This window comes from Micromys minutus, assembly GCF_963924665.1.
Source record: "Micromys minutus genome assembly, chromosome: 9".
NCBI lineage: Eukaryota > Metazoa > Chordata > Mammalia > Rodentia > Muridae > Micromys > Micromys minutus.
The window spans coordinates 65,589,136-65,814,170 of NC_137978.1; the positions used below are offsets into that span (position 1 = coordinate 65,589,136).

At 51.2% G+C, this 225,035-nt stretch overlaps 7 protein-coding genes across 15 annotated transcripts; 3 read left to right on the forward strand and 4 right to left on the reverse strand.

Moving 5' to 3' along the window:
• The first annotated feature begins 51,765 nt into the window (after positions 1–51,765).
• Positions 51,766–55,769, forward strand: LOC308424031 (UPF0688 protein C1orf174 homolog). The gene is made up of 4 exons (XM_080920882.1): positions 51,766–51,874; positions 53,766–53,876; positions 54,470–54,931; positions 55,319–55,769. Exons 1-4 carry the CDS (start codon positions 51,860–51,862, stop codon positions 55,418–55,420), a joined length of 690 nt encoding a protein of 229 aa, XP_080777008.1. The 5' UTR covers positions 51,766–51,859; the 3' UTR covers positions 55,421–55,769.
• A 1,437-nt stretch (positions 55,770–57,206) lies between these two features.
• On the reverse strand, positions 57,207–67,117 carry DFFB (DNA fragmentation factor subunit beta). The gene is made up of 7 exons (XM_080921343.1): positions 66,972–67,117; positions 66,674–66,800; positions 65,090–65,278; positions 63,719–63,798; positions 62,800–62,970; positions 61,097–61,197; positions 57,207–58,408 (listed from the first exon to the last, which is right to left on the reverse strand). The coding sequence occupies exons 1-7, from the start codon at positions 67,092–67,094 to the stop codon at positions 58,150–58,152; spliced, it is 1,050 nt and encodes a 349-aa protein (XP_080777469.1). The 5' UTR covers positions 67,095–67,117; the 3' UTR covers positions 57,207–58,149.
• Positions 67,118–67,303: 186 nt separating this feature from the next.
• On the forward strand, positions 67,304–98,380 carry CEP104 (centrosomal protein 104). Of its 4 annotated transcripts, none has more exons than XM_080920628.1 (22): positions 67,304–67,691; positions 71,432–71,583; positions 73,492–73,665; positions 73,968–74,106; positions 75,162–75,224; positions 75,469–75,554; positions 76,786–76,954; positions 77,234–77,392; positions 78,502–78,717; positions 80,045–80,239; positions 80,604–80,789; positions 81,261–81,434; positions 83,267–83,443; positions 85,109–85,315; positions 85,754–85,861; positions 86,656–86,692; positions 87,419–87,485; positions 87,955–88,063; positions 92,995–93,133; positions 93,255–93,322; positions 95,988–96,078; positions 96,467–98,380. In XM_080920628.1, exons 2-22 carry the CDS (start codon positions 71,471–71,473, stop codon positions 96,580–96,582), a joined length of 2,793 nt encoding a protein of 930 aa, XP_080776754.1. In that variant the 5' UTR covers positions 67,304–67,691; positions 71,432–71,470; the 3' UTR covers positions 96,583–98,380. The 4 variants fall into 4 exon arrangements, with proteins under 4 accessions (XP_080776754.1, XP_080776753.1, XP_080776756.1 ...); XM_080920627.1 differs by having other exon boundaries at positions 67,304–67,605; XM_080920630.1 differs by having other exon boundaries at positions 67,304–67,605; positions 80,622–80,789.
• A 2,209-nt stretch (positions 98,381–100,589) lies between these two features.
• LRRC47 (leucine rich repeat containing 47) lies at positions 100,590–108,969 on the forward strand. The gene is made up of 7 exons (XM_080921295.1): positions 100,590–101,210; positions 104,771–105,223; positions 106,364–106,480; positions 107,447–107,562; positions 107,758–107,860; positions 108,233–108,322; positions 108,470–108,969. The coding sequence occupies exons 1-7, from the start codon at positions 100,593–100,595 to the stop codon at positions 108,713–108,715; spliced, it is 1,743 nt and encodes a 580-aa protein (XP_080777421.1). The 5' UTR covers positions 100,590–100,592; the 3' UTR covers positions 108,716–108,969.
• A 145-nt stretch (positions 108,970–109,114) lies between these two features.
• SMIM1 (small integral membrane protein 1 (Vel blood group)) lies at positions 109,115–113,756 on the reverse strand. Its single transcript, XM_080921296.1, has 4 exons — positions 113,691–113,756; positions 113,289–113,412; positions 111,577–111,706; positions 109,115–111,340 (listed from the first exon to the last, which is right to left on the reverse strand). Exons 3-4 carry the CDS (start codon positions 111,684–111,686, stop codon positions 111,214–111,216), a joined length of 237 nt encoding a protein of 78 aa, XP_080777422.1. The 5' UTR covers positions 111,687–111,706; positions 113,289–113,412; positions 113,691–113,756; the 3' UTR covers positions 109,115–111,213.
• Positions 113,757–114,455: 699 nt separating this feature from the next.
• On the reverse strand, positions 114,456–130,140 carry CCDC27 (coiled-coil domain containing 27; the record flags this gene model as incomplete). The annotated part of the gene is made up of 12 exons (XM_080920986.1): positions 114,456–114,578; positions 115,735–115,839; positions 119,766–119,978; positions 120,223–120,300; positions 123,337–123,467; positions 123,664–124,045; positions 124,290–124,385; positions 125,553–125,732; positions 127,347–127,501; positions 128,608–128,709; positions 129,290–129,404; positions 129,964–130,140. The coding sequence occupies 12 exons, from the start codon at positions 130,138–130,140 to the stop codon at positions 114,456–114,458; spliced, it is 1,857 nt and encodes a 618-aa protein (XP_080777112.1).
• Positions 130,141–147,954: 17,814 nt separating this feature from the next.
• On the reverse strand, positions 147,955–190,338 carry TP73 (tumor protein p73; the record flags this gene model as incomplete). Of its 6 annotated transcripts, XM_080920875.1 has the most annotated exons (13): positions 147,955–148,290; positions 149,295–149,388; positions 149,991–150,129; positions 150,834–150,982; positions 151,386–151,513; positions 152,463–152,551; positions 152,890–153,032; positions 153,237–153,346; positions 155,275–155,390; positions 155,825–156,011; positions 167,556–167,798; positions 189,692–189,812; positions 190,277–190,338. In XM_080920875.1, 13 exons carry the CDS (start codon positions 190,336–190,338, stop codon positions 147,955–147,957), a joined length of 1,917 nt encoding a protein of 638 aa, XP_080777001.1. The 6 variants fall into 6 exon arrangements, with proteins under 6 accessions (XP_080777001.1, XP_080777004.1, XP_080777006.1 ...); XM_080920878.1 differs by lacking the exons at positions 189,692–189,812; positions 190,277–190,338 and adding an exon at positions 182,513–182,710; XM_080920880.1 differs by lacking the exons at positions 149,991–150,129; positions 150,834–150,982 and having other exon boundaries at positions 190,277–190,296.
• Positions 190,339–225,035: the final 34,697 nt, after the last annotated feature.

Sequence of the window (225,035 nt, forward strand, 5' to 3'; positions counted from 1 at the left end):
ACACACACACAAAACCAACCTGGTTTCAGCACCACGGTAGTGGACAGATCCCTGCCTCTCAAGGGGCGCTGCTCTCTGAGGGCCTGCAGCCTTCTTAGGAGAGACTTAAGACACAGCCCAGAGATAAGGGAGAGATTTCCCTGGGGAGGGGAGGCGGGAACACAGGGGTAGGAATTATTGGGTGAGAAGCCCAGCCTCGCTTCCATCAGAGGCACTAGTGTGAGGGAATACATGGTGCTCACAGGGTCCTCCCTTGAACAGAAACTCAGCCAGACAGCTGTGCTGAATGAAATGAGTAATAAACAAATCCCAGCAGCGGCAAGTTCACTACCCATCTCAATGGTTTCTGTTCCAGAATGAAACACACACACACACACACACACACACACACACACGACCTTTACATTTTGATATACTTTAATCAGCACAATAGCTGGGCCACTCCCTAACCTCCATGAGGCTAATCCACCTCCCACCAATAGTCCTGAGTTATTACTTACTAAGGTCTATATTCTATCTTGGCTGCTGTGGGCCCAACTGGGCCGCACTCTGGGTCGCGCTCTCCCAGCTACTTCTCATGGAAGCTATGCCTCTCTGCCCCGCCCTCTTCTCAGGCACGACTTCTCTCCACTCCTCCACACTCCCTGCATAGAGGATCTTTCTCTTTCTCTTCCTCCCGGTCTCAAGCTAAGGAAATTCAGAAAAGCCCGCCTCTGTCTGTCCTTCCCAGCTATTGGCTGTCAGCATTTTTATTAACCAATCAGAACCAACTGGGGGTGGGTCTGTGTGCAGACACTCCATAAGCAGTTTTGGGAACCCAAATTAACGTCAGAATACAAGCAGCCTTGGGCCAAAGTCACCACACAGCTGCAGTCAGCTCGGTAAGCTACTGTCCTGCCCTGGTCCATGCCTGCAATCCCTGCCTCTGTTTCTCAGTGACAGTTACCTATACAATGGCTGCACTCAAGTTCTAAGCTGGTCCACAGTGTAGAATACAGGAGAGTTCTGAGGACAGAATCTTTGATGTACTTGGCAGAATACACCACACACACACAAACACACACACACACACACACACACACATACACGAAGATTCAAAACTATTTAGCGTTAAATCCTTGGCCCGGAACCTTCAATGTGGGTCTGACCAGGTATCGGTAAAGACCTCATCATAATGTCATCTCTGATGTCACTTAAGTTAGGCTTCTCAGGCTAACATAGGACATGTTAGCATTATGTAGGTGATGGGCATTCTCCTGTGATGGTGGGCAGTGTGTTTGGAGGTGCAGGTGTGAGGAGAACATTGGTTTTGGAGTAGTCAGTGTGGGGAAGCAAGGAGAATTGTTGGAATGAGAGAGTGTTCCCTTAACTGCTTAGACTTGAAGACCTACCCATGTCTGACAGTGACCTGCCAGGGTCTTCTCTCAATGTGGGAGTGCCTCATGACAGCAACAACCAAAGAGCAGATTGTGCAGTTCATCAGGCCTTGTGTATCTGGGTGGGAGGCCTGCAAAAGAAGCTGAGTGTGCTAACAGGTCTCTTAGGCTCATGTAGAAAACTGGTGGAGAAGGACTGGGGTTCTGGGTCTGGATAAGGGGACATTTATGTGAATGCACCTAAGACTTCTTAACTCTATCTGCCAAACCCTCCAGCAGGAGAAAGAAATGTCCCTCTCTCCTCGAGAGGCGGGGACGCTCTTATTTGTTGACACTAACATAGCAGAATCTGATCTGATGATGCTGTGGAGGGAGGTGATACTCCACCACCCTAGCGCTCTCTGCTTCGGCTCATTACTCCAGGGCCAGGTTCTGGTGTCAGTCAGCAGCACAGTCCATGAAGGTTGTGAGAAACAACAGCACAAGCGGAGGACAGAAATGCCAGATTTCAGCCCCCACCTCTCAGGACCAGGGACAGCAGCAAAGTTAGCAGATTCACATGTGTCCGTAGCTTGTGCCTTTGGACACCACAGTGGCAAACTGGGCAAATCTGGGACACATGTGCATGTGAAGTCAGTCAATGCGCGAACTACAGCAGGCAACCCATCAGCCAGATATTTCAGCACTGCTCCCATGGACAGTTCCATGGGCGCGGACAGTTCTGTGGGCGTGGCAGGCTCCTGCTACCCCTGCAACTTCTAGGTTCCGCATTCTGTTCCAGCACCCAATGCAATTGTCCTAGAATGCCCCGCACACAGGAAGAACCCTCAGAAGAGGATGCCTGGAAGCTGGAAGATAAACAACCTATCTCTTCTTCAGAGAGCGATTTCAAGGTGTCTTGCTCAAGATTCCTCGGGAGTCTGCAGCAGGACTGGGAGCAGGCACCGATGTGGTAACTATTTCAGCAGTTGATCCTTTGCTGGCTTCGTTCTCTCCATCTTCTCTATAGATCTCTCCTGCCAACTCTTGATTCATTTGCCTTGAACTGAAACCAGTGCCTCAGGCTGGTAGAGTCCACCATGACTTCTCCCAGCTTCCAGTGGTTTCTGGAAATCCTCAACATCTTTCAGTTACATCTGTATCCTCTCAGTTGCAGCCTTGCCATGTGACAATGCCGTGTGCCCCTGTTGACCCAGCATTTTCTCTTCCTAGGAGGAGACCAGTCATATGGGACTAATACGCTCTCCAGTGACCTACCTCATCCTCACGTTGTTACTAACTGTACTGCTTGCCTCTGTGTATCAGTGGGCAAACGCCTAAGAATAACTTAAAGAAATGATTATTTGTCTTGTGAGTTTTGGGGGTCCACTGGTTGCTGGCTCCTGTGAGCTGACGGACACCATGAGAGAATGTGACATTTTTCACATCAGGGATGATCAGGAGGCAGAGGGTACATAGGAACATCCGAAGTTGTTCTTTATGTGTGTCTCTAAGAACCTACACAAGGACCTCCTTCCTCTCATCCTTCTCCTCCAGGAACTTTCATAACCTCCCACAACAGTAACTCAGCTGGGGTGGGGAGTGGAGGGATTGTGCATCTCAATCCAAACCGTAATGACCCCGTTTCATATCCATGAGGGCTAGGACTAAATCATCAACATGACATTTTGAGACTGTACAATCCATAAAGCCAGAGAAAATGGAAGTTTACATTCTTAGTGTCAGTCTCACGCTTGTGGCCTTAATGAAACAGAACCCCTCGTATTGTAACAAGAATCCCCTGTGACCTCACAGAAAGGTCACCGGCCAGTAGGTACATGAGTTTTTTCTGCCCTGGCTTCACGTGGGTTAAAAGAGTAGTCTGAAGTTTCATTTTCTCCTATGGTGCAGTTAGTCATCCATGTAGGGTTTCCCTCGCCAACCTCTTACATGCAAGCTAGTCATGTCTTTGTGCCCTGAGAATAGACCATGGGTGGCAATGAGAAGTATCCTCCTAGGTAAGCTGTGGTGGTGTGAAGGAGATTGGCTCCTACAGGCTCATATGTTGAAATACTTGGTCCCCAGTGGAATTGTTTAGGAAGGATTAGGAGGTGTGGCCTTGTAGAAGGAGATATGTCACTGGGAGCAGTTAATTAAGACTGGTTTACAGGTTCAGAGGTGTTAGTCCAGTATCATCAAGGCGTGAACATGGCAGCATCCAGGCAGGCATGGTGCAGGAGGAGCTGAGAGTCCTACATTTTTATCTGAAGGCCGCTAGTAGAACACTGGTTTCCAGGCAGCTAGGATGAGAGTCTTAAAGCCTACACCCACAGTGGCACACCCACTCCAACAAGGTCACACCTACTCCAACAAAGCCACACCTTCTAATAGTGCCATTCCCTGGGCCAAGCACATACAAACTGTCACATTCTCCCTCTGCCATATGGTTGTTGTCTCAGATGAAAGTTTTCAGCACCATGCCTGCCTGCCTGCTGCCATGCCCCCCACTATAATGCTATGGACTCACCCTCCAAAACCAGGAGCTTCAAATAAACTCTTCCTTGTGTAAATTTCCTTAGTCATGGTGACTCATCACAGCAATAGAAAAGTAACTAAGACATGGGTTTATATTCACGCCTTTCTTCTGACCCCTCCCCATGGGCCAACAATAGCAAGGGGCCCAAGGCAGCATTCTTAGCTGGAGGTCTGGGAACAAATCACATGTCAACCTTCACATGCCTGTAGCCAGCACATGGCACCTCTTTGCAGCATGAACACAGCTATTACCATGGGGCAGCTTCACAGGATTCATGGGTTCTTTGATAGACAAATCTTAGGCATCTTGTGTCTCAAGAGAGGCTGAGGTTACACAACATACTTTAGTCCTCTCTCCTTCAGAATTCTGAGCTTAATCAGACCTGCTGCTGGCATTTAATGTATTGTACATGTCCATTCATCAAGTGTGTTGGTAAACAGTGTGATAAAGGCATTTCAGCCTTTCTCTTTTGAAACTGTGTGCCTTATTCAGTATTCAGTGTGTATGTGTGTGCGTGTGTGTGTAAAATGGCTATCCCTGATTGTCAGCTTGACTACATCTGGAATGAACTACAATCCAGAATTGGAGAGCTCACATGTGATCCAGATCTTGAGGCTGGAAGTCACAAGTTTCTGACCTGGATATTGGCTAATCCTGACTAATACAGTGCGTGTGTGTGTGTGTGTGTGTGTGTGTGTGTGTGTGTGTTCATGTTCTTATGTTTGGGGCACACATCTACATAAATGTGTGTTTGTGGAGGTTGATGTTACATGTCTTCTCCATTTTATATACAGAGTTAAGATCTCTCACTTGAATCCAGAGTTCGCCAATTAAGCTGATCTAGATCGCCAGCTTGGTTCCAAGATCCCACCTCCACCTCCTGAGTACTTGGATTATAGGTAACCGCCATGCCTATCCAGAATCTATACAGATCCTGTAGATCCAAACTCTAGCTCTCGAGTTACTATGACATCAGAGTTTCTGTCAATGTGACACAAACATACCTGGCAAGAGAGAGCTGATGAATCACCTCTATTGGGTTTCTGTGTAGACCTATCTATGGGACATTTTTTGTAACCTCTCATTGGTACATGAGTTGGTACATCTTACTGTTTATGTGTTATAGCTAGACTTTGGGTCTTGAATGCCCCTTGATGGCATGTGTTGAAGAGTCAGTCATCCACATGTGGTGCTTGTGGGATGAGGAAATCCGTTAGGTGATGGGACCCAATGGGAGGACAATTGGTAATTGGGGTCACGCTCCTGAAGGAATGCTGAGAGCCTGGGTCCTTCCTCTTCCTCTCTTCACTTCCCTCTCACCGTGAGGGAAGTGGTTTTCTCCAGCACATTCCCCGCCTTGCCATGCCTCACCATGGACCCACAGCAATGGGTCAACTGATCATGACCTGAACCTCAGCAACTGTGAGAGCTGACACAGACCTTTCCTCTTTGAAAGGTGATTGTTTGAGGTGCGTTGTTATAGTAATGTGTATCTCTGTAGCCAGTTGTTCTGTAAGATTTGTCACACAGAATTCAGCCACCTCGGACAATGAGCGGAGAGAGGAGACACCTTCACAAGGCAAAATTTCTTTCCAAACAAGGAAATGTAGGATCAGCGAGATGCCTCCATGGGTAAAGGTCACCTGATGTCCTGAGTTCAATTCCTAGGACCCACATGGTAGAAATAAGATTACTGGGGTTACAGGGACACCCTGCCACTTTCACTTTGCATGTTCCCATGATCCCATGCTTTAATTGTCATTGGCATGAGAACTAACTGGAAACCACTGTCTAGACCTGACCCATTTTAACAGTTAGGTGTATGGCATGTCAGTTAAGATCCTGGGTCCAGACACTAGGACCTAGAAAGGTTCCACAATGCTCAAAACTCCTGCATGAGAGAGAAGGTGAAGATCCTAAGACTTGGGAAGTAAGTGAAACGAGGTAAGCAAAACTCACAAGGCCCTGAAACTTACAGGATCCACGAAGGTCTCACACATGGCCATATAAGCAGGAACTGCCAGGACAAAAGACTCTCCTGCCTTCTTAGCTGCAAGGCATGCAGGAAGTTCTGGGGATGCTCCTCTCCTGAGGTTCTGGGGTGCTGCTTTTGTGAGTCATTAGTCGGGCTGCAGTGATGAGGGTGATTTTGAGTCACTCATGCACCCACTAGTAACTCCCCCCAAAACACTCTCATCGATTCACTAAGCTAGACTTGAGAAGGATGATTTCTTTAGTCTGTCTCTAGTGCCCTGTCTGCGATGAACAGACATTCGCTTGCACCTGGTTGTCAATGAAGTACAAGGGGTTGCTAGGCAGACGTGGAAGTGGCACCAGGAATCTCAATACAGCCCTGGGTCTTCGGGTAAAAGGCAGCTCTCTTTGGCTTACCTGAGAAAGACAGTCAAACTGAAAGCTTCCATAAGACTAAAGCAGAAGTGAGAAGCACAAAATCCCATTTCTACAACTGGGCCTGTGACCCTAAGACCTGGTACCTTCAAAGACCTCTGGACCCATCTGCAGGCCTGTAGTGGGATCCAACCTGGCTTTTCTTCACTGCCTGCCCCTTCTCGAATGAGGCTGATAATCTATTTGTATTCACAAAACTATTGTTAGGAAGATTAATTAAAGGGAGAGTATTTTTAGCCATCTGTACTAAAACTCATGGAAAGAATTTAGCATATAATGGTGTTATCTGTAGCTGAGGAATTCACACATCCCTCTTGGAGTCGGGATATTAATGTCTCTCCAAGAGACGATGCCGCCCTGACAAATTATCTCAGCTCCTCTCCTACATTAGTCAAATTAAACGAGGATAATCTAAAATGTTTGGCTTACAAGGGAAATGGCATTTCCATACCTCTGAGGACATGGGCTTTCTCCCCTAAGTTTTGGGGAAACACATCGCCAGATGGTGGATGAGGCACCCCCACACACACCCCAGCTGCTGCCACTTGAGCTAAAGCCTTTGCAGGGGTATAAGGCAGTGTGGTAATCCCAGCAGCCTCAGCTGCAGAGGGAGGTGACCCACTGGAAGTTCTTGCTGGTCACCTATATCTCCTCTGCTTTGTCCCATTTCCTAGAACATCCTCCCTGTGCAGCTCCCCCTACTGGGGGGAGCGGGGAAGAGCTCAGCCTTTGGAACACTGGGGTTGTAGATGTGCACACACCAAGGCTGCCCCAGAAGGTTTTAAACCAGGTGGAAGCCGCTTGCTTTTTCTCCTGGATGACACTGACTCCTGGGGTGTGTTCTAGGCCTTGGCTGAGGAAAGATTTCTCAAGATGGATGAACCATGCAGAAGGGATGGGAGAATAGAGTGTGTTCTCGGGTCAGTACCAGGTTTGACTTTGACCCACTGCACTGACTGGTTTTGTGTGTTAACTTGACACAAGCTGGAGTTATCAGAGAAAGGAGCCTCCGTTGAGGAAATGCCTCCATGAGATCCAGCTGTAAGGCAGTTTCTCAACTAGTGATCAAGGGGGGAGGGCCCAGCCCATTGTGGGTGGAGCCATCCCTGGCCCAGCCCATTGTGGGTGGAGCCATCCCTGGCCCAGCCCATTGTAGGTGGGGCCATCCCTGGCCCAGCCCATTGTGGGTGAAGCCATGCCGGGCCCAGCCCATTGTGGGTGGAGCCATCCCTGGCCCAGCCCATTGTGAGTGGAGCCATCCCTGGGCTGGTAGACCTGGGTTCTATAAGAAAGCAGGCTGAGCAAGCCAGGGGAAGCAAGTCAGTAAGTAACATCCCTCCATGGCCTCTGCATCAGCTCCTGCTTCCAGACCTGCTTGGGTTCCAGTCCTGACTTCCTTTGGTGATGAACAGCAATGTGAAATTTAAGCTGAATAAAACCCTTTCCTCCCCAGCTTGCTTTTTCCCACCCACTTTTTCTGGTTCCTCACTATGGCTTCCTTGGCCACTGGTCACACCGTGCATATGTTGCTCCTCTCTGTCCTGGGAAGGGGGCTCTTTCAACCGGCTCTTCCTTCTACGCTGCTGCCCTATCTCTGTGTCTGGTTGAGCCCACCATCCCCCTCTCCTTCCTGTGGCAGGCATCTTGAGCTCCTCTCTTAGCACTGGCTGTGGCTGCTCCTCTGAGAACAACTCACATGCCCCACAACAGGTCAGCCACTTGCCTTCTCAAACAATGCCCCCTCAGCTTTTTATTCATGCCTTCCTCTCTTGAGTGTTCAGGAGTCCTGGATCCCTGGATTCCTCTTTTCTGGGACTACTTTCTAGCCTGTTCCCTCTGCTCAACACCCAGGGTGTTATGGTTTGAATATGCTTGGCCCAGGGAATGGCACTATTAGAAGGTGTGGCCCTGTTGGAGTGGGTGTGGCCTTCTTGGAGTCAGTGTGGCCTTGTTGGAGTGGGTGTGTCACTGTGGGTGTGATAAGAGCCTCATCCTAGCTGCCTGGAAGCCAGTCTTCTCCTAGCAGCCTTCAGATGAAGATGTAGAACTCTCAGCTCCTCCTGCACCATGTCTGCCTGGATGCTGCCATGCTCCCGCCTTGATGATAATGGACTGAACCTCTGACCCTGTAAGCCAGTTAAATGTCCTTATGAGAGTTGCCTTGGTCATGGTGTCTGCTCACAGCAGTAAAACCCTAACTAAGACAGTGGCTCACCGTTCCTGCTCACAACCCCTCGTTGCAGAGAAGGCAAGTGTGTAGGACTTGGAGCAGCTGGTCATGTCATAGCCACCATGAAGGATGGTTTGCCCTTTCTGGTTACACAGCCACCACTTTCTAAGAAAGTCCTTCACAGATGCTCTCAGGGGCTAGCCTTAACCTTGATATTTCCTAACAGGTGTCGAGAGGCCTGCCTCCCACTCACTGTGTTGATGGTGAGCGCTGACAATTGACAGAGGCCAGGCTACATTTTTTGTTTTTTTAAATTATTCTTTAATTGTTTTTTACACTCCAGTCCTTATCCCCTTCCTAATCTGCCCTCCAACTGTTCCTCATCCCATTCCTCTTCCCTGATCTCCAAGAGGATGTCAACACACACATACACACATACACGCACACACACACGCACACATCCAACCAACCAAACCTCCCTACTCCCTGGGGCCTCAAGTCTCTTCAGGGTTAGGTGCATCTTCTCTCACTGAGGCCAGACCAGGGGGTTCTCTGCTGGATATTTGTCAAGGGCCTCAAACCAGCTTGTGTATGCTGCCTAATTGATGTCTCTGTGTCTGAGAGATCTCTGGGGTCCAGGTTGGTTGAGACTGCTGGTCTTCCTATGGGGTCGCCCTCCTCCCCAGCTTCTTTCAGCTTTTCCCTAATTCAACCATAGGGGTCCCTGACTTCAGTCCATTGCTTGGGTGTAAGTATCTGCATCTGCCAGGCTGCATTTAACCCAGCAAAGGAGCTTCATCTACTCAAGGACTCGGCACTGAGAAGTTCATATAGAGTTGAAAACCAGCCCTGTTCGTGGAGATTGATTAGTTTGGGTTTGTTTGTTTGTTTTTAGCAGTACTGTGACAATTTCCTACTCTGAGAGGAAAAACATCTCGCATTATCCCCATGAATAAAAGCACCTAGTGTTGTGTTGACAAAGGTGATGCCAACTGTTTCCATAAAGCCCAGAGTACAGGGCATCTCAGCAACAGCACACAAGGACCTGAGGGCTGGCTCCGAGGGGCAAGGTGTCATGAACTGCTTTGCCTCGGGACCCAGAGCATCCCATGCACCAGCCTTTGGGGACAGATAGGGTTTGTCCACCTAGACAACCCAGGGCCAAAGAGCAGTTACAGCTAAGAATAGAGTAGGGCTTGGTACATCCATACACACATACACACACATGCACACACACATGTATGCACTTGCACAAACACACATGTGCACATACATACATGCACCACACACAGACACACAGATAGACAGACATACATGTGCATGCATGCATGAAGGCATTCACATATCTACATGTGCACATACACACACACACACACACACACACACACACACACACACACACACACACACGTGCGCACTCCAAACCTCTAAGGAAGAGTGTTTCCTGTCATGTGGAAAACTAGCCCTACAGATGTGCTGTAAACCGTGACAGCCCCTTCAAGCTCAGAGCTGCTTTATGTGAAGTGGAAGAGGGGAAAAAAAAAAGACAATTTACAATTGCAAATTGTGACTCCTCCCTGCCAGCTCAAGAGACAGATGGTGAGGATGCATTCCAGGAATGGAGGAGTCTGAAAGCCCCACTGAGTGGCAGAGGTGTGGCTCCCCACAAGGCCACCACCATGCTCCCAACCTTGATCAGCTGTTGGGAGGCACCCGTTCACATGTTCTCCTGTCTCCTCACCATCCCCCATCCTGCATGCTTACTACCCTGTAGGGGTCAGAACTACACCAGTGAAGCCCAGAGGAACAGGTATCTCTGCTGCTTAGAAACTGGTAGTAGGAAAGGTCGGGGACAGACAGGTTTCCGCCTTCCCATTGCTTCTCAAATGAAGAACAAGCAGCCAGCGAGGCCCTGCAGCTGCCAGGACTCACTCCAACCTAAACTGCAGCAAAGGCTGCTTCATTGTGGGAGTGCAGCAGCTGGCTGGGTCACATGCAGGAGGAGCCAGGGCCTTGGCTCTTGACAAACAGTAAGTGCAGGAAGTTTAGTGTGTCTGCCACCACATGACCATGAATCCTCCAAGGCCATAGGAGAGGCTTCCAGAACACCCACATGCTGTGGCTTCTCAGAAGCAAAGGAAGTCTCTGACCCACAGAGGAATGAGCACAGAATGAAGGGTCATCTTCCCTAAGGCGCTGCCAGCCTCAAAGCTCAGTCAGTGACCTCTGTGACTGTTTAAAAAATTGTCCCAGCAGAGGTGATAAAGACAGAGGGGTCACAAGTCAGAGCCCTGGCCACAGGAAATGGGAGGGATCTGTGCCTGAGGCCTGGCCAAGCACCACTGCCACACAGCACTCTGGGCGAAGGCTAGAGTCAGAACAGATGATAGACAGATGAGCCATGGTCAAACACAGTGCTGCACAGACCCCACAGCCCAGGCCTTAAAGCCTTGCAAGGCCTGGGCAGAGCCCCAAAGCCTTGGCCAGGCCCTACTCTCTGAGCAGGGGTGTGAAAGAACAGGTGTCCCCTCCAAAGGAACATCCTGAGCAGGAGCACAGAAAGGACTTCCTATTGCACTAGGCCAAGGGGCTGTGGAAGCCTGTGGCCACATTTGATCGTGACTCAGGCCAGCAGCTGGTCTTCCATGGGAAAGCCTGCAGAAGGATAAAGGAGGTCCCAGGCTACCTGGGCGACTGTAATTCTAGCTGGTGTGTCCCCTGACCCTCTACCCTTAGCTGTAACTGCTCTTTGGCCCTGGGTTGTCTAGGTGGACAAACCCTATCTGTCCCCAAAGGCTCTGGGTCCCTAGGCAACACAATCTATGCAACCTCAGAGCCAGCCCTCTGCCTGGGGGTCGTTGAGAGGTCACAAGTTGAGACGGGCATGTTCCACTGGGGACAAGCCTGAAAGACCAGGCTGCGCTGGGAAGAGCACTGTGTCTGAGCTGTTGTCCTGTGCAAGTGAGACTCGCACCTCACGCCTGCAGTTACTCGTATGTGAGTTGTGAAATTAATCCTGCAAATATTTACACACAGCTTTTCTCTTCTGAGGGGAAGGATGAAGACGCTGGCAAAGCGTCCGCCTAAGCCTCCCGCTCTCCGAGCACTAGCTTCCAGAAAGATCCTGGGGCAGTTTAGAAAGCCAGGTAAGTTCCTTACCCCTCCAGTGGGTCACTAGGCCCTAGTCTCCGAAGGTGAGCCGCAGCCCATTCTGACTTTGAGTTGCCTTCCTGGATATAACAGGGCCACTGACGAAGGGATTTGAACACAGACACCCACTGGAAACTGAGGGACCCAGAGCACTGGCCATCAAGGGCAGCTCCTCCTGAGACCCTCCTGGGTTCACAGGGGCATCCTCAAAGCCTTTCCAGTATGGGTGTACTTTAACCTCCCGTGTTATTTAAAATTTTTGTTTAAGATTCCTTTTTTAGTGTGTGTGTGTGTGTGTGTGTGTGTGTGTGTGTACACCAATGTGTGGGTATGTGTCTACAGAGGCCAGAAAAGACTGTCAGGTCCCCTGAAGCTGGAGTTTCAGGTGGTTCTGAGCTACCTGATGTGGGTGCTAGGAACTGAACTCCAGTCTTCTGCGAGAATAGCAAAAACTCTCAACCTCTGAGCCATCTCTCCGGCCTGTTTGGTGTTTGTCTGCCTCTGTCTGTCTGTCTGTAACAGAATTTTTTGTGTCCTAGGTTGATCCCCAGCTTAACACTTTCCTACCTGTGTGGGAGCCAGGCATGAAACCAGTGTTTTCCTCAACGGCTTTCTGTCATGTCTTTTGAGACAGGCTCTCTCACTGGATCTGGAGCTCACTAACTGGTTAGACTGGCTGGCTGGTGAGTTCTAAGGGCCGTGCTGTTCTCTCATACCCGTCATTAAAGTCATAGGGGTGCATGGCTACATTGTTAACCATGGGTGCCTCGGATAGGAATTCAGAACCTTATGCTCAACAGCAGGCGCTAAACCAACAGAGCCTTCTCCGCCCACCTCCTTCAGCTAGCTAGCTGCTTCCATCACTATCCAGTCCTCACAGATAAAATATATCTGAACACAGAACTGAGAAGTCACAGGGGCACCCTCTGGACCCCATGGTAGAGACATAATTCAACCCTTGTGGGGTCTCTGTGGGGGGACCTGGGAGGCTGTCAGCTGTGAAGGGTAGCGCCCAGCAACCCTGTGACCACCAGGCTCCTGGGAAACAGATTAACCATCCACCACAGTGGAAATCCTTTCAAAGAAACCAAGGTTCCTTACAAGAGCTGAGCATGAGGTCAGCTCCCCTGAGCCAGACAACCCACCTTTCCGGCTAAGTGCGCCGCTCACTGGTGAACAATGTTTGTTACTTGATAAAAACTAAAAAGTTTAAAAAAAAAAAAAAAGGCAAAAATGGCAGCCCTTAGATGGGAGGAGGGCTTTGGCGGTTCATTTGGATTCAATAATGAATAATTTATAGGAGAGTTTTTCTGGAGCCCAGCATTCCACAATAAACGTTCCACGAGAATGTACGCAAATATTTCAACACCAATATCTCTCTGGTGGATTCAGCTGACAGCCCAAACCAGATTTGAGTTGCTACATTGCTTATTTACGAAAAATATCATAATCTTGCGTTTATTTGCATTTTTCCGAGCATTGGCGGGTGATTTGAGAGGCACGGTGGCAAACATAGCAGCTGCTGCTGGCTCCAAGGGCAAGGAGGGAGGGATGGAAGGGAGGGATGGAGGAGAGAAGGAGGGGGTAGGAAGGAAGGGATGGGAGAAGAGGGAGGAAGAACGGAGGGAGAGAAAAGGGAGGTAAAGAGGGAGGGGCAGAAAGAAAGGGAAGGAAGGCAGGATGGAGAAGATATGGGGAGAGGGAAAGGATAAGGAAAAGGGGAGAGGAGGAGCAGGAGGGAGGGAGGGGGTGGAAGATAGGGAGGAGGAATGGGGAAGAGAGCAGGGGTGGAAGGAGAGCCTTGGTCTGGAGCAGAGACGCCCACAGCACGCCATGGCCAGCTGTTTAACTTGGGCAGGTTTGTTAACCTCTCTGCATCTCTCTTCCCAAGGGGAACCCAGGAAGGCCGAAGGTAGACGTGACCCACAGCCTTGGCACAGAGCTGCAGTAACTCCACGGGGCACTAAAAAAGCTGGCTTTTGGACCCCAATCAAGTTTTTCTTGAGGGGAAGAAAGGTGACCCAGGAGGTAGACTTTCTCCTGAGCCTCTGGATGAGCCTCTAATAAACCCAGCGCGGGATCCTGGGTGATCTAATCAGGCATGGTCTGCCCCTTTCTTTGTCCATGATTATTTCAGCCAATAAGCATGCAAATTCTCAGGTTGCCTATTATAGGTCCAGCACTGGGCTAGTCAATCAGAAACAGAAGAAGGAATCTCTCTCTCTCCCTCTCTCTCTTTCTCTCTCTCTGTCTCTGTGTCTCTCTCTGTCTCTTTGTCTCTCTTTTTCTCTCTCACTGTGGGTTCTTTCTGTGTGTCTGTCTCTGTCCTTCTCGGTCTCTCTCTCTCACTCTCTCTTACTGTGGGTGATCTCAGCCAGACAGAAGAAATCTCTCTATCTCTCTATGTCTCTCTCTCTCTTTCTCTCTCTCTCTCTGTGTGGGTAGTCTCACCCAGACTGTCTCTGTATGTCTCTGTCTGTCTCTGTCTCTGTGGGTTCTCTCTCTCTCTCTCTCTCTCTCTCTCTCTCTCTCTCTCTCTCTCTCCTTCCCTCCCCCCCTCTTTGGGCAATCTCAGCCAGAAGGTGACAGGCTAGAGTCCTGATCACACACACCCACAGGCCAACCTGGCTCAGAACCTGTGTCTGCAGAGGTCTGTCAGGTGTTAGGTCTGGCTTGTCCTTGTTCCAAGTCTCAGATTCTTTGTGCATTTTCACTGAACCATGCCCTCCACCCTCCTTAGCACAAGAAATGAAAATTTAAATAAAGGCCTTTGCCCCGTGGGCTGAGAGCCTCAGGAGAGGTGGCAGACAATTTAGCCAATGCCTACAACTAGGGAGATCACTGGGTGAAAGAAGTCTGGCAGGATGCTGATGGGGCTTGCCTGGAGAGCCCAAAGCTTGAGAGTGGGGAATGGGGAGGGAGGGTTGTGACTAGATTACTTCACATTGTCCTGTGAGCACAGGGTTCCCATGATGTAATTAGGGGAGATTCCTGTAGTGAAAGGCCCAAAAGGGAAGAAATGACCTTCTTAAAATTTACTGTTTTCCTTCACCGTGTCTGTGGATGGGTGTGTGCTTGGGACAGTTGCTCTCAGAGGAGGGGCACACAGCCAGAGTTACAGACAGCTGTGAGGCCCCCATGTGGGTCCTGGGAACTATACCTGGGTCCTCCCCAAGAGCAGTACATGTCCTTAACCTCTTTAATCCCCCACCCCACCCTCTGAGGACGGTCTTTATAAACCCACACTCACTGTCCCTCCTCGGGTTCCTCTTTAATTGCACAGTCAAGCGAGTTCAATCCAGTCCTGTCTTTCCCACACTGTACCTAATGTGTTTTACCTCAGGCATTTGCTCGTCTCTCCACTTTACATCCTGCTTATTTTAAACCCTGTCAGGCTCACGCGACCTTTCAGAACAACTTAGCTGCGAGTGATTTTCTACTCTAAGCTTCTAGTTGTGCGTGTGTGAGGAGGTGTTGGCAGCCTTTGGGTGGGGAAACAGATGGACTAGTAGACATCAGTAAGGTTCTAGTGTCTGTTCATTTGTAGCCAGACCAAAGCAGGACCATGTACCTTTCAGATGTCATTTCTAACAGGAGGAACCATGCAACCCTCGATGTCCCCACATATAAGGTGAAAGGATAAAAGGACCTTCACTGCAGATAAACTTCCATGGGCTAGATGTATCCACACTTAGAAACATCCAACCCTGGGCTGGAGAGGTGGCTCAGTGGTTAGAGCACCGACTGCTCTTCCAGAGGTCCTGAGTTCAATTCCCAGCAACCACATGGTGGCTCCCAACCATCTGTAATTGAATCTGATGCCCTCTTCTGGTGTGCCTGTTATAAATAAAATAAATATAAATAAATCTTTAAAAAAGAAAGAGAAAAAAAAAAAAAGAAACATCCAAGCCAGAAGATAAGTCTCAACAAAGCATGTGAGAAAATTAAGGTGAAGACCAAAACTCTGTGCAAAGCTTCCTGGGAACTATCACAAAATGCTCCCAGAGTTAATCCACACATAGCCCTGGCCACCCTGGAGGGACTCTGCACAAAGCCTCAGAAGCTCCATGGTCTGCACCCAGTGACCCACTAGCCACTCGGGAGCTGAGTAACCTGGGCAAGAGTCAGTTGCTTCATGTGAAGGAGGGTGTGACAGTGATAGCTCCCTTTTCAAACCACGGGGAAGATGTGACAGGGAAGACAAATGAAGTTCTTGGCAGCGTGTCTGGCAGAGTGAGCCTCAGGGATGGAGGCACGGGTGTCTCGCCACATGCAGTAACAGAGACTGGATGTCCCTCCCAGGAAGCAACGGACACATGGGGCCATGGGTGTCGGCCCTGCCAGGCGGGACACTAAGTCGGAGGTTCCTCAGCAGTAGCAAACAGGAGAAGCAAACCCTGGTGTCACCTGGGCATCAGGGAACCCACAGAGTCCCCCAGAGCCGTGAGTGGAAGAGACGGCTCAGCATCCCAGGAGACCACGAGAGCTAAGAGTCTATAAGAGGCTACAGCAGACAGTCAACTGCGCAGAGTGCTCTTGAGGCTGTAGAGCTGTCCAGAAAGACATCTGTCCAGCAAGACATCAACTGGCGCATGTCAGAAAGAACCAAGGGCTGGGAGGGGTAGCCAAAGGACTGAAAGAATCGCCCTGAGCCTTAGCCGCAGGGTATGGGAGTATTAGCATTCCCAAAAGGCAGCCTGAAAACCCTCGGAATTCCTGGGGCTACTCATAGGCTCACTGTTAAGAGTGATTATCCCTGGTGGGACCCTACTTTATTCCCTAAAGGCAGAATCTGAAAGGCTAAAATGTGCTCAAAAAAAATTAACTAAATCCCAGGACAAAATTTAGGAATTTAGGGTTTCTTGTTGCTGTTGTAATTTATCAGCAACCAAAAATAACCCTAGCCCGAAGTCAAACTCTGATACCCAATGACGATTTCTAGACGTACAAAGAAATGTGAGGTTCTGGGGAGAGGCTCTTTGGGTAAAGTGCTCACCACAAAAGTGTGAGGTGTGAGTTCAAATCCCTAGTACCCACGCAAAGTCAGAACACACAAGTGTCTGTAATTCCAGAGCTCATACAGAAGGAGGAGAGAAAGAATCTTGGAAATTCTGAAGCTCAGTTGCCTGTCACATGCAGAGGAAAATAGTGGCCAGAGTCCCGTCCCAAATGAGGTGGGAGGCAGGTCCACCCACACTGAAGGCTGTCGGGCATCCTGAGGCAGAGGCAGATTCTGGTCTTGGTGGTCAGCTGTGAGTTTGCAGGTCTTCCTAAAGCATCATCTAACCCAAACATGCTGCAACCCAAATCCAGCTGTGGCAGCAAGGAGAAAGCTGTGGCTAAAGTGCTCTGATTCCGGAAAACTCAGAGATAACACATCAGACCACGCCCTGTTCGAAGACCACGCCCCTCTTGTAGACCACGCCTTGTTCTTCTCTCTTCTTGCACAGGCTTCAGCCTTCAAGCCAACCTGTTGCAGAGCGAACCTTCTGTATCTCTGTGGATCTAAGTATGTGTCTTCATGTCTCTCTGTGTGTATCTATGCCTCTGTGTGTGGGTGTGTCTGGGATTGTGTGTGTCCATATTTGTATGAGTGTTTCTGAACGTGTGTGTGGCTGTGTGTGTGTACCTGTAAGCCTCTGTATGTGTGGCTGTGATTGGGTATCTGTGATTGTGTGTGCTGAGGGCTTACTCTAGTAACCTCATGGTAACTGACATCAACTGCAAGGATTCTATTTCCAAACCATGTCATTCTTTGGTACTGGGGAATGGGCCTTCAGCTTGGGCTACAGGAATCGCCATACTCCATAATCTATCCCTTTGCGTTAAGAGGTAAAAAGGCCATTTCCAGAGACAGCTATGTGGACGGCTCCTGTGTCACGGAGTAGGAAGAGGCCTCACTGGCCACATCTGGGCTGCTGGGGTCTCTTACACCCCTCACATATCCTTGTGTGCACCCCGAAAGTGAGTCCTTTGATGCTTTTAGGCTAGAGAAAGTGAAGCGGAGAAGGGGCACAGAGCCACGGTGGGCGTTCTGTGCCCGTGGCAAGTGTTCCAGACACACCGCCAATGCACCACCTGGCAGGTGTGGCGCCACCATCCTCTGCTGAGCTGCCGGGGGAATGGTGCAAGGGTGATCTCCCAAGCTGCCATAATTTTCATAAGAAAACCAGTCACAGATGTTCGTGGGCCGATGTCTCGATCACCCGGAGTCTCTGATAACCTCCCACTTAACCAGTTATCGCATGGAACGAAGGTGACTTGCAGCTGGGTCCAAGCATGACTCAGTGCGCACATCAGTGGAGTTATGGATGGCCTCCCTCTGAGTCCCAGCCGGGGCAGGCAGCTTTCACAGCCGCCGCTGGCCAAACACCAGACAATGTTGGTAGGTACTTATAAGCTGCCACGTGAAATATTTATCCACGTACGCTAGCTTAAGTAATTTAAGTTTGGTGGAAATCAGCATCGTGCTTTTATTTTTAATGAGCCTCTCCATACACTTCCGTCCCAGGCAGGTGCTGGGGGCAGGAGTGTTCACAGACAGATGCAATTTTAATCTCCTCCACAAACACTGCTGTTAATGTGTCCTGTTTGTGAAAACTGCCCAGGGCTACAGGCCAAGCAAGCCTTCCTTTGCTGCTACTCCCCGACTCTTCATGTGCTTCTGGACACTGACAGATAACCCCTTAAACAGCTCCCGAGGCTGTGTCAGATTTGTTGGCTCCTCCCCCCAAACATGTTCCTGTTTCAGTCACTAGAATCTGGTAAGGGAGACCTGGTAGACACGGTGAGTCCCTTGAGATGATCAGTGTGATTATTAGTCTTATAGTTTTATGCTTCTGTTTGACTGGGTCAAGAGATGGCCTGAAGTCTTGGGAAACTGTGGGTATGTGTATGAAGATGTCTCCAGGAGAGACATTGTTTGAACGGGGAGACGGAGGAAGCAAAGACAGGTGGACACCACCCAGTGAGACCAGGCCTAATCCGATCAGTAGCCATCCCAAAGAGAACAAAGGGCAGAGAGAAGACAGATGTGGTCTCTCTGGAGCTCCCTTCCCTTACCCCTGCCCGGCCTTCACCCTAAACTACACATGGGTTCTCCTAGATCTTCAAATGGCAGGCAACAGATCACAGGACTTCATGCCTACATAGTCATGAAAGCCAAGTCTCAGAATACATCTTAGGTAGACAAGTGGGTAGGCAGAGAGATAAGACAGAGAGGTGATAGATGATGATGAGAGATAGATAGATAGATAGGCGATAGATACATACATTCATACACACATACACACGTGATAGATAAATACATGGTTGATAGACATACATAATAGACAAAAGAGATCAATGATAGATGGTTAAATAATAGAGAAATATTGATACATAAGTGGGTAGATAAATGAGTTAAATGATATGGCTATATAAATACACACAAACATACATGCATGCATAAATTATAGATAAGATAAATGATTCATATATGAGTGATTGATGATAGATATGTTAGATGATTGATAAATACCTACATATATACACACACATACATACATACATTCATACATACACACATATTCACCCATACATATATTTATACTTTCATATACACACATTTATATACACACATACATATATATACATAATACATGCACATATATGCATACATGCATGTATGCATTTATATACATGTAGTCATACATGCACACACACATACATACATATACATTCATACATTTATACATACATACATACATACATGCTGTAGTAATTTGAATAAAGCTTGGTCCCCAGTTACTGGAATTCTTTGGGAAGGATTAGGAGGTGTGGTTTTCTTGGAGGTCATTTGACACGGGAGTGGGTTTTCAGATTTCAAAAACCCATGCCAGGTCCTTTCTCTCTCTCTCTCTCTCTCTCTCTCTCTCTCTCTCTCTCTCTCTCTCTCTCTCATACCTATGTATACAAATTGTAGCTCACAGCTCCTCCTGCACCATGTACCTCCATGCCACCATACTCCTTGCCACGATGATAATGATCTAACCCTCTGAAGCTGTAAGCCAGCCCTCAATTAAATGCTTTATTTTGTACATTGCATTGGTCACAGCAACAGAACAGTAACAAAGACATGTAATAGATAATATATAGATGATAGATAGATAGATAGATAGATAGATAGATAGATAGATAGATAGATGCTGGAAGATGGCTCAGTGGATAAAAGCCTGGAAACCCAAATTTTATCCCAGGTTCCCAGGGTTAAAGAAGGGAATTGACTCCAAAGAGTTATCCTCCAACCTCCACAGGCATGCATGGCCACAAATTGTACACACACAATAATAAATGTATTTTCCAAAACAGACAGATGAGACAGGTAGATGGATACTGATGTGCATTTGCAATTTGACCTCCAGATTCATGAATTTGAATCCACATGTTCAAACGGCCTCAGATCTGAAAACAAAGCAAACAAAAATAATGAAGGCTGGAGAAATGGCTCAGCAGCTAAGAGACTGAGGTTCAGTTCTTGGCACCCACTTGGCAGTTCCCAGTCATCTGTAACTCTAGTTCCAGGGGATCTGACAACTCTCCATAGACAACAAACATGCACATGGTTATACATGTATGTGTGTATGCATAAACATGCATGCCCCATATAGGCATATATGCTGGGAGTTGGGAGGGGAGGGCAGAGGTGGGAAGCTTGTGCTGCTGGTGTTTGATACGGGCTATGTACAGGCATTTGACAGCAGAGCCAGAGTGACTGTGATTAACAGGAATGTGTTGTATATCTCAAAATAGTTAAAAGAGATGAATTTGAATCCGCTCGCCATAAAGAAATGATGAATGTTTAGGCGATAGATATGCTAATTACCAGAGTGGGTCCGTACCTAGTGTAGCTGTGACTCAAAACCTCTCATTGTACTTCATGAATATGTACAAACGCCCTCCATCAATCAAAAAAAAAAAATTAAAAAGAAGAAAATTCACGTCCCTGTCCGCACAGGGACTTTTTCCTCTTGTCATTATTTCCTAAACAATACAGGATAACGACTATTTACAGAGACTCTACATTGCATTACATAGCATTTACATTGGATTTACATGCTATTTACATAACATTTGCATTAGATTTGCATGGCATTTACATTGGGTCGCTTATGAAGACCTCCAGGCGTGGCCTGTCCTAATGACTAGACCCTGAGAATCTAGCAAAGGGGACTTGATGAACATGAAATGTCTATAGGAGAGCTTGGAATAGGCTTGATGGGAGAGCTCTTGCCTAGAGTGCCCGAGGCTCTGTGTTTGATCCCTGACACTGGTAAACAAACAAACAAACAAAACAGAGTCTGTGGAACAGTGTTCACTAGCCATGTGTCCCTGCAGCAGCGGGAACAGTACGGAGTGGCGGGTGGCCTCTTCCCGACCCCATTGGTTAACCGAGTATTCCACCGGACTTCGCGAGTTCCCTACCAGTCCCAGCTTCCAGCCCCCTCCGCTGCTTCCTGCTTCTGGCTCTCTGGCCTCAAGCACGGGATTTGTGCCTCTGTGATTGTCTCCTGACTTAACAGGATTACAGCTGGTCTTGGGGAGGAAGTGGTGCTTCTGGCTGCCACCTCGGGAGCTCTTGGAGCTTTGGGAGCAGGAGCTCTAAGTGACACCCATCAGAAGTGCCACAAGGAAGAAATGTCCTCTGCCTCGGAGACACACACAGCCCACAGGCAGAGGAGACAGGTAAGGATAAGATGATGTGCTACACTGAAGGAAAGAGGTTTGAGCGACGTCTATGAAACTCAACAATGAAGAAGCCAGAAATGGAGATTCCTTTCCCCATCCTCTGGGAAAAAGAATTGAACTCTGAGAGCCTTCCAGTTCACCCCACGGTTCCGTGCAACCTGAGCAGCAGCAAACTCAAATGAGGAGCGTCTCTCTGCCCTGGGGAAGCCCAAGGTCTGGATAAAGGGAAAGACCCCACCGAGACTCCACAGTGGCCCATGGGGCAGGTGCTTTGGAGGCAGGCCGAGGCTGGAGGGAGGATACTCCACACACATTAAGCATCTGCTGGGCACACAAACTGCCAGGGCTTAAGAGAGGACTCCAGATGGTCTCAGCAGAGCAAGGCATCTGTCATCTGTCTGTAGAGAAGCATGTGTGACCACTGGGCTCTGGAGATGTGCAGACACTGAGGGCCACCCAGGGCAGGAGAGCTGGCAGAGAGATACTGACTCTCGAATCCTCCCTTTTGGAAAGGGCCAAGAGGGACAGTGACCTGCAGGTGCTCTTGCTGGACTGTTCTGGGGAGGCAGGGGAGGCATGTGAAATGACAGAACATCCTCAGTTGGGATACAGTCAAGGTGAAGCCTGAGGAAAGTAGTCCCGAGCTTGGCTTAGGGCTGTGAACCTGAAGGTTCAGACTTAGACTCAATACAGAAGCATGTGAAAATTCATTGGGGGAGGGGGTCACAGGGATGTCTAATAAACCAACAACTGCCACACCCCCTGGAGTCCAAGAGCCTCCAAACACATGAGCCACACTTCAGAACTTGTGGAGACTGAGCACCTACCTATAAACAAATTGCTCCCGTTGGCTTAAAATCAAATCCTCCCTCAGGTACCAGCATCTAAGCAGGCACCTGTCACCCTCACCTGCGCCATCAGGGCAGTGTGGGGCACAGAGACATTGCTAAGGAAATCACCCAGAGAATTTGAGAGCCCCCCCTTGCAGGTCTGGGTGCTGACAAACTAAGGCCATCACTGGTTGAGGAAGGCAGAGCCCCCAAGGGAGAAGAAAGGTGAGTCCCCCACGGCATTCCTTCCCAGCTATCCTCGAAGTGGTCCTGCGGTCATTCTCTGTGGAAGAGCCCCCACAAAGGCCCCAGGGAAAGCCCATCTTGGCTCAACACGGCTGTCAGGGTATCCAATAACTTCATCTCTCTGACTCTACAAGTATGTTCATGAGCAACGTGTCCATCACCAGGGGAGCTGGCATTCAGGGAGCAAGGATGTCTCCAAATGATCCAGGCCCGAGAATTCCTCCTTCTAATGAACAGTTTCCTCTGCCTCTTGTCCCTCTAAGACTCTTTCCCAACCAACATTTATAGCTCCCAGCCCCAGGGCCTTGTATTGTGTGTCTGGGTTTCTAGACACTACCTCGAGCCGAAATGTGACAAAGCTGCTTTCTCTCTGGTGTTCAACACTATTAGTCCCTCTCTGGGACAAGCCTGGCAGAGCCTTGCCTCAATCTTAACCCCAGGCCTGGGCATATCCATCATTCAGTGCTGTGTCCACTGACCCATAACATATGGTATCCAGGAATGTAGTGGGTCCCTGTGCGCCCAGAGGAAGCCATCTGACATGAGTCTGGGTCCTTACCTGTCCCCAGGGTGTGATCCTGAGAAAGGCAGGTGGAAGATTTCAGTGAGAGCCCTGGAGTCACGGGCTGCCTGGGCAGGACTGGGTCTGTGGCTGACTGACAATCTTTGGGACAGTTTCTGCCACGGGCTTCATGGGTATTCCTTGGTTTTCCCCTCATCAGGCCTCAGGGAGGGAAGTGGTACTGTCACCTGATCCTGTTGACAAAAATAGAATAAAATTGAGCCACAGACAGAGTGGAAATGGAGCTGCCACGGAAATGTAGCTTTGGGTGGTCACTCCGCACTTGGTGCACTGCCTCTCAGAATGCTCAGGACTTGACCGGGACTCAGGGCTCAGTGTGTAAGGACGTTTCTCTCAATCTTAGCAACATGGAGGAAATGGGAGGAGTCATATTCCAACAGTTTCTGCAGCTGAATAGAGGGATGGAAGTCATAGGGAGTGAAGATGACACCGTCAACACAGTTCCACAGTGTGCAGCTGTGTGGTCAACGTTGTCAACAACTCAATCAATACTGTTCCACAGCAGCAGCAGTGACGTGACGTACAATGATGTGGTCAAAGCCGTTCCACAGTGTGCAGTGAACCATGTTATCAGTTGGGGTTTCGACTGCTGTGATAAAACACCCTGACCACCAGGTCACATGCCTTTAATCTCAGCATTCTGGAGGCAGAGGCAGGGGGATCGCCGTGAGTTCAGGGTCAAGAGGTCCATACAGTGAGTTTAGGACAGCCAGGGTTGCTTAGAGAAACCCTGTCTCAAAACAAAACAAACAGAACCTACAGCTGAAACTCCATGACCAAAAGTAACTCGAGGAGGAAAGGCTTATTTTGGTTACACTTTTCCATTATGGTTCGTCTTCAAAGAAACTCGAGGCAGAAACTCAAGGCAGGGATCTGGAGGCAGGAACTGTAGCAGAAGCCATTATGGAATAGTGCCTACTGGCTTGGTCTCATGGTCTGCTCAGCTGGTTTCCTTACACGTTCCAGGATGACTTGCCCAGAGTAGGTACCATCCCACATCAATCAGGGGTCAAGAAAACACCCAGAGTCCACTGTAGTGGGGACATTCTCCAGCTAAGGTTTCTTCTTACCAAATGACTCCCTGGCTTATGCCAAGCTAAACAAACACTAGCCAAGGTAAAGGACAGATCTGGGCCACTGTATCGATTTCCACCCCAGAAACAATAAAAACTGAAGACATCAGAAACTGACTCCCTCGGAGTCTCTGAGGCCAGAAATACAAATTCAAGGGTCTAAAGGGCTGTGGGCTTTGAGGGGGTCTTAGCTCTTCTTCTATTGCCATTGCAGAACACCATGACCAAAGCAACTTATGAGGAAACTTTAGAAAGAAAATGTTTGATTTCGGCTTATGGTTCCAGATAGAGGTTTAGAGTCTGTGAACATGGCAGGAACACGGCAGCAGGCAGGCATGGTGCTGAACGGCAGCTGAGATCTAACTGACCCACAGGCAGACACTGGGACATCTACTTTTGAAACCCGAAAGTCCACCTCCAGTGACATGCCTTCTCCAACAAGATCACACTGGTAAGGTGTGGTTTTGATGCTCTGATCAGGAATGAACACTAAAGGTCTTGTTCCCTAATTGGTTCTTGATCAATCAATAAAGGCGCTAGAGGCCAATGTCTGAGCAGAAGAGGCGGGACTTCCAGGTTCCCACAGGCAGGCTGGAAGATGCAGGAGGAGGAAAAGATTCGCCATGCTTCAGAGGGAGAAAGAGCCACCAGCCACGTGAGAACATGGGTGCAGTGGCCATTGGCCACCTCCCCAACTGGATCTGGGGTGGCAGGTGGGAGATTAGAAACACAGCTGAGCTGAGGGTAGATCTAGGGTGTTGAGCTGGGAGTGAAGGTAAGGGCATGTTAGCCACAGCTAAAGAAACATATTAAAGATAGTGTGTGTGTGTGTGTGTGTGTGTTTTCCTTGTGGCCATGGTTAGTTCTCCTTGACTTACATGTGTGTCAGGCTAACACAGGCCCATCCTCACACAAGAGGAACACTTCCTCTTGAACGTGAGTCTCCATCCTCAGGAGGGGCTGCCCTGTCCCTGGGTCTTTATCCAGCTTTCTTTTAACAGTGGGATCCACCCTGATCAGCTATTTCTCTAGCTTCCCATGTTCACATCCATGTTGTCCCTGTCTTCAAATGAGACCACAGAAATGGGTACCAGGGACCCCAACTTGAGTATGCCTTTATAGGGAATACAGCTCTAACCACTACAGCTGCTTACATCTGCCAAGCATTCACTCCCCATACAAGAGCCTGGTTCCACCTTCAGGATTCTCAAAGAACAGTCAGGAGTCCGCGGAACCTCTGTTTCTGGTATCCCTTGCCAGGAATCCTGGTGACAGAGGAACGTCATCAAAGGCACTGATGGTTGCTTTTTCTGTTGTGGGTCACCCTGGTGCTGTTTGTATTTTGGTGCTAATTCTTCTTCCTCCAGAGCGGCTGCCCCAGCGGGGAATGGGTCACTACTCAGATGGTTCCATTTTAACTGGTCAATAAAGACGGCAGAAGCTAATCCATGGGCGAAAGATAAGGTGGGATTTCTGGGTCCCAGGAGGAAGAAGAGAGGGGAGGATTCCGACCAGGCTCTGGATGGGACAGGAAAGAGCTGATGTATAACTCTCAGGACTGATAGTTTGTATCTTGGGCACTGATAATTTGTACCCTCCACAGGTGGCTACTGCAGCTAAGGAGAATGGGGCAAGAATCTGGCTGGTTTTAAAATATCAAGGCTGTGTGGTGTCTTCCATCCTTAGCAACTCAGGTGAGCAGGAGAAAGGGCACAGCCACGGGGCTGTCGTTAGAGGTTTGGCAAATCTAGCAGTGGGAGCTGGGCGAGACGGCCGTTGCCGACACCAGGCAAGGAACAAGTGTGCCTTTTAAAATGACATGTGACTTTTTTTCCGTGGCTGTGATGAAAGACCTGGCAAAGAGCCCATGAAGGTGGAAAGGGTTTATTTTGTCCTGAGGCGCCATCCATCACAGTGGGGAAGGGGCAGCAGCGGGCACTGCCGGTCACATTACACCTGCAGTCAGTCAAGAAGCAGAGTGAGCTAGATGCTTGCGCTGAGTGTGCACGCATGCACAGATAAGCGGTGTTTGCCGTGGTTTTCTGTGTGTGGTTTCTGTCCTGATATCAAGTTACTAATCGAATCGTCGTCATTGCTGTGACTTGACTGTGTCACCAGTGTTTAGATATTGAAAGCTTGGTCCCCACATTCGAACGTTGATGGTATCTGGAGGTTACGAGGGCTAGAGAAAACCAGGAGGCTGGATCAGCGTTCATGATGAGACCAGGGGTTAATAGTAGAGGAAAAGAGACAAGCAGCCTTGTGGTGCCCTCTGCCCCTGCGCTGAGAAGCAGCGAAGCAGGACAAAGTCTTCGTCACTGTCATCTGTCATGGTTTACCTCCTATGGAAGCCTCCATCCCGGCCATCCGTCCTGGCTTGCTTCCTATTGCTGTGACAAACGTTGTGACCAAAGCAACCTTGGAGGGAAAGTTCAGTTTTAACTTCCAGGTCATAGTTTATCATGGAGGGAAGCCAAGGCAGGAACTCAGACAGGAACTTGGAGGCAGGAACTGAAGCAGGGGTCATGGAGGGGCTCGGCTTATCAGCTCGCTCAGTGGGCCCTGAGCAGGACTACCTGCCCAGGGGTAGTACTGCTGTAGTGATCTGGGCGCTCCCATATCAATCATTAGTGAAGCAAATGCTCTAGAGACTTGTCCAGAGGCCAATCCAATGGAGGATGTCCTCAGTTGAAGTTCTCTCTTCCTGGCTCTTGTCAAGTTGACAAAAACTAAACAACTGAACAAACAGCCCACCCAGCAGGTGGCACATGCCTGCTGTCCCAGCAGTTGGTAGGCTGAGGGAGGGGGATCCTTAAGTGTCATGGTCTAAATATGCTTGGCCCAGGGAGTAGCACTATTTGGAGGTATGGCTATGTTGGAGTAGGTGTGGCCTTGTTGGAGAGGGTGTCTCACTGTGAGCTTGGACTTTAAACCCTCATCCTAGCTTCCTGAAAGTCAATATTCTGCTAGCAGCCCTCAGATAAAGATGGAGAGCTCTCAACTTCTCCTGCACCATGTCTACCTGGATGCTGCCACGCTCTTGCCTTGATGATAATGGACTGAACCTCTGAACCTGTGAGCCAGCCCCAATTAAATGTTGTCTTTATAAGAGTTGTCTTAGTCATGGTGTCTGTTCACAGCGATGGGAACCCTAATGAAATCACTAAGTTTGAGGTCAGCAAGGGCTACCTACCAAGACCCTGCCTCAAACAAAGAACAATATTCTTCAGCCTTGGCTCTAGCAGCTGCCAGAGCTGTCAGAAGTGTTTCATGTCATAAATTACCAGTCCGCGTCATCGCTATAGCAACGAGAAGTTGATTAGGAGGAACCTCACTGTCCTCCATACGTTATTCCACAAGTATTTATAGACATCCGAGCGTCTGTGATCAGAGACACGGACTGCCTCCCAGCTGCTGTCAACCTTTCCACCTGGTACCCATGAGTGGTGGACGGGAGATAGTCGGTCTGCACTGTGGCTACCCAAGTGACTGTGTTTCTCAGCATGGGATACAATCGTAGGAAGGGTACTAGGAGGCCAGGGAAGTGGCTCTGTGGGTAAGACGTGTGCACCTGTGATGACCTGAGTTCAGATCCCCAGGACCCACATATGAGATGAAATGGACCATCTCATTTAAATCTCATGGCCAACCCACTCCATTTATATATATATATATATATATATATATATAAAGACCCACTTGTTGGAGTTGTGGAATGTTTAACATTTTAAGGGATTTGGGTAAGTGAATGTGCCCATGTGTTCATGACCCAGAGGAAGAGACGAGATGAGATGCAAGTTATTTCCCGTCAGAAGTTGCAGGTCTTCACTGCAGCCAGAGGCCATGGCTGATCTGATGCACTGGATCAATGCAAGGTTTTAGTGGTTGTGTGTGTGTGTGTGTGTGTGTGTGTGTGTGTGTGTGTGTGTGTGTGTGTTTGTGGGAGCACCTGTGTACATGTAGAGGCCAAAGGTCAACCTCAGGCAGTGCTCTTCGGATAATACCCACATCGTTTCCTAAGACGGGTCTCACGTTGATCTGTTGAAGTGGAAACTTGAGAGTTCTTTGGAAAGTCGGTTGGATGGTGTTTTGCTGGGGCAAACACATGAAGTGGACACAGGCATGAAAGGCTAAGGCAGACTCATGAAGGAACGTTTCACTGAAGCAGACGCAGGAGAGAGGATGTTCTGCTAAAGCAAGCACATGAAAGGACACGTGATGAAGGATTCTTTGCCTGCAACATGCATGTACTGGTCTGCCGTGCGTTGCATAATTGAGCTGCACTTGCTGAGACTCCATAGAAAGAAACACCAAATAATCATCATCATCATCATCATCATCATCATCATCATCTGATGGTGTGCTGTAGTTTCGTGCTGCTTCTGTGGACTCAGGCAGATTGATACACATGCTGAGGCAAGACCTGAGCTGAGCAAGGCACATGGGGGACACTGGATGTCTGGAGAGTAAAAATAGAACTCAAAGGACAGCGACAGTGGCTGAGTGTGGCTTGCTGGTACAGCTCGCTGTGCGATGCTCATGGGTCTCGAGTCTTTGCTTCCCTGAGAGAGGCGCAGCTGAGAACGTCTCCTGGTGTCCCTCCTCCTGGCTCGTGTCAGGCTGAGGCCTGGCTGTCTCTGCTGGGTCGTGTCACTGCTGTTGCTGACCCGATTTTACCAAACTGGGCTGCTGGTGTATCTGCGAAATGTTTGCGAGTGGATCGAGCTGCTGCTGACCTGGGAACTGAACTGCTGATTTCCAGACACCGCAGTCTAGAGTTGATCCACAGAACCAATTCTAAACAGGTCTGCTTCCCCTTCCCTGGCTCCTGTGTCCTCTCTTTTCTACCACCCCTGGTAGATGGTGGGCTACCAGGGAGGTTAAGACGCGTAAGAACCATCATTAAAAATGAGGTTTAAAAATAAACTGAAGTTACAGTCTGTCACTTGCCAAGTAGGCTAAACTGGCTTACCAGTGAGCCTTGGGAATCCTCCTGCCTCCACCTCCCCAGCTCTGGGATCAGAGACACACACACCCTGGCTGGCCTTTCTCGTGGGTTTCTGGGGTTAAAGCCCAGGTCCTTGAATTTTCGGAACAAGCACCTCATGGTTGTACGGTCTCCCAGACACTCAAGACAACCATCATCTGTCCTGCAGCCTTCCCAGAAGGAGAGGCGGGGCCTGGAACCTTCAGTGACAACCAGTGAGCGCCTGGCAGGAGGGACACACGTGATAACAATACAATTCACTCTTCGGATATGCAGAGCTCACCCAGCCAAGTGGTGTGCAGGAGTGAGGGCCCAGAAACCAAGATCAGGCAGAAGGCCAAGGAGACATGAAAGACAAGATATGGATGAGGCAGCCAACAGCAGCCGGTACCCGATGACTGGGGATCTTCATCCTATTCCAAGTCAGCCCACCTGCGGTAGATAAAAGGTAACTTGGGTGGAAGCATCCTCTGTGTCTGCCGGTCAGAGTCAGAGCACCTTCACAACGTTAGCAGCGCCCAGTCCAGCGGCATGGCCAGCCTTTGCCTGCTGGGGTCCTGTGTGGCCAGCCACTGTGCCGACTTGCATCTGTCACCAGATGAACTAAAAAGGAATGGATCTCTCAAGGTAAACCCAACCCCCATTTCCTGTATGCTTTCCAGAGAACGGTTTCCTGGGGCAGAGAAGAGCCTCGGCTGCCCCGCACCACAGCTCCGAAGGAACGGTAGCAGCAAGGAACGCGGATGGCTTTGCGTCCCTATTTGGAAAGGAACGAAATTGTCCCTGCAAAGGCAGCTGACTGTGGGTTGGGATTAAATGGCAGGAGGGGCCGGCCTCCTCTGCTGGCCTTCCTGGTACACAAAGGCGTCCTCTGTACCGAGTAGGAGACTCACATGAGCCTTGAAAGCCACAAATAGCACTGTAGAAGTCGAGCCCTTTGTGGCTGGCGAATGTCTGGATAGGGGTCCAGAGGTGGGAGGGAAACAGTGGAGGACCTTGCTGGGCGGACAGGGAAAGCTCTGCACCGAGTTCTCCATACCCACTCAGAGGGTATGTGATGATCCTTTATCCCACCTACAGCCTCCGTCCGCAAGCTCCTCCTCTCAGCTGTCCGGCCACCACCTGCCATGACTCAGACCTTTGGATGTTGGTAGCAAACGTTTTAGGAGAGAATTCCACCTGGGAGCAGCTCAGGAGGTTCTTAGGAAATATGCTCCGTGGGTCTCAACAAGTCCCTCCAAGTGCTGACTTCCATTCCCAGAAAAGGAAGATTAATGCCAACTCCCCACCCGCAGAGTCTGCAGTGACGCCATCCAGACGTTTCCTCTACTCCCTTCCCATGACAGTTGAGCTCAGTCTGCCTAGGAGAAAAAGTCTGAACCTCTTTCTGAGAACAGGCTCTGTTACTTGTAGGCGCCCCCTTCTGAATGCCCACACCCCCTCCTTACCCCCATACCTCCGCACCTTGTGTGACCTGCCCTGGTTAGTCCCAAAGAGCGGATAGCCCCCAGTGTGAGGAAAGGAAGACCGAGTCTAAGGAGCCCCACTGTAAGGCAACTCCTGTTACCACACAACGTCTCTATACAGAAGCAGGTCTGGTAGTCTAGGAGGTTGGGTTTGGGCACCCTAGGGAGCACCCACTTCCTGTTGGCTGTAGAGATTTTATGAGGGTGGAACTGACTCCACCCTCAGCTTCTTGGCAGATCTGGCCAATCAGGTTCCAGCCATTTCCTGGGAATGATGATTGGCTTGTGGCTGGGCCTGGTACCCAATCAGAGTACAAGAATAGCAGACCAGCCCAGAGAGGCTGGGATCTAGCAGGGAGACCTGAGATCCTGAAACACCACTGAAGCCTGGAGGAGACAGAGGCTGGACCTTGGGGGTTTCAAGAGATGTGCTTCGATCCTTTCTTTAGCTTGAGCCAATTTGAGTTGTTTTACCCGGAATTCAAAGAGCCCTGTTCTCATCTCACCCCACGGTTGATAAGGAAACTGACACTCAGGGGGATTAAGAAATGCTGCCGTCAAGCTCACAGGGCTGTTGAGCTGCAGAGTTGAACTTAAATTTTTAAGTCAGATCTGGGCCTGTAGTGAGTACTCCATTCCATCCAATCTCTACTGTCGCCTTTCATGCGACGGGCCACCGAAGGGAAAAACAAAAACAAAACCAGAGCATATTAAACCCTCACATACCGCTTTTAGAACCCTTGTTGGGAACATTTAATTTTACAGGGAGACTTTTATCTCTTCTTTGTACATACACAGAAAAGGGAGACGTACCAAAATGATTGATCTGTTGTCTCTAAACGTCTTTTCTGCCAGAGCTGAGCTCTCCTGAGCCACCTTCTGGTTCAGCATGGATGCCTGGGTCCCTGGGGTGTTGCCCCGGGGTGACGGGATGATCATTAGACCTGTTGATGCACCTGGGACACTTTCCAAGCTGCTGCTGCTCCTCTGGAGCATGGGTGTCTGTCCATCTATAGAAGTCAGGCAGCTTGTAGCCATGAAGGATCGTGGTTCTTTCCTGGGCTGGTCTTTTGTTGGTGTGTGGGCAGGGGTTTCAAAGCTGAGCATGCGGTACCTGCTGTCAGGTACTGGGACGGGAAAGGGGGTCCTTTGGTTGGATGTTGCAGATCAGCAGGCAGGATGCACCTGCACCTTCAGTTCACCTCATCTGATTCATAAGCCAATGATGGGTTTCACGGTTCCCAGCTTCACTGTAGGGACATTGGGTTGGGGAAGGCACTGGTGGCCAGGTATGAGGCAGCCCCCAGATTCAAACTCGGGCTTGCTAATGCCAGGGCCAGCATTTCATTTACAATGACAGAGACACCAAGGTGAGAGGACACAGTGATCCTTTAAAATGCTGTCTCTAAGCCTGACTTCTGTCGAGACCTTTGATGAACCTGTGGTTGTAATTCCTGGTTGTCAATCTGACTGCATCTGAAATGAACTACAATCCAGAACTGGAGGGCACACTTGGGATCCAGATCTTGAGGCTGAAAAGACACAGGCGTCTGACCTAACCCTAACCTTAACCCCCCACTCCCTTCCCCCCACCCTAGCCCTAACCAGGTCAGACACCTGTGTTAGATCTGACCTGGGTCTGACCGTAGGCCCAGGCAGGGCAGTAATGTGTTTAATACCCCCAGATTGAGGCAAACTGATCTCTGAGTTCAAGGTCATTTTAGGACAAAGCAACTTTCAGATTCAGGCATGGTGGTCCACATCTTTAATATGGGCCACACCTTCTCATGGAGACCTACATAAGGACATTGGAAGAAGGAAGACTCTCTTCACCTGCTTGCACTTACTTGCCAGCACATCTGTTGGAACATACTTCTACAGAAGACCAACTGAAACAACCAGCCTCCTAGATTCTTGGACTCCCATCCACAGCTGCCCATTTTTGGAGTAGTTGGACTACAGACTTCAAGTCATTACAATAAATTCCCTTAACATATAGAGAGAGGCATTTCATAAGTTCTGTGACTTTAGACAACCCTGACTAATACAGAGACCCAAATAACACCACCCGTCTTCCAGGTAAAGAATGAGCCATGTGAGTCAATGGGTCACCACAATGACCGAGCTGCGTATGCACAGCTTTGGAGAGAGATCCAAACAGGCCTTTGGCCCCGGACCAGACCTAGTGAAACCCTCCTAGCAAGAGGCTCCATTGCTGGGGAGACTGGATGGCTGACTGCTTCATTCAGATTTGGTTCAGAGGGAGCAGGGAGAGAGGTCCAATCCTAAAGTACACCATGGGCTTAGGTCAGAGTAGGACAAGAGACCATGATCTATGAAGGGACCACTTCCATCTTGAAGGAAGCATCAGGAGTGGGCATAAGACACACGCAGCATCCAGCCAGCACCTCTTTCCTCTAGAACTGTACCTCATGACTGCATACAAAACAGCTCTGCAGTGATAGCTGAGATTCAGGGTGTGTGGGGGAAGCTTTTCTGCAGCTGATACGTCTCTTTTATGAGCAGTAGTACCCCTGCCTAGAGCTCTGTCCCCCATGCCAGTGGGTAGAAGTTCCTACAGAGATCTGAGAAATGCAATCCCTGCGTGGATTTAAGGGAAGGTGGATCCATGTAGAAATCAAAAAGGTGGGTGTTGGAAGGCTTAGAAAGGGGATAGGATAGTGGCCCTGTAACCTGAAAGTCAGAAGCAGATAGAGACTCAGAGGGTGTCCTGGGAGCTGAAAATGGATGTCTACTACCAAAGCAGTCCCCTTGGCATGAACACAGAGGAGGGACTGATGAATCTATTGAGTTTGATGTCACCACAGCTGACCCTTGACCCCCTGGGAACCAGTTCCACCCTGAAGCTCTCACATCTGTCTCACCAGGACCCCCAGACACCCCAGACGGGTTCTGGAGTGTACAGCTCCCAGCCTGGCTGGGGTGGTGTTGGCCAGGGGAGGAGTGCCCTCCCCAGCCCTCTCTGGCTTGTAAGAGGTCATGGTGTGTGGTTGTATGAGAGTACCTATGTAGCACAGGGCAGGGCAGAGGCAGGTTTTCCAACTATGGTCTGAGTCCGGCCCAGGCCTGTTGAATAAGAGATGGAAGGAAGGTCAGAACTCTCAGAACACGGTGGGCAATATTCCTAACCTTATATTATTTCCCTTCTTGGGGGCATTAATGATCCAAGGAAGATTTGCTTCAGCCTCAGAGCAAAGGAGGGCCGCAGGGAAGCCACAGGGAGCAAGCTGGTATGAGGTGCTCAGGTGCCCAGCAGAGGAGCTAGGAGTCAGAGCCAAAGTGTGCTGGGGAACCTGTAAGTCTGGAATCTTCTAATGCTAGGGATAGGGTGGGAAGTACAATCCCAGAGGGATATCTGTACATCTCTAGAGGGGAGCCGAATATAGCCCTGGGGTCCCTGAGGACAGAGGTTGCTATGCATGATGGTCCCCAAGGAAACTTTCCCTTGAGGGTTCTTGAGAACAGTATGTCACTGTGCATGACAGGTATCAAAGGAAGTTCCAGAGAACAATAAGGTGACTCATTTGCTTCAGGTGTGGTTTGACGACCAGAGCCAGCTCTGCCTAGGAGTCTAAGGATCAGACAGCAACAGTCAATCTCCAAAGAGTGCAGCTGAGGGCCAGACAGAAGGCAGTGCCAAATTTCAGACATGGGGTGGCCCCTTGTGGTCTCCCCGAAACCCCTACTTACTCAGAGTAGATCTTACAGAAGTGAGTAGAATGGAGTCGGATGGAAATGTGAACAACCAGCTTTAGGGCAGTAGAGACATACCCCTGCCCAGGTCCCAGCCAGGTACAGGGATGACCTTAGGCCAGAAGAGAAACTCAACCTCAAGCTACTCAGAACAGCAGTAGTTACAGCCAGAGAAGAGGAACTGGAGAGGCCAACCTGGAAACTGCACATCCACAATGGAACCCACATTCTCAAGAGAACCCCACATCTGCACAGACACCAGATGCCCATGTCCTAGAAAGAAGCAACCTCATTCCTTTTAACCTGTGACCCCCAGAACTCTGAGAGGTACAGCCGGTGACACCAGAGAGCAGACAGCGTGGTGACAAGGGCGTCGTGAACCCACCATAGGTGACACTATTCCCATAGACCACCCGAAATCCAAGGAGAATATGGTTGTCAAGTTAACAAAATGTTCTCCTGGTGTAAAATGTGTGGTCTTTTTTTGTTTGTTTTTTCTTTTAAACTTTTTTATGCCTTCTTTCTTACAAACAGCAACCAGTTCTCTTAACTCCCTGCCTGCCTCCTCCAGATTCCAGCCCCCAACAGTCTGTTTTAAGTCCCTTTGTCCAGTTTCCCCAATATCAGCTGCTCCAAACTACAGCAACTGCTCTAGTCTGTCTGCTCAGCTCAGCTTCTCCTGGTTCAGTTCAGCTTCTCCAGGATCAGCTTCTCCAGGCTCAACTCAGCTTCTCCTGGCTCAGCTCAGCTTCTCCAGGCTGAGCTCAGCTTCTCCAAGTTCAACTCAGCTTCTCCTGGCTCAACTCAGCTTCTCCTGGCTCAGCTCAGCTTACCTTCTCCTGGCTCGACTCAGTTCTCCCCACAGCGTGGATGGCAGTTCAGAATTACAGACACTCCCTCCCTTACCCAGCATGGACTCCAGTCTTAGGAGAAGTGAGCAAGCGCATGCCAGCTTACTGGTCTCCTATAGACTGGTGTCCACTGTCCCACAATCAACCGGTGTGTCTCACTCCATCTGCTTCTGTGCCTGGTCAGGGAAGGCCTGGATACAGGTACTGAGGTGTGTACCGAAGCATGCCTGGATACACCTGGATACGCTTCACCGGAGCACAAGTGTGCAGTAACAATCCACATTATGTAAGAGTGGATCTCCCCGGAGGTTCCAGGGGCTCTGAAAAAACGAAAGCTCATTCCAGGCTCCTTAAACAGGAGGCAGAGCCCAAGCTGATGGAAGGGAGCCTTCCGGCAGGCTTGGGCAGAACATGGATTCCTCCTGATAGGGGTTATAGCCAAGAGGCTGAGAGGAAGAAGGCTGGAGACAGGAGAAAGGGAAGGGTAACACTGAGAAAGACATAGAAGAGAAAAATCTGTTTATAGGATAGGAAGGACTACCCCAACGGAGTGCACATGCTGACACGAACCTCAACCCACCCAGGGTTCAGCCAGGGCTTGTGTAACTCTAAGCCTCGGTGTCCTCATGTAGACCAGCACACCTTCAAGCGCTTCCCTGAGATTTAACGGATCTCAAGAGATAAAAGGTGTACCCCTAGAAAGAACAGGGCTTCCGGAGAAGAGGACCGGAACTCAGTGTGATACAGATGAGCCTAGAGGGTTCGGTGAGGGGGGTTGGGCTTCTTCCGTGCGCAGGATAGGCTGCTGCCAGTGAAGGGGAAGGCTGGGAGAGTCAAGAGACCTGAGAATAGGCCACCCGAGGATGAGCGAGGCACACCAGTGTGACACATGCCCTGAGAGCATAAGTGAAGATGGTTTCTGGTCCAGACAGCCGAAGACAGGTTCTGTCCGAGGTTGTGGGCGGGGCTTGTTAGCGGGGCGCCCATCCCATAGGCTTCTGCGTTGCCTCTGCTTGCTAATACCTGTTTGATGCTCTCCCTTTCTCTGGACCTTTCAGGAACCCCAACTCAAGACTCACATTTTGTACAGGTGTTTCTTCTCCTCCTACCTCCATCCTTCTCGGAAGACTCTGGAATGGGAAAGGAACTGCTCATCAGGTGAGCTGTGCTTCACCTGATGCCTGCACCACTTCCTCGAGGGCATCCAGAGATGCTGGGTCTCAGGCTGTCACTAGAGTGGATGGAGGCGGGCAGAGCTGCAGCAGCCTGCCTGTTCTCCTGTCTCATCCTGCCCCCTGGTGTTGGTGACCAGAGACACAGGCTTCAGTGGGTCCAAAGCACTTTGTGACCTTAGTACCTATTAGCAGGGGATCTTGGGTGAGGCACACCCCCCCTTCCGTGTGCTTCATGGTGTCACGAAAGACAGACTGTGAGTACCATAGGGCACTGACATGGTGACACACAGGAACGAGCCCTGACCTATGCCATACAAATTCCAAACATATAGACATGGTTATCTCTGTCCCCATCAAGATGGAGCCGAGCCACAGGATGGCCACAATTTCATCGGAGACCTGCTTCTTCAAACTGCAGTTGCTGTCCCAGACTCCCCAGGCACTGTGCTAGGAAATAGGGTGGCTGCCTGAGCCTGCAAGGCGCGGCGAGGGGAGGGGGTGGGGGGAGGGGGCATGGAGGGGGGCACGAGTCATGCAACTTCTAAGACAGCCTGCCCTGCTTTCCTGCTCTCTCAGGAGACCCTGGGACCTAGTGGTTTATACTCTTGCCTACTCCGCATCTCCAGCCCCAGCCTGCACGTGTGATAACACAAGTGTGTGCACACACGTGCTTGCAGAGAGAGGGAGAGAGAGAGAGAGAGAGAGAGAGAGAGAGAGAGAGAGAATCCTAAGAATAAAGACCCAGGTGAAACAGCTGGATATTCTGGGCCCGGACCAGGGGATCTTGGTAGGGACCCTGCAGTCTCCTGCTGAGACCTGCTGAGACCTGCTGAGACCTGCTGAGTCCTGCTGAGACTGTTGCTGTAAAGTCTAAAGCAGCATTCCTAGAACATCCAACCCCCCCCCCCCAAGAGTTCAAGCAGAAAACATCTTCTGCTGTGGTGCCCAGCCTGTGGGCACCCACAGAGACCACAGGCACAAGGGCTCCTGTGTGCAGAACAGCAGCAACAACCCCGCCCCCCCCCCCACACCCGGGACAGAACTTCCCTGACATGCCTCAGGTTAGAACTCAGTAGGTGGGTGGGTTCATCTATTAACAGGGAAGGTTGGTCATCTGCCCACCCAGTGGTCATGTCGGGGCTATGAGAGAGAGAAGCCCGACTGGGGCTCCAGTGGTCATAGGGAGGGAAAGGCTGACTTTCCATCTCTGAGAGAGGGCAGCGTCCACTAGCAAGTGTGATGCCCCCTGCAGCCTGATTTAGGGGCTCTGTGCCCACATTCAAAAGACATTATCTGTATGTCTCTCTGTTGGAAGGTTGTTTCCCCTTAGCAAAAGAGCCAGAAGATATTTAGTGAATTTTAAAAGTATCCAGAAGAACATTTCTCTCTCAGTGAGAGAAAGGCAGGGTGCCTGTTTCCCTCAGAGGAAAATGTTCTACAAAAAAACAAAAACAAAACAAAAAACTTCTTTGTCATGGGGTGGGGGGGCGGTTGTGCAGGAGCTGTTAGTTCCAGGGGAAATTCAACAGAGGTTGGGTGGAGGGGGGTTGGGGGGGAGAAAGAAGAAAGCACCAGGCAGTCCCTGAGAGGGGGAATTAGAGACCCAGCAGGGCTGTGCTGCGCTCTAGAGGACTTTGTAAGGTGAAGAACGCCACCATTATCCCAGATATCAGCCTGTGTTTGTTCTCAGCTTCCATGGGCATCGCCCTGAAGGTGCCCCAATAGGATCCACCTCTTTATCTGGGGTGTTGGGTCACCCTGGATAGACTAATGTTCTTTTTTAGTATGGTAAGAGCCACACCAAATGCAGGATTGGCCAACCCAGAAGGACACTTTGGGCCACGAATACCAGTCAAAACAGGGAGGCTGTGACAGCCACTTGTAACCACCAATCAGGTCTCCTTATACAACTTAGTAAGAACTCCAGACGTGGGTCTTACCCCTTGTCACACATCTGTCAGGAGAATGACCCCTGGGAGACAGCACAGAACATTCTGCTCTAGGCCTTTTCCTGAAGCCCACCCTCACTCCCAGCCCCACCCCTACATGGTCTTACCCTATGTCCTTTCCTCCTAAGAAACCATCTCTGTGACTGTAACAACTGTCAGGTTTTGACAAGTCTCTCTGGGAATGTGGAACCTGGGGTTGATCTTGGGGACTCTGCATGTTGACAGGCTTCAAAAACCTGTGTGCAGTATAGACTGTAACTTTATCTTTCAGGGCGAAGAGACAGAGATAGAGAAAAAGCCACTTCCCCAACATCTGGGCCTGGTCCCGTCCTATTTTCTGAGATAATCCCTGAAATGAAAAATCAATTGGCGACCCCCCACCCCCTTTTTTTGCTACTAAATTCAAGCCAGCTGAGTTAGTCTGAAAATGTCCAAGAATTCCAGATGGTTGCCATAAAATCCCAGACAAGACACAAACCTTGTTAGCTGCAACCTACACACAGGAGCTGACACCCTGGGCCAAGGGATGCCGTGGAGACCGGATAAGGAGGAAGACTGTGTCTCCTACTTTATGCCCAGAGTCTGCAAAGAAGAAACCTCTGAGTTTGGGGGGGGGGGAAGATTACACTCAAACAGATAAGGAAAAATTGTTTCACAAGACAACTGGGAGGCAGCCAGAGACCAAATAACTTTGGCAAGACCAGACCTGAGAGGCAAGGTTATGTCTGCGACATCATTTCACACCTGTTAGCCACTGTGAACCAGCAGCAGGTAGCCCGGCTCTGCTGCCTATATAACACACAGGGTCATTTATCCAGCATTTAGCTGCCCAAGACGCACTGACCTGGATCTGCTCTGGTTTATAGGAAGCAGCAGGTTAGGTGCTGCCACAGGGACCTCAGCAAGCAAATACCCTTCAAGGAGTCAGGGTGTGTGTGTGTGTGTGTGCCTCTGTACACATCCTTCATTGCACCTCCTCGTTTCTGATGCCCTCCCTGCCATCTCAGAAGCCACCATTCCTCTGTGATCAGATGGAATTGGGTGCCAGCACTTAGATCTCTGCAGCCCAGAAGAAACCACATGACTTAACAGCTAAAGTCAGTCATCACCATGAGAGGAACAAACAGGACCCCACCATGAGCCTTTCCAGCAAAGGAAGCATCAGTAAATGGAACCTGAACTTTGTTTTGTTTGTTTGTTTGTTTTGAGACAGAATCTTTTGCTCTCTTCTAAGGATTTATCTGTGTGTATGTGCCTTCCTTTGTGTGTGTGTGTGTCTGTGTGTTTGTGTGTCTGTGTGTGTGTCTGTGTGTGTATGTGTGTGTATGTGTCTGTGTGTGTATGTGTGTGGATGAGTGTGTCTGTGTGTGTCTGTGTGTGTCTGTATGTATGTGTGTGTATGTGTGTGAGTGTGTATGTGTGTGAGTGTGTATGTGTGTATCTATGTGTGTGAGTGTGTATGTGTTTGTATGTGTGTGTATGTGTGTGAGTGTGTATGTGTTTGTATGTGTGTGTATGTGTGTAAGTGTGTATGTGTTTTATGTGTGTGTATGTGTGTGAGTGTGTATGTGTTTGTATGTGTGTGTATGTGTGTGTGTCTCTGTGTGTGTGTATGTGTATGTATGTCTGTGTGTGTGTCTGTGTGTGTATATGTGTGTCTGTGTGTGTATGTGTGTGTCTGTGTATGTGTGTGTATGTGTGTGTGTATGTGTGTATGTATGTGTGTATGTGAGTGTATGTGTATGTGTGTGCATGTGTGTATGTGTATGTGTCTGTGTGTATGTGTGTGTCTGTGTATGTATGTGTGTATGTATTGTATGTGTGTATGTGAGTGTATATGTATGTGTGTCTGTGTGTGTCTGTGTGTATGTGTATCTGTATGTGTGTGTGTCTGTGTGTGTGTTTATGTGTGTGTGTCTGTGTGTATGCTTTTGCCACACGTGTGGGTGCTCAGGGCCAAAAGAAGGTGTCATATGTAGAACAGGCAATAAAGCTGGTACTGGGCCCACTATTGTGGGCGCTGAGAACTGACCTCCTGTCCTTCGCAAGAACAGCGAGTTCTCTTAACTATGACGCCGTCTCACCTCCACGTTCTTCCTCAGCAGCCCTGGCTGGCCAGGAGCTCCTTGTGTAGCCCAGGTTGTTTCAAAGTCAGTGCAACCCTCTGTCCCTCAGCTGCCCCCCCCCCCCCCGGCACTGGGATTGCTATCAAGAGCCACCACACACAGCTCATATCCCAGGGCTGATAGAGGAGATGCTTATGGCACTGACAGATGCCCTGGAACCTGCTTTTCCTGGGTACAGCAGTGTCATTACCCAGCCACAGAGGAAAAGAAAACAACCCGTTAATGATCTCCTCTTCTCCGGCAGCTGTCCCCACAGTGTCACTGGTGTATTAGCATCTGAGTGGGAGGCGGGAGTAGCTGCTTTGAGGCTGACTCACCCACTCTGTGTGGAGGCCTGAGCCCTAGTTCCCATCTAGTGGGATCACGGGAGCTCTGCAGCGGTGCGTGTGCCCCCCCACCCCAAAAGCAGGGACCCTCAAAACAGGGCTTTGCATCTGTGTTTCTTCCTGTCTGCCCAAAGTTTCTCAAAACAATGTTATCTGTTTCTATTGACCTGAAAACAGCCTTTTTAAAGTTCTTCAAACCCCTGTGCTGTGGCCACAGGGCTGGCAGAGGACTGTGAGAACCTCAGCTTTTGTGTCCAGAGAATGTAGGAGCTCATGATGTGAACATTTTATAGGATGAAGGATGCCCTCGGCTTTGCTGGGGCAGAACCTGGTAGCTGCCAAAGCCACAGCCCGATGACATGTGCCACGATGTGCCGCCCAGATGTGAATGTCAAGACTTTCCAAGTAGACGGCAGTCCTGAGCATGCCCAGAAGCCCTGCGCCTGCTTCATTCTGTGTTCATCAGATGAACCAATCGGATGTTAATGGCAGTTTGGGAGTGTGGGAAGCCATCAGGGAGCATTTCCGGTCGACCTCAGGGAAGCAGGCCTTTCACAGCTGATGAGTGATCACCATGACCTAGGGCCTCATCAGCTCCGGAAAACACAGAGTTTTCGAACACATGCAGCTGATTGGTAGAATCTCTGAGAAGGAGGAGCCAAAGGATTAGGGATGCATGGCATTTCGAGAGAAATGAACACGAACCTCTGGTTCCCTGATAGCAGAGAGGGGATGAGATGATCAGCTGGGGCCAGGGGCTCTGGGAGCAGTCAGCAAGCCGACTGCGGAGCCATCCACTCCGGCACCTGATTCCATCCTGCCCTCACCGTGGGTCATAAAGTCAGGCTGCAAGAACCAGCGTGGGACCCACAGCTGGATCCTGATCCCGGGAATCATAGGCCATCTGAAGCAGAAAATGGCTTATTGTGCTCAGACATTTTAATGTCACAGGCTATTGATTAGTCTACAAAGTAAAGTGGCCTAAATGCCACAATTGCTTACCCCAGCGAGCTCCGCAAGGAGCGGGCAGAGGGCTTCCACCCAGGCCCGAGTCCGGCCCTCCTCCCTCTGCCTCCTTCCTGAAGCCCAAAGCCCAGGAAGTCTGTCCTGACTGGGCTGGCTCCACATCTGTGCCTACTCTTCGCCAGTGAGGTCCTTGGTCATGGTCACCCTCCTTCCACTTCAGAGCCTCAGCAAACGTCGGATCATTGCTGCTGGGTCCAGTGCAGACGGTAATCCTGCCATAGTCACTGCTTCTGCTGAAGCCAGAACATGGACAGCCTACCAGGAAAACATTTATCAGAACGAGTAGAAGAATGCTTTTAAAATGGGCGGGGTGATTCTGCGGGTGTTCTTCTCTGTGGCTTTTCTGTCTATGTTATGTTTTCCCCCCAACTTTTACATTTATTTAGTGTGCATTTGGGTGTGGTATGTGTGTGTGTGGTGTATGTGCATGCTCATGTGTCAGGAGCCTTAATGAGACAAGCTAATACTAGCAGGTGATCATCCCGAAATGGCCAGCCTCGGATTATTATATAGTCTTCGACTGGTCCGCCCTTATTCAGCAAGGCCATAAGGGATTCATTTTAGGAAAGATCCCTGCTATTAATATACTTTTCCTGTTATTATTAAACACATGTAACAATGATTAGTAATAGTACACCCCCTGGAGCAGATCTCTGCAGATCTATGAAGATGTGCTGTCTTGCAGTGATGCTATAAAGACATATAAATGACGTCTTAAGTCTTAATGATGATCCTATAAAAATCCCTAAAATTAAAACTGATTATTAAGCTCTTTTACAGTGAGACTGCCATCAGGTCATTCCTGATAATCAAAACTGCAGTGAGAACTTTGCCAGTCTCCCAAGTGTCACCAGTAAATTACTCTTAGAGAGTAACCAGACTTTCTCCTGCTCAGAGCACATTCCAAGAAGTTGTAAAACAATTAACCAAAGGTCATAAAAGGGAACTAGCAATTTATTATAGGTGCTAGGACAGAGGATAAAATATTGACTGGTTTTATCTACACAAAACTTCACTAATAACTTAGTTATGGTTTTAAACCTTCAGTGAACCTGTGGAGCTGAGACAGGTGATGGATGTTTAGCCAGATAATTACTCCTAATGGATGTGCATGTAAACATTCTCTGTTGCAAACTTATATTTCAGTTTATGATTTGATTTTTTTGTGTGAACTTGTGATGAGCTTTGTAACATGGGATCATGTATCTGAAAGATGTATAAGGCTGAGCACAAAGAGAAGAAGAGGCACAACTGAGCTGAGGAGAACCGAGCTGAGAGAGGAACTGAGCTGAGGAGAAGTTTTTAGACAGAACAGAGAGCAAAGTTAGAAAGACAGTGCAGAGTGGGAAAACTTAGAGACTATGGATGACATAAAATACTAAGAAAGCCATGTGCAGAATGCAGAGGGAAAGAGGAAAAGAGAAGCTGCAGAGAGCAGAAGGAGCAGGCAGGCCTCTCCTCACCATGAGACAGAACAGGTCCCTTCTTAATAACAAGGCAGCCCTAGTCTTAGTAAAAGGAGCAAAGCTTTTGTCTTACAAATTTGGGTTTAATTTATTTAGTATTCAAAAGGTAGAAGCTTTTTCTTTCTCTGTGCAATAAAGATTGGAGCTCATTTTCATCCAGAATGAGTGAGTTCTTTCTGCACTGGTGCTTGGTCTTTTGTTCCATATGCTTATGTAAGTATGGATGTGTGTGCATGTGTGTGTGTGTGTGTGTGTGTGTGTGTGTGTGTGTGTATGTAGTTGTGAGAATGCATGCAAGCTGGGCCCAACTGGTTTGAGTGGAAATGTATAAATATGCATTTGTGAATCTGTATGTGAACTTATGTGAGTTTATGTATATTTGCCTAGTAAAAGTTCTTTCTTCTGCAAGCGCTATTCTCTTCTCTTGGTTCAATAAAAGTTTATTGCTCCAAACTTCCCCCTATCCCGACAAGCAAGAGGGTTCTGAACAAAAGAGATGAGAGAGAGATAGAACTTTTTTCACTTAGACTTTTCCCCTTTCCCCACTTAGGATCTTTTCCCTTTGCCCCTTAAATAGCTTTCATAGGAAATGTTTACAACTTAGTAATAAACACTGTAACTACTTTTCTAAGTGTCCCCTTTTCTTCCTGTGACTAGCTGGCTGAAAGTTAGAGCCCAGCAGTTCCTGCTGAGATAGTACAAAGGCTATTTACCTAATCCTTTGCTATTTTAGGAAGAGGTGTTAAGTTCCAGAGACTCCAGTTTCTGGCCTCAGAAGATCACAGAAGGCAGGTCAGCTACGTGTGTGTGTGTGTGTGTGTGTGTGTGTGTGTGTGTGTGTGTGTGTGTGTGTGTGTGTATACAAGTCTGCACATGAAGAGGTCACAGAACAACCTGTAAGACTCAGTTCTCTCCTCCCATCATGTTGGTTCTGGGATTGAACTCAGGTCTTCAGCAACTGCCTTCACCTCTGAGCAATCTCAGCGGTCACTACAACATACGAGCCAGAGAGCAAGAGACACTCATCTCCGAGGGCTCCATTTTTCAGCATAAATGAGACAGATGTGCTCTGGCCTGGGTGCCCCCACGAATGAGGCCATCCATTGACCAGTTACTAATCCGTTCAAAATTCTCCGCAGGCCTTCAGTGTTTGTCAAAGGCAAACACTGAGCAGGTGGGTGTGCAGTGTTTAGTCAGCGAACCTGTTCGTGGACAAACATACAAAGTTTCCTCAGAACCTGCGACCCACCATCAAGTTGTACGTCACGTAGGAGCCTGGTGTGTGAGGACCACAACCAAGAGGCTAGACTCCATCGGGCTGGGAGAGGAGGAAAGGAACTGGGGGTGTGGTTCCATGGCAGACTACTTGCCTAGGTGGGGCTGTGAGCATTACTGGGGCTTAGCCAGCATTCCCCAGACATGGAGCTGGATCTATGTTCTCAACATGTGGTCCATGAGGGAGACAGACCACCAACAAACACCATGTCCTTCCACTAAGTTGGTGCCCCCCCATCCTGGGTAGTCAGGGAGTATAGCTGATCTCAACTAAAGGAATGTAGTGGTCAAGACGATCTTGGGGATTTGGGAGAGCAACTGGTTCTGCTTCTATATGGATTTGCGTCCCGAATCACCAGTGTAGGAATCAGGAAAGAGGTGGAGAAAGAAGTCCAGAACAGCTTCTCCGCCCACTGCAACACCTGTCATCCCGTGGAAAGTCAACTGTGCAGCACTACCAGACTTCAGATGTTTCTGAAGAATCCTTACTGCTCTCTCCTGGTGTGCCAGAAAGAGGTGACCAAAGGTCACCAAGGGGCCTCACCTGATCTGGGGAGGTCTAACACCCACCATGTCATGTAGCATATCCTCCCTGTTGGGGCTCTTGTTACCTTGAAAGCCTTCAGAGTTCTTTGTGTAATGTTTCAGGGCACCTGTATACCCATCTGACTCAAAGGCTGTAAGGGGCATGAGAGATGACTCAGTTAGCAACAATGTAACATCTTCCCTGTCCCAGACCCACAGGGACCACTTGGTAATGTAGGGAAATGAGTGAAGAAATAGACAAGAATTCAACCTGTCACCACATCCTGTGGATGGACCCACAGCTCCAAGCTGTGGCCCACAACACCCTGAGGAGTTCCCTAGTCTTTCAGGGACCTCTGTTACCTGGGGTCACTGTCAGGTATTTCCAGGTTCTGGCTTTATAATCAAAGACTTACAGTGCAGGAGAATCTCCTATAATTGTCATCTATCAATAAAAATTCCTATGTCCAATGAGCAGAGGCAGGAAATAGGAGGTGGGACGCTGGCAGGAAGAGAGAGGATTCTGAGAAATAGTAAGAGGTGAGAGAGATTCATGAGTAAGGCCGGGACTGAAGGAGAGGTAACTAACCAACAGGTAGATTAATTCAGGTTAGACTAAAATGAGATTTACCCAGGAACACTGAGGAGACAAAGGGAAACCTGCAGGGAGCAGAACTCAGCATAGAATAAAGAGGATTCCTCCAGGACACATGAAGCTGAGGACAGCAACTAACAATGTTAGTTAACTAATGGGTTAAATAAGTTATGAGCTAGTAAGAAAATGAGCCAAAGATTTTGGCCTAGGCGTTTATTAACAATTAGTCGCAGAGTCATTATTGTTGGGAACTCAGCGGCCAGGAGGAAAGACTGATGCATTTTTCACATTGCTGAAGAGAACACAGATTGCAAAATTGTAACCAACTTTACTCAAGAGCAAAGTTGGGTTGTTTACCTTGTGGCGGCTTGGAAAAGCCTAGGAAAGCCCTGACCACCACTGTCTGCTTGTGAGCTGAGCTACTGACTCCCACATGATGGGCTGAGCGTTCCTCACGCTGGTTGGACCACTCATGCGAGGATCAAGAGACTTAGACTGCAGATCTGTCCTTCCTGCCACACTGCCATAGCCAAGGCACGTGTGCAGCAGGGAGTGTTATAGCAGGACAAACACTGAGAGGGGCTTCTTCCACGCTCTGACCAAGTACTGGCTTAAGGGGTGTAGCTGGAATTAACCAACCAGGCAGCATCATGCCTCTAAAAGAACTTCCAAGAAAAGCTCTCCAGGCAACAGCACAGTAGCTGTGGGATGAGGTGCTAAAGAAAGAGCAGAGACGTTCAGCCAAAGGGCATGGAAGTCGGAGACAAAGTTCTTCCCAGGGCATGAACAAGAGTTATTTCTCATTTGGAGCTGGTGGTATTCTTGGGCATGAAGCTGCCCTTTTCCCAGTGTTCTGGCATATTTCATCATCTAAATCATTTCTACGACTCTTTTTCAAAATAAATAGATGATATGGAAACTAATAATAATTTTAAAAAGCAACAGTGTAGGTCAAATACCTTACAGAAGGAGCTGCAAGCTCCTCGGTGATTGTCCCAGGCCTTCTTTTTTCAGGTTGGAGAGGAGTTTTGTTGCTAAAGATGGTACTGTTTTGATTGACAGACTTGGATTGTGTGAGCCAGGGGTTACTACTTCCCATGATGCATCTGGTCTTTTTATTATTCCCTCATACAATAATCTCCTCCCTCCACTCTTCCGGGTTGCACACCCCCCACCCCATGTTCTCTGTCCCAGATCCAATGCTCCTCTGTTTCCCTTAAGAAGGCAGCGGGCCACCCAGTGATGTCAACAGGATACAGCATAAGAAGAGACACATCTGGTCTTAATTACATGCAGGCCTAATTATGGAGCGGCAATATGGTAAATAGGGGTTATTCCCTAAATACTCACTCCGGGGACACAGTGTAGCACTCAAGCCAGTGCTGGCCCCCTCATCCTGTGCCCAGCTACATTGTAAAATTTATTTGAATGGAAACTGACCGCACAAGGAGAGTTACTGGTGGTGCTAGGAGAGGAGAGTCTTTTTAGTGGTCTGGTTATATAGCCCAGGCTGGCCTGGACTCACCATACAGACCAGGCTAGCTCAGACTCCCACAGATGCACTTGTTCTGCCTCCCAAGTACTGGAATCAAAGATTCGAGCCACCACACCCAGCCCAAGGAGGGCATCTTATTCTTCTGTCCAGGGTATGGTGTGTGGGGAGTGACTGTAGTTCTGAACAAACGTGTATTATTGAGGTGAGCAGAGCCATGTCAGGGACCCTAAGCCCTCAGACCCACAGGAATGGTGAAGCCTTCCTCTGCTGTGCCTGCAGATGTTACCAACAATAGACCTTTTGCTAACAACAGTTTCTTCCCCTCAGATGACTACAAATTGAAACTGTTGCTTACAGACACCTCTTACTCTGAGGTTCAAATTGGACCTTTCCTGGGACCCCCTGAAAGAGGAATTTTATTGTTCCAACATGTTGGGGTCACCCCGCTTCAGGAGGGAGATGACCCTAAGCAGATTCTAACGAGGATTATGTACAATTTTTCACACAACTGGGGCAGAATTCAAACAATTGGGGCAGAATTGGAACAACGGTGACGAGACTGGGTACCATGTGCCAGCGAAGCAACCTTCAAACTGACTCAATGTACCATTTGGAACTTTCCAAGGGGGGTTGGTGGGGAGTCACGGAAGGTTTTGTTTGACAGTTTGGCTTGTAGCTGTTCCAGGAACTAAACTAACTCTATTCTTCCTAGAAGAGAAGGGTCCTTGCGCTCGGAAGTTTGTGGTGAAATTTTCCCACTGGCCTTAGATTGACCCCAACTCTGGCTCTTTCTCTACCATGATTATCTAACCCACCTCATTTAGCCATATGCAATGAACCCACCCTGCAATTTGAACGACGTATAAAATAAATGAGCTCATCTGTCTCCATAAAAGCACACTACCTGCCCAAGCTTTTCTGTCTGTGTGTCTGTCCTTTCTCCGTTTTCTCTTCACCCTGGTCATGACAACTCTAAAAGCATTCGGTATAGAAAAAAATCTCCAGTGCACCTGTCAAAAAAAAAAAAAAAAAAAAGCCTATGCCCAATGAGCTGGGGCAGGAAATGGGAGGTGGGAGTTCCAGCAAGGGAAGGCGGGGGAATTCTGGGAAATGGGCTCAGAAGATTTGCCGTGAACTCTGAGGAAGAGACAGGCACACGAAACTGAGAAGAACATAATCAGCCATGTGACATGCTTAGAATAAACCGGATTATTGAAATAAGAACTAATCAGGGAACATAGCCAAGGTTATTGGCCTAGGTATTTATTCATATAAAAGAACTCTCAAAGTTGCTATTTCAAGAACAAAGAAGTTGCAAGGAAAACCCCAAGGCTATGGAGAACCCACAATCACATTGACTAGGGTGCACCAAACAGAACTGTGGGGTATTTCCAACCTTACTGCAGTAAATCTCCAACCCCACTAAACCCGTGCAAAAACCTCACAACTCAGTGACAATATTTATAAGCTGTATGTCTAGATAAGACAGATCTCTTGCTATTTGCAGCTTCTCCAGGCCATGGGGTTCTGCTCCATCTTCCTTCCACCTTCTCCACTCTATAAAACCTCCAGCCCCACCTTTCCCTTCCCCTGCCCAATCACAGGCTCCAGCCTTTATCTGACCAGTTAGAATGGGGAGAAGGTTCACATGGAATCACCATGTGATTCCACTCCTCATGGGGCAGCCCCTCTTGAGAAAGCTGAATTAACATCAGAATACAGACAGCAGCAGGGCAGCCCACAATACATCCTGGCCACTTTGTTGCCCCCAAAGTAACAACTCTGTGGCTTACTATTTCATGAAGCTCAGGCACTGAGCTTCTTTCTGCTTGTTCTAAGACTACTATTCTTCCATGTGGTTAGTTTCCTCTCCTCACTATGCATCTTATCTCCTCAAGCCATTGTAACAAATCTCCAACACCTGACTCCTTCCCAGAATTCCTCTCTCTTCCTGCCAAACTTTCACCTCCTATTTTCTGCCTCACTTCATTGAACCTAGGCTTTTAGATTGACAGGTGAATGCTTTTACACACTGCACAGGAAATTCTCTCTACAATGCAAGTTATGGAAGGGGTATGCTAACAATCTGTAGTTGTGGAGAATCCTCAGCAGCTGAGTACATCATTAGAAGATGGGTGTAGGAGCACAGGATATGCAGGTAAGGGATCCTAGGATGGGTGTATAGCCCGAGCCAGGTGGAGTCCCAGGCTGCTAAGTTATTCCCTATGCTTATCTGCCTCCCCTCAACTGAGGCAAAACCAAGTCTTTGACTTTGAAGGACACAAATATTTCACAGCACGCCAGTATGAAAGAGAGTTGGTACTTATTAAAAAGACGTTTTCAATATAGATTTTTAAGCTCAAAGATGGAGAGAAGGAACAAGGATTAGAGAATTAGAGTAAGCTTCTCAGGGAGTCTCATTACCTTTGAATGTTATATACAGGCCTGACAGGATAAGGTTTGGAGCTATCGTTCTCAAGGAGTTCCTGAGGACCCCACAGGTTATCAGTCATAACCTGAGGACAAGGTTATGATTGATGTCTTAAAACTCTAGGTCAGAGATAAGCAGAAAAGTAAGCTGCCTTTACTATAAACAGATTGAACTGACTTCACAGATTCTCCCAAATCAATCAAACAAACATACAAAAACAGGAACAGGAATGAAACCCTTCCTAAAGTCATGTAAACCCAGGCCTTTGGCTTGATTTATTGCTAATTTGACACAAGACATCATATATGAAGGGAACATTAAATCTGTGCCACCAGCCATCACAGGAAATGTGTGTGGTAACTGGGTACCCCTTCTCACTGTCAAGAGGCTTCAGTCAGACTCCAGTTCCCCTTCTAATGCCCCATACTTTCCCCTGCCTCTGTGTCCTGCCTTAAGAAGACTTGGCAGACAGCAAGGGGAGCGGCCCTCATGGCGTCAACAAGGCCCCACTCAGGGCCTACTGTGGGTGCCTGACAGGACCTCACAGGCTCTGTCCTTAGTGTTGGCCTTCATTCTAGAAGTAGTGAGAAAATCAGAAGAGCTCCAGCAAGCTCCAGGGCATAGATCCATCCCAGCATACATCTGCAATGACCAGGCCAGAGGGAAGTTTGTCCAGCTGAGCTCTCCAGTCCAGACTTACAGAAGTGCTGGTTGGCTGCGCCTGGTAAGTGTACAATGAGGAAAACAATGAGGGAACGCCATTCCCATCATATCTGGGAGTGAGGGGGAAAGACAGTACAACTATGTCCAGTATGAGAACCTGTTACTGTTGCAGAGAATATGAGTTCAATTCCCAGCACCCACATGTAGCTAGCACACATCCAAAACTCCAATTCCAGGGATCCCAGAGCCATCTTATGACCTCCAAGAACTTCAGGCACACAGATGGTGCAGACATATATGCAGGCAAAACATGCTTACAATAATGTGAATTTTAAATAAAATTAAAACAAACCAAGGCCATGAGCTTTGGGAGTGTTAGCCTTGGAGCAGTACATTTCTTGACAGACACCAACCCCAAAGCCGATAGAGCCAGGAACTGGCTGCTTCTGAGCACTCTGAAGGACAGAGAGAAATCACCGTCCTTGCTTAGCATTAACCACAGTGACAACCTGGCAGGTTCCGTGTGTCACAGCGCATGCTGGTTTTTAATGGCTGGCTGCGATTATATTAATTTCCTTTCCAATGGATTTCCTGCCAGTCACACATCTGCCAGTCCCACTTCCAAGCATTGTGAGAAACCACGGTGAAGATGCGTGAGGCTGAGAAGGAGGGAACACCAACCAGGAAGGTGAGCAGAGGGTACCAGCACGCCGAAGCGGCAAGGTGCTTGGCTCCCTGCCCAACGCCTAATCTACCAGCAGCCTGTTCCGTCCATCTGTAATACTTAGTGGGGCTTTTCTGAAGACAGAGGAGGCTGCATAGCTCTGAAATGCAGGCAGGGTACATGCTTGACCCTTTACTGCACTGGAGAGAGGACCTGAAGACTTCAGGATGTGAGGGGAACCCAAGAGCAGTTGACTCTCTAGCCTCCAGGGTCCCACCCTTAAAATGTCAAAACAGAGATGCCTGTCTGGTTCATTGTGTGAGTACCGCGACCAGAGTTCTCAGTCCAGGCCGTCTGGCTGGAAAAGAGACTGAGGCCATGTGTATTTGAAGCTAATCATATTTATTATTATTACTGTTGTTGTTGCTATTATTATTACATTTATTTGAGAGGGGAAATAAGTGTGTCAATCTCGGTAGGGAGTGTCAGTCCTGTCAGAGGATGTCTGGCAAGACTCAGCTCTCTCTTCCACCATGTGAGTCCTAGGGTCACACTCGGACTGTCAGTTGCCCTCAGAGGGCAGAGCTAGGCCTGTCTGACGCCTCCCTCGGGGTAAAGGAGAACCCGAGCTGACGGCGGCTGCGGCTGGGTAGGAAGAGCCTGAGACCAGAGAGCAGAGGCCTGCAGCAAAGCAGTCGCCCCTTTCAAATATGGCGGCGACGGGAGCCTTAGGGATGTGCCCTTTCCAAACATGGCGGCCGGGCCGAGTGGACAGGCATCCGCGCGGAGGAAGCGCCCCTTCCCGCCGTGGCGGGAACCTCGGCCGGCTTCCGGCGCTCCTCCCGCGGCTCGCTGTCCGAGAGGCGCGCGCCGCCCGCTTTCCGCGGGAACCAGCTTCCTGGTGGGCACGTGGTCCGCGGACGCCGGCCCGTGATTGGCCGCGTGGCGATGACGTCGGACGCAGCGGCGGCGGCGCGCGCGCCCCCGCGCGCTTAGAGCCGCGCGACTGAGACTCGGTGGAGGAGCGTTAGGCCGGGGCGCTCACTCATGAGGAGCAGGAAGGTGAGGGGCCCCGCAGGCAGGGTGCGCGCCGCCGAGCCGCACTCTCCCCGGGGAGCCGACGTGGGGCGGGCGCCTCTCGGCCTCGAGCTCCGCCCCTGGGAGGGGAACTCTTCCCCCCCCCGCCCTCCTCCACCCACCCCAGGCGCGGGGCTCCAGGCTCGCTCCCCCGGGTGAGGGCCCCCGGCCGTGCGGGCTGCCGCCGCCCAGGCTCCCTGTCTCCCCGCTCTGCCCACAGATGGGCCTGCTGCAGTTGACCGCAGGCAGTGTGACGGGAACGTGACTGAGACCTAACCCCCAGCTGCAAAGGGCCTCTGGCCAGGAGTAGTTCTCCGCTGTGCTTTTTACTTCTGAGTGGCTCTGTTCTCTCGATTCCAGTGACACACAGAAGGGTCTGACTCTCGTGTGGTTCTCTCCCCACTCTGGACAGTGCCGCGTTGCAATCCTGGCTTTGCCATCAGCAGCCACATCCTCAGGCCAGCAAGGACCCCTCGGACCCTTCCCCTTTGTTGCTCCCTCCCTGTGGCTAGCATGTTGCCCCTTTTGCCTTTAGAGAAGTATGTTTAGCATATTCTATTTAGGGGCAGGGGTGCTCCTGTGTGTGTCTGGATTACTGATGGGGTCTAAAGCAATGGTCCCCAGTTTGCATCTGGAAATTCCTTTATTTTTGCCTTCATCTTACAGGACAGGTGGTTCTTCCAGGATTAAAACTGTCCCAGGAGGTGTTTATCCTCCCTTCCCTCCTGGGTCACAGACGGTCTGTCCACTTGGAGCTGAGCTTGTTAAGCTTCCTAGACACACAAGTTATTTTCAGTAAACAGGTTTTCAGGCATTCTGTCTTCAAATACCTTTTCTGCTTTCTTTCTGGTTGTCCCTCACATGTCTACCTGTATGTGAGTTAAGGCCAGCCTAGGCTACCTAGGGAGTTCTAGGTCAGCTGGGGCGAGAAAAGACAGCAACAGGCTGTGACCCCAGCACCCAGGAGGCTAGCACAGATGTATTTTGCATTCAAGACATATCAGAGTAATCTAATGAAACTGACTTGGAAAAAAAAAAAAAGTAAAGGGATGGAACTGGGAATGTGACAGTTGAATGCTTGCCTGGCATGCATGAAACTCAGTTCACTTCCCCTAGCAGCACAAGTTAGATGTGCGGCTCACATTTGTAATCCCAGCATTTGGGAAACACGGGCCGGTTCAGGAGTGAAAGATTATCATTATCTTCATAGCAAGTTAAGAGGCCAGCCCGGGACACATAGACCCTGCACAAAAAACACATAAAGGTGGGCTGGGCCCATAGCACATTGGTAGAGATCCTGCCTAGCACAGAGTAGGTTACACCAGAACATAATGTGAGACATGGGACTAGGCAGCAGTGAGTGCAGGAGCTGGTGATTCTGTTTTGTGTTACAGTTGTCATGGGCTCTGACACCCGATAAGAATTTGAGAGCCTTCCGAGAGAAGATGTGTACACTTACTAGGGCACGCTGGCATGAGTTCGTGTCAGCTCAGTAGGCTGGTCTTGGAAACAAAAGACAAAGGTCCTGGGCCTCCAGGCTGGACAGCCAAGTCTGTTTATTATTACTGTTGTTAAATGTTTGTGTGTGTGGGGGGTCACAGCACACATGGAGGTCAGAGAACAACTTAATCAACACAGTTCTTTCTGTCCACTGTTTGGGTCCTAGCAGTTGAACACACCTCAGTCTTTGTAGCAAGCTCCCTTTCCCACTGAGCCACCTGAGCTCAACCCTGTGTCTAGTTGGGTGGAACCATCTTGGGGCATAACCTTTGCTTGCAGGGGAAGGAATGTGGGCAGCTCAGGCACTGAGCTAAGGACCCACAAAAGCTGGGCTGGCATCCTGCCATAAGCATGCTGAGTTTTCACTCTTACCTAGCTCACAGGTGGAGTTCGAGCCTCAGCGCGCCTTCGCGCCCGAAGTTACTCTTCAGCCAGCTTGGCCTCTACCGGGGACATCACCAGCTCCACATCTGCCAAAACATGTCTGGTGAGCCTCATGACCAAGAATGCCAAGGCCTTGGCTCCATTCATTTCTACAGTTGTCACTCAGAGATGTGTTGTGTGAGGTAGAAGCCACTGTGGCAGTGCCGTCGCTGCTGTCACAGAGGGTGTGCTCTGTGCACCATGCATGTGTGTATGGACATGCCAGTGACGCAGGCACTAAGGTACAGACTGTGAGTCTTTTCCCGCTTTGGAGCTGAGAGAACAGCCGGCACAGGAGGGGCTCTCACCTGGTCTGCTGTTGTCACAGTGTAGCTGCCCACTCAAGGGATCTCGTCCCTAAATCATGCTTGTAATTTTGGTAGCAGGCACCTTTTGCTCTAAGCATTCTCACTTGTTCCTATGATGACTTTAAAGTGAGCAACCGCTTTAGGAAAGAGAGGCCCGGGAAAGCAGCTTGCTGGAGTGGTACTCTGGAGTGCTCCTTGGCCTCCATCTGCTCTGCCCCTTAGCAACAGAACAGACAGGGACCAGCACCTTCGGCACGTATGTCTCAGGCAGAGGAATGGGAGCCTCTGGAACTGTGAGCCTGTGCCTCTGCTGGGTCTGTTTTTCTCTTACGTTTTTCTTCCTTGGCAGGCTTCCTCATCACACAAGGCTACGGACAGACGGACTTCCAAAAAGTTCAAGTATGACAAAGGTCAGCTTGTGAAGGCAGAATTACAAAAAGTTGACCCTAAAAGTGACATTTCTTCTTTGCCAAAAGTGGTCCCTGTGGCACCTTGTGAAAATAAGTTTGCAGAGGACAGTGCTGAGGCTGCTGTCCCGGCACTAGAGAGCAGAGCACCTCCTCAAGGCTGCTCCAAGCTTGTGAGTGAGGAACCCTCAGCAAAGGCTGAAAATGGCCTGCCCACAGAACCCAGCAGTGTTGCTGCAGCCCAGGAGACCAGTGACAGTTCTGCCGGACAGGCAGAGCCTGTGCCCAGGACAGAGGAGGTACGGGCACCTGTCCTTCAGATGGACAGCAGTGTCTTTCTAGATGATGACAGCAACCAGCCCATGCCTGTGAGTCGCTTCTTCGGGAACGTTGAGCTTATGCAGGTAAGTGTTGCTTCCTGCCTCTCCTACAGGGCCTGGGCTACAACTCCCTGCTCCCAGTTTACTGTGTGCCCATGAACATGGTGTATGGAGATACAACCCATCCCCCACCCGCCCTCCTGGTGCACAAGCTGGGAAGCAGCTCAGTTTGAAAGGCAGAGAAGGTAGGGTCCCTAGCTTCAGCCCCCTGGGTGTGTCTTAGACCTCACACAAAGTTACTCAGCTCTGTGATTTTGTGAGCATGTGACCATGTCTGTTGCTCCCTCTTGTTTGCACTATAGCATCTTTCTTATCAAGGGACCTGTGCCTAGGCAAACTTCGGGTGTCAGATAAGTGTGGGTGCCTGGTACTCTGACCTAAGACTGAAATCATGTTTGCTTCCTCCCTAAGGACCTTCCACCAGCCTCTTCATCTTGTCCTTCCATGAGCAGACGAGAATTCAGAAAAATGCACTTCAGAGCCAAAGATGACGAGGATGATGCTGAGGGTTAGAGTGGCAGGGATGGTGCAGCTGCTTTTCAGACTCTGTATGGCATCTTCAAGAGAACACGCTCTTAACTGAGGGCAAACTTGACATGAATGCCATCGGGCAGATGTCTGGCTCCTAAGTCAGGGTCCCCAACCACAGCTGCTGCCACTGCTTTGTGCACGAGTCTCCTTCATAGAGACACCATGCTGGCACAGGGCTGGGCAGTGGGAATCAAGGAAGTCCCACGCTTTGGTTTGGTAACAAGCTTACTTCCCCTGCCAAGCTTACTACTGCAGGTGAATTGTCTCTTCTGGAAGGACTCCTATTTCTGAGTGAAGTTCACCATTTACCTTGTAGTTTTTGCAAAGTATATGTGAGAAGGAAATAAAATATATTTTGAAAATACTTTTAAGGAAATACTCTCATTTTAAGTATTTGTGAACATAAGGGAGGAAATGAGCTGCTGTCTTGGGCTGGGAGCAGTCTTGAGCCCATTAGCAAGCAGGAAGGCAAAGCCCTTGGTACAGGCCTTGACCAGGAGGTGGTGTGTCAGCCCCTACCCTGCCCTGCTGGGATAGAGGCCTATAAGGAGCTTTCAGTTTTCCTGTTCAGTCAGACCTGCCCACCTCCCATCAGATCTCTCCTGATATATCTCCCTCCCCCACCCCTCACCTTCACCTTCTCAGATTTGTGACCTGACAGATCACCACAGTTTAAAGCTGTTGCTTGCACTCATCCTCTAAACTGTGGGCAACAAGGCACAGCCTTAGATGCCAGCCCCTGGGAAAGACAGCTGCGTGGTCGCCATGAGACTTCATCACAGCATGCCTACCAATGACACACATGTGCCAGGACCACCCTGCTTCCTTGTTGCTGCCTGCAGGAGGCTCAGCTGCAGCACTTTTCCCATCCTAACCGGCTATGACTGAAATATAGTCAGCTCTATTTCAGCAGTTACCCGCTCCAGAATCCACCCAGATGGAGGCAGCCATCTGGAAAGAACAGACCTCTACAGGTTGTTCCCGTGCCTCCACAAACATGCCACGTGTGGTATGCACACAAGAGTGACTTTTACAACTTCCAGTCTGGAAGTGCCAGCACCAATCCACCTGCAGACGGGTCCAGTCATGGGCACCTGTGAGACAAGCACATTGTGTTTTCCCAGTGTCACACTCTGTTGGGGACCAGACTCCCAGGATTCAGAGAGCAGTGAATACAACAGGAGACCACCAACAGAAGCTAGCAGCTTTGGGGGTTGGGGGCTCAGCGTGGGATCCAGAGGAAACAAGTATGAGTTTCCAGGCTCCCCAGACAATGGGAGACAGCCCAGTCAGGCCCTGGATAGTTTTGAAGGTCAGGCACTTGGTACCTTGCTGAAGACCTCTTCACACTCCAGTCTCTCTGAAGGTCAAGGTGTCTGACTGTACTGACCTGGCACCTGCATCCATGAGGTACACTAGCATTTCCTCATGCAGGCGCGCACACGCACACACAAAGTGTCAAACTTCAGAGACCCCAGTGCTGGCAACAATCCTGGCAGAGGACAGTGACTGTGCGTGTCCCAGGGTGTTTGGAAATGGCACAAAAGCAGAATAAGGCACTGTGAACAATGTGCGTCCATGACTAAGACGAGCTGCACCTGGCTGCCTGGGGCACTGCCCTGCCGTCTCTGACTTCATACATATATCTCTGGCTTCCTCAGTATGTTCAAACTTTTTTGACATGTCTATTTTAGAAACACTTTATTGTTTTTCTGATTACAAGGCAAATATAAAAATCCAAACAATGCAAAATATATAAAGTGTCCATTTCAAAAATAAACTCAGGCTAGGCATGGTGGCGCATACCTTTAATCCCAGCACTCAGGAGGCAGAGTCTGGCTGGTCTATATAGTGAGCTCCGGGCCAGCCAGAGCTACATAGTGAGAATAGGTCTCAGGAAAAAAAAAGTATAAAATACATGGTGTAGGAGTTTGTACTTGGTGTTCAATCTCATCCTCCGGAATCCCCCAGGAGTACTACTTTCACCGAGTAGCATTTCCTCAGACTATCCGTGTGCACAAGCTGACATGCATTTATACAACTAAATACCAGGTGTGGTGGTACACACCTGTAGTCCCAACTCTAGGGATGAGGCAGGAGGATCATGAGTTCAAGGTCATTCTCTGCACTGGTAAAGCCATTTGTGCTTTTAACAGCTTTCTATTTTTCCACATAAAAGTTTAAACCCACTCAAATCGTGCATTCATACATGGATCAGTGTTGAATCATGAAATTCATGACAGCCGTTATTTAACTCATTAAAAACATCGGTTTGACGTGACTCAAGATAATGCCACAGTCAGCTGTTCCCACCAGGAGACATCTGGAAGGCTTCCTACCTTCTGCCATTTTAAACCATTCAGCAGAGAACACCCTGCATGTTCGTTATGAAATGCAAACACTTACCCCAGAAGCACCATTTCTTTCAGAGGCATATAGTCAGAGTTGGCATTTACAGTAGAAATAGAGGCCATAAAAGCTCAGCACCCCCACACCCTGGGGCCATGAGTGTGAAGACGCTGCCACAGAAACACAGCACCAGCACTGTCCTCTGAACACTGGGCTGTCAGAGGCTGAGGAAACAAACTGGGAAGGTACACAAATTGGATCCTTTGGAAAAACTCCTGAAGACTTTCCTTGAACCTTCTAGAGTGACAAAGCATAATGCCCCCATTACCACTACAGTCACCTCAAAGAGGACATGGCATGTGTCACTGGCGCTTCCGAGTGGGGCGTTTCTGAGTGGGGCGCTTCCGAGCAGGCTGCTTCCTCCTACATCCTGTCTGAGGCAGATAGATCCTACTGCGGTCACATTGCAGCTTGTGTAAGGTCTTCTTGTGGCAGGCGATGTGCACCAGCTTCAGGTTCTCAGCAGTGAAGAGCAGGCTGTAGAAGTACTCCCAGTTCACCTCCCTCCCGTCCTGGACCGCTTCAGCCAGCGTGGGTACCACAGTGCGCTTCTTCTCTATTCTGCCATATCAGGGGGAGAAAGCCATTCTGCTGTGAGTGCCACATACCACAGGGTGTTGTGTACTTTCCCGTGAGCCATAGACACTTGTCTGTGGATCCAGTGACTACTGTGGCAGGCAGCTCTGCTGCCCCCCCTTTTGTTTTTTGTTTTTGCCAACTTGCCACAAGCTAGGGTCATCTAGAAAGAGGGTGTGTATGAGAAGCCGAAGCATTTCTTGATTAATGATTGGTTGCTGTGGGAGGGTCAGCTCACTTTGGGCTGATGGCCCTGGGCTGTATAAAAGTTGGGCTTCAGCAAGCCGGGAAAGAGCACTTTTGTGTGGTCTCTGCATCAGTTCCTGACTCTCCTTCATGACAGACTGAATACAAGCTTGACAGTGAAATTAACCTGTGCCCCCCGCCCCAGGTTGCTCTTGGTCAGTGTCTCCTCACAGCAATAGAAACCCTAAGTTGAGGTGTGACATCCCTGAAGATTCACAAGGAATCTAAGCTGGGAACAGCCCAGAAGGGCAGTGGCAGTGAGATGGACAGGACTTAGGGATGAGTCACCAGAGGAGCCCAGTACCGTGTTTCCTGGGCTGCTGATACTGGCCCATCCCTGACATGGGCCATGGGTGGCCACAGCCAGTGTACAGAGACCAGCACAAGCAGCATTGTATGCCTTACTTTGCACTGAGTAGTGGGCACGGTTTACCATACTGAAGAGAGCAGGAAAGCTGGACCAGGTCCCTCACGTGTGTGCACCTGTCAGCCCCTGCTGACTCCTGTTTGTTCATGTGCCCACTTTACACAGCTGCCCATAGATCCCCAGGCCTGTGCCTCCCACAGGTATATGAGCCAAATATGCATGAGCTATGTGACGCAGAAATGCCAAACAAACACAATGTCGTGTTACTTCAGAGCCACAAGGAATCAACGCAGATCTGCTCTGTGAAGGCATCGACAAGCCACAACACAAGCTTGTCACCAAAGAGAAATTCAGGTCCAAACACAGTCGCAAAAACAGCCAAGTGCAAGGCAAACCACCTCCCCCACGTTTATCTCAACGCTCTGGAGCCTGGAAGTCCGTTGCACAGTGGTCTGGTCAGGGCGCACTTCCTGGCTTGTCCTTGTAGAGCAATGAGAAGGTCCCCCATGCTCTCCCACGCACAAGAACATCTGATCTTACTGGATTACTCTGCTCCCTGTGACCTCACTTTACCTTAACTGTCTCCCAAAGGACCCATCTCCAGATGTAGTCTCACTGGGTGACAGCTGCAATGTGTTCGGGGTAGGAGGGACCACAACTGAGTGCACAGCAGGAAGTTACCTCCAAACGGCAGCACTGAGCCAGAGCGTGCAAGCAGACCCAGCATAAAGAGAGTGGGTGGCGAGAACGCCTGTGGAGACCGCAGAGTCTGCAGAGGAGAATCAGAACTCTCCAGAATTGAGGACAAGTCACGGCAGAGCTGAAAGGAAAGGTTTGTCCCTGGTGTGCATGGCTCTCAGTTAAGGGGAATCGAGCCAGTCTCTGCCAGAGAGGTAGGACGCTGACCGCCAGCAGCTCCACGGCAGACACCAGGAAACAGTAACCGGTCTCCCTCTGGGAGTGCACAGGGGATCTAGATGCCTGTGACCCCAGACTCAGTGTGAGGCAGCCCTTCTCCAACACTCAGTGTGGAAGTGGCAAGAGGGAGTTCACCCTCAGGCCCTCCTTACAGAAGCGCCAGGACAGCTCATTAGCAGCTCGGGGCAGGAGCAGAGGAGTGGGAGAATTAAGTAGACCGTGAGGACACAGCCACTTCACGAGCCCAAGGCCAGGTGGGGGACACTGAGAATGGGGATGTGACCGGCAGGCCCAGGACACAGTGAGGCAGGTACAGGAGAGACAGCAGATAGCAAATGAGATTAACTCTAACCCACTCACCCCTGCAACAAAACAGTGGACAGATGCTGAACGGCTGCTATGTCTCGACACAGGGACAAGGGACCAGTGCAGGACAGTTTCAGTTAGACAAGACTGAGCCAGAGCGTGTAAGTGCACACACACAGGTAAAGCTTGCGATACATTAACGGGGTGTTAATGAGGCACATTTCAGGGCAGTGTTTCCCTGGCAACAGGGACCGGGCACTGAGCACAGAGGGATCAAGGGACCCTCAGCTGCAACCACTTTTTATATGCTTTTAATTATTCTGATTCCAAGAGTCTGGTAGTTGTCTGGGGGTACTTGGAACACTTTGCCTTCATAAAGCAAGGTCAAGGGTAGTCACAGTCAGGAGAATACCACAGCTGCAGAAGCTGGGTACTACCCTACCCAGGTTCAGCAGAAGAGACTGCAGCTTGCCCAGCTGTGGAACCATCCTGCTGGCCCTATCTTCCCATACCACAGCCCTGGAGCTGGCTCCTCTGTTCAAACACACGGCAACATCCTCTTGGGGGCCAAAACTAGGTCATGAAGAGTCAGGCCACCACATCCACCCACAGACGGAGGCTGGAGGGCAGAGGGACAGCTTAGCACCAGACACGGACGGCTGGTAGGACGGTAGCATCTCTCCGGAACCCTTTCCGTAAAGCATGCAGGCTGTGTCCCTGGGCCTGGACCACACAGGTGCAATGAACCAGACCTGAGATGCCAGAGCAGCGACTGGACCCCAAGACGCTGGGTCAGTTCTGGTTAGTGAACCTGAATCGTGGTGATGTGTACTTACATATGATCCAGGTTCCAGGTACTGAAGAGGATCCGGCTCTCTCTGTTGCCGTAGGGGTTGATGGAGTGCTTGGAAAGACAGCTCTCTAGGTCAAAGGGGCCCTGCAGTGAGCAAAGACCAGGACAGGGGTTGGACACTTCCTGCCCTCCTGCTGGCCATGAGGCTTGCTAAGGAACTGTCCCCAGGAGTCCTTTAGTTCACAAACAGACGTTTGAACAGGCAGGGTACCCCAGCACTGGGAGGCAAAGGCCGGAGGATTTACACTCACGCCATGGAGGTGGCTTAGTACCTGCCACACAAGCCTGAGAACAAGCTGTGATCCCTGCAGCCCACGTAAAAGCCAGGTGTGGTTTATTCTCTGACCACACTCCAGCTGTGGCATGTGCACGTTCTCACACACAAGCAGCACACATGTATACACAAAAATAAAATATTAAGTCAGCATGGGCTGTACAGTGAGCTTAACTCTAGCCTCAACTACACAGTAAGACTCCACCTTCAAAAACAAAACTGTCTGCTGTTCGGTAGAGACTGAAATTTCTCTCTTTGGGGCTGGAGAGACGGTTCAGAGATGAAAAGCACTGGCTGTTCTTCTGAGGAACCTGCATCTGACTCCCAGTGTCACTTGTGGCTCACAACCACCTGTAACTTCAGTTCCAGGGGATCTGACACCCTCAGTTCCAGGGGATCAGGCACGTATGTGCACAGACATACACACAGGACAAACACCCAAACACATCAACATTTCTTTAACCCTGTCCTTGGATTCAACCTGCCCCTACCATTCTATCAGCTGCGATCTTATCCTCTGAGCTTCTGAAAGATGAAGGCATTTCCATCCCTGTTACTAGATATGGATTGATGTTAAGGTGATACATGATTGGACATCCGGGAGGTAGGCAGGGGAGGGGGCGCTGAAGGCTAGGAAAACACAAGGGGAGCAGAGGAAGGAAGATTCCAGGAGGGACGGAGATGGAGGACGTGTATGTTTCTCTCGGCACATCTCTAGCTTGATGAGGTTGTTTTTATTATTATTTTTTTTATTATTATTATTATTAGTATTATTATTTCTAAGGGTTTCTATGGGTCTTTTTATCTCATATAGAAGGGCAGTTTGTATCGTTGTCCATTGGTTGTAAGCTTATTGTGTAGAGGGTTTGTGGATTGAGAATTTGACATATAAACCTGTTTGATAAGCTACTGGGCTTTGGAGTCATGTTTGTACCGGGCAGTGGAGGAAAGGAACACGCTGGGGTGGTCATATTCACCTGGGACAGAAGCTACAGGGCGGGTGGAGTGAGCCCAGGAAGGGAACCTCGTGGAGAGGGCGGCTTGCAGACTGTGTGAAATGAGGTGCTCACTTCCACACCGGAGCAGCTCCCGCGGAGTGAGGCCACTCCTGACAGCAACAGAATCACCTTTAAATATTCACCTCAACGCTAGAGACACTAGGAGCCTCTGCAGGTCCGCACAGAAGCAGCCCTGCTGTTCCCAGCATGCTCCTAGCATGCTCCTACGGCACCACACACGACCACCGTGGCGATCACACACCACCATCCCCACCTTCCTTTCATATTTTGACTGTGAGGGCCACCTGCATGTCTCCTCTTTGGTTGGCAGCTGACCGTCCTCCCTGCCTCCTACCGCAGGAGGGCTACGCTCAGCAATACTTAGTGGCCCCAGAACGAAGGGCACAGGCTTACCTGGCAGGAGAACCAGCCTTCCGGAGTACAAAGGCGGCTGCTGGCCTCTGCACCTCTGTCGAAATAGCTGCCATTGTACTGCAGGGACTTGAGCTTCTGGCACATGGAGCTGAGGACGCGCAGGTATTCCTCTCGAGCAGCTGCATCCACCATAGAGGCGTAGGTGCCCACCTGCAAGACAGCGGAGGCATCACCGAGCCCGGGACACGCCCTGCCCGGGCCCTAGCAGCTGCTTGGCGTAGGTTGGTAACTGTGAACACATGCACATGTCAGGTTTCCCCACCGACACTAACACTTAGTCCAAGCCTACAGCAGGGTCAGAAGGCTGGGTGGAGGCTGCACGTGAAGGGAGAAAGCGGCCGAAGGATCTGCTTTCAGCCAGGAAGCTCCAGGTTGACACAATGTGAAAGGCAGACAGACGAAGAAGCCCTAGGCCTATGGTACTGTCCAGCTACTGTGCAGTTACCCAAGCTTCTGTTGATAACTGTGCCTACAAGGAGAGCAGGGAGAAAAAAAGTCCCCAAGAGCCAAGCTGCTGTCCCCAAACCACCCAAACTGCTTATCCTATCTAGATGAAGGGAGTCATGTGGAGCCCAGGGCAGAAAGGCCCAAAAGCTCACCTGGCAAATTATTCTCCAGTGATGGGCACCTCATACCCTCTGCCAAACAGAAGGTAGGAGCTGAGGCTGAGGCCTCTGACCCTAACCAAAGGGCACAGCCCAGAAAGGTTCTAATGCCCGCAACGGAGTCAGAGGATAAAGTGCGGAAGAGGCCAGATGCATGGGACAGGAAGGTACACACACTTTCTGCTGACACAGTAGCAACCTTATACATATGCATCAGCGGAGGGGTGACAACCCTACCAACAGGTTCCCAACCTATGCTGAGCACTCACAGCATGACCTAAACATGGCCTTACCTCTCTCAGGTAACCCCGGATCCGGCTCTCACAGCTGTATCTCAGGTAGCCAGACTTACTCCTGAATCGAGACTCCAAACCTGCCAAAAAGACAATGCCCTGGAATCCACAGGCAGACCACGACCTCGTTCTCTGTTTACATCCCACGCAGCTCAGGAGCCAAGTAAACTAAAAAGGGGTGGAGGAAAGTCCCAGAGGCTGCACCACCATTCGGGGGAACTATTTATGAGGCAACTAAGTCACTGACAAGAGTTTCTGCTTGGCTGGTCCTTAAACCCCCAGACTTCAGTTACTCAAAGTTAGCCCCATCTTAATCTGGCCAGGCATGGTGGCACATGCCATTAATCCTAGCGCTTGGGAGGAAGAGGCAGGTGGATCTCTGGGTTTGAGGACAGCCTGGTCTACAAAGTGAGTTCCAGTTCCAGGACAGCCAGGGCTGCACAGTAAAATCCTGTGTCAAAACAAAATCCTCACATATGAACTAAGTATGGAGATTGCTCTCTGTTTCAAAGGATTACAGTTTTTGTGTATGCATATGGTGTGTATGAATGTGCCCGTGTGTGCACATCTGTGTAGGTGCACTTACCCATTGCATGCACACCAAGAGCAGAGGTCACCACTAGGTGTCTTCCTCTGTGACTCTCCTCCCTTACTGAGTGAGACAGGGTCTCTCACTAAGCCTGAAGCTCACTATTTGAGCTATTCTGGCTAACCAGCACACCCCAGGGATCTGCCTGACTGTCCGCCAACACTGACGTTAGACATGTACCACCACTCCTGGATTTTACATGGGGGCTGGGGATCTAAACTCAGGTCATCTTGTTTAAGCAGCAAGCACTGCCACTGAGCTATCCCCCCTGTTTCTTCTTGTCATTGTTCCCTAAGAGACCAGCCAGTTACTACTTCCCCGGGATTACACCAGGTCCCTTCAATGACCTAGGAATGTTACGAAGTATATAGGAGAGATGCCGGAAGTTTGCTGGCCAGTCAAGTCTACCCTAATAGACTCTAGCCAATGAAACCCTGTCTGAAGGAGATGAATGGTATTCTTGAGAATGCTACTCAGTTATCCTTTAATTAACACTCACTCGTTTTCTCTCTCTCTCCTTCCCCCCTCCCACCTTCTCCTCTCCCTCAAATGATAAAGTGGCACATTCTATGTTCCCTGTACGTCCAGGGTGCCCAGCACACTGTCTCCACTCATGAGTCCTGGCTGGGTACCTTCCCATGAACACCTTTTGTTATCATTCACTCCAGAGGCCACCCTTGGTTGAGAAGCATTGGGGTCTGAAATAGCCTCTCGGTTCCAAAGAGGTCCTTCTCGGCCTGCCCCGGACACCCTGGCCACCATGGTCATCCTAGTTCACGTACCTTCAAACCAGGATGGGTCCTGTTCCCGGGTCTCTGCAGTGATGTTCTGGCTCACATGATGCAAGAGGTCAGCCAGCAGCTTCTGCCTCAGTGGGGCCTGCTCATCCGAGAGCAGTTGCCGGGCGGCCTGGATGAGCCCGGCATGCGGCTCATTAAACACACTGAGGAAACGTGTGATGTCACTCACATCTGCTACCACCAGGAGACAAACAGAAACACATTCATTCTGTCCTGGCTCCACTTGGCCTAGAGACTACCAGATGTCAGGACTCTGGTGCCACCAACCCTCTCCCTGGACTGACACCCTCATTGGGGCGACACTACAATTCCATTCCTCTGGCGACCTCCTGTCAGGTGAGGGTTGTAGCATCCTAGAAAAAGGAGCACACTTGGTCTTCTGGCCTCCTCTCCTCCACACCGGCACCTCCTTTGGCCATCTCCTTAGGACCCTGTTTTCAGGCCTCCCAAACCCCTCTCCCCAGTGTTCCTTGGAGTCTTTGCACAAGTGCCTAGGGTGAGCTTTCCCAGCAAGCTAAACACCAAGTGCATTCTACTGAGGATCTTAACCAAACAGGAGCAAACAGAACTCGGTAACTTAAAAAGCACAGACCACAGCCAAATGAGGCTGCGAGTCTCATTTGTAATCAGAACTCAGTAAGATGCTGAAGAAGTAAGTTCTCGTGATACCAACAGATGCAAAAAATGCAGGAGGAAACCTCAGGTGGCCAGGACTTGACAAGAGGTTCCTGGACAGGGCAAATGCACAGTGAAGTGATAACCTGGATTTATCAAGGTCAGAACTTTGGAGGATGATTTGGGGGGCACGTGCTTGGAATTCGAGCAGTTGGGAAGTGGGGGCAGGGGAATCAGAAGTTTTAGGTCAGCCTTAGCTACAGAATGAATTAAAGGCCAGCCTTGGCAACATGTAACCTTGTCCTCCCCCTTTCCCTTGCAAATCTGAACCTTTTGCTCTAGTACAGACTGTGAAGAGAGCAAGGCCAGCTAGCTCAGTGAATGGAGCTCAGCTCCAATAAAGAGAATGAAAAGCTACACAGCAGGAAATATTTGAAAACCACAATATCTTATGTCGAACACATAACCGGGATATTCTGGGGGTGGGGCAAATACTTAAACAGCTTTATAAATCCGACTGAGAAACACAGAAGACATGAAGAATCATTTCACTGAAAAGTGCCTGTAGACAGCAAATAGAAACATAGGAAGATGACACCCAATCCTACTAGCCACCGGGAAATTCGGATTAAGACTACAATGAGTTGTCATCACACCTACCTAGAATAGCCTGAATGAAAACTATGATACCTGAGGGCATTTCAGCCCTCACCTGTGGCAGAACAACACTGAGCAAGGCTGAATGGAGGGAGACCAGCCCTGCCCTGCCCTGCCCTGCCCCCCAGCCCAGCACAACAGCACCTTTCCCAGTCTCAATCCTTCTCCTGTGCCCTTGGCAGTTTCAAAATTAAAAACAAAGTTCTTCAGCAAAAGCTTTTGGTATTCAGCGCCCCCGATCTGATCTCCTAGCTTCCTGCTGGTTCCCTCCCATCTCAAAGTGTTTCTACTCACAGCCATGCCAGGTCTCTCCAGCGGTGAGCAACAGGAGCTCAGCGTCACTGGGAAGGCTCGGGAAGCAGTCGTCGGTCACCTCCTTGCCATCTTCGTACAGGCACAGCCGGGAGCCGGGCACCGGGAGCTGGAGGACAAAAAGATCAGCTTGTCCCACAACAGTCCTGACTCCCAGACAGCCAGCTCTGGGTACTGTAGAAGCCCAGTGCCCGTCCAAGCCCATCCAAGAGGATGCAAAACGAGCGTGTGGAAGCCAAGGCCCTCTCACCGCGATGCTCGCCTGGAATCCTGGACCCACCTGGAAGCGGATGCAACCCTTGCGCAGCAGCTCGTGGCAGCTCCGGGCCGCCACGCCGAACTTGCAGGAGCTGTGTAGGGCTCGCAATTTGACGCATTTGGGTTGGCGAAGCACGGCGCACATCGCAGAGCTGCGATAGCGGACTCTTCTAACGTTCCTGCCCGGAACTGTGGTGCTTAGGCGCGACCCGGAACCCTTTTCTCTACCTAAGTAGGTGCAACCGGAAACGTCCGTCTACAGGACCTGTCCCCGGCCGGACTGCGCGAGGCCTGGATGCGCACGCAGGCGCCGGTGGACCGACGCGCAGGCGTAAAGCACGGGTTGGCCTGGTTGCCATGGGAGCGCAGCTGAGGCCCGGGCCCTGGGCAGAGGCAGCCCGGGCTGCTCCTCCGCTGCCCTCGCCTCAGAGGCCCGGGGTGGGGGTGGCTGGACCAAGGACCCTCCGAAGATAGCGGAGACCGACATCGCAGCGGCCCTCCTGCTCGTCTCCGCCGCGCTCTGTGACCCGGCGCCACCTCGGTCTTCTGCAGGCACCCGGGGCGGAGGCTCCCCTACACCTAGCCTTGGAGGGACGTGGCCAGTGCCTGCTTCTGGCCTCTCAGCAGCGCATCTCAGCCTCAGTGACCTGAATCAGGTTCGAGCCCCGCCTTGTCCTCTTCTGCATGAATTACTGAACAGGACCAGTTGCCACGAGACTAAAGACTGTAGCTCTGACCCCGGGTAGGCGACACTTGAATCCATGTTGTTTGGGGGTTTTGTTTGTTCGCTGGGTTTGGCTTGTCATGCTTTTAAAGCTTTAAGAATATCTAAAAGCACCCAAGAAACAACTCAGAAAGAAAGAAAGAAAGAAAGAAAGAAAGAGAGAGAGAGAGAGAGAGAGAGAGAGAGAGAGAGAGAGAGAGGGGGAGAGAGAGAGAGAGAGAGAGAGAGAGAGAGAGAGAGAGAGAGAGAGAAAGAAAGAAAGAAAGAAAGAAAAAGAAAAGAAAAAAGAAAGAAAGGCCAAAAAGTGGAAGCCTCGGTCCTTCTTAGGAAAAAAAAAATGTGTATAGCACCCACTCAGAGTGGGGTACTCCTAGACCTTAAATCATTAATAACTCAAGAGCTAAGAAGATAGCCTTGTGGCAATTTTTGGTATTTAAAAGTAATTATGTTTAATCTATACAGGCCAAGAAAACTTTGACTATTTCCATGTTATGTTTTGTTTTACATGTACTTTATGCTTATTGTAACTAGTAAGATTTCAATGCATACTACCAAACCTTAAAAAAAAATCAAGTTCTGACAAAAATATATTCATATAGTTTTATGCCAGAAAAATGTGTATTGTGGAGGTGGCGTTATAAATAAGAAGATAAGCTGAAAAAAATGAAGCAAAAAATCAAAAGCGTTAAAATAATTAAGAAAAAAAAAAGAATATATAAAGCACTCTCAGACCTTAAAATTATTTGGCCCCCATTACTTAATATTGTAACATTTACAGTTTCTTGAAATGAAAACTGGAAATACTTTTCATATCCTTGTAACAAAATGTTTGGCAGTTGTTACATTGAGTTTGGGCTTAAGGCTGGAAAGATGACAGGGTAAGCTCACAACCAAAGATTTGGGGTTAGTTTATACTCAGTTGCTAGAGTAAACATCACTTGACACTGCTGACTGTGGCTGCTCCAGGGGTAGCCTCTGGTAACCAGCTAGTAACACAGCATTGTACAGACCTGGAAGCCTCTGTGGTGGGCTTTGTGTGGAGGGAAGGACAGGAGGTGGAAAGTCTTCTGCAGTGAGTGCATCATAAGAAAATGAATGTTTTTGCAGAAGTCCTTATCGAGGCCCTGGTGTTTGGCCGCACTCTCCCACAGCCCTCCTGCACCGGTCTTCAGTACCAGTAATTCCTTTTGCTCTTGTTGGGGGATACACACATATCTGCCATTAACATTCTATTCTTAAGTCTCTGTGCACCACAGAGACGGAACTAGCTGAGCACAGCTGTTGACAAGGTAGACAGGCCTGTTGTTTGTATGTTTGAGACTGTCTCACTGTGTGGCCCTAGAACTACGACATATAACAACCATGCTGACCTCAAACTCAGAGATCCTTCGAGTGCTGGGATCATAGGCGTGTGCTACACACCTGACACGGGGTCTTGGAGATGGTCTGGTCAAGGAATTGGAGAACTTCATTACATGTGACTGTCCTGTAGACTCCAGATCATAACCGGGCATAGTGTCACATGCTTTTAATCCTAGTACTTGGGATGCTGAGGCAGGAGAATCTCTGTGAGTTTGAGGCCAGTCTAGACTACATAACGACTTCTATGTCAGTCAGGGCTAAATAAGAGACTCTGTCCCAAAAGTAAAAAGGAAACAAAACAAAATTGAGGCTGGGGGAAACAAGGCACCAGGACAGAACTAGCGGAGGGAAATGACCAGGAGTTGGATTAAAGAATGTTTGTCTGGCAGGAGCATAGGTGGAGCCGGCAGTTGGACCTGTCTGGAGTAGGGATAAGGAAGGGCGGAATGCAGTAATAATCACACCATGTAATCACATCACACTGCCCTCGGTGCTAAAGGGGAAGATGGTGGTTGAGGGAAATCAGCTCCAGGCTCAGAGCCTGTGTGAACTAGGCGTTCGGTCTCTCAGGTCAGAGGAGAAAAATGTTAAGCCACCCGGCTATGCTCTCCACTATTTCCTGGGTCAGTCACCTCCACTCTGCTGTAACAGCCATGGGAACTCGGCGTAGCATCTTTAACAGTGACTTGCCTTCTAACTCTCAGTAATTTAGTACATACATTCCAAAAACCACCAGCAAACATCAGACAGGCATTGATTCCTGAAATGTTCCTTTTCAAATCCAGTGAAAGTAAGAGAATGATCTGGACTGTACATCAAGCATGTTCACATGAGCCAGATTTCCTGTGGGATGGTTTGGATGTTAGAAGCTATAGAGTATTTCAGTGTTGTCTCTGATCCCAAGAAAGTGTCGATGAACTTCTTTGTCCTGTGTTAGGAGTGGTTTTTCTGCTGATGATTTACTTCAGCACCCTGCTTAGCAAGTGTTTGATGGGCTTGGTAACTGAGAAGTAACCAAGGGACCGTAAGCACATTAGACTCTCAGTATGATCACTTCTGGGACCTGTGTGCTGCTCTCTGACAGTGCTCCCACCCAAGGTTAGCTTCACTTGGGCAGCCCTTCTGCCGATGGCCTCAGCAGCCTGGACTCTAGTGCTAGGCGTCTCTGTGAGGAGAAAACTCCTTTGCTGCAGTCTCTAGATCGTCCCGGTCTCTCCTGGGCGACACATGCATATGTTCCCACTCATTACCTCACTATGCAGGGTGTGAGAATCCTGCACTGTCCAAGCCTCAGGAAGTGCCAGTCGCCCAGCCAGGGCTGAAGGCAAGTGCAGAGTCACCACAGCTAAGCTCACTCTGTGCTGTTCTCCAACATGGAGAGCAGGGTGGCAGGCAGCAAAGTAGACGCAGCATCACGTCCTCCAAATGACAGGTGCGCTAGGGTACAGGTCTGCTCCCTGCAAAGTCACACTAAGAGAACCATTTAGCCAGTTGTTCCTCCTCAAGCCCCCTCAAGCTTGGCCACTTAGCTTCCAGCAGACTCTGTGTCAGGATGAGCAGCACTTCCCTTCCTTCACTAGGTCTGGGGGGCAGGGCTGCCTGCTTTCCCTAAGACTGCAGGTTGACACAAGGCAGCTATTGCTACACTAATAAACAGTCCCTCCCTGAGCATTGCCGGTCGTTAGTCTCCTCCATCCTGCAGAAAGACACTTGCACCCTCCAGAAGCTGTGGTTTTGCCATGAGACTATCACAAGTTGGATATCTTCGACAACAGAAATGTACTTCAGAGCTAGAGGGTCTCAGAGACAAGCGCCTCTGAGGTCTGGATCTTTTCTAGCTTCTGATGGCTCCAGACTCAGTCTGTAGGTGGCATCTACCCTATGTGTGTCTGTGCCTCCACTTCTTGTGTGTGTTTGTTGAAGGGTTGTTTGGGGTCTGTATGTGTTTATTGGAGGGTTGTTTGGTGTGTGTGCAAGTGTGTGAATGTATGTGTGCATGCATGTGTCTTCTTACAATAGGCAAGCACTATTCCTCAGTGATACCCATCCCCTGATTCTTTTCCTCTTCTTAAAAGTACACCAGCCACATTGGATTTCCCCCATTAAGGTGCCATTAATATGGTCACATCTGCAGAGACCCCAATTAGGTCACAATCACATGCAGCAAAGGCGGGTGTGGTCATCAGTAAGGGTATAATTCAGTCTGCAGCACAAATCAGACTTTCAGGAACATCGAAATAACTTAAATGGTACCTTAAGTAGAATCAAAACATCCATTTAAACGGTTCTGTAGACACACTAGCCTTTTCAGGGGGTGGGCAATTCTCTGTACTTTGTCGCTTACCTTTTATAACAAACTAACATTGCATCTAACCCTGAGTTGGATTTGTTCACAGAACTCTTGCCTGCTCTTCTGAACAGCCAGTGTGTGCAGAATGCCCCACAAGATTGGATTTGTAGTGGTCAGCTCCTCTGGACACGAAGATGGCTTCAGTGCCCGGGAACTAATGATCCACGCACCGACCGTCAGTGGATGGAGGTCACCAAAGTAAGGCTGGACTGAGGGGCGGGGCTAAGAGCACATCACTGAGTCTGAATACGTGGTAGGCTTTATACCTCCTGGTCTGAAAATATGAAATGCATTTCTAGGCAGCTATATGGTATACTTCAGTGAAAACTAAATTAAATCATTAAAATTACAGTACATTTTTCTCTTTGAGTTTCTGAGAGGACCCAGTAAGCGGCACCCTCTCCTCTCTGTGCTTGAGCTAAGGGACGGGAGACAAAGCAGATGGGTTAGAAGGACCTTTGCTGGGGCTGTGGGTGCTGAGATCTCGGCACCCTGCCCCAACATGCTCTCCTCAACACCTACCAATGCAGATGCCGCCAGCTAGGCCAGGCCTGTGCCCCTCCCACACCCACTTTCCCCCCAATTGCATTTCCCTCTGCAGAGATCTGCAACGTTAGCTATGTCTGCCTACAGTTCCATGAAGGTTCTTAAAGAGACAGGCAGGGATTCCTTTGCAGTGGATCACACCAATGCCAATCCCTAGCAGGTATTTTTGCCATTGGTGTGGTACTTTAAGGCCATAACTATATTCATTTTAGCAACATACTTCCAGAGGGATACCAGAGGAATGGGTCTGTACTCCCGGCCCGGAGGCAAGGGAAAGTGTCCTTAAATGAACTGTCACCAAAATGGACAAGGCGCTGTCAGCATGAGCTACAGAAAGCATGCTCAGGGGGATGGGCACAGGTAGTACTTATAGGATGAGGTAAACTCCTGCCATGTCTTCCCAAGAGCCTTGGGATCCAGAGTTAGTCTCCAGAGCAAGAGACTCCAGTACAGCATGGCGTGTGCTAGTGGCTGAAGCCTGCACTGGTCTCAGGTTCCAGATGATTTTGTACATTTATTGTGTGTCTGTCCATGCGTGTATCAACTGCATGTGTGTCATGTGTGTGGAGACAGGGGCCAGCTGTGGGACTTGGTTCCTTCTTACTACCCTTTGGATCCCAGGGATCAAACTCAGGTAGGCATCAGACATCTTCACCCACCGAGCAGTTCAAAAGCAATCTGCCCCTGCCGGTGTATCTGAGGATGGCAGGCTTGGGATGCCGTTCAGTGGAAGAGCACTACCCTGAGCTGTAGACGTCAGACTGGGAGGTGAGCACAGGGCAAGTCCTGGAGGCACCTGATGTGCTAGTGGTGTCCAGGAGAACTGTGCCCCCCTGGCTGAGGGAAGTGGCTCCACTCTTGAAGAGACTCATAGGAGCCTCATCCAGCTGTGGGTTTTCTGAGTAGGATGGGGGAAAGAAAGACCTGTCAGTAATGACAACACACACACGTGTCACCAGGCACGGTGGTGTTGATGCGTGTGGAGGGAGGCCCTCCCTGTGCCCCATCCTTCAGAGCTCCTTTTGTTCCACATGCACACAGTGCCTGCCAGCTAATGTATGTCACTACTGTCTTTTCAACACACTGTGCTGCTGAGTCATGGCCATGCCTTGTGTGGGCTCCTTGCTGACAGAAGTAGTGCTTAGCCAAGACTTACGGCTCTTACACCGGGTAGGCCCTGTATAATTTGGAAGCTTCAGCTCAGCTGCTCCTGGAGCACTGAGCACTTCTGGAGGTCGCCTCCTGCACATTGACAGCCTGGTGTCCTACATGCAGGTGCTTCCCTGAAGTCCTCAGGTCTCTGTGGAAAGCCTTTGGCTCTGCCTGGCCTGCTTCTACAGCCCCATAAGAATGGTTGATCTGTCCTGTCAGCTTCAGGTTCTACTTCAGCCATTAGTCTTAGCAGCCTGAGGTCCTGGCTTTAGAAGGGAGGAAGTCTTCCATTCAAGTACAGATTCCCCCACATCAGCCATGCAGGGCCTCACACTCCCCTGCTTGAAAGCAGGCAGACAGGAAGGCTGCAGGCATTGCTCAGAAATCCAAGCCCCTGTTTGCTTTCAGATTCTGCCAGTTTCCACAAGAAATCGTTCTCCAGATGGTAGAGAGGTGTCGGATAAGAAAACTGCAGTTACTTGCTCACCAGTACATGATCTCCAGTAAAGTTGAGTTCTACATCAGTGAAAGCTTGCCTGAGTACTTGGTGCCATACCAAGCAGAGCGCTTCCGCAGACTGGGGTAAGATTGAAACCTGAGTATGTAGTAGTGGCTCTGAGTGTGACGGCTTCGTGGATTGTGCTGTTTGGCCCTCTATGACCTTCCCAACACACACCTGGGATTTCATATGCTTACCAGGCACATTCCCACACGTGTGGGTGCAGCGGTAGCTGCTTCTCAGAGGTGGGGGGGATAAGCTTTTCTGGAGCGTGCTAACTGGGGCCTGCAAAGTCCCTGGCTTTTATTTCAGGCCCTGTGGGGTTCAGTGGGCGCACGGATGGCTTTGTCAGCAGAACTTCAGCTGTGGCTTTCCTTCCTTTTAGCTATGTCTCCCTCTGTGATAATGAAAAGACAGGCTGCAAAGCCCGGGAACTCAAGTCTGTTTATGTGGATGCTGTGGGACAGTTTCTTAAATTGATTTTTCACCAAAACCATGCCAACAAGTACAACATATATAATCAGGTAAGATCTCTGAGGATGCTTGAGGCTCTGTGATGACAGCACAGCCCATGCCTGCCCTCTGCATCCAGGCTCTCTCTTATGGCAATGCTAGGCACGTGGTCACAGGGCAAGCCAGAGCCTCTGTGATTGTATAGGCTCAGGCAGAGAAGAATGCAGAGGCTCCAGGGGTTCAATGTCACCCGTATGCAGTAGCTTGACTGTTCCCTCCTCGTGGTTTCATTTGCTGAGAGCATATGTGACTGACTGGCAGCCTGTTGCTTTGGGAGCGTGACAGCTGAGTCCTCAGAGCTGCCTGAGGCCAGAGCCCATGGCAGTCAGCTGGCTTAAGCTGCACCACTGCCTTTTCTCCTTTCTGATGAATGAGTTGGAAATCAGGGAAAGCTGGATGCATCACAGAGGTAGAGCGCTTGCATGGCATACTCAGGGCCTGAGTTCAATCCCCAGGACCCCTTCTTACCCTGAAAAAGGAAATCAAGTTTGTCCAAAACAACCTTGTGAGCACACACACATTTATACCATTCGCTGCCCCTCTAAGGTGAACAGGAGCAAGCCAGCTGTCACTTTGTCCTAGTGGGCAAATGAACTATGAGACATGGCTACGTCACGAGATCCACTGTAGTATGGCTTACAGGAAACTGGAGCAGCCATTTCTAATGTTTTTTCTCCTTCCACCTCATCTGCGTGTGTCCACTAGTAGGAACTGGTTAGGAGCTTGGGCCACAATGACAGGTGGGAAAGAGAAGCAACTTTCCCACCAAGGGTGAGAGGTGAGACTCAGCACCTGCTGAAGCGGCTGTGTTAGGTTAGTGGGTATGGATTGCCATACTCATCCTGGAGTGCTGGCTGCCTGGGAGACTCTAGGTTAGTCACTTGGAGCATTAGAGCAGCAGTTGTGACGCCCTGAGCACCTCCGTTCTCTACAGTGTGGACGTTACAGCCATTGCACTTGGGGATACTCCACCCGACCTGATAACACCACAGCCAAGGGTTGGCGAAAGGGCTAAGGCATCACAAACATTTCATATTTAATTTCTGATGACTTAACTATTTTTTAGGTGGCTTTGGTTGCAATAAATATCATTGGAGACCCTGCAGATTTGGGTGATGAAAGCAGTCTTGTAAGTATGAAAGATTCATTTCTAAAAAATATATAAAAATACATTTCTCACCACAAAATGTATGAATTCAGAAGCCGTCATACAGCGAAGGTTGACTGTCGTATAAGTTAGCGGCCATTTTCCTCAAGAATTTAAGCTGCTCATGCAGAAGACTAGGACCACTGAGCCTGGCAGACACCTCTCTGTAAAGATTTGTTGTGTCCATTGTCTGCTGAGAGTCTAAGAAGTTCTTTTGTTCCCAAAGACCTCTAGGGAGAAGCTGATCGACCACTACCTGGGCCACAGTCCCCACAATCCTGAGGACCCAGCCCTAGACGGAACCTTTGCTGGGTAAGACCCCTCCCCCATTCCTCCACAAGGTACTTCACAACTCCTCAGTTAGGTCAGGCGAGAGCAGAGCAGCCACTGCTCAGCTTGTCTCGTGTCTGTGCAGATTAAGGTGAATGCCTCTTGCACACTTACACTACTGCTGTGCAGAGATGCTTCAGTAGTTCTGTGTGTTCGTGGTTAGCAAAGTTCCCTGAGAACAGTGATGCATCGTCCACCATGCCTTAGCTCTCAGCCCCTGCTGGAGAGACAAGTGTGCCCTCACCTCTGACACCACTGGTCAGCTCCTTCCTGGTGGCCACACCTTGGTTTCTGCCCTCCATGAAGCCTGAGCCTACAAAGCAGCCACAGCGCGCCACGGCCCCCGGGAGTCTGTGAGAAGCCAGTGCTGAAATTCATTGTGTGGGAACCTGGCTTGGCCCTGGGGTGTTGCATAAGAGTAGGTGTGTTCCTGACTATGGCACCATGGGACTTTGTGTTTGTGTGAGGTGTTTAAAAGTAAAACCTTTGTGTTGGTTTCGGGGACATCGTGACAAAGTGGCTAGCCTTACAGCAGTGTTGACAGTTAATGTGCGCTGTGTGAGCCTTGCATTACTGATGGAAGGGATGCTCCGAGCTGCTAAAGCTGTCCATCACAGTACCAGTCACGGGGCTGGCAGGCAAGGGGTCTGATGAGAACATGGAACACAGCAGAAAGGAGCCTGGGGCTTTCTAAATATAGCCTGTGCCCAAGTTCCACTTGAGCTTATATTTCAAGTTTTCTAAGTAAACTCTTTGGGACGGATTATATTTATATAAACTTAACCTATGTATAAGATATCCAAGTCACAGCTTGCATTTGGGTCCCTTTATGCAGCTGATGTCACAGATGTAATACCCTGAAACTCGTCCTCTGAGCGTGTGCAGTGTGGCCAGGCACATGCTACTACAGTGCTTTCTCACCCAGAACAAAGTTATGTCCTGCCGTGCTTAGAACTTAAGAATAACAGTGATAACTACAGTCAGGGCACAGTGCTGAGTGTCCCTGACACCTGACCTGACATGCAGCCCATTGAAGCACCAGGAACAGGAGCCCCAGTGGCTCATAGCCGCAGCCTGACTGGCCTCTCTGAGTCTCCTCCCTCACGAGGGAGACCCTGTGAACAGCTCTGTGACCTTTTCTAACCTTCTCACCTATGTGTTCAGCATGAGCTCTTGACTCTCCTGACCTAAAGGGATCATGGTCTCTCCTTAGCAGATCTGACTACATCTCTCCACTTGATGACTTGGCGTTTGACATGTACCAAGACCCCGAAGTTGCCCAGATCATCCGCAGGCTGGATGAAAGGAAACGGGAAGCTGTCAAGAAGGAGCGCTATGACCACGCAAAGAAACTGAAGCAAGCCATCGCGGACTTGCAGAAGGTACAGCTTCTGAGAACATGCCCTCATCTGCCTAGGCTGCTTCTCCTCTGCAGAAGGGTTCCTGAAGGCTGAGGAGCAGAGGTGAAGCTAGAGTCCCAAGGCAGCTAGAGTTGGGCATCAGTGAGCCAGAGGCTTACTGTTCCTGTGGGGGTTGGGTTTTGGCCTATGTGGGGCTCCTGAGTGCCAGGTGTTGAGACAGCACACAGCACAGACCCCCCCCCTCCCCCCACACTCACACACTTGTCCTATGAGAGCAGATGCCCATGTTGTGTGCTGCAGGTCGGTGAGCGCCTAGGGCGCTATGAGGTGGAAAAGCGCTGTGCGGTGGAGAAGGAAGACTATGATCTGGCCAAGGAGAAGAAACAGCAAATGGCTCGCTACCGTGCCCAGGTGTACGAGCAGCTGGAACTGCATGGCCTTCTACAGGGCGAGCCAGAGGTCAGAACGGGCCACAGGGTTGGGGCGCATGGAAGAAAGTGAAGGGCTGAGCAGGGTCTTGAGCAATCAGCAGATCCTGCTGTGATGGGATCTTCTAGAGTTCACAGAGGCCAGAGTCAGGAAGATCAAGGCCTTGTGATCCCTCCAGGCTAGTCTCCATATTGTATGGGATGTGGTACCTGTGCCACGTAATCATGGATGTGAAACCCACTGGAATAGTCTGAGTGGAGACAGACTTCTAGCAAGTCACCCTATCCCTAATCTTATAGTTCATGTAGGTAGATGATGACTACATGGCAGGTGAGGGAGAGGGTGCTCAGTGCTGAGTACAGGTGAGGAAAGGGGTGAGGGAGAGGGTGCTTGGTGCTGAGTGTAGGTGAGGAAGAGGGTGCTTGGTGCTGAGTACAGGTGAGGGAGAGGGTGCTTGGTGCTGAGTACAGGTGAGGGAGAGGGTGCTTGGTGCTGAGTGTAGGTAAGGAAGAGGGTGCTCAGTGCTGAGTATGGGTGAGGGAGAGGGTGCTTGGTGCTGAGTATGGGTGAGGGAAAAGGTGCTCACTCAGTGCTGAGTACAGGTGAGAAAGAAGGTGCTCAGTGCTGAGTACAGGTGAGAAAGAAGGTGCTCGGTGCTGAGTACGGGCTGCCAGTTCTCACCAGTCCCACTCTCTAGGCTTCCAGCCTCAGGCTGGTGCTAATGGGTGCATGTCTCTGCCTTCCTTCTGGGTAGAAACACAGACCAGTACATAGACCAGGGTACTCCCTGGGACAGACCCTGCCAGGCAGCTCTGCCTGAGTGCACTGTGCATAATCTCTGGACAGGCTGTGAACTGTAGGGCCCAATTCTGAGCCCAGGGCCTTGCCCATTGCGCTTGAGCACACATGTTGGTAAACACTGCACAGCACCTGTGGCCACGTTAAGTCAGGTATTTGGCTCTGCCCTGTAACTGTGGCGGACACAGCTGAGGAGATGCCATGGGCCTGGAACTTAGAGCAGCCCATTGTGTGTGTATGAGCTGTTCTTACTTTCTGGAATGCCAGGTTCCTCTCAGCACAGTCTTCCTTCAGTCCGATGGTCTGCAGCAGTCACACCCTCTGTCCCATCTTCCCTCCAGATGCAGAGACCATTTGCCTTGCCCCTCCAGCCCCTTGCATCTCCCAGCAGTCCCCAGCACTGGAAGGCAGTGTCCTCACTCCCTCGCACAGAAGAGCTGGTAGCTGAAGACACATTTGCTGGCCCCATCCTCCAGGAGAAGCCCTTGGCATCTTCTCCTCGACATTCAGCAGTGGATCAGTTGCCATCTGCCGCAGGCCCTGGCCCGAGGAGCCACGTAAGTTTCTCTCCTCCAGCATGACAGTCATCAACAGTATGGTCGTCCCGGGTGCTGATCTCTCCCGGGGCTAGCCTTCCCTGCGTCCAGGAGGGCACTGGGACACAGGCTAGGACAAGAAGGAGCAAAGCCCATTGGCCTGGGCCACACCTCTTGGGAGGCACATCTGTAGCTAAGCCTGCCAGACCCTCTGGGTCTGCATCATCTGTGGCCTCACAAAGTCTATCTTTTGCGCCCCTGGTTTTTCTGAAAGAAAAAATATACATCTGCCTCAAACATTGCTTCAAAGTATAAGAGAGCATGTGTGAGCGCACATGCCTGCAGCTCTCAAGGAGCCAAGCTGCGGATTAGACTACATAGCAAGTACCAGGACGTCCTATGCATTCTTTCCACATAGCGCCATGTATCCATGGTCTCTGTGCCTTTAGAACAGCATCATAAGAGGAAACCTGAGAAACTCGGGACATGACAGGTCCTGTGGATTCCCCATTGGTTTGGCTCAGGAGCTCAAGTCTCATCAGAAACCTGTTTTCTCGGCTTCCCACTGTCATGGGGAATTTTGCCAAGGGGTCCTCACTTCAGTCCAGCTGGGTCACCCTCATTCACACGCCAGCCTCGGAAGCGGCAGCCGGAACAGAGGAGGTGCCTGTGTTCACTGGCCCCAGGCCTCACAGCACATCTTTGTGCTCATGTGTCAGCTTAGGGCAGCGGTTCCTCTGCAGCCTACTTGAGATATCCGTGTTGGCTCCGGGTTGGCACATGTGATTTCAGACTTTGAGAAACTAATTCTCACTCACCTACTGTCTCAGTAAGGATCAGGGACTTGTCACCGTGTGTGAGGACCTAGTCAGGAATGCTCCCTCTTGGCTCTTACCACTGTGTGCTTGCTTTTTAATTCTGTGCCTTGTCTCTGAGGGGACACGGCTGTGTGGGCAGTAGGAAAGGTGCATGGTGAGTTAGGAGCCGCAGGACTAAAGACTGGGACAGCAGCTGCTGTCCAAGGAGCCCCGCAGAGGAAGCGCGGCACAGATGACTTCACTGGGAGGCTGTGCTGGCGCTGAGGCCTCCAGATCGTGAGCAGTTACCGCTCTGTGCAGTGTAGGAAAAGAATGTCAGCACGCTGCTCTGTGAAGTGGGGGCTGCCCTTCCTCTGATGGGAATGGAAGGCTCCATCTGATTTTCCAGTTAGAATCCACTTTAGACATTAATCTGATGCTGCCCATACTTACCACAGTGATCCCTTCAGACTTCTCACCCAGAAGCCCACCGGATGGGGCGGAGCCTCAGCTCCACAGCACTTTCTCACCTCGCTCTGCTTGCCTCACAGGTGGAAGTCCTGCCCTATGATGAACGGCCTCTTCCTGTTAATCGAAAGCAATTGGAGGAAGCATCTGCAGAGCCAGAAGTGAGAGAGGCAGACAGTGATGTCCGGAGACGGGGTGTCTCAGGGGAGCCAGAGCCCTTGACAGAGAAGGCCATGAGAGAAGCCAGCTCTGCCATTGACACCTTAGGCGAAGCCTTGGTAAAAAAGAAAAACCAAGTTATGCTCACATCACAATGGCACACACATGTGCACATGCACACAAGCATAGCACACACAGAGAAAGAAGGAAGACGGTTATGTGTGTGTCCATGTCTGTCTGTGTGTGTCTGTGTGTATGTGAGTATCTGTGTGTCCATCTGTATGTCTGTGTGTGTGCGCGCGCGCACACACTTGCCATTCACATGTGGAGGTCAGCTTGCAGGAGCCTCAGCTCTTCATTTCCCATTAACACAGCTCCACTTGCAGACAGCTCCCTACTAGGGAAGAGCCTTAAAGCACAAGATGGCAGGCAGCCTAGGGTGTCTGTGTGGCGCTGGACAGGCCACCTCCTGAAGTAAAGCAGGCCTGCTGTTTCCCGCAGGTGGCTGGGGCCTATTCTAAGATGTGGTCCTGCCGAGAAGATGCACTGCTGGCGTTGTACAGGAAGCTGATGGAGATGCCTGTTGGAACCCAGAAGGAAGACTTGAAAAACATGCTCAGAGCATCTATCTTTCTCATCAGAAGAGCCATAAAGGACATTGTGACCTCAGTAAGTCCCTCAACTGACTGTCCACAGGTCACTGATATAACCGTGACTTAGTTTGCAGTGAGACTATGAATGAGGGTTTTCCAGTGAGAGGCAGGGTAAAGACAGGTGCGAGGGGCCATCCTTACCTGGGCACTTCCTCAGCTTTGCACAGCCTTAGTTTTCCCATCATCCTCAGCAGAGAGGCTGAGTCCCCGTGGATAGCACTCAGCCCTCCTTGGTTCTCTTGAGGAGCAATGAGTTGCCCTCAAGTCTGCAGCTCTGAGCAGGCTTTAGAATGAGCACTCCAGACAGGACAGGTTGAGGACTAGGTGTAGCTCATGGTGTTGCATGGTCAGCAGTGTCAAATGCTGAGGGAACGGTGGGATGCAGGGCACTGGGCATGGGGTGCTGTATGTGGAAACACAATTGTCGTCTGAGGTTCATCTTGAACTCCCACCACACAAGGTGCTCTGTCTACCTCCTTTTATTCAGGTCTTTCAGGCTTCATTGAAATTGCTGAAAATGATAATTACACAGTATATACCCAAGCACAAGCTGAGCAAGCTTGACACGACGCACTGTGTGGAGAGAGCCATCCCCCTTTTACTCGCCAGAACTGGAGACTCCTCTGCCCGCCTCCGTGTCATGGCCTTGAATTTCATCCAGGTCGGAACTTCCCCATCACCGTCTTGTTGATGTCTGACTCTGCCTTGCAGGGCTCTTCTGTACTGTAAAGCCTCAGACACCTGCCCTCATGTTCCCTTAGTGCTGAAGGGACAAGCTCTGCGTAGACAGTTTTATCCTGTAGTGCTGGCTGACCTGAGCTCACCGTAGAGTCCAATCAGGCTACTTCAGACTCAGTGGTCCCCTGCCTTAGTTTCCCAAGTGCAGGCTTATTAGAGATGGAAATAGGGAATGTATAAAGCTAGGCAGGTGGCTCGCAGTTAAAGCCATTGCTAATTCACAGTTAACATCCCTAGAACCCATATAAATACCAGGTAGGCATGGCGGCTTGCCTCAGTCCCAGACTTGGAAGGTGCAGATGGGATCTGTGGAAAAAGCTGCCTAGTGAGTCTAGCCAGAGCCTGCCTCAAAATGAAGTGAAAGAGCTTTGCACAAAGATCCCTCAAATCAACTTTGAGCCTCAACCTGTGTGCACACACATGCCAACATGCACTGACACATGTAAGCACAGCATTCACGCGAACAAAAGAAAGGGTTGTGAGATGGCTCAGTTGTGAAAGATGCCTGCCACCCGGCCTGACAGCCTGAGTTCAGTCCCTGAGGTGGAGCCACGGGGCGGAAGGGAACCTCTGCCCTCTACTCCGTCTACGGTCACACATGCACAGAATAAGCTTGGCAGAGTCACCGAGAGGACTGTTAGCAAAAGGAAGAGGAGAACAGGAATGAACCCCGCTGTCTAGTCTGTTCATTCTCCCACCGAGCACACTTACTGTGTGCTGCGTATGTGAAAATTCACATGTACATAGGCAGGAGGGATGAGACAGTTTCATGTGTCCTGCCTCGGCCTCCCAAGCACAGGACCACAGGGTGAGCTACCATCGGGCTTAGGGACCCTCTAGCCAAGCTCCATATCCAGACTTGAGAACATGTAAAATTTGATGCAAAGTTTTGTGAGTGCATACATCTGTCATTTCTCAAAATGTGGAGAGTCTAAGACCTGGCTTTATAAGAAACTTCATGTTCAGGGAAAACAAATAGGAAAAAATAAAGCAAACGAAAGGAACAGAAGCTCTACCAAGTGCTTGTAGCACAAAGCTTGCACAGGGTGTCACTGCTAAATGTGTGTCAGCCCTTGAAACACAGAGGCAGGAAGATGTCTGGCTGCTAAGGGTATCTGCACTCCTGTGGCATAGACACACACACACACAGACACAGAACAAATGCACAGAGGCACACTCACACCTAAAAAATAAATACACTTTCAAGGTCACCAGGTTAACTGGCCCTGAGCCTTCACCCTCAGGCACACGTTTCGGGAACCTGCTATCATAACTTCCGGGGGCCATATTCACTGTGCTGTTGTCCTTTGTACCCGAGTCACCAGTCATGGCCCAAGTACAAAGACAGGTTGTTCCCATATGCTCACACTGTGTGGTAAGTTCAAGGAGGCCTCGGCTATGTGGTGAGACCCTGTTACCCAACAGCAGAAGCAATGGATGGGACTTGTGTTCCTTCTCCAGTAACCACCCTGGCCAAAGAACAGTGACACTCAGTGCTAAAAGCCCAGCTCTAAAATCTTCCCAACTTTAAATTCAGAACTAGTTTCCATTGTAAAGTTTTCCTGACTCCCCTGTTGCTCTCCTCTGCTTTATGTTTGTGGTTTAACCCCCTCTCTGGTCTTTCCCAGAATCCCTAGCTCCCATTCACAGCTCGCCTGTGACTTGTCTGTTTCTCATTTCCCTGTTTGCTCTGTTCGGGGTTCAGTGTGGCCTCCAGCTTTTACCTGACAGTTAACAAACTGCTCTGTCACACAGGAAATGGCCTTGTTTAAGGAGGTGAAGTCTCTCCAGCTCATTCCATCTTACCTGGTGCAGCCACTGAAGGCCAACGCGTCCGTTCATCTGGCCATGAGCCAGGTGGACCTCCTGGCCCGGCTGCTGAGAGACCTGGGCACTGAGAGCTCAGGTTTCACCGTGGACAATGTGATGAAGGTGAGTGAGCCCGCCTCGAGGCGTGACACTGGCCCAACTCCACAGTGTAGAGCAAGACTGTCTAATGAGGACGTGGGGGTGGCTCAGATCTTGCTGTTGTTTCTGTACTAACTGGTGAGAGGGTAGAGTGAACAGGTCACCATCAGCAGTAGGGAACAGGCCGAACCCTCACCTGACAAGCATGAAAACCCAGGTTTGATCCACAACACCACATACAACTGGATATACACTTCTGTAATCCCAGAATTTAGAAGATAGAGGATGAGAATCAGGAGTTAAGGTTACCATTGGCTACATAGTGACTTAGAGGCCAGCATGGCCAACATGAGATGCTGTCTCAGAAGAAAAAAAAAAAAACAAAAACTGAAAAACAAAAACTTATTTGCCTAAGGGAGTGTCAGCCATGACTGCCCTGGTCTATTGCCTAGACCACTGCAGACACCTCACAGACCACACCTCACAGACCACACCTCACAGACCACACCTCACAGACCACACCTCACAGACCACACACCTCACAGACCACACACCTCACAGACCACACACCTCACAGACCACACCTCACAGACTACACACCTCACAGACCACACACCTCACAGACCACACCTCACAGACCACACCTCACAGACCACACACCTCACAGACCACACCTCATAGACTACACCTCACAGACCACACACCTCACAGACCACACCTCACAGACCACACCTCACAGACCACACCTCACAGACCACACCTCACAGACCACACCTCACAGACCACACACCTCACAGACCACACACCTCACAGACCACACACCTCACAGACCACACACCTCACAGACCACACCTCACAGACCACACACCTCACAGACCACACCTCACAGACCACACACCTCACAGACCACACACCTCACAGACCACACACCTCACAGACCACATCTCACAGACCACACCTCACAGACCACACCTCACAGACCACACACCTCACAGACCACACACCTCACAGACCACACACCTCACAGACCACACACCTCACAGACCACACCTCACAGACCACACACCTCACAGACCACACACCTCACAGACCACACACCTCACAGACCACACCTCACAGACCACACACCTCACAGACCACACACCTCACAGACCACATACCTCACAGGCCACACACCTCACAGACCACATCTCACAGACCACACACCTCACAGACCACACACCTCACAGACCACTGCAGACATCTCACAGATCACACCTCACAGACCACTGAAGACACCTCACAGGCCTCTTTCTGGCTGAGCTCCACCATTCATGCACAGGACACCTGTACTGTGCGTGGCCCAAGCCTTAAGTGAAGCCAGTGGTGCATTGATGCCTGCATCCAGTTCAGCTGTGCCTGGTGACACAGGAAAGGAAAAGAGGGGACGGGGTGGTTGCTAATGCATGATCAGGGCCATGGGGGTGGCCATACAGTGCAAACTAAATGCACAGGCAGAGAAACTCCAGGGAAGGGTGGACCAAATGTACAAAACAACCTAGAAGGAGGTGAGTGTGAAAGCTGATTTGCTTGTCTCGTTTGGCCTCGGACTTATTCCCGAGGCATGGCAGTGTGCGTGGGTCACTTTTGTGCTGGAGAAGTTGACGTTGTCCAGATTCAGTAGCAGAGCTGACACTGCTCTCTTTGCAGTTTGCAGTGAGCGCCCTGGAGCACAGGGTGTATGAGGTGCGGGAGACAGCAGTGAGAATCATCCTGGATATGTACACACAGCACCCAGCCCTCACCCTGGAGCACCTTCCTCCAGATGACAGCACCACACGCAGGAACCTTCTCTACAAAGCTATTTTTGAGGGGTTTGCTAAGATAGACGGCAGGCCACCTGAGGCCGAGGCGAGGGTGAGTGGGCTGTGTGGTCTGACGAGACTACAGTCTGCGTTTAGGAAGTGACCTGGAACATACACGTCGGTGTTGACTCATGCCTGGGACCTCAGCACTGGGAGGCTGGGCCAAGAGCATTGCTGGGAACACTGGCCAAGCTGAATGAGAGGGAGGCAGGGTATAATGCTACCTGAAATGTGAAAAAATGGCTAGATTCTTTGTTAAGGAGACCCGTGTGGAGAAGCAGAGTCTGTAGTTCGAAGCAAGTCCCTGGGCAAGGCTCTGGCCTGTCCATGTCCTGCCTGAGAAGAGCAGAATTAGCAATGCACAAACTTTAGTAAATTACTGGAAAGTTTGCTTTTAATATGTTATATTCTTATCACCAAGTTGTCTCCCAGTGTCTGAAGCTACTCCAAAACCTCTTCTAATGTGGGGAAAAAATGTTTTTTAAACCAGGCCCAGAAAAGAGTAGCCACAAAAGAAGCTGAAAAACAAAAGAAAGAAGAGGCAAGGGCTCTGCAGGGCCAGTCGGCAGCACTGAGAGAGGCTCAGGCTGGAGTCCAGGTGAGGCCACCCTGGTGTGCAGGGGAGGGGCGGGCAGTGCACATGGCACCTTACTCTCTTCTGTGGTGGCTATGGGATGAATAGAAGCCTGCCTGGGCCCTGGGTGCCCCATGTCACTTATTAGCCGGCTCTACTGCTGCTGTGGGTCTTGAAGGGAGTCTCTTGCCTACCCTGTAAATGGCCTGCAGCTGAAGGTGAGATTTCAGTCATGCAAGGAAATCCACCAGCACTGCACTTGAGGCCTCTCTGAGGGCGGTTGGGGCAGGCTCTGTAGAGCCTTTGCTGTGCTTCTAGGTTGGATTTGGTTTCTGACCATTAACTGTGCAGTTAAGGTCCTGAAGTGAAAAGCCGGAGGTCAGGCAAGATGGTCAGGAGTCTTGGCTGCCAGACCTGATAACTCAGTTTAGTTCCTGGAACCTGCTTGATAAATGGAGACCCGGCTCCGCAAAGAGTCCTCTGAGCTCTGCTCGCACCAAGGCTCATGCTGCCACTGCTTGTGTCTGTGGCCACGGCTGCTGCACGCTCCAAGGGTGCTAAGGGATGGGCAGAGGCTTCACATGCTGCTGTCTACACAGTGGGGAAAAAACAAGAAGTGTAAAAGCAGCAAACATGTCTAAACATGTCTAAAACTATTTGCCCAAGAAGGGCGGAAGGTTCCCAAACCTTCCCACAAAGGCCAGTGTGAGAGGAATGTCCAGAAAACCGAGCAGAGAACCTGGAGCTGCTGCTTCCTCTCCCATCAGGGACTGTGCACACGCCGCAGCTCACTCCCGACCTTTTTCTCTCTGTCTTAGGAGAAGGAGAACGAGGCTGTGAGGCTCAAGAATCAAGGTGAGCAAATCCCACCAGAGCAGCTCAGCACCAGAAGCATGGCTCTGCTGAGCACATTGGCCACACCTTTAGTCCCAGCTCTTAGAGACTGGAAGGTCTCTGTGAGTTTGAGGCTAACCTGGGCTACATACCAAGTTTCAGGTTCAAGACTCTGACTCAAAACAGAACGAAATCACTTCCTTTAGCAGGCCTGGTGCCACACTCATGAGGTGAGGGGCGGCATGTGTCTTAGCTACTTTCCATTGCTATGATGCCATAACTTATTAAGCAACTCATAGAAGAAAAGGTTTATTTGGGGCGTGTGGTTTCAGAGCGTGAGCCATGCATATTGTGGCAGGAGCATGGCAGCAGACAGACAGGAAGCCCAACCCCAGTGACATGCCTTTTCCATTGAGGCAACATGTCTTAATCCTTCCCAGATAGTTCCACCATTCTCACCCAGAGCACCACACCACAGCAAGTTGGAGACTGCTTTGAAGTACATAACAAGACTCACAAACCAGGGGCTGCAGGCGTAGCTTGTGGCAGTGCAAGGCCGCAGATTTGACCCCTGGCACTGAAGAGAACGGGAAGAAAATGTATCTTGGCTCTGCAGCCCTAATTGGATATGAACATTGTGTTGGATGACTTTTTAAAAGTAGTCATTTTTAAAATAACTATTTGTTACTAAAACTTTAAACATTTCAGCCAAATATTACCTAAATTGTGCTCTTTTAATCCCCTCAGACCCTCAGGGAAGGAAAGCTCCCCCAGCTGACACCCCAGAAATCCCAGATAACCACTTTTTGGATAAGTAAGTGATGCCGTGTGGATCTGCTGCATGGGAGGCGTGGAGAGGCTGTGGGCGAGCGGCTCCCTGGCTCACTCTGCGGACGACTCTGGACCCCTCCCTCTTCCTGATCCCAAACCTGGAAACTGCCCTAAGCTGCTGCTGACTTAGGCCAGGCTCAGCCACAGCCCCTCTTCCACCTCATCCTGCTGCAACAAAACAGCATGCAGTTCCAGGGGCAGGGCCAGTCTCCAAGGGACTGAGCTGACTTCCAGCTCTTCTGTGACATATGCCACCTACAGGAGGACTGTGCCAGCAAGGCTCACACCAGACGGATCGTAAGCTCCTTGGGCTGCTTGGTGAGGCCCTTCGGAGCACCAGGCATTTCAGGACAGGAGGGGTCCAGAGAGTCCTGACTCGAGTGCAGTCATGGTTGTGTGGTCACAGAAGCCAGCGCCTGGCCTTCACTTTCACCTTTTCTGTTTCATTGTAGTCTGTGTATCTTCTGTGGGGAAAGAAATGAGTCCTTCACAGAAGAGGGCCTGGACCTCCACTACTGGAAATACTGCCTCATGCTGACCAGATGCGACCACTGCAGGCAGGTCAGGAGCTGGGCACGGGCCATGACTGCTCACAGGTGACTGCTCGGGAGTCAGGTGCTGAGCACAAGGGCACAGTTAGCACACCTCGGTTTTCAGAAAAAGACCAAAGCACAGTATCCTAGATCTTAGAAGCTCCAAAGGAAAAGTCGGGAGAGCAGAGAACTCTGTGCCGTGACCCAGAGTGACTTGCTGTGTCAGCCACTGTCTCCCTGGCAACTCAGGCATCCCAGTCCCACTTTGATGGCGCTGCCAGCCTTCGTTGCTGGAGCTCTGTGTGAGTGCGGCCCTGCTCTCCGTGCTGGCTTGACTACTGCTGTGCGTGTACTCACACAGACCATAAGTGATGCGTGCTCGGCTGTCTGAGTTCAGCCTGCTGGGAACAGCCTTGCTGCTGGCCACTTCATACTGCATTACCCCTGGAAAAGAAAGAACTTTCCGTTGTCCCAGCTGGGGTGCTGGTCATGATCCTCTAAGTCCGACTCACCGGTTAACTTGCTAGTTACTTATGGCTGACTTCAGTTGCATCACGGAAGTGTCCCCACTCCCCTAACCCTCACAGTCAAATTCCACTTACTGTCTACTGTGGCACAGCACATGTGCAGGGGCTAACAGGTCTGTGACTGTCACCAGACCTCACAATCGTGAGGGTCATCTCTTATTTCATTGTCCTAACAGTGGGGCCATGGTACTCTGTGGGTCCCTACAATCTGCCCCTTGAGGAAATAGCTATGTGCCATCTCCCTCCAAGCCTCACCTTCTTTCTGCCCTCTGCTTGTTCCCAGAGTCTTGTGGGGTGGTACAGATGATTCCCATCAATGGAAAACTGAGCATTGGGCCACCATGCTGTTAGGTGAAAACTGAACCAAATATTTACGCCAACATATGGAAGTAAAGAAACTTGTTTGTGGTCCATAGACAGGAGCCAGCACACAAGGGCCCTGGGGTTCACGTAGGGCCGGATGAACCTAGTAGCTGGTTCATGGGCACCGTCCATGGTGCTGGTTAGGTGTCCCTTCCTGACGGCTACACCTCCCTCTTCTGTCCCTTATCTGGCCCACCAGAGTCTGGGACAAAGTCAAAGGGTAAACACAGTGTTTTCCACTTAGCCAGGACCCAGAGAAAGTTTAGTGCAACGGCATTTTTGGGGTTAATGGCTGTATTTATCACTCCACGTGTCACAGCAACAGACGTGTGTGCACTCGGTGTTTTGGCCGCTAGGAGCCTGTGCAGTAACTGGTGCTTGTTACAGAGGAAGGCTCCCTTGCCCACAGCCCACAATCGCAATGATCTGGAGACATGAACACAAACACTTAGAAGACAATCTGCAGTTGTCTGCCCACTGGGATCCATGATGTCATCACTATGGTCTTGTCTCTGCTTACTTGAGTTCTCTGCCATAGAGTGGGCCTCACCCTGTCAGAAAGCAGTTGGTTGTACTGTAGACCTTGTGCTACCATGGCACCACAGGGCCTGGCCTTGCCGTGCAGCCAGCAGAGTTCATGTCTGTGCAGGACCATTTGTGATGGTTCTCCCTGAAACCTGCAGAGCAGGCCTGGCTCTACCAGGGCAGCCAATAGGAAGGACCCTAGCTGCATCCCTCTACGTCCTTCGACTACGCATGTGGTGTCAGCAGCAGTAGGGACACAACCAACAGTGTGTGGTGCCGGTGGCCTAACGGCCTCCCGCTCAACAGACTAGCAAGGCAGCCCACTGCTGACACTGGGGTTTCTCCACAAGTACTTTACGGTTCCTGGGGTCGGGTGCCTTCTGCTTTCACTCCCTCTAACTGCTCATTGCCTGGTGGTTTTCTAGGTCGTTTAAAAGAATATGGCACCTTTTTACTGAATAGTAAGGTTTCTGAAGGCCTCTTGGAAGGAAGCTGGCCTTTCATTCCTCCATGGCAGCAGGTAGAGGATCAGCATCCATCCTGCAGAGGCTCATGGGATTGCTGGGTCACTTCTTCTTGTGAGGCTCAGTCCATGTCATCGCTTTTCCGTGTCTATGGACACAGGAAGGGTCCTAACAAGTTCTCCATCTCACAGGGCTCACAGGCATCGTCTTGCCTCTGTCCCCAGCAAGTAGCCAGCCACTGCAGCACCATGGCCAGCTTCCAGTGCTGTCCCCTGCATGCTGTGTGAGGGCATGTACTACATTCTGATTGAGCGCCATTTTCAGGATGTCCTGTAAAAAGCATGTCAGTCTATGCTGCATGAGGCCAGGCATAGGAAGACTGCCCTGCAGACTGTGGCTGAGACGGCTCTGACTACCCACAGCGGGCAGTGTAGCCACAAATCATGTTCTGATTTGCTGTGTGGATTTTCCCGGGGGATATACAGAAACATCTGTTCACCCTCATAGGACACCAACAAAGCACAGCTCAGTCTAGCATGGTGAGCTGGTGAGTTTCCTGAAGCTACTCACACCAGCTCATGGCGAGCGCACAAAAGCTGTGCCAATCTGCCTGGAGCCTGCTCGGCCTGGAGTGGGCCTGAAGTGGGACATGGTGCTGGATGTGGCTTTAAAGACTGATGGTCTCTGGTCTTCTAGCTCTAACACTGAATGCTTGCTGAGAACTTGTGAAGGATTCTTAAAACGTTGCTCATTCCACGGTTTAAACACGCTGGCTTTTCTGTCTAACTCTGTGCTCTGTTTAGCTCTAGAAGCTTCAGCGGTGCTAGGGAAACCTCATGCTCTCGTGGCTCTTCATTACTGTGCTTGACTAAGTGCTAGTATCTAGCCGTGGACACATACTGTTTAGCAGCAGGGATTAGGTGAAAGGATTCACTGCTGCTCCTCCTTTCTTTGGTGAATCAGCCAAAAGCCTTTCTGGCTAAGTTGTGAACCAGACAAGGAAAGGAAAGAATCAAGATGCTGTATACAGGCAGATATGCACAGACACGTACACTTCAAACATTCACACACCCACACTGTGGCAGGGCCCAACCATCTGTTACGGTTAATTCCATGGTATTCATGCATGTTTACATATATACACATCTATCCATGTATGTACATATAGAAAAAATGCCCATTTGGGTGGATGGATGGATGGATGGATGGATGGATGGATGGATGGATGGACGGGTAGGTGGGTGGGTGGGTGGATGGATGGATGGGTGGCTGGATGGATGGATGGATAGATGAATGGATGGATGGAGCAGAACTCCCCAAGCCAAACCATTCAACCAGCAACTTTATTACTTTATTTCTTTGCTCTGGTCTTTTATAACTTCTTAGGCAAAACATTAATTCTTTAGAAAACTACCTCTTAGATAAATTTTACATAGACTGGGAGTTACAGAAGAATGTTGAGATTAAGTTCAAAGCAGTGTTTCATTCTATAAGCTCATTATAAGTTCAAAGGCAGAGTTTTTACATGCCCTTGCTTTATCATAGTGCACACCTGTGACGTCATCCTTGGACCCAAATGTTTGTCCTTGAACACAAAATTGCCCCATGTCTATTTCTCTTTTTAGAGTAATTGTGAAATCTCAGTGTATTTCTTGTTATGCAGCCTTTACTTACTTTACCTACTATTGTATTCTTGAGTCTACCTTTATTACATCTTTCTAGCAACTAAGACATCTCTGAAAACTTTCTCCCTAAATTTAGTTTAATCAAGTCAGGAATTCTATACAATCATAATCTATTTGTCTATATAGCATTACTACAAGATACTACATCTTTGTAGGTCTGTAGAAATCTGCTAAACAGGGTGGATCAATACCTAGCAATTGTTTTATGTATATATAATAGTAACAGGAAAAGCATATTAATAGCAGGAATCTTTCCTCAGATTTAATCTCCTTGGCCTTGTCTAGAGAAGCAAAGCTGCTGTAGATTTTAGTCCATGGTGGAACTATCTCGGGAAGATGACCTGCTAGATTTTAGCTTCTCCGAGACGGCTCCCGGCACCAATGGAGTGTTACCTTCACTTAGACTTCCAGTTCCTATGTGCTGCTCTGGGCCTCCTCAGGATGGTGTGCAGCTCCATCCATTACCATGTATCAGGCTGCCAGTGTATTGGTTTTGCATAATTTTGTCGCCATGACAATGGATTCAAGATGAGCACAGTGATCTCTGCTCTGCAGTAGCCGTAATCATGACCACAGCACCACACTGGGCTGCGCGTCTAGCCGGGGTCCTGTTGGACAGGCTTTTGCTCCGAGCCAGTACCTAGAAGCACTGCAGAGTCCCGGCCACCTTACAGATCTCGGCAGTGGGAAGAGCACCTCTCTTTACATGTGCTTGCTGCCCGTGACTGGGGTGGACATCCTTTGCCAGGCACCTGTCATTGACACCTTCCACCTCTGGACACAGCCATCTGTGCACTCGGTTCAGTGTGCCTGTTTGCCCTCGTGTTTGCTGTCTCCGAAATCTTATGAACGGAGGACTTTGAGTTCCCGCTAGCCCCTACCAGTCTTTCCTAGGGTGCATGCCCTGCTCTACTTCTCTCCTGCTCTGGGTCTCCCCCTTCAAAGGAGAAAGACCAGATGGGGAGTGCTGCTTCCTCTGCTGCAGGGAAGAGTGTGAGAGGGCGGGGCTACCCTGTGCACACTCATTCCTCCACCTGGTAACACAATTTGAGAGTCCCGGTGGACAGCCGGCCTCTCCAGCAGTGTGTGGAAGGCATCCATCCCTACTGAGTGTTAGATGGTGGGACCGTCCTATTCATGTACACACTCTAAGAAATACTGGGAGCCAGAATTTGAACCCAGACCCACAGTGGACAGTTCAGTCAGAGCAGTACCCCCACCACCATGGCCTTTTGGTGGCACTGCGGTGATGGGAGCAGAAGGACATGGGGTCTCTACAGAGTGTGGGGTCACAGCCCTGGGGGTTAGAGACCCAGAGAACCCAAAGGAGCTGCCCCTGGTCTGTGGTTCCTGCACTGCCCCACCAAGTCACTCTGCCGTCTCTCTTGGGTACAGGTGGTTGAGATTTCCAGCCTGACAGAACACCTGCTGACAGAATGTGACAAAAGGGATGGATTTGGGAAGTGCCCCCGCTGCAGCGAGGCCATTCCCAAGGAGGAGCTTCCTGGTCACATCAAAACTAAGGAGTGCAACGGTGAGTGTGCCCGAGTCCTCCGGGGCATGGGCAGGCATGGCATCCCGGGAGGAGATGCACCCTTCCTCCCCACAGAGGGCTTATCCAAGTAACCAGGTCCTTTTTACTGAAATAATTTCAGCTGCCAAATCGGAGAAGGTGGCAAACCGCTGTCCCCTTTGTCATGAGAACTTTGCTCCTGGAGAAGAGGTGAGAGGGCCTGCGCTGAGATGGGAGCAGTGGGGAGGTGGTGAGCAGGTGGACACACACTTAGGGTGGTGGCTGTGGGACGTGACCCTCCTGACTTCCTGGTCATGGCTGTCGTGTATGGGGCAGGCTCCCAGCATCAGAGTCTGTACCTGTCAGCATTTGGGTTGACAAAAGTGCCCCACGGTGACAGATAGTTCATGTTCCCTCCTCTGGCTGTCTGCCCAGCATAGTGTGGTCCCTGTAGGGAACCTTGGACCCCCAAGACCATGTTCTCAGCACAAAGGAGGTTCATTTGTCCTGACGGGACAGAGAACAGGGATGGTAGATGGAGGGAGAGGAAGAAGGGAAAGGGAACTAATGAGGGGAAAGGAAGGGTGAGGGGAGGGAGGGGGGACTAAGGACTGTCTCTGAATATAGGGAAGACAGATTGGCCCATAGGCAAATGGCAGCTTGTAAATGTAAAAGTGAGGCTGGAGAGATGGCTCTTCCAGAGGTCCTGAGTTCAATTCCCAGCAGCCACATGGTGGCTCCCAACCATCTGCAATAAGATCTGATGCCCTCTTCTGGTGTGTCGGAGGACAGCTGCAGTGTGCTCATATATAATGAATAAATCTTTAAAAAATATAAATGTAAAAGGGAAGGCTCTGTTAGGATGAGGGGTTTAAACTTTAATGAGCCATGTTAATTAGGTAAAACAAAAGAGACTTTTGATAGCTGAACCTTTGTGGTCAACCTCAGAAGGAGGAAGTAGCCAAATAAGGGGACAGAACTTGGTGGCCAGCTTTAGGAATGGAATCAAATGGTTGGTTTTGGTTTTGGTTCCTTGGCTGTCCTGGAACTCTATCTGTAGACCAGGCTGACTTCGAACTCACAGAAGTCCACTGGCCCCTGCCTCCTGAGTGCTGGGATTAAAGGTGTGCACCACCACTGCCCAGCTGATCTAATGGTTTTTAGCAGGCCAGAGGGAACGGGGAGAGGCAAGGCCTCCAGAGCCATGCTTGCCATGCTCAGCTGGCTAAGTCCTTCATTGCCCTCCATGCCAGGCAGCTCCAGAGGCCTGCTCTTGGCTCCACTCTGCTCCAGAATGTGTGATGGGTCACAGAAGCTGGGGACCTGGAACACACTGCAGAGCCTGCAGGCAACTCAAAAAGCTGAAGAGTGATTTCCAAGTGATAGTTGAAACCTCTTCTAAGCAGTGTGACTGGTTTCTGCCTCTTTCGGGCAGCTGAACTGGTCTCAAGTCCTCTTTGCATCTTGGATACCCTGGGAGGGAGTGGCCTAGTGAATCAGATCAGTTTCAGGGACTTTGCTGATGGAGCTTACAGGCTGGGTGGATGGAAACTGTTACACAACACTGGCAGCTTAAGAGTGGCAGGCCTGCTCACTAAGTGATCTATTCGTGGATCAGAGTAGGGATAGAGCCGCAGCCAGCACTGCCCTATGAATGATGGCCTCTGGACAACAAAGGTCCCTTTGCCTGACCTTCTGAAGCTTTGGAGCTGACTCCTAGTCTCAGGTAGTGTCCTCCTGTCTGGAGCATTTCACCCAGAACAGGAATCAGCTGTTCTGCTAAGGAGTGTGGCTGTCTCCGCCGGCCTCTGTTCAGCACAAGTCAGCACTGCTGCTCAGCCACACTGGGCAGAGCTGGGACGTTTACATGTTTCACCACCGTCTCCTGTCCACACCCAGCCAATGCACCCTTCTCAGCTTGTCTTCTTGGCATCCCAGCATGTCCCTGCCCCCAATTCTGTAGCCTCACCAAACTCAAAAGTCCTAAGGACATGAAAGTGTTGTGTCTGCCCTAGGATAGTCCAGACAACGCTGGAGTCAGTGAGTCCGGCCCCTTCTGCCATTCTCTGGTACCTAAGGGTGACCAGAATCAATATTCTGTGAGAGCCCAGGGCAGGGATGAGCAGAGACAGGCTCCACTCTGGAGCCCAGGACGTAGCTGTCCATGTGAGCACCTGCTGCAGACATGCTTGGATGCACTGTTTTCATTCACAGGTCTTGGGCTTGAGTTCTGTTCCTCGTCTGTAAAGGCCTTGTTCTAAGAAGGGCATCCAGCCATGAGGCTGCCACCGCATGTTGTGCTGAGAGGACCCGTCCTCACCAGCAGACTCTGCCCTCCACTGCTTGTTTGTGCCTCTCAGTAGCGTCTTTACCTCCCACTCCCACTGCCCTTTCTCCTTTCCGTGGGCGTTGCTGCTCTGGTCTCCACACTGAACATTACTGAACCAGCCAGCAGCTGCCTCCTCTGTGCCCTCCATGCCTGTTGTCTGCCATGGACTAACCTGTGCATCGGCTGCTAGATGCTGTTCCTTGCTCTCCCTGCTGTGGCTGCCTTGTGCTGTGCAACACACTCCCCATTCAGCTGTGTGACAAGACCCACTGACCAGCTCGCGGTTTCCCTGTCTCAGGGCCTGGGCACACTGGGCCTCCCTGGCTTCTCATTCATTAGCCAACTTATGTGTTCACCTCAGCTCAAGAGCAGAAAGGCCCACAGCCTAGTGCATCCTGGCAGCTGACAGAACAAGTCTTTCTGGTCACAGGACTCAGGTCCTAAAGACAAAGGGCAGGAACCTCCCTGTCATGGCGAACAGTGAGTAGTCAGTTCTGCCATCACCCAGCAGACTGAGGTGTCACGCCTGCCTCTCCTTTGTTGCAGGCTTGGAAGGTTCATCTGATGGGCCCAGGTGGCTGCACAATGAACCTGCGCAAAACACATGTTCTCTACAAGGCTCCAGCCCCGCAGCAAGGTGAGGCGTGCGCCACATGGAGGGCTCCCATACTGTGCTCCAGCGCATGTGCAATGTATCCTGTATTTGTCCATGGACAGTGGACCTAGAAACCCCATTCTCCAAGTTTAGCAGGGTGTGGCTGCTCCCTGCAAATGCCTCCTGGCAGCTCACTGGGGCTGGTAATGTCCCCAAAGCTACTCACCGGGGCTGGTACTGATGTCCCTACAGCTGCTATGCCTTTGTCCTTTGTCTTCTCTCTAAAACCCAGGACCGGTTCTCCCAGCATTCACACTTTTGGGGTGGGGTCTCCCAGCATTCACACCGTCGGGGTGGGGTCTGCTGCCTACCTGTAGACAAGAGTCCTCATGTGGTTCTGTGTCCTCCTGTGCATCTGTCTCCACTGCAGGGAAAGGCCCAGCAGCATCAAAGTCAAGCACCTCAGCACCCAAGGTTGGAAGCAAGATTCCCACCCCAAAGGGAGGCCTTAGTAAGAGCTCCAGCAGGACGTACACAAGACGGTGACAGAGTTTTCAGTTCTGTCTCTGCCAGGGGCTGTGCAAGGTTCCCCGTTCTAAGCCATGTGTGTTGGCATGGTGGTGCAGGGCTCCGTGCCCACTGTCCCTTGGCCTCTTGTGTCCTAGTGTCTACTCTCACAGGATCAGTACATGGATATGACCAAAGAGCCCTTTCCAGTGTGGCCACAGCTCTGGGCCCTTTGTCAGTGCCCAGGACTCCACAAGCACAGCACCCACCTCCCCGACTACGAGAAGACACACCCGAAACCTGGAGCTCACTGGTGTCTTGCACACATCAGGCTTTGCACAGAGCTAAGCTTAGCTTTGGTGGCCCTAGAAGACTGCAGCTAGCCACACTGAGCCTGCTGTACCGTCTCTCTCATGGTCCTGCCTGCCAGGCTGTCACGCCATATATAGCAACAAGCAATAAAGGAAATCAAGCAAAAGCCAGCCATTCTAAGAGTAGGTCCCTCCAACGCACACTGCCTGATGCTCCCTGTGTGCACCTGTCCCTGTGGTCCCACTGACAGCCCTGCCTAGATGCCTTCCCTCAGTGGGTGCAGACTCTGCTGCAGAGTCCTGGATGAATGGGATTCTGGATGATGTTCCCTGGCTACCCTATGCCCACCTGACCACAACCCACCTGCAAGCCTCAGTTCTCTTTATGGCCAAATGAACGATGTCCACATTTGCCTGGTCCACAAAGACACCGCACACACCTTGCTGGCCCAGAGCCTCCGAATCAGTCCTGTGATGTAACTGAACTCACATTCCTAAATCCTTCCTCGTGCCCACTCACAAGTGCTTCCCTGAACAGTGACACAGACCTCAGGACACAGCTGTCAGCAGCTCATCCTCCTGGAAACGCCCATGTCCTTGTCCCTCCTGTCACTGTCGTTACCATGGGCTGAAGGATGGGCCCACTCGGGGCCTGCACTGTTCCTGCTTCCTGGGGTTTTCTGATGTCCCTTTGAAGTGTCTAAGATCGAGAAAATGAGTATTATAAAATTAGGGCATATTTCTTTAAAATTTCCAACCATGTGAAACAAAATCCATAAAAACGTACACGTGCCCAAGCAGCAAGCGCCCTCGGTATTAATCCCATGGACTCACCCCTGCTTTTGGCAAACAGCTCCTACTGTGCCTGGGTCAGAGAATCAAGTGGAACAGGATCTGTCAAGAGGAAGACGCTGTCAGAGGCCTTTAGCATGTCCAGAGAGCGGGGCATGACTAAGAAAGCAAAGGGATGGTAAGGTGGAGATGCCATCATTGTCTCCCGACCGCCCTAAGTACAGACAGTAATGGGAAGTTGACCTCAGTAGATACCTGGACTGTCTGCTGTAACCTCGAGACACTGTAAAAGCCCTTCATTTTTAGCCTGGCTTGGTGGCTCACACCTGTAGTCCTAGCGCTTGGGAGATTGAAGCTAGAAGCTCACCACAAGTTTAGGGGAAGCCTGGGCTACAGAGTGAGACTCTGGCTCAAGATTAAAACAGGACAAAAAAGAATCCTTCATTTCTAGCTCTCATGTTTTGCCCGGTAGAGAATCATGAGTTTCTGCAGAGGTGACTGGCAGTACTGGCAGCCACAAAGCTCCACCTCACTGTGCTTGATTCAGGGAAGGAGCTCTGGACCCCCACACATGCGTAATACCTAAGTGGAACACCTCAGATCTTCACGTATGCTACATTGTGGGTATTTAATATTTATTTATATTATTTTCATAAAAGATTCTATTTAATTTAAAAGAATTGTGTCATATCTGATACTAGACTACAAATGTAAATACCTTTAATGAACATTTGCAACTTTTTAATGTTTTAACATAGTTTTCTATTTGTCTTTATTTCAGGTATAAAATAATATATTTTTATTGTTGCTGTTTGAGGGTCTATGTGCTAATTTCCTTGTGTACACTAATACAGTAAAGATCATTCAGCCTCTTGTCACTTTTATTACACTTGTTCAGCTGGGCGTTGCTACACTGTGAGTTCTTCCCACCCTTTATCTCCCCAGTCTCCTTCCCAGTCACTAGATAGGAGAGGTGGAAGGATAAAGGTGTGGGTGTGTGTGTGTGTGTGTGTGAGAGAGAGAGAGAGAGAACCCTGAATCTAATTTCTTTCTTCTTATTTCTTCTTTGAGCAAGACTCCTAACCAACTGCAGCCAACCTCCCTGAATGACCAGCAACCACTTGTCCCCTTTTCTCAAGGCCCTAGCATTTATATGCCCTCTGAAAAGTTCCCAGGGTTTTAAATATCACACAATCGCAGAAACTGTCTGCAGCTGGCAAAACCACACCCCTGCTAGAGCACCAGGCAGATTATTGTCAGCTGCCGAAGACGGTCTGAAGCAGCCCCACACTTGGGACGGGAACAAAACCATGTTCTTTTTTAAAAAGATGTATATATTTCATGTATATGAGTACACTGTAGCTGTCTTCAGACACACCAGCAGAGGGCATCAGATCCCATCACAGATGGTTGTGAGCTACCATGTGGTTGCTGGGATTTGAACTCAGGACCTCTGGAAGAGCAGTCAGTGCTCTTAACCACTGAGCCATCTCTCCAGCCCCCAAAACCATATGCTTAATAATATTTCTGTGTTTTTAAAAGAAACCAAAATGTCAGAATTGTCACCACAGTTTTCACACATATTTGTTTATTGGATTTATTCCTTATATGTGTGCTTTGCACCCTGTGTATGCCTGGTGCCCCTGGAAGTCAGGAGAGGGCCCCAAATCCTCTGAAACTGAAGTTATGGGTGGTTAGGATGTAAATACTGGAAGTTGAACCCAGGTCCACTCACTACAAGAGCGACAAATGTTCTTAATCACCAAGCTATCTCTCCAGCCCTGTTTATTTTGAGCCTGATCTAACTGTGCAGTACTGGCTATTTTGGAGTTCTTGGTGTAGACCAGACTGACCTGGAATTCAGAAATCCACCCACCTCTGCCTCCCAGTGCTGAAATTAAACACAAGCGCCACACATCACAGTTGTAATTAAAGAACAAGTAGGGCTGGAGATGGAGCTCAAACGATAGCCTGCCCACCCAGTGTGCACAAAACCCTAGGATTGATTATCTCCCAGCACTTCAGGACTGAAAGCAGGGGATCTCAAGTTCCAAGTCATCGCTTGGCTACACGTGAATTACAGGCTAGCCTGGGCTACATGCAGCCTTGCCTTGAACAAAGGAGAGGGGGGATGCTGTAAATCACTCTGACATCGGCATTAAGAGTAGCTCTGCCTTACTTTTGCTAAGGAGAGGGAGGCTTGGGAAAGCCTCTCTAAAACAGTGTTTAAAATGAGCCTACCCTCTATGTGCAGAACGGAGAATTCACTCACTGAGATAAATTCAGAGTCCTGGGTTTTCTCCTGGCCGGAAACTGCTCCCCACCCCCACTTCCAACTCACAATACCGGGGATTGAGCCTTGGGCCGACGTGTTTCTACCAACTATACTACCTCTTGTTACTTGTTGCCTGTCCCAAGGTTCACGCCAGTAATCACTCTTTCCTCATTCCAGAATGCCATAGTAACTAAATCTTTCTCGTTGCCTATTATTTTTGAAATATGGTCTCATGTCACCCAGGCTGGCCTCAAACTTTCTATAAAGCCGAGGATTTATAGTTTTAACTCCTTCCTAATCCGGCCTCGACGGGCTGAGTACTATGACAGGCGTGTGCACCATTTACACAGTGCTGGGAATCAAACTGAGAGCTTCATGAATGCCAGACGAGCGCTCTACTAACTAAGCTACATCCACAGAATAATTGTGTCTTTAGTTGGTATCTGGGTGGTTGGAAACGTGACCACCTAGCCTACTGGGTTCCTAGGACTCCCTGCATCCACTCCACGCAGCCCTGTAAGGATGGGGCTTAAAACAGATTCACCCCACACACCCGTCCCACAAACCCCTGCGTCGAGACTCTCTGGCGAGCGAGTGTGCTCTTTATGGTCATTTCCGGCGCCCGCCGGAAATACGGCGCCGCACTCCGGAAGCGGCGCAGGGGCGGCGTGATGGCGGCGGCGATGGCCGTGTCCGAGGCCTGGCCGGAGCTGGAGCTGGCAGAGCGCGAGAGGCGGCGCGAGCTGCTGCTGACTGGGCCCGGACTGGAGGAGCGAGTGAAGGCAGCGGGCGGGCGGCTACCGCCGCGGCTCTTCACGCTGCCGCTGCTGCACTATCTCGAGGTGAGCGGCTGCGGCAGCCTGCGCGCGCCGGGGCCGGGCCTTGCTCAGGGCCTGCCTCAGCTGCACAGCCTGGTGCTGCGACGCAACGCTCTGGGTCCGGGCTTGAGCCCGGAGCTGGGGCCGCTGCCCGCGCTGCGTGTGCTCGACCTGTCGGGCAACGCGCTGGAGACACTGCCGCCGGGCGAGGGCCTGGGCCCCGCCGAGCCCCCTGGTCTGCCGCAGCTACAGAGCCTCAACCTCAGCGGCAACCGCCTGCGCGAGCTGCCCGCAGACCTGGCGCGGTGCGCCCCTCGCCTGCAAAGCCTCAACCTCACCGGCAACTGCCTGGACGCCTTCCCCGCTGAGCTCTTCCGGCCAGGAGCTCTGCCCTTGCTCAGTGAACTGGCAGCTGCCGACAACTGCCTGAGGGAGCTCAGCCCAGACATCGCGCACCTGGTTTCGCTCAAGGTCAGTGGGGCCCGAGGGGAGGGGGCGCGTTCTGCAGTCCCTTCTTGGAGGATGTCTTTGCCTCCGCAGCCTGTTCGTCTCGACTCACTTCTCAGACCAGCGAGCTCAGGGGTCTCTGGACGTGTAGCAGTTTGAAAGTTGACTTCTTATGTGTGAAGAACAGAGCCACGTCTTGTGTGTGTGTGTGTGTGTGTGTGTGTGTGTGTGTGTGTTTCCAGATGTCCGGGTATCCTGACAAGGCACAAAACATGAGAGGAACAGAATTGGCGTGTTCACTCCTAACAACAGCCTTTAGGGTTTCTGAGGGTGGGGTCGTGGCTTCCGTTTTATAGAGAGCCGAAGTGCTTGAAGTGCTTACCTAAAGCCAACAGCACACCTAGAGTTTTCCTCGGGTCTGCCTTATGTAAGAGATTGGTTTCTTTGTGGTCCCAGGCTCCTGTTGTGCCTGATGCCCACCAGGTGCTCATTGGTGAGTGAGGGATGGGAAGGCAGAAGATGGAAAACCACAGTCAGACCTGACTAAAGTCTAGGATCTCCAGCATCCAGTCCTCTACATTCTTGGCAGAGAAGTCTGTGTGTGTTCTCATCCTTGACTTTATGCAGCCCTTTCCTAATGATTGATTGGCAAGGATCTGCCCTTAAGAGATCAGAGCTCACTTTGCTAGTATGCCTGTGTGTGTGTGTGTGTGTGTGTGTGTGTGTGTGTGTGTGTGTGTGTGTGTGTGTCAGTGGAGCGATGGACCATTGAGTTTACAAGATGATACCCATGTTTTTTGGTATTTCCTGGAGGATGCTGTGGGGTGGGATTCCCTGAGGTACCTTGGCCCACTGTGTCCTAGGCATCACCGTGGCTTAGGTAGGACACAGGCTGTACACTGTTCTACCTTCCTATGTAGTAGATGTTTTGGTTTTCCAGAAGGCTGATGACTGTCTTAGTATGGTGCCTGTCTCTGTATCAGCCATTGGCATGCTGTGGTCTCTGAGACTGAAGTGCTCCCTCGTGTGTCTTACAGACTCCTCACATGGCACTCGCTGTTATCCTGTGCTCCTTCCCTAGCAGAGGCCCTGGTTGTCACTGTGATTTGTGTTCCTCTGGAAGTTCTGGTGTAACATGTTGGGCACACCCTGCAAGGCATCCAGATGCCCCAAGCACAGCCATTCTCAGCTTCCCATGGACACTGGGAGGCTGGCACATCACCCTGCTTCAGCCTTTGGTATTGTTGCGGTCCACACAGGAGGGCCCAGAGGCTTCTTGTCTGTGCTTGCTCATCATACCTTAGAACCCTGGCCTCACTGCCATAACAAGGTTTCCACTCTAGGCACCAAGAGCTGGCTAAACGATCAGCTTCCTCACAAGGACACCTCACCCTGTCACTGTGTGGAAAGACCTACCTGCCTCTCTGACTCTTCACCTTTGCCTGTCCTTAAAGGGCCCCAGATAGATGCTCACCTGGCATTCGGACTGTTGCTTCCTGTTCTGACCCATCCTTAGATGGTGTCACTGGAAGATGCCTCTCTCTCCCTAATGGCTGTTTCTGAGGCTGTGCTGAACACTCAGCCCTGCCACTGTCCCTCTTCTCTGCTTATTGCTCTCTCAAGTCTTCAGTAGATTGCATTTTAACACTGGAAGCAGAAACATGACATTCAACCCAAGGCCTGTGCCATCTGTCAGGCTTCCAGTGAGCCAGTTCCTCAGGGCTGGCACCTCACAGGGTTGGGAGAAAGTTAAAGGCTCTGGTAGTCTGGCTCCCCCCCCCCCCCATGGTTTGGCTCCTGGTAGTGTCACTGTGGTCCTCAGAGTAGTTACTAGAGAACCAGCTAGGTCCTGAGAGGATAGCCTCTGCCTCCAGTGGGAGTGGATCTGTAAAGAGCTGGTGCCAGGGGCACAAGGTACAGGTCTGAAACCAGGCTCATTTGAGGCTGATGACAGCACCAACCCAGCTTTATGTGGCAGGTCACAGTCAGCACACTGAGACACTTTGTGAGCTCACTGTGTGTAGGTGTGCGTGGAGCAGCTGGGCCCTGTGCTTCAACCTGAGTTCCGTCCTGAGATACCTCATTGCATTTGCACATTTACCCAATTCTAAGAAATCTTAAAGATGAAAGCTACTCACAGAAGCTCTTCATCATGGACACAGCCATTAGCGCTGCTCCTGATGACCCCCTTGCATTCACCTGGCAGGCCTTGCTGTTGTCTGGCCTCTTCCCCTTCAAGGGCCATGTTCCTCTTTTTCATGCTTTTCTCCTTTAGCTTTTATAGTCGTCCTCTGCCTCTTGAGTGCCTGTTGTACCCAGGTGGTGTGTCCAGAGCCTCTCTGTCCTGCTGGCTTGAGCAGACAGATTCCTTCTCACTTTGGAAGTTGAGGCAGAGCAGCTCCATCATCCAGAGCAGACATGGGCCAGTAGCCCTCAGGCCTGTGCAGTCCTGTTTCCACACCCATGTTCCAGACTGTCTGAGTGCAGAGGTGAGGAATCACCTGTGCTCGCTGTAGACCTCTCCCAGGCGCCTCCAGAATGGTGCTCGATGTAAGAACAAAAAACAAGGCGGCCCAGAGTTCCCACCATCCCTGAGAAAGAGGTGTTTGAGTATTATGGTTCTCAAAACTGCTTCCCAGCCAGGCGTGCGAAGAAGCACAGGCAGATGCCTCTGTTTCCTGTTGTAAAACACAATCCTCTGGACATAACAGCCATCTCCTCATCAGAGCAGTAGTGAGAGAGCTCCTGATCAGTCCTGTTGACTGTCGATGTCCCATTGGAACCTCAGTCCCTCCTGGCCACTTGCATGTAACTCTGCCCCAGTTACGTGAGGCTGTGTGATCTGGGGAGGCCGTCATCCATGCTGTATTGAGACTTTGCAGTGTGGCTGCTTTGAGACCATTCCATTCCTGTAAGTAACCCCTCCTTGTGTCCTGTCCTATAAGAAAGCCTTAAAGCCACTGGTTCCCAGTTGGCATTTGTTGACGTCTCCCTGGGGAAGGAGAGTCTGACACCCAACCTGCCATTGCGCTCGCCTCCAGCAGTCAGACGGCCTGGAGGCTGCAGGGCCGCACGCTTCACTGTTGAAGGCAGCAGCAGTTGTGCGTCAGTCAGTGGACTAGCGGCACAACATTCCTTCCCATGGACCCCTGGGCATTGTGTGTGGTATGAACACTAATAGCTTTCTCCAGCCCGCCCTCACGAAAGATGGCAACGAGGCCGTGTGCCCCTTGTGATGTCATGCTTGGTGTGGGAAGAGGGTTTGTTGATATGTCTCTGTTTTGTCGTTACATTGAAGAGATAGCTGGGCAGTTTGAGGAGCCTGTTTGAGGTTGGATGGGGTCCTAGTCTGTCCCCTAGACTGCTGACAGGTCTGAGTGTTTGGTACTGTAATTGCAGGCCTGACATGATGAATTGGCTAGCCTCTGTAAAGGAGGGGGGTATGGGGCCGGGGGCAGCGGGCAGTTCTGGCCATGCAGGTAACTGGTAGACTAGCCAGCCTGTGGCTTGTGGGCTGGACTCCAGTAAAACGTGTTGGCCACTGTCCCAGGCCGGCCTGTCCCTAACTCTCCTCTTCACTGCAGACACTGGACCTCTCTAACAACCAGCTGGTGGAGATTCCTGCTGAACTGGCAGACTGCCCCAAGCTCAAAGAGATCAACTTCAGAGGGAACAAGCTTCGAGACAAGCGCCTGGAGAAGATGGTGGGTGGCTGCCAGACCAAGTCCATCCTAGAGTACCTGCGTGCTGGTGGCCGTGGCGGGCGGAGCAAGGGCCGGCAAGAAGGCTCTGAGAAGGAGGACAGAAAGAAGAGGCGGGAGCGGAAACAGCGACGGGAAAGTGGGGAAGGGGAGGAGGAGGTAGCAGACTCAGCCAGGCTGATGCTCAAGGTCTTGCATGTCTCTGAGAACCCCACACCCCTGACAGTCAGGGTGAGTCCGGAGGTCAGGGACGTGCGGCCATACATCGTGGGGGCCGTTGTGAGAGGCATGGACCTGCAGCCAGGAAATGCACTCCGTCGCTTTCTCAACTCCCAGGTAGGCACTCAGCAGGCAGACTTGGCTGCATGTTGGGGTGGGCATGTATCTGACAGACATATTTGGGGAATCTGCATGCTGGGTGTACGATTGAGACCAGCAGTCAAGTCAGGAACAGAAGACAAAGGTGGTTTCTGTGCCTTGGTTTCTCTAGTTCAGGGTGAAAGGTCCATTGCCTATCCCCAGTAGACCCTTGGAACCCAGAGCACACTCTTGTCAAAGTCTGCTGGGCCGGGGTTCCACTTCCACTTGTTGCTATAGTTGGGACAAAAATTTATTGATGATGTTTGATGTTAGAAGACATTGCTAGTTTCTACGACCATGTTAAAATCGTCTCTTGTTTCTAAGCATGGTAGTACACACCTTTAATTCAGCAGAGGCAGACAGATCTCTGGGAGTCTGAGGCCAGCCTAGTCTACATAACAAGTTCCAGGTTCGCCAAAGCTACATAGAGAGTTCATCTCCAAAACAGCAATAGCCAGGCACTCATGGTGTGCCCTTTAATCCCCCGCACTTGAAAGGCAAGAGCAGAAGGAGCAAGCTCTCTTTATTCAAGGCCAGTCTGTTCTACAGAGCTAGTTTTAAGACAGCCAGGACACAGTAACCCTGTCTTGAAAAACCAAAACAACAACAACAAAAAGAAGCAGAAAGAAGAAGAAGGAAGATGGTAATGGGACAAGTCACCTGTGTCAGCAGCACACTCATGGGAGCTTTCCCCTCAGGCTGGCTAAGGCACTCCCTAAGGCACCTCTGGCTTCTACCTCCCATGAAGAATGAGAAGCACATCTTTCATTTGTGCATAGCAGAGACAGGTGCAGCCTGTGCTGGCAAGACCAGAGTTGCTTTGTGAGCCCTCTCTCCACAGCTCAGAGGAAGCCAGTGGTGCCCTGCCCCCAGCCATGCCCAGCTTAGCTGCAGTCCTGCAATCTGTCCTGTAGATGAAAAATTAAGTGCTATGTTCTAGAACTAAAGATAAGAGAAAGGCTGCTGGTGACCAGAAAAATACATAGTTGGGAGACAGGTGTCAGGTGGTGCCACTTTGCTGTGGTGAGCTTGCAGATACTGTAGCCCATGGCTTCCATGAAGATGCCTCCCTGGGCAGCAGGGACCCTAAAGCCCCTGCTGTGCTCTCCTCTGTAGACGAAGCTCCATGAGGAGCTCTGTGAGAAGAGGACAGCAGCAACCATCGCGACCCATGACCTACAGGCTGTGCGTGGACCCCTGCTGTATGCAGCCCGGCCTCCAGAGGACCTCAAGGTACTAACTGACCTCTCTGTCCACACCTGCGCTGATGTCCTCTCTGTCCACACCTGCACTGATCTCCCTCTATGTCCACACCTGCACTGATCTCCCTCTATGTCCACACCTGCACTGATCTCCATGTCCACACCTGCACTGATCTCTGTCCGAACCTGCACTGATCTCTCTGACCACACCTGCACTGATCTCCCTCTATGTCCACACCTGTGCTGATCTCTCTGTCCACACCTGTGCTGATCTCTCTGTCCACACCTGCACTGATCTCTCTGTCCACACCTGCACTGAACTCTCTGTCCACACCTGCACTTTGCTTTAGCAGACTCACAGGCTGGGGTTGGGCCTGGGAAGCTTAGTCTGGCATTTTGCAGGCAAGGGCATATAGGACAGGGCTGCTGCCTTCCTTCTCAGGCCCAGTCCAAATGCCCACTGTTGGGGATGGGTTTGAAGGTGCCTCCCTTACTCCTCAACTTCTATGAGATGGGGCCTCACTCTAGTCCTACATTGGACTTGAACTCAGAGATCTCTGTTCTTTCTCCCAACTGCTGGGATTAAGGGCATGTGCCACCATGTCTCAACAGCTCACCAACTTTTAACCAATGATTTGGGTTTGTGTCCCGCTTGCAGAACACCTTTAGTGTGAGCTGACTCAGGGCGCTGCTCCAGGCTGTTGACTGCCAGCTTATATTTGGCAGAGACCCAGGGTGAAGGGACTCAGGTGCCAGCTGCATGCCTGAATCAGCCGGCTCAGGCATCCTCCATCTTAGAAATAGTTGTTTTGAACTAGGTTTAAGGTGAAGCTCAGCTGGGCGCTTTGAGTGTTGTGTACCTCATCACCAGAGAAGTCTCTGGAAGTGTCGCCAGAGTTGGTAACCCATTCTCCAGCTAGAGATTAAGGTAGAGAGAGGTGCACAGCATCCCTCATGTGACCTCAGCAGCAAGATGCTGTGGGTTCTGCTCCTACAGATTGTACCCTTGGGGCGGAAAGAGGCCAAAGCCAAGGAGCTCCTGCGGCAGCTGCAGCTAGAGGCCGAGGAACAGAGAAAACAGAAGAAGAGGCAGAATGTCTCAGGGCTGCACAGGTCGGTGTCAGTACATGGGGTCAGCATGTTGCCGCCATGTCAGATGTACCTCAGCCAGCCCCTGCTCCTGGGGAAGGGGCATCAGGCTCTCCATGGTAGGGGGAGGGGCAGGGTTGTCAGACCTAGTTCGTCTGTAATTTTGCCTATGCTCAGCTTACCCACTAGCTCACACCTACCCGGGTCCCTCCCACACAGGTACCTTCACCTCCTGGATGGGAAAGAGAACTACCCCTGTCTTGTGGATGCCGAGGGAGACGTGATCTCTTTCCCTCCCATAACAAACAGTGAGAAGACCAAGGTAGGCAGCTGTCTGAGGTGCGCTCATATCCTCTAGGCTGCCCGCCACTCAGTAGCCTGCTTACGACAGAAGTGCAGTCAGGGCTGGAGCCCTTTGCTCCACATGCTTGGGTTTGAGTCAGGCTTTCATAAGCTAAGAATTGCCATGAGCTTCTGGCCCTCATGTCTCCACTTCCCTAAAGCTAGGATGACAGGCACGCACCATGGTGCCCGGTGTGTGTGTGGTGCTGGGATTTAACCCAAGGCTTCATGCATCCAAGGCAGGCAGGCCGCGCCTCCAGCCTTCTGTAGCTCTGCTTATAGATTCTAAATGCATTGAGTGTCTGGTCGCCCAACACTAATAACTATTCTTTTGTGAAATCCAACTCCTAAGATTAAAAAAACAACCTGCAACTTGTTCTTGGAAGTAACGAGTGCCACCAGCCTGCAGCTCTGTAAGGACATCATGGACAACCTCATCCTGGTGAGTGAGGCCCAGCCCTGGACCTCGGCCGTGAGGGCAGCTTGGCCTCCTACCTTTTACATAGCTGCTGTCTGCTTGCTCTGTGGGTTACCCAGCCCGACTTCCTGGACCACTTCTCCTCTTTGCTAAGGTTGTTTTCATTTGCAGAGAATGGCAGAACTGAGCAAGAGCACTTCAGAGAGTAAAGAGGAAGACATGCTCTCGGGTACAGAAGCTGATGCTGGTGGTGGACTTTCTGATCCCAACTTGAATCTGCAAGCTGGGAGGGACGGACAGTGCCCCCTGGTGGTGGAGCAGGTCCGAGTGGTGGACTTGGAAGGGAGCTTGAAGGTGGTGTACCCTTCCAAGGCCGACCTGACCACCCTCCCTCCCCATGTGACTGTGGCTCGCTGACAGTCCAGGCTGCATGGCTCTGCCCACCGTGGCTCCTGTAGGTGTGCTGTAGATGTCTGTAGCCGGTGGTTCTCTGTTTCTTTGGCGTTTAAGGTGTCTGCTTTTGTCCAGGTGACTTGTGACGTGAGTCTGTGTCATCATCGTAGCTCCGGTGTGATTTACTGTTCTCATGGATCATTCAAATGATTGCTGGAGAGGTTCTGAATCATGTGGCCAGTAACTTAGGAAAGACGCCAAGCCTGGCTGCCAGTGAGTGTAAATTCAAGCCGAATGGCAGGCATTCTATTGAACAGTATTTATTTTTCTACATTAATAGCATTTTTTTGAACATCAGCTGTGCAAAGACAGTGCAGATCATGTTGTGATCGTAATCTTAGAACTTGTTTGTAGGCACAGCGCTGCTGCCACGTTCCCAGGGCAGCATCTGCCTTCTACAGCCGTGCTTGGAACTGGAGTGCAGGTTGTCGCTGGCTTATCTGTGCCCGTGCAGTTGTGTGTGGTCTGACAGTAGCTGAGGAAGGAGTGCTGCACACCTGGCCCTGCAGGCTCCATGTCAGCGTGTCTTGCTGTACACATCCTGTCTCTCTGTGCATGTGTTGGTGTACGTACCCAGAGTGCTTGGTCCTAAGGACCAGCCAGCTGCAAAAAGGACTGGTGGTCCCATGCCTTACCATCTGGCTTACCTCAGCCTTCCCACTTCAGTGGTGGTCTCTGACCTCAAAGGACAATTTGTAGTAACTGGTGAGGCTCCAGGCCCCTCATGGCAGACCCTGGACAAAGCTGGTGGCTGTTCTTCATGAGACATGGCTGCTAACAGATTCCTTTTAGTGGCTGTGGCAAGAACTCATCTACTAGGTACTCATGGGGCAGCTCCACCTGTGCCCATCCTGTCTCCCCCCAGTTACTGCTGTTCAAAACCTCCAGCACAGCCCAGGTGTGAGATTCGTGGACATTTTTGGAACTTTTTACAGATGCAAGCAGAATGCCTTTGTTCTAATAAAACTAATAAAAACCCTTGGTGACAGCATCTTGTCAGCAGCCTTAGCACAGGCATCTCCTAGGGCACCAGTCCTCATGGGAAAGTAGCCTGAGCCCCCACCAGGGTATCCGAGACCTTGGGGTCACTGAGCAGCTCCCTGAAGACTACGACAGTTGCCAGGAGTGAGCTGGGAGCACCTGACCCAGTTTGCAGTTCAGGATGTGGCTAGATGCCTGCCCACCACCGTTGGCTCAGGAGTACAGGACTGGAAGAGAAGCCTGAGCACTCCCTTTCCTTTCAACGTGCTGCCTCGTGCGTGGAGTTCACCTCCCTGTCTTACCTATTGCACCCCATGTCCCCAGCTCAGCTATCTCTGCCCTGTCCACCACACACCTGCTCCTGCCCCAAGGACTGCCTCTTGACAAGGGCTCCACTAGTCCTTAAGAAGTCCTTCCTGGGACCTCCTCCCAATGTCTGCCTTGAAGTAGCTCAGGCTACCTCATGTGACACGACACCTGTGAGTCGGGGCAGAGTTGCCAGTTAAGACTCGAGGCCTAGACTTCTTTTACAGAGGTCCAGGCCAGTTGGAGTAGCTCCACTGTGAATGACCATGTGAGCACCACTGAAGCTTAGGACAGTTCAAACCAGTTGCCCCTTGGGATGAAGAGGCCAGCCATTCCAGCCTCCCTGGCCAGACTGCTAAGCTCCTAAATTTGTCGGTGCGATAAAGGCAAGAGGGAGGGGTCTTTCTGGCTAGGGATCGATGGGTTTACCTCTGGCCACTGATAGCAGCCCTCTACCCTCTCAGGTCAGGGTGCAGACCTCAAATGTTTCTAGCCACAGCCTGCAAGCCTGGGACCATCACACAGCGTACTGGGAACAAGGTGATCCAGGGAACCAAAGTCCCCATCGAGCCACAGTACTCTTAAGTGTTCAGGGCCTGTTCAAAAAACAGGTCCAGCCACATCCTGACCCTTGGGTCTCTGTGTTCTTGGGAGAGGGCCCAGCCAGGAGGGGCACATTCCATGATGGAGCCAAACAGGAGGAGCTGTGGAGGGTCAGGCTTGGAACAAGTCATGCCTGGCTGGGCAGCACTAATGGAGACAACCCGTCACCCACTGTTCCTTCAGCAGTGGTTTGTCTCCTTAAGGACTGGGGGCTGCTGGAGAGGCAGTGGTAGGACACCCAGCCTCACAGGGCCACTCCTGAGGCGGTAAGCCATGGAGGGAGGGCATGCCCTGTGTGCTAAAGAATGCAATGTTGTGTTTGAGATGAGAAGACCTCTCTGTGCCCTGCTCTGCTGGAGCTGAGCCTGGTCTCCAGCCTGCGTGCCTCTGGTGGCTGCCTGGGCTAGGCTTTCCGTCTCGGGTCCACCCTGTGAGCTGGAGATGGGGAGCCATGTTGCCTGCACACTGGCACCTTCTTGTGCCCTGGGGTCTGTATGGAGGAGTGTCTGCACAGATGGTTGTGTACATGGGAGGGGGTTCCCGGGGGAGGGGACGGGGTGGCATTTATTTATTTATTTGCACTTGTGCACGTAGTAGCCAGTGATATAGCCCAGGATGAAGATGATCCAGAAGAGAGCCACTCCACCCAGCACCTTCATGGCTATCCCCAGCTTGCCAGAGCACAGCTTCTGGGAGACCCTAGAATGAGAAGAGCCAGTGAGCTCAAGCCAGGGATATGGGGAGGTTCCTGAGTGGGCTTGAGTGGGGAAGCTAGATCAGGAGGAGGCTTGTGCAGAAGTAGACTGAGCACTCTGCTAGAGGCGGGAGTTACCTGTCTGCTCAAAGGTAATGAGTCACAGGCACCTGGGTGGACTGGCACAGGGGCTGGACAAAGCTGGTCAGTACAGTGGGGCCACTGCCTGTTGGGACTGTACCTCCTAAAGCATGAGGTCTCCTCTGAGCTGGACATGGCGGTCATGCTGACTTCATCCCGGCTGCTGCTGTCCCACCTGCTGTAGTGAACACCACTCTCCTGGGACTGCATGCTGTAAGCCTGGGGTGGAGCTACAGCATTCAGAATGGAGATAAGGCAGTTGTCAGAGCACACTTGAAGCTTGTTAGGGGAGGGTCTGCCATGAGGGAGGGATAGAATTTATCATGGTAAATAGAAACTAGCTCAGGGTCACATCAGAAGAACCAGATAAGGAATTCCAGCCCAGCCCTGACCCTCAGGAATGTAAGCCATTGCACTTCCAACTGGGGCCTCGTATGTGGGCTGAGGGGCTCTCCTCCCTCCTAGGACATTTATCAGGGGAGACAGCCAGAGCAGCCCTCAAGAGACCAGGAAAGTGTAGCTGCCAAAGACCTGATAACCTTCTTTCTCCCCAGCTCTACAGATAAGGCCTGGAGCTTCTCTCCAGAGAGGCTGAGACGGGGAGGGATGAGCAGTGGCCAGTGTCTGGTACGGCCAGCCCAGCCAGGGAGGAGGCCCGGCAGCAGCTGTCCTCACCCCTCCTCCACCTGCTGCCTCTGAGGAGTCAAACGGTTTCTGTGGGCCCATGGGCTCCAGAGGGCTGTAGATGGGCAGGAAGTAGAGACCCACCAGTATCCAGAGAAGAAAGGTTCCTATCACCAAACCATCCCTGACTCCCCCAGAGCCAGCCACCACACCCCGAGGGGGGGTCACAGTGACAACTGCCACGCATGGTTGCTCCTGCCTACAGCCAACAGGCCTACACTGGACACTAGCATGTCATTTACCCTCTGGCCTCTCCTGTTACCCCGTGTTTACCTAAATGGAACAGGGTACACACTAGAAGCTCAGACCATAAGATGAGGGATAAAGCTAGGAACCAGGTACCCTGTGTTCCCCTTAACACTCAGCTCCAAGACCCTGTCTCCCAGCAGCTGAAGGTACAGCAGGCCACTGGGCTGTAGGAAATGTCTCCAGAACCTCAGGATGCCAGGCTGAGTGGGAGGAAGAAGGGCCATATCTTAACACCCACTTGTGTCTTCTGGCTGACAGCCTGAGGTGACAGTGTTGCTGGGAGTGTTTTAGGAAGAAACCAATCCACCAGGGGCTTGCTCAGGACTGTCCCCTCCTCTAGGTGGACCTCAAGGTGCTACCCCACCCCCACCTCCGTGGCCGATGCGGGTTAAAAACCCCCAATCCCTCTTTACCTTTGTCACCAGCTGTGGACTAGCTACAGTGGAATGTGGGGAGAGGGAACTTTTCTCAGATTTAAGAGTGGCCACCTCTTTCCTGCCTATATGATGGCTGGAGGTGTTACACCCACATATGCAGTCTAGAGGCCCATGTAACACTTGGCCTCGGGCTGTGTCTAAATCCACGGCAAAACCTACCCACTTGTAGACTTTGGGTTATGAGGAGAGTCTTCCCAGTTTGTTCAAGCCTGAGGTGGTGGAATCCTGTTGTTTGTTGGTTGCCTTTGGCTGGACAGGCAGCCAGATAGCAGCGAGTTCCTTGGGCCAGACTCTAGGCTTTCTTCACCCTACTCTGTCGTAGACAATGTAGGAAGGGCCCACAAGGCTCCTTCAAACCCAGAGTGTCCTCTGGAGGGAGTCCAACATGCGTCTGCTCCTTAAACCTGTTTGCCCACTGAGCACCTCTGAGACCCCAACTTACAAAAGCGAATCGTGGTAGGGCTGAAGCCTCCGGTGCTCAGGAAGGTTGTGAGGGTCTGGCCAGTAGATCCCACCTTTTCCCACCAGGGTAAGCCAGGATCTGAGGTAAGGTTGGTGCCTCCAGCCTTAAATAAAGAAAACAACGGCGGAGAGAGGAGCAGTCAGCTAGAGGGAAGGAAGAAACTGGCCCCAAGGGTGATCCCGGCCCCCACAGGAACTGAGCCTGCAGTTCCGGGCCTGACAGCCCTGCGTGGTTAGGCCTCCCTAACCCTTCCCACTCCGGAATTCTCCGGCCAGTCCAGCTCTGGCCCCGGAGGACATCGGAGTAGTGGGGCGTGCTGCCAGGCCCACCTCCCTGGGCTGCGCGGGAAGGAAGCCGCGCACTCTACCGAGCGCGACTCACCTGTGTCTCCAGCTAGGGCCACTCGCACGACTGGGACTTGTCTCCAGCCCCCTGGGGTGATGGGGGCGGGGCCGAGGCGGGGGGGGGGGGGGCAGGGTCTGAAGGGCGGGGCCGAGGGAGGGAGGCCAGGCTGGGAAGCCCGTAGTCGCCAAGGAAGGCTAGTCTAGATGGGGAGGGGCGGACCCCCTCAGGCTGCCCCAGTGCAAGCCACCCGAGAGGCCTGCAGAGGGCGCCAGGTCCTTCCCAGCCTGGCAGAGTCGGGCTGGAGCTCAGATTCAGCTCAATGCTCCCAGATGGAGCCTGGATGCTCCCCAGATGGAAGACAGAGATTGCTCTCTTGAACTGGTGGCACCCAGTGCCGGGGGACCGGAAGGGGGGCTGTAGAAGCAGAAGAGCGGGTGCGCAAGAAGAGAATGAAGCGCCAGCAGGTGAGTGAGGTCTCTACTGAACAGAGCACACGGGACAGACTTCGTGACCCACAGACACCAGGAGTCCAAGGATTGGGAAGAATTGTCCTCAGCAAAAGTATTGGATCTGAAGGGTCATGTCTGGGAGAGGGGCTTGAAGGTGTCGCTCTCCCTGCAGACAGGCCCCGGGGAGAGTGCAGTGGGAAGGACATGACTTGGGTCCAGAGAATGAGACCCTGTAGGTACCAGAGAAGAAGATGAGCCGGTGGCCAACTCTAAGGTTTAATTCTCTATCACAGAACTAGCTACATGGGCGGGCTTGGCCAGCAGGACTCTGGCCTCAGCTGGACATGCCACATCACTTGGGCGTCATCTTCTTGAGCTTGCTGGACAGAGAGACATCCGACTGCTGTAGCAGGGGCACCTTCACGCCCTTTTGCTTCAGCTGACTGTAGTATTCACTTCTCTCAGAGATGATCCTCTGGGTAAGAAAGGTCGTCAATGGGTGGCCTCTCGGCCCCCATGCCACCCACCCCGGGACGTGCAGCAACAGGCAAGTGCCAACCCACATCAAGACAATGGCTGAGAGTTCTGCCTCTGTGGTGTGTGTCCCTGCCAGGGCTGTGATGTCACAGGAGGCAGGGTGGAAGGAGATGTGCTTGTCCCAGGAGTAGGCTCATACCTTCACTATAAACCCACCCCCTCTGGTCAACACAGCACTGAAGGAAACCTTAGATGCCCACAGAGCAGAAAGCTGTCTGATCTCATGCAGAAGGGCCATCTGGTTCCCTCCCCAGTTCTGTCCTCACTGCTAGCAGAGAGAGTTACTGGGCCTCAGGCATCTTCTCTGTCCTGTCCCACTTCCCTCCCCACCAGCAGACACAAGGCCACAGGCCTGTCCCCGGGGTCCTGCTCCCCAGAGGTAGCAGTGACACACACACACAAGACACAAGGAAACGATGGCATGTTGGGCACAGAGGGCAACATAATGGGACAGAGCAGCTGCTAATGAGATGGGACCCTGTGTCACATGTGGCCCCAGTCAGGGCAGCCTGGGACCTCAGTGATTCCCCAGGGCTCTGGTGCCCAATACCTTCAGGTTATCATGCCTGTCCCTTTTAAAATTCCTACCGTTCAGAGAAACACACAACCCTAGGATTCGCCCCAGGGGCTGGTGGACGGTCCACAGGCACCAAAACCTTTGCTAATTTGGCTACAGTCCCAGGTGCCTCCAAAGCTTCTACTTTGAAAGACCCTAGGGCCATAGGAGTGGGTAAGGCTGAGGCCAAAAGGGAGGAGTCTGTGCCAGGACTCTGGCCCAGCAGCTTCTATAGAGGAGGCTCCACCAAAGAAGCTGAGCTGGACAGACATCTCCCAGAGTGCAGGCAGCCTGTCCCCCTCACTGTGCCGGGTTAGGGTTAGGTGGTGGCTGAGTGGCCCCTCCTCCATGAGGCTGTATCTCAGATTCTACAACTGCATGCTACAGCTATCACCAGGGATAGCCTGCTTCCCTTGGTTGGCCTGGGGAAAAAAGCTATCCTGGGATGAGAACTGGGTTTCCAAACTGAGACCAGGGCCCTCCCTCCCCCCTCGGCCTGGGGTGGTGTGCAATGGGGACACAGCTTGGCTTCCCTCACCTGAAGAGATTCCAGGATGTAGCTGTCAGAAAGTTCAGTGGACAAGTTCTTGGTCCCACTGACACTGAAGACAGCCTGAATGATTTTATTCCTCAGCTTCTCGAGCTGTGAACAAAGAGGAAAGAAACTAAGAACGCTGCCTGGTCCTGCCACTGTAAACCCGTGGGCCAGGAAACTGTTTCTGGCTTCTGCATGTCAGGGCTGGAAATGGGACTTGCCTCTGAGCTAGAATGTTCTGGATTAGACCCCAGTTCCTTGGGTGGCCCCACATCGAAGCACAAAAGCTTTGGCACAGCAACATGCTTCTTTTTATGTTCTTAAATTAAGAAAATGTTTAAGAACACGCACACAAACACATACACACGTGGAAATGAGGGCCTCCCCACCACCAAGATATAATCCCTGTCCTGTACACAGCTTTAGACATCCTCCCAGCTGGAGAGATGGCCCTGTCACAGAGAGCACTTGCTACTCTGGCAGAGGACTTTGGTTCTGTTCCCAGCACCTAACAGGACTCCCGGCTGCCTGTACTTCCAGCTCCTGAAGATCTGCTTCCCTCTACTGGCTACTGAAGACATATACACACAGACCCACCTACATATAAATGCAAATATTTAACAAACGTAAGAGTGGCAAACACAAAATACATTTTTAAACTTTTGTTTCCAGCTGCCACTGAAGACCTCAGCCTCTTATTTGTTTCTTTGTTTTGCTGTCATTATTTTATTCATATGGGAGTTTTGCCTGTGTGTTACATCTGTGTACCAATTGCATGCAATGTTCACAGAGGCCAGGAGAGGGCATCAGATCTCATGGGACTGAAGTAATTGGTTGTGAGCTGCCATGTGGATGCTGGGATTTGAACTCACAACCTCTGGAAGAGCAGCCAGTGCTCTTAATGGCTGATCCATCTCTCCAGCCCCATCTCAGCCTCTTAACATTTTACCCCATCCCTTCTCTAGAAACTATCAACTGTATAGACAAATCTCTCTCATCTGTTTCATATATATCTCATATATTACATATAACATGCACATATATATTAAACATTGACAGTGATACAGCTCATCAGGTAAAGTACTTGCTATTATGGCTCTTGACCTGAGTTCCGTCCCCGAGACCTACATAGTGGAAGAAAGGAACCAGCTCCTAAAAATTAGCCTCTGACCGATACACATCCACGTGCTCAAGTGTGTGCACACATCAGAGAAAAGAGGAGACAGAGAAGGAAAGACAGTGAGAGAGGAAACAAATGAATTACAAATTTTAAAATAAGGACCAGATGCCATTCTGGTAAAGCACTTGCTTAGCATGTATAAGGCCCTACGTTTCACCTGTGACATCAAAAAGAAATTATAAATCAAATCTCATCAAAATGACACAGGGTGTACAGGGCCTCTAAAGCCTGCTTTCTCCTCCCATCAGCACCTTTCTCCTGGCCAACCAGGAAGCAGGTAGGGTGTTCTGAGTGCTGTGAATTCTGGCTGCGGGCATCTGACCCTTCTTCCTTTCCTCCTGGGATGAGGTACCCTGCTGTGAACCAGCTCCTGGGCATCACCCTAGGGGTCATCCTGCGGGTATGTTTTAGGCTTTGGGGCTTGTCAACATCCTTGAGCCTGGGTTTGGTCAGCCAGCCAGCATCCAAGGGCAAAGCTAATCATATACTCAGGAGTAAAATCTCCCAACCTATACCCAGTATTCCTCAGACAGAGGCCATCCCAGCCATGGGTACAAGATCAGCTCATTCACACTGTGTCTGGAACCCCCACCTACCCCCACCACCATAAATCAGAAACACCCAGGAGGAGCCAGAGAGCATTTGCATCACCTAAAGCTGTATGCATGACTCTGCAGGGTCAAGTGAGGGGTCTTCCTTCTAATGCTGCCGTCGATACAGGCTCTTTTTGAAAGATTTATCTGTTTCTGTTGCATGTTCCTGAGACTGTTGCCAGCCTTTCTGTGTGCCACAAGCTAGTATCCTCTGAGGCCAAAAGATGTGTTGGGTCCCTTGGGACTGGAGTGACAAATGGCTTGTGCACCACTATGTGGGTGCTAAGAACTAGACTGGGGTCACATGAAAGAGCAGTCTTAACTGCTGAGCCATCTCTGCAGCCCCTGGAAACAGGGTCTGATGTAGCCCAAGCCGACCCAGAACTCCTCGGGTAGCTGAGGCTAACCTGAAACTCTGGATTGCTTGCCTCCACTGTCCTTACTGGGTTTTGGGGTTTTATTGGATGCCCACTCCACAGCAAGCGCCGTGCAAGGTTCCCAAGGAACCCAGAGTGCTGCAGGATCAGTTTTTGTTGCAGAGTTGTTGTCTCTGGTCAGGAGGTAGCAGTCGCCTGGCCTCAGTTTCCCTCCCTGCAGGAGCCTCCCCTATCAGCACAGTATCCTGCAGACCACTGTCTCAGAATTACAGTCTCTACCGAGTCCACAGTCACACTGGCAAATGATACAAGGCACACCTCCTTCAGGCCAGTGCTGTCCCTAGGACCACAATGAAGCAGTTTTCTAACTGATACCAGCTGGCCAGGAGGGATGGCTGGAGCAGGACAGAGCCGGATTAAGCACCCCACCCTGGGGTGTGGGTGGGTGAGAGAGCGATCTGTCTAAAGTCTGCACCTACATGCACGCAGCCTTCCCTTTAGCTTCATTCTGGACCCAATAAGATCAGCTCTGAACTGAGTGTCTCACAAACACAGCTCCATGCTGAGCTTAGGGCATGGCAGCTCAGCTGCAGAGATCTGGGGCCAGTTCACCTGCAAGCAGGTCTGGGTTGTCTGTCCTCCCCGCCCCAGCTCCTCCCCCCAGTGGGGAGAGTAAGAATATCTCCTCCACCATCAAGGTTCAGGAGCGGTCAAGGAGGAAGGGTGGAAGGGATGTAGGAGTCAGAGGGTGGAGAGGAGAGCTGAGAAGCATTCCCCTGGACACGAATGGCCATTGTCACAGTCATGTGCACACAATCAAGCCAGCAAAACACTCTGGCATAGACTGTGACAGGTGGGTTGGCTCAGCAGTAAGAGCCTATTGTACTCCTGCGGAGGACCTGAATTTGAGTCCATCTAGTTACTTTTACTATTGCTGCAATAAGACTATGACCAAGGCCACATATAAAGGAAGTGCTCATTTGACCATCGGGTTTACAGAGCTGACATCCATGATGGTAGGGTAAGCATCTACAGCATACATACATACATACATACATACACACATACATACATACATAAGAGCTTACACGTGTAGGAGGCAGAGAGGGAGACATTAGGAATGGTATGAGTTTTTTGAAACCTCAAAGTCCATCATCCTCCAACAAGGCCACACCCCAACCCTTCGCAAGCAGTTCCATCAGCTGGGAACCAAATATTTAAATATATGAACCTGCGAGGGCCATTCTCGTGCAAACCAACACAGATTACAAGATCTCAGCACCCACGGTGTGTGGTGGGGGAGGGGTCTACAACTGGGAGCTCCAGCTCCCAGCAATCGGAAGCTTCTAGCCTCTGCAGGCATCTGTACACACCGATGCATATACACACATATACAGGATTTCCTTCTTACTTCCAGCGAGGAGCAGAATGGGCTCCTGAGCATCTCTCCTGACCCCAGCCAAGGAGCTATCAGCTGTTAATGATAGGCTGTTCGTGCCCCAGAGTGTGAACCCACGGACATTCACACTCGGGCAGTACAAACTGGTTTATAAAAAAAAAAAAAAAAAAAAAAGTCAATTTAGAAAAGAGGGGGAAAAAGTAGAAAAGGAGATATACTGGGGGGCAGGAGGGAGGTTGCAGGATGGGGTGCAGACATGGACACAATCATGCTTCCTCCTGCCTTTTTCTCTAGCTGACCACCAAGGCCTGCTTTCTCCTTACGGTGCTGGCTGGCCCTTGCCCTCTGTGTTTCCAGAATGTTCCATGAGCCTTCACTACCTCCTCCAGCCCCAAACATCAGCTGTATGCTGCACTTGTGATTGGAGGCAGGATGAACCTGAGCCCCTGTCTTCGGGGTGCATGGCCTGTGAGGGCGGGCATTACCCTGGCCTGGGTGGCCTCCAGAACCACGTGAGTCTGTTGCTCTGACTGTTGGATTGTCTCGTTCCGCATCTGTAGGTCATCGTGTAACTCCTTCCACCGCCTCAGGTGGTCCTGGTTGGTGTTGATCTGATTCTCCAGCTCTTGGGTTTGGGTGTTCAGCTCTTTAATGGCCCGCTCGCTGTTAACAAGCTCCCTCTTCAAGTCTGCCACTTGCTGAGGAGAATCCAAGAGGGGAGGGGGCAGAGCGTTAGTGGTCCTTACCACTTCTTCCCAAAAGCTGGAGGCAACAAACCTCAGGTTCCTGCAACCCAGCCCAGCTGTTGCCAGACCTCCAGAGTGGGTCTGTTGAGTGAGGTGCTGCTGGATGAAGAGGCCCAACTCAACTGTGCAGATGCTCCAGCCTTATCTAGTTGTCATGGTAACCCCTCCCAGTCTTCAGCAATACCCAAGCCATCACCTGTCGGAGGACCAGGTTTTCCTTCTCGATGAGTCCCATCATCTCCTGATGCTTCTTTTCCTCCCGGAGGTTGGAGAACTACAGGGCAGACAGTGGAGTCAGCCTGGGTCCGGGGACCAGGGCAGGTGAGGCACAGATACCACCCGACCTGCCTCCCTGGCCCTCCCAGGAATGAACACTATGGGGTTCTGCCAGAAGGACATGGAAGAAGAGAAAGACCCAAGGACACAGGAAGCAGAGCGTTGGATGGTGTCCAATGTTACAGATCCAAGAAAGCCAGACTGACTGTTCACACTCAGTGCCCTGTAGACCTCAGAGAGGAATGGTACTCCGTGGCCAGCTGTTACAGGAAGTTAGGAGCTCTTTGTGCTGAGTTGTGAACACTCTCAGCCTCCTGCCTGCAGGCTCAGAACCCAAGCTAGAAACCTTTTCTTGTAACCAAGACACTCTTCTTGCTCCCTAGCTTGCAAGGGACCTCCAGGCAGCCACTCTGCCGGGGATCGCGGTATAGTCACCCGTGTCGTCCCTGGTTCCAGGTAGCCCTGGGGCAGCAGGTTTAAACAGAAATAATAGAGAGCATGCTGGTCTGTGGGCGTGACTGCAGGGGGATGATCATGGTGGATAATTTATGTGGGAAGGCCAATCCTGAAAATGGATAGCTCCCTTTCCTGCACTTTGCAGGAGTAAATCTGCTCTCTGAGCTTTAAGCGTGCAAGCATTCATCCTCTCTGCTCTCAGCTGTGGATTTCAGCTGCTTCTGGCTCCAGCCATTTGAGGGATTGTGGGTTGATGTCAAGGTGATACGTGATTGGACATTGGAGAGGCTAGGAAAAACGGAAGAGGAGGAGAGGAGGAGAGATTCCGGGAGAAACGAAGATGGAAGCAGATGTTTATGTTTCTCTTGGTACATCTCTTCGTAAATAAGGCTGTTATTGGATGTTTTATAAGGGGTGGAATTGTACAAGATCATTTGTCTTATAAAGGTTTGCAGATTATGTGATGCCTATTGGATCAGAGGAGTTTGGTGTGTTCTTTGATGTGACTACTTAATTGAGTTCAAAGGGTGTAGGGGTGGAACATATAAAGCCCACCACAGAGTTGAGATGTGTGTGTCTAAGGCTTGGCAACAACACACCAAAGGGAAGTGAGTGAAAACAACACGCTGGGGCAGCCATATCCACCCGGGACAGAAACAACAAGGACGTTCGACTGAACCACAACAGAGTGCATAGAGGCCATGTAAGGCCGCCAAGTTAGAGATCCCCGTAGTGCCAGATGGCCCCATGTGGGAGCCGGCAAAGCGCAGGCTAAAGGTTAAGCCATTTTTTAATATTTACCGCAGCAAGGGATTGTGACCTGGATTTGCTCACCTGTGAGCAAAACTGAACCTTTGGTCCCTGAGCTGCTTTCTGTCCTGAGGTTGAATCAGAGCAACAGAAAAGACTAGAACAAAGGCATGCAGAGTGCTGCACACAAAGGCATGCACAGCACTGCTCACAAAGGCATGCACAGCACTGCACACAAAGGCATGCACATGGCTGCACACAAAGGCATGCACATGGCTGCACACAAAGGCATGCACAGTGGTGCACACAAAGACATGCACAGCACTGCACACTAAGGCATGCACATGGCTGCACACTAAGGCAGAACACACGTCATGAAGGCCACAGAGTGCCTCTACACTGTGAGATAACACTCCAGGTTAATAAGGAACCACTCGGTGTGGGAGGACTGTTCTATTTAAGGGACAGGCCACTAAGAATCTGACCATGCTCCAACAAGACAGATAATACAAAATGGACATTTTTTTCCTTTTCTCCTTTTCAAATGATTTTTTTCTTTACTTCTTTGAGTGGGAGAGGTCACAAGGCAGGCAGGTATGGGAAGACTGGGAAGGAATTGCGGTTGGGGTGCATGATGGGAAACTCCCAGAGAACCAACAAAAATGTTATATGGAGGGAAAAAGAAAACAGGGGCTGGAGAGATGGCTCATTTGTTAAGGGCGATGGCTGCTCTTCCAGATGACCAGAGTTCAATTCCCAGCAGCCACATGGTGGCTCACAACTGTCTGTATTCTGATTCCAGGAAATCTGACATGCTCACATAGACAAACATTCAAACACACAGGGAAAACGCCAGTCAATGCATACACACACATACACACACCGGACAGAGACAGGATCTCATGCTTTCCAATAGACAACCTTTAAGACACAGGATTTTGAACCTTGGGCTTCCTACCACCCTGTCTGTAAGCTACATGAACAATCCCTTCACCTTCATAGCAGACTGGGGTAGTGATTTACCAACTGTGCTCAACCTGACGCTCATCGGTGTATAGAATCAAGGCGTATTCAGGTAGCTTTACAGACATACCTCCTTTCTATGATTACTGACATTCACGTGTGTCTCAAGGAACAGCTGTGAGGATATGTACACAAACATGGCCCTCCCTCAAGTTGAGATAAGATGATTAAAGGGTGAGAAGGGCACCTGCCCTCGGGAGGCAGTGGGGACCCGGGGAAAGAGGCGGACGTTCACTGATGGCACAGTGAGGGTGACTCGGTAGAGTTTCCTGAAGAATTTGCTAGAAGACCTGGAAGCCCTTGTTGTGGGAAGGGGTATATGAGAGGAAGATACTTGTGGAGTAGCTTGGGGGCGGGGATAGAAAAACACCCATCTAATTCACAACATGTTTTATCCTGGGCATCGGTAACAGGAGCGTGAGTGAGCCCCGTAGCTAAGCAATCTCTAAAAGTGGGATAGTTAGCCCTGACACTCAGGGACCAGCAAATGCTTAGGAAGTGACCAGGGCTACCATGGCATAGGACAAAGGGACACATATTCTAGACCAAAGAACAGCAGGGCTGTGGTTGTCCACAAACTCAGGTAGGAATCTTGGCTCTGCCGCCACTAGCTGGTGCCGGAGCTTGAAATCTTTGTTTCTGGGAAGGTCACACTCCCGAGCTGCTCGGCCTCCTGGGCTCTGCTGACTATGCTCCCCGAGACGGGCAGTGCTCCCCGAGACGGGCAGTGCTCCCCGAGACGGGCAGTGCTCCCCGAGATGGGACGGGCAGTGCTCCCCGAGATGGGCTAGTACGGCTACACCACCTTGTCGGTCATGTCTTGTATCTGCTGTCTCCGTTCCCGGAGTTCCTTCACCAGCAGCTCATTTTCCATGGTGACTTTTCGCAGCTGAGACTCTTGGAAGTCAGTTTGTCGCTGTAAAGACGTGATGGCTCCTAAGGGTGAGGGAGCAGACAGGCAGGGCCAGAGAGTGAGGACCAACGGTTAGCCCCGGCCGAGTGGCTTGTCTGAATGACTGGTCGCCCTGCCTGGTGCAGCTCCTGCTGGAGAGAAAGCTGCATCCCTTGCCTCGCTCGCTGGGTCGGCAGGCATGAGCACCCACACCCCACCGCAACGGCCCCCTGTCCCTACCTGTGGCCAGGGAATATCTGGACCTAGTGAATTCCAGTTCGCTCTGGAAATCCATCAACATGCGTTCATACTCCTCCAGCTGGGCCATCAACTCCTCCTCAAAGGACTCCGTCATGGAGTATGACCTCTTGGGGCGACGTTCCTCCTCCTCCTCCTCCCTCAGCTCCCATGATTCCTCTTCATCATCTATTGTTGTCTCTTCCTCCTCGCTTCCTTTTGATTCCTCTTCTTCCTCCGCCAGCTGAGTCTTGCTCTGGCCGGCCCTGAGTTTGACAGGTACAACCTCCTCGGGTGGTCCCTCAGGGCCCTTTTCCTCTACAGTGCTTCCTGGCTCCACAGGCAGCTCCTTGTTGCTCTCTGCCAGATTATATTCCTCCTGCATCTGGGGGTGGGGCAAAGAATAAAGGTACCTGGAAGAGGTACCAGCTCTAGGAAGCAACAGTTTGTTTGTCTTCTCCTATCAGGACACAACCAATCTGTGCTCTCGATGGGGAGCTTATCCACTGCCCTCATCTGCACTTTGGGTGGGGTGGGGGACACCACAGACCAGGCTGGGGCCTCCCAGCACCTTTTCTCCCCTAACAGGATCAGAAAGTGAAAGCCTGGGGCTTCATCTGGCTCCATACCTGCATCCAACGCTGTAGTTCATCCTCCTCTTTGTATAGGGTCCTCAGCATGCTGCTCATCCTCCCCATCTTCAAAGGTGTCTCAAAGGACCGGTCCTATCAGATGCTGCTGTTGAGGGGTCCTAAGGCCTTTTACAGTCTCATACCCTCCTTACAGCTCCCCTCTCCCACTGAGGGTCTTACAGCTCCCCTCTCTCACTAAGGACTTTTGTAGTCCCTCATCCTCCAAGAAGGAGTGCTTCAACCTTATCTGGGCAGCCCCTGGAATGTAGGGGAAGAGTCTTAATATATGACCAAGACAGGCACCATTAACAGCACTACACAGGGAGAAGTGTCTTATCTGGGTGGCCCTTGAAATGTAGGGCATAGGTCCTGAGATGCAGCCCACATTGGCAGCAGCTGATCGACCTAAAAGTCAGCTAAACCCAACAATGCTTGCATGCCTGGTCACCATCTCTGTAGCCCACCTGTTACTAAGTATATAAAAACTATACTGATGGAGGGCTCAGGGTTGCCTCTCCTCTGGATGTAGGCTGCCCCAGTGCACTGGACTAATAAACTTCCTGCTTTTGCATTGATTCCCAATCTCTCGTCTCATTCATGAGAGCCTCAAATAGATAAGACTCAATTCTGTGAACCTCAGGCTCTCCAATTGCTCCCACAAAAGCCCTAGGTGAGGTGGCCCTCACCTCCTCCCTCATCCCCTCAGAGAGGAACATCTGTCTCTCCAAGTACAGAAGGGTGATCGTACAGGAGGGCAAGGATGTAGCTCTCCGGAAGACAATGGTCTCCGTGAGGCAATGGCTGCTCTACGGATGAGCAGCCCTAGGGGGACAGCAAGGCTCTGGGTCCCACTAGATTCATTTAACCCAAATCAATTTTTGGCACACACTTGACACCACAATCGTTACATTGGTTGCCCTGTCCTCTCACGCCTGCGTAAGAGCCCTTGCAAGGACGGGGGAGCAGTCCTGTTTGTTCTGCCTTGGTTATCTGCAAGGGCAGTTTCTCCCAAGGTCCCCGTGTACTATCCACAACCTTCAGTCTCCTCCCTGTTCCTGCTTCATGGTTGCTCTTGCCTAAGTGCACGTTGTATCATCAGGTATGAGAGATATCAAGTCTCAGACCAACCAAGAGACCATTTCTGACCCTAGGGCGTGCCTCACCCAGCCCTTGGCCAAGACCCGAAAGGACAGAGGCAGCAGAGCCCTCTGCTCTTGGGGACACCTCAGTGCTGCTGCAGGCTGCCTGCCAGAGGCTCACCATCCTCATGGAAGCTGAGGAGGTTTCTGTGCCTTTGCTCCTGAGAAGGTTTTTCAGCTGCTTCTTCAGGGCCTCCTTCTCCTTCTGGAGCATCAGGATCTCCTGATCTTTCTTCTGCATCTGGGTCTCCATCTCTGAGAAACGCTGGAGCTCCTCTCCCATCATGAGCAGAGAGTGATCCTGAAGGGAAGGGGAGAAACTCCGGATGCTCAAGGCCAAGTTCTCAGACCAAGGCCTCGGCACAGAGGAGATTTATCTGTCCTAGAGGCATGGGGGGTGGGGAGGGAGGAAGGGAGGGAGGGAGGGAGGGAAGGAGGAAGGATAGGAGCTGAGATGCTCAGCCAGTAAAGTACTTGAGTTTGATTTATCAAACCCACATAAAATAGGCATTGGGGTTGGGGAGATGTCTCAGTGGCTAAGAGCATTGGTTGTTTTCCCAAAGGACCAGGGTTTTATTTTCAGCACCCACACGATGGCTCACAACCACCTGTAACTCCAAACCCAGGGGGTCTGGCACCTTCTCTACACAGAAACACATGCAGGCAAAACGCTCGTGTGCACGAAAATAATTTATCAAGAAGAAGAAAGATGACGATCTGCCTCACTCTATTAACGCCAATAATTTAAAGTTAACTCAACATTAAAAAAAGAAAAAAGCCAGATTGGGCAGCACACTCCTAGCACCTGGATGGTGGGATAGACAGATCCCTAGGGCCAGCCTAGTCTACTCAGTGAGAGACCCTGTCTCAAAAAACAAGGCAGACAGCGCTTTCAGAGCAACGCCCGAGGTCCTTTACACACACACACACACACACACACACACCTGATGCACACGTGCGCATCCATGACACAGATACAGTAAGCAACACGTTTGGGAAAACCAGCACAACCTAGAGCTAAGAGGAGGCCGACCAGAGAGAGACTGGACTCAGGAACGAGGAGGCTGCCCCAAAGGAGCCACCAAAGAGGAAAAAGGGAAAACACCCATCTTGTAAAGAGATGGCGCCTCTGACTTATTAAAACGTGTCTGTGGTGTAAGCGTGGACTCTCAGCTCACTTGAGAGGCCGAGGCAGGAGGATGGTGAATTTAAGGTCTGCCTGTGCTGCCGAGTAAGTTCAAAACCGGCCTGAGCTTATCCGTTTCAAACAAGAGGGTGACAGAAGGTGTTGGGGCTGTAAGCCCATGTAAGACGCAGAGTTTAAGCTCCAGAAAGCAAAAGGATAGGGCAGATGGGTTAGTGATAACCCAGAGTCTTCCAAAGCCTGGATTAAGGGCTTCTGCTTGTCTTTTTAAAACAAGGCTAGAGAATCCCAGATGCCAAATTCCAACAACCAAAGTCTAAGACAGGTAAACTATGGGCTCAACTCTCAGAAGCATGTGTGTGTGTGTGTGTATGTGTGTGTGTGTGTGTGTGTGTGTTGTTTGTTTTGTTTTGTTTTGTTTTGGAATGAAGAGATCCCACCAGCCTGTGCTGGCTTGTACACAAAGCTCTGGGCGTATGCTGACCTCTGTCTCTCAGATTGTTAGAATTCATGCTCACGGAGACTTCTGGGCTGAAGGTTCACAGACTGGTTGGTGGCTACACACGTTAACAAGTTCTGTGCCAGGTTAAAGTAGCATACACTAGAACAAGGAATGAGGCACAGTGCATGTGCAGTGGGGGCGGGGGGGGGATGGTGGTTGTCAATCACTGGATTCCTAGCAACAGAAGTAAGGCTGTCTGGGAGTCATTTTAAGTCACAGCTACCTAGACCATAGGGTGAGCAGGACAAAGGGACATACTGGGACCCTACCTTCTCATGGATGACTGAGATATACCAGGGCATTCTTGTCTTCTGGGACTTCTTGACCATGGTGGGGCTGCCGGTGGGACTCAAGGCTGGGGGCTCACTCCTCTTGCGTGGGTAGTTGAGCTCGCAAGCGCTCTTGCTGAATGGGAAGAGTTGCCCTGTGGAGGAAGCAGAGGCCAGAGAGGGGTTGGATTCTTCCCTTCAGATCTGCTGTTAAATCTTCCCGACCCTCCGTCAGAAGCCATCATCTGTCCAGAGAGCTAGCTGTCTCCCACTGCTAAATTAAACCTTAAAATCCTGTTTGTTTCCTCCACCTATGTAGAAAGGACTGTGAGGCCGCCCCTGGGACCACCACATCTACCCACTACCTAGCATACATTCAGACCCCACCCCCACCTAGCATACACTCAGACCCCACCCCCACCTAGCATATACTCAGACCCCACCCCCACCTAGCATACACTCAGACCCCACCCCCACCTAGCATACACTCAGACCCCACCCCCACCTAGCATACACTCAGACCCCACCCCCACCTAGCATACACTCAGACCCCACCCCCACCTAACATATTCTCAGACCCCACCCCCACCTAACACACACTCAGACCCCACCCCCACCTAGCATACACTCAGACCCTACCCCCACCTAACACACACTCAGACCCCACCCCCATCTAGCATACACTCAGACCCTACCCCCACCTAACACACACTCAGACCCCACCCCCACCTAACATACACTCAGACCCCACCCCTACCTAGCACATACTCTGAGAATCAGGACAGGAAACCATCTGCTTCTGCCCTTGCTTAACCCCATGACCCAGCCCTCTTGAACCCCAGAGTTCTGCTTTAGACTTCGGGGTTGGTTCTTCACCTTCTTAAGCTTGGAGAGAGTTCTTCACTCTCCAAGGACATTGCCTGAAATTACTGTGTTTATCTCATCTTCTAGAAAATGAGAGCCTGTTTCTCTATTCAAGGAGGCGATGCCCTGGGGCCTGGAAGCAGCCACAGAGGCAGAGAGAAGGTAGAGAAGGCAGGCTGGCTGCAGTTCAGCCAAAGAAGAAACAGTGCTAGTGTCTCCCCTAGAGAGAGTCCTGCAGGCCTGGATCTGGGTAGCCTATGTCTCAGAGCGTTGGAGGGACAGGCAATCCTGGGAGGAGTTCCATAAAGGCACAGCAGATATACCTGGGGGTAGCTAGCTTTATCCATATACACAGGGCCCCAGAAGCTGCAGGCCGAGGCCTCCAGGATCTCCTTACCATCCACACTAGTGGCAGAGCCCAGCCTGCCTAAGGGATGGTCCTCAGTCATCTTCCAAACTCCAGAGCAGGTTCGGGGAAGATCAACCATAGTGGCAGAACCTGGAATGGGCGAGGTGCCGAGAGGTGACAGGACATCCTTCCTGTTCCAGGATCTCTGGGCAGAGGCTGTCTTGTGATCTTGGGATCAGTGAGTCCTCCGATGGAGGTGGGAGTCTGAATCATGGGCTCTGTCTTCTTACCCATCTGATCACAACGTACCCTCTGAGCAGACCAAAGGCGGTGCCCAGTGACAGGATGTAGGTACAGACCCCTCGGCTTACCCCCAACAATCCCACAGTTCCCTTTGCTGGGGACTGGAAGATGTGCTTGTCTACGGCTGAGCTTCGAAATCAAGTACCTAAGCGAGTGCTGGGGACATGGAGCAAAAGCAGGTCAGAGAGCCAAGAGGTTAGGGTGTGGCCTCGACGCTGATTGGGCTCATCGTAACAACAGAACCAGAAGGAATAATTCTGAATGGGATAAAACCGTTCTCTCTCATCATCCCCCAGCCTCAGCACAGGCCTCGTAGAGTCTGTGCTCCCACGGGAGATCTCAGAACCACGACCAGTAGCTGAAGGGTTTCAGGAGGCAGAGAGTTCCTCCTGTCACTCCTGGTGGTATCGGGCAGGGGAAGTCTTACCCACGTGAGACACAGATGTTGTCCTGGTACTGAACTGGGGACATCCAGGCCGCATGTGGAAGGCCTTCCTCATGTCTTCCATTTCGGACACAAAGCCGCTTTGTTTGGTGAGATCCTGGCAGGAGAAGAAATGAGAGCAAAGACTTGGGTGTGCCTTCGGCACGGCTGCAGGTGTCCTGGCTATGTGCTTGGGGCAGTGGTTCCCTCCTTTCCTGGCCATCTGAAGAGCATACGAGGGGCCCCCATGCTAGAGACAACCCTTGGCTGGGTTTTGGAAGTCACAGAGCCTTCTGTCACCATTCTTGGCTCTCCCGTGAGTGGTGGGCTCAGGTGACTCCTGCCTCTGGGGTTCTATTCTCACCCTTTCACCGTCCTCTCTGACCTTCAGGACAGATTGGGGGTCTTTTTGCTCATTCTCGTGCTTGGCTGACCAGACCAAGAACTTCAGAGGAGGAAGCCAGCTACTCAATACAGCTACCTCCCCATGGGTCCTTCAGGAAGCTGGGCAGGGACAGCCAGGGCTCTGCCCTAGCAGAAGCTGCAGTCCTCGGGCCTCCTGGGCTCTGTGTGGCAGCTTGCCCACCAAGCCTGTACCAAGCTCTGCTGGCTGACAGCTCCCATGGCCCTTTGGCACGGCCGGGTCCCTGGTGGCCATAACCAGTAGTTAACCATACCTCTTTGAAGTAGATGGCCTGTGTTATTTTGCCGAGGCTCGGATAGGTTTTTCGTGGTTTTTTCTCTGGGTTCTGTGAGCCCCAGCCGCGGTTGGCTATGCTCTGGAGCCTCATCAGACCCTTGCTGATCTGGGGGGATGTCAAAGTGCATTCCTGAGGTAAGCTGTCCTGCTTCATCACGAAGACAGAACCAAAGTCCCTGGATAACTGGTGCGCAGCTCCACGTAGGAAGGGGAAGCCAATCGTAGCCTGACTCTCCAGAGTGGTCCAAGCAAGAAAAGACAGGCTTCCAAGGCTCCTGGAAGCAGCGTGTAGCATCATAAATGTCTCCATAGGAACAGGGCAGGGTCACAGTTGCCTCAATTTGCTGCAATTTAGGGAAAGGATCTGGAAGCAGACCCAAACACCATTCCCACTAAATCCTAGCATGTCAGAAGAGGAAGAGAAGTAGTCTGACCCCAGAGCTGGGGACCCCCCCTCCCTTGTTTGTTGGGGGTGCAGGAGTAGCAGTTTTTTCTTTTTTTATTAGTTTGTATCCACTGTATACACCGATAGGATGTCTCATTCCAGGGCACCACACACTTCAACCGGATCGTGAGGAACGGTGATCTGCACGTCACGGGAAGAGCACTGGAGACTCCCAGGAACAAAATCCACGCTGCTTGGTTCATTTTGCAAAGAGGAGAATCAGCCTAGACTGGCAGGATCCTGTTCGAGCAATGGAGGCGGTTCAGTCGTCCATTTTCTGTCAAGGTATGATTATTTATTTATTCCTATTAAACACTTCTTACTGTGCTGAGGTTTGGTCTTTTGCTACGTATCGAAATGCTAAATACTAGCCCCCACCCCAGATGCCTGGCTGCCCCCAGGGACCAGAGAATCCACACATAGGTCCAGGTGATGCTATTTAATTCTCCCCCCCCCCCAAGTTAATCCCAATTGGTTAATAAAGATGCCTACAGACTACAGCTGAGCAGAAGAGATATTAGGTGGTTTTTTGGTTCCCAGGCTTGGGGTCTGAGTGAGACCATGAGAAGGGAGAAGAAAAGAAGGTGGAAAAAGAGGTCATCATTGGGTAGGTGAGTTGTGAAAACATGGCCCTGAGGGCTAGCCAATTGGAACATAATGAGTTATAACTCCAGGTTATTGATAAAGAGACATAATAGAATAGAAGGTAGATGTCTGTCCAGTTCTCGTAATTAAAATCTTGTTATAAATATAAAAGTTGTGTGTCTTTTATGTGGGAACAGAAGGATCAAAGGCAGGGTGGAAATCCGAATTTGAGAATAAATATTTGCTAAAACGTTACCGGGTTCAGACTTAGAAGGTCTCCAGGAGGATGGCCCACATCTCCTGACAATCCCTTCCATAATTTCCGCAAAGCTTAGAGTATTCCGCAGCCTCATTTTCTTTTTAAGCATATTGTTTCTTCAGACAATACACTGTGTTGCAGGACACGTGGACGCTGAATCTTGGGCACTTTATTCCTGGGCTTCTCGTCCTCTGTGTTTAAGGGCTGCTGACAATGCACTGGTGGACATCAGCTTTTTCAGAGAGATTGGAAAGCTTTCGGATTCTGCTCTCTTTCAGGTCCTGATCGTTGAGTGTAGCATCTGTCAGTCCAAGAAATCTCTCTGTCTGTCTGTCTCTGTCTGTCTGTCTCTCTGTCTCTGTCTGTCTATCTCTCTGCCTCTCATAACCAGTTGAGAGCACTCAAATGTGCATCCACAAACTTGTGCTCACCCTCCCCAGTTCCCAGTCTATAAGAAGAATGCCCCTTGCTTCATGGGAAAACCTTACTTGCATTTCTACCACTGACTGGACCCCACAACCCTTGCAGTCTTCACCCAGAGAACCAGCAGTCACTTCTGCGGCCGTGTGCTTCTCACAGACCATACGAAGCTGCCTTCACCGCTGATGAGTTTCTGACAGCCGGTGTCATGGAAGGAGATATTCAGCCTCATCTTGACAGCCCACAGCCTCAGAAGTACCATGAAAAAGATCCAACTTCCGCTTATCCCAGGTCACCCTCTGCATTTTGCCTGCGTGTATGTTTGTGCACACATACATCATGTTGAGAAGAGAGCATCTGCTCTCCTGCAGCTGAAGTACCAGGTGGTTATGAGCTGCCATGTGGGTTCTGGGAATCGAACCTGGGTCCTCTGCAAGAGCGGTTAATATCTTTATCATTTCTCTAGCTCCCACATTTTATTTCTCATGGCTTTCTACCTTGTGCTCTCATGCCGGCCCCCTTCAGCTAGCCCTCTTCCCCTACCTAGACAGGCTCATTTCTACTATCTCTTCATGTGTTCATTAACTACGTTTCTGGATCTATAATAAAATCCAGGATCCGTACATGGGAGAAAATACGCACCATTTGGCTTTCTGTGTGTAATGGCCAATCTGGAACATCTGGGTGTGGCTACTGTCAGAATCAACTAAACCTAGCAGGAGGGTAAGCCTGTTAGGGGTTTTCTAGATTGGATAGTTTAAGGTGAGACGATCCAGCCTAAATCTTGGTCACACCTTCTAGTGGCAGCCCACACGGAAGGACGTGGCAGCGGAAGCTCTTGCCTGTTGCCTGCTGCTCTCATTCTCAAAGGCAGGTCCTTGCACCCCATTGCTCAGGCCCCTCACTGGTATTATGATTTACTTCTTCAACAGGTTCCAACACTGGTGACCAAAAGCTCTCCAGGGATCCCGTGGTACTCTAGCTGCAGACAGGAGCTGCTGAGACATCCAGTTTTATGGACTGAATGACTCCTGGATCCTTGGTCTTTCTCTTGGAAGACAGCCACTGTTGAACTATGTGGACCACAGCCTGTAAGGCATTCTTATAAAACACATCTAAAAACCCTGAGACGCACACACACAGACACACACAGATACATACACACAGACACATACACACAGGCACACACACAGATACAGACACAAACACACACACACACACACACACACACACACGGACAGACACACATACAGAGACATACACAGACACACACAGACACACACACAGGCACACACACAAATACATACACACAGGCACACACAGAGATATGGACACAAACACAGAGAGAGAGAGAGAGAGAGACAGACAGACAGACAGACAGATACACATACAGACATACACAGACACACACACACACACAGGCACACACACAAATGCATACACACAGGCACACACATGCACACACACAGAGAGACACACACAGATACAAACATACACACAGGCAGACACACAGATACAGACACACACACACACAAAGACAGACACACATACAGACATACACACAGACACACACACACAGACAGACACACATACAGACATACACACAGACACACACAGGCACACACACAAATACATACACACAGGCACAGACACACATACACACAGGCACACATGGAGACACACACACACACACAGTCTCTTACTGGACATGTTTGCATTTCAGTCTGCCTGCCTGTCTACTCATTCTCAACTTGTCCCTTTATACTTAAGGCTTGAAACTACGCCTCAGTGAAAAGCACTGCTTGGTCCCACAGAGAACCTAGGTTCATTACCCCGTGATAACTCACAACCATCCCTAACTACAGTCCCAGAATATCTAGTGCTCTCTTCTGGCATCCGTGAGCACTGCTGTGGTGCCCATACACATCTGGTAAAAACAGGTATGCACATAACACAAAATCTCCTTTTCTTAAAATTAAAATTAAAACAAGGTGCTTTCTCATGAGTAACACAGGCTGGGTCTAACCTGTGCTAATGCCCGCCCCCACTGGCAAATTCCATCTGTTGATATTTGGTGTCGTTCCCAGTGAGGCTGATTTTGGTCACTATGACATTACTGGTTTTCTTCTTTACCCCTTTCCTTGGTTCTGCTGAACATATTACAGAGTTCCCTCTCACTCCTTCTGAGCCCCTTTAACATTGCTTTCACTTTGCAGGAGCGGCTGCTACCAGCCCAGCCACACAAGGTCTATCTTTGACTTTTTACTTAAGATCTTACCACCTGCAGCCAGGAGGAGGTGGCGCACACCTTAAATCCGGGCACTTGGGAGGCAGAGGCAGGCAGATCTCTGTGAGGTCAAGCCCAGCCTGGTCTACAGAGTGAGTTCCATGTTCAGGATAGCCAAAACTACACAGATAGACCCTGATCGGTAAAACAAACAAAACAACAAAAAGATTGTGTTACTTGCTACCAAATAAATCTTTAGTTTCCCTCTCGTTTTTTTGTTTTTTGTTTTTTGAATCAGGGTCTTTAGGTAGCTCAAGCTGCCTTCAAACTAGATATCCTCCTGCCTCAGCCTCCTTGAGTACAAGAATCACAGGGTGTGGCACTACACCCAGCCTCGCCTCTGTTCTTTATGCGTTTTTTTTTTTAAAGTATTATATCTAGCTACATTACATATACCACAAGACATGGTCACACATCTTGCTTTCAGAGATCATGCGAACTTCTTAAAAATCAAGATGTAAAAATAATTTCTTGTGGTTATGCATAGTGAAGTCTTAATCCAGCAACATGGCTGCTTGAGCAAGGGATCCTGTCCAAAGATGATCTAGGTCTGCGGGATCTGGCTGGAATGTCAGGAGACAGAGGCAAGCAGGTCTCTGAGTTCTAGTCAGTCAGCTCTGTTCAGACAGCTGGGGGCAGTGACGGGAGGGACTCCTCAGTTTGGAGGCAATGTGGTGGAATTAAGTTTGTGTGTTCCTGCAGGTCAGCAGAGACAGCTGAAGCCAGAGAATGAGAAAGAACCAGAAGACTAGAAAATATTGCTAGAGCTAGTGAGAGGCCAAACAGAGCAATTTAGAAGCAGAGAAAAGTCAGATTGAACAAGTCAGCCTGGAGAGGAGTTTGAGCCGGAACAGCAGAGGTGAAACAGCCAACCGGGGTTCAGAAAGAGCTAGAAAGGGTGAGCTTACTCAGCAGCAAGCCTCTGTGAGTTATGCTGGGCAGACAAAGGTTACATTAACGGCATGCACATGCATCTTTTCTGCCTGAAAAGCCCATTTAGCACTTTTCAAAAAAAATTTTAAGGTATGTATAAATTTTATTTTGAGAAATGTTTTGAGAAAATGGTCTTTCTGCACGGCTGTTCCGGAACTCCCGATCTAGACCAGGCTGGCCTCAGACTCACAGAGATCCACCTGCCTCTACCTCCCGAGTGGCGGGATTAAAGATGTGCACCACCACGCCTGTTGGGATTCTGTAAACCCCACCCCTCAGTTACTTAGCAACAGCCAGGTATACCCCACCTCTCAATTACCCAGCAGTGGCCAGGTATGCTCCGCCCCAGTGGCCTGACACTATAAAAGAGCTGCTTGACCCCTCCTCTCTCTCTTGGCCTCTCCTGCCCTTGTGCTCTTGCAGCCTTGCTCTCCCATTTCCCTTCCCCCCTCTCTCCCACGTGCTCATGGCCGGCCTCTACTCCTCTACTTCTCTCTCTCTGCCTCTACCACCCTCTTAACTCTCCCATGACCTGAATAAACTCTATTCCATACTATACTGTTGTGTGGCTGGTCCCTCAGGGAAGGGATTCCCAACATGGACCCCTCAGAGGCATCTCCCTTGCCCTCAGGCCTCGCCGCACCTCCATGGGCCATATGCCCCCCACTCTCTTCATCCTTCCCCTAACATTGGTGCCGTGACTCGGATCGTTATCCTTTCACAACATTGGTGCCCTGTGACTTTTCCTTTCATTGGTGCCCCATCATCTTTTCCTTACAACGCCTGTCTAGAATTTGTGTTTATTATCACTGCATTTGTGTGTGCACACATATGTGTGTGCACACATATGTGCCACAGCTCATGTGTGGAGATCAGAGGACAGCTTTGGAGAGTGGGCTCTGAACTTAGATCACCAATCCTGTGTGGCTGGTGTTAACTGGGAAGCCATCTTGATAGCTCACTTAGCATGTCTTGCAGCCCCCGGGCAGAAGCAGTAAGTCCTCTGGCTTCTGATACTTGGCTCTGAGGCACCAGATGTTCCCTCACATCTGTCTGTTCGGCTCCTCACCAGCACTCTCAGCTTTTAGGAACCTTCTTTTCCTTCCACCTATAACCGCCTTTGCTCAGATGTCTGCAGAGCAGCTCAGGAGCCACTCAATGGCAGCTTCACCCGCCTCGGTGGCCTGCACTGTGGGAGCTGCTGACCAGTCTGTCCTCCGTGGTTGGCTGTGCACTCCTGTCTTCAGGAGATGAGGAAGTCCTTGCCAATGTCAGACAGAAAAACAAACCACACGGGGTGAGCTTGGAGTGAAAACCCAAGCAGACGGACTTTCTCAACCAGCATCTGACTTTGGGAGTCTAATGCCGTGGGTCTCGTCAGCATGTTTAAAACACAGTACAATAAGGGAAGAGATTTCCAGACAACCACCATTCCAATTCCAGGCGAAGAATAAAGCTTAAGGTTTGACCACATAGAGACCCCTTTGTGACCACAAGGGTGGCAGTTTCTATAGCTGAAGGCCTAGAATCTAGTGTGGTCTCAGACTGGGACCTACAGAGAGGTCAGCGGGCCATAAAATGCATATGACATCTCCCCTAAGGATGAGTTTAACTGGAGGTTTAAGATAAAGGTCTAGAAAGGGTATAGTCTGGAATAAACATCCTGAGGGACTTGGGTAAGTAAGGTCTGTCTCTATAGACAAAGGTGGGAGAGGTCTGTCTCCGAAGATAGCAGAAAGGTCACCAGGTCCGTAACAAAATATATACTCCCAGCTTCCCAGATGGAATGCAGGTGTTTGATTTTATTTCCTCCACTGAGGAAACACCCTTGAACAATTAACATTCCTGATTCTTTCAGTTCCTGTCCTGAGTACAAGGGACCTCTGTAACCCCAACAAGTAGGGAACTGTTGGATGGGTACTTGGACAGCCTCAGCAACAGTCTGCCACTTCTGGATGAGCAGCAAAAATCTCAGGAGTTGGTGCGGTCCATCTGCCCTGAGTTCCTCTTGGGTCACACACAACCTTCTCGACAGCAGCCTGCTGCTCCTCTTCAATCTCTGGGTCTCTGTAGAAGCAGAGACCAGTTGTAACCAGAATAGATGCTCAAGATAGATAGTGTCACACATGCAGACAGAGAATAACTTCCAGGTCAGCATCCATAACCGAGGACCAACTGAGGGAGCTCCCTTGTTTCTGGGACGGCAAAGTCTCAGCATAGAGGACAGTCTGTCTCACAGAGCAGTGGTGGGCAGGTGGGCATAAGAGGCTCTGTGGGGGACTGTTGGTCAGCCCTGGGATCAGTCCCCACTAGCAGCCGTGGCTCCCTGAAGGCTGCCTGGATCTGGTTAGCAAAGGTCTCAGGCATGAGTTGGCCATGGATGGGAGAGGCCCAGTGGCCACAGCAAACTTCAGCACAGCTGTGTTTGGCCAGTGTTCCTGGAGGAGATGACATCAGCAGGGTTCTCGATGGCAAAGACAGCCAGAGCTGCAAGCGATCACTCCTCTCAGGTCCTTTTCAGGTTTATCATGCAGATGCCTTTTGTTTACCTTTTGTAGATAGTCCTCCTGAGAGTCAAAGTTGGTGCCACACAAGTGGCTTCCACAGCACAGAATTTGAGGGCACCTCCTCTTTCATCTGCAGGACATCAAAGGTTATGGCATTGTGTTTCCCTTTAAGTTACCACGGGAGTCCCTGGGCAGCATTGAAAACTCTGACCTTTTAACTTCCTGGATCTATAATTGCATGTCTTCTATTAGATGGAGAAGTATTTTTTACCCACCAATTTCTTCACATGTTATTATTTCAACCGTTACAAAGGAATCATTGGGTTTCTGAGGGGTCTTCTTAAGTCCAAGAGGTTTGCTCAAGTTAGGGTAAGATCTTTCCTGCCATTCGTTAAAGCAATGCCTAAGCTGAATGTGATGGTACATTCCAGTTATCCCAGCACCCAGGAAACAAGCCCACAGGTCTGAGGCTAGCCTGGACTACATAAGGTGCAGATCACAAGGTGACCTGGAGGATGAAACCCTCCTGCAGAGAGGAATGAGGAAAAGGAGAAGCCTGGGTCCCTGCTGATTACTTTCTGGCTGGCTGTCTTTCTCAGAGGCTGAGTCTAGGGGTGCACACCCTGTAATTGCAGCTTTCAGAAGGCTGAGGCAGGAGAGTGGAGCGTTCTGGACATGGCTGGGTAACATAGTGAGAGGCTCACACAAAGAAGGATGTGTCTCAAGATAACTTTGTACAGTGCCAGGACAAAACTGGTGTCCTATCTGACTTTGGGGAGACGCAGGCTTCTTGCCAGGGGAAGGGAATTTATGGTTTTGTCCCCTCTATCCCACTTAGCTCTAATTGTCACTTTTCAGTAGCCTGGAGCCATCTGAAAGGACAGCCTTGATTAAGATTGGCCTGGGAGGGCTGTGGTCTTGATGAGGAGGGCCTAGTCTACTAGGGGCGGCGTCACCATAGAAAGCTATGAGTAGCCCGTGAGCCAGCAGGGAAAGCTCTTCCAGGGTTGCTTGAGTTGACTTTCTAACTTGATAACTCAGAGATATGACCTATGACCTGCAAACTAAAGCAAACCCTTTCCTCCCGGGGTTGCTTTTGGCTGTGGGTTTTACCACAGCAACAGAAAGAAAATCGGAATATTTCCCAAGACAACCTTAAGGACCCCAAAGTGCTTTACAAGTGTTACAGCCAAATATGATATTACAGAATAGATCCTTTTTTGTGTGTCTGATTTTGTGGGTAGATTTCAATGCATTGAGCTAACTGCAATGTACAGTGGCTGAGATACGGAGCCAACAAAGGCTTCCAACTAAAAATGTATGGAGAATGAAATGTGATAGACGTTCATGGTTTTTTTCAGCCATAAACAATAATTAGTGTTTTCAGGAAAATGGATACAGGTGAAGATAATTGTATTAAGTGAATGAAGCCAGTCTCAAAAGACAAACACCATCTTCCCTCATTTACATAGACACAGCAAATCGCATATGTCTTTATGGCATTAAAGTGAATGTGAAACTGTGTGTGTGTGTCTGTGTGTGTCTGTGTGTCTGTGTGTGTCTGTGTGTGTGTGTCTGTGTGTGTGTGTGTCTGTGTGTGTGTCTGTGTGTGTCTGTGTGTGTGTGTGTGTCTGTGTGTGTGTGTCTGTGTGTGTGTGTCTGTGTGTGTCTGTGTGTGTGTGTCTGTGTGTGTGTCTGTGTGTGTCTGTGTGTGTCTGTGTGTGTCTGTGTGTATCTGTGTGTGTGTGTCTGTGTGTGTCTGTGTGTGTGTCTGTGTGTGTCTGTGTGTGTGTGTGTCTGTCTGTGTGTGTCTGTGTGTGTCTGTGTGTGTCTGTGTGTGTCTGTGTGTGTGTCTGTGTGTGTGTCTGTGTGTGTCTGTGTGTGTCTGTGTGTGTGTCTGTGTGTGTGTGTCTGTGTGTGTGTCTGTGTGTGTCTGTGTGTGTGTGTCTGTGTGTGTCTGTGTGTGTGTGTGTCTGTGTGTGTGTGTGTGTCTGTGTGTGTCTGTGTGTGTGTGTGTGTGTCTGTGTGTGTGTGTGTCTGTGTGTGTGTCTGTGTGTGTCTGTGTGTGTGTGTGGTGGGAGGACAGGACAAAGGGGTCTGAGGGAGGCGAAGGGGGAGGAAGAGCAGAGCTGGGAGGCCCAGGGTGTGTGCTCCTCAACCCATGTGACTTGTGAGCAATCACTTCATAGAAAGGGAAAATTAAATGGGGAGTCATATCCCCGGAAATGAGAGGAAGTCTCACCGTGATGGCTCCTCTGTGGGTGGTGGGTTTGTAATCTTCCAACACAGCTTCTGAGGATTCCTGAGGACAGCTCTGTGCTGTGGTAGCCATTTTAGGAACAAGTCCTGCCCATTTGAAAGACACATTGTGTACTGGAGACATGGCTCAGCCATGAAGAGCGTGTACTGCTGCTCTTGCAGAGGCCCCAAGTCCTCTTTTGCCCTTCATGAGAATCTACGTTCACAGCACACACACACATAGACATACACATATACATGTATTCACATATGAACACACCACACACATGCACACACATACCACATACAGATATATACACACATATATGTACACACACATGTGCACACACATGTATACCACACATCACACAGACATACACACATACATAGACATACACATATACATGTATATACATGTGTACACACAGACACACCACACACATGCACACAAGCACACCACATACAGATATATATGCACATACACATGTACACACATCTGTGTACACACATACACCACACACACACCACATACACAGATATACACACACATACACACCACATATATGCACATACACACAGACTTACACACAGACAAACACATGCACATGTACACACATGTATACACACAGGTACACCACACAATGCACACACACACACACACACATATATATACGTATGTACACACATGTATACACACATGTATACCACATACATGCATACACACCACACATACATGCACACACACCACACATACATGCACACACACACACACACTATTAAAAATAAATTCTTTTTTTTTTTTTGATACACTGTCTCACTAGCTCTGGCTGTTCTGAAACTACTATGTAGACCAGGCTGGCCCCCGACTCACCCACTTCTGAGTTCCAGGTGCTGGGATTGAAGGCATGTGCCACCGTGTCTGGCTTTAAACTAAAAGTGTCACATATCGGGGCTGACGAGATGATGCAGAGCAGCTAAGAGCAGAAGACAGGTTTTGGTCCACGGTGTGTCTGGAGGCCATACAGATCTAACCACAACTCATGCCATCTGTATGACAGTCACAGCTGCCCTCTGCCCTCCACGGGCACCAGATCCGCACCTACGCTGAATATACACACACGCAGTCAGAACAGTCACACAGCATCAAGTGCAAACTCACGGATTGTCTTTGAGACTTGGCCTAACTGCAGACCTGCGTTCACTGCAATGCTCACGTTCAGAACTAAGGAGTGACGGCTGACACAGAGGCTCAGTCGGTTGCTGTTATAGAAGGCTTTATCTTGAGACTGGCGTCTAAGCTTAGTAAATGAACTCCAGCCTTGCCATTTCAAGGGGCAATGAACAAGCTCTGTGTGGAACTGGCTGAAATGTAGCCAGCGCCGGAAGTTTCATTTAATGAAGCAACGGTCCCTGGCGGCTCGCATTGCTTGTGTCTTGGGTCTTTATTACTGCCTGCCAAATTTTCCTCTGGCACTCTCGAAGTAAGAATAGCCGCTGCAGGTGTGCTGAGCCTTGTGGCACACCAGCTCCTAGACCCAGGTGCCAAGTGAGTGCAGCACCCTGTTGCTGGGACACAGAACTGCAGCCTGGGTGTTTCTCATTAATAAAACTTGGTCCAGACGTCAGATTCCTAAACTGCCGTCTTTGCCGTCTTTGCCGTGAAGCTAGTTTTTCAGAGGTCTAAGTTGGTAGGAAGAGCTAAGGATCAGGGCAACCCCCTAGGAGGAGACACAGCACCAGCAGAGAGATTTATAGGTCCAGAGAAGAGACTCCAAGGTGGAGATGGCAGGCACCTGGGGACAGGTGCACAGGAACAAGCCAGAACTTGTCTCTGAGGGACTGGAGTACCACCCACTAGTAAAGAGCCATGCACAACATCCTTGGCCCTGGCTAAGGACCTGTTCCCCAAATGTGGTTCTCCCCAACCCCCAGCTTTCCCCACTTCTGGATCTAGGTCACCTGATTTGAGTCTTGTGAGCATCCTAGGCTTGGTGACCTTCCCCCATAGCCCCCCCATAGCCCATAGGAGGGGCTTCTCATCAGGCAGAGTTCTTCTGGCCCCAGGGCTGGGACCCACCCCAAGGGCCCCATCATCACCCACTCACAAGACAGGAAGAAAAGCTTCAAAACTAGCCCGGGGCCTCTAACCAAAGTTTCCCTCAGTTATCAGGCACAGCCTTTCTGAAGGCTTTAATAATCAGGAAGAGATCTGGAGAGTCAGAAAGGCCAAACTGAGGAAGAAAAGAGAGAAGGTGGCAAACTCAGCCTGCGGGGGAAGCCATTGACTCTTCCCTGGCCCATCAGGAATCCTTCTACTCCATCCGGCGGCCACCTGGTCCAGGCTCAGAGAGCTAACCCAGCCTCCAGCCAATGTGGTCAGCCAGAATTCTCCAGCCGTCATTGCCCAAAGCAACCAGGGCACCATCATGTCCTACCTCCACATCCAGACTGCAAAGTCGGGACAAATTAGAAGGGAAAATGTCCCTCCTCTCTCCCGAGGAAAAGCCTGTGTGGCTAAAATTTCTCCCCAGAGGGAGACATAAACAACACCTACCTTCCTCCTAAGGTCCCAACCACAAACTGAGTCCAGCAAAGTTCCCTGAGGGAACCAAAGATTCACTGGGCTTCCATACTGAGGAAGGGCCATGGGTAGGGACACAGGAGATCTGAAAGCAGCCATACTGGAAGATGGCACAGATGGCACCCTACCGTAGACTGTAATTCTTCCCAGAGACCCCCTGGGGGCTTCACAATGCTCCCAACCCCTCCTTCCAAGAAGGATGGCCAACGGTTGTGGTCTGGAGTTCTACGTCTCCTCTGGTGGGGTCTGGATGCCACCAATACACTGGCTCGGGAGGACAAAGCAAAGTGCGGAATAGGAAGTCAGCAGTCTGCCTTTCCCTTCCGGGCAAGCATGGCTAGCCGGAAGGGGAAGTAGAGCCCAGGACTGGCAGGATCCCGGACGGTTGGAATCCGAGTGCACATGAGTGAATGCCTTCCCCACGACAATCTTTAATGAAGCACCTCTTCGAGGCCATCTTTGCTTATTCATATTTAGTTACTGGGGGTGGGTTTGGATGCATACCTTTTATTTGGGGTGAGCCAGGGATTATATATTATTGGAGAAGGGTGTGAGGATACCCAAGAAGGGAAGATCATTGGCTGAAGGCTAAGGTTATTGAGATACCTCATTAGCAAGTCAAGGTGTCCCAGGTGCTGTGCTACGGGAGTGACTGTCTGTGGTCACCTCAATTGGGGGTCATGGTTCCAAAGCAGGCAGGAGGGAACAGCGCCACTCCTCCATCTCAGATCTCTGAGATTATCGGGTTTTAAGCAAAACCACATTTCACTGGTTCTTATGCCAATGGCGCATCCATGTGCCCTACAAACAGCCAACAAGCCCAGGTGTGAGGGTCTTGGTAAGCAAGCTCAGCTGGACTCCTGAGGATGGTGGCCTCAGAGGACAATCCTGTACAACAGCCAGCCTTTACCCAAGGTAGTCAGCACTAAAAATACACAAACAACCCTGACTTTCTTCCTGGATGTGAGCAGCCCAGTGAGGGTCACCCTCTCTGAGGACTGAAACCCCAGGCTACGTGGATTCTAGTGTATACCATTTCTGTGTATGAGCCTTGACCAAACCTAGATGTGTCGAAGACAGAAGTAACAATCCTTAGCAACACGGAGTGACTTTTCTACCCCGATCATTTCTGGTTTATTGGTTCCTGGCCCTCCTTCCTGATACTGATGGCAAGACCTAACCAAACTTACATTCATCTTAACCGGTAGGACAGACCGTCTCTCTGTTCACCCCTTTCTGGTCCAACTTAATTTCTCCGTTCTCTTCCTAGGTGGGGCATCTTATCTAAGTGTCAAATCCAGCTAAGGTTTTTGGATGGTCTGGAGGCTCTTGTGACAATTTTGAGTCCCCTGTCCTGAAATGGCCTGAAGCCATCAAGGACTAAAGACTACAGATCTCTACTTCACTAAACAAGTTCCTTTTGACATCTGGGATATCTCTTTTCCTAAATGCTCACCAAGAGAGGCAATGGCTCTTAAGGACAAATTTCCTGAAAGTCCCCAATGTCCCCATCTTTCTTTGTAGACTCCTGGTTAGTAGGTTTCTATATCCTGTAACACTCCGTGACACACCTGTACCTCAACAGTAGGGAAGTCAGACAAAGTCTATAGAATGGTCCAGGGTCCAAGGACCATGAATGAGGTTTTCCATTTGCCCTGTATATCCTGACTCTTATATGCTCTTGGGACAGATGCCTGCCAACACCTCCCGGGGTACGGTATTAGATCTAAAGAGAGGCTTTCTTTTGTATTCCTGCCATATCGAACTCTAGGTTCCTCTTTTTCTTGTGATGGTGGGACCCCTCTCCCCAGTTGCTCATCAGCTCCTGGGGACTGTTGTACCTCTGGAGTTTTTAGGCTAGCCCCTGCCTTTATAGACAGACCCTAGCAAGAGAACTGTAATCTCCTAAATTTCACATTTAGACTCCACCCTAACTCTATAGAAGCAGGCCTTTTATAGATAAAAGGCTTCTCTTTCAGAGGCTCAAATCTCTTCACAAAAGGTCCAGGTCTTAGGACCATGCGTTACACAGTAAGGGTCTCATTTTAACTAGGGGGACCCCAGCCAGAAGACAATAGGCAGAGGCCCTTGTGGGCACTGTGGGTGTTTTCAGACTCTATCTAGTTCAGCTAAGCAGCTAAACCCTTTTATAAGCCTTCAAGGGAAAAGAACATAGGAACTCTTAGATGGAACCGCTGAGATGACACAGCCTCAGACCTGCTAAAAGTCACCCAGGAACTGGATCTCCCGATCATATCAAACCCCTTTCACTAGGCTTATGACCAACAGAGCACACAGCACTGGGAGTTTTAACCCAAATTCTGGGGCCTCGTGGTCTGTAGTAGTTTGTCACAGTGAGTGGTGGATCCTGATGGTACAGCAAGAAGCCAGCTCCAAAGACATTAGATCATGGCTTCACACTCACAGGGAGAACCGAGAAGTACAGTGTATCTCCTTCAGCCCTCCACAGTGGACCCTGGGGAAGCATGAGGCCTCTGGGGAAGATGGCCATTGTGTAGAGCAGGAGGGAGCCCGTGTGAAGCATTGTTGCCAGAGCAAGGCAGGTGGCATGGAGACTAGGACGGATGCTGCACTGGATGAGGTAAGGAGGAATGCCGAATGCTGGCACCTTTCCATCTTACCTCTTAGCAGCCCCAGGCCTCCCTCAAAGCTGAGGAGATTTTTAGTCTTACTTTTTGCTAAGACATGTATGTCCACTGCTGAGAAACAGGAAATCTGAGAACCACACAGAGACCTGGGTGGCAGTGGGGCATGAATGGAGCTGACAGGACACTTAGTGTCCTCCTTACATCCTGCTGAGAAGGTAAGCATGCCAACTACACATCACTTACGGTGTTTGCGATGTCTCCAGATGTCCCCTTACCTGCCCACAGGACACATGCGTTATTGCAGGGCTGATGCAGAAGTCGAGTGGGTGCCCCTGGGCCAGTGTGGGGTCACATGCTTTCTGCCTGTCTATGCTTGTTCTGAGCATTCCCATGATGCTCTTCTCAAGCCTGGGGGATGGGTTAGTTACAATAGTCAGTCATGGGAACATGTGATTTTTATTATATTACAAAAACAAAAATTCCCATGGAAACACAGCTAAAAAAATAACACATTTTTCTAAGATGATGTGACCCAAAACAGCTAATAGAGTCGTTGGACTGTATCCATCAATACTGCTTGGAGAAGCATTTCATCACATTGAAACACGGACATTTTGCTTTGGGTTTTTGTCTCTGGTCTAAAATGCTGTTCTAAGTAGCAACTTTGGACCCTCGCAGGGTTCTTGCACAGGGATCAGGTGCTGGTGCAAGCTCAAAGCTCAAAGCAGATCAAGGCAGAGCTGTCAGGCATGGTAACAGAGCCGGGAAGGGACGCAGGAGCTGCTGTTAACTGGATACACAGAGCTCCCTGGGACCGTGCAGGCTGAGGCTGGAGTGACCTGCTTTTGGAGTAGAGCCTTGAGGCACCCACCCTTGCTCAACAGATGTCTTCCAGGGTACCTCCAAACTTGCTTCCAGACTAGCACTTCATTGCTCCTGGGAAGCCTGGTAGCTGGAAGGTTTGCTTTCTCTTGCTTCCTGTGTTTTTGCAGAACAAAGTCTTGGCTTGCCGAGGAGCTACTCAGCCACTCGAGCCTTGCCTCTGTGACATTTATTTCCTGGCAGATGGTCCTTCGTGTTCACCCCCAGGCCTGTCAGGGTCCTGGAAGCTCATGAGACAGCTTTGGCACTTGAGACGGTCTGGGGAGACTCACAGCCCTGGGTCCTCACCGGAGACAGGCTCTTCACTCCTCCGATGCTCGGTGACAGCCACTCCTCCAAAGCCTTTCCAGGAGCATGTGGTGCCCCCCTCCCCCGTGGACAATGCCTGAGGCATACTTCCATGAGATCCCAGGACTCAAGCACATCTCAGTGGGGCTCACAGGCCTAAGAGTGAGAAGTGCTGTCTAGTTCCTGAGCTAGCACGGAACAGCATGTACCTCAAGAGTGAGTGCCCACCTCTGCCGTGAGCTGACGCCTGAGGCAGGGAACCCAGTTTGTCTAGCCTCAGCTTCCTCAACTGTGTAACCACAACAAGTGTGTGCTCGACCTCAGGCTTTGTGTGGTGTGTTACCACCTACTGGGTTGGCCACACCCTGGAAGTTCTAAGCCTGATACTGCAGTTGTTATGGCCTATCTAGGTACAGGACCCCCAGAGTCTATGCTGTCAACAGCTATCAAGTTGGAAGGGCCTGCATGGTCATCCCAGGTCTCTGGCAATGAGATGCCTGCTTCTACCCTCAGTGTACCCAAATTCCGCCCCTCTGAGACCCATGAAGCACGGTTCGGGTGGTAGCCATCTAAGTGTGCAGAGCTTGCTAAGATTGGCAACATTTGCCTTTGTGCTTCTGGAGGCAGCCATGATAGGATGCCAGTCCTGGTAGTGCTGACTCTATGGCCATCCCTTGGGCTTCACTGCCTCTGTTGGGCCATGCTAACGGAAGCCAGGCCTAAAACAACTGGCTTCATGGAGCCTCAGCAGACTCTTGGGCTTTCCTGCGGCAGGGTCTCCTTCCACTCCCAGCAGGCACTGCCCGGGTTCTCACTGCAGATTTCTGGCAGGTACAGGGCCCCATTGGCTTAGTGTATGCAGGAACTGTCTCTCAAGCCCGCTGACTCCTTGGAGGGTGCATAGGAAGACCAGGGCCTCCAGCAATTGTCCCAGTTCCAGCCCACGAGGACAGGCTAGCACTCAGGCACAGAGCCTAGACTCTAAGCCTTAGCGTGGGCAGAACAGATGTTCCTCACAGCTGGGGTCTGACCACAGCTATGCTCTCTCCGAGTCCTTTCCCCATCCAACCATCCTGGTAACGGGCGAGGGCCCTTCCTGGATTGACACTCGGTGTTTTTTTGTTTTTGTTTTGTTCTGTTTTGGCTTGTTGAGAAACACCTGTAGACACGCTAGGTTGATCTCAGAAAGGAAGGCCGAGAGAGAGTGGGGGGGGGGGGAAGCAAACTCACCCACCAAGTGGAAAGAGTAACGTTTTATCAAATATTGACAATTCAGTTTTCAGTAGTCTGAGACTCATTCTGTCCCTCTGTCTGCCCAGAGGTCCCTAGAGGCTGCTGTGGCCAGCACGTTCCGGGTGCTGGAGGCTGAGGCCAGTCTCCTCCTCTGTTCTGCCACAGTCTAGTCTTCCCTAGCCCCAACAACCAAGCCTCGGGAGACACTGGGAACAGCAGAACAGCCCACATTAGGGACAGATCTGCCTGCACATCCCTCAGAGGATGTCTCCGGCCCTGACTTCACCTTCAAGACACAGTGGAATCAACCTGCATGTAAGGGCAGAAGACACAGAAGACCAGGCTGCATGTGGCTAGCGGGAACAGAAGACGCTGGAATACTTTGTGGCGGAGGGTGAGCAGTGAAAGGAGCCGCTCTGTCCTGGAGGTGGCAGAGTCCTCAACCGAGGAGAGGAGCCAATGGGTACAGCAAACCCACCCACAAAGGGACAGCCCCTGTCTCAGCACTTGGCCCACAACCTGCCTTCGTGTACATGGAGCTAAGGGCGGTTCCAGAAGTCTTCTAGGGAGTTAGTTCATGAGCGACTTCCCTTCAGAAGTGGCATCTGGCAGAAGGCCCTTACTGTTTCTGTGGGCACAGCCGAGGGGTCCCGCTTCCAAGGGCAGTTTCTCACAGAGGGAGGCAGGAGAAGGCGTGCTCCTCAGTGGCTCTCTGTCTCTGTGAACTCCTCTTTGATGGGCTGCTTACGGGACTTGCAGTCAGGCAGGTCAAAGCCAAAGTCTGCCCACTCGTCAGGGCCTGTCACTCCACCTGCGACCCCGCGGTTGGGGATCGTGATGGTGTGACGCACACGAAAATGCACGGCTTCCATGACCCGCTGCCTCTGCAGCTCGCCGGAGCCTCCGATGGAGATGGTGGCCGCGTTGCTGCTGGAGCGTAGCAGCTGCTGACCACAGTCCTGGCTCTGCTTCAGGTCCTGTAGGCCCCTCCAGATGGTCATACGGTACTGGTCAGGGATCTTCAGGGCCCCAAGGTCCTGAAAGAGCGACGGGCACCTTCAGGTTACAAAAGGGAAGCTACAGGGTTGTGTGTCCCTCACACCAAGGGCATACTACCTGCCCATCTGCTTGAGGGGACCGCTGACTTATCAGACCTTAGCTGTGCAGGTGACAGGCTAGGGACAGCAGCAGGGTCACCTGATGGAGTGTCTAGCCACATATTTTTCTAGGACAGCTAAATAATATGTGTGCAGATGGAAGGGACAGTGACAAGGGTCCCCTCACCAGCCAGGGGCCCAGACACCATGAGAACAGTGACAGAGACCTAGGAGTCCACCCATGCACCTCCTGATCTCAAGTGTTCCTTGGCTCATCCCTTAGCTTCAAGCTCTGGTGAGATAAGGGTTAATTATGACTCAAGGTTAAGTAGTTTAGTGTCAGCGGTCACACAAATACAGGTGTTAGGCACCAGCACCATAGTCTCAGATAAGTCTGTGTCCTGCCTGGGTTCTTGGGCAGGGGACAGATATAGCCTGAGTAAGAATCTAGAAAACAGTTATGGGAGATGGGCTGGAGGTGCTGAGCTGATGAGCCCTGGGGCTGTGTCTCACAGATAAATGAAGGCTGACTGTGTGGCTAGGCTGTTACAGGATGCCTGGGCTTTCCAGATGCTTTCAGTGACACATTCAATCCAAAATGTTCTGTGCCGCACGTGTAGGTTGGATGTGGGGACCCATTTATTCTTTCTGGGTCTGTCCCCCTCTGGTTTCTACACTTCTTACACATTGGGTCCTGGAAACAGCCCAGCCTAAAAAAATCAAAGGTAGCCTGGCGGGGCCACCAGGGGGCTCTAACAAGGGACAAAGCCCTATAGGTCACGGTCAGGGCCCTGGATATATCCACCTAGTCTCCTTCACGTTGCCTGATCCTGCTGACTTCAGGGTAGAATCTGATTGCTTGTGGGAAAGTCTCTAGGAGTTCCCCCAGCTAGCCACCCTAGACGGTGCCCTGTGTCTCGGTTGGGGAGACTCGGGGCATTTACCTCGATGGTGAGGTTCTGCAGGTGGTAGATGCTCTGCAGCCCTTGGGAAGTGAAGCACTCGATGCAGTTTGGACACCCCAATCCTGTCAAGAAACTGCAGAGGGAGAGTTTGAGAAAGCAGCATTAACTGCTGTGTGCTCATGCCTCACAGGAGTGGCCCTGTCGGGAGGGAACTGCCTATTACAGTGGCCAAAGCTGCTGGTCCCTCCCTCAGGGCAGGTGTGGCCAACAGTGGGGTCTCAGCCCAGTTCTGGCTCAAGTGCCCCCTTTCTCTCTGTTTGTCCGTCTCTCTGTCTTTCTCTCATTTATTTTATTTTTTGCTCCTACTTGTGTGTAGGTGTGTGTGTGTGTCATTACCCCCCTCCTGGCCCGCCCTCTCACAGTTCCTTATCCCATCCCTCATCCCCCATCTCCAAGATAAGTTCCTTATCCTATCCCACACCCCCTACCCCCAGCCCCCTCTACTCCTGACGCCTAGCCCTCACGTGCTTTTCTTTCCAAGTTCTTTCTCAGCACCTGCTGATGAGCTCTGACAGGGCACAACCCCCTTAAGCCTCCCTCAGGCCAATCAATTAAAACGCAGGGTCAGACAGAGCCACGTGCAAGGTCGTTCCCACCAGCAGGAACCGCACAGTTAGTGGGAGGCGTGGGTGGAGGGGTGAAGCACAAACCCAGGTCCGGCCCCAGCCCACACACCTGACAAGGCTGGGGTCTGCATGATAGGGAGGTGGCGGGGTGCAGTGGGATCCCGAAACCATGGTCTGGGAGCTGTGGCCTCCACTCATCTCCCCGTTGGCTGGCATGCTGTGGCCGTGACTGCTGAGCATCCCGGAGCCTGATCAAAAGAGCGGGTCCAGGAACCTGAGAGCAAGCCCCTCACGCCGTGGGGGGTGTCCCAGGTTGCCGTCTAGCCTGGCAGTGTGATACAGCACTGTGAGGGCCGTCCCCTAGGTACAACCCTTCTGCCAGGAGGCAGAAGTGGAAGGTGGCTGCCCATGGGGCATGTGGTTTAGGCGATGCCGGGATTAGCAGCTGGTATGTGAATGTTACCAGGTTCCAGGGTCCTTTTAGCAAGACACACCCAGGAGGTGTTGCTCAGTGTCAGGAGTGTGTCCATCTGTACCCATATAAAGACCTCTCAGAAGGGACCCATACTCCACCCTGCCCAGCTCCCTACAGCTGCCCCTCAAGGAGGTCTCACGTTCTGATCCTAGAGGTGAGGGGATTTGGTACGGCCATTTCGCTGATGGAGAAACTGAGGCTGGCTGAAGCTAGGGATCTTCTTCAAGATCCTGTGGCCTTCAAGAGAGGACAGGCGTGAGCTCTTAACTCTATCGCCTTTGCAAACCCCCAGGCAGAGAACCCCTGGGATTGGAACAAACGCCCCCATAGCCACTGTCCTCCTGCAGGCTAGAGCTTCAGGGAGAGGCAGCTGTCAAAGGTTCCCACCGGTCCTGTTTGTGATCTCAGTAAATCTGCCCAGACCCTCCCTTGAGTCTCTATGGCCCACATGAGGCCTGCACCACCCCAGGGACTCACCCATGGGCCCCAGGTTGGGCCCAGCTGCCGAGCTGTGCGGGGGAGGCTGGCCCACCAGCTGGTTGACAGAGGGCAGTTTGTTGACCCCTCCGTGCACCTTGTTCACTGGGGACAGCACGGGCCCATAGGATGGAGGCTGCAGGTGACTCCTACTTGGAAAGCAACAGTGAGCATTCACGAGAGGTAAAAGTAACTCCTCCCCCAACATGGCACCTTTGTGGACAGCCTGGGATGCAGGCAGAGGTAGACCCTGCCTGTCAGAGAGTTGGGAAGAAAGCTAACACCTCACCAGCTTCAGCAAATCCGGCCCCTCCTGCCCCTTCCCCCATCAACATTTCCAAGGCCTGTGGGAGGCAGAGGTGTGCTGAACATGGGAACCCAGGACCCCAGGACAGGCTAAGTCCCAGAAGGCTTCCTGGAAGAGGAGGAGGTGCCACCTGGGCTGTGTTGGTCCGACTGTCCCATCCAGGATACCCTACCTACTGTGCTGGCCTTCTCCCTACCGGGTCAGAATATCCCTAGTTCCCCACATAGATGGTGGGGTTCACTCACGGCCTCTGTAGGAGCTGCTGCTGTTGCTGCTGCCGATAGGAGTCGACCAAAGGCTGCGGCACAAGTTCCATCAGCTCTAGGCTCTCCTTGACTTTCATCAAGATCTCAAAGTTCTCCCGGCCTCTCACCTGGGCACAGAGACAGACAGACAGGCTCTGGTCAAAGCCTCAGGGGATCCTCCGGCTGTGGCAAAGGGTGATCTGCTCTTGGAGTTCCTCAGTTCCCCAGTGCGCAGGATACCCTGACTTTCTGCTTCCCAGGAGCAGGTCTAGGAAGTGGGTCCCTGGGTTCAGAGTTCATTCTTCCCTGTCAAGAAGCTCAGCAGCTATAGGTCTTAAAGGAGGCCCTACACTCAAGGAAACAATATTCCTTCAGAGCGCACCACCATCTTACCGCTGGGATTGGTACCACATACACATCAAGTCATGCTGGCTAATACACTAATGCCTAATGGTGGCTCACAACCATTTGTCATGGAATCTGATGCCCTCTTCTGGTGTGTCTGAAGATGGTGACAATGTACCCACATGCATAAAATAATTAAATTAAGGCTGGAGAGATGGCTCAGCGGTTAAGAGCACTGACTGCTCTTCCAGAGGTCCTGAGTTCAACTCCCAGCAATCACATGGTGGCTCACAGCCATCTGTAATGGGATCTGATGCCCTCTGCTGGTGTGTGTGAAGACAGCAACAGTGTACTTACATATAATAAATAAATAACTCTTTAAAAATTATTTTTAAAAACCCATAAGCTACACCCTATAGGACTATACACTCCTACTGAAGCTCCACCCTGGGAGTCTCCATTATAAAGGGCACCCTCGGGTCTCCTTGATGCAAAGTTAACCTGGTCGGCATGTCCACACTCAGTGAGTTGATGCCCTGCAAGGTCTGACTCTGAACAGAGCCTCCTTCAAACTCCACATCCTCAGGGCCACGGTCTAAATCCTCGGGTGTCAGTATGCCACCCTCCCCCATCCCTTGTGACATCTGGAATTTCCCAGCCTGAGATCTTTGATGACGGGGACACACAGGCCTGTCCTCCCCGCCCACCCTGATGGCCACAAACCCCACTCACATGCATGTAGAACATGTCCTCGTCCCCATGACGCCTCTTTTTCACATTGGTACCCAAGGCAGGGATGGCAGGGGGGCTCTGCTTGAACGCTGGAAGGTAGGTAAGACACATGAGTCACAGAGTGAGGGCTGAGGTGCCCAGGTGAATGCTTGCCTGGGTGTGGTGTGCACACAGGGTAAACCTAGGCTGGAAGGAGCTGGACCGGGGTCCTACATGCTCCTAGCCTCAGAGTGCAGACAACCAAAATGTCTTGTGTCACACTTGCCCTGTCCAGCCAGAGAGGCTTCCAGGCTGTGGCCATTCAGACCCTGGGATCCACCCCCCGGATGAGGGTATGCTTGGTGCCCTGGGGGCAGGTACTCCTTCTCACACCCAATTGTGTCCAACTCCATGCTCTTCCCACACCCTGGCCCAGAGCCCCGCTCACCACGTTTGCTGGCAGCCCCGTTCTTGGTGGTACTTTCATTCAGAGCCTGTTGCTCCCGGTAATGGTCTTCATCGGCCTTGCGGTCACGGCCAGGACAGGCACAGATGCGACCCTCGAAAGACCGCCGGCCCAGTACCTGTCCACTGTTGGATGGGCACAGCGTGACTGTGAGCTTGAGGGACCGCTCTTGACCCCACCCGCATCCTGCAGACCCCTCGGGACTAGCCTTGAAGCTGAGCACCCCGCCGAGGAGAGCAAGCCCTCCCTGCTTCTGTGATATGCCCCTCTCCCCCAGTGCTGGCCCAAGTCCCCGCCCCACCTCTACCATCATTCCTCTGCAGACTCACTCCCGGGTCTCCAGGGTGATGATGACGAGGATGGGTCTCCGATTCATGCCCCCTACACAGCTGCTGTTACACATGAAGTTGTATAGGATGGTGGTGAATTCTGTCCCCACCTGTCCGTGGGGAGGCAGGGAAGGGCTTAGCGTCAGTCAGCAGGCAGGGCCCTGACCACAGAAAGGACTGTAGCTGCCTCTGGCCCTGGTTCTCGGTAGGCATGGGGATGTTGCTGTATGCTTCTCAGTCATCTACCCATCTATCCACCCGACCACCCCGTCTTTACACTCAACCATTCATCTCCCCACGTACCCACCTACCACCCTCTGAGCCGTCCACCCACTTACACTCCTGCTCACCCACTCACCTGTCCACCTAACTACCCACCCACCCACCCACTCATCCATTCAGCCATGTGAACCCACTGACCCACCCTCTGATCCATCTGTGCCTTCACAGCACTGTTCTGGCTATGCTGAGCTCAGAGAGCTCAGTCGTGGTTCCAGCTCTTAGGGAGGTACAGAGTCAGTGGTGTGCTAGTCACGGTCACCTCCCATAATGCAGGCAGAGGTCAAATGTCAGGGCTGTATGTGAGTGGGTGTGTGCGTGGACTCATCTGGGCAGAGGAATGAAAGGGGCTCCATTCCCAGAACAGAGTTCCAAAGGTCTTGCTAGATCAGGATACAAAACCCCCACCCTTCCAAGAACTTACACCTTTCAGCCACTAGAGGGCAAGAGAATCCTACTTCATCTGCAAGCCTGAGCCTGTGAGGAGAGGGGAGGATGCTCTTGGTGCGTATGTGTGTGTGTGTGTGTGTGTGTGTGTGTGTGTGTGTGTGTGTGTGTGTATGTGTGTGTGTGTGTGTGTATGTGTGTGTGTGTGTGTGTCTGTGTATATGTGTGTGTCTGTGTTTCTGTGTGTTTGTGTATTTGTGTGTGTGCATGCATCACAGGACCCTGTCCTACTGACATAGAAAGCTGCTCACAGAACCACAGGGCTTGGTAGAGAGAGATGAGATGTAAGCACAGTCCTCCTGAGTCTCTACCCTGACACCTCCCACATCAGTCCTGAAGTCCCTCCACCTTGCCTTTGGCCCCAGCTGGGCCTCACATCAGATCTATAATGGTGACCACACACCCTCTGATGTCAGAAGTGGACGCCTGCCTCCTCCAGTCTCCCTTTACTTGACTACAACAACAACTACCACCTCCAGCCTGGTTCCCTCCCCTGGAGCCCTCCCCTGTGGCCTGAGCCCTTTGCCTGTACCTCAGTGTCCAGCATGTCCAGTCACTGCCATTGTGCCCCATCTCTGGCAGGAACCATACTTCCAAGGCTTTGCACACAGGCCTCTTAAGTTTGACCTATCACCTCTGTCTTCCCTACTCCCCTGAGTCTGTGCTCCAAGGCTCCAGTCCCCTGTAGGCATCCTCTGTCATTCCCCAGCTTGGTCTAGGAGGCCTTTCATGATCCCTGCCCCAGGCATGGAATCATCCACCTTCTACCCACCACCCCATGCTTGCTTTATCCCTGTAAATGGGGCCTGAGATGTCCAGGGGCTCTCTCGCACTCCCACATCTAGGAGGCTATGCTTGGGAGGAACAGCAAGAAGATTGGAGACTGGACCCTGGGGTGGGGGGCAGGGTGGAAAGGTTGGAGGTCACATGACCACACCTGAATACATAGCTGAGAAGAGAGAGAGACAGAGAAAGACAGAGAGACAGAGAGGGACAGAGATATAGAGAGAGACAGAGAGATAGAGAGGGACAGAGATACAGAGAGAGACAGAGGGAAAGAGAGACAGAGAGATAGAGAGGGACAGAGACAGAGAGACAAGAGAGAGAGAGAGAGACAAACAGACAGAGAGAAAGACAGAAGAACAGAGAGAGAAAGAACTGAAGTTGGCTCAAGCTCAGGCCCAACCTCACTGCCCACAGTAAAATGAGCTGTCAAGAAAAGGCCTAAGAGGCAGGCTAAGGTCGGAACAGAGACCCAGGGAACCACACCCAGTAAGGTTAATTTTGTATCCCAGTCTGGCCCCCGGCCTACCTGTGGGGGTTCGTACGGCACAACCACACTCTGCCTGCCGGTGACAGGGTCATCCACATACTGGGAGAGGTTGTTGCCTTCTACACGGATGAGGTGGCTAGCTGGAGCAGACTGTCCTGCCAGGAGGTGACACAGCTTTAGAGAGGGGCCCATCCTCCATCCCATGTCCCTGTACCAGGCTTGTGGCCTGAACTGAGAGCACAGGGCTGGTCCCTGTGAGAGTCCCAGGCTAGACTCAGAGCTGTGCAACCCTCATTCAGGTGGCCTTGATCCTGACAAAAGCTGTCCCTGGAGGTATCACAGGGTTTACCAGGGACAAAGCAGGAATGCTTCACAAGGCTCCCCAGGGTCAGCTGGTCCCTGACTTCTCCAAAGTTACACCCTTGCTGGACCAGCAGCCTCTTAGGGCTGTAGTCAGAGCCGAGGAAACAGGGAGAGATGGGGTGTGTGTTCCTGGTGAGAGGTGAGTGGGAAGCTGCTCATACCCACCAGCCTGTGTCTCTCTGTGTGCCCATGGTGCTGGGTCCCACAGCAGGGAGGGGGTGCTCACCTTCATTGAAGTCCCTTCCGAGCTCGTGGTTGGGGCAGCGCTTAACGATATCGGTCACGTGCTCCGCCTTCTTATAGACAGGCATGGCCCGGATGGCGGTGCCCGGGGGTGGTGGTGTGGACACTTTGATCTGGATGGGGCATGTCTTGGCAATCTGACAATACAACTTCTTCAAAAGTGGGGAGTACTGGAGGAGAGAGGGAGGCTGGGTTGAGAGGGCAGCTCCGTTCCGGATGCTTCCACGAGACCCCTTTCCCCAAGCACTCTGATGAGGGAGACCTGCTCCCGGATGCTCTCAGGCATGCTTCAGAATGTAGAGATGGGTGCGCCTGGTGCCCACTCAGCAACTGCGTGGCTATGTATCTCACCCGTATATCAAAGGCTGCGGGCGGTGGACCTTTCCATCAGGGTGATGAAGGGTAAGTCAGTGGGGGGTGGGGGTGGGGTGGGGTCATGGGGAATCAGTCCTAGCCCTGCTTTCCCAGCCTGGATCAGGCTGTTGGCTGCAGAGGTAGATTTGCACTGTTGAGCTGGTTTGGTGAGCTCGGAAGTGCATCCTTCTGCCTTGCAGAGAAGAATGGCTCTGAGAATCCATAGGAGGGTTGCTTGCCCCTTCCGCCTTTGTCTTCCTATGGTGAACTCCGGGCCATTACCAGCACTGTACCACCAAGTGCAGCCAACAAGTCCAGGCACTGTGGTTGTGTGAGGCAAGACCCGGTTGCCCCATCCTGGAGACTGACTGGACCCGGGGTCATACCAGGGCATCTCTCGGATTTCACTGACCCAGCTAAGACCGTCTCAGAATCAGAGTGATTCTTCGATGCAAGGCGGATGCAACACTGAGCGTGTCAAGCCAGCTCAATGCTACAAATCCCACCTCTGCAGCCAGCGGCCTGATCCAGGCTGGGAAATCAACGCACCCATTTGCTTACCTGCTAGTTGACTCTCCACCATGGCTCCTGGAACCCCTGGTGACTCCTCCTGTCCTTATGTTTTTACTGAGTACATACAGCATTCTGCCTGCACATACGCCTGCAGGCCAGAAGGCAGCACCAGACCTCATTACAGATGGTTATGAACCAACCATGTGGTTGCCTGGAATTGAACTCAGAACCTCTTAACCTCTGAGCCATGTCTCCAGGCCTTCCCAAGGGGTTTAAATGAAGCTCCACTTCCCTCCAAAGTCTCCACAACTCTGAATCACGAGCTACACTACCTTGGAAAATGTTCACCTATACACTCCCTTGTGACAGTTGAGGAAACTGAGGCCAGAGATGGTGAGCTGTTAAAACTGGAACGAGCAGGTGGTGCTCACACACCAAGGGACAGTGGGGGATCCTGACCACCCTATAGGCTTAAGGTTCCCCGCAAGGGGCACGCAGAAATAGCATATAGCATAGGAAGATGCAATGAAAGGAAGTCAGGGAGAGGCACCATGACATAGTCCCTTCCCTCCAGTTTAAAGAACAAGGGGGGGAGGGAATGAGGGAGGGACCTGAGGGCTTGTTTTGAAAAGCAGAGAGACCCCTCACAGAGTGAGCAGGGGAAGGAGCTGACCTGTATTCTCAACGGAGCAACTCAGGGCCACACCAGGCAGGTCAGTCCCCAGGATACATGGAGACTCTGAGACCTGTGGCCTAGAGAAGTTTTCAGAACAAGCTGCCCTGTGCACGTATGCAGAGCCTTGAGCGTGCCTTGAGTGTGCAATATACTCCTCAGAGTGCAGGCATCCGAGTGTGCAATATACTCCTCAGAGTGCAGGCATCCGAGGAAAGGCCAAAAACCAGGTCTGTGCCCTCCTGCCCGCCCCGCCTTCATCGGCAACATTCAGCTGCTGGGGGTCTACAGCCCTTACTTGGTAAGAAGCACTATAGCTTCCCTTGGAAGGACACTTGGGGTGCACCTTGTTTACCGTGTGAGGATCCCCAGGCATTGAGCAGTTTCATACACAGCAGACAGTAAAGTGCCCAGGCCTCTTGCTTATTCAGATGAAGGCTTCCTGGCAAACCCCAGGCTCAGACAATTACAAAGGCCTCCTGAGGCCAATCAAGGCAGCTTCCTGGTGAAGGTGACGGTTCCGAGCATTACCAAGCATCCCCTGAGTGTCCATTGCTTTGTGAGGCCCAGCTACTTAAGAAAACAGACTGAGGGTTTGGGCGGTGGACACCTTATGGACACTTTATGATACGGGCCTTGCAGGGGGTGAGGGTGGCACTGATGTCAAAAGGAGATTAGAAACTGGACCACATGCCCGGGTTTTCTACCACTGACTTAGCACCAGACCCCAGATGCTAGCTGTGTCACTGAGTGCCAGCAAGGTCAGAGGCCTCTTGTTCTACCATGGCTGCTCATTGCCAGATAAGGTAATTTGTGGGCTGGCACAGCTGATGGGGCCCACGGACCTAAGTCTCCTACAGTAGCCTTTTCAGACCTCCTTTCTGTCCAGGGCTCTGGCTCATGACCTACGAGGGGCTCGTAGACCCACCAGTCCAGGAGCCAAGATGGCCTCCGGTTTTCCTGGGATAACCACGAGGCAGTACTGTGACCTGGAGTGGGGCACCAAGAGGCCCAGAGAAAGCTAAGGATAGTTACAGAGTAGCCGGGCTGGTAGGGATGCGATATTGAATGCCCCATCCCGGGGAGGAGCTCCAAGTGCCTGGAGCTGTCCCTGGTACCAACGCAGCGGCAGCAAGGCAGTCTCCTCTCAGAGAGTCATCTCTGGTGGACAAGTCTCTCACCCGGTCAGGGTGGAAGGAAAACCCAAGCCCATGAAGATACAGGGTTCCCTTCACTTTGGCACCCTTAAATGGCGTCTCTAATCCGACGATTGTGGGGCTTCGGGCCTCACACATCCGCCAGCCCCACTCCAGCCACAGGTTAAATTTATGGTAGTCCATTTGAGTCAGAGATAGGGAGTTTCAGAGAGATGCCCAAGTTTCCCCACATCTCGGAAGATCGGGTGGGAAAACCTGGAGCCAGGGGCGTGGGGGAGACTCCAGGATACCGAGTTTCCAGGAGACCAGGAAGTTGCCAGTGCTCTCCCCTTCCTCCGCAGAGCTTATGGGGCCAGTTCTCAGGGTCGGACTCTGTTTCCAGAATGTCACGTGGGGGTGCTTCCTCCCAGCTGCCCTCCTCCTGCCACTCCTTCCCTAGAACCGCTAGATGGATGTGTTTCAACAGATTCCGAGCTGATAAAATCTTATTTATCTTCGGCTGTTGACACAGCGCCGTCCAGACTTGCCTGCGCGGATGCGTGTGTTCCGCGGGGCTTGCAGGAAATACTTTGCCCAACATCGGAGCGGAGCAGACGTCCCTCCTGCCCTCCTCCTGCTCTCCTGACCCCTCCTCCTTTCCTTCCCCCCCTCCTTTCCTCCTCCCATCCCCCCGCCCTCCTGTCACAGTCCAAGATGGGCCGGGCCTGGCTGGAAGCCCCTAGCCTGGCAGGACCGGTGCAGGGTGGTGGGTGAGAGGGCGGGCGGGGGCGGGCGCGGCACAGGGCTGTTAATTTCCTCGCACCCGCTCCCGGCAGCTGGGTGCCCGGCACAGGCAGGTTTGGGCAGGAGGACAGTGGGAAGGTGATAATAACTTGTCTGTCATTTTCCCAGGACATGTAGCATCTTGCAAACCGCAAATACCGTTAACCAGCTTGGGTGAATCTGTTAGGACAGATTCGGAACGAAAGATTGTGGTGAGGGCTTTTAAAAATACTTTTTTCATTGCCCACTTTTATATAGTGTGTGTGTATGTGTGTGTGTGTACATGTGTGCGTGTGAGTTTCTGTTTTTTGTGGACCCCTTTGAGAATCAGCTCCAGGGTCACACGCTTTTACTCTTCCTACGACAGACCTGCCGAGCAGGGCACAGGGTCTGGTTGACTCAGAATGACCTCTCAAATCTGGAGGAACCCAGGTCCACAGCCCCTGAGTGTGGCTCTCCACCATGTTTTCCTTTCTCTTCAAGAAACGCCCCTGCGAGAGGAGGAGACATATGGATCCCATCCTCCAAGATGAGGTTCTGGGGCAGCCGCGCTGCGGGCACATCTGGCCTTTGCTAGCACAATTTACTGACATCATTGTTCATTTCCTCGCCCATCCAGGGAGCATCTGAATGAGAGCAGGGATGCAGCTTACACGGCCTTGGGGAGGAAATGATGCTCAGGCAATAGTCACCCTGACTGGTACCTTTGTGCCAGGATGCAGGTCCAGGGCAAGGAGAATCCATGTTCTATAAACCCAACGTTGGAGGCCCCAGGCTCCAGTGCCTGCCCCTGCCAAGTGTGCGGGAAAGAGACTGTAGTTATTCCTAAAGAGCAGTGGTCTGGAGAAAGATAAAGGACACTCAGGAGGCAGATGTGAAGCCTGACTGTGTGCTCTGTGAGTGTAATGGAAAGGCAGGCTAGGAGCTAGCTGGGGTATTCCTCAGGAGCTGGGTAACCTGTACCCCACCCCTGCCCACCCTTGAGCAAGATTTCAAAAAAGCAATCAAGAGCCATATAGGCACCTTGGTGGGGGACAGAGCGTACTTTTTTTTACTAAGACTGGAAGTCAGAGGGCTCCAGGTCATGGAGTTTGGGGCCTGTTTAGCCTCAGCAGGAACAGAGAACCTTCCAGTAGATTCTGCCCCAGGCTGGGGAGCTGAGAACAGATTGTGATCTATGTGATGGCTGAAGGCTGAGGGCTGAGGACTACTTCCCTGAGTACCTCCCCCCCAGAAAGATCCAGGAGGGATGTGCAACTCCTCAGCCCCAGCCTTTGGGATGGAGCACAGAGGAGAAAGGTCATTTAGGTCCAGTGTCAGGAGACTAATCATGGCTACATAATGAACCATCATTACCAGTCCCAAAGGACAGGGTTTGGTCAGCTCCTGGACAGCGGAGTGCGGAGATGCCTGGAGATGGTGCCCAGGGGGAGCAGAGCCAGAGAAGACTGAGACGGTCACATCTTTCCTTGGTCTCGTCTCAACCCCAACTTGCCCCATGTGTCTCTTTGCCCAGGCAACTAGACAAGTGGTTTGCAGAGTTCTGTGAGCCACTGGAGCCGACTGACAGCCCTAAAGGATAGTGGCCAGAAACATTAAGTTAGGCAGTGGTACCTACAGGGCACACACAACCTTGGGGACAGAACCCTTCTTGTGGGGAAGACATCAGACTAAACCTCCAGGCATCCGAGCCTCACAACTATCTAGGGCAGCAGCTCTCGACCTGTGTGTCACAACATCTTTCACAGGGGCCACCTACCAGACATCCTGCATTTCAGATGTTTACTCTGCAATTCATAACAGTAGCAAAGTTACAGTTACATAGTAGCAATAACGAGCAAATGTGTTACAGGCTCCTGGAGGAAGGAAGCTTGAGAACTACTGCTCTAGGGTTGCCCAGGGCTAACTTGTATCTGCTTTGATGACACTGTTGGCTTGATGTAGGGAGGGGTCTCCACACCTTGGGGGGCCATCACAGAAGTCTTAGAAGTGAGTCCCAGTTTGATTCTGTCCTCTCAAGACCCAACAGCTCCATCTTTGGTTTTTCGTCCATCAGACTTACCAGGTCAGAGATCAGGGTCCAGATAGACTGGGTTAGTGTAAGAGGACAGTCAGGTGACCAAGTAGAACACCAAAGCCAGGAAAGACAGGCAGCTCTGGGCTGGGGTTGTGTTTCTGGGGGAGGAGGAAGCTGCCAGGCTGGGCCTGCCCTGCCCTGGTCTTACTGGGAAGTGTCTCCCCTAACACCAAGTCATTGGGTGGACTGAGGTTCCAGGCAGTTGGCTGTCTGAGTGCAGCTGACTTCCATAGCTATATGATGCTCATCAGAGTGGATGCAGGGTCCAGGCAGCTGTCTGTCTGACCTCCCTGGCTATATGGTGCTTCAGCTCTAAAGGGCCACTGTCAGAGGCTTCTGAGACATCACTAGGAGGCCCCTGTCACCACCCTAACTTTAGACCTAACTTGGACATCTAATCTTTTCACAGGACCCAAGACCCATCTGGGGACTTCAGGAAGAGAAGACTGTCCAAAGAATCATAGCCTCAACCGTGAGTTCAAAAAGGGTCCCTGTCACCCTTCTACCTGTCCCAGCCAGCAGGAGAGCTGTACCTTGGCAACTCCTGCAGGTGCCTGCTAATGCCAGCCCTGTTTAGTCTCTTCTCTGGCCACCAGCCATCAACCTCTGGGAAGATGGCTCTCACTCGTGACTAGGGCTAGGGTACAGGTCACAGGACTGTCCAGTACAGGAACCCACATCAAGGCTGGTGGCCTGTCAGCTCTGTGCACATCCCCTGCTGGCTATCAGTGATGAAGTCCCTACCTACCCCATCCCCAGCTGTGACTTCCACAGTTGGGATCAACCTCGTCAGCATGAGGAATGCAAGGGTATCACAGGGTAGTCACACACTCCACTCTAGCTGTGATCCTTCTAAACACTGACCTTAGCCAGTTCTTTCTCTAAGGACCTGTGACTTTACATAGATTCAGGTGCTAGTGATAGCCAGGATCCAGGGAGCCAAGGGGTGTGTGTGTGTGTGTGTGTGTGTGTGTGTGTGTGTGTTTGAAGGAGTTTTTCTTCAATGCTGTAGGCAATAGTTCGCTAGAATATAAGTTGTCACTGAACTTTAGACACCTACATTAGAGCTATGGAACAGGGACATCCTGGGGTCTAAATCTCTGATCCTACACTGAGCAAAGCTCAGCAGAATGAGAGCCTCCCTAAAACCAGGCCCCAGTGCAGAGCATGACATGGCTCCATTTCACACACCCCCTCCCCGGGGCTCAGGAGGCCTCCCAGGGTGTTCAGAACCCAGGACATCAGGACATCATGGGAGCTGATGCATCCCAGACAGATGGTGAAGGGGCAGGAACACAAGTGTGGGATTTGGGTCTCTATCTGCTGTACTAGCGATTTTTCCAAAGAGCTTCTCTGCCCTCAAGTTCTCTCCTTTCAGCTTTCAAAGCCTAGAATATTCCAACTCATGAAAGAGCATGGATGTGGCTGTGACCTTTTGCCAGGAGAAGGTGTCAGGGTCTGGGCCTTCAGGGCACAGACAGCTATCCTGGCTTCCAAGATCAGAGTCTGATAAATTTCAAGTGTTTCCTTATAGCCCATAAGCCTGGGACGCACAGGTATGCAAACCTCAATTCGTCACTCAGCTCTGGGTCTTACCTTGCTGTGTTAGACAAACCCCAACTAACTTTAGCCTAAGACAGACACCCCCACACTGGCTTCTCTCCTGGTTGTACAGTGTGCAGGTAGAGCTGAGATAAAGGCTCCCTCCAGCAGGGCAAATGTACTATGAATCCACAATAGTAAATGAAGGAGGGGCTGGCTGGCCTCCTCATCTTGGAGGTTGGCCACCCTCTAGAACATTCTAATCAGAAAGAGTTTATGAATCTACCCAGGGAGGATGGTGGGCAGACAGTGTATCTCTCTGCCAGCATGGATGGACAGAAGCTCTCTAGGTGCTAAGGAACAAGCCAGGCCCCCCTTCTTTGAGGCAGGCATCTGAGTGTCCGAACCTCCTCATTATTGCTTACAGAGTTTCTAGGGTCCCAGAACCACCCTTAAAGAACTTGGAGCAGTGGGCAGGGCAAAGAGAAAGAGAGTTCCACAAACTCTTGGAATATGTTGTTGGGGTCACCATCCTGTTTCTCTGCCCTTTGCTGATAGGTGACCTGCCCTCCGAGTTCCTCAACTGTAAAGTGGGAAGGAAGGCACACATGCAGGCAGAGGGACCTGCGATGTCAGGCCTGCACACACAGCCAACCCTGAACTAAGATCACACCCCAAGCACACCCTGAAAAATGGACAGTTCTCTGTAACACATGAATCAGAACTCAATCCTTTTTTGACCCCCCCTCCCAGAAAACACAGGATAGAGTCCTACCCTCCAGGGTGCCTGTCTCCTGCTAGGATCCTGGAGGTATGTGATGTGACTACTCAGCGGGGGAGCATCCTTGCAGGGGAACCAGCCTGCTAGTGTCTAGCTGCAGTTAGATCCAGAGGTTCAGAGTCTCTGGGAGAGATTCTGTGCTTACTGGGGACCAAAGTTCTTCAGGCCACAGCGTATGGAGAGAGCAGAGACTCATCCCCGGTGCAGCACAGATCCGAGCCATGGACAGCCAACTGGCAACCCATCCTCTCCTGCAAAGCTAGACACAATATGAGCAATTGCTGCGATTTTTTCCATAAGTGCTCTTGTTTCCCCTAATAATTCACGTTTCATCTCCACAATAAACATTGTTAGAACCCTTCTCTAGGCTTTAAATACACATAATTGCTCCCCGTGCCAGTAAAAGGTATTAATTCCATTTATGCATTCCATAAACTTTTAGGATAACGCAATTGATACCACAATCATGTTGGGACACCTCCTCTAGTCTTGTGCTTTGCAAACCTCCGAGGGGCTGGAAAGTTTGCTCCAAATCCATTAGTGTTGACTCAGTCCTGTACTCCCCAGGAATCCCTCACAGAGGCTTTGTGCTTCCCTCCAGGGACTGCTGGCTGGCTGGGTGGGTAGGGGCTCTCTCTCAGGACAGACAAGCAGGTAGGCAGGCAGACAGACAGACAGACAACTGAAGGTCACTTGGGGCCACGTTCAGCCCATCTGTCTATCTGTAATGCTCCCAGGCAGTTAAGCCATTGACAAGTTTGCCCTCATTCTTCTTAGGTTCCTCTGCAACTGCCTCTGTAGTAGGCCGGCTGTGTCCCCCTGGGATTCTACAGACGCCATAGCAGGCCAGGGTTAGCTTCCACACTGGTCCGCTTGCCTAACCACATAACTCTGTCTCTCAATGTCTCCGATATTGAAAACAGCGGTCTCTCTCAGCAAGGCAAAGCTAGCATGAAGGGGTTGAGCTGGCGCCAGACAGCAGCAGGACATCTATCTCATTTTGCTGTTTGGATAGGTAAAGGACCTTGTCCCACTTCCTCCTCCGCTGAGGGACTCCTGAGACCAGACATAAAGCCTTCTTCTGGCCAGTCTACCTGTCTCTTAGCCTTTCTGAGGAAAGGAGCTGTCAGAACCCTGGGCAGTAACCAGGGAGACTAGCGGACATGCTCACATGTTGTCCACATCTGTTGGCATGTGTGTAGGTATGCACATACGTGCACACATGACTACATGTTTACTGGTAGACGTGGGTGCATCTGTGTATCCATGTATATAGGTCCCTGAACACGTTTATGTTTACATCCTGTGTGCTCATAGGTGTATGATATACATGCATGCACTACATAACACCTGTGAACCTAGGTGTCCAGGCATATGGAAACCATCTTGTGCATGTGTATACATGTGTGTGTACATACATGCAGGACCACAAACTAAGGGCCCACACCTCTTATTGCACCAGCAGATTTTTCAGGCTAAGGAAAGCTGGTGAAGACAAGCAGATCCTCTGGGGTCAGAGAGTCCCACAGTGGCAATGGTGAGCCCAAAGGCCCCATTAACAGCTGTGGTCACTTGGAGGCCAGTGAGGGTGTTTCTGCCAATCTGAGAGGAACGGGGGCAGCGGTCAATATGGAATTGTACTTGAGAAAAATATGAATTATCTATCAGTTACCAGCCAGTGGTGTGGCAGGGGCCTCGGTGGCAAGTCTGGGCAGCACCACACAGTTGGACCCCACGAGCTGAGAGCAACTGCTGCCGGTCCCTTCCCTCGGCATCGAGAAGAACCCTTGGATGTCTGCTCCCAGATCGCCGAGGTGCCAAAAATCTCATTATCAATGTTGGTCCCACCTCCACCCCTGTGTGACGGGGCTGGGAGGGGCAGGCAGCAGCGTTCTCCCCCCCGACAGCTCAGCTCTGCTGCCCTGGCGCCCAGTGAATGTTGGGAAGCCAAGTCTTCCCTGGTCTCTGGTATGTCTGGCCGACCTGACCAGAATACCCCATGGGGACAGTTAGAGCAGGGTGACACGAAACAGACCATCATGGGACACTTGATGCCAAACACCTCAGAGGAGATTACAGAGGACCCAAATGGGAGGAGAAATTCAGTATACTCTCTGCCCCTGTCCAGGACCAACCCTGACTGTCTGAGGCACCTGAACCCACAGGCATGGCAGAGACCAAACCCATTAAGGAAGAGGAAGGGGGAATAACTCCACATAGGGCATCATTTCCAGAACCTGGGGGACTTCCTCCAGACATCACCAGACATTTATGACAGATGGGACCCCACCTCACTCTAGGATGGAGTTAGGCAATGCATTTGGAAGCAGAAGGGCAGCGTAGAGAGCCCGTGTGTCTTCTGGGCTTCCTGGCCTGACCTCAGGTTCCTCAGCGTGGGTGGAAGAAGAATTTAGGTGCCCTTCAACCCCCAAAACCACAGGCAGTACAGAAGAGGATTCCAGCAGGTGGTTCTACACAAAGGCCAACTTCAGAAGGCCATGTTGGATGGTTTCCTCCACTGCCCAGGACAGGAGTAAGAGCTGTGTACTATACCATTCCTGTCTCATCCAGAACCTTGTCAGCAATAGTTTGTGGTTGGAGAGAATGGAGTACTCGGGCTACAGTGACTGGGGATGAGGCACCACAGGTACCCATCTCCCCTTGGCCCACTGAAGCCCCTCAAGAGCTCCAGCGGTTGGGCTGAGCCTTCACTTGATAGCAGCTGGGGAAACCACCAGAATAGTAGCCAAAAGAAACTCAAGGAGGTCAAGGCCTGAGGCCAGAGCCAGTCCAGCTCCACCCATGATCGGTGGCCAGGTATGGCTCTGTCCAGCTATTTGGCCTCCAAAGAGAATGTGAAATCCGTGACTTAGTTTTTAAAGAGCCTCGGGAGGAGGGGCGCTCCTGTTCGGAAGGGGAAATATAGCTTCCCACTGGAGAGCCTGCTGCATCTCTAACTGCTCTCTGGTGAGACTGGATGGAGGACTCAGTATGCCTCGGTGCACCTCCTACTGTCCCCAGACTTAGCTGGGTATGGAGTCCTGGAAGGCCCTAGGACTGCCCTTCCTACCCAATGTCCTGTGTGCCCAGACCAGTGTCCTGAAGTCTCAGTCTGCACCCCTATACCCCCACACCTCCACAGAGAGCCTGGGTGCTCAGTGAGTAAGAGCACTCATGGCCATGCGTCTCCAGCCCAGAATCTACTCACTTAATGCCTAACTCAAGTAAGCTGCCTTCCCTTCTCGTGCCTCAGTTTTCCTGGCTACGCAATGGGCACAGACTCCACCTTGGGCAAGTCAAAGCACTTATCTGCTTGTCCCAACTCTGAGCAAGTGTGAGGCGGGACTTTATCAACATCAGCTAATCCCAGATACAGGCCAGGCTGTTCCTAGAGGCGCCGGGGAAAGGACAGAACCCTCCGCACCTAGAGATCGGATCCCAAGCCAGTGCACAGAGAGATATGAAGGAAGAGCACTAATCCACAACCAGCAAGTGGCCATACTACCAGGGCCCCTCTGGGCTCCCACCACTTTCCAGCAGAGGTGCAAAACTAGATCAATTTCAAGGCTCAGAGCACAGAAAACCGGCAGCCACTCGCCTTGACCCGTGATCTCACTGGCACCAACACTCCGGACCTCTCCAGACCCAGTGGGAGGCTGGCTGACTGGCCACAAGTCCGAGGGGTAGCCACACCCACACTGCCCAGCCCCAGGACCCCGCCTCCTGCTCGATGCTCCTCCTGGCTCTGGCCAGGGGGGAACCCCGTGTGGACAGCCAGTGAGCTCAGTCAGACCTCGGCACCAGGACCCTGGCGTTCTACCCCTTCACGTGTCCACAGGCAACACGGCTACTCACTGTCCAGGTGGCCGATTTGGCTGTGCTCGACTGCTGGAAAGTGACCTCGAAGTGGTGGGGACCAGGGTAGTCGGTGTTGGACGGGATGACAGGCGCTGGAGACATGGTGTCGAAGGTGGAGCTGGGCTGCGCGTAGGGTGAGTGGGTGGGTGCACTGGCGGCGTGCTCCGGGGTGTAGGGGCTGGCTGGGGCTGCGCGGCTGCCCATCTGGTCCATGGCGCTGCTGAGCAAATTGAACTGGGCCTGGCAAGGAAGGGGGAGGAGGGAGGGGAGAAACAAGGGCTAAGGTGGAAGCCCCAGCTAAGGCTCCTGTCCCATTGGGGAGGTGTCTTGTTACAGGAGCCTTAAAGGGCCAGCCGGCTCCAAGTCATCCCAAATATTTCCTGGGGGCCCCCACCCCACCCCAACAGGCCACTACTTGTGTTGGGATAAACGCATATTCACCTCTCCTGCCTGCCCCTCTCCGTCCGCCTCCCGGGTGCCAGGGCTTCTGGGGATCCACCCAGCTGCCAGGAAGGTGGATGGGGCTTTGTACAGCTACCTGGAAGGGAGCTGTTTGGCTGGGAAAGCTCGCAGCCCAAGACCCCTGTGGGCTCCGCTGTGTTCCCAGGTCAGCTCAACAGCTGGAATGCTCAAACAGACCTGAGAACCCGTAAGGATGGGGTGGGGGTACACCAGGTTTGGGAGTATGGATGCCCTGGAGGGTCAGATGCGATTCCTAGAGACAGCCCTCTAAGTGATGGGCCAAGATGAGGCCGCTCAGTCCCCAGAGACCCCAGTGACCACCTCCAAAGGAACTGGTTTAAGCTGTTGTCTTGTCTCCATCATGAAAAACTCCCCAGTCTTCCAGGGTTGACAGCTCCTCCAAGCACCCCTGCTGGTTCTTAGGTTAGCCCAGGCTACCCATCCCTCCCCACAAATCATGCATTGTATGAACCTGAGCTCAGGGAGCCTTCTTCTTCCATCCTTGGGACCCCAGGACAGGTCAGCCTGCCCTAGGAGCTTTAAGGAGGTCTTCCCTTCCTGCCCTGGGTGTGTCAACAAATTATCAGGAGGACTATCCAGCTGGGCAGATTTGGGAGGACAGCATCTGATGGCTGACGCTCACTCACTCACTAGTCAGAACAGGTTCCCTGCCCTCAAGTTCAGATGGACCCCCTACAAGCCTGAGGGGGACCCCATCTTTGTTCCCATGTCACAGATGAGGGGCCTAAAGGTGTGAGAATAAACAGCTCCAATTGGCCAGCGATCTATCTGGAGACAGGACTGAGGAAGTGCCGCAGAGAGGCCTCGGCACCTCAGCATTCAAACTTCTCCAGCCAGCCTGCCTCCTCTAAGTCCCAGAACAAGAAGTGTTCAAAGACAACAAGGAAGGCCAAGACCCAAGCCTGGTATATGATATATATATGATGTATACACTGTTCTGCCTGCATGTATGCCTATGGGCCAGAAGAGGGAGCCAGATCTCATTACAGATGGTTGTGAGCCACCATGTGGTTGCTGGGAATTGAACTCAGGACCTCTGGAAGAGCAGTCAGTGCTCTAACCTCTGAGCCATCTCTCCAGCCCTGGTCATTTTGTTTTGCTCTATTTTGTTTTAAGGCTTATTTTTTATTTTCATGTATGAGTATTTGCCCAGATGCATGCATGCACAGCACATGTGTGTCCTGTGCAGAAGCCGTCCAGAAAGAGGTAAAAGGATTGGTAGAGATGAAAGTCATCTAAACTTGTGCCCAACAACAGACTCCAAAGACATGGAAGTTTCTCTCCAAGAATCTCATACTTGGAGAAGGAAAAGGCCCTAGGAGGGAAGTTTGTCTCTCCGAAAGAGGTTTCACACAGTTCTAACAGCTTGCCCCCGCTGAGACCGAACCTCAGTAACAGGTCACCAGCGGGCTGCCCCACACCTTGACCCAGTGTTAGGTGAGCAGCTTCTCTGTCCTCTTCTTATTTTGCGCCCTGAAGCCAAACTTGAGTGGGTCTCTTTGTCCCACTTCCTAACATGGCATTTGGCTTACTAAGGATGAGTGGCCAAACCTAGTTCAGGACACAGGGTGTGGCCCCCAAATTCGATTACACAGAGGGCATCAGATCCCCTGGAACTGGAGTTATAGATGGTTGTGAGTGCTGGGAACCAAGCCTCTGTCCTCTCTAAGGGCAGAAAATGCACATAACCACTGAATCATCTCTCTAACCCCCACGTTCTGGCCATGGCCACTACTGTGACCTCTGCACTCTGAGCCTCTGAGAATCAGGCAAAGATTTCCTTAAAGGCTCCAGCTTTGTGTCACTGGGGCAGCTCAGACTTGCCTTCTTCCCAGTGTGCAAGGCCCTACTTTACTTGGGTGGACAACCTCATCAAGGGGACCAGAGTTTTCATAGTATATAAAACTATCCCCCCACAGAGGGGCTGGGTCTTAGGACAGAGTCCAATCCCTAAATCCTCCCCCTAGTCCTTCCCACACCTGCCCCATCTACCCACCCTTACCCCAGAGAAGTAAACAAACAAGTTAGAATTACTGATGCAGGGCTGTGCTAACACAGTAACAATGTGTATGAAATTCAGAACCTTGCTCTGAGCAGACACACAGTGTGACTTCATGTAGGTAAACACTCAGAACCGGCAGATACAGAGAGGCAGAGGCCAGACAGAGAGGAGGCCCAAGGCTTCACATCATCAAGAAGTGGAAGGACTCAGGCAGGATTTCTCTCTGGTAGGGCGGAATGTTCTAGAAGTGATGCATACACACATCTGTCCAGATTTTTTAAAAAAACAAAACTGCTGGGCGGTACGTTTCATCATTTACTTGATTGTTTCATTGTGTTTTTGTTGTTGTTGTTTTGTTTTCAAGACTTGGTCTCGTGTAGCCCAGGCTAGCTTGGAGTTCATTACACAGGAAGCCGACCATGAACTCCTTCCTGACCTTCCTGCCGATGCCTCTTGAGTGCTGGGATTACGGGCAGGCTCCCGGGTACACTCACTTTGTACAGGGTTGGGAATTTGAACCCATGGCCTCATACACTCTAGGCAAGAAGTCATCCGAGTTATAGCCCCAACCAGACTGTATGTTTCAAATGAGAACATTGTAGGCTCTGTGGATTGTGCCTTAATAACGGTGTCACCAACAGGAAGCTCCTGACCTTCGCCTCTCCCAGCCCAAGGTTGTTTGAAGGAAGTGCTGGATGTGACAGCCGACCCCCTTCAGAAAGAGGTGGACCATAAACCTCTCCTTCCAAGGAGACCCCACCCCACCCCAAGATCTTCCAACAGACTCCTGGTAGGTAGGTCACGGTCCCACTCCTGCTGATGTAGAAGTTTGAGGGGTGTAAAGTCGGAACTCTGGTTGGCCCAGCATGGCCCCCCACTCAAGCATCTCCATCCTCAGAATCCTCCCACAGGCCTCTGACCACAGCCCAACCTGCCAGCGGAAGCCTCTACCTTGGCCTTGCTACAGTCTCTGCTGAGCTCAGAGGGGCTACCCCGGCTAGGCTACAGCAGCTGGCACCTGCATGCCGTTGGCCTTGACCTGTCAAGATGTTCTCCTCTGGAAGGCATTGCTCCTACGCCCCAACTGAACTGAGTCTGTGAGGAACCGCACAGTCCCGTGGCTTGTGCCGATGGCTATCGAGGATCGAGTGTGTGAAGAGAATCCCAGTCACAAGGACTCTGAGGCGCTGCAACAACCCTACGTTGGCAGGAGTAAATTATTGATTACATTCACCAGTTTCTTTCTTGTTTTGTTTCCCAGTACTGGGGGTGGAACCCAGAATTCACACACCAGGCAAACACTATCACTGAGCCGCAGCTCTGACCCTCTTTCAGCCGTGTGAAAGCAGCTGCTGACGTTCAGAATTCCATGCACAGTTCCCATTCTATACATGCCCTCAGCGGTCATGAGAGATCAGGCCCGGGAACCCCAGGGACACCCTTAAATAAAGCCCCTTATAGACAATGGCGCAGAATTTGTACAGAGCTGACTCACAGAACTAACCCCCTGCAGATGCTGCGTAGCCAGTAGAGCACGCTGCTTACAGGATGAAGGGATCCGTGTCTGTACATGCTCAGTACAAATGCATTTTTCCCAGATGTTTTTGGATTCCGACTCATTAGAATGTGAAGATGCAGAATCTACAGAAACGGGTCTCCACAGACGCAGGGATCCTGAAGGTACAAAGGATTTAGCAGACTCAGGCAATCCCACAGACACAGAAGAACACACAGACAGATGGCTCTGTAGACACAGGATCCCACCCACTGCGTTCCCTGAGCGGTGCTGACCTGGATCACATGATCCCGGTTCAGAATGGTTGCTCAAGGCGTTTTCTGTCAGAACAAAGTGGCAGAGGAATGAATGAATGAATGTGTGAATGAGTGAGTGAATGAAAGAGTGAACAAATGAATGAGTGAGTGAGTGAATAAATGAGTGAACAAATGAAGAGTGAGTGAATAAATGAGTGAATGAAAGTGTGAACAAATAAATGAATGAATAAATGAGTGAAAAATAAATGAGTGAGTGAATAAATGAGCGAGTGAATGAATGAGTGAGCGAATGACTGAGTGAATGAATGCATGGATGAATGAGTGAGTGAATGAATGCATGGATGAATGACTGAGTGAGTGAATGACATGGTGAGTCTGAGGACAGCGTCACACACCTCAGTGACGGTCGGGAAGGCCGCCCTCCCTGGCGCGGCTGTCTAGGAATGAGGACTGATGCACCGTAGCTCTACCTCATGCTTCCTGTCTTCCAGGGATCCAGAACCTGGTTCCGCTGTCTCAGACCCAGGCTGGAGCTGCAGGGCCACCTCCTCCTGCAAGCCCAGGCTTCACTGTCTTCCCCGGCACCCCTGATGGGCAGGGAGCCCTGCCTCGCCTGCTCAGAAGCAGGGTGCAGGCCCACGGCAGCAAGGTTCATATTTTAACTTGTCTGCATTCTTCAATGATTGAGGGTGGGTGCCAAGGACTTAGTCACTGAACCAAAAGGAACCGCGATAGCATCTGCGGGAGCTTATGCAGCAGGGACCAGGGCTTCGAGAAGGCAGGCCCTCGGCACCGGGGTGCAGAACCTAGCTGGCATGTGAACCCGAGGCCCCCAGGAAGCAGGCCTCTGCAGGCCTCCATGGGGGTGCTGGGCTGCCCAGGAGAGCAGTCTGCCCCATTGTCTGCTGAAGGCTGGCTCTCCCATGCCTGCTCTTCTTACATCCCCTGGGACATCGCCCACTCACTCAGTCTGATCTTGCTGTCTACCATGTCTCCCAAAGATATCAAGGACCCGCTGACTGGAAGGTGTAGGTGACATTCCCTACGCATAGGGTTCCCTCCTCCTTCTGAGGGTCATGGGAAGAAAACCATTTCCTCATTGCCAGGAGGTGGGGCTCAGCCCAGCCCCCCAACTTCTGCCTCCGGTCATGCTGCTGAAATGAGGAGCCTTGTCAGAGAGGCCTAAGCAGGTCTACACAGAAGCCCAGGGGGTCCCCCAGATCCAGAGCCCCCCCACCCCGGAAGCCCAGACAAGACCCACTTGGCCTCAGGGTAGAACCTGGGCAGACCCAAACTTTTTTTTGGTTTGTTTTGCTTTCAATGAGAACTCCAAGATAGTGGGCTAATTAGGGCATGCCCGGCCTGCGGCTGCACACATGTGCCTACACTTGCATGTGGAGTGTCTGGGCGTGACCTGAAGAGGCCCTGAGGAATGAGGGAGTCATGGAGCCAGAGGGTGGCCTTTCCTCCAGTACCCAGACCACCAGTGTACCAGCCTTCCCGAGAAACACCAACATTGGGATGGGGGGTCAATAGTTCTGAAGAGCATGAGGGTTTGAAGAGAATACAGCCCCGTTGCCAGGTCTCTGTGTTGCTCAGAGAATTTGTCCAGAGGGCCTGGAATCATCCAGCAAACCCCAGGGCACTTGAGGGTAAGACCTGTCCTGGGCTTATAGGCAGATAGGGTCCCTGTGAACCCCACCCTCTACAGAGAAGGCTGGGAACTCTTATTCCCTTAGGCCCAGTTCTGCTGGGGGCCTACCAGGCACCCTGCTGGAAGCAGCCACTGATGACCCTTTCCTTAGGCGCAGACTTCAGCACTCACAGCTTCTCTACTTTGGTCTCTTCATGGCCTTGGGTTGACAGCAAGCTGGTGACCTTACCCTATAGCAAAGTGTCATGAAGAACCCACAACTGGTCCTCTAGCTCCCCAACATCCTGCTGGGAGGCAGCGGAGTTTCTCGTCTACCCTGAGCGCTGAGAGACATGGGCAATGCCAGTCCGATCCTCTAGTGTTCTCTCTTGGCTGCGCTAGGTTGGCAGATGAGTCTCAGGTGAGCAGTGCCCTGGCAGGAAGGTGGGTAGCGGGAGCAGGAGAGGAATAGGGTACAGTTCCGCATCCCTCGGCCTCCATTTTTCCTTCTGTATAGTGTGAACAAAACCCATACACGTGGCTTGTTGCACAGTTGTGGGGGCGAGGGTCTGAGAGCAAGAAACCCCATGGTTGCTCTTCACAAGGAACAACCCTTCTTCAACCACCAGGACACCAGAATCCAGGAGCTCTGTCACCTTGTACTGACACATCAACACCAGCCCACTAACACAAGGCCCAGTGAGGAAGGGACAGAGGCCGTCTGCCCACAAGGAGCGAGGCTGGCTCTAAAGGCTGACCTACAGAGGCAGCTGAGGAGAGTCATAAAGGCAGGAATTCGGGCGAAAGCAGCCCGGAGTCTCGCTCTCGGATGTGTATTGGTTGTGCTAACGAGTGGTGTGGAAGTGGATGCTCAGAAACGCCTATCGGAGTAAAATAGACCCTGAAATACCCATGCAGACCTCGGCATAGTCAGACAGGCTTTTCCGTGCAGAGCCTCCCTTTTTCGTCCTCTTCTCTCCACTCTCCCGTCCTGACCAGACGAGGAAGCTCTTGCCTTCCTGCTCTCCGGCTCCCGCCCTCACATGTAGAAGTTGGATACTATGATTTAACCTCGACGACTCCCTTCTCACATCTTAACCGCTTCCAGCTCAGAAACATGTATACACACACACACACACACACACACACACACACACGAACATCTTTTTAAAGGTTGGGAGCAGGCACCTTCCTCACTAACTCCTTTCTGACTCCAGCATCTCCGGCAGCCTTTGTCATACATAGCCCAGAACGCCAAGACGGACCACAGAGGTGGATTGGCCACGCCCGGTGCTTAGCAACAAAGGGCATGCTACATCCAGTTCTCCGGAAAAGTGGTTATTTCTCTCATAAAAACAGTCACAGAAAAGCCTGCCTGTCAAACCTTGGCTGTCAAACTTATATCCGAAGGCCCAGGGGTGCAGGCTGACCTCAGCATGAGCCGAGGCACCCTACCTCCTGAAGCTGCCCCAGCGCTCTCGGCTTCCCTTCCAATTTACCTGTGCCATCTCCTGTCTCCCCGGCCTGCTTCACACAGAACCCTTCCCTGACCTCTCTGCCTCAGTTTACACTGAGGTGAGGTGGGTAATGCTGCTGCTGAGGGACCCAGAAGTCAGCCCACACAGAGAAACAGGGCATGTGAGCACACGGGGCCTCAGGTGTTGGATACCGAGCAGGCGCTACCCTCTCAGAGCGGCACAGGCACTTGTTGAGCTTCTAAGAACCCACATGAAAGCCTCCAGATCTCCCCAGCCAATAAGAACTGAAGTCAACTCTCCACAATGATCAATCAGCTCCCGATTCACAGCCATCAGCCAGGGGCTCATCTGCTTGGCCGGCAGGGACCACCCAGCATCTCTGTACCCTGGATTCAGCATGACCTTTATGGAAGGAAAACTTTCTGTGTACCAGCGTCAGGCTGAGCCCATAGCATCTCTGACAGCCTTCCTGGTCCAGCCAATTCTTCTCAGCCAGGCTCAGAGGAATGATACCAGGGTCCCAAGTACACAGCAGGGGTCTGCTCCAGCATCCTTAAGGTCAGTGTTCCCACCCTGCTCCCGGATGTGCACAGAAGGAACACGTTCCATAGACCACACAGGACGACTGGAGGGTCTGGAGCACAGCCCCACCCAAATCCAGTGACCTCAGTAGGAGAGGACTTTGTCTAGGCTTCTACTTCCTCCCTTCCCCCACACTCTTCCTCACTCTCTTCCTGCCTTCTTTCCATCATTTCTTCCCTCTTCTTCCTTCCTGTCTTCTCTCCTTCCCTTCCTCCCTCTCTCCCTTCCTTGCTTTTCTCCCTTCCCCTCTCTTCTCTTTTCTTTCCTCCCTTCTTTCTGAAAATTGTCCTGGCCTCTTCACATCCCCTTCCAGTAGATGACAGGGCACTTGTGGCCCTCCCTGGCCTTTTCCAGAATCAGCTGGGGTAGGAACTGGAACAAGGAGCTTCCAGAGCATCTACGCTGCGGCCTCTCAGGCTCCACTGGGCAGCCTCCATTCCTTTATGCTCAACACCACTTCCTCCATTCAAGGCCCAGCCCTTGGGCACATGCTTTGCTGCCCCATGATCTTTCCTGCCCCCTTACTCAGGCAGTAATTATGGGTAGGGGTCAAGAGGCATTCTTCACCCGTCCAGCACATGTATGAGTGACAAGGCCTCGTGACCACATCTGTTTCTGTGGGGTCTCGATGTTCTGCAGAAATGGCTCATCCCTGCGTCCCCTTCCTCCACCCTGAGACAAGTGACAAATCTCATTCCTTCTGATCTGAGCCCAGCACTGAGGGATGGGGAGTAAGGGTCCTCTTGCTTCCAAAACACCAGCCAAGGCTTCGTGGGTTCCTCTAAGGGCAAGAAAGCTCCTGGATCTCCAGGTCTTCCCCCCAACCCCCACAGGCATGTCTGAGCCTGGGTTCAGCTTGCCTGGGGTTAGTGACTGACAGCCCCTGGCCCCGTGGAGACAGCCATGTCTCCTGCCTGTGTGCTAGCTGGAGACCTCCATCCTGATGGTGTTTCCCACAGTCTCCCCGAGCCTATGATTAAACGGATGGAAATGTCAACAAGACACAACTTGTGCATGGGGGGGAACGACTGCCTACCTAGAGGTATGCGAATAGCACCCTCCTTTCGCCCGCTGAGGCAGGGCCTTGCCTGGTCCCATGCCAGGGCCATGTGGAACTTTCCACACCTCAAACCCGGGAAACATGCCCCCAGAAGCTCCACTAGGCTGCTAGTCATGTGTCTGCAAGACATACCATAAAGTCCAGGTCACCCCCCACCCCCAGCATAGCCTGAGACAGGGTATCATGGAGCAGATCTGTCCAGAGGCTCTCTGTGCAGTGATTCACAGGGATTTTTAAATCACCGAGTGTCCCCCAAGAGCAAAGGCAGGTGTCTGTCTGAGAGGGCAGAAGAGGGGTTGCCAGCACCCCTCTCTCTGACACATTCTTGTTGTCTGAAACCCAGCATTGGTATCCACACACCCCTGCTGCCTTTCTGTCCATCTGTCCTGTCATGGGACAGTCAGTGGGGACCTCCCAGACTCTCCCTAGATCTTTTTTAAAAAAGATTTATTTATTTTATTTATATGAGTACACTATCTTCAGATACACCAGAAGAGGCATCAGATCTCATGACTGGACAGATGGTTGTGAGCCACCATGTGGTTGCTGGAATTTGAACTTAGGACCTCTGGAAGATCATTCAGTGATCTTCACTGCTGAGCCATCTCTCCAGCCTTCCTCTCCCTAGATCTCAGGTCAGCGAGGAACAAAGAGCAAGCAGCAGGGCTGAGAAATTAGATCGTGACAGTATGGGGCTCACCAAGAGTGACGAGTGTCACTGTGTCACTCTTGGGACCCTCCCCACCCCACGGAGAAGGCACTCCAGTATAAGCTGGGGTGGGGGTGGGACATGAAAGGTAGGGACTGAGGCTGCCCACATATCCAGGGCATCAACTCGCTCAGTTTGGCTCCTGACATCTCTTGGAGGGGCTTCTGCTCTCGTACGGAGACGAGCCTTCCAGCCGGGGCCTCCAGGAAGTAAGGGAGAAAACCGCCCATCAAAGAGGCAGAAATAGGTGTCCAGGAAGGCTGTGAGACGCGCAGGGGCTTGCTGTGGTTTCCCATCTGTAGGTCCTGTGGGAGTTGGCATGGTGCTGGGTGGGGTGACAGAGGAAGGTGGCCAGAGCAAGTGTGTGGGTGACGAACGCAGCAGAAGAGGCGAGAGGACATACTTGTGGGTTTAGCAGAGAGGATTATGGGCTAGCTGTGCACGGTGCCCTTGCTTGGGGGTGGAGGACAGCTGACTGGATCCGTGCATGTCTGAGCTCCTGTAGCTTTGAGGCGCTTGGACAGACAGATGGCCTAGACAAGGTGTTGGGCTGGGGGTAGAGGAGACTTCCCACTTCTCCAGGTGGGACACTGGAGCTCAGATTGGCTCCATGAGCTGACACCCAATCAGCTGGCTTTCAGCGGAGCGGAAAGGAACGCAGAGAGCAGATGCATCCCAAGACAGCGAGGAGACAGAGAGGTGACATGGGACCAGGATGGTCTACCTGGATCAGACTCTGGTGGGTGTGTCTCTCCCTCAGACCTACTTCTACTTAGTTCTACCCTCCCCGGCGTCACCAGCCCCCTCCAGTGCAGTTGACTTTGGTTCCTTTCCTGGTCTTGTAATGAGGTCCCTTGTCCCTGGTCACCATGTTGCCCCCTTCTGGCTTCCAGGTTCCTCCTCAGTGTGGCTTTCTTTCCCAGAATTGTTTCTTACTCCCTCTTAAGACAGTCCCCCACACCGACTTAAATAACACTCATGTCCACTTTACACCATCCTGCCCACCTGCCTCCACACCTGCATGTCCACCTGGCCACTCCCACCCATGCACTTGTCTGTCACACCACCCTGCCCACCTGCCTCCACACCTGCATGTCCACCTGGCCACTCCCACCCATGCACTTGTCTGTCACACCACCCTGCCCACCTGCCTCCACACCTGCATGTCCACCTGGCCACTCCCACCCATGCACTTGTCTGTCACACCACCCTGCCCACCTGCCTCCACACCTGCATGTCCACCTGGCCACTCCCACCCATGCACTTGTCTGTCACACCACCCTGCCCACCTGCCTCCACACCTGCATGTCCACCTGGTCACTCCCACCCACATGCTCAGACTCTGTGCTTACGTCTCACACAGAACTCTACAGCCATTCTGATCACCACTACAGGGCTTCTACGGCAACAGTGGCCTTGTCTTTTAGCCTTGTCTTGGTCCTCTGAAGCTTCCTCCAAATCCTGTCTCACACCTGACCATCTCCACAGATGCCCTGGCCAGGCTGCCAGATGGTTAGATCTCTCTCCCTTCTTTTATTGCTTCACGAGCTCCACAATCTTTCTCCAGCTGTTGCAACCACTCTCTACCTCGTCGGCTCAACTGCTGAAGCTCCTCAAACACTGCACAGTCTCACGTCTCAACCCCCTGCAGTAATTCTCCATCACAGTCGAAAGCCTTTGGGGTCACTCTTACTCCAGTCAGCAAGTCCAGAGCAGAATCTCCAGCAGCTCATTTCCCCATCCGGCCTTCCCCAGGTGCTGGCCACCCTCACCTGGACCACATCTCTTCTCCCAGCCTCGGCCCTGCCCCCTTGTGGTCAGTTCCCAGCACTGCACCAGGCTTCCCCGTTAACACCAGCTATCTTTTCCCAAACCCATGCTTTCTGCAGGAGCACCACAGGGAAGCCTGCTTCAGACAGGGTAGACTCCAGACCTGGGTCGTACATACACTTCTATGCTGCCTTACACAAGATTATATGCACCACTGAATATTGACATGTGCCGTCCTGTGTGTTTGTGTGTGCATATGTGGTGTGTTTGTGTTCATATGTGTGTGTGTTTGTGTGTGCATGTGTGATATGTGTGTGTGTTCATATGTGTGTGTGTTTGGGTGTGCATGTGTGCATGTTGGCCTGGGGGTTGAGGGATGGGAGAACAACCAGGTTCACCAGTCCTGCAACCATGATGCTGGTTCTGCAGAGAGAGAACAGAGTCTTACTTTTGTTCTCTCTCTCCCAACTCCTGTGTATGTGTGTGTGTATGTGTGTGTGTGTGTGTAGTACTAATGAAGAAGAGTCTGGAGTGTCAGAGACAGTTCCAGCTGCGACCCCTCCCTATTCATCCCATCCCCCAGTGGCCTCCACTCCTTCGAGCTCTGCAAAGGGGCTGGAAGTCCCGAGCTCATATAGCACTGCGTTCAGGGATGGGCCGGAGCAGTCGTCCTCAGAGAGAGGAGGGAAGGCGGGAGGCAGTCACAGGAACAAGGGCACATGCCCAGTTCTCTCAACCAGTTTCTCCGATCTCCACGAACATGTAAAGGGATGGCACAATCATGGCCAGAGGCCATGTGACCTCACAGCTCATCTCTGTGGCCTGAGCAGGCATGAGAGGTGGTTACTACTTCCCTGCTCACAGAGAAGGAAACTGTCTCAGCATGTGGCCTCACTCCCTCGAAGCCGTAGCTAATGGACACCAGAGACTGAGCCCCCAAACAAAGATGGGGCACACTCATGAAAAAATGCATTCAGGGATAAGGTGGCATCCTAAAAATCAGTCCAGTCTTCAAGGCCGGCTATTGCCTGTGGGCTCCCAAGAGGCTGCTGCAAGTTGCAGGACCATGAAGGTGGGGTCCAGCGACCATCGGGCCATATTCCATTTAACATTCTCTGGGGGAGAGACTGCTCTATTCCTACAAAGAAATGGGGAAAGCGAGGCAGCCACCCAGTGAGGATGACGGCTCAGCCCAGCCCCCAGAGGAGGAAGTGTGGAGCCCCAGCAAATCCCGAGCTGTGTTGCTGCTGTTCCGAATGCACAGAAAGCACCCGGTTGCTGTGCTGAAGCAATAAAGGAGAGAGAGCCACAGAGCCCTCGCTCTAAGAAGGAACGACGGGGGCTGGGCGATGGCTCAGTCCGTACCACAAAAGAATAAGGACTCACATAACGGGCCAGTCGTGGTACTGTGCGCTTGTAATTCTAATGAATTACTGAGAATTCTAATATCTAATATCTAATGAATTCTGCTGAGAGGCAGAGATGGACAGACAGCCCAGTCTAGCACACACAGCTTACAGCATAACCCAGGTGCAAGAGTGAAAATACAATATCAGTGCCTGAGGAGGGAAAGCCAAGGTTCACCTCTAGCCTACATTTGCACACACATATAAACACACAATCACACCACATGCATACATAACACATGTACACACATACATGCACACACACCACACCACATACACACATTACACACACATCATACACACATACCACATGTGCACCCATAAACACACACATGTATAAACACACACTACACACACACCACGAACACATACACACACCACACTCACATAAACATACAACACACACACACACACACACACACACACACACATCACTTCCACAGCACACCACACCATAACACAAAGAGAAAAATACCATGACAGGGTCGCCACCACTGGTTCTGAGACCTAGGGTGGCAGTACCAACACCAGAGTCAGTGACTGTCTTGGGGGACAGGTCTCCTTGTGGCCCTGGATAGTGACTCTCTGCCTCCTACTGGCCCCAGGAAGGACACCCGTGCAGAACCATGATTCAACCCACACTCAGTCTTTCCCATGGTTGGTACCTGCTTCATAAGGAGAAAAGCGTGGCAGAGTCCTCTGCCCTCGGGCTTCTAGACTAACCAGTTAGGAGCTTTTCTAGATTCCAGACATGGCAGCCAGATGCCCTTGAGGTCAGTAAACTATACAGCCTACAGCAGGGTGTGGGGGTTGAAGGCTGTGTCCGAGGGAGCCCAGGCCGATATCCAGTAATGACATGTTGGTGCACAGATGCACTACACACACACACACACACACACACACACACACACACACACCACATACACACACCGTATGCATACACACACCACATGCACATATATCACATGCATAATACACACCACACATACCACATGCACATGCATACACCACATGCACACACACATCACATGCTCAATGCATACACATCACACGCACACACACACACACCACATGCTCACATACACCAGATGCACACACATGCACAAACACACACACACACACACCACATGCTCACATACACCAGATGCACACACACGCACACACACACACACACACACACAGCCCTCTGCCATCTCAGGGTTCCTGCACAGTACAGGTGCCAATGACTTGCTCTCCCTGTTCTAAAAGGGAAAGAGCCTCGTGTGGGGCCTGACACTGATTAATTCTGCTTCCTGGAGAGGGGCTGCCCCCTGAGAGCAGTGAATCACACAGTGGATCACGTACTCAGGTGATCCAAGTGATCTCGTGTGATCCTTTCCCCATTTTAACGGGTCAATAATGGCTGCTCAGTTAGCAGCCTGGTGTCTGCCTGACCCCAGGGACCTGGCAAGGCTGGAAATAAAGCCCAAGGCCAAGCACAGACTGAGGCTCCTTCCATCCTTCTGTCCTTCCGCTCTCCGCCAGGCTGGCTCTACCTGCTTGGGTCCAGCCCTCTGCCTGTCTGTGCCTTGGAGTTCACACCCACACCAAGGAGAGCCCCTGGCTATGAGAAACGCCCCATCTGCCCTGTCAAGTGAGCAAATCCCCAGGTGAGGATGCTCTTGGAAGGGTGGGGCAACTTCACACCAAAGCTCAAAGCAAAGATGACCTCTTTGCAGCGCTCCTAGGTCAGAATAGCTCGGCCACCCTAAACATGGCTGGAGCCACCAACCTCAACACTCATTTCAGAAGTACCCAACCCAGCATCTCTCCCACCCTTACCCAGATGCCAGCCAAGCCTCCCATCCCACGTCCCACTTTCTGCCCAGCCAGTAGCTGCTGGTTCTCAAGAGCTACCCCGGGGTGAACGGAACCAGAACCGGTCCACTCTCCAGCCTACCCAGTCATCAGTGAAGAGAATGTCTCTCTGAACCCCAAGAGTGGCAAGCCCTGCCAAGCCCCCTAAATGGATGGCATCAGGCTTCTAAGCAGACCCTATACCAGGCACATTACACCTACCGTGGCAAGGTGTCTCATGGGGTCACCAACGTAGAGCATGGTAGGCTCGTGGGGGTCTGCACACGCTGAGGAGCTGGTGTGCCGCGGGACGAGGCATGGGTCTGGGTGGCTAGGTGGGGCAGAGATAGACTGGAGGTGGCTTCCCAGTGGGGTGGACTGAGGGGTTGAGACTCCGTGGCTAGGAAGGCAGGAGCCAAGGATGCTCAGAAGCGTGCTGGCTGAGAGTTGGCATTCTCACCCTTCCCATCTCCCTTATTTCTGTCAACTGGCTGCATCCAACAACAAACCGGGGCCCACCCCTTTATTCCTCATGACTATTCATCAACGCAGGGCAGGCCTCAGCTTGCCCAGAGATGTGTTGGACCGCACCAAGGAGGCTGAGCAGGGGGAGCAGGTGGGGATGCAGGGTCAGCGGCTGGCTTGGAGATCATACACTCCCACCCGGTCCCTTCTAAGCTGCCACCCAGTGAAGGCTCTGGGGGCCGTGGCAGTCACCTACAAACAGCCTCCGCTCTAAAGCATGAGCCGTCAGCCCTGGTCCTGGAGACCTTTGTAGTCAGGGTGGGGCCACCCTGAAGGAAGAGATGGTGCAGCCAGCCTTAGAGACCCAGGTGAGAGAACCTGCCTCCTCTCAGGGAATCGTGGACCCATAGGAACCACCCCAAGGTCTGAGTAAAGGAAAGATGCTCCTTGTGCCAGGGGGGCTGTTGCGAGCCGAGAACATGGCCAACTACCGTCAAAGGCCTGAAGTGGTGGTTGGAGCCAAAGAGCCCATAACAATGTCTTACAGACAGTATTTTGTCCTGGCTCTAGCTAAGCCCAGGAAGCAGAGACATGGCCACTCCACCAAAAAGAATTCCTGAAGGACCCCCTGAGAATGCACCACAGCCATGGCAGACCTTACACAGCCAGGAGCTCTATATCAGCATCTGCCTCGTGGGTACCATGGCCCCTTGTTTGGGGGCATTTGAGTTTCAGGTCCGGTTTATCCACCAAGTTACCATAGTTGGTCTACGACAGATGTGTGTACCGTGGAAAAGGGGCATCGGCGCTGAACTTCCAGGCCTCCTGGAAGAACAGCTTGCTTAAGCCCCACCACGGTTAGAGTCGACGGATGTTCAAGAAGATGCAGAGATGGTGTGAAGACAGAGGCCTCTGTCTAGCCCTTTCTTGCCAAGTTCCAAACCACCTTCCTTCTACCTGTCCGGGGAACTGGAAGTTGGTAGTGTGTTCGGAGGGCTGCGGCGGTGGCTGTAGACCCTTCTCAAAGCTCTGGAGTCCACAGAAGCAGCAAAGACAAGACTACTCCATTCTGAGCCCTGCGCTGGTCTGAGAGGCACGGTCATGGCTGGCATTGCACGTGTGTGTGAATGCTCGTAAGTCAGCTATGAACAATGAAGTCAGTGTCTAGTCTAATCCTGGGGGGGATATGGATCAATCTTCGGGAAACACCGCTCAGGGGGCTATCTACAGTAAGAAGTTCTGAGGTCCGCTGCAGCCTCCCTCTATGGGGGACTGAGGACCGGTCTACAGACTCCCACTCCAGTAGGTGTGGTCAGCTTGCTGCACAGAGCCCTGAAGAGATGGCCTTTGATTGGGGTTTGAGGAACTGTCCCCCTCAGCAGCTCTGAGTTCTCATCAGTCAACTGTTGCGTTGGTTTCACAAATGCCTCAAGGAGGAAGTAACGGGAAGGACTGAGGCTGGAAAGGAAAAAGGGACTGACCTCAGCAAAACTCACGCCTTACTACCAGAGGACGCCCCTGGCCTGAGATTCCTGTCAGCCCTGAAGGACGGTCTGGCCAGGGAAACACTGAGCTCTCCTCTTTGCTGCAGCCCCAGCCCGGCTCCTGTTTCCTCCTAGGTGGTCTGCCTGTCTGCCTCCAGTGCAGGTGCCCCAGGTAGTGCCAGGGACACCTGCTTCCCTGTGTGTGTCACACGGGAGGCTCCCTCTCGCTGACTGCTCCTGGAGAACTCTCACAGTTGAGGTGGGAGCCAAGTTCTGCAGGCCGCCCTGGGGTTCTCTCTACAGCCCATGCTCAAGAGACAGGTGCCCGAGTATGGTGTGCTGTTGACTCAGGAGCAAACGTACCACGTACTGTCCCTGTTCCTAATGGTGGCTTTGTCCCTATTCCCCTGGACCCTGGAGTTGAGGAGACAAATGGGCTCTCAGTGAGGCCCTGGAGCTAGGGGTCGGCTGAGTTCAACGCTATACACCTGTGACCCTCTTGCCACCAAAGCCTGCCAAGGAAAGGGTGGCCAGAAACCATTGAAAGTGGTAGGTGAGTCTGCAGTCCTCAAGTGGATCACACAGAACCCAGTCTCTGTCCCTGTTTGCCCTTCCTTTCCCTCCTGACCTACCTGCCCCAAGGATACATATTCAGGACCCTACTCTTGGGCAAGAGAGAGATGTCCCCTTCCTCAAAACCAGCAAGGCTTCTTAGGTATCCCTTGGGGTCTCAGGGCACCTACTGCCCGCCTCAGCCCCCTGCAGGCCACAGGGAGATCAGCACAGTACCTTCAGCCCAGCCGGCACCACCTCAACCCTCTGCGGCCCATCTGCTCATAACAGCAGGAAGGGGGCACCTACAGGGAGGGGCAGGCCTGGAGGAGGATGTGGAGAGGCGGGAAAGGGCAGTGATCCTGCAGCCACGCCCAGGGCACCTGCCACTCTCTCCCCTTTCCTCTGTTGAGAAACTGCATTCTGTCCTTTTTCTGCACTTGAAGAGCCGGATGGGCCTCTGGTTCTTGGTGTCCACCTTCATGTGGTCCATGAAGAACCAGGGAAGCAGAAAGGACTCAGGGTGAGAACTGGGATTTCTGCCCCCAAGGTCAAGCCCCCACTGCCACTTGGCACACAGTAGGTGCTCACCATGTGAATTTTGCCCTCCACCCAATCTCCCAGTGTGGTAGGGCCTCATTGGTCTGGGACCCGTCCCCTGACATGTGACAGCATCCGGAGATCCTCAACCTTGCTGAGTACCCTGTGACCATCCCTAGCCTTTGGCATCCTCACCTGTGCAGGGTGTTACATAGCACCTGGGAGAGGCGTCTCTGGGTTCTCTTCTTGCTGGACGGGGGGATGGTTTCATTTTTGGATAGGGTTTTCTGTGTAGATCAGGCTGGCTTCAAACTTTAGATTCCCCTCCATGTGATTAGGGTTGTGCTGCCGCACCTAGTCTCCAGATTTGTTTTATTTGTTTGTTTGTTTTAATACAGAGTTTATGTAAAGCACCTGGAATCTTCAAGGACATCCAGAACAGAAGGACACTTGTTTCCTGGAGCAAGGAGCTCCGGATGCAGAAGCCAAAATGGCCCAGGGGCAAAACCAGCTCTGGAGACCAGTGCACCTGCATGGCCAACCGTCCAGGGTCTCCAACAATGTGGGAAACATAGGCCCTCACCCTTGCTCTCACTGACATTCCCTGGGGAGAGACAGCACCTACGGACTCCTGACCTGTTTGTCTCCCCATCTGTAAGATGGGGACACTCAGATCCAGATGTCTAAATAAAGGATCCTGAGATTCTGCTAGCTTAGAAGGCCAGGATGGGCTACAAACCCAGGACACCTAGCCTCAGAAACCTTCAGTTCCCCCCTTACCCATCACAACAGTCTAGACTCTACTACACCATCTACAAGGCCACAAGAGCTTCCCTTGCCAAGCCTAGGGATGTCCTCAGACCCACTAGGCGCTCAGCTGCTCTTGCCTGCCCACGGGCTCTACTCTTACAACACACTCCTCACCGATGGTCAGAGGTGAAGGCCTGGTGCATCCCTCCACACAAGGCCAGGCAGAGGAGCTGGTGCTCAGGAGGCTGCATCATCTCCCAGGTCCTCTCCTTTCCAGCCCCTTCCAACATCTCAGCTTCACAAGCCAGGGCGTGGAGACTCAGGCACATGTGGGAACTTGAACTCACTGATTGCACCAGTTTCTGCCAGCCATGAAGGTGGGGGAGAGGGGCATAGAGCTCTGAGGGTTCCCTACATCTGGTGGACCTGCTGAAGACTTTCCACGTGACAGGAAGCCATCTCCCACTCCAGGTCCCTTAGACACAGAAGAAACCACTGAAGAGAACAGATGCCCAACTTGTTGAAGGACTGTGCTGGCTTAAGCCATGACACCTTTGCTAGACTCTCCTAGTATTTGAACGGGGCTGTCACACAGGAACTACTGAGCGCTCTGTGGGGGTGGAGAAGAGTATGTGAGGACACAGGAGGTGGGGTGGCTGAGAGTCCTGAGAACCTCAAATGCTAGCACTACCCACTGACCTGCACTACCCACTGACCTGAGAACATGTCTGCATAGTGTTTCTTGTCCTGGACCCAGCCAGGGACTGGGCCAGAGTTCTCAGGGACCGGGATAGTATCTGGGAGCTTCAGCCTAGTCACCGTGCTGAGCGGGCGCAGGTACCCCAACCCTCTTAGAACCCTTCTCTGTGACTCCCACACCCCCTGGAACTCTAAATCACACATGCTCAGCCACTATCTTAAAACCCCAGCGCTTTAGAAGCTGCTACAGACAACACATGGAATCCACACGTGAATCCAGGGCATGCACACCCTCCTCCCTCTGATGTCCATCAGACTTTGTAGCCCCCAAGGGGTGAGAGCCACCCAGCTCAGCTCCTGGACTTCAGACACTGGACCCGCTGAGCTGGGTCTCACTGGGCTACCTTGTCTGCAGCTCTACCAGAACGGTATTTACTCTGTAGTCTCTGCCTGGACCATTGCTTGCTTCCTCCTCAAACCACTCCCACACATCTGCACCCCAAAGGGTCATGTCCATAGCTGCCTCCATCCCTGGGCCCCCCATCCCCCGAAGATGATGGTGAGGTGCTTCATCACTGATTGCTTTGCCTTGCTCTGGGAGCATGCTCCCACAGTGGCAGGATGCCCCTCTCCTCTGTGATCCTGATAAGCTGTAATCAACCATGTAATTTATGAGATCAAACTTCAACTACCTCATTTCACGGTATGCAATACCTAGTGCTCCCTGTGCCCCCCCCGCCCACCCCCAGCTTCCTGCAGCCCCTGAAGTTCCCTATAGTCCCCCACAGGCCCCTGCAGCCCCTTCAAGCCCTCACCTCCACCCCACCCCACCCCCGTACCCTGCAGTCCCACTGAGCTCTGGTCACAGCAGCCACATGGCCCTGGTCGCCGCTCATCTCTTGAGTCTCAGTGTTTGCTATCACAGCTGCTGTGAGTTCTGAACACACAGGAAGTTCTCGGGCCAGTAGCTTTCTCTTGAAAGAAGTGGGCGTGAGGGTCAGCTGAGCCCCTCAGAGGGGAGGCCGGGGAGTCCTGGCTCCAGGGAATTCCCACTTGTGGGAGCTGAGGTGTGCACCCAGGAATTTTATCCATGGCTTTTCTGCAAGGCATGTCGCTACCTGAGAAAGCAGTGGGCCCCTTGTTTGAGGAGGTGTTGAGCCCCACCCCTGTTACCCCTGCTGGGAGCAGCATGCCCCAGCAGGTGAGAGCACTCAGGAGCCCTGCCAACATGTTTACGTTGGGCATCTTTGGGGCCAGGGTGGGTACCACATCCCTAGCCCCAGGGGCCAGGGACTGTTCCCTGCTTCTCCCTTCAGTCACAGTGGGGTCTCTGAGTACTCTGCCCTCTCAGGCATAGGCTGGGTAACCTAGACTGGGGAGAGGCAGCTTCCAGAACTCCTAAGGCAGGCATCTTTAGGGTCTTCCTGTAAGGCCCTCCCTCCTGTCCCTCTGGACTGGAGGGCACACATTTCATAAATGAGTGTCCAAATCATGTCTCTTAGGTGTGGCAGACAGGATGGGGGGGGCTGTCCTCACTACAGAGCCATTCTCTTCCCCAAGCCCCAGGCTCTCCTTCCATCTACCTCAGTTTCCCTTGCCTGTAAAACAGCACTCACAGGTGTTGAAGGAAAGTGAGCTGTTAATCTGAGACAGAGCTCAGAGAAGTGAACACCACCAAGACGCCTGGCAGACCCCTGCCCCGGGACCCTATCGGAGTCTTCACCCTGTTCCGTGGGAGGTCAACCTTCCACCTCCACAGAGAGAGGGGAGCAAGGGCAGAGTGCCTCCTGCCCCTAAGCCTTGCTGCACAATCATGGTCTCTTGTTCACTGATGCCCAAGGCGGCCAGGCTTCCTCCTCCAAGCAGGAGTTAGCCTCACACTCTGCCGGCCTCTAGAGTCCCTGGGCCTCTAGCACACGGCCCATCAAGTGCTAGCAAGAGAAAGGCTGCACTGGAGACCACGCTCAGCTGTCTGGTGCCTCCGCAGCTGACATGTGCCAACTCGGTCTGGGCTCTGCTCTTCCTTAATGTGCTTGCAGAGTTCCTCCAACAAGTTCCCACCTGACACATTCCCAACCCTGTAAGATCCCAGCATCTCGGTGGTCCAGTACGGGAAGGTGCTGAGGACAGACGACCTCGGGGGGCCTCCTCGGGAGCAGAGGTCTTCATATGCCCCTTGCATGCACCTTCCTCCAGCTCCGGGGACCACCAGGGCATGTCAGTGGTAGCCAGAGAGTGAGGCAGGAACAGAATCCCACAGCTGCCTCCTTGCCAAGAGGAGCTCCCAAGAAGAGCCAAATTCCAAAGGCTGGCTGCTTGGCACTCCTCTTGGTCCCAGGAAAGAGCCCACAAGATGGGGAATGGAACTATGTCCCTACTGGCCACATCTTCCTCTTCTAATGTAAGGAGCCTGCCTCAGTGCCCTCTGTCCTAACCAGTCCCGAGGTAGATATAGGGACCAGAAAGATAGGGGCAGTTCAGAGGCACATAGCAAACTCAGACCAACACAAAGCTGTTTTTCTGGGCAAAGGAAAAAGGAGGGGCACCCTCTCCACAGGGCCTCAAGATGTTAGACTATCCCAACTCTCCTCTCTGGGGGCCAAGACTGCCTAAGAACAAAGGTGCTCCAGGAAAAGCCAGAGACAAGCAGGTAAAAGAGGCGGCCACAGGGAAACACCGGGGTCCAGCCACGTCTGAAGCTTGTCCTACCACTGGGTCCCATCATGCTTGAATCCATTCTTACCCAGTAGTTGACAGCCATGTGAACTCATTATATATTTCCTTCATTATAATTTGAAGGGTCCCGACTGACCCAAGGTGGGCTGCCCAAAGGCCCGCTTCCTCGTCCCATCTAAGAAAAGCCAACCCACATTTATCACCGATGTCCAGCCTTTAGCACAGCCCCGCTCACCATGACCGAGGAGGTTGCGCCTTGCAGGTGGAAGACATCCAAGCTGGACTCCTCGCTGCCCGATGCCTCGCTATTCCCTTGGCAAGGTTGGGGAAGGTCAAAGTAGGTGCTGTCTGGCTCCCTGTGTGGTGGGGGGAGGACACTGAGTGTTAACATCTAATCTAGGATCTCTTGTTCTCCCCTGACTCAGGACACCAGGCTACCCCATGGCTCCTGATGGCATATGTGTGTCCCAGGAGATAAATCATATGTTCTTGACCTCCTGGAACTTTCCTACCCAGCCCCCACAATCCCCACCAGTAGTTTGCCCCGCCCCCTCAATCCCCACCAGCCAGTGGCTTCCCCCTCAGGCCTGGCGGTACTGGGAAGAAAACGCTTCATCCGTATTGTCTCTGTATTGTCTCTGTATTGTCTCTGAGCCCATTGCCCTCTCGAGAACTGGCCAGAGGACAGACCATGACCGTGGGTCATATGCGCCCAGGACACTGCCCAAGGCAGCTGCTACCTCGGCAGACCCGTCTCCCAACGTATTCCAAGCCAGCCAAGGCCAGCTAAGCCCAGCGAGACAGAGTTATCCATACTCACAGAGAACTCCACAGGTGCTCGAAGGTGGAGGAGGAAGAGGAGGAGGAGGAGGACTGGGCCATCTCCCCAACACTGCTGCTCATCCTGGAGGGAGAGGAAGGACACTGTGAGCATCCGGGAGTCCCACCCCCTGCCTTCTTCAGTACCAGGAGAGCCAAGTGGACGGGGCTGCCTACGATGGTTCAAAAAGACCCCAGAGCAGTGCTAAATCCTCCCACCCATGCTGCCTCTCCCTCCTTCTCCCCCCCCCCCCGTGTGCCTCCCTCTTCCCTGCCTCACTCTCCTTCTCCTCCACCCTACCATTTCCCCAACCCCACTCCCAAGCAGCTCATCCTCTGGTCTTGTCGCCAGAAAACAGGTAACAAGGGTGTGCACCCTCTCGTTTCGGAGATGCTGTCGGGGAAGTGAATTTAGTCTCTCCATGGTCTTGGGCCATGGTTTTTTTTTTGTTTTTTGTTTTTTTTGTTTTTGTTTTTTTGCAAGAATGAGCCATGGCTGCCATCACGGTGTCCTGAGCCTACAGGGACAGCAGGGTTAGGTCAAATCAGGTCTTGGTTTGTGTATGTTTGTGGGGGGAGGCTGTGCCTTGTTGCCAGGACTTCTAGACTGGCTTCATCAGTTCCTCTTAGAAAGAGCGCGCGTGTGTGTGGCGCCCCCTGCTGGAGCCAGGCCTGTAATGCACAGCTGTGCAGGCTACCTTGGAACTCAAGACCTCAGGGTCTTCACCTTCAGGGCCTGAGAGCCAAGGTCCTAGAACTGTCCTGGAATTGTCACCTGTGGATGGTTTCCCAAAGTAGATAAATGGGAGCAGGATCACTCTGACCCCAGCTAGCACCCACAGCCTCTTTCCCCACGATTCCCTCAGCACAGCCGCCCACACGGAGGCTCCGCCCACTCAGCCACCCAGGAGGAGGGGGCAGGGTAAGGGCACTCAGGCAGAGTAAGTTGTGTCCTTGTGGGAGGGTGGGGCAGGGAAACCCCAGCCCACCTGCCCGTTGCCTCGTATCCCAGCTGAGCAGTAGCTCCCTGGGGCAGCCTTGAGCCCTAGGAACCAGCTTGGCCCAGCCCCGCACTGCCAAGCAGACAGGTCCAGACTTGCCCAGGGTTGGCAGGGCAGACCTGTCGCTTTTGTCTGACCCCAGGCAGGCGGCTGCTCATAGCCACTTGTGGCACACGTTTAGAGACGGCACGCGCCAGGCCACGGGTCCTCAGAGAAGCGCCACAAGCAGGGAGGGCCAGAATAGGGGGTCCAGTTGAGGACAGGCAGAGGGGAATCTGAGGATGGAGGCTCAGTCTGCAAGGGAGGATGACCCAGGACAAGTATCCTGTACATGTCATAGCCCTGCCCTACTCAGAAGACAGGTTCAGAGGCCTTAGGTGCCTTACCCAAGGTCACATAGCTACAGGCCTGGAATGGACAGATAATTTATGTTCTCCAATAGTAACAATTCATTTCCCCACCTCCCATTCATCACAGTTATGAAGGTTTTGACAAGCTGCTGGCCAACCAGCACGGTGGGCAGAGCTGCCTTCACAGCTCTGAGGGACTTTTACTTCCTGGTGAGGAGCCATTGGTCAGGGAGGCATCTCTGTGCAGCACAGTGGGCTGACCAGCTGGACCAGCCTGGCGGACACCCTGAGACTTGCTTAGAAGTCCTGCCCCAGGAGCCGCTTGATCCCTTTCTCCCTTCTACACAGACTATGCCAAGCTCAGAAAGGGGAAGGACATGGCTCATGTCACACAGCAAAAGGACCCCAGGTTCCTTCACAGTAAACTCATTCACTTTAGCCAGACGGTTGGGGGGCTGCAGAGGGGCTGCCAGACACGGTATGACTGGGACCTGTTAGGTGGCATTTGACCCTGACCAGGAACAAACTGTGATTCAAAACAGCACAGTGGAGACCGGCTGCGAAAACCAGGCTGAACCACCTCCTGTCTGAACCACAGGCGCTGAACGGAAGACTTCAAAGGGAGTCCAAGGCAGGTTAGGGATGCCGGCCTGATGTGGTACAGCAGTAAGCAAGGGCTCATGGGGCCCAGGTTTCTTCTGGGGATTAAATACACAGGATGAATAAGCCGTGCTGTGCCGCAAGTAAAATGTTGTTTGGAAGGCAGCAGTGGTGTGCGATTGCAATCCCAGATGTCGTGAGGCTGAATCGGGAGCATCGATTGGTTCAAGGTCAGTCTGAACTACTGTGAGACCTTATTAGCAATAATGACACTTTTAGAATAAAATGCTAATTAGATGTTAGAAGAATTTCAGGGCATTCCTTCAATTTCTACTTAATTACATTGGTTGGTTGGTTGGTTGATTGATTGATTGTGTGGTGTGTATGTATTCCATGGTATGAATGTAGAGATTAAAGGACAGTTGTGAGGGGTGGATTCTCTCCTTCCTTCTACTACCTGGGGTTTGGGGATTGAACTCAGGTCCTCAGGCTTGGCAGCAAGCACCCTTACCCACTGAGCCATTTCATTGGTCCACAGTTTTGTTTTTTTTTTAATTAGAGAGAGAGAGAGAGAGAGAGAGAGAGAGAGAGAGAGAGAGAGAGGGAGAGAGAGAGACGCCAGCCGGTGGCAGCACCTGGAATAGATGTCAGTCCTGCTGGAATCACACTGACTGAGGTAGCCTTCCAAGTTCCCTTGCCACCCACTGCTGTTCTCAGGAGAGGACTGAGCACGTTGAGAATCCCCGGTAGGCTGAGGATTCCACACACATGTTCCTCTAAAGTCCCATCATAGGCGTAGCCTATGAAGATGGCAGCAAGAGCCTGGGATTAGACTGGAGTCTGTCCCAGGAGTGCCCTGCTGCTGACCCCACCTATTGACACCCATGCTGGCTTGCCTCCCCCACTCCAGAAATGGCATATCTGACGATGGCCAGCCAACTGAGGAAGCAAGGAGGGGGGATACGGGCCCCTCTTCATGAGCTGTGTCCATATGACCAGCTCAAGCAGAAGGAGATGGTGGGGGCCATATTGAAAAAATGGCGGGTGCCCAGCACCTGGAAACGAAGTGGGAAGTGGGGGAGGGGCTATCTGCAGGCACCAGATGTACAGGAGCTCTGCAGATTTTGCAGCTTTGTCTCAAGACTCTTGCCAAGTCTTCTGCTTTTCTTATCTTCTGCCTACCGGGTCCTCCTGCATCCACACAAGGAAGGAACATCCAACCAAACTTCCCATGCTTAAGATCAAACCCTGACTTGCTCGGCATGGACACAGGCCTCTCCTTACCCTCCTATCTTGCCCCTCCCTGGTCACCACAGTGCTGACAGTCTTAATGGGATGCACATGGGCCACCTGCTAGTATTTGGCTCTGTACTTCTGATCCTTCACCTGCGACATGCCTTCTTGCGCATGGCCTTGTCCTTCCCAGCATCTAGCTCTAGACTCAGAGAGCACCACAGCCTCAGGGAGGCCACCTCTACCAAGCAGCCTTGTCACCCTCCCTCATTTTCTACAAGAATCCCAAACCTGGCAACCCAACCTTACTGTATTATAAAGTTAAAGTTTCTCTCTTCAGAGAGACAAGAGAGGGAAGGAGAGAGGGAGGAAGATACAGAGACAGAGAGAGACAAAGAGAGAGATAAAGATGAAGAGTCAGGGGCAGGGACAGGATAGATAGATAGACATATGATAGACAGAGGCAGGGGCAAGATAGATGAATGAATAGATAAATTGATTGATCAATAGATACATAGATAATACATAGATGATAGATTGATAGATAATATATTGATATATAGATATATAGATGATAGATAATAGATTGGTAAATAACAAATAGATAGATGATAGATAGATTGATAGATGATAGATACATAGATGATAGGTAGATGATAGATTGATAGATAGATGATAGGTTGATAAATATCAATGATAAATAGATGATAGATTGATAGGTAGATAATAGATGATACATAGATAGATAACAGATAGATTGATAGATGATCGATACATAGATGATTGATACATAGATAGATGATACGTAGATGATTAATAGGTAAGTAATAGATGATAGATAGATAGTTGATAGATAACATATAGACAGATGATAGATAGATAGATAGATAATAGATAGATGAATAGATAAATAGATGGATAGATAGACATATAGATAGACAGGTAGATAGATAGATAGATAGATAGATAGATAATAGATAGATGATTGATAGATGAATAGATAAATAGATGAATAGATAGGTAGATAGATGATAGATAGAGAGATAGACAGACAGACAGGTAGGTAGATAGATAGATAGATAGATAGATAGATAGATAGATAGATAGATAGGTAGATAGATGATAAATAGTTCGGCTGGAGTTTGTTGAGGGACATCAAGGGCTTCTGCACTGAGCTCTCTGAAGCTCTCTGGTCAAGACACACTATTGGCTACCATTGGCTACTGTTGGTCTGGTGGAGGGCACCAGCTATGCCTTCAAAGCTAACACTACTTAGTTCCTGTTACTACAAAGCTAACAGCGCCTTCCCACTGACCCTCAGATCCGGCAAAGTCCTCTTCCTGCCCTGGCAGCTTTGTCTCCTGCATTTCCCCGTGCTCCCGCCTGCTAAGGTGGTGCTCCCTGCTCAGCCAGGTTTGCCTTTTCTTCTCCTCATCCCAACCCAGACCATAGTACTGGTTTCTGCTGCCACCTCTAGTAGTGCTGCCGCTGCCGCTACAGGAGCCAATCAAAGGGGTTTGCTGCAGCCCTGGACTCGGGTTTGTGTGACCTCAGGGTGAGAGGGTCTTCAGAACCTGCACTGTGGTAAATCCGTTCTAAAACTCCAGGTTAGAACCTCAGTTAATCTCCATTCTATATAGCCTGTACAGACACATGGGAGGTCAGAGGTCAACACTGAGGCAGGATGTCTTCCTCTAGATCTCTCCACCCTAATTTTACTTCACGTGTGTGTGTGTGTGTGTGTGTGTGTGTATGTGTGTGTGTCTGTAGACCACAAGACCTTGTGCCCTTTGTAGAGGCCAGAAAAGTCTAGATCCCCCTAGACTAGAGTTACAGACGGTTATGATTCATAAACAGGCACTGGGAATTGAACCTGGGTCCTCTGGAAGGGCAGCCAGTGCTCCTAACCATCGAATCGTCTCCCCAGGGCCTCCATCTTGTCTTTTGATGTAGGGTTGCCTGCTGGAGCTCACAGACTCAAGTGGCCGAGACGGTCAGCAAGCTCCAGCGGTCCTCCTGTCTCTGCGCTTCACTACCTGAGCCCTCTCCATAGGTCCCACACGTCTTAGCTCAGAGATGCTCCCACCAGAAAGGAACGAGGCCTGGATGCCACGGGAGCAGATGATGTAAGCACAGAAAGTGATTTCAAACCTCAAGTCATGGCGGGAAAGAGCCAGTTTGGAGAAACTATTTGTCAGAGGCTGTAACAAGATCGGAAAGTACCTAAACCACGGTTGGGAAGTGCAGGGTGTTAAAAAAAAAATTACGTTGCACCTGTGTGCACACGTGTGCGTATGGATGCACGCCTCAGAGGTCAGAGGTCAGCTTTCGGAGTCAGTTTTCTCCTCCTTCTCTGTGAGTCCCAGGGATCAAACTCGAGTTTTCAGAACTGGTACCAAGCACCTTTGCCCACTGAGTCATCATCTCACTGGCCCTGGGATTGTAGATTTTTAACGAAGACCTGAGTTTTTCTAGAGAGAAAACACATCCAGTGCAGTGAAGACAGACTCTGGAGGTCTAGGATCGGCAGAGGAGGATTTTAGGGAGGAGTGCGGAGGAGACCTGGCCTACTGTGTCAGAAGCTTTGACGGCAGCCAGGTCACAGGCTGCGGGCATGGCTGGGGTTTGGGCTGCCTCTCGCCCTGCCCTAGCCTTGTCTCTTCTTCCATCAGAGCCTCAGACAAGCTCCTCCCTTTGCTGAGCTGGACCCCTTCCAGGCCCAGCAGTGTCTACATCATGGAGCAGGACCGCAGCGAGCTACCAAAGATGCTCTGTGCCAAACTCAGCACCTACTGCGCCGCAAGGAGTCCCAACAAGCATGTGAGTCGGGGGTACATCAGCCAGGCCTGTGATGCCAGAATACTCAGAGGAGAATGAGGCTGTAAACGAAATACACCGCACGTGGACGGCAGACGCTCACTGAGCCAACAACTGAGTCAGTGACAGGCCTCCGCACTGAGCTCTGGCAGCTCTGACTGGACTTGTGCCCCATGGACACTTACATCTGCTGGGAACAGTTCCATCCTCACAACTGGGTAGTGGGAGACCCCCTTGACCTTCACGAAGAAAGCCCAGAGATGCTAACTAGACTCCTGACAGGACCTCTGGGTCCACGCAGCAGCCTAGCTGGGCTCCCCCAACCACTTCAGAGATGAGTAAACTGTGTTTGAGACTCAACGGATTTGCCCAAATATGTCATCATTTCAGCTAGGGTTGGAGCTGAAGCAGGTTTTCTGGGGACATCCCCTATCCTCTGGCTTCTAAAAAAGTCTCCGATTTTCCCATTATCTCACCCTGCCCATGATAGCTGGTCTCAACTCGCCAGCAAGAGCTACCAGCCTTTGAACCTCCTGCCTACCCCCACATGCTCTCAACTCAGTCCTGGATACACATGATTTCTATGGTTGGCTCTCCCAGCCTTCTCCCATCACTGCCCTTAAAAAGCCATCAAAAAAAAAAAAAACTGTCTTGGCCAGCTCTGAGTCTGAGCCTTCCTTCCCCATCCCTGTTACCTGAAAATGGGGACATAGATATTAGTTGGCCATATAAAACACCCCAACAACACAGGATGGGGGGCTCATTCCTTACTACCCCTACTCCTCATCCCTTCTTAGCCTCAGCCTCACCACCACTTATGATATGCCAGATGCCCATACTCATCCTGAGCCTGCTCTGGAAGGGGTACCCAATCCATGGGGACACACCCCCTTGCCTAGGAGCCTGATACTAACCCTCCTTGATGGAAGCTAAACCAAGGTTGTCCAAATATAGCCCAGATACAGGATCGACAGGGCCTTCTTCAGGTCAGCAGGGAAATCCCCAGAGAATTCACCCAGCCTGGGGCATCTCTATTTTGGTACATCTGTATGACTTCACCAATACTGTGGCTTGTCTCCGCTCCCAACCCAACTAGTAGCTTGTTCCAGTGGACTGGGCAATTGAAATCAGAAGTACCTAGTATGTTAATGGTGACCGCAGGAGGAGCCCTCTGGGCCTAATTCCTTTACCGTGTGACTTTCCCTCCAAGGGACATAAAAGACCCTAGCACCCATGAGATCCTCATGTGGGCAGAGATCAAGTGTCAGGCTCAGGGACATGGCTCAGACACAATACTCAGAACATCAGGGAAATGGCCACACCAGGGCCTTGGTGCCGGGAACCTGTTTCCCTTGAGTCACCTGCAGAAGAGGAGGCTGTGCAGAAACCGGGGTCCCACGTGACACAGACAGAAGTACCTTCCTCCTCAGGGCTGGTACGGCAACCATCTTGGTTCTGCCCCATTTGGAAACTGCCTGAATCTGTGCCCTTACTCACCTCACAAGAGAATCCCAGCCTTTAGCTGGACATTCTGTTCCCTAGCCAGGTGAGGCCCTGGATGTCCAGATAACAGCTGCTGCCTTCTCCCCAAGCTATGGGAGCCAAGCACTGGTGATGGAAGACAGATTTAGCCACTCTGCGTGGGGCAGGGTGTGCCAGGGGAAGCACTAAGCAGCTGTCTTCTCTCACCTGGGCTCAGGCCATCAGTCAGGGAACGGAAGGGGGCTGGAGGAAGACGAGGCCTCATCCCTGGTCACTCAGCATTCCCTGCGCGTCCCGAAGGAGACAGTAGTTGGCCAAACTCCCATCCATGCTAAGTCACCTGGCACCACTCAGACAAGACCAAAGGAAACAAACACTGCAGCACACTGACCCCCACACCCCGCCCCAAGACAGCATGAACCTCGATGTACAGAGTACTTCCAATACACGCTCTCTCCTTCCCTCATTTCCAAGGGCCTGCCCATGTTCAGACATCCAAGGGCACTCCTACCCTCTGCTGACCTGCTCAGGTCTTCCTTCTACCTCCATTTCCCCACCCACAGCTGGGGCGATGTGGGACCCATGGCATCTAACCCCATCATTTCCTACCCTGGCATTCAGCCCTACTAGGTTCATAAGCTGGGGCCCTTTCTGCACTGGCCACACAACCCAGGCAGGTGAATGTCCATCTGAGCCTCTGCGCCCTCGCCTGTAAAGGGATAACTGCGGATTGTCAAGCCCACCCCCCCCCCGTGGAATGACGTAATAGGATGAGCATGAAGCAACAGAATCGGACAGGTGACAACCCTGCACGGAGCAGGTGACAAAGCACAGCAAAGTCCTTTAGTGTCGGGCTCAGAGTGGATGAGAACAAGTCAGGTCCTCTTGTAAAGGAAAGGCGGGGTGAGAAACTACGTCTGTGGACGGAGACAGGTGCATGTACGACACACATGCGTACGTACATGCGTTGATCTGGTCTCCGCCCCATCAGAGCTACTCTGGTCTCACCCCTCTTTGAAAGTGATCTCAAGCCTACTGAACCCTCTCACGGGGCGTCTCTAAAAGCAAATTGATTTCTATTGTATGGAACAGGGGGAGTTGGGGATAACCTGATTACCCGGAGGCAGAATGGATGGTCAACCTGCGCTGATGTCAAAGGCTGGGTGCTGGAGAGAAGGACCAGGAAGACCAGAGAGTCTGGACTTCTACCCTGTGCCTCCAAGTTATTGTGGCTGGAAATAAGGGGACTGGTGAATTTGGGGGTCAGAGGTTTGACAGGCCTGATGGAGTGAGTTCCTCTAAGGGGCCAGGAGGTAAGAGGGGCGATTCAAGGGACCCACCCACCCACCAGTGCTGCTGAGCAGCCCCCTCCTGGCACTGTGGGGAGAGCTTCCAAGGGAGAGGGGGCAGGGAGGAGGAAGTGGCCAGATTGGTAGAGCCAGTGAGGATGGAGTGGAGAGAGGACTAAGGTCCACCGACAGTGGGGGCAGAGTGAGGCTCATGCTGAGGGTCAGGAGAGACCTGTAGTCAGGATGGATGCAGACTCTGTGTGCGGGTGGCCAGGACAGGTCTCAGCAAGATGGGTGTCCTTCTCATGGGAGTTGTCACATTCCCAGAGCTTCCATGTAGCCCTACTCCCTACCAGAGCTGCAGAGGCTGCAGGTCACAGACAGGCCTGGGCGGGGGCAGGTAGAGCGAATAAGGACCCTCAGACCTCTGGACTGACCAACATCAGGTCCTTCAACAAGTTACCAAACCAGGGGCCCCGTCTCTTCCCATGTGTGGAGTCTGTAGCCTCTCCCCTCAAGTACACTGTCACGCCTTCCTTGCACGGATGATCTACATACACAAGGCTTTCAGGAGCTTCCTGGACAAGGTTGTTACCAAGGGCCCAACAGTCCCGCGTCTGCAATTCAGCCACCTGTGGGTCCTCATGGCCCAGCTTCCATTTGGTTTTGGATTTGGAAAATGGCTTCTTGCAGGCACGATCTGTCCCACGCACCCTACCTACTCCTGGAGAAGTCTCCAGGTGGTCTTTAACCTGGTAGAATTAGATGCCAAACACATCAGAACCTTGTCCTCGGCCCAGGAACCGTGAGGGAAGGCTCTGTACTGTCTGATAGAATCCTACTAGTCATGTGAGGATGGGGGCCACCTGTAGACCTGGCCCCTCGGGGTCTCTGGACCACCCCCTGGCTCCTCAAGTATCATGGCATCTGCTGCAGGGGTAAAGAAAACCCCGTGCGTGTTCAGATTTAGCACAGAGGACAGACAGAGCTAGCCATGATGTTCAGATAGTGTGCAGCATGAAGTCGGTGCCCAATAAACAGACATTGGAGGCAGAGTTAACCGCTTAGCGTGTTCACATGGCCTTGCAGGTCAGGGAAGGTTGGGAGAACCCAGGAGTGAGCTGTTAGGGGCCAAAACTCACCATTCGAATCCCAGGGGCTGGGTGAGGTGACCAGGAGCTAAGGGCACTGGCTGCCAAGCTCCTCAGTCTCAGGATATACTCACATGCCTTCATACACACATACACCATGAATAAATACATACAGAAATTAAAATAATAAATAAAAAGCAACTGTATTATCCTCGTTTGGGCTTTGATACCTTAGGAGTTCAGATTCTGAGACTCAAGGAAATACTATTGTCTTTGGGTGACACAGCAGGGTCCTGTGTCCTCTTGCTGGCCCTGTCAGCATCCATTGTAGGCACAAGACCCTAGTAGCATAGGATCTCAGGCTATGGGGGTCTCAGACTATGGGAGTCTCAGGCTATAAATGTCTCAGGCTATGGGGGTCTCAGGTTATGAGGGTCTCAGGCTATGGGATACTCAGGCTATGAAGTTCTCATAGCATAGGGTCTCAGGTTATGGAGTTTCAGGCCATGAAGGTCTCAGGCTGTGACAGTCTCATGTATATGGTGCATGCTAGCGGGAGAAGCACTCGAAGTAACCAATCAAATTAGAGAGAGCCCAAGACAACTAACCACGGTGGAAAACATGTCTGTAATCTCAACACTGGGGTGACTGAGGCAGGAGGATCAGCATCCAAGACCACCCTGGAGTGCACAGTGAATTCTAGGCTGGCTTGGGCTGCAGAATAAGACCCCAACTTTAAAACTGGGGCAGGTCGTGTTGAGAACACAGTGGTAAATCACAAAGAGCGTGACCCGTACACTCCCAAACTCTGCTTCCCACCCGAATGTGCACACTGGCTCACAGTGCACCGCACAACCGTTCACAGGTATGCACACACACCCACATTCACATCTTCTCTGGCTCCGTTGTACAATTTCTACACAGGATCTTCTCTGTCTTATCCTGGCAGGACCCTGTATGGCTTGCCTGTCCTAGGACAGCCGAGCCCTGTTCACAGGACGGCAGCTCAAGTGGACAGGAGCGGGGCCTCTGAGGCCCCATCTCCACACTTAGGCCAGCATGTGAGGACCGGGAAGCTGGGCTGATAGAGGCTCTGAGACTAAGTAGCGGAGGGAGAGCTAGGAAGAGCCAGGGAGTTCTGGACAGTGGTGGCATCCTTCTCGACTAACCATGGCCTTGGAGGGACCAGGTAGCTGTTTGGTGTCTCTTGGTTGTGGGATAAGGAGAAATTCATGTGGTTCAAAGGAGTGAAGGCTGTGGAGAGGCCAGAACCCCTTCTGGGAGATGTCAGAATCCCTTCTGTCTGCATCCTGAACTGTCATAGCACAGAGACACAGAGAGACCTGTAGGCTACTCGGTACAGATGACTTTGCAAAAGTGCTATACCCCATTAGCTTGTGCCGTCAGAAGCACAGATGTGGCCTCTTAAGACCGTCTTGGCCACCAGCTTGCCTGCTCAGCAGGCCTGCTTACATAGTGCCTTACTTCTGGGTCACCCTGTGAGTTTGTGGGGAGGGGCTTCCCTATCCTATGGGGAAGGGGACCAGCGAGAGAACCCTGATTTTAGAGCTGAGATCAAGCAGAGCCCCTGCCTACCTTGGCTGAGTCTGGGCCCTGGATGGGTCCGTTGACTTGGGCAGAGGTGCTGGAGGCCCCGTGGCTTGCAGTGGCAGGGTAGTGGCCATAGCGTCCAGTTGCCTAGGTGATGACATTGGAGTTACAGAAGCTGGGAGGCCTGTGTGGCCAGCTCCAAGCCAGTGGGTGGAGCCTGGCTGGGAGTCCTGGGTCTGGGAACCAGCTACCAGGCTTACAGGTACTGTGCTTGATTCTACTCCTGGTGACAAACATGGGGGCAGGCTCCCACCACCTGAGAAACGTGAGCTGGGGAGGGCAGCCCTACAAGGTCGGCTTTCCCCTGTCAATGGTTCCAAGCACATAAACAGCATCAGAGGATGGTACAATGTACCCTTCACACCTTGGTCCCATCTTTCTCCCTGCTCTTTGTCCTCCCCTGAACAATTCAGAATAAGTCCTGTGTACCATCATCTCACCCACACAGGCCTTCACAGGCTGGCGGTGGCTAAGACCCTGTCTTTTAAATTACCTTAGAAACCACACCCTGTTCATACCACACCAAACTCCAGTTGCTGTGGACCCCAGGATGATGAGCAACCAGACTGCTAAATTCGGAATTTCCACCCTGCATTCTTAACCACTAGTGTACGGGCTTTGAGGGCACCTGACTGTACTCCTGTTATAATACACGTTATAAATATGGTAAATTATCATGTGCCATTTAGGCTTTGCAGAAGCAGACTCTGGGAGTGGGGAAGGCTGTCTTGTCTCCCCCAAACTCTTTGTCTCAGTCCAGGCTGGCCCCCTGTCTCTGTAACAAGAAGAACAGCCCACAGCTAATTGCATCAAAAACATTGCCCTTGCTGGAAGTGCACACCGTTAACCCCGCACTGGGAAAGTTGAGGCAGGCAGATCTCTGCTGAGTTTGAGGCCAGCCTGGTTGGTCTACAGAGTGAGTTCCGGGATAGCCAAGGTTGTATAGTGAGACCCTGTCTCTAGAAGGTAAACCATTTCCAACAGACATTTCTATTGCTCAGATCATGAGATCATCACATCAGAAGCTCGAAACATCCAGTAGAGACATTTGCAGCAAACCGGTTGGCAGAGCGAAAGTTAACATCACCAATTTTGGGGTTTGCAAACATCTAGCAGAAATTGACTAAGAAAGCCAAGCTTTCTTAATTCCTGAGCTTCCTTTATGTAAATGAGTTTCCAGGCCTGACCTGAACTTCCCAGCTTCCCATTCCACTGCAGCCATTTTTAAAATTAAAAAGTAATCATTGCATGTGGGTGCAAATTCTCTTGGAGGCTGGAGTGTCAGGTCCCTTGGGACTGGAATTGCAGATGGTTTTTGAGTTGCATAATGTGGGTACCAAATTTGGGTCCCTTTAGAGAACAGCACATACTCTTCTTAATGGCTATGTGGTCTCTCCAGTGCCCACTGCAGACATATTTATAACATGGGAGTCCCCCGCCCCCACCCCCAACACTCACGAGGAAATCTGCGCTGTTCACACCTAGCCATTTCAGGAAGAGTGACTTCATCTGACCTTTTAGAGAGGCAGGGAGATGGAAAGGGGAAGGTATAAAGAACGTAAGTAAAGAGGGAGAATGTCGGGGGGAGAGACTTGGGTAAAGAGAGAGGGAAGGGATCGGGAGGGTTAACTGGAATACAAAGGAAAAAAAAAACATTTAGAAAGTAAGAAATGCCCAACTGCACAATGGACAACAGTAGCTTCCCTATCAAGGTGATGGGACGGTAGCTGACCCCAGCATGGGGCAGGGAATCCAGCGGGGAATCCAACAAGTGTTTCTGCACATCTCTCTCAGATGAGGCTTAGGTCGAAGGTCTGCTCTCACCAGACACCGGGCCCAAAATGGTGTCCAGGTGCAGACTTTTAAAGATACCCTCTGTGTATTTCCATGAAGAGTAGAGAGAGCTTGTGAAAGAACATACAGGTTAAGTGCTTGTGAGTGCAACGGTGGTATCAAACCACGTGTGTCTCGTCTCACGCAGGGCAGGGCGGGGGTGGAGGAAACAGAGCTAAGTTGGTTCAGATGAGTGTGTGAGAGTACAGGTTCCCCCCATCCACAGTGGCTGCTGGGAAGACTGGCTTCCATTCCTCTCAGCTACTCCAAGCACCCAGCTCTCCCATCTTAGACATACCTGTGTAATCGCTGCTTGTGGCCGCACTGGGTGGCTCGATTAATTATACAGGATGATCCAGGCTGTCCCATCCCAAAACAGGAGGAAGAGCTCCCAGGGGTTAAGAACGTGCTTGCCTTAGGGAGCAAGCTTGCCCGAGTAGCTCGGTCCTCAAGCACTCTGGCTTCCAGTGGAGATAGCCACGTCATGCTTGAGTGGCAACGGCCAGGGCCCCTAAAGCCCTACTATCAATATTTACTCATTTCTCAGACTGAAGGGCCTCTGTGGGCCCAATTCCTGCTCAGAAAAACAGAGGACACGCCTTTCAGGGGTCAGAGGCAGCCCTGGCTGACAGCCAAGGCCAGGGAGGTTGGCAGATGGAAGCCCAGTTATAACCAGCTGCCCTTCCAACCCGTTTGACATTGCCAGACCCATCCTTGGTCTCATCTGGCTCTTTGGTCAGGGCTATAAGCTCTCTCACCCTCAACTCAGTAAATTTTGAGAGAAGGTAAGAGTCACAGAGAGAACATAGAGGACACCTCATGCCCTAGCCGACGCTGCTCATTTGGCCTGGATTTCAGCCACCACACCTATACTGGGAGAGGAGTTACCACCTGTTTCCCACTGAGGAAACCGAGGGATCAATTTATGTAACATACAGTCCATGACTGGAAAGATGACCACCTCGTCTGCTCTGACAGGACATCCATGGAGCCTCCCTGAAGCGTCGACCTTCACTCTTTGCAGGGATCCACAGACACCTAGCCTGGATCCTAAGCACAATTTGCCTTGTGCCTTTCAGTACACTCAGCTGTGTCCTCTCCTGTCTTCCCAAAGTTAAAGAGAGTGGCCTCAGAGAACAGGTGCCCGGGCATCACTGGAAGCCACCCTGCTAGCTTGCTGATGGTCCCTCAAGGCGCAGATCCAACACAGCCTCTCCTGCCCCACTGTCAGACCCACCCCCATCCACACCTGAATAACAGGAGCAAAGGGTGTCCTTGGAGCACCAGCTGCTGTGCACCACACAGAATGTCTTATGCTGTGGTATGACCCGGGGACCTCCGAGAGGCCTGCACTCTGCAGAATTAAAACCTCAGCTTCAAACTGATACCACAGAATTCGAAGGCTGAGCGCATAAAAGTTTGAATTATCTGGCCCCAGATCAGGGCCTTGTATACAGCAGGTACTCAGTAATGAGTGAGAGATGAATGTTTCTGTAGTGGTTTTTGTGGATGGGTGGATATACAGGTGGATAGACTGCATGGATGGATAGATGGACAGACAGACGGATGGGAGAACATGTTGGGTGGGTAGATGAATGAAATGTATAAATAAATAAACAGGATGGGTAGATAAAGTCTTAGGTGAAATACTGTTTTACCCCCAGCTCCACATCCCCTTTCTGAATTTAAAAATTCAGGAAGGTCCTAAACCGAAGGCTCACCACACTCGTAAAGCTGCGGGGGGTGTCTATCAGCCCCCTGGTGGAATGATAACCTATGTAGGGTTCAAGTATAGCCTGTGTTCATGTTGAACCAGTGGACCTGGAGACTGGTACAGAAATTATTCTCTTTTGCAGCCCGGGACTTATTGTTCAGTGTGAGTTTCAATCCACGTTAAGAACCACGAGAACCGAGCGGGTGCAGAGTATTGATTAAGGTTCGTCCTAAAAGTAAAGACTTGATAACTTTAAAAACGCACGCGGCTCAAATACTCCGCTACCTGTCTAGATGAATATTGTATGGAAACTATTAACTCTCCCACAGCCTAGGTGTCAGCCTAGAACGCTCTACAGAAACCTGACGCCTCACTGAGATACCGAGAATAGACAGCGCCCAAGGGGTCAGGGGGAGACATTTCCCCTTCGGGGCTTGAAAAGTTCAGCCCATCTCTGCCAGTTCAAAAGCGGGAAGCTCCCACCATAATGTTTATCACCTTCCTACATAATGGGTCTTTTTAAAAAAGGAAATTACATTAGATAGCCCACACATAAGTTTGGCCCAAGAGTCAAAGAAATCTCTAAAAGCACTAAGCAACGCCAAGAGGAATTGGAATGAGGGGCTGGAGAGATGGGTCAGCAGTCAAGAGTGTGCATGTAGTCCGCAGATTGTACTTGGGAGCTTAGTTCCCAGCACCCATACCAGACAGCTCACAGTGACCTGTCACTGCAGCTCCAAGGGAATCCAAGGCTTCTGGCCTTCATGGACACCTCCACTCACATGCGCACACCCATACACACACATGTATGTATAATTAAAAGAAAACTTAAGCAAACAAACAAAGGGGGCTTTATGACAACCGAGGAAAGGAAGGCGGTTGGCATATGAAAGTTCTGGTCTCTCCAAAAATGACTCAAGGGTGAGATGGTGACAGGACTTACAGAAACGGCCACACACCCCGGGTGGTTGTCCTGCATGAATGACTCAGATGTGTTTTGCATATACGGTGGTACATCTTACTATGGGGAAGACCCTGTCTATAGCTCAGACTTTGAGACTCACATCTATCACAGGAAGCCCAGGCGCTGGTCCTGGAATTATTCTGCCCTCAATCTGCCTGTGGTCTCCCTCTCCACTCTTGTCCCAATCTCTCACTTTCGCATTAATCCAATTAGCGCCCTGTTTACCAATGCCTCGAGTTTTAATTTGCAGCTTCCTTCTATAAGCTCGGGGATGCTTTTGCAACTTCATCTCTCCTCCCTCATTACCGCCAAATAATTAGTCGAGGAGGTGTCCCTGATCAAAAAATTAAGGGCCCAGAAGCAAGCTTGAGCATGCCTTATTCCAAAAGAAAAGGTGCCAGGAGGCTGTTGTAATTAGGTTTGTTGATGGCTGTTCACCACGGGGAGACTGAAGATGGTGGTGGCAGGGGGGGGGGCATGCTGTGTAATCCAAGTCTTGCTGATCAGGGACCTGCTGCCTCTAACATACATGACAATCACCAGCAGAGCCTCCTTCTCTAGCGAGGCAGGAGCTGGATCTATTCTGTACTGTGTAGTAAGGAGTGCTAGGGACCCCAGAGAACTGAGGCTTGGCAAAAGAACGGTATGTGAGCTGCCTATGGCTCACGGTCCGGGCAGCACGGATACCAGGAAGTACCCATCACCACTGCGGAGCTCACCTACCCTTCATGGCTATACATCATCTAGCAAGAACCGCTGTGTGATCTCTGAAAAGGTGAGACCATCGTCTCCTCTGTGCGCCCTGCCCTCTGCTGCTGGCCAAGACACCCTGAAGATCCTACATGTCCTCTTCCCAACCCTGGCACCCAGGATGCTCTCGGTCCCTACAAGGGCCAAGATTTCCCATAGGTCGGCTGAGCGGAGAGGCTGTGCTAGTGAACATCAGTGAGGATCAGTGAGGTGAGCCCGGAGGTCTCAAAACCCAAGTCCATGGGCGGAGACAGCTGGGAAGTCATTTCTAAGGTCCGGGATATAGTTCAGAATGGGAGGATGGCACGTCCTTACTTTCTATGAAGGACTCACGGAAAGGTGTACACCATCTACATATTGCATCTACACGTATGGACTGTGTGTCTAATTAGCACAGCTTCCCCAGACACCCCTCCAGGGCTGGCAGAGACTCTCAGCAGCAGGTGAGCAATTAGAGTCCCTGCTGTCTGTCCCCATGGGAGGGATCTGGCAGCTGCCACTGAGCAGGGACACTGGAACAGCCCTTTTTCGATACTGCAAACCTGAGCAAGCTGACAAAGCCTACCCTTGTGGGTCTCCTGCTCAGATCCTGTCTGCTCCAGGCCCTGACCCTGCTGTCCAGAAGATGTCCAAGGCATCTATGCTGGAGCTGGTTTGTGGAGAGGCTGTGCTAACTTTCCTATGTACCTTGTATCCCTGCAGGATTCCCCCAGGAGGAGTCTCAGGTGGCTCAGGAAAATCACAGGAAGGATGCAAGAGAGCCAGGTGTGGAGGCAGGTGAGCGACTCACGACTCTCAGGATTGGGCTCAGAACACTCTAGCTCAGCACGTGGCATGGTGGCTCTCGAGAAAGCGGTTGGCAGACTGTGCTTTCCGTCCCTCGCCTCTTTCTCTGGCAGAAGACCGTTGATAAATGAGACTTTGTACAGGAAGGAGAACAGCCCAGAGAGGGCGGAAGTCATGCTGGCTGTCCGTCTGGCAGAGGATTAACGTCTAGAATATACCAAGAGTTGCTGGAGCACAGCAGTTCAGCTGTTAACGCTGGCTGCTCTTCCAGGGGGGCTGGATTCAACCCGTAGCTCACAACCATTTGTGATGGTTGTTCTGGAGCCTAACACTCTTTTCTGGTTTCCATAGGCACCAGGCACACGCATGGTGCACAGAAAACATGCATGCGGGGAGAAAAAATCCCTTCCCACAAATAATAGAATATACAAATAACTCAAAAAAGTTAACACGGAGCTAGAGAGGTGGTTCAGCAGTCAAAAGAACTGAGTGCTGTTGCAATGAGACCGGGGTTGATCCCCAGAACCTGAATCAGGTCTGCCCACACCTGCAGTTCCAAGAAATTTGACACCTCGTGGTATATGTGGGTTCCTGTATACATGTGTCACACAGATGGACACTCAGGGACACATACATACACATGCATAAAACTAAAGCAAATATTATAAAACTAACACACACACACATACGCGCGCATGCACTTGCGTGCGATCTGGTGTTTAAAATGGGAGTGAGCAGACAATTCTCAAAAAAGGAAGTACGAGGAGCTAATACATGTATTTAAAAGGTGCAATCTGAGAAATGCAAATCAAAACCATACTGAGATTCCATCTCAGCCACCACCAGAAAACAAAAGTCACCAATGCTGGCGAGGCTGTGTACAGAAGGAAGTTCTCACAGACCGCCAGAGGCAAAGCAAACCATTTCTGCCACTACATAAGTCAGTATAGACGGTCTTTTTATACTGTCATTGGATAGTTTGTGTATTTACATTTCAAATGTAATCCCCTTTTCCGGTTCCCCACCTCTCCCATTCCCTCTCTCCCTGCTTCTATGAGGATGTTTCCCCTCCCACCCACCCACTCCCTCCTCAACACCCTGGCATCCCCTACACTGGGGAAATGAGTCTTCACAGGACCAAGGGCTTTTCCTCCTATTGATGCCAGACAATGCTATCCTCTGCTACATATGTGTCTAGAGCCATGGGTTTTCCCCCATGTGTACTCTTTGGTTGGTGGTGTCCTCTCTGAGAGCTCTGGGGAGTCTTGTTGGTTGATATTGTTCTCCTTCCTATGGGGTTGCAAACTCTTTCAGCTCCTTCAGTCCTTTCTCTAACTCCTCCATTGAGGGCCCCATTCTCAGTCTGATGGTTTAGCTGCAAGAATCCCCATCTGTATCAGTAAGGCTCTGGCAGAGCCTCTCAGGAGGCATACATATCAGGCTCCTGTCAGCAAGCTCTTCTTGGCATCAGTATGGAGGGTCTTTAGAAATAGATCTGCCATGTGACCCTACCTACCACTCCTGGACACCTACCCCAAAGACTCCAAGTCAACACACAGGAGAGCTAACCACTCGACAGCACTCAGCACTAATCGCAAGAGCAGAGGAACAGGCGAGGAAAATATGCCAACTGTACATGGTCACACATTTATCCAGCCATAAAGAAAGACAAAGTTATGTTCTTTTCAGGAAGACGGAGGTAGACGGAGGCAGATGGACAAGATCGTATTCCGTGAACTAAGCCAGTCTCAGCATGGCATGTTTTCTGTCATATCCGGTTCCTAGAGTTTTACATGTGTACATAAAATCACATACATATGCATGACTAGAAAGCAGAAGTGAGCTGTCTAAAGGAATAAAGGGGACCGAGGGGAAAGAAGAGTGCACACTCACTGTACAACAGCTGCCCAGAAGTGTGCACACTCACTGTACAACAGCTGCCCAGAAGTGTGCACACTCACTGTACAACTGCTGCCCGTAGGAAAATGCCCTTATGTAACACAGTGAGCATATACAGTAAAACCTTGAAGAGTGAATTCTCAGCCTGACCTTGAATAGCATGAAACCTCTGTGTCCTTTTCATGGGGACAGGATCCTATAGGGATGCAGATCCCCTACTATGAGATTGACTTATTCTTGTCCTAACCCTTGTCCTCTAACCATAGTTCAGTTGGGCAGGCTCCCTCTAGCATGCATGCACATATGCTTGCTTGTACGTACACACACACACACACACACACACACACACACACATAAGCAAACGGTCCTACAACAAACACAAAACACAAAATCTTTCTTAAAAAATTAAAATCTAGTGCTGGATCGATTGTGAACTTCCCTGTTGAGAATCTGTTCTTTCTCCTAACTCTCACCACAGTACTGGGGTCAAACCTGGCGCTCTGCAAGATCGAAATACACCCCCAGACTCTTTTTACCTTCCCTTTTGAAACAGGGTCTCACTAAGTCAACCAGGACCAGTTTGAACTCACTTTATAGGCGAAGGTGACTTTAAGATTTCAATCCTCCTGCCTCAGGCTGGAGTTTCTCTGTCTTTTATTACAGTGACTTAGTTACACTTTGTGGTGAACCTTCACTCCTCCTGGGACTGTGGCACCTCCCAGCCCTCTGCACTCCCTCCCCCATCTGTAAGCCAAGGACACAAAGCCTACCTCTGCCAAAAGAATACAAGACACATCATGCAAATGTCATGGGTGTTACTGATCTGCATCCAAAGCACACTGGGAAAACACAAGTACTTCCTTTGCAGAAGAGGGGGTTTTGCTGAGAACCCACAGAAGGGTCTAAAACCCCAGTGCCCCCTGCAGCCTTCAGTCTACCCTGGGCCAGTGCCAGCCAGCTCCGTCCTGCACTGGCATTTTGGGCAAACTGAGTCTGGTGCCACTTCCCCTCCCTTCAGCCACAGTCTAAGGTCTACATTGAGATGGGGACATGTAACTACACGGCACATGCCCACAGGACACTGGGACACGTGATTCCAGAGCACACCTGTTGGGCACCCTGAGTGAGTGCAGGGGACCCTGACGCTGCAGATGCACAGAGCACAGTGATGAAGCCTTGTGTGAAGGACACACACATCAGGAAAGGGGTCCCAGCTGGGAGCAGAGGCTCTGGACAATGATCAAACCAAAGTCACGTCTGGGGCTGGGTCAGTGACACACTTGCTGTAGGCATGAGGATCTGAGTGTGATCCCCAGAATTCGTGTCTTAAAAGTGGGGCATGAGGGACCATTGGGATCGGCTCAGACCCCACGTGGCAGAAGGAGAGACCCAACTCCACGGAACTGTATGTTGACCACCGTGGACTGTGGCGCGTGAGTACCCGCACAAGTTAAAAACAATAAATGCACTAAAATTTGAGAACATGGGCGCCTTTAAAAATAAAAGCAGGCGTGACAGTACATTCTCACCATCATAATACTTCGAAGGTGGAGATGGGGAGATGGAGACCCAACTGAGAGATTCAGTGAGAGATTCTATCACAAAAAAAAAAAAAAAGAAAGAAAAAGAAAAAGAAAAAGAAAGAAAGAAAAAAAAAGGTGAATGCCACCTGAGGAACAATACACAAACACATAGGTACACACACATGCACACCTCTTCACACACATGTACACATGCACTTGCATGCACACATACACACACACACACCTTTTCACACATGCACACATGTACATGCACATACCCAATGTTATATCTGCATATATCTCACCCATATGCACACACAATGTTATAGCTTCATATTTCTCTCTCTCTCTCTCTCTCTCTCTCTCTCTCTCTCTCTCTCTCTCTGTCTCTCTCTCTCTCTCTCCCTCTCTCTCTCTCTCTCTCTCTCTCTCTCTCTCTCTCTCACACACACACACACACACACACACACACACACACACAATAATATATCTGCATATTCCTCGCCCATTTCCCCTCACATTTCCACATAAGCCTCTGTGCCACCCAGAGCTATCTTTTCTCTCTGGGACTCAAGAAGATCCACTGGTAGGTCACCTGTGCATAGGAATAGGTACAACTCTCCTGTACCCTATCTGGTGTGATTATTTTTACCTTATACTTTAGTGACAGGGAAGGGACCTCAGTGACTGGAACCCGCTTTCTTTGGGCTGATCGTAACAGCTATGGGGTCTGGAACCCTGACAGGAACCAGCCTGGGAAGGTCTGACTGAGGGACATTCCCAGCTGGGTCTGGCAGGAATAAGAACAGAAACGGTCTTTACCTTTTTGGATTCTGCTCAGCAGAAGGAATCCAGTGGAAAGTGGTTCTCATTCAGAGACCTCGTTGGTCTCCGAGGGAGCACCCCCCCCCCCAGCCTCTAGGCACACCAGACACGTTTCTACCACTGAGCCCTGGGCTCTGTTAGTATAAGCATGCTCATTTCTGGCTTCTCCCCCACTGTCTTCATGTCATTGGTAGGAAGAACGGCATCTTAGGCAGGATATGGACCTCAGCTTAGAAGGCTGTTGTCCCCTGGCTTCTTATGTTAGCGACTCTGGGTCCTAGCCAGGCTGGTGTCTGCGTAGAGCAGTTTTGTTATGAGTCAAACCAGATGAAATCCTCCCTTTAGTTTGTCCTGAGTCCTATGCACTCTGCTCTGTGATTGGTGGACATTCTGGCCCCTCTCTCAGCCGGGGGCGCAGCACCGGCCTGAGTCAGGCAGAATTCAATGGCTCAACCATGGCCCCAGCTCTGAAAAGATGCGATATAAACGAGAGGCCCAGCTCTAGGAGGAGCCTCTCAGTCCTACGTCATCCTCCATGCCTGGCCAGTGCTGGCAGATTACCTTCCCACAGGATCTTCCCTACATCCATCACAGACTAGCAAGTGGAGCCTGGGGAGTCCACAAGGTCTTCCCCCAGCTGTCTCAGAGTAAACTTGGGGGTCACAGGGGTTGCAGGCTGCACACCCATATTTGAACATGACTGTTTATATTCATGATTGTCATAAAGGTCTTGCTGGTTTGGGTGTTGAGTTTCCAATACAAGTAAGAGAGGGAGGAAGGGAGGGAGGAAGGGAGGGAAGGAAGGAGGGAGGGAGGGAGGGAAAGGAAAAGAGAGACCTTCAGTACTTCCAGGAACACTTAACTATTTGGCTGGCTAAAACCTGATAATAAAATACTTGGAAGGTTTTTTTTCCCCCCACAACCCTGTTATCAGAAGTTGGCCTCACGGAGACTAAGTCTGGCAGAGCTGTGTTTTGTGAAATGAAAAGTGGAAAAGCTTCTTAGAATTCCACATCGAGGCATGACTCACAACAGAAGCCAAGCCAGAAGAATCATGACCACCAGACCCGCCTGAGCTGCTCGCTTAAGTTTAATACACATACTACACATACATTCCCTGCCATACATACCAAACATAAGACAGACATACAACCGCTCCTTCTGCGTTTCCTGGTCATGCCTGTTCTAAGCCTGGGACAGCTAACCTCGCCGGAACTCGGGAACTAAGAGACACACAGCAGTGTCTGCAGGTTGTCTCAGCAATAAATGAGCCACACCAAGTGTACCTCTCTCATGTGGGCTTTGCCTTTCTGAATCTCCCTGATACAAACATGCTGAAAAAATATTTAGCAGGAAGCTTTTATAAAATTCCTCCCGGAGTTTTTAATAATTCAAGCACAGTCGTTAGAAACTATAAAATTAAACGAATCTCAAAAAAATGTATAAAAGGCAAAGTCTCAGGGCTGGAGAGATGGCTCAGTGGTTAAGAGCGCTGTCTGCTCTTCCAGAGGTCCTGAGTTCAAATCCCAGCAACCACATGGGAGTTCACAACCATCTGATTCCTCTCTTCTGGTGTGTCTGAAGACAGTGACAGTATTCTCATATACATAAAATAAATCTTAGAGAGAGAGAGGGAGAGAGGAAGAGAGAGAGAGAGAGAGAGAGAGAGAGAGAGAGAGAGAGAGTTACTTAGGTTTCTACTGCAGTGATAAACAGCAAACCCCAAAGCATCTTAGGAACAAAAGAGTTTGTTTCATCCTACACTTTTTGGTCCATCATCTGGGGAAGTCAGGGCAGGAACCTGGAGGCAGGAACTGAGCCAAAGGCCATGGAGACAGCTGCTTACTGACTTGCTTCTTATGGTTCTGCTTTCTTACACCATGTGATCCATCATGGGTAGCCCTGTCCCCTGTGAGCTGGAACCTTCCATATCAACCATTAATGAAGACAATGTTCCACAGGCAAATCCAGTGGAGTTATTTTTTAAATTAAGGTTTCCTCTTCCCAAACGAGTCTAGCCTATGTCAAGTTGGCATAAACTATTTTATATATTTGGATATTTATACACATTTGGACTGTGTGTCCCAGGCTGGCTTCAAGCTCCAAATCTTTCTCTTCTGTCTTAGCCTCATAGATGCTGGGATCACAGGAATGCCCCACATCTCTGAGCTCAAATTGTCTAAAATTGGATTCACTGTAGAGATATTTTTTCCTTTGAGACAGAGTCTCACTGTGTATCCCTGACTGACCTACCAAATCAGTCTCAAACTCACAAGAGTTCTACCTACCTGCCTCAGCCTTCAGATTGCTGGGATACTTGTCTGATAACTTCCTGTCATAAAAAAAAAAAAAGTTTTAACATGGAGGGACCCATGTATCAGAGGATGGCATTGTCTGGCATCAATAGGAGGAAAAGCCCTTGGTCCTGTGAAGACTCATTTCCCCAGTGTAGGGGATGCCAGGGTGTTGAGGAGGGAGTGGGTGGGTGGGAGGGGAAACATCCTCATAGAAGCAGGGGAAGGGGGAGGGGATAACATTTGAAATGTAAATACATAAACTATGTAAATAAAAATTAAATTCTAAAGCTTAGTTTTATTATTTTTATGTATGCGTATTTGCACGTGTGTTCAGGTTCCTGCAGAGGCCGGAAGAGGAACTCGGATCTCCCAGAGCTGGAGTTACAGGTACCGGTACTGGGACAGAGCTCTGGTCCTCAGGCAGAACATCAAGTACTCCTGGCACCAACACATCTTTCCAGCTCTAGTTCAAGAATTTTCCAACCCTAAGTTCTGTGTCGTCCTTCTTAATTTCTGATTTCTGGCGAACTTTTACAGATGGGCCCCACAAAACTGTCCATGAGCTCTTAGTCCAGAGGCTGAGAAGCAACCTTCAGCCTGGAAGCTCTCTCTCTCTCTCTCTTTCTCTCTCTCTCTCTCTCTCTCTCTCTCTCTCTCTCTCTCTCTCTCTCACACACACACACACACACACATTCCTTTATAATAAGATACAAACTGAATCCTATCACATTTGCATGAATATTTAATTAATTATGTGACACCCCAAGAAATCCAACCTCTTCTCTATTGTAATTCTGGTTTATCTCTAAAAAAAGACTTATTTATTTTATGTGTATAAGTGCTCTGTCTGTGCATAGTACATATACCATGTGCTCATGGATGTCAAAATGATTGGAGTCACAGTGTTTGTGCGCTGCCGTGTAGGTGCGGGGAACTGAACTCAGGTCCTTTGCAAGAGCAGCCAGTGCTCTTAACCACTGAGCCTAAACTTTTCTTAAAACAGATTTTTTCCCCTCTAATTTTTCTTAAAACAGAAATGTCTAGATTTTCATGTCTAGTTGCTGTAAGACGCACCTGCACTAGATGATGAACTCCCTACGTTTAGGTCATATCTCCAGCCGCAGGCAGTTAGCCCCGTCTACACGCTTCCTCGCAGCCTCTACCAGCAGCTTCAACCAAAGAGATCCTAGAAAGGACTCTGCCCAGCACACGTTTCAAAGGCAGACCCTTGGGGCTGGTACAAATGGCTAGAATTTTAAAGAAGCTGTACAGAGCTTATAGAAGCCTGGTCAGTCAGCCTTTGCAAACAGAATTGAAACTGCCTCACCCTGGCTGAAGGAGGAAAAGGAAATGACCACCGAGATGCTTTTCTATAGAGGCAGAGTCACTCGGATAAGAAAGACACAGGCTGGGGATGGCTCCTGTGTAAGGGTGCTAGCTGCCAGGGGTGGTTATCTGAGTTCTGTCAATGGAATCCATATTGTGGGGGGAAAGAACATTGTCTTCTGACCATCACACATGCACTGTGGCACATGCGTGTACACATACAGACAGACAGACAGACAATAGATAGATAGATAGATAGATAGATAATTGATAGATGGATACATGGATAGATAAATAATTATAGATAGATAGATAATAGATAGATAATTGATAGATACATGGATAGATAATAGATAGATAGATAATGGATGGATGGATAGATAGATGATAGATGGATGGATAATTGATATATAGATAGATAGATAGATAGATAGACAGACAGACAGACAGACAGACAGACAGACGAAATGCTTGGCTTAGTCCCTGGCCAAAGGTTCTATGGTCTCATAGACGAGGACTGTGCCTGATGGAAGGACTATCGGCCTTAAGGATCGTCAAGGCATCCTAGCAGGAAAAGCTCTGTGATGGATTCTGATGGTGGGACCCTGACTTTGCTCTGCTGCCAGCAAGGCTTCTGAGCTCTGCCCCGATGCTCCCTCCTTATTTGACTACCACAGCCAGTTAGTGATTTCACCGTGACTACGCAAATATGCAGAGCACATTCAGTAAGACTAGGCATGTTTCTGAAAAAAAAAGTTTATTGTAATCACCTCTGGTATAAATGAATTTACTGGCAAGACCGCTCAGTCAGAAAAGTGTGCCAGAACCCACATTAAAAAAAAAAAAGCAATTCCAACAAAAACCCCCACAATAAAAACAACAGCAGTAGGGCTGGAGAGATGGCCCAGTGGTTAAGAGTAGTTGTTGCTCTTGCAGAGAGGTCCTGGGCTCAGTTGCCACACGGTGGTTCACAAAGATCTGTAACTCCAGTGCCAGGGGATCTGACACCCTCTTCTGAGGGTCTCCACAGGCACACACCAAGCATGTGGTACACAGACATATGTGTGGGAGAAACATAAACATAAAATGAATAAATATAAATTTAAAGCAAAAAAAAAAAAAAAAACAAACAAAAAAAAAAAAAAAAAACAAAAAAACCCAGACAGAGCAACAAATGCCTGCAAGTGTGGCACTGGGGAGCAGAGGTTAGAGAAAATCCAGAGCTGGTTAGTCCAGCCCAATCCCTGAGCCCAGAGTCAGTGAGAGAAACCTGCCCACAGAACCCTCCACCAAAACTCTGCCCCCCCCCACGCAGTTCACACTGCTTTTTAGCCTGTTCCAACCATTCATTTCTGCCGTCCTCTTGGTCTGTACAAAGTCCTCTTTAGTGTACTGTGATAGGAAATACACCCACCGGTGTCACTATAGGGTGTCCCCTCAGACCCACACTGTAGGAAACCAGAACCTGCCACTTTGACATAACCAGTTAGTTACTGGAGTCCCCAAAATTGATGAAGAACTAACAAAACTTCACCCCACCCAAGGTGAGAAATCTCTACTTGTGAAGGAAATCAGTACCACAGAGAAAATGTCTGAGAGAGGAGAGGGGGGGTAGAGGGAGGGAAAAGAGAGAGAGAGGAGGGGGGAGAGAGAGAGAAAGAGGAGAGGGGAGAGAGGGAGGAGAGAAAGAGAGAGAGGAGAGAGAGGAGAGAGGGAGGGAAGGAGGGAGGAGAGAGAGGTGGGGGAGAATATTAGTGCCCAAAACAGTTACTCCAAGATAGTGTCCATTTCCTTACAGAAGATGTCTGCATAGCAAAGAGACTGTTAAACTGCTTCTGCTCCTCCTTGGGCTCCCAAGACCTGCCTCTCTCTTCTGCAGAAGCCCCACACCCTCATCTGCCCCACCCAAGCAATGCATGCCTTTGATCCCAGCACTCAGGAGGCAGAGAATGGTAGTTATCTGAGAGTTCCGGGCCAGCCTGGTCTACATAGAGAGTTCCAGGCTAGCCAGAGCTACATAGTAAACATTTACCAATTAAAAAAAAAAGTGACCCCTAGCAACTGGCAAAGAGACACCTTGTTGGTGATGTTATTCTTATATCAGTCAGGGGCAGGGCAGGGGCCATTCTTTCTTCATCCCAGCTCGATGCCTGGCTCGGTGGCCAAAGCCGTTTTATGCCTAGGACTCATAACATCACATCAAATTCAGGCAGTGCAGCACGGGAGGACAGACAGAGATCTGTGTTCTACCATACCACACAGTTTGTGTCAGGAAAGACACCCATGGACCTGCCCTCCACCCACTGCATGGGCAGGGCAGGAGGAAGAGAGACAGAGACCTGCCACACCACCCACAGATCTGCCTCTGGAGCACAGCACAGGCAGGCTGTAGACACCTGCTTGCCAAAATGCCACGCAGCTTGGACCAAAGGATGTCACCCAAGGGCCCTCCAGCAGCACGGCCAGCCTGCAGCGGGAGTTGTCACAGTGTGCTAGCATGTGGTGCTCAGATGGGAGAGAAAGAGTGGAGCAGCTTAAACATTATGGAGAGAGAGGGAACTGGAGACTTTCGAGGATAGAGAGGAGTAACCTGTTGTGAGTAGCTGGGGCTATCATGAGGTGGCAGCCATGTTTCGGGCTATTTAGAGGTGTCCGTGGCTCACATTGCCATTAGAGAACATGGGTTGTCTGGTGTCAGAGCAGAAGTCTAAGAGCTGGGCAGAACTGGCCCCGCCCCTCATTCAATATCGCCCTCTGGCCCCGCCCCTCACTCGCTGCCGCCCTCTGGCCCCGCCCCTCACTGGCTGCTGCTCTCTGGAGTGCTTGCCCAGTCAGCACTCTGGTCCTGTGCCTCACGTAGGCAGCACATGGAGCTGACCCTGATGGGTGTAGGGTATGGGTGAGCAGGCCCTGAGAGCATAAGTGTGGAAGAGCTGACCCTGTCACTTGTCTGCCATGGGGTGGCCCAGGGGCAGACGTGATGCCCCTCTCCTCCACACAGTTGGGAAAGCTGCCCACGGGGCCATGAGTTTGGAGGAGTTATCCCTGACTCTCACTGGTTGCAGCATTTGGGAGAGTGGGCCCTGCACCTCGCCTGGACAGCACAATAGAGCTGACCCTGGTGGTGGGGGTTTGGATTCTCGCTTCCCCTATCCCGGCCTCTCCAGTGCTGAGATTGTAGGCATTTGGCCCTACCCATGGTTCTAAAATTGTTTTTCTCCCATTAAGCAGGGCAATGCCCATCAAAGTCATACACCAAGCAAAGAGACTGGGCAGGTGGAAGAAATCGGTTTTCCTCCCTCATAGGTCACTCTCTGGGGAACCTGACTCCATCTCCAAAAGCCATCAAGTGTTGCATCCCCTGGCCTTCTGATGTCCCCATGTCTCCTCCATTGCCTAGACCGGCCTTCAAAGCTCTTGTTCTTTCACAAACATGGTTGTTTCTTTTGTCGGGCCACCCCAGCCTCAGTGGAGATGTTCTGAGAGAATACCTTTTCTTCTCTTTCTACTGCTTCAGGATGTCCCTCCTACCCCTCCAGCCATGTGGAGACCTTGGGAAGCTCCCCAGCAGGCCCCGTAGAACAGACAGCTGGGACCAGCAGAACATGCCTGTCCCTGACAGTACAGAATCCTACGCCAGAGGAGTGCTGTAGATACGAAAAATTAAATACGAGGAGTTCTCCCCAGAACCTCAGGTGAGCCACACTTCTGACTACAGGCACGCTTAAAGGAGATCACAGAGGGAAGACTCAGAGAAGGCTAAGAGAAGGCCAGGCTGCACAGAGACTGTACGCAGACCAGCAGGACAAGGAGCTGCTGGGATTGCCAGATCTCTGAGGAGCACAGAGGGACCTCCTATCTGAGGGGAACTAGCCTTGCCCACACACTGACAGGTGGCCTCTGGCCGTCAGAATATATAGCAGCAAAATAGATGTCTGGTTTGTCCTCATGACCTAGGGCATAGTAAGAATGTGAATGAAGTGGTCACAGAGTTCAAATGACATTCATCTCTGATGGATGGGCCTCTGGGTTAGGACAAGGTCAAGTCAAGCAGCAGCTGTCATAACTCAGAATTTCAAGTTGGCAAGGAGAACAAAAAATGGGAGCTTTCTGCCAAGCTGGGGCATCCAGTGAAAATATCAGTAATTGCACTGAGTGAGAAAAATACCATGGGCTGTTAAAAATAAATAAATAAATAAATGTGCTTGTTTGTTTGTACGCTCGTGGCTGAAGATGAGAAATTTCATTTTTGGTGTTAATACAAATAACTTCTTTTCACCTTACATGGGTTCTCATTGCTCCAAATTCTAGTCACCCAGCCTCAAAGAGTCCTCTCAGCAGAATGCCCTGTGGAGGGTTCCAGGGTCCTGTGGCGTTGTCTGATATTTACTGGGTTATGTTCCAGCACGAGCTACACTGGAGAGAACCACCCCCAAGCCGCTACCCTGGACTGTTTGTCAGATCTGAGATCTCAACTCCAGGCCCCTTGAATCACATGTTAAAGCCTCCATTACCTCATGTGTAAATGGGCATAGTTACAGTACCTACGTGAAGGGGATGTTAGAGAATTGCAAGCAAAAGTAAAGTCCTAAATTATTAATCCTAATACGAGCACACAGCCAGTGTGCACTAAGTGCTAATTCCTGCAGATACTTCATAAGCAAGAGTTTTGCTAAGCAACCCCTTCTCTGATCCTCCCCTGTGGAGCCACAAGTTCAAGGGAAAACAAACTTTTAAAGAGAAAGTGTCTGCAAAGGCAGATGGACCTTGGGGTTGCTCTGCAGGGTGGGTCCCTTGGAGAGGTAAATGTATCTGTTACACTCCTTGCTGCACATTCATACAGAAACAAGATTAACTAATCTGGGCTCCAGGAGTCTCTGCCATGCTGTTACTCATCAGTACAGCTGGTGTCAGTAACATATCTGCTTAGTCTTTGATGAACAGGAAACTGAAGTTTCTTGGAAGGAACACAGAAGAGTATCTGGAGGATTTCTCTCTGCCCCCTGCACCAACACCATTCACCAAATGCTGCCTTTTGTGCTTCCTTCTGGGAGGTAAGTTGCCCTTGAATTTGAGGTGTGCCTGCGACTTTTTAAAAATGCAATGACAGAAATGACAAGAACTTCGGAGTTCTAGGAGCTTGGGGTTGGTGTATCCCTGGATAGCAGCGGGACTGTGAAACTCCCTCAGCCCTCAGCCCTGTCCCCCTTCTTCACCTCTACTGTCACTATTCCCCTCTGCCTGTGTCAGCACCGGAAGCCCATTCCAGGACTTGGGTTGGGCATGCTCTATAAATAAACACGAAACAGAAGCATCTTTATCACAGGACATACTCCTGACAGATGCCACCAGCCTCCACCCAGGTCATAGGCGAATTCCTGCCTTACTGCCATGATCTCTCCAAAACCTAGGAACTGGCCCTCTCCCCTGGGTTCTTGGCCCACCCAGTCCTAGAGACAAAACCTAGGACCCAAAGCCACCACATTTGTGGAGCTGGTGGGTAGCAGCGCTCATCCAACGACTTTGGATATAGCACCCTGGTTACTTTTCTATTTTTCGTGTGTGTGTGTGTGTGTGTGTGTGTGTGTGTGTGTGCCACAGTGCGTGTGTGATGGTCAGAAGACAATGTTCTCTCCCTCCACAATATGGATTCCATTGACGGAACTCAGATAACCACCCCTGGCAGCAAGCACCTTTACACAGGAGCCATCTCTCAGGCCCCAGCCTGTGTCTTTCTTATCCGAGTGACTCTGCCTCTATAGAAAAGCATCTCGGTGGTCATTTCCTTTTCCTCCTTCAGCCAGGGTGAGGCAGTTTCAATTCTGTTTGCAAAGGCTGACTGACCAGGCTTCTATAAGCTCTTTAAGAAAAACACTGTTATAACTTTGTTTAGAAGGTGAGTAAGCTGAGGTTCCTGGGGTTTAAATAACTTGCTCAAGGTCTGCGGGTGTGGGGAGTATTTGGATTCGGCATCTGACTTCTAACCCATCATGTTTCACATGGGGTGGCCATCAGAATGGGCCCTGCCTGTCCCATAGAGCCATCACTAGAAGGACAATATTGCTCAGCATCTTGTAGTTACCTGCTTCATAGGCAGGCACCCATAGGCCCTCCAGTAGCTCAAGCCTAGTTAGTGGGCATGCAACACCTTTGAAACTGTTTACCTGATTTTTAAAATTTTATACAGAATTTATACAGTCAGGGATAACAAATTTTAAATACTTATCTTTGGTTCACAAAGTAATGCGTTTACAACAGACCAAGGATTTGGGATGCATTTTGTCTGTGTTGAGGTTTTTTTTTTTTTTTTCTAAAGCTAAACCGCAACAAAGGCAAGAACCGTGAAAACCGATCAGAGGCAGTGATGTTCAGCAGATAGAGGTGCTTGATGCCTATCCTGGCCACTTGACTTAAATCCCCAAGACTGAAAAACTGGAAAAAGAGAATTGACTCCCAAAGATGTCCTCTGACCAGTGCGCTGGGGTGCACACAGACACAATTTAATTTTTAAATAAAGAAAACCAACAGCAAGCTTCCTCTAAATATCGTTGCAACCTAGGTCCCAAGTACTCATTTAATAAACAGACTTCAGCACATTTAGGGAACCAAGTGTCCTGGGGCTCAGAAATCAGCGCTATTTTACACACACACACACACACACACACACACACACACACACACGTGGTGGACAGGTGCCTACAGATGTGTTCATCTAGCTGGTTTTCCTGTCTCTTGGTTTGCTTCCCAGGCAGGACCTGAAAGGCCTTCAGCCATACAGAGGTCAGGATTTGCATTCCTTGTAAGGTAGGATGCCACGCACCTCCCAACTTCAGTACCAGACCAGAGCCCTAGCATCTCCGTGGATGGCGACCCCTTGCCACCTGTGGTGGACTGTGTGGGTAGGAGGCAGGTCCATGGGTTGAGGAGGCGCCAACCGCATCCACTCCTAGCCCCACTCCGGCCCCTCCTGCTACTGACGCGCGGTCCCTGGGGCGGTTCACGCGACTAGCACAGGGGCTGCTGATCACCCTAACCCCAGCCTCGGAGCCTCGTGCGAGATTCCTGGCCCTAGCTCGGGTCCCAGCGCTGCCTACCTGCTCCGGGCCGGCGTCGGCGTCGCCGAGGGCTGGTCTGCAGCGCTGCCTTCTCACCGGGCTGCCGGGAGGGCTGCGGGACGGCGGGTTATATGGGCGCGGGGCAGGGAGGCGGTAGCGAGGGGGCTGCCGCAGGCTTAGCGCCTTTCTGGGCGGACCGGCGGGAAGGCAGCGCGGGCACTCAGCCGTGGCGGGAGGAGGGCCGGCCACCGGGGTCCCGGGCTCCCACGCGCGCCCCGCCTCCCCAGCTGGCTCTGCCCGAGTCGGGGTCCGGGCTGCGCTCCTCCCGCCTCCTTCCCGCCGCCGCTTGGCGCGCGTCGCCCAGCGAGCCCCAGCGGGGTCTCCTCTGCTACTAGCCCGAGGCTTGGACGAAGCGGGACAGGACCGCGACCTTTGGCGGGGATCGGGGCGCCAGGAAGGGTGCGCAGGCGCCGAGGGGGTGGACACAGGGCACCCGACGACCTGGGCTCCTTCTGACTCCTCCGCCTTCTCCCCAGACGCCCATCTACCGTGATCCCCCTCGCTGCCCCTACTGCCCTGAGCCTGCACCCCTGGGTGGGGGGACAGGAGAGCCCTGGGAAGGGGATGGTTGCGCCTCCTCCAGGGCTCGCCCGGGCCTGAGAGACTCGGAGGACGGACTGAAACTGAACACTGAAGGCCCTGGAGGAGAACCGTTGTGGTTTGGCCAGCACCAGCGGGGCTCTGCCTCTGAGAACCTCTCCAAGTCAGCCCGCCTGGAAAGAGGGTCGAACGTAGATCCGCTGGGTTCAACTCTTCAAACTCCAAGCAGGAGTTGCGTCTTATGGACCCACACGCCCCGGGGGCCACGATCCACAGTCCGGGCTTACTAGCCTAGGATATCAGAGTCTTTGCTTGGGTTGCGAAAGTGCACGGAGGTGGTGTTGGTGTCCTAGGCGATGCCCAACGGATGCCCACGAACTGCGCACACAGAGCGGCTCAGGGTTAGACAGGGGACTCTCTCTGGCTCGAGATGTCTACTGTACCATCTTCCCGCAGGGCAAGTGAGCGGTCCCCGTCCCCTCTTCTAGCACGCAGGCCCTTAGCCTTAGAAGGAGTTTCGTCCTGTGGGGCCCCTTAGCGGCTCTGCAGGGTGGTCCTCGCCCAAGGTATTCCCACACGCCCTGAAGTCGCTTTAGTGCCGTTAGTGGCCTTGCAAGAGACGTGGGCTGGTACAAACCAAATCTCTCTCGTACTCAAAAGCCTGACCTGGTGCCAGGCCGACCGCTGCTGCGAGGAGTGATTATGTGCGAGCTGCAGGCAGGTTGGGGGTAAGGATGAATACCAAGCAAGAGTTTGAGTCTGGGTGGGAACAGAAAAGGCCAGCACGCGCACTCTGCGGGGTCTCTCCGAACGGTACAAGCACTGTCATTCATTCATTCACTCATTCATTCATTCATTCGTGGAAATTACTAGCAGCTGTTTGGAAGAGGCTCGGAATTATGAGCTGGACCGAGCAACACCAAGTCCCAGTCTTTCAGAATTCGGGACTCGGCGCCCATGACAGCGGCTGGACGATAAAGAGATCCACAAAGCGCTGCAGACGGGAACATCCAACGGGATGAGATGGGAATGGGGAGCCCTGTGGGACACAGGACGCGGGGTGCTGTGTGGGGAGGGAGCGGAGCACTTCGGGAGGCGAGCCCAGTCTGAAACCCCGTTGGTGCTGTATCCTATAGATGCCCAGCAGGGCTGCGGTCCCGGGCACCGCACCAAACGCCTGAATCAAGACCGCACTCTAACCCAGAACCTCAGGAAGGTGAGACTACTCGCGTGATCCACATGCCTTCGAATTCGTTCTGCCTTAGACCTGAGAATCATCTAAATGTCACGAGGTCACGCTGCAGGTGGTCGCTCTCCTGAAAACCTCAGAGCAAACCTATATTTATACTTATACGTGAAAAATAAATTGAAATAGACAGTATGCTTCGCTTTGTTCTGTTTGAGAAAGGGTCTCAGGTAGCCCAGCATGGCCTCCATCCAGCTCTATAGGTAGCAGAGGATGACCTGGAACTCTGCGCCTCTGGCTTCAGGTGCAGGAGGTTTTTGTTTTATTTATTTATTTTTTTTTAAGTGTGCACCATTGTGCGGGGTTTATGCGGTGCTGAGGACCAAAACCTGGCTTTCATGTATGCTAAGCAAGCACTCTGCCAACTGAACCGCAATCCCAGCCCCTGTAACAAAAACTTTGTTATATATTAAAGAGACGTATCGAAATACATACATACACACATACATACATAACGTATTTACATGT

Bases quoted from the DNA above. Each gene is read 5' to 3' on its own strand.
- LOC308424031 (XM_080920882.1), top strand. The intron at 53,877-54,469 runs GTGAGCCTCATG...CTTCCTTGGCAG, and splicing joins CATCTGCCAAAACATGTCTG to GCTTCCTCATCACACAAGGC. The intron at 54,932-55,318 runs GTAAGTGTTGCT...TTCCTCCCTAAG, and splicing joins GGAACGTTGAGCTTATGCAG to GACCTTCCACCAGCCTCTTC.
- DFFB (XM_080921343.1), bottom strand. From the start codon at position 67,094: ATGTGCGCCGTGCTTCGCCAACCCAAATGCGTCAAATTGCGAGCCCTA. The intron at 66,801-66,971 runs GTGGGTCCAGGA...TTTGTCCTCCAG, and splicing joins AGGGTTGCATCCGCTTCCAG to CTCCCGGTGCCCGGCTCCCG. The intron at 62,971-63,718 runs GTAAGGCCATGT...GCTGTCTTGCAG, and splicing joins TCCGGGGTTACCTGAGAGAG to GTGGGCACCTACGCCTCTAT.
- CEP104 (XM_080920628.1), top strand. From the start codon at position 71,471: ATGCCCCACAAGATTGGATTTGTAGTGGTCAGCTCCTCTGGACACGAA. The intron at 87,486-87,954 runs GTAAGTGATGCC...GTTTCATTGTAG, and splicing joins GATAACCACTTTTTGGATAA to TCTGTGTATCTTCTGTGGGG. The intron at 88,064-92,994 runs GTCAGGAGCTGG...TCTTGGGTACAG, and splicing joins GATGCGACCACTGCAGGCAG to GTGGTTGAGATTTCCAGCCT.
- LRRC47 (XM_080921295.1), top strand. From the start codon at position 100,593: ATGGCGGCGGCGATGGCCGTGTCCGAGGCCTGGCCGGAGCTGGAGCTG. The intron at 105,224-106,363 runs GTAGGCACTCAG...TCTCCTCTGTAG, and splicing joins GTCGCTTTCTCAACTCCCAG to ACGAAGCTCCATGAGGAGCT. The intron at 108,323-108,469 runs GTGAGTGAGGCC...TTTCATTTGCAG, and splicing joins TCATGGACAACCTCATCCTG to AGAATGGCAGAACTGAGCAA.
- SMIM1 (XM_080921296.1), bottom strand. From the start codon at position 111,686: ATGCAGTCCCAGGAGAGTGGTGTTCACTACAGCAGGTGGGACAGCAGC. The intron at 111,341-111,576 runs GTACAGTCCCAA...TTCTCATTCTAG, and splicing joins GAGACCTCATGCTTTAGGAG to GGTCTCCCAGAAGCTGTGCT.